The 288,358-nt window shown below is 38.3% G+C and overlaps 2 protein-coding genes and 1 non-coding gene across 4 annotated transcripts; 2 read left to right on the top strand and 1 right to left on the bottom strand.

Annotated features, from left to right (window-relative positions):
* Positions 1–47,055: 47,055 nt before the first annotated feature.
* On the top strand, positions 47,056–50,064 carry TTC30B (tetratricopeptide repeat domain 30B). The gene is made up of 2 exons (XM_025404974.1): positions 47,056–49,696; positions 50,011–50,064. Exon 1 carries the CDS (start codon positions 47,130–47,132, stop codon positions 49,125–49,127), a length of 1,998 nt encoding a protein of 665 aa, XP_025260759.1. The 5' UTR covers positions 47,056–47,129; the 3' UTR covers positions 49,128–49,696; positions 50,011–50,064.
* Positions 50,065–56,431: 6,367 nt separating this feature from the next.
* Positions 56,432–224,501, bottom strand: AGPS (alkylglycerone phosphate synthase). 2 transcript variants are annotated; one of them, XM_025404941.1, is made up of 20 exons: positions 223,222–224,501; positions 190,148–190,237; positions 176,191–176,281; positions 173,774–173,894; positions 173,605–173,679; positions 169,265–169,336; positions 167,816–167,895; positions 164,700–164,780; positions 148,710–148,835; positions 142,234–142,342; positions 126,533–126,660; positions 115,614–115,665; positions 104,871–104,947; positions 102,905–103,017; positions 97,176–97,245; positions 94,283–94,344; positions 88,183–88,272; positions 80,396–80,495; positions 77,961–78,018; positions 56,432–62,183 (listed from the first exon to the last, which is right to left on the bottom strand). In XM_025404941.1, the coding sequence occupies exons 1-20, from the start codon at positions 223,557–223,559 to the stop codon at positions 62,062–62,064; spliced, it is 2,055 nt and encodes a 684-aa protein (XP_025260726.1). In that variant the 5' UTR covers positions 223,560–224,501; the 3' UTR covers positions 56,432–62,061. The 2 variants fall into 2 exon arrangements, with proteins under 2 accessions (XP_025260726.1, XP_025260727.1); XM_025404942.1 differs by having other exon boundaries at positions 223,149–223,230.
* A 37,302-nt stretch (positions 224,502–261,803) lies between these two features.
* LOC112636827 lies at positions 261,804–261,907 on the top strand. Its single transcript, XR_003122299.1, has one exon. It is a non-coding gene; the product is annotated as a small nucleolar RNA U13 (small nucleolar RNA).
* Positions 261,908–288,358: the final 26,451 nt, after the last annotated feature.

Genomic DNA, 288,358 nt, shown 5'->3' with positions numbered 1-288,358 from the left:
CTAATTTTTTTTTTTCTTTTCGTGTAGATACAGGGTTTCACAAGTTAGCCAGGCTGGTCTCGAACTCCTGGGCTCAAGCTATCCATCTGCTTTGGCCTCCCAAAGTGCTGGGATTACAGGCATGAGCCACTGTGCCCAGCCTTATATTGGTTTATAATTCAGTATGAATTCTCCAGCTTCACTCTGCCCCCACCCCCAAACATTTGGTCTAAACTGGTGGTTCTCAAAATGTTTGACTGCCCAGTAGAATTATCTGAGAAGTTTTTAAACTCTCATGCTGTATTAGTCCACTCTTGCACTGCTATAAAGAATTAACTGAGACTGGGTAATTCATAAAGAAACCAGGTTTCATTGGCTCATGATTTCGCAGGCTGTACAGGAAGGGTGGCAGCATCTGCTTCTGGGGAGGCTCAGGGAGCTTTTACTCATGGTGGAAGGCAAAGTGGGAGCAGGCGTCTAACATGGCAGGAGCAGGACCAAAAGAGAGCGTGAGGGCGGAGGTGCTACTCACTTTTAATCAACCAGATCTTGTGAGAACTCACCGTCATGAGAACAGCACCAAAGGGATGGTGCTAACTATCATGAAGGATCCACCCCCATGATCCAGTCACCTTCCACCATGTCCCACCTCCAACTCTGAGGACTGCAATTGAACATGACATTTGGGTGGGGACACAGGTAAAAAAACCATGGGGACACAGATACAAACCATATCACATGCCCCAGGCTGCATCCCAAAACAACTAAAGAATTTCTGAGGGTGGAACCTAGGTATCTGTATTTTCCTGAGCTTTCAAAATGCAGCTAAGGTTGAGAATGGCTGTTCTAATTGATCAGTATAATTTCCCTCTCCATGATTGATTTAGGAATAGGCATGTGACCCAATCCTTACCAAGACACAAGAAGTCTCCTGGAAGGCTACTGGGAAAGCTTTCTTTACCCCTTTAAAAAAACAAAAGGATATAAGAAAAAGTCCCTCTTCTTCATCTAGCATTGTTGATCTGAATCTGGTGCCACCAGTTTGTGACCTTGATGGAGGGTCATGGTGACTTTGGGTGAAGGTGACTTTGAAGATTATCTAAGAAACAGAAAGAATTTGAGTCTTTGATGATCCTGGAACCTGACCCACCTCTGAGTCTTCAGTAGAATGGAAATAATATCTTACTGTTTAAACTTGTTTGAGCCATATTTTTCTGCTTCTTGTCTCTAAAAGCACCCAGAAAACACTCACCATTGACAAAGATTTTCTCTTTCACAGAACTCTACTCAGGTTCCCCTGAACTTTTCAAGTAGGCCTTGACTTTTGGACTTCCGTATTTGTTCCTACACTGTCCAATTTTTTTTTTTTTTTTTTTTTTTTTTTTTTTTTTTTTTTTTTTTTTTTGAGATGGAGTCTCAGTCACCCAGGCTGGAGTGCAGTGGCATGATCTCGGCTCACTGCAAGCTCTGCTTCCCAGACTCATGCCATTCTCCTGCCTCAGCCTCCCAAGTAGCTGGGAATACAGATGCCTGCCACCACACCCAGCTAATTTTTTGTATTTTTAGTAGAGATGGGGTCTCAATCTCCTGACCTCATGATCCACCTGCCTCGGCCTCCCAAAGTGCTGGGATTACAGGCATGAGCCACCGCGCCCGGCCTGCACTGTCCAATTTTAACAAGTATCCTTGGCTTAGTAGACTCCCTCTTCCTTCATATCTCATTACCCTCCAGATGTTATTGGGTCTCTCATTCTCCACCATTCCTCAGGTATGTCTGATCACCCTAGCCTGCTTTCAGCAAGAATCCTGTTATGTCAGTTTGGCCAGAATCCCCACTTAGCCCTAATGTTACCTGTTAGTACTTTTCCATCCATTGACCCCCACCCTGCTCCTTGGCTATAAATTCCCACTTGCCCATGCTATATGTGGAGTTAAGCCCAATCACTCTTCCCTACTGCAAAATCCCACTGGAGTGGTCCTGTATACCTATGGAGATAGTTCCCACATACACACCTTAAATAAAGGATGCCTCATCATCTAAAGTGTCATTGAATTTTTTTTTAGCACCATATATAGGCCATACATTTTGAGTATTGTTCATAGGGTGATGAATCTTTATGCATATTCCCAAACACTCTGGGAGTATGTCTTCCTTGACACCCGGCATCACTCCTCAAGTTCAGGTGAGTAGGACAAAATTGACCTTCGTAAAGATGTTACCCAAAACCTTGACTTCATTAGTATTAACCGCTCATCAAGTCTTTTGAAATTGCAACAGCTACTCATGAAATTGGATATGAATTCATTGGAGGAGGATCCACTTACATAGAAGTAAATAGAGAGTTAAATTCTTCCACTCAAAGAACTAAGTCTAAATCTTGCTTACAGCTTCTTGACAAAAACACAAGGTAAATACCAATGCATACAGCAACTCACAGAAAACCTATTCCCCAATTTTAGAATTTCCTCCACATTCGCAAAGGTGATTTCAGTAAAGTCTCAGTAATGATGAAAGAATGAAAATAATAGCAGCATTTATTCATGTATAGTAAACTTCAGCATTGAAGTGAGACAACCTAATCTATTCTCTGGTGAGAAATGCTAATCTATGTACAGCACTATTTCACCTTGGCCCTTTCCAGCTGTAAATCTGGTTAAAGGAAAGCTTCATAAAAAGTAAATACTTTAGTTCTTCCTGATAATCCCCCTCAGCATTGCATTCTACTTATCAGGCCCAACTTATTCTGAGTTGTTGGCTTATTTTGGTTCTCTAAAAGAAGGACGCTAGAAATTAAAATTCAAACCGGATGGTCCACATCACATCAGGGGATTGGGATAGTTGATTTACTCATATAATCTATTTAAACATCCACCAGGAGAAGTTCTAAGGCAGAATTTATTGCCTCCTCCTGCCATCTTTGGGCCTACAAAAAAACGAAGCAAAATCCTTCTATGAAATCTGAAACTGCAGTCACTGATTTCCTGGCTGATGTCATTTCCAAAGCACGATGTAGCCCTGTGATAGTCACAGCAGGAATCTGCCGCTCTATGGGGTTTCCATCTGTTTGCCATCAGAAAGAACCTCTTTGGGGAGCCATGGTAAATGCGGAGAACCCATTCCTCCCCGTGGGTCCCAGAGTCTTGTATTAGCTTTTCAGTCTTCAGGATCAGCTGCTGTTAGAATTGAATATGCTTAAACTTCTGCAGTAACTTTCATTTTCATCCATGTTTGGTTTATCATAGGCTACTTGGTAAAAATCTTCCATATGATTCTGAAACTCTTATGCAAATGTTACCAAAATGAAAATTTAGCCACTGCAATTCTCTCCTTAGGGAGAAGAGTTTTCTATGTAACCTTATGTAATGCACTTCTTATTATACAATGGCTTGCACTTGAAGCAAATCTTTCTGAGCTCTTTACGTCCAAAGTTGCTTAAAAGTGTAATATTTTGTGTTGAAAAACTGTTTATTCACTTCTTTTTAAAATTTAAATTTAAATTTTACAGATGGGGTCTCACTATGTTGCTTAGGCTGGTCTTGAACTTCTGGCCTCAAGTGAGGCTTCCATCTCGACCTCTCTAAGTGCTGAAATTACAAGCACGTGCCACCATGCCCAACCTATTTATTCACTTCTTATTAAGAGTTAACAGAGATGATATAATAGGTTAGAGAAAAGAAAACAGATTACAATGACACGACGTTTCAAAACTGATCTTTTGTGGGTCAGCTTCAATACAGACAATTCACTGTAAATAATTGGGGTTTCACAGCAGTATCAAGTTATGACTAACTGGGAATTGTATTGATCCAGCCATAAATGCATAATGGTCACTTTTTTTACTGAAGAAACAGGGCATGAATTAATTCCACAGGAATGTTTAATAAAGGAAACGATTTCATGAAGATCAGCCTTTTTCTCATCTCCATTCTTCCCTGCAGCTATTTCAGCCTTCACAGTGCCCGAACAGAAACAGACTCTATTCTGTTCCTCAAGAAATAATTTATTAAACATGTTTTTGTACATTGGCCTTTCTGTGTTTATGTGCCATTTCCTCAGAGAAGGCTGACTATGAGGATGAAATAGAAATAACATCACTTTTCAATATTCTTCAAGCCCCAATTCCTAGAAAATGACAAGGATACAAAGGTCTTTTTATTCATCCTGTCAAATGCCAGTTTGTTTCAATATGGTTTCCCTGAGTTCAGTATCAAATGAGGCACAGTCCCCAGTGGGCAGTAGAGAAAGACGTTTTCCTCACCACACTGGGGAAAGGAAATATGAATACTAAACCAAATGACTGTCAAAGGATGGAAAGGAGATGAAGAAAGGCCTCAAGAAAGAGGATAAGGCGGAAGGGCAAGACCAGATGAAGAAAAGCAGTCAACAACTTGCCTTTAAAGGAATGAGGAAATTATGACTACTGTATTTACATGACTTAAACATGAGGTGCTACCTCAGTGTTTTGTAAAGCACGTTACACACATGCAATAATTAATGGAGAAGAATTTGGCACACAGATGAACATTTTTCAAGAGTCATGTATTTATTTTATCGTGTATGGTTTATGTACCCGTTCACACACATATGCATATACATATATACCTAACGCATCAAACCTGAAATTTCATGGATTCTATTGCTTAGGATGAAGTTAAAATAAAAATGGTTTTATTGAAGGAGAAATATTAAATAATACACATAGTACTAGGCTATGGCAAGAAGCATGACAGTGATATTTGAATGACTGAAGTTTAAGACATCTTGGTAAAGGCAAATGAAAGAGTTTCACGTGAGAGTGTGGGAAGAACCCTACTCTCCACTGATCAAAAGTGTAATTTTTATTTACTATTGATTCAGTATTTTCAAAAAGCTAGCTTTATATTTTTAGTCAGATATTTTCACCACCTATGGTGAAAATTTCCTCAGGAGAATGTTGCCTAACAAATTTGTGGGAAGACGATTGTAAACTTTCTAGGACTGTGTTTTCTTGTCTGAAGAGTTGAAACTTTATAAACTACATATATATTTTTTCACATTTCCTCACCGCTTTAATCTGTTCTGATATTAGGATTTTCCCCCCATTTCTCACAAACCTAACAAGTTCTGACTTTTTGGTGGACGACAAATCCTACCAGCAGAGGGGGCCTTATTCTGCTTGGAAAGTCCTCGAAGCTCAAGGATATTTGCCGGAAACAGGATCACCCCTCCATTTGTTTGCTGAACACCACCTCCTTTTCCTCTGAGTTAATCATTTTACAGTGTCGGCACCAGCCTGTGGATCCGTCTGACAGCGGATGTGTTGTCACAGTGCAGTCTGAGATCCAGCCTTCAGCTTTTGTAAGAATCCAGTTAGCCACTGCAGAAAAACATCTTGTTAAAATTGTGAGTGTTCTGATCATTACCACATTTTTCATTATGTGTGTGGTAATCCTGGGCTGACTAGGCTGGGATCCAATTGTGTTCATTTTGAGTTGGATTCAAAATTTTAGAGTTGGAAGGATTTTTAAAAGCATCTGTTCCAACTCCCTCATGCCACAAAGTATAGACACTCAAAGAACTTATGTCCCACAGAAAGTTACTAGTGTGGAAATAGATTGTTCGGCTTATGTGAAAAAGTCCTTCACAGCCCGCTTTAGTCCTGACTGCACCTAGGGGCTGTGCAACTTTGGGCAGGTCATTTAACCTCTGAGACTCTGTTTTCTCTTCTATTAAATAAGTAACCGCTAAAATCACTTCAGTTCTATTCTATTGGGCTCACTGCCTCTAAATGACTTAGCTTGTAGAGGTAGATGGAGTACTAAGGTTGTAGAATTATGAATGATTTGTCTTTTATTGAAAAAAGTTTATAACTATTGCATAATCTTTATCATCTATTTGCAGGCAATTCTAAGGCCTCTTCTTGGCTTTATTGTTCCTTCCTGTTCTTTAAATTTGGAAATGATTTTTACCTTTATGAGCATAGAAGGCATTAAAATTTGACTAAACTAGAACAAAAATTTATAATTCCAGCATGAATGCAACAGTCAAAACATTAATCCAGGACAGTAAGAGAATGTGGAAAAGTGAAAGCAGTTGGAGTATTAAGGTTGTAGCATTGTGAATGATTTGTCTTTTTAAAAAAAAGTTTATAAATGCAAAATAAACATAGTTCAAAAGGATGAAAAAGTCCATGTAAAAAGCAACGCAGAGGTGAAGGATCGCAGCCAGCCAGATATTTTAGGGGGTGGAGCCAAAGCAATCAGCAGCTCTGTGAGCGCCAGCGCTCCCCGCCAGACCCCACTCCTGGCGTGTGCCTCAGCCTTGCAATAAAGCTTCCCCTTCTTCAGGATATTGAATTGGGGTTCAGGGAAAGCCAGACATCATGTAATCAGTTTGAAATTACAGCGTATATCTAATAAAAGCCCACAAAGCTTGCCAAAAAAAATTTTTTTTTCCTGAATCTCTTAAAGAGCAATGTGTTTGTTAAGAAAGAGGGAGATGGGAAAGAAATCATGTATAAGAGAAACCTTTTCACAGCACCAACGCAACTTCAGACCCGACACACATACTGGCAGATAGCTTAAAATAGGAACCCCATCACCTTAGAAAAAGACAGAGAATCAGAGTCTGCACCTCAGAGTGAGGAGAGCCCTGTTCAGCCTGGATCCCAGGAAGGTCCACCCCATCTCTTTTCCTTCTGTTGACATAGCTGCTCTGCGGAGAGGACAAAGGTCTTTCCCGCTAAGTAAAATTAATGCATTAGAGTGTTTTGATGATATACCCTACACATTTGTATTGATTCTATTAGAGACACAGGCCCCACTTCATTGGATGTGGGACCTGTGCAGTCACACAAGGCTCCACACATAAGAGGATCCTCTTTGTGCTTGGTTCAATCTCTGCTGTCACTGTTTTGAAATTCTTAATAATTTGTGAACAAGGGACCTCACATTTATATTTTGCACTGGGCTTTGAAAACTATGTAGCTGGTCTTGGCTGGGCGTTTTTTGTGAGGCTGTTCACATTGCTACATAGACTTCTTACATTACTGCTCTGTGATTAACCCTTTCAACATCCTTAGCCTGTTGGCCTGCTGTGGGCAACATGTGGCTTGCTGTGAGTTGGGTCTGTGTCTTCCCATGTGTTCTGTAGTGCAGAGTGTGGGCCCCTTCCATGCAGATTAGTCCTTTCACCTCTTGTAAGTGCCAGGTCAGCACCTGTGTCTTACACAGACAATCCAGCAGGTTCTTTGTCTCTTCCCCAAATGTCCAGAGCTTCATGCTCTTTTTACCACGGGTGCTGTAAGAACACACCACCCTTTTAGAATCAACATTAAAGGTAGTTGAGTTCTTCTGAAAACTTTGCCTGGGCAAACATTGGTGTAAATCTGTGCTACTTTGAGCATGCCACATTTACCCTCATAGGCCTTGTATGTGGCAAACGATGAAGAGACCTCTGGTGGTGTACTTCCTCTTGCTCAAACATCTGTTGATTTTTAACGTTTGATTTTCTGCAGATCAGGGTCTGCTTTAAGATTTGAAAGTGGCTCCTTTGAATGAGTAAAATACAATTTAACTACAGTTCTGTAGCATTTCTATAGCCAAAACCCCATGGGCTACACAGCAGGAGCTGGGGCCCTACTCTAGCCCCATACACAAAAGGCCCAAAGGAGAATCAGAATAGCCCTTGGGTAATATAGCTCCTTTAATATTCTAGCAATAATTTTCTTCTCCCCTGCTCCCCTCCCAGAGCAGAACAGAAAAGAAACCAAACATTGTCCTATACAAAAATGGGGCCTAATGCCCCAAGGGGGAAAGAAGAAGAGAGAAGAGGAAAAGCACCTTGTAAATTTGCGAAATACTTCTCAATATCAATTTAAACTCTATCATCCCTGGGCCTGGCACGGTGGCTCACGCCTGTAATCCCAGCACTTTGGGAGGCCAAGGAGGGCAGATCACTTGAGGCCAGGAGTTTAAGACCAGCCTGGCCAACATGGTGAAACCTTGTCTCTACTAAAAATACAAAAATTAGCCAGGAGTGGTGGTGGATGCCTGTGATCCCAGCTACCCAGGAGGCTGAGGCAGGAGAATCACTTGAACCTGGGAAGCAGAGGTTGCAGTGAGCTGAGATCCTGACACTGTACTCCAGCCTGGGCAACAGAGCGACACTGTGTCTCAAAATAAATAAATAAATAAATAAATAAATAAATAAATAAATAATAAACTGTATCATCCCTGAAAATGAATGTGGCCATTGGATGAGACGGGCAGACACAGCATAAGAGGTGAAGGGATGAGCACGCCTATAGCTCACCCTGTTAGAAATATTGAAAAATGAATCTGACCAGTAGACTTCAGACCTACCCTTCTCCATGCAACAAGAAGTACCCTCCACCCCCCGACCACCCCGCACCTTATTGTTTCGTGAGGTTTAAGTAGGAACAGCCATCACTAACCATTTGGTTGAAGTCCCGGATGGTTTCTGCGGACAAAATGACTAGGGGTATTTGGGAGTGGAGTTTTCCTGAAAGAAGTGGGTGTGTGTACCTGAAGGTTGATGGGCTAGTTGTGACCTAGATTGGGAGTAGGAATCCGCAAAGGGTCTTCTTCCTGTGAGCAGGCTTATATCTTTAAAATGCATCCCCTTTGACATTCAGGTCAAAGTCCTAATTAGCAGGGGTCTTGACTTTTCCTCTGCTATATAGGTTTTTCCAAACCACATGACCCTGGATGGACTGAAGGGACAGAGTGTCAATCTTTGGTCCAGGAGAGGGACATCACCTTATCAAGTGGACCTGGACTCAGAGAGGTCAAGACAGAAAGTAGAATGAGGCTATCTCCTTTCTCAGTGAGTGAGAGTTAGCTGCCCTCTGAAAAAGGAAAAGGCTGAGACTGGACATTGAGGTAACTGAAAGAAGCTGGGCTCCTATTGTGGCCTAGCAGGGGCACTGCACTTCTTGTGTTCACCTTCAAAAGGAATTCTGTGGAAGGGGCATTCTGTATCAAATCACCACCCAATTTCTAAAACACCAAGGACCCAGACAGCCTTAATGTTTCCCTCAGTGTAACTAAACTTCAGACAGGCTTCTTCCTGACTTGAGGCTCTGACCTCTCTTTTCTTAGAGCTTTTTTTCTTTTTCTTTTTTTTTTGTTTTGAGACAGGGTCTTGATTTGTCATCCAGGCCGGAGTGCAGTGGTGCTACCATAACTCACTGTAGCCTTGACCTCCTGGGCTCAAGCGATCCTCCTACTTCAGCCTCTGGAGTAGCTGGGACCACAGGAGTGCACCAGCATGACTGGCTATTTATTTTTTATTTTTTAAAATGGAGTCTCACTATGTTGCCCAGGCTGTATTTTCTTTAGGAAACTTTTAATTGTAAATTTATTCTCTGCTCCTTTGAGATATATGTAAATCTTTTAAAACGTCCCTTGCCAGTTTTACTACCCAGAAATGTGTTTCTCAATGATCTAGGATCAATGTCCTTGAAATATAATCATCAAAGAAGATAGCTTTGAGCCTCATAACATATCCTGCGGAATGACAGGAGCCTAACTTCAGTGGGTGCCTTGCTCCAAGTTGTAAAACTACCACCTGTCATAAAGATATGGGCAGTTTGCTTTCCTTTGGGTAAAGCCAATTAGCAAACACAGCCCACACATCTCCCTCTCACTCCAGCATTCAAAAACACCCTGTTTTCCAGTGATGTTGAATTCAGACTAAGTTCTGGCCTCTCTCCCCTATTGCAGTAGCCTTGAATAAAGTCTTTCTTGCCTGTTTAAATTTTGTGGGCACCATTTTTGCTTTAACATCATCAATGTAATTAAACTCAACTAAAATGTATTGTGTCCCTATAAACCCTGGTTGCTTTGCAGCATGAAAAGATTCATGATTAAACTGCAAGAGCCAAAATACCTCTTGGTTTGTGCATCTTCCTGGGGGATCCTGGGACAGTGAGTTACAGTTGACACAGGAAGGAGGGATGTCACCACTATCATAACTGAAACATTGTCAGGGAGCAGCAAGAGGCTGGCTGGAGCTGGACTGAGATGGAGCACCTGCCTCACCCCAGGCACAACTCTAAGCACTTTGCAAATAATTCCTCATTTAATTCTTACAACAACTTTATGAAACAGATTTTATTAGTAGCCCCATGTTTCCAGGTAAGGTACACCTCTGACACCATAGACATTTGGTAAGCATAGAGCACTGGCACTTTGGTTCCAGGATTTGTGTTTTAACCACTAGCTTATATTTCTAAATTCTGCAGCTAGAACCAAAAAGCACAAAATCCCAAGGCATGATGGCGGGCCCACGGAGACCTGATCAGGTAACCAGGTACATGTCAGATAAGTCTCTATGTCTCTACCAGAGAGCAGTTCCCTATTTCAGGACTAAAGCAGCCCACAACAGGGCTACCATAGCATCCACCCGTGATGTCCCCTGTCTCACACAATAGGACAATTCTGCATCTCACCAATTCCTAAGGTCAGAGGGGGTTTCTTCATAAAAGGCTATGTAGGTTCTTTCTATAAATCTGCCTTCACACGACCACAAGCCTGGCAGTTCTAGGAAAAAAGGCTGTTTTTCTGCAAAGGGTGTACAAAGGTGACAGTGTCTGAGAACAATTGAACAGTATCGAAGCTGCTTCCTCCAGGCAGTTCTGAGGTGACCTTGACTAATCTCTGCAGTACATGCTGAAACTGAAATAGCCTTGACTGCCATCAAGGGCAAACTATATTCTGTACTTGGTAAGCTGAGTACCTTTTCCCCCTGCCACTTGCTCCCTTACAACTTACTTTCCTCCCTTGCTGCTTCAAAAAGTGTGGGAGAAGCCCTTTCATAGAGCAAGCTGATGCTTGCACAAAGGAAAGAGAAGTAAAGTTGCTTTTGCACCTCAACTACAAAAAAACGAATCCCTTTACTAGGTCCCCAAGGCCCCCAGTGTAGCCCCTGGACGTCTCTGCCTGGATAGCTGTAGGCTGGGGCACCAGGCTCACCATTTCATTCCCTGAACCTTCCTTTTTCCATCTGTGAAAAGAGAATCTCAATATCTTGCTTAGTACTCTCCAGGGCTGTTATGAGGCTCAAATGAGATAATGTATGTAAAGCACTTTGTAAACTGTAAAATGCTTTACAAATGTAAGGGATTATTATAAACCACAATACAGTGATGTTTTATGCTTTTATAAAACTACTGGCTGGAACTGCTGTAAGGGGAATCCCTCTGGTGATTTTTATTTTGGAAACAGGAGGACTTGGGTTTGTCTCCTTGCCAGGAATTGGATTCCTGGCAGCAGCTGTTTATTCCATTTCACTCCGCAACACACATATGGCCACAGCACGCCTCCTGCAGAGCTGACAATATGTACTACTGTGTTTGAGCACATCCACGGAAAGCGTCCTTTCTCCACCCTTACTATTTCTAACTTGCCAAGTCTAACACCTAGGAAATACAGACTTTCAAATCGCATTTCACCACAGCAGTGTTTGTTTTCTTAGATGAGGTTTTTCCTCCTTAGCAACCAGAATTTTGCAAACTCTCACCACAAAAACAGTCTTCTCTTGAGCAGATTGAAAAAATTGGATGTTGCTCTTTTCAACCTTTGCCATGATTAAAATGAAAATGATATTAATATTTGTCCTGAGACGGAGCTTGGACCAGCTGAAAAGGATTAAGGTGCTAACACTTTCTTTTTTTCCTTGTACCTGCAGTGCACAGACAGACTGGACCAGCGCTGGGTGACGGTGCTCAAGCTTTCTGCTGCAATGGAATGGAGTGCACTGATGCTCTGCACAAATACCTGCACAGGGCAGCGTTATAGATAACCACTCACTGCTCCCTGAGGGATTTGAGATCATTCGATGTCTAAGAACTACTACTGGCTTGTAAATGTCAAGATAAATTATGAACATTTGCAGAAAAGTAACTGTTTGACTAATTTCCTGTTCCACGGAGCAAACACACTGCCCTATGTATTTAGAATCTGGTGCTGACAGCCAGGTCATGGCAAACTTCAAGGTTATAGGATCATAAATGGGATTAGATAAGCCAGACAGTGTGGCTCAGACTCCAGCACTTTAAAAATATTATTAAAACCCCAGAAAAGGCAAACAATTTTGAAGGGAAAGTAAGATGTAACAGACTCCCACTAAGAGAGAAAAGAATCTTGGATACGATACTGGAAACTTGGTAACCCTTTCCCCCACCCACCCCCCGCCCCCGGAGCACTTCTAGAGTGCATGTTAGTTAGAATCAATCAACATTTTAGGACATAAGACATAATGCAACAAGTCATGCTTTATAGCTCAGAAATATTTTTCTATTTGGTTTGATCCACGGCAAAAAAAAAAAAAAAAAAAAAAAGTTTAAGGAAAGAACAAAGAAAACTGATTGAGAAGACCAAAATCAACAGTAAGAAGTTGCAGTTCCAGAGAGCAGAATGCAGTGCCCCACCTGAAAGCCTTTGCGTTTAAAATTGTTTCTTTTTAATTGACCAGATTAATTATTTCCACCTTGCTGCTTGGCAGGAAGGGTCACTATTCCTTTTTACAGCATTAATGAACTCATTCACTTTTTTTTCCATGTAATTAAGACTGTGAGTTGCAGATCACATTCTTAAATCGGCTTAGTGTACAGCTAATTCAGTCTTTATTAAACAAAATATATGACATCAGGTATTTCTCACTGAAAAAGAGTTTTGAGTTTCTACTGAGTTTTCCTCCAGTTGAGAGAGGAGAGTGGTGACTTTGTTCTTTTTATTTTTTTGGAGAAGAAACACAGACCTGTAAAGGTTATAGCATCCAGGGTGGTGTTTCATTCTTAATATACTCAAAGTCTGGAGATTTAAAGGGCAGCTGATGGATTCATGTTCAGGTATTTCTATTGCCACCAAAATTCTGACCAGGTCATTTCATGAGCTATTTGAAAAGAAATAACTTTGGGTATGCTATTAAGTTAGTTATGTGAAATATATTGCCCTCTTCTGTTAGCTTTATTTCTAGGCCATTTAGGAAACCCTAGGAACATTAAGAGTGTCTCAGTGCATTGACTACAGTAGCTGAACACAGTACAGAAGGCAGTTTGCGGTGTCTACAGTCCTCAAGAGAGCAGACTTTAAGGCAACACAAATTATCTCCCAAAGCATTTTATTTCATTCAGGACTTCTGGATCTCAAGTTGATTCCCAGAGGAACTCAATTTAGAAGTAAAGGGTAAGGTGCTTTAATCTTTCCAGGACCTGAATGAGATTTCCTCCATTAAATTGAGTCTGGTGGAGCACCTGGTCAAGAGAGAAACTGATGGGCAGACATCAAGAAATTGATGGACAGACATCTTAATGCTGGTCCTCTTTGCCACTAGCAAAAGACAAGCAACACACATTTAGAATATTAGGAATACTAGTGCATTGTTTGTACATATGAAAAGCTTGTGAGAAATCCATTGCATTGTCTGAATACAATGGGATTGGTATCAAAGGTACAACAACCGGTGTTTTTCCTTTTATTACTCCACTTCTTAGTAGAAATTGAATCTTCTAGTTACAGGTAATAACTCTGTGACAAAAATACTCAAGTATGTAACATAACTTAGTTCCTAATTTTTTTAATGGAACCTATATTTGGCAATCTTCTGTCCCACAGTTGTAAAACTTGATGGTGTTCTTATTTTGTCTACTGAGATTTCAGGTGCTTAACTGCTGTATTTCCTTCCAACCCAAAATTCAAGTGTAGTAATGATATCCATGTGCTTCAAAAAAGGTATGTTGGCCTGTGGTTATGTTTTAAATAGGTGCCTAAACACACATACTCACATAGGGTCACGGAGTCACCTGGAATGGCATTTTGTCTTGGTCTCATGCACAGCAGACTGCACCCTGAAAAAAACATTCAAAGCTAATTGCAGCATGGCTTAATGTAACTCTGTCTTTTGCATTAAAAAAAAGATAGTGTAAATGCTTCTTACCCATTGTTGTGATGGCTTGAAACAGTGTGCAGTCTTTATACAAACAGGCCATTTCAAATCCATGTTATAGGCATGTGTGGGGATGGCAGTACTGAGAAGCAAAACATATCAATTTCAGGGAGTTGGCATCTTTATGCATGCTGTTAGAGTCCTCTTTGTGGCTTGTACCCAAATTGTTTTGTGCTGGATACAGCTGAAGCCTGGGTCTCTGGAAAGCATCGTGATTAAAGGGAAATGTACTCAGAGAAATAAGGCTTTCAACTTCTAGGAAACTAACCAAACTAGGGAACCACCTCAATGTATTACCAGTTCTCGCTGGGCCAATTTCACCACAGGGACACAGTCATTTTCAATGACAGTGAGTCCATCTCTCTGCCCCTCCAGGAATGCAATGCCAAGAAGCAAAAACATCTGTCTTGGGGAAATCTTTGGGCATCATAAAAGTTCCCTGCTCTCCCTTCAACCAGATTTTCCTCCTGCGCTGGCACGGAGGGCTGCCAGACACAGTACTTGGGGAAGCCCGCACACTATTATGGCCAGCTTGGCTACCCTCCGTTCTGGGCTAGGTCCTCTGGAGTCTCGTTTTCAGCAATACCTCCCCTCTGTGCCTTCCTCCCTCCCTTTCCCACAATTAACTTACCTCCTTCCAGGTTGAAGTCTGGATCAGGACTTTTGAGGACACAAAGGGGAGAAAAATAGGAATGATGTCTGGGTTAGGTCTTAAGAGTTTATTCCACTGTATGAAATACTCCATACACCGTTTAAGAATAATAACCAAGAGCGATCTATCTGGTGATTGCAATGCTGGTTTTTGGTTGTCTGATGTTTGGTATAAATGCTATTTTATGGACAGAAATACTGATATTTTTATTGGTGTAATAATGTTATTTTGGTCATCAGTTAACTTGGTTCTCCCTTTCCAATTCTACACCATCTGTCTTCTCCCACCCCAGTCACTGATACCCTCACCACAAGCCCCTTCACCCCCTCGTTACTACTCAGCTTTTGTAACTCCTTGGCTTCCCTACCCCAAAACCCAATGGCTTAGCTGAATTTGGTGGGAGGAGCCAGATCTCCCTGCCTGGGAAGGGGAAGGGTAGATCCCAGCTGGGCACATCCCTCCTGGTCATCTGGAGAGATCACACTGCTGCAGCTGGAAGTTACTGGCCAGATTCGGGAGTGGTGCAGATGTGGTGGGCCAGAGAGCTCCACTCAAGCGAGCCACAGTGGCAGAAAGGGCTGAAGTCCTGCTGGGCCACCAACTTCAAAGGCAGCCGCTCCAAGAGAGGCACAGACCAAGGTGGGGGCAGTGACTGAAGGGACAGCAAATTCCATCATTTATAAATTTCCCAGTCTGTGGTATTCTGTTACAGCAGCACAAATGGACTAGGACAGTGGGGGAAGTATAATTTTCTCCCAGGGAGGAACAGCAAATATTTTGAATAATAATATAATCTATCATGAGCCCCATTATCAAACAAACATATAAAATGAAAAGTCTGGCAGGATGAGAAAAGTTGCAAACATTTGTCATTATCAGGGAGAGAAAGCTTGACATTTCTTTGACAAATATAATTTATCAATATAATTCCCTCTATAACAAAAAACAATCTAGAGCCACATGGTGGAGCTCGGCAGTTTGGTGGTGGATACAGTGTGGACCAGAAAGAAGAGTGCAGCTGAGAAAGAAGAAACATCACAGATCTAATGGGGCCAGTGCCAAGGGGCAGGCAGCTTTGGGAGCCAGGATGTCTTTGACCCTGACCTGTTGGTTACGTAATTTCTATTGACCTCACTTATACTCAGCCTGTAACCTAGCACAGCAATCTCCTTTCAAGATCACATTGAAAGGGCTGAAAGGTCTCTGCCCATTCGCTTGAGCCTCAACCAGAAGACAGAGAGAACTGGCTCATCATTGGACAGATGTTTCCACACTTGCTGGGTAGTATTTAGTGTTGTCTATCCAGGAGCCAGTCTGAATTGTTTGCCTCTTCCTCTAAGGAAGAACCCACTGCTTATGACCACAAAACTTTTGGCTTTGCCTAGACACAAATTTGAGTTCTGGTAAGACCCTGGTAGCTCAACTGTAGGTTCCCACACAGACTCAATGACCCCTGGAATGCAACGTAAGTGGCAGAGGGGCACAGCAGTTCTCAATTATGACCCTCTGGACCCTCACACCCAGAAACACTTAACTCTGAGCTGCATGCCTACTAGCAAGGGGTGAGTCCTAGTGGTCAGCTACTTGCACAACAGGCTGTAATAGAGCTGTGTAAGCGAGCAGGCCTGGGCTGGCAGGCCCTTGGTGGCTCTCTGCTCTATCCCATCTGAAATGTGAGGATGATTAATTGGAAACATCTCTATTAGAAACTCACCTTCTTGCCATGTCTGACTATTCCTTTGAATGCATTAACCCCACCTCCATGTATCCCAGATCCTTTATGGAAGTAACTGGTTTTGAGAAGAAGGTGTAAAGCTGCCCTAAGCAAAGATGAAGCTTGGTGAAATGTATGTGTAATAAGTAACCAGATTATCCGAGAATGGTTTCAAGGTGAAACTGTCTCCAAGGCTGAGAGACTGTGCCCCCTCCAGACTAGGGGACAGTCAGTGACAGATATGCAGCTATATCAGCTAATCTGAAGCAGTGGGACAATCATCAGAATCCACTATTATTTTTAAAATATTTATCTGCTCAGTACCCTCCACTCCAAACACACCTGTCTTCTCAAAGGAGTTCAACTCCACTAGCCGCAGGGATGGGAACATATGACACAGTTTGGGACAATCATAGGACCTCATATGCTTGGCTCTAAAAGGTGGGTGACTATCCATCCAGGACTGAATGGAATTCTCTGTTTAAGTGGCAACTTGCCTCTTGTCCCTGACAAGACAGTTCAGTGGCATGGGCAGTCACTGAATTCAAGTGTGGCTGGTCTACTTGTTTATCATTTGCGTGTTTGTCTTGACAGTGTGCTGGAACCCACTGCTTATGACCACAAACCCCTAAACCTTGCCATTTCCCTCCAGTTATGAAGCACATTCTATAGCCTTGTTGTCCGAATCCATGTACCTTGCAGTCCATCGTTCTTCTCGGAAGCCACTGGATATCTTGGCCCTGACCATTTACCATTTGAAAGGCAAGGGCCACGGGAAGTGCTAGCTCAGCTCATCCATCCAGACAGCCCTCAGCCACTTCTACCTTCCAGCAACAGGGAGGAAGTGGGCTTATGCCTCTCATGAGTCTTCGGAGAGATATTCAGTCTTTCCAGCTATCCCTGAAGAAGCAAGGAGTAATCATGTTCTTAGATGTTCCCTCAAGTCTATCTGGGTATTTTCTCCTGATAGCGCTCTCCAGGTTGAACCCCAAGTGAAAGAAGAGTTAAGAACACTCAGGACTGACCTTTTGCCTTTCTTCCTCCTTCCTGCCCAGAAAGGCTTCCTACTTCCCCTTCCTCTTTAATCAGAACCATGCCTAGGTAATGTCCTCCTTCTCTACATAGCACTTGCCTTTCTCCCCTTCCCCTTCCCTGGGAAAGTGATACTGGAATGGCTGCAGAGAAAGAAAGTGAATTTCCAAGATGAGAAACCAATTGGAAAGTGTCTTCAAAATAGTGTCCTCTATGGCTGGGCGCAGTGGCTCACGCCTGTAATCCCAGCACTTTGGGAGGCTGAGGCAGGTGGATCACGAGGTCAGGAGTTCAAGACCAGCCTGGCTAAGATGGTGAAACCCCGTCTCTAGTAAAAATGCAAAATTTAACTGGGCGTGGTGGCAGGTGCCTGTAATCCCAGCTACTCAGGAGGATGAAGCAGGGTAATTGCTTGAACCTGGGCGGCAGAGGTTGCAGTGAGCCAAGATCGCACCACTGCACTCCAGCCTGTGTGATAGTGTGAAATTGTCTCAAAAAATAAATAAATCAAATAAAAAAACAAAATAGTGTCCCTATTTCTCCAGCAAAACTCATCAATCTTAGGTGAGTCTCCTCATATTTATTCATTCAATAATTATTTACTGAGGAGGTGGAGACAAGGTCCTTGACTGCAATAAAATCATAGTTTCATGGGAAGGCCAATGAGCAGCTAACAATTACAAAGATCTCAGCACCTTTCAAACTGAATAACATTTTCTCAATTCCATATGTTTTCCCCTAAAAGATGGGAAGACCTTTGGTCAAGGGCTGTGTCTTATTCTGTAGCACCTAACACAGATGGTCCTTAAAAAAAAAAGTTTGTTGAATAGGTGAATGAATGAATGAACAAATGTAAAGGATAGTGTTGTAAGGGCATACATATAGGGCACTATATAAACACACAGAAGGACTTCCCACTTTCACTGGGATGGGGAAATGGGGCCTCAGTCAAGCAAAAAGTTCCAGGTGAAGATGCTGTTTGTGCTGAGCTTGCTGTTGAGCAAGCATTGAGAGGTGGAGAAAGCACATCCACACAGTGATACTACGATGGAAACAATCCCACCATGTCTCAGAAATCACATGTTGGAGCTGCAAATTGCAACACACCCAGAGTCCTTGTTGAGGACATGAAGCTGGTGAGTGTGCGAGACCTAAACTACATAGGGCCTTGTATTCATGCAAGCACTGTGTCAAGATTTTTGCTCCAAGTGGAGAGGAGTTTTGTCTATTTGCTCACCATTGTATTCCTTGCACTTTTTTTTTTTTTTTTTTTTTTTTTTTTTTGGAGAGGTAGGGTCTTGTTTTGTTGTCTTGAACTTTTAGCCTCAAGTGATCCTCCCACCTCAACCTCCCAAAGTGCTGGGATTACAGGTGTAAGCCTCCCTTGAACTTTAATCACAGTTTCTTCTTCTCAATCACTTTAGCTTACATGTGGTTTCAGCCAGCTATGGCCCAGACTCAACATCAAGTCAGTCAGCCCTATAGCTTGTGCCTCTGGACTGCCTCCATCACTCTATATTTCCTAATTCAAATTTGCAGGAGCACGGATCTGATTGATGTGGTTCAGATTTTCCCAGAAGACCACATGAGGGGTCAGCCAATTGTATATTTATTCTGGGTGATGTGCCCAGCCCTGGTCCAATCAGCCTGGGCTGCAAGGGCAGGTCACCTGGTACCAGACTTGGCCATGTTGGCAGGACGGCTGTGAGCATGTGGCATTCCCTTGGGGGTGGGGTCAGTGAAGCAGGTACAGGACCGATGCAATCAGTACAAGTCCTCAGAGAGATGGAAGGAAGAGGCCAGAACTGTGTCTTTTTTCTGATTTGCATACTCAGTGCCTAAATAGTGCTTCATATATGTTGACTCAATGGACAAACGAATGAATGAACATATGAGGGAATATGTGAAATTAATGAAGCAGAAGCAAGTGCTGCTCAGAAGACAATTATTGTAACACCAGAACAAGAAGGAGCCTGGACACTGCCCAGCAGCCCTCTTCAACCAGAGCTGTGCCTGGCACACTTTGTTCCTAGACCCCAGCCTGGCCCCTCACAGGGTGCCCCTTGGAGCATGAGCAAGGAAAAAATCCTGTCTGCCAGGGGTTTCACCCAGAACCTCCATCTGGCTGTGAAAACTGCCCCTGGGCCACTGACAGGAGCTTGACCCAAGAGGCCTCTGGAATAGGAGAGGACTCTAGTTGCACTCCCTAATTAATCTCAGGTTTGGCAAGAGTGGCTGGGAATGTCAGATATGTCTAGTCAAACAGATGCTTCCCCTGAGCTCTAACAAACAACAAAGTTGTCAGTTACATTGAGAAACAAGAAGCCATAATATTATTTAAGAGCCCAGTGCCTTTGCTTGAGTGACATGGAAAGGAAAGTACTGGGCTTGGACTCAGAAGGGATGAGCTTCAGTTTCAGTTTGGCCCCAGATAAGTCATTTGGCTTCTAAGGCTTTCACTTTCCTTAAAAATAAGGATAATCACTCTGTTCTTCCTACATCTCATTTGGTTGTAGTGAAGGTCAGTTTAGATGCCTTTTGAGGAAAGAGTGTAAATGAGTGGAACACTGTACAGGTATGAGGAACTATTACTAACATCAACAACAATTAGCAAACAAATGGATGGTGATGGGCACATCTGGAGGTAGAAAGATCAGCTAGGAGGCTGCTGCAGGTCACCAGCCTGCAGGTGATGCCACCTTCAACCAGAGGCAATAGGAACAGGAAAAAGAGACAGAGACTCTCTCTTGACTTTTTGACCCATATGAGGCATCTGAACTGTTTAATAAGTGAACTAATTAAGTATAATCAGCAATTCTTTGGGAAGAAATCATCATACTTATCAAAACAGTACTTGTTATTGTAATTTCTGAATTCTGAATTTCACTCCTATTTTGTAACACTAGTAAACTTGGTACATATTTTTTATGGCATTCATCACCTGATTTAATGTGTTTGTTACATTTTTCACCTCTTGTTCTAGGTCTGAATCCCTGCAGGGCAATGGCATGTTGAACTAATATTTGAAACCTCTCTTGGCACCCAGCATACTGCTTAACACACAGTCAACATGTAATGCTTGATGGATGAATGAAAGTTCACTCATGTCACTATGGATTAATTCATTACTTCAAATCTTTACAATCTTGCAAAGCAGATATTTTAATTCCTATTTTACAGATGAAGAAAGTAAGACTCAAAGATGTTAAGTAACTAAGTTGCCGAAGGCCCCATAACGGGTACAGCCTGGATTCCAATGGGCCTGCTCCAGAGCCCACTCGGCCTGTGTCCTCAGTGCCTGGCTGACAATAACAGCTCCAGGTGGGTATGTCCTTGTAATTTGGCATTTATCTTGAAGTGGCTGAACTTCCATCCACTCCAGCATTTGTCTTGGTTGGACACACATTTCACTTTGGGGAGAAGGGAAAAGGCTTCTGGAAGGAAGGTACTGATATGAAGGCCATGGGAAGGTTAAGTGTTTAAGACCTCTTCTGAAAACAATCAGCTTCTTGGCCAAGGCCCTTGGGGATAAAGTCTGATAGAAACTTTTCAACAGAGCTAAGGGAACTTCATTGCTCTGAACTTTAGGAAACCTAGCACGCCCCTCCTTGTCCCATGGGGTCTTTTTGTTTCAGGAGAAGGATAGCACAGGGAATGTGGAAAGGGACAGGTCTCCACACCTGTACGGCCAGGAAGGTGGCTGGCAGGGATTGTCCAGTAGGAAAGGAGGTTCTTAATAGTAGTTCAGAATGTATAGTTTATTTTTATTTTTATTTTAGAGACAGAGTCTCACTCTGTCACTTAGGCTGGAGTGCAATGGCACCATCTCAGCTCACTGCAACCTCTGCCTCCCAGGTTCAAGCAATTCTTATGCTTCAGCCTGCCTAGTAGCTGGGATTACAGGTGCGCCACCAAACCCAGCTAATTTTTTTTGTATTTTTAGTAGAGACTGGGGTTTTGCCATGTTGGCCAGGCTGGTCTCGAACTCCTGGCCTCAAGTGATCTGCCCGCCTCAACCTCCCAAAGTGGTGGAATTGCAGGCGTGAGCCACTGTGCCTAGCCTCAGAATGTGTAGTTTTTAAAGGCTGCTTGTCATTAAGAAGGAAAACCAAACTCCCACTATGTGCTTGTTATGTCCCTGTTGTGTTTTTTTCAGTTATCAGAAGCACATCCAACCTGCCTGATCCAGCTAATACACTCACAGACAAACATGTTCCTCTACTAGAAGACCCAGAATTCAGTGCTCTTCATAAAACACCATTAAAAATTGCTACATTGAATGTCATCATACAAACCCGGGCCAATTTTATACTCAGAGACAATTGTCACCAGTGAAGATTTAAGGATATTTTACAAATCTCAGAGAGTACAGAAGGATATAAAATGATGAGTAAATGTCTCCTTCCTGAACTGCCACTCATAAGGAGCCCTAAAGTGAATCCTGAAAATCCCTGAATTTGCCTGAGCCAACCAGTCCATCAATCAGTGCTCACTTTCTTCTGAGATACGAGGTCAAAGATGAGTCTCTCCCTGGCTTCCCCTATAAGTGGAGAGACATGCACACACCTACAAGGAGAGCTGACCATCCAAGGAGAAATGTGATAAGTACCAAAGAGTAGACCAGACATTTCACGGATGGCAGCTGGAGCAGGGGTAATTTAAAAACAGACCTTTCCTACCACAACTTCTGTGCTCTGGGCTGAACCTCAGCTGAATGTTAGACCTCAAACTCCAGTTATTTGTGACCCTGTCATTGCCTCCTGTTAAACAGGAAACTAAGCTCCTCAGAGCCTTCCTGGGTAGCACCTAGCACAATGCCTGGAACATCCTAAGTGCCCAATAAATAATAAATTTGTATCTAAGGCCTGATATTTAGACTGAATATCAGTTACCTGATATTTAGATTCATTATGTGTATAGGATAGATAGTGAGTGCCTGCTCAGAGCAATTCTTCTAGTATTATTGTTGCCTTTGATATTTCTTTCTAGAAACATAAAACACAAACATCTCTGTATTAATGCGCTTTGATAGCTTACTTTTGGAAGGAGGATGGGGAAGAAGGTAGTAAGCCTCTTTGTTTAAAGAAAGCTCAAAGGATTATAGAGACAGAAGTGAGTCCTGATCCAACTACTGGCAGATGTTCTGCAGTCACTCCTGGCAGCAGGAGACATGGAGAGAGCTGAATTTCTTTGATGGATACAGACCTGCCCGAATGTGACAAGAAGGACCATTCATTAAAGCCCCCAAACCATTGCCAGAGGCCAGCTCCAGGGTTCCAGGGTGGGTCTGCCTCTCTGGGCCTGCGCCTGGACCAGAGGCCTGGAAGATTACCTTGATGGCCACATCCATTTGGCACAAATGAGAAGGCGCGGGGCTATCCAGCAAGCTGTGCAGAGTGGCTGTGTTTGTAATCTTCTGGCACTTGCAGTCCTGGCTGGCTGGTTTTCCAGCTTACCCTGGCACTCAGACCTGGCATTTCAGAAACTACTGGCAGCAGATCTTGGACATGGTATCTTTAAAAAAAAAACAAAAACAAAAACAAGGAAAGCTAATGTTGCATTGGCAAAGCTCACCTGAGGCCACCTCCATCTGTCATTCCCTCCCTTTATAACTCTCCATTTTCACTTTCTCTTTAGCAGCCAGAGCCTCTGCTGTCCTTTCCATGCCCTCTCTGGGGACAGTCCTGTGTATGGTCTTCCACCATCCCCTTGTTTATGACTCCCTCCTCCATACAGTCTGTCAGCTGGGCAAGGCAGCTGAAGTAATTTCCATAGGGTTGTCAACTGAGCGTCTGGTGGATGGGAAGATGGTTTTGACCTGAAGGGGACAAACCTGACTCCCTGCCACAGATGGGCAGAGGGACTGCACAGAACATGTGATGGCCATAATGAGGCAGCAGAACTCTGGGCTCCACCCGTAGCCCAAGGAGGGCCCAACAGAGACGGTTGTGGAGTACTGGGCTTTTCTTGACACTCTGTGGACATCAGCTAGGGTTCCTTAGTTACAAATAATGGAAACTAAGTATGTTAAATTAAAGAAAAAAACAAAAACAGAATTTACTGAAAGGATACAGCCCAGCTCACAACATCACAAGAAATGCTGAATCCCTTAGTCTTAGAAAGGGCAGGAAGAAGGGAAGGTCTTGGGATCAAGGTAACAGGGAATAGAGTACAGATTACCCCTTCAGGACATTTGGTCCAGTATCAAGCTGTTCACGATTCCTAGTGAAGGCCGGGCCCAGTGGCTCACGCCTGTAATCCCGGCACTTTTGGAGGCCAAGTCGGGCGGATCACCTGAGGTCAGGAGTTTGAGACCAGCCTGCCCAACATGGTGAAACCCTGTCTCTACCCAAAATACAAAAATTAGCTGGGTATGATGGCAGCGCCTGTAATCCCAGTTACTCTGGAAGCTGAGGCAGGAGAATCACTTGAACCCTTCAAGAATCACTTGAATGGAGGCAGAGTTGCAGTGAGCCAAGATTGCACCACTGCACTCCAGCCTCGGTGACAGAGCGTGACTCCGTCTCAAAAATAAAAATAAAAATAAAAATAAAAACAAAAATAAATTCCTGGTGAATCAGACTACGTTGGGATCAAGTGACCCAGTAAAGCCAATTAGATTGGCTTAATTTGATTGACAGTCCACCAAGACTTTATAGAGCACAGAGAAGGGCTTGCTGTACCAGGGTGGAAGAACAACTGGGTGGCCAAAAACAGCAAGTGTCCACCACCGTCAACCCAGAGAAGCCCTTTTTCTTTTTTCTTTTCTTTTTTTTTTTTTTTGTTTTGGATACAGGGTCTCACTCTGTCGCCCAGGCTGGAGTGCAGTGGTGTGATCATGACTCCCTGCAGCCTTGACCTCCCTGTGATCCTCCCACCTCAGTGATCACTGAGTGATCAAGGAGCCAGCTCAGCAATCCTCCCACCTCAGCCTCACAGAGTAGCTGGGACTTTTGTACTTTTTGCAGAGACAGGGTTTTGTCATGTTGGTGAGGCTGGTCTTGAACTCCGGAGTTCAAGCAATCCTCCTGCCTGGGCCTCCTAAAGTACGGGGATTACAGGCATGAGCCACCACACCTGGCCTCCCTTTTTTTTTCACACCTGTGTTTGCTCAAACTTGCCAACAACTGGATTTTAATGTGAGAAAAAATGGCGGAAGAGCTCAGGAAACCAAGAACAGGAGGGGACTCGATTACTGTTACCAGGTAGGTTAGATCGCAAGAGGGGAGTCCTGAAGCAGATTTCTGCTCCCCTGAAATCCAGAACAGAGGAATACCATTCACCCAAGCCAAAAAGCTGTGAGTCACCCACAGGTTTCCATTGCCTTCCCTCTTCCCCTCAAATCAAATAGGGCATCAATTTATTTAATTTTATCCCCCAAACATCTTTCATTTATATATAACCTGTCAAGCCTCACATTTCACCTGCCCAGGGCCAGAGCCTCCTAACCAGTCTCTCTGCCTCCAGGCTTTTCCCTTAAATACTTGCTGACTGCAGCCAGAAGGATCTGGAAACCTAAATCAATCAAGACTGTCCCTCTCAGGGGCTTCCTGCCACCTGTGGGACAGCCTTAGCCTAAATGCAGGGCCCTTGTGATTTGTCCGCAACTCACTTATCCGGCCTTCTTGTAAGATTCTCCTTTATAACTTTCACATCAAGTTTCTTGAAAGCCCTATTAGTGCCAGCTGACTGTTTGCAATGAAGAGGTGGGTAAAAGAAGTATCCTCTTCATTACCTGGTTCCATGCTATGAACCAAACTGTCCCCCTTCAATTTTGTATATTGAAGCCCTAAACCCCCATGTGACTACATTTGAAAACAAGGCCTATAAGGAGGTAACAAAGGTTAAGTGAGGGCGTGAGAGGAAGGCCCTAGTCCCATAGAGCCGGTGTCCTTAGAAGAGAAAAAGACAGCAGTGCTTTCTCTTTCTGCCATGTGAAGACACAGCAAGAAGACTGCCATCTGCAAAGCAGGACGACAGCCCTCACCAGAACTGCCCCTGCCAGACCTGCATTGGAGGCTTCTGCCCCCAGAAGTGTGAGAAAATTAATTTCTTTTTTTTATGCCACCTGGTCTGTGATATCTCTTATAGCAGCCGGAGCAGACTAGGGCAAGGGCATACCCTGAAACAGTCTGTGAAAACCTTGACATCTCTTTGAAGTCTTTTTAAAAATTTACTTATCTATATTTACTTTTTTAGAGATGGGGTCTTGCTCTGTTACCCAGGCTGGAGTGCAGTCAGTGGGGCAATCATGGCTCACCGCAACCTGGAACTCCTGGGCTCAGGTGAATCTCCCACCTCAGCCTCCCAGGTAGCTGGGACTACAGGTGTGCACCACCACGCCTGGCTGCCTTTTTTTTTTTGTAGGCACAGGGTCTCACTATGTTGCCCAGGCTGATGTCAAACTCCTGGCTTCAAGTGATCCTCCTACCTCAGCCTCCCAACATGCTAGGAAGTCTTTTGTTTTAGAATAAGTTTTGATATTCTTGCATCCTGCCTCATAATAGCCTTACTGGCTTTAATATAAATGTATTATTTCCAATCACACATACAGTAAATCAAGCCACAGTGACCCGCTGACTTCTAGTATCCCCAGCCCACCATGCCTCACCATAGGGAATTTAAAATCCAATTTCGGAGTCCACCTCAGTCATTTCCACTTCAAGGCTTTTGGATACTCTGCTCTTTGCTGGAAAATTCTCCCCCTGATCCCTTTTGTCCATTTGGTGAACGCTTTAAAATGAAAACTCCAATGATCACTTCCTCTTTTAAGATGCTCCTAGCCCCACACCTCAATGCAGAGCTGACATCTTCCTTTATGTGCTCATTGTGCCTTTTGCAGATGCACAGCCCTTTATTACTTGCACATACGTCTATATGTTTACATGTATATGATGGCTACTGAATTGTAAGCTCTCGGAGGGCAGGCAGGAGGTCTGATTTATGAATGAATCCCCAGAGCCTAGCAGAGGGCCAAGCACAAAGTATATGCTTGGTAATTGTTGAAGAATAAATGAATGAATGAGTGAGTGAATGAATGAATGAATCACAAAGCAACTTAAATTAAAGCAGAATAATTTTTCTAGGATGTATCTGGGAATAGCAATAAAATGTTGAAATACAGACAGTCCCTGATTTAAGATATTTAGACTTAGGATTTTTCAACTTTACAGTAGTACAAAAATGATACAAAGTCAGTGGAAAGTGGTATGATACTCTCTCATGATCATGAGGGTAGACAACCGATACTCTACAGTGAACTGTGTTGCCAATTTTGTTCAGCTGTAGGCTAACATAAGTGTTCTGAGCACATTTAAAGTAGCGAGGCTAAGCTACAATGTTCAGTTGGTTAGGTGTATTAAATGCATTTTTAGGTTATGATATTTTCAACTTACAATGGGTTTATTGAGGTGTAACCCCATTGGAAATTGTGGAGCATCTGTATCCCCAAAGATTGACAGCAAAATCTCCATGGCTGCAGCCACCCCACTGCCTTAAATAGGACTGAGGATTGGTTAGAGGGTCTCCTGAGATTTCTCCATCTCGTTTTGTGTGAGCCTGTTCTTCAAAAACCTTACTGCGTCTCTTGTTGATCCCCACCCCTCACTCCCTCTGAGCTCTCTCTCACTTAGTTGAGTCCTGAAGTAGCTAATGCTTGGACTATCACATTTATTTCTTAATTAGGCCACCTGCCTAAAAGCCCCTCTCTCTTCTATGAGTCTACATATCACCTACTGATTGCTCACCCCACCCAAAATCCTACCCAAACCCTCCACGTATCTGAAGAACATGGCCTAAGGTATTTAAGCTCTTTCTGTTTCTAACCTTAAGTTACCTTTCAACAATAGTCAAAATATGTGAATTGGCAACAGGGCTGTAGGTATTCACAGGAGGGAATACAATGGACAAAACTCCCTGTCCCCAAGACCTCACACTCATCCTCCAGCTTATCTGCCCTGTCTCCCTTCTCCATCTTCCCAAGCTTCTCCCTCATCAGAACACAGCTCCTCATTCCCATCTCCTTGCCTTTGCTTCCACTACTGTCTGTCCTGGAATGTCACCTGAGCCACACTTACCTGAATCTCAGTCAAAGCTTCTGTCTATGAAGACTTTTATCTATACCTCAGCCCACAGTGATCTTTCTTGCCTTCCTCCTCAGAACTCTTGAGATACTGACTCAGCCTCCATACACTTGCGTGGATGCATGTTAGGTGGTTTTGTGTGGAAATGCATGTGTATATGTGTGTGTGTGTGTGTGTGTGTGTGTGTGTGNAAAGGCAATAAAAAAAAAAAAGTCCACCAAATGATGCTTATTGGGAAATAGGTTGGGAGATTCCTAATTTATCTCTCTGGTTATTTACCAAGTCAGAAACCACGATGCAAATAACGACTTCTCTCTCTGTAGGAGGAATTCATTAGTGTTAGACTCAAAGTCCTGCCGTGGCCCTGAAGCACTTGCTTTTACTGCCAACCTGAAGAGCTACAGTATTCTGTTTGCATGAATTTGAGAGTTGAAGGCGTGCTTACTTAACATTATTGGTAAGTGAACCATACTTTTCAGAGCTGCTTATCTTTTCTCTTTGCTGCTAAGCTGTGTCAAATCCACCTGATCTGCAGCTGATAGCATTTACATCTCTTCTTTATTAGAGAGGCTACAGATCTGACTAGTACCATTTCTAGGACAATGCCTTATTTCTCTCTGCCTGCCTAACCTTTCAACCATGCCCACAGGTCCCAAGGCACATTCCATCATCCTTGGGTGCCACTGCAAGGCTGGTGCAGGATAGAAGCCTGTCTTCCTGGGAACCTTATTCAATTCCTTAGTGAGGCTCTCCCTTCAGATCCAACCTCAGCTTACCTCTCCGTCCTTATCTGTAGCCACCAAGTGTTGTTCTCTCTTATTTCACGGCCTTTGCAAAGGTTGGTTCTTTGGAAAGAAGTACCCATCTGTCTTAGCTCAGGCTGTCATGACAAAATACCATAGACTGCATGGCTTAAACAACAGAATTTATTTCTCACCGTTCTGGAGGCTGGAAATCTGAGATTAGAGTGCCAGGATGGTAAGGTTTTGGTGAGGGCTCTCTTCCTGGCTTGCAGATGAGTACCTTCTTGCTGGGTCCTCACATGGCAGGGGGGGGGAGAGAGAGAGAGAGAATATCTTCTTCTTCTTCTTATAAGGGCCTTAATCCCATCATGAGGGACCTTCCTCATGACTTCATCTAACCCTAATTACTTTCCAAAGGGCCCCGTCTCCAACTACCATCACATTGTGGGGTTGGGCTTCAACATATGAATTTGTGGGGGACACAGACATTCAGTCTTCTCACCATTGTTTGGTACTTGACTTAAAGACAACTTCTGCTGGGAGTCTTCCCTGAAATATCCAAGGTTATAGTTTCTTACAGCATCTCACATTTACCATGGTACTTACCATACTCTATTGCAATTGTCTGCACACCTATATGTCTTCTCTTACCAGATTGAACTTCTTGATGGCAGAAATGGTGTGTTATTCGCTGATGGATGCCTACTACCCAGCATAATGGCATGCACATAGTAAGCATTTACTTAAGTGCCTGTTGCCTGACTGAATTAGTCAAGGTAATGCTAGTAGAATTAACAACAACAATAAAAATTAAGACATAGAATTTAATTTCAGTTGCACATAACAGTCCAGTGCAGTTGTTCAGCAGGCAGCCTTCCAAGGGGTGATTTGGGACTCTGGTTCCTTCCATCCTGTGGCTCCACCATCCTCTAGGGTCTTGGAGTCCTTCTATTCCAGTTAGAGAACGGGAAAGAAAGAATGAAGATGACACACCTACTTCCTAATTGCATCTGCCTGGAAGTGGCATGCTTCTGTGCCAGTCACATCCCATTCTAAGAACTGGCCCCAGCTAGAGGCAAGGGGTGAGAGGGAAGTGGGGGCAGATTGAGAGATATGATCACTGATGAGCAGCTGCTTCCAAGCAACCCTCCTCAGTATGGAATGAATTAATGAGATCAAAGATACAGCACAGTGGAAAGAACTGAGGAATGTTGGGACCAAGAGAAAAGCCATATTAAATCACCCAATACTCTCATTTTATAGAAGACGCAAGTCCAGAGTAGATAAATAGCAAATAACACAACTATTTACGATTTACTTAAAGACCTGGGGTTTGAATTCAGGTGACCTTGGTTCTTGCCCTAGTTTGTTGAATGTCAAAGTCACCCCTGCCTCTCTGAGCTTCAGTACTCTCACCTTTAAAATCTGAGGTTTGTGCCAGATGCTCTCTAAGATTCAGCCCAGCCTTGCTGGGCTGAAAGTGACACCACAACCACGATTGTGGAGGTTTGTTCTGGGAATGGAATAATTCAGGTCCCTGGGACCACACTCAACAACCAAGAAGTGAAATTTCAATCCCTTGGTCAGTTGTTTTATCTGCACATGCTCTGTTGATCAGAAACCATCCTTCAACAAAATGAAACGCACTGTAAAGACGTTTTAGAAGGAGGAGTCAAAACACTGTCCACACACCTTCATCCACCCAGAATTGACCTGGGTTCACAGATGAGGTCACCGAGCATGGCCTGACTACCTGTGTCACTCCTCAGGCAGAATTTAGATTATCACATAGTAAGAATGAGAGTGACACTGTCTCTCAGTTGTTTGAGATCTGAGGGTATTCTAATTGTTAACATCAGCCCTGTTCTTTCTATTTAAACAGTTCTATTCATGCATTTCAGGCTATTCAGAGGTGCTCTACATCTCAAATTTTAAAACATTTGGGTAGGAAAGAGAAAAGAGCATTGAATAGTATACTGACTTCATTAAAAGCCTATTTTAGGAGATAAATACATTTGAATGATAGAAGTTTTCAGAAAGAACTTCGAATAGAGGTAAACAACTTAAACTAGTCAGTCACTTTTTAGAGGTTAATGAGAAACTTCAAATGTTTTTGGCCCAAAGACTTTCTTGAAACTATAATGACTTTCTAGACTCTCATATAGCTAAATGACTTATGCTTAAGTCCTCAAAGTACAAATTAGTAAGAATGTGTTCTAGAAGTCTTATAAGCATTTATTTTCATTTAGACCACTGCATTTTCTCAGGAGAAAATGAAAGGGTTCCCCAATGTTCTGAACGCTGCATGTTCCATGCATCTGTCTCAATATATAGGATCATAACATCTCTTTCAGACCTCCCAAACCCCATGCCCTTTCACAGTGAAATCCTGTTCTGACTGATATCCCTTACCTCCCTGTCCTGGAGAAAAGCATCAAGTAACTATTCTCCTTCCACTTCTCCCTCCCTATATTCCTTAATTTCGGTATCTACTTCCCAACGTGGCAAAGGGTAGCACAGAAATGACACTGCTTTGGAAGTCACTGGCAGAGCACTCCCTAGGCTCAAACTGGCAGACAGGCTTCCCCACCCCCAGCCCTGCTGCTGCCATTTCACACAATTTACCTTCCACACCAAATTCAGAACAGCAGTCTATAAAGAAAAGAGGAAAAGCAAGCTGTCTAAAGAGTCTTCATTCTTCTTCGTGGTATAAAGCAACATGTTGCTGTGGCTTTTGACCTCCAGGGGTTGGATTAGATGATTTTCCACATGGTTTATTGTGAAAGGTTTTATTGCACAGATCCCTCAACAATTTAATTGCCATAAAAATAGCTAACATATGTGGCAGGCTTTAAAAATGTCCACCCGCCAAATGGATTTGCTTCTCATGTGGCCACCAGGAGCTGGCAGCTTTTACCTCCACATACCTCGGTGGGGTTCTAAGCTAAAGGGCTGAAGTCACCCCGACGGGCTGTAATGAATGCAGGTCTTGGTTTCCATTTTGCTTTTTCTGTACTGTTGATGGTTCAATTTGTTTGCTTGCTTGTTTTTCTTCTTTTGGGGGTGTGTTTTTAAAGACATATCTCTGAGGGCAATAAAAAGGTGGTAGTCTTAGATTCCATGAGGGTGTAATGAACTGACACAGCTCAGGACCACTGTCCCAATGGTTTAGTCTGATCCTCATAGTCTCTCAAGTGTTCTCATTTGAGAGCTACCAACATTCATAACCTATCTTTTAAAAGCCAAAGGAGAGAAATCTGTCATCTACTAGAAACACTGCAACCACTTCCTTGACAGGAAGCCATTGTCTTTACTTTGCATTAGCTAGTAAAAACAATACTAATCATACATGGATGCACTTCTCTTCACATAGCAGATGCTAATTCCTCAAAGGAGGCTGCCTACTGAGTAATCCTTCCAGGTCTAGCTAATTAATGTTTCCTCCGTAGGCCAAATAACTATGTGAGAGCTCTCTGTTGACCTCTCTCCTGTCTCTTTTGACTGTTTTGTCAGAGTCTCCCCTTGCTATTCATGGGAGGCCCAAAACACAGCTTCACAGTGTTCCACAAACCAGCCTGTGAACAGCAGTCCCCCGTCCTTCTTCCGTAGTGGTTCCCCCTCCAGTTGCATACAACTTATCTGGAAGAGGATATTGTCTGATAGAAGAATGCCGTAGGCCGGGTGCAGTGGCTCACGCCTGTAATCCCAGCACTTCGGGAGGTCGAGGCAGGCGGATCACTGGAGGTCAGGAGTTCGACACCAGCCTGACCAACATGAGGAAACCCCACCTCTACTAAAAAATACAAAAATCAGCCAGGAGTGGTGGCACTCGCCTGTAATCCCAGCTACTTGGGAGGCTGAGGCAGGAGAATCACTTGAACCTGGGAGGCGGAGGTTGAAGTGAGCCAAGATTGTGCCATTGCACTCCAACCTGTGTGACAAAAGCAAAACTCCGTCTCAAAAAAACAAAAAACAAAAAGCAAAAGAATGCCAGTATCTGTTCCTGGGTGCCAGCCAGGTCCCCCCTGTTCCAGCTACCAGAAGGAAGTCAGGAAAGGTGGGAAAAAGCCTCCTCCTGCCTGCCCCCGCGCCTCCCCTGAGAGCCTTATCTGTTTACCCGGCTGAGGCATCTCCATCCAAGCCCAGCGAAGTTTCTCTTGAGCAGTTCCACCAGCTTCTGATCTTCACCCCTCTTTCCACAGTGGCTCAAAATTAAACCAAGGACCATGGAGGGTTGCTCCAGTCTTCACCCTCCTGGTTAAACTGGCATTTTTGATCCCCATGTTTCTCTCCCCTTAGTAACAGTAGCAGGGAGGTAAACATTGTTTTAGGAGCTAGTAGCAGAATTTACCTGGTGGAGACTTGTATTGTTTACCAAAACATTTCGATAAGCCACTTTGGCTATAGTAACATGATCCTTAGGGCCTGGGCAGGATGAGACAAAGTTTATACAGTGAGAAGAATTTTTGAGTTTCTAAGAGCAGTGCTGGAGGAAGAGGGGACCTGGGGATGGAGATAAACTGGGAGAGATGAGAAGAGGTGATGAGAAGAGATGGACCAGCAAGAGAGGGGGCAGTCTATGACAGAAGGAGAAGACAAAGTGAGTAAGCAATTTCCAGTGCAGGATAAGACATATGGACTTTCTAGGAATAGAAATATCTAATCTTTTCAGCATAAAGTTGCTTATTCTGCCATGGATACCAGTCTTATATTAAAAGAAGTTGAGTTAAATGTATTTAATGAAATCATCAAATCCATTTACAGAAAATGCCAAGGTATAGGTTTAAAAGTAATGGGCTGGGCACGGTGGCTCATGCCTGTAATCCCAGCACTTTGGGAGGCCAAGGTGGGTAGATCACGAGGTCAGGAGATCAAGACCATCCTGGTCAACATGGTGAAACCCCATCTCTACTAAAAATACAAAAATTAGTTGGGTGTGGCAGAAATTAGTTGGGTGTGGTGGCACGGGCCTGTAATCCCAGTTACTCAGGAGGCTAAGGCAGGAGAATCACTTGAACTGGGGAGTCAGAGATTGCAGTGAGCTGAGACCATGCCACTGAACTCCAGCCTGGCAACAGGGCAAGACTCCATCTCAAAAAAAAAAAAAAAAGTAATGAAGATCATTATTAACTGCCTCCATCAAAATGTGTTACATATATAGACACCTAAATATACTGAACTTTTGTTTACATGTAGCTACATATTGTACCTGGGATAAGAGATATGGGTTTTTATGGCTTTTTTTTTTTTAAGGTGACTATACTTAAATACACTCCCTTCCTTAGTGTTATTCCTACTTAGTGTCTGGTGGCAATGGTGTTGGGGAGAAAGTAAGAAAAAGGGGTGGCTTCCATAATTGTATAGTTGTAATGACTAAAGAGGGGATATGCCATGAAAAGTGAGATTCACGAGAAATCAAGAGTTCAGTAGAAGTGAGAAATCTGAGTACGAAATATTGGGGTGGGCTAGGGTTTCCAGATAAAATCCAGCATGCCCAATTAAATTTGAACTTCGGATAAACAACAAATGATTTTTTAATGTATTTATTCTTATATACTTATTCTACTTATACTGATGTCCTGTAGTTTCATTTGCAAAATCTGGCAACACTATGGTGGAGGAATGCTGGAATATGTTAGCAATAAAAAATCTTAATTTAAATATCATAGGAGAGCATGACTTGGGTACAGAAAATATCTGGTTTAAATAACATTGCAGGCCGGACGCAGTGGCTCACGCCTGTAATTCCAGCACTTTGGGAGGCCGAGCCGGGCGGATCACAAAGTCAGGAGATCGAGACCATCCTGGCTAACACGGTGAAACCCCGTCTCTACTAAAAATGCAAAAAATTAGCCGGGCATGGTGGCGGGCGCCTGTAGTCCCAGCTACTCGGGAGGCTGAGCCAGGAGAATGGCGTGAACCCGGGATGCGGAGCTTGCAGTGAGCCGAGATCGCGCCACTGCACTCCAGCCTGGGCGACTAAGCGAGACTCTGTCTCAAAAAAAAAAAAAAAAAAAAAGCAAATTTTCAGAGGTACTGTATTTAGAATCAGGCTCAAAGCCTTTTACAAGCTTACATCAGTGATGTGGTTTTTTACACTATGAAACATGTAATGTGAACATCCTCCTCCAACATCAGAAATAGCTATGAGACCTTCAAGAAGGTCCTAATACCCTCCTTGTCTTACTGATTGTCTAAAAAGCTAGCTATTCTATCTTGCTATTCTACCTAAAGGGAATTGTAGTGAGACATTTAGATTTATAGAGAAACTGATTACTAGATGGACAAATGAATAGCTCCCTTCCTCCCAGCCCCTACCCATGGAATCAACAGAGTGAAGGGCAGCCTGGGGACTACCACCTAAGAAAGAATAAAATTCTCCACTAGGCCGGCCGAGTCATCATATAATGAAGTTGGGGCCCTCTCCCCACTTTCCTACTACTTGGCTTTATCAAGCAATCACAACCATGCTTTTAAAATATCCAAATTTTACTTTTTAAAAGATCTAAGCTGTTCACAGAGGCAAAATGAAACAATAGGAAATACTTGTCAATTGGGAAAAAAAAAGTTATTACAAACGTGCTTAATAAAATACAATGTAAAGGTACTTAATAAAGTTACAACTTAAAGTGAATGTAGGGAACCTGTTTCATTTTTATTAAAGCTGGATTTATAGCTTTGGTTTATTGGTTTATGTTCTCAGAACTTAATTTAGTCTCTAGATGGTTTGCCCAAAAGAAAGCAGGTGGGTGAGCTGTGTGTTGGACTACACTAGTCTAAGGGGTTGTGATATAGGTATTAACACGCCTTGGTTTGCACCAGCTCCCCACAAACAAAAAACTGAAAAATAAAAAGGGCTGGGCACAGTGGCTCAGGCCTGTAATCTCAGCACTTTGGGAGGCTGAGGCGGGCGGATCACCTGAGGTCGGGAGTTCGAGACCAGCCAGCCCAACATGGCAAAACCCCATCTCTACTAAAAATACAAAAAATTAGCCAGGTGCGGTGGCAGGCACCTGTAATCCCAGTTACTCAGGAGGCTGAGGCAGGAAAATCACTTGAACGCAGGAGGTGGAGGTTGCAGTGAGCCGAGATCACGCCACTGCACTCCAGCCTAGGTGACAACAGTGAAACCCCATCTACAAAAAAAAAAAAAAAAAATTTTACAACTTCATCAGGATGAACTTCCTACAAATTCCACCCACCCTTTAAGGCTCAAGTGATAGTGCTATCTTCTCTACAGTGTCCCTCGGTTCTCTATGCTGACAGTTCTCAATGGGAGCTGCAATACTCTTAGGGGGCATTCTGAATATTTGTGGAGATGTTTTTCTGCTGCTGTCATGACCTAGCATTATAAACATTAAGCTACATACTATTTTACTATAAATCATTTTACTTTTATTTATTAATCATATTATAGTAGGGGCATTATGTTGTTTTTTAAAATTAGCCATGTAAGGAAAGTAAGAACCAAGAATAGCCACAAAAATTTACCTCTGAAAAAGGAAAGTACAGAGATGGTATCCACCCCACCAGATATGAGGATTTATGATGGGCCTATGGAGATTAAGATAATGTGGCATTGTTTCAGAACTTGATAAAATTTATCAGTGGAATAGAAGAGTCAGCCTAGAAACAGACCTATGCTTATAGGGAACTTCGTATTTGACAGAGGTGGTATGTTAAATTGAGGTAGACTAAGAGACTGTTCAATAAATGGATCCGAGAAAAAAAGGTTATTTGGAAAAAAAATTAAAATGAATCTCAACTTCACATCATATAGAAAACTCAAGTACAGATGTGTTAAAAATTTAAAGGCAGAAACAAAACTGTTAAAAAAGAATGTAATTTAGACATAAAGTAAAGGTTTTTAAAACAACACATAAAAATTATTTACTATAAAAGACTAATAAAATTAAGTACCCTAAATATAAGTGAAATGTTACAAACCAGATGTTTGCAATTCACACAGCTGATACAGAACTAGTATAATGATTATATAAAGAACGCTTACAAATCAATAAGAAAAGCACTAACAATCCAACAGAAAAGTGAGCAAAAGACAAGAACAAGATCTTTACAAAAGAGAAAGTCTATATAGCCAATAAACATAAATTCTGACAATAGCAGGTGTTAAAGAGGATGTATATTTACAGAATATTTTATGCACTGTGAGTGGGAAGGTAAATAAGGGCAACAATTATAGAAAACATTTTGGCTTTATGTGATAACATTAAACATTTAAATACTCTACTGACACAATTCCACTTCTAGGTATATATACAAGAAAAACTCTTGGATGTGTACACGAAGAGGCATATGTAAAAATGCTCATAGCTGCACTTTTCAAAACAGCAAAAACTCAGAAACAATCAAAATGCCCATCAACAGGAGAGTGGGCAAGTAAACCATGCCAAATTCACACAATGGTATATAATATGGTTGTTGAAACCAGTGAATCTCCAGAATGACATATGCAATAATATGTATGAATAACATTAAAAGGGTATATGCCATGTGAACCCTTTTCATAAAGCTAAAACAACTAAAATAAAAATATGTCCAAGAAATTCATATAGATACAATGAAATGATATAAAAAGGGAAGCAAGACAATGAAAAGACAGATTTAGGGTGATGGTTACCTAGGATAAGAGAGACGCAGGATGGTTTGGGAGGCATCCCCAGAGTCAAATGTAGGTCATAGTAAAGATCTTGCCTTTTATGCTGGGTGATGGCTTCACTGCTGATTATTACATTATTAAAACTAAACAAAGAGAAGACTAGGAGAGAGCTATGCATGGACCACTAATGAAAGTGTGTCAATGACTAAAGATTATGATTAATCAGTTTATGCACTGGAGATTTAAAAAAGAAAAAGAAGAAAGAGAAATTATATGTGTAGAATATTATATCTTACATATGAATTTCATTTCAAAATAGTAAAGAGGGCCTTAGAAAATATTTGTTTTAAAAGAAGGGGCAAGGTATCTGATACGGTCGCAAACTGCTGCTCTAGCCAAATCAGGGTTGTTTTTTTTTCTGTAACTCTGAACCTCTGTGTCATGTTGTATGTGACAATGTTTAAGGCACTGTCCACATTGCCTCAATTGCAATTTGTTTTTAATGTACCTGTAGTAACTCCTCTGGGCTGTAAATTTCTTGAAAGTTCTGGATCCTTTACAATTCCTTGAGTGGAGTAATCACTTACTCATTTGTTTAATGAACAAAATAAATTATTTAACTTGAAACTTTCATTTCTTAGAGAGAAGCAGGTTTAATAAACACACTACTTTCTGCCAGACATTTGCCCTTCCACATTCTAGAGTTTATCAGACCTTTTTTTTTTTTTTTTTTTTTTTGAGACGGAGTCTAGTTCTGTTGCCCTGGCTGGAGTGCAGTGGCGCGATCTCGGCTCACTGCAACCTCCACCTCCCAGGTTCAAGCAATTCTCCTGCCATAGCCTCCCGAGTAGCTGGGACTACAGGCATGTGCCACTACACCCAGCTAATTTTTGTATTTTTAATAGAGACGGGGTTTCACTGTGTTGGTTGGCCAAGATGGTCTCGATCTCTTAACCTCGTGATCTGCCCACCTCGGCCTCCCAAAGTGCTGGGATTATAGGCATGAGCCACTGCACCTGACCTTATCAGACATTCTTAGGAATATAACATCAAGTGGAAGGAGAACATCTACTCCTGGATGGCAGAGGTTTAACTTAGTAATTTTGGCCCATAGTCGTTTAAGCCTAAAATAGTCTAGTAAGAATCCCAAGGAACCACAATAGCTCCATTTATGTAACACTAATAGTTAAAATGTATTCCGTATCTGCTCTAGGCCAGATGCTTTGTATTATCTTGAACTCTTGTAATAAATTTACATAGCCATTTTTTGTTTCTGTTTTACCAATAAGAAAACTGTGTTTCAATGAGGTTAAGAACTTTTTCAGGGCTACACTGTTGTTGATGGCAGAACAGGGATCTCACTTCAGATGATTTTATATTGAATTGGCATCTTTCAAACACATTATGCTACCTGAGTAAATTTTCATGTCTTGATAAATTTTTTGTTTATTTGTTTGTTTGTTTGTTTGTTTTTTTATATAGGTTCTTTAGAAATGGAAGGAAAGGTCTTCATGGTTTCATTTGCTGAGGCCAGAGAAAGACAAAACTGTATTAGTTTGTTCCCATGCTACTATGAAGAAATACCTGAGACTGGGTAATTTATAAAGGAAAGAGGTTTAATTGACTCAAAGCGCTGCATGGCTGGGGAGGCCTCAGGATTCTTATAAGCATGGTGGAAGGCACCTCTCCATAGGGCAGAGGAGGGAGAATGAGTGCAGCAGAGGAAATGTGGACACTTACAAAACCATCAGAGCTAGTGAGAACTCACTATCATGGGAACAGCATGGGGGAAATTGCCCTCATGATTCAATTACCTCCCATCAGGTCCCTCCCATGACACGTGGGGATTATCAGGGTTAGAATTGAAGAGGAGATTTGGGTGGGGACACAGCCAAACCATATCACCATCTCTAAAAAGTCCTCCAATGGCATAGAGATCCAGAGGTAAGAAAAGTACTTGATGTGCTTATAAAGCAAAATAATGTTATTAAATTCTTCACTAGAAGAAAGTCACAGCCAGGTGTGGTGGCTCACATCTGTAATCCCAGCACTCTGGGAGGCCAAGGCGGGCAGATCACTTCAGGTCAGGAGTTTGAGACCAGCCTGGCCAATATGGTGAAACCGCATCTCTACTAAACAGACAAAAATTAGTCGGGCGTGGTGGCGCATGCCTGTAATCCCAGTTACTAGGGAGGCTGAGGCATGAGAATTGCTCAAACCCAGGAGGTGGAGGTTGCAGTGAGTTGAGATCGCACCACTACACTCCAGTCTGGGCGACACAGTGAGACTCCATCTTAAAAAAAAAAAAAGAAAAGAAAAACGTGACTAAATCAATTTAAGTTCTCTATATCACCCTCAACTTCTAATACCACTTATAGAAACCATTTCTTCCAAAACCATTTGAAGTCTCAGTCCTAAAACATTCCTATATATTCAGGCTGCAAGAGTCATTGGGGTGAGAGCAACAGCACTCCACACCTGAGACAGAAACACTAGCATAGAAAGATAAACCACTGGGAGGTCTATTTTGTACAAGGATCCCATGATTTCCTGGGAGAAATGGTAAAGTGCATTTAAAGGCTTAATGAGGTCCCCAAAGTAAAATCCTGAACAAAGAAGGGAGATAAAGTACCTCATAATCTTTGGAAGCATTCCAGGAAGAGATGAGGGGAAACCATTTATTCTGCAAGAAAGCTTACTGCCATATCCAAGAGAGAGATGGTGGTGGCAGAAACCAGAGCAGTGGTGGTAGAGACTGGAGAGAAGTATAGAGTTGAGTTAGTTCACAGGCAGAATTGTTAGGACTTGAGTCATTGAATGTAGGGAGTAAGATGGCAGTGGGCTTAAAGGCCAGGCTTGTTTTCTAGGTTGGTCTCTGAGTTCCTGCAAGATCTGGTTGTTTAAAAGTATGTGGCATTTTTTGCCTCTCTCTCTTGCTCCCACTCTAGCCATGAGAGCAAGAATGGACTAACACAACCCAGGAAATGTGTTCCATAACTCTCCACAGAAAAAGCCTCAAAAAACAAGTGCGGTAGTTAGGTTGCTGCTCAAATACCATGGCAATTGTCATCCAGTTCTTAATTATTCATAAGGCTGGTGTGGTCTAAGGAAAGTTAATTGTATATACTGCATTAATCTTAGCAAGAAAATTTAAAGCATAATCCAATAGGACAATTTTGCACATTGTCAGTGCTCAGGACTTAAAGATAAATCTGACCAGGCCTATAAAATATTAGGCAACAGTCAAATGAAAATTTGTGTCATTTCAGACAACTGGACGGCTGGCCATCAGAGGTTGTCTGATGCCATGGGAAAAATAGTTTGAAGGCTTTGCAAGCCAGAACATGTGTTCCTACAGGCTGATGACATTTTTCTTTTGGAAATCTTATCTTTTGACCACTGGCCTCAAAGACTCTTCCTATCCAATTTATTATTTTCATGACTTTATTGCAGGAATAAAAACAGGCATTAACAGGATATCTCTGACCATGAAAGGTTCCAGTCTGGAGGAAAGACATGATACTTCAATGTTGCTTACTTCTTGGAAGTGAAAGCAGTGAAACATGCTAAAATAATTTGGGTAACATCCCCATTAGTGTATCCCACAGCACACTCCAACTCTGAGGAATAAATTTTTCAGTGGTAGTACCCAAAGCTGTGTCTTCTCTGCTAATTCCTTTGTATAAATCATGTGACTGTGTTCTGCCTAATAAATTAATTGGGATAATAACACCTGTCTTCGTCCATTTTACGTTGCTATAGCAGAATACATCAGACTGGATAATTTGTAAAAAAAAGATTTATTTAGCTCATGGTTCTGCAGGATGGGAAGTACAAGAAGCATGGCACCAGCATCAGTTTGGCTTCTGGTGAGGGCTTTTGTGCTACATCATAACATGGCAGAAGGTCAAAGGGGAAGCAGACATGTGCAAAGGGGCAAAACCCAAGGGTATACTGATTTATAACAACCCACTCTCATGGGAACTAATCCATTTCCACGAGAACTAATCCAGTCTCATGAGCACAAGAGCTCACTACTGCGAGAACAGCACCAAGTCATTCATAACGGATCCACTCCCATGACCCAAACAGCTCCCCTAGGCTCCATCTCCCTATACTGCGGCACTGACAATAACATTTCAACATGAGTTTTGATGGGGATGAACCATATGCAAACATAGCATTCTGCCTCTAGCCTCAAAAAAATCCTGTGCTTCTCATATACAAAATACAATCATTCCATTCCAATAGTCTCAAAAGTCTTAACTTGTTCCAGCAACAACTTAAAAGTCCAAAGTCTCATCTAAGACTCATAGCAAGTTGCTTCCAGCTGTAAGCCTGTAAAATTAAAAATAAGTTATTTATTTTCAAGATGCAATGGTGGGACAGACATTTGGTAAACATCCCCACTTGAAAAGGGAGATAGAGGCCAAAAGAAAGAAATGACAGACCCCATACAAATCTGAAACTCAGCAGGGCAGACATTAAATCTTAAGGCTCCTGCATAATCTTTCACACCATGTGTCATCTCCTGGGCACACTGATGTGAGGGGTGGGCTCCCAAAGCCTTGGGCAGCCCTGCCCCAGTTGCTTCACTGGATGTAGCACACGTGGCTGTTCTCACAGTTGGAGTCAAATGCCCGTAACTTTTCCAGGCAGGCATTGCACATTGTCAATGGCTCTACAGTCTCAGGGTCCCAAAGGTAGCCCCACTCCCTCAACTCCTACTTCCCTGATAGGGACTCTCTATGGCTGCTTTGATTATACATTTCTGCTCAGCACTGCTTTAGTAGAGGCTCTCTGCAGTGGCTCTGCCCCTTTGACAAGTCTGCCTGGGCTTCCAGGCTTTCTGATACATCTTCTGAAATCTAGGTGGGAGCTCCTATATACCTCCACCACTCTTGTATTCTGCATGTCTACAAAATTAGCACCATTTGGATGTAGATGATGCCAAAGCTTACAGTTTGGGATCTCTGGAGTGGCAGCACAAGGAACACCTGGAACTGCTTAAGTCACCAGGATGCAAGAGCAGCAGCCTGAAGTGGCCCTGGGCAGCAGTTTCACAGAAAACACCCAGATTTGTCCCTCAAAACCATTCTGCCCTCTTAGGCCTCTGGGCCTTTTTCCCAATGTCCTGATGCACAGCACTTGACTCCCTTATATGCATACTAATCTTTTTAGCAAGTAGTCTCTTGACAGTACCCTTGAATTGTTCTCCTGAAAACACTCTTTCATTTCACATGGTTGGGCTGCACATTTTTCAAATGTTTACATTCTGCTTCCCTTTTAATTATAAATTCTGCCTTTAGATTATTACTTTGCTGTGCCATAACTAAGCATGAGCTATTAAAAGTAACCACATCACTTCTTGAGTGTTTTGCTGCTTAGAAAGTTCTTCCACCAGATACACAAGTTCATCACTCTTAAGTGCTACCTTCCATAAATCCCTAGGGAATAGACATACTACAGCCAATTTCTTTGCAACTGTGTAACAAGGATGGGCCTTACCTCAATTTTCAAGAAGATATTCTTCATTTCCATCGGAGACCTCATCAGCATGGCTTTTACTGCCCATATTTCTATCAGCATTTTGGTCACAATTACTTAAACAATCTCAAAAAAGTTCCAAACTTTCCCTCATCTTTTTGTCTTTTTCTAAGCCCTCACCAGAACTGCCCTTAATGCTCTGTTCACTGCAATACAGTCTCTTTCTAGCCTGCTCCTCCTCCAAATTCTTTCAACCATTGCCCACTACATAATTCCAAAGCAGATTTCACATTTTCAGGTATTCACAGAGCAAATCCCACTCCTCGGTACCAATTTTCTGTGTTGGTCCATTTTGTGTTACTGTAATTGAATAAATACCCAAGGCTGGGTAATTTACATAAAAAAGAGGTTTATTTAGTTGATTGTTCTGCAGGTTGGGAAGTACAAGAAGCATGGTGCCAGCATCTGCTCAGCTTCTGGTGGGGTTGTTTGTGCTGCATCATAACATGGCAGAAGGTCGAAGAGGAAGTGGACATGTGCAAAGGGGCAAAACCCAAGGGCAACTTGCCTTATAACAACCCACTCTCATGAGAACTAATCCATTTCCACGAGAACTAATCCAGTCTCATGAGAGCAATAACTCTCACTACTATGGGAATGACACCAAGCCATTCATGAGGGATCCACCCCCATGACCCAAACATCTTCCAACACCACCATGCTGGTAATCAAATTGTGAGATTTGGTGGGAACAAACCACATCCAAACCATAGCAATACCATAAACCCAGAAATAAAAACTGTTTCATCAAAAGCAAGGCATATTTAAGAAGAAAATACATTACTATTTAAAATATTAATAGAGCTGGAACTACCAGAGAAAAAAGTTAATCCCATAACTGGACAGCCTAAAGAAAATGCCCTGGAATGAATGGGAGACAGAAATAACAAGTAGAAAGTGGTTTTGCAGAAAGTCTTCCTTTATTAAGGAAGATGTCTGACCACAGTTGTGGTTGAAATACTCATAAATAAACAATGTTTACCAACAAGAAGTAGTTATTTTCATGAAATAATCACTTCCAAGTGGTTTTAAAAGAGACTGCCAAATAGAATATACATGCAATTTGATCATCTCATATTTTGGCAGGCAGAAACACAAAAGCGTTAGGAACCAAACATCATGCTTTTTGCTGCTATACATTTTGCCTAAATAGAATTCTTCCACATAGTGAACATGCCTCTGCTTATTCAGCAAAATCCACTGTGAGTCCTAAACCATTTCCTAAAAGCTAAATTCCTTTCAATAAGGCACTAAATCATTTTTTTGTAAACATGAAATGCTTTCTTACTGCTGGGAGTGGTATTATAGACTTATTTTTTGATATATGTTCCAGCTTTTCAAGATGCTGTTGCAAACAAAAAAGATACTTTATGCTATTCCTGTTTATTGCTTTCCAGAATTTCTATCATTAATTAAAGGGCCTCCTTTCCCTCCTCTAGTACCCAAAAAACTGATCTATTCCCCATATGCCTATCCGAGACCAAATAAAAGTCGGTCTATCACAGCAGCAGTGATGGTCATGCCAATTTCACAGTGTGATCTGTGTATTCATTTCATTTTGAAAATCACCCTGCCCTCCATCTGTCTAAGCCGAATGTCCTGCTTTTTTCAAGCGAGGCCTAAGGAGCAGCATTACATGAAGTAAGGAGGAAGAGACACAGAACAGCCCCCCTCCTGCCCACTCCAGCTGCCATGCTCACAGGTACCAACACAAAGAGGAGAACCCCAACTGATTTCTGCAGGGATCTCAGAAATTTGGAGGAGAAAATATAGTCCTTTTACTTTTCATATATTTTCAAGAAGCCATTTGAAGGTGAATGTGTTCATGATGCAAATACAACTCTGCAAAATAAAGGTGAAAGATAGGAAAGACAATTTCCCATTTTTGTGTTCTGTCTTCTTACCTTAATTTATTGTTACCCAAGGTAACAGCTCAATATATAAGAATTTTTTTGTTGTTGTTTTAGAGTCAGAGTCTCATTCTGTTACACAGGCTGGAGTGCAGTGATATGATCACAGCGCACCACAACCTCAAGCTTTTGGGCTCAAGCAATTCTTCTGCTTCTATCCTGAGTAGCTGGGACTATAGGTACATACCACCATGCCTGGCTTTTTTTTGTTTTTTTTTTTTTGTTTTTTTTTTTTTTGTTGTTGTTGTTAGAGATGAGGTCTTCCTATGTTACTCAGGCTGGTCTTGAACCCCTGGCCTCAAGCAATCCTCCCACCTTGGCCTCCCAAAGCTCTGGGATTACAGGCATGAGCCACAGTGGCCAGCCCCAGAATTTTTAAATATTAAGTCTTTTGGATATTGTTTCCAAGGACAAGTGTCAATCGCGCAGGTAGTAAGCAGAACACCCCCTACTCCTTGAATATTGAGCAGCACTAGCCAGCATCTTTCAATCTACAAACAGTTCTGGGTTGAAAATTGGATAAGGCTGTAGCTGAAATTGGGTAGAAAGAAGCCTTGAAATAGGCTTACAGAAGCCTTTCTCAACTGTTTTCCCTGGTGTTTTTGCATGGTCCAGAGCTACACTCAACCTCTCTAAAATGAGTGCACTTTTGTCCCTTTCTTGGTACTGATGAAATACGAGGTTCCTTGTCTGTTCTCATCTAGGACAGGACGGTGGCAAACTTCTCAGCAAGAGAGAAGAATATATAAGTACACGAAGTCAGTTGCTTTATGGTATAGCATTCAGACATCTACTGAAGTTCCTTTTTACGTATAACAGGTGACCACTCCCAACTAATCACTTTCTAATACTTGCTCACAGTTACAACTTAGGCCAAGAAGTTCAAATTTCCACTGGCCAAACCAAGGTGGCTGGTTGCTTTGATAGGAAAATAACAACATAAAAAAGCAAGACACTAATATTCCCCTATAACTGGGTGCATACATGAGAGATAGAGTTAATTCATCAGTGATTATTACCTATTGAACTTAGCTTTGGAATTTCATGATTCAGCTGCTTCTTATCTGCTATGTCATCTCAGGCAACTTACCTAATCTTTCTGATTCACATGTTCTTCATCAGTAATATGCAGAATACAGGGTGGTTATTATGATTAGAAATAATATATATAGGTGGTCTAATAGAATGTCATGCAATATGGTTGGTGTTGGCTCCAAAATTTGTATGTAGAAAATATTTATGAACAGCAATACTGTTGAAGAGGCAGTAAGGTACCTGCATTGAAGTATTTAACTACATAGCAAAGACATATTCTGACTTGGACTGTTTATCTTGGGTGGTAGTGAGGCCGATGGACATCATGGAAGACTACAAAAGACAATGCCTTGTCCCAGGCCACCATATGATAGATGTTAATTAATTACAACTATTATTGTTACCTTGAAAACTACACTATTTACAAGTACCTCACTGGGATAAGCCAAATTCATATTTTGCTATCTTGTCTACGTCCCTAATTCTTGATTGAAAAATTACATTCTCCCTTAAAGTCTATGGTCTCTAGGTCAGTTTAATCTGGGGGTATTTTTTAAATTAGTGATTATATATAATTTTATGGAATAATTAAGCCCCTAGTTTTTCACAGCCCCATCATGGGCACTAATAAATTGAAAAGACATTATACAAAAATAGCCCCAGGATAATAACATGGAATCTACAGAATCTATTCCAAATACATAATGAAGAATGAAAGAAAACCCAGAATGATATCTTGTACAGTCTAGCAAACCTGCATAGAAATCTTCAAACTAAGAATCTGGAAAAAAATTAAAGTGTAGCCAATGTTTTTTTATTTTAACAGAAGAAAATCCATATTTATTAGCTCAATATCCAAAATCCCTAGAAGGCTGACAAGTACAAACTGAGCATGTGTGTCTCTCACACACCCACACACCACTGGCAGACAAATCTAGTAGTTAAGAGAGAAGAGTAAAAATGCATAGGGAAAGGAGCACATTTTAATGTCTTGGATTTTCCCCTCTTGGAAAAGACTGAAGTCATGCATTTCTCGAACTTTTCTCCTCAGTAGTGAAAGTTGGAACTCCAGCGCAGTGGGGATGGCCAAGGGTAAACGCCAATATATACTCAGTAATATTTGTTATGGGAAAAAAAGAGCGGGAGATACTTTGACCTAAAACCGAACTTCTTCCAGTACCAATCAAGATTCACAGTCCTTTTTCCTCATTAACATCTGGAAACCACCAAATTAAGGATTCCTGCTCGCCGCTCTATTCTATTCTTACAAAGTGTGCCCTCGGGGCAGCGTAAAAAGAACCTGCTCTAATTCCAGGGGAATTCCAAGAGATAACTCGCCTTTTGCCATCCCGGTCCTTTTAGTAAAACTAAACCAAAAGCCAGCATTAGTATCGACGACACCGAGTACAAGGCTCAAAATCGCCAGGAACATGGGGCCGGAAACCTTTCTCCGCCGCGCCAGAGATCAAGGTGCCAAAACAGACACAGTGAGCGCCCCTGATCTTTAGGGGGCAGGGAAGGAGGGTTACCCTGCATCCCACCGGCCGCGGGTCGGGTAGGTACAGCCGGGACTACGCCTCCCAGCATGCAGCGCGGCTACGTCCCGCGCCGCGGCACTGCTGGAACGGTGCAGGCAGGGACCAGGAGATTCAGTCTCTGAACGGCCCGGAGGAGTAGCCTTTCCCCTTCTGAATGCCGCCACTCCGCAGTCCACAGTATTTGAAGATCAAACCAAAATTCAGAGACTGACGAGAATGGTCCCTTTTTATTCTTAACAGATTTCTTGCGACAAGGAAACTGGCAGTCTTCCGCTTCCGGTTGCCCTGTTGCCGTGGTAACCGCACGCATAACAGCCCTGGTGATTATGGCGGTCCTGAGCGGCGCGCAGATCCCCGACGGGGAGTTCACCGTGGTCGTGTACCGGCTCATCCGCGATGCCCGCTACGCTGAGGCGGTGCAGCTGCTGGGCCGAGAGCCGCAGCAGAGCCCTAGGACCCGCGCAGTCCTGTCGCTGCTAGGCTACTGCTACTACCGCCTGCAGGAGTTCGCGCTGGCGGCCGAGTGCTATGAGCAGCTGGGCCAGCTGCACCCGGAACTGGAGCAGTACCGCCTGTACCAGGCCCAGGCCCTGTACAAGGCCTGCCTTTATCCGGAGGCCACCCGGGTCGCCTTCCTTCTCCTGGATAACCCCGCCTACCACAGCCGGGTCCTCCGCCTGCAGGCTGCCATCAAGTACAGTGAGGGCGATCTGCCGGGGTCCAGGAGCCTGGTAGAGCAGCTGCTGAGTGGGGAAGAGGGAGAAGAAAGTGGGGGCGAGAATGAGACCGATGGCCAGGTCAGCCTGGGTTGTTTGCTGTACAGGGAGGGGCAGTATGAAGCTGCATGCTCCAAGTTTTTTGCCGCCCTGCAGGCTTCGGGCTACCAGCCTGACCTTTCCTACAACCTGGCTTTGGCCTATTACAGCAGCCGACAATATGCCTCAGCGCTGAAGCATATCGCTGAGATTATTGAGCGGGGCATCCGACAGCACCCTGAGCTAGGTGTGGGCATGACCACTGAGGGCATTGATGTTCGCAGTGTTGGCAACACCTTAGTCCTCCACCAGACTGCTCTGGTGGAAGCCTTCAACCTTAAGGCAGCTATAGAATACCAACTGAGAAACTATGAGGCAGCTCAAGAAGCCCTCACTGACATGCCACCCAGGGCAGAGGAAGAGTTGGACCCTGTGACCCTACACAACCAGGCACTAATGAACATGGATGCCAGGCCTGCAGAAGGGTTTGAAAAGCTACAGTTTTTGCTCCAACAGAATCCCTTTCCTCCAGAGACTTTTGGCAACCTGTTGCTGCTCTACTGTAAATATGAGTATTTTGACCTAGCAGCAGATGTCCTGGCAGAAAATGCCCATTTGATTTATAAGTTCCTCACACCCTATCTCTATGACTTCTTGGATGCCGTGATCACTTGCCAGACAGCTCCTGAAGAGGCTTTCATTAAGCTTGATGGGCTAGCAGGGATGCTGACTGAGGTCCTCCGGAAACTCACCATACAAGTACGGGAAGCAAGACACAATAGAGATGATGAAGCTATCAAAAAGGCAGTGAATGAATATGATGAAACCATGGAGAAGTATATTCCCGTGTTGATGACTCAGGCAAAAATCTACTGGAACCTTGAAAATTATCCAATGGTGGAAAAGATCTTCCACAAATCTGTGGAATTCTGTAACGACCATGATGTGTGGAAGTTGAATGTGGCTCATGTTCTGTTCATGCAGGAAAACAAATACAAAGAAGCCATTGGTTTCTATGAACCCATAGTCAAGAAGCATTATGATAACATCCTGAATGTCAGTGCTATTGTGCTGGCTAATCTCTGTGTTTCCTACATTATGACAAGTCAAAATGAAGAAGCAGAGGAATTGATGAGGAAGATTGAAAAGGAGGAAGAGCAGCTCTCTTATGATAACCCAAATAGGAAAATGTACCATCTCTGCATTGTGAATTTGGTGATAGGAACTCTTTATTGTGCCAAAGGAAACTATGAGTTTGGTATTTCTCGAGTTATCAAAAGCTTGGAGCCTTATAATAAAAAGCTGGGAACAGATACCTGGTATTATGCCAAAAGATGCTTCCTGTCCTTGTTAGAAAACATGTCAAAACACACAATCATGCTTCGTGATAGTGTTATTCAAGAATGTGTCCAGTTTCTAGAACACTGTGAACTTCATGGCAGAAACATACCTGCTGTTATTGAACAACCCCTGGAAGAAGAGAGAATGCATGTTGGAAAGAATACAGTCACAGATGAGTCTAGGCAGTTAAAAGCTTTGATTTATGAGATCATAGGATGGAATATATAGTAATAGCTGATAATGGCATTTATCAAATGGCTTTGTTCTATAAATTTGCATTGCTTTATTTAACCTTTGGCATCTTTATATTTGTTACATGTTGAACTTTGTACACTATGCAATATAAAAAAAAAAGTAGCCAAAACTTTTGCTGTTACATTTCCCAGAAAGTGAAACATTCTAAGAACTTTTACCCCAGGGGTTATGAAAAATTCCAAACTTATGAAGAATGTTTCTATCAGAAGTTGTAATACCTTTGTTTCCTTTCCTCTGTAACCTTGTGCTCTGATCTCTCTTCAGGGGCCTTTGCACAAGGATTACAGCATTCAGGGACCAAGCACTATCTCAGTAATAGTTAGGAGTAGTCTTTAAATAATCATTTCAGGGATTGTGTGTTCTAGTCTCACAATTTACACTCATTAATTTGTAATGCATACTTTTTATATAGACTTTAGGATACTTTGGCAGTGTTTTTTAATTTGGATATAATGCTTTATCTAACCAAAATGCCTTAGCGCATAAGTGGGGGTTTTTTTTTTTAAACGGGCAAAAGTCAGTAAAAAATTTTGTAGCTTTTGGCCGGGCGCGGTGGCTCAAGCCTGTAATCCCAGCACTTTGGGAGGCCGAGATGGGCGGATCACGAGGTCAGCAGATCGAGACCATCCTGGCGAACACCGTGAAACCCCATCTCTACTAAAAAATACAAAAAACTAGCCGGGCGAGGTGGCGGGCGCCTGTAGTCCCAGCTACTCGGGAGGCTGAGGCAGGAGAATGGCGTGAACCCGGGAGGCGGAGCTTGCAGTGAGCTGAGATCCGGCCACTGCACTCCAGCCCGGGCTACAGGGCGAGACTCCGTCTCAAAAAAAAAAAAAAAAAAAAAAAAATTTTGTAGCTTTAATAAAATTATGGTGCTATAATGTAGACACAATGAACAATTATCAAAGAACAAATTTCCCTGGTTTTCTTTTGTTCCCTTTAATAATTTAAATATATGAACAAGATATGCTGTTACTATTTTCCATGATGACTTTTAAAATATTTATTTCTGTGACAAATAACAGATGTATCCTGAGAACTCAGGGGTTTAAGAGACAGAGGTTTTGTTATGTTTGTTGCCCAGGTTAGTATCCAACTCCTAGGCTTAAGCATACTCCCACTTCAGCTTCCCAAGTAGCTGGGACTACTGGTGCAAATCACTGGGTCCAGCTCTCAGTTCTTAATTCCTACGTTTGTGCTTGCAATTTAGGATATGCTGGGTGTACAGTGTTTCCATGTTGTAGCCTCTTGGATAAGGAAAAATCTTGGCCACCAGGCCTGGCCAAAAAGGTCAACTCTAAGTTGTAGTGTTCATTTCATGTCCACAACTCCCAAGAGTTTTTTGGAGTTCCCACTGGGAACCACATGCATTCTGATCAGGCATTTTATTTTCTGAACCTTAAAACAGCTTTACTATTTGATTTCCCACTCCTCTCTTTCCACAAAAAGACCTAACTTGACCCGGCTTAGAAAAATCAAGTGTATTAGATTGAATCATATGAAGTTGTTGATTTTGAGTTTTTGACTTAGAAAACTAGCAGTTTCTCATAGCTCAACCTAGTAGCTTTCTTCTGAATGATAGGGAACCTCTTCCATAATGAGATGATTTTTTTCCTTCAAGGAAAAGGAACCACTTAGCCACATAGGTACTGATAAAAACATGCTCAGCATAATTCCTCTGTAGCATGACCTCAAATTGTGCTCAAATTGTATTATACCAGGAAATTTGGCTTTTTGTGAAGTTAATGGTTTTGAATTTATGGCATTTTAAATCTTAATTATCTGAGCTGCTATCATTTACCACTGATGCTTTAGTGTCACATGTGGAGGACAAGCAATGTTTACTGACCTCTTCACTGCATCCCATAGCACATTCAATGTTTGGGAAATGTTCTTTGTTTAACAACTTCTGTACTAAAAGTGTTGCTGCAGTAGCTTTGTGCCCCTGTCAATCTTGGTAGCCTCTTAAGATTTGGAAAGTAAATGAACTGAAATCTTGTTTTCAATGGCCATATTAAAATTCTGGTTTTTTCCTGTTTCTTCTAAACCATGCTATTTTCTTTAGGGGAAAAAAAGCATAAAGTGTAACTAATGTTAACCACCCAAAAACAAATGTTTTCCAGATTCCCTTTTGCAAATAGCCTGGTCTTTATTTGGCCACAATTTACCCAGGTGCTATGTGTTTGTGGTTTTCATGTATGTGTAATTTAACTTTTCAGAACATAAAAAGCTTTTCTGAATGGTTTTTAACCCCTTGCTGCTGGGCATTTGGGATTTCCTAGTTAGTAATGTATAAGGAAATCCTGATTGCTCACACCACTAAGAAACAAAGGTGAACCATGCCATTTGTCCCCTTCCTTACCCTGGCTCTCAGACAGGCACCCACGCAGATTCAGATTGCTGCTGGCGGCAACAAAGTCTTATGAACCACACAGAGTCAAGAAGTCTGGTGCTGAGGCCTGGGAAGACAGGGCATTCCTAACTCCCCTGGCACTTGTTGTCCTTAGTTTCAGGATATACATCTTTAAAACTCACATTCAAAGTACCCTGCCTTGCTTGATTCTAAAAAGCAAATGACTTTACAATGACCCCATATTTTGCCATTTGAGTGAAAGCTTCTGTACCTAAAACTCAAATGAAAGCTTTGTTCTGTGCTCCTAGAGTATATAAAGTGCTAAAAGCACTTTTCTTGACAATGAGCTCCTTATAGAAATATAAGGACTCTTTTAAGATTTATTCATAATACCTGCATAGTCTATTTTAAAGGACTCAAATATTAATTATTTCATCTTAGTCAACCCTTTGGTCTCCACATGGGCACACACAAAATAGGAGTGTGTGCGCTTATACACAAGTAGTTATATTTGTTTTCTCAGGAACAAGAACTTGATCTCTTAGTGCAGAACCAGCAAAAACATACTCCTTTGATCAGTGGCATGACATGCCTGTCAAAGGATTTTTATTCCTCATGACAGTCCCCCTTTGAATGTGGCCTTAGCTGCAGAATGGAAAAAAATGTCCACACCCAAAATGTCCAGATGTTTGCCCCAATACCATCTGTGAAGGTCAGGTGTGGTGGCTAAGTCTGACCCATTCATGAGAAGCAGACAATTATGACTGTGTGGGAATGAAGGTGGGTCATCTGGCAATGAGACAGCTATAATCATAAGAGGGACACTCCTAACCTGAGGGGTGTGTGGCCTCACAGGCTTAGAGAAGCACCTCAGATGGAATCCATACAGAATCACAGTGATAGGTTTGGCCCAAGGTTAGACTGATTTGTTTAGAGAGGGCTATGGGATAGATGCCCAAATAAATATACTTATTAGGAAATATGCGATTAGAAAGGGTAAATGGCTTGGAGGGGAAGCTTTAGAAGTAACTTTCTGACCCCTCTGCCCCATAATCCTCATCTGGGCTCATTTTCTCCCTGGTGTCCTGGAGGGTTAACAGTGTTGGAAGTCTGACTACAGTTAAGCAGAGTGAGACTGCGTAAACAACCTAACTTTAAAAGGATAACATCACTAAAGACAGACTTTACAAGTGAGTATCAGGATTTTCAAATATAATTTTTGTTTCAGGTTCCCTCTCTTCTTTTTCTTATTGACTCTGGGTGATCTGGAAAGACCTAGAGGTTGTGTTTCTGAGAGCATTCTCTGCAGAGCTTGGTGTTCCAAAGGCCACAAGGGATTTTTAGACCCTGTACCCTGGACATGTTCCAAGACTCTCACATTATGTCAGACATGCAAGCCCTGCCCCAGCTTCTCCCAACACTCAGCTTTTCCTGGTATTAGTAGTTTCCTGGTATTAGTGTGACTTGCAGCTCATTCTCCACCATTCACTAAATGCCTCTTATCCTTTGTTGACCTACCTCTGGGACTAAAGTGACATTTGGGTTTTCTGTAGTTTTCAGTTTTTGGGCTATGCCCTTAGTATTAAGTCAAACCGTATTTTGTCATGAGCCAGTAACTCTTGGGTTTTGGTTGTCCAACTACATAATCACCATGACTGTAACCATCAGATTCTAAACTGATACTTTCATTCTAGTTATAAGCTATATACTTTTTGAGTACCCTAATGTAGCTCAAACCCTTCAGCAGCAACCTGAATTCTTAAATTAGTATTTTTAAGGAATTGTGACTTTCCTAAGAACCTAGATTGTTGTCTCTAGGTTATAATAAAACATTTCTTTAATCTCAAACAGTTCTTTCAATTTTCAGTCTCCCAATGGAAGATGTATAACTTATAGAAAAAGGTTGTCTTATATTTTTAAGTGCAGCTCAAAGAATACTAAAGTTATAAAAATGCAAATTTATTCACTCCATCAGATACTTCCTTTTATGAGTTTCATATTAAACCCACAAAATCAGTGCAGGATACTGTGGGTTAAACATTTACACAGCAGGACAATATCTGAGAAAAAACCTTTCTGGCATTCTATGGCATGTGGTCACAAAGACAGCAGCTTCTACTCTGTAGTAGGAAGAGACTCCATTTCCTTACTTGTCGTTGGGAAAAGGTGAGTGTTGGGAGAAGCTGGGGCAGGGCTTGCTTGTCTGACATAATGTAAGAGTCTTGGAACATGTCCGGGGTCCAGGGTCTAAAATCCCTCATGGCCTTTGGAACACCAAGCTCTGTGCTAAAGGGTGGAAGGCTACCCTGATATACCATCATCTAAGCCCAGGACATAAAACCCCTCGTGGCTTGGAAAGAATCCAGGGCTTAGGGCATAAAACCCCTCGTGGCCTCTGGAATGTGTCTAGACTTGCTGGTTCCTTGCTTCTAGCCCTTCCAGGCTCCTAGATCAATTGTCTTAGAATTGGTCATATAAATGCTAAACCGTCACAGCTGTAAATCATGTGCTTAATACAATGCTCCCTTTCAACCCCCGCATTCTCACCACCTGTTTCTTTGATCACCAATAAACAGTAGTCTGGGCTTCCAGGGCTCAGGGCCTTGGCAGCCTCCATACTCGCGTTGGCCCCCGGACCCACTTTATTTCTCAAACTGTCTTTTCTCATTCCTTTGACTCCGCTGGACTTCATCGCCCCCATGACCTGGTGTTGGGTCTGATCACCCCAACACTTGAGCCCTTCTCTAGAGGACAACTAATAATCTACTCTAAAAAGAAATTCTGTGTACATCATAGTCATCCAGCACAAGTAGCCTACAGCAGTGAAGCAGCCAGCACACAGGTACTGGAGTTAGTCACCTGGCTCCACAGTCCTGCAATGCCACTTCCCAGCTACTAATGGTGGGTGCTTCTTAACCTAACCAAACTTCAGTTTTTTTCACCAGTAAAAAGGGGATGATACCAGTTACTTCACAGGGTTGTTGTGATAACAATGCTACCTTCTTGCCTGTCTGGCAAAAAAGGGTAAATTTAAAAATTAATTATATAATAATCAATTCTAGGGTAGTGTTCAGCAAAAAAACAGACACATTAGAATCACTGAGACTGAGTTGAAATGGACCTCAGAGTTTTTCACTTTATAAAAGAAGAAATTAGGTCCGAATAGGGAATGTGACTTGTAGTTTGTAGAGAAAAATGAATCACACCCAAAATGTCCAGAATAGAACCTTATCCACTGCTTCTTGTATTTAGAACCCTATCTTCTAAGTTACTTTACAGTGGTAAAATTCTGCCATTTTCTAAAAAGAGCAGCTTCACCTATCTAATGTTAGCACAATGAGGTACAAAGGACATGGCAAAACTACGCAAGGGTGGATTTCAGAGCTTGTCCATCAGGCAATACCAGGCCCAATCAACAGACCGCATCAGAAAATGCAGCAGAAAATGGGTTTGAGTCTTTCAAAAAGAGAAACATGCCCCTGAGGCCAAACATAGGCAAAAGGAAATGTGATGGCAGGAAGGTTTCATTTCTTTTTCTTATAGGGTAGCACATGAAACTGTAGTAGTAGCTTTATCAGGATTTCACTGTGGCAGCAGAAAATGTTAACGTAAACATGATTACTTATCTGACATAAATGCTGATTAACTGAATAAAAAGTGTATTTGTGGCCAAAATGTAAAAGTATAAGGTGGACAATTGTATGTCAAGCGAAAGTGTAGATGTCTGAATCCTGAATGTTCTTTCATGGATGAAATGTCAGGATCATGGGTCAGATAGGCCCTTGTACCAATTATCTGTCATTACTTGGATGAAAATCCAGACACTATTTGTCTCTATTTTACTGATGACCTGAAGCTTGATGGCACAGAAAATATTCTGGGTAAGAGTCAAGATCCTAACATTTTGAAAATATGGAACTAACTCCAGTAAGATACAAATTTTAGTAAAGCTAAATATAAGTAATGGGGCTTTAAAAAAATTAGCCTCCAAGGAGATGCGGCCAAAATGTCACATGAAAAAGACAATCTTTGGTAAATGGCATATAGTCAGTATGAGTTGACAGAGCAATGCCCACCAAAAATGCTTTTTTATTAGTGACTACACTAGAGGAAGCATTGGTACTACTCTGGAAGATTTGTTTTCAGGCCTAGACACCTCACTTTAAAAACAGCAAATGGGCACATGTGAAGAGGATTATTAAGGTGAAAGTCTATAAATGACAGGAGCAAAGGTTGACAGGAGAAGGTGTTGAGGAACATGGGACCTGATTTAAAATACCTGAAGAGCAGCCCTTCAACAGAGCAATTGGACAATTCTTTATGACCAAAGGTGGCAGAAGTTGTATAATGGGTAGAAGACAAACACAGATTTCAGTCTAATAATAATAATTTAAAAATTTCCTAATACTTGAAGATGACAGAAGTTGGAAAAGGCTTCCTGGAAAGGCAATGAATTTGCATTTGTTCACAGCAATAAATGGTCAGGAAGACTGGTTATCTGTTTGTGGTCTGGGGAATGTTAGGTAGCAATTATGTTCAGATGGGATGAAGCAAATAAGATGGGATGATTTCTATAGTTCATTCAATCTGAACTTATATAAGTCAGAAAATTGCTTTTCTTAACTACATAATACAAGAGCTAAAATCTTAGTATGGCTAGTGATTACTGAAATGTATCATGTAAGACGGAGTTCAACAGGTCTGACCTTCAGTCATTTCAGAGCCCAGATATCTACAACCTTCCTTTCAGTGTGGGAGCCACAGGCAGGGATGTAATCAGTATCTATGCACACGCCCTTTACTACCAGAGAGGGTACTCATGGGCACAAAGTGTATCCTGTTTGTTTTTGCCAAGAATAGCATGCTGTCAACAAAGGTTAAATAGAACCAACGTGAAATAAACAACAATTTCTTTAACAATGGGTGGTTGTGGTATTGATTTATTTTTCCCCAGCACATCTTAAAAATCACACATGGGCATTTGCTTATAGAACAGTACAGTCTAAGAAAACCAATAAAAGGAGAATCTGAACACACACTGAAAGCATGGAATACTGATATGTGTTGAGCCCTTGTGGAAAACAGTATGGCTCAGTTGGAATTGACAAAGCTATGCTGGAAACTCTCAGGAATTTTCCTTCCCACTGCATATCCCCTTTTAGACTATAAATGTAAAGAGAAGAATTGTTTGTATGCATTAGTTACAGCAGTATAATGGCTTACATACAGGTGCTTACTCACATGTAGTTCCCAAAGGATTACTACAGTCCTAGCAGGAATATGTACTGCCTTGGAGGAAGACTCAGGATAAGATATTATTCAAGTCAAGTTGTATCAGAGCCAAAGTATTTCACAGGCTTAGCAAAAATGGACAAGAATTAATATAACCTACATATATTTCTCATAAGATTTAATCATTGTCCAGAACAGAAATATTTGTTATTGTGAAGGCACCATCACACGAAAAAGGACTGGCACATAATATTAGGAATAAAAACCACTCGCCCCCCCGCCAGCTCCACAGGTTCTGTTCCTCAGGGAGCCTGTAAGCAAACATCCAGAAAGAATGTAGTGAGTGTCTTGAGGCTCAATGCCACATCCACCAAGCCACAACTTAGGGCTACTAGGTTGGGGCAGTAGGAATGAAAATCACATACAAATCCCATTGACTGATTAGATGTGTATCAGAGTACAGGTCCACCATACAATTAGTTAAATATACTAGAACAGATTATCCAAAACAATACTGTGGAAAGAATTACCAGTGTTTCCACATACAACTACTTAATTCCTGACATGTTCTTGAAGAGGAATAGTCTTGAACTGATGAATGACCTCTGTCTAAAGACTCATCATCTCCCACTCATTTAAAATAATGGCTATTTCATGGAAAAAAAAAAATCTCAACAAGGCACTGTGAACTTTTGGGGATACAGTATATAAGTAGCCCAAAAATAACTACTTATAGAAACTTATATGCCAGTATGAGCATTTCATGTCCTTTTCCGATATGTGAACAAGATTACTTTAAAGGAAAAACAGGTTTCCTAGGGTGCATGTGGTGTTCAGGAAAAACACTGCCAACAAAAGGTTGTCTTAAAAACACGTATATATGTTGCTTAGAAATCCACGATGAAACAGATTTTTTTCCTTTTCTTTCTCACTCAGATTTGGAATTCAGAGTCTCTGCAAGATGTTTTTCCTTGTGGAAAAATAAATAATCTCCTTTGGAAACCAAAAAAGAAATGTTTTCATGTTCACAGAACTAAAGTTACTAAATTCTGTGATGGTTCTTTGGCTTGAGTGTTCTATATGTCAGTGGTCCTTACTCCGATTTGTTAAGGAATTGTGATTAGAAGAGCACAAGAGTGCTCTTTGAGGATCTTCCAAGGTTCAAAAGGGAGTGCTTCGGGTTCACAGGAGTCTCAATGCCTCCTGGGAATATAGCATTGATTTTAAAAAATGATGAGGGATTGACAAAACCTAGCTACCAATATCGTCAACTATAAATCCAAAGAGATTTAGTCACAAGTAGGTTGCACTTGATTATGCTACAAGCAACAAAATTATAAAAATAAATTTTGTGTTTTCAAATCAGTGGAAATATGAACATGAAAAACTAAAGTTAAAAGAAAAACCCATATGCAAACAGAAGAATAAACAGCTTCACACTCCCTTTGAAGAAAAAAAACTTAGACCCAGGTCCATTTTATTAATAATATGATCCATAATCTCTTGACATTACAAGTAGTTTTTACAGTTAAATTTCACACTGAAGACAAACACTGTTTGGCTTAGGGAGCAGAAAGCTGAGTAACTTACATCCTTTATATCAGACACTATATTTTAACAGTTTAAGAAAACCTTTTATACTTTCTGGATTTAAGCATCAATGTATAAGTTGTTTCCTTTACAGGAAACTGAAATAAGTAAAAATTAAGTGAATATACTGACATATGTATGGCTCATTTGGGAACATGAAGCCTAGAGCAAAGCCAAGCTTCTGTAACTCATAAAGTCAAAGGTAAAACATTCTGGATTCTTCAAACCTAAATGGGCACTTGTTATTTTCCACTTTTCTTCAACCATGAGCTAAGTCCTAACTAAAATCAGAGTTGATAAAGATTAAGTGGTAAACAAAAAAATTATTAAAGCTGTCCTTAACTCCTGTCTGAGTGTTTTTTAAGATGTAGATATATGCTTTCCACAGCATTCCATTTTGGCTGCCTGAAGCACCAGCACATGCAGTTTGTAAATCAATCTGTAGTAACTGTGTTCTAACATTTATACAGAATAGAAGTTCAACCAAACCCAGCCCCATATAACAGCCAAGGGAACACACTTCAGTGTAGGACTACAGAGCTTCTCTGATAAGCTACAGTTAAGTTGTAGCTATAAAGGAATATGACAAAGGAAAGTCTGGGTGCTAACATGCAGAAAAGCATTTTCAAAAATGCAAGCCAGGACTTAGCAGTTACTAACAGACTATTCTGGGTAGGGGGAAAGGTTTCCTTGCAACCATCTGTATCTGGTATAACATATACACCGATGGAAGCTCATCCTTTATTGCAATTTTGTTTTCAAAATACATCAACACAGTTAGGCAAACTAGAAGGCTTCCAACTTCATAAATAACTTTTAAGTAATAGTACTGCAATATGGAAGCACTTTTAGGAAGAAAACTCCTACTTCCTCAGAAGAAACAATATAATCCTCTTTTCTTTGTGTAAAATGATGGGCACAATAAACATGTGGTTTCCACAATTCTTACTAAGCTAAAAACAGCTCAAGTTACTTATCATAAGACTAAATTCACTTATGCACTACTAGAAATTGCACCAAACATTAAGGCAACAGTTTCTCTAAGGGTCTATAAAGACTGTTCACACTGAGTCTTTAGTATTCAATGCCATTTCTCACTAGCGGCAAGTTACTATTCCCACTGAAACCCCAACCCAAATGTGACATTACCAAATTTAAGTAAATTATTGCAAATATGACTAATTTAAGAAAGTCAGTGTTATGCAGTACTGAAAACCAAATAGGCAATAGGTTTTTTAAATTAAAAATAAACATTAAAAATGAGTTAAGAAGTGTCACATAAACAGTGTTCTCCTAACTTTTATGAAGCCATTTTCAAATATGATAGAAATAAGAGGCATGGTTTAAGTGCTTCTGTGCATATTCATGAACTCAGTCCTCCACAGATACTAAGTCTATACTGAGGCACCTCCCAGAAGTAGGTGTGTGAAAGTGGGGGCTGGGGGTGGGGCGAGGCTTTCTGATTTACTAAATCAGAGCGAAACAGTACTGATGAATGTTCTTGTGTTTCAAAATGATTTCGGTAGAAATGATTCCACCTACAAAATGCAGTCGCCATTATAAAATCAAGGTTGGGGAGTCCTGCATATACTTGGAAAAAGAAAAACAAAGACATAAATCACGAATTTCCATAAGGTTCATGTAGAATAGTGAACATAATAATTTCAGGTGTTACATTTATAGTTTCCTAATATCAAGTACGGATTTCTGAGGTTGTTGAAATTGAACTCCCTGGGAAAGAATGTTATAACAATCACATGCAAAGGAATGGATCTTCTAATGAACCTGTTTTATTTTTTAAAAATTACTCAGAAACATATATATATACACACACACACACATATACATGTGTGTGTATATATATATATACTTCCAGTGAGACATTAGTACCTTCTTTAATTTTATATTTTGATCACCAATTAGAGAAATTACCTTCATGAACAGATGCATTTTATAAAGCTGAGATTTTTATAATTCTAGAGGCAACTTCCTCATCAAGTGTCCAATTAGGTCTAATATCAAGGGCTTAAAGCAAAGATCTGCTGGAAATTTTATAATTAAAAATAAATCACCAATGAAGAGAGGCAGTTTCTAAAAAAGAAATATTTCATTTTGTTGTTAAACTGATATTTAATTCTAATTTAATTACAGATTTATTAGTTTGAGGCCAATTTTAATAGTTAAAAATTATTTATCATTTTGAAGTCTTAAAAATATCATTTTGTCAATTTTAAATTATCATTTTTCTGGTTAAGGCTACTTCAGATATAAAAGGTATCAAACTGCCCAAAAATACTTTGGAGCTGTTGCTACATACACAGACAATGCATCCTTTTAAAGGATTGTCTGCATTTTGACTTACATTATCTGATCAAATATTAGTTTTAAAAAATTATCAAAAGTTAGGTATTACATTAAGAAAAGAATCCATCTCAAAATGTGAATCATGAACCTTGGCAGACAGTGATTCAAAGTAATCATTTCACTTTAATATCCAGGTTTGAATGTACAAATGTTTGCTAAATGTGATTAATGTCCTCATTATTTAAGAAACGGATATTTCAAACTTTTGATTATGGTATATGCATTAATACATTACATTACATTTAAAAAAAATTTAGGTTACACCAGTTATTCAAAAAAAGGCATTAAACCATTATTAAAAACTAAATTGAAACTTTACCTTTTATATGAAAATTTATCATGCAGTTGGGATTAATTTTAAAAAAGCAAAATGATTTTTGTTGTTGAAACTGCTGAGGCTTTCAAATTCAGTAGTTGAATGATGACTGTTTCTTTAGTGAAACAATTCTTGCAATTGGAGACATTAAGTCTAAGGAATTTTCCTTCTGCTCCTGCTGTAGCTGTTTCTTCTGCATTTCGGCAACAAGAATGTGAAATCAGAAACATTAGGACTCTAATTTGAATAAAGGCATTCATTTCATGGTAAACCTGTTCTTCACCTGCAATGAGGGATGTCAGCTTTTCTTACAAAACATGTTATCAATGAATTAGAATATAACAATAGGTTATCTCAGTGATACAAATACAACTCATACCTCAATAGAAACAGAAACATGGAGAACAAAAACATGTCCCCTAACAGAATAATTTGTATATTGATGATACAAGGTTTTATGCATGTATACTAATTTCAAAACAAAAACAAAAACAAAAAAAACCCCATAGGCCAAGCACCTTACAGAAGTGAAGGTTTTCTAAATAACAGGTTGCCTATATTCTTTCATGAATATCCTTCCCTTTAATGGCCTAGTCACACTAGAATATGCTCTTAAACAATGTACATGTGTATCACTCCTCAGTGGAATCCTTTCCTAGACATCTGATTCCCAGAAACATTCTTTTAAAAAGAGGCTAGCTGAGCAATCAATGATACCGAAATCTGTCTTTGTTCCCCAAGAGGAAGCATCAATACAAAACAGCTGGCAGCAGCTTCCTCTGGAATAGTTGGCAGCCTTGTGCTGCCTAAAATTTGAAATGACAACCGTTGGCTGTAAAATGACGTACCTACAATGAGAGAGATTTAGGAATACCATCTGTCAATGCATAGATGTAGAAACAAAACAAACTACAGAATGAAAACAAACTTATTTTAAACCAACAAACAAAGTATCCAAAATATAGTCCATGATATATTTGATTACGATTATAACCACAGTTGAAAACTTAAAAAAAAAAAATTGACATTTTTTTGTAATGATACTCATGGATTTATAAAAGGTTTCTGTTTCCAAAGATGTTATTGGGGTCCACATATTCCTTGACAGACTTCAGCATCCCAAAGCCGACATCAGAGATACTTTCCTTTAGCCACTGCTTCCGTAACTTGCCCACTGGAAAAACAAAATCAAAAATGCTTCAATATACGCTATGATGCTGGGAACCAATCAATCTTGTGACCACGAGTGAACAAACACTGTGTGATAAATGCTTTTATTCAAAAATGAGAAATGTTTTGCTTTATTTGATTTATTGAGCCCACCAGACTATCAAGCTCATTAAGCCCAGTGTATTCCCAGGGGAAGTCTGTGCTCCACAGTGTCTCCTTTCTCTGTAAACTATGAAATGGAGATTGAAGGAAGCTTGGATGGAGATTATAGCCCATTTTATAAATAACAAAATGAGAAAAACGTGCGTTTCGAAAGAACCCACCTCTGCCTTAACTACCACAACACACCCAAGTTTTAGAGAAAATGAAGTTAACTAAAGAAAAACATCATATTGGGATGAATTTGTCGGGTAAATTTAGCAAAAATGACAGGATATATATTCTTAAAATATGTTAACGAACATAAAGGCTTAAAATAAGAAAATTTGAAACTTTAATAGGCTTAAGATAAAAAATCTAGTTATTAAGCTTCTATTTACATTTTATTTTCACAGTACTTTTAAATAAATTTGCATGTTCCCAAATAATGGTTACTTTCTTCCTACTGTTTTTCCAGATTTAGATTTTTTTCCCCTAAGGCATTAAATAAATCAAATACCTAATCCATCGTAAACTTAATCTTTTGCTTTTACATACTGTACAAAGTTCCCTTTTTTTGTTTCTAGGTCTTGCTAATTTGCTCTGAGAATAATGAAGTAACATAACGGTTAGCAGCATAAATTATATTTCAAAAGGTGCTCAATGAAAAACATAACCTTTTGTAAGTAGAACTTTTGTAAGAAAGAATATGTACTTAATCTGTAAAAGAATTCTGAAATGTCAACTTGCTCTGGTATTAAAAAGCAAAGCAATACGCTAACTTATCTGTGGCAAAATGGATAAATCTTTTAATTTACAGTTAGGATTATTTGTACTTGTACTTCTCCAAAAAACCTATTATTGTAATAATTGAATTCAAATGGTCATTTTCCACAAATGTTCATTAATGATCCAAAGTCATCAACAGTGATTTAATTGACCAACTGAAATGGAAAACCTTCTTTCATTAAAGTATTCAGCCTGTCATTCTAGAATGCATTCTCATTTATTAGGCTGTAGTGATACATCATAGCATCTGCGTTTTGGAAACCTTAAATACCATTTCAAGCTCAACTAAAACCATCTTTTCTGTCCAGTTCTCTAAGAAACCATCAAATTGTCATCAAAATAATAAATACTGTGATAATCTCAGAAAGCAAATTATATGCTTGGCTTTCAGAAATAAAAAGGTATTGCTGGTATTAAGATGGGGGGAAACGAAGTTTAGCAGGAAAAAAACCTTAAATTCAAAATGAAAAATTTTGTTTGAGATAGTTCTAAAACCAGAAGCTAAGAGTAAATAAATCCCCCTACTCATGCAGTCTCTACCACCTAAAAGATATTCTACCAGGACCTTCTATTATCTCCTAAGGGACCATCCATTACTCTGATTCAGCCTGTGTTTTCACTTGCAAATGGATTAGACTTTATGAAGTCTCTTCAACTCTAATATTCTATGATTTTAAGCACTTATTTAAAAAGTTAAAAATCAGTTTTTTCCAGATTTGCTCCACAGGATTAAAAAAAAAAAAAAAAACTACTCTGTGAATGGTAAAAGTGGCATTACTATATTATTATAAGCTGCCCACACTGAGGCTGAAGACAGAGGGGTGACAAGCAGTGAATGCCAGTCTCCACTGTTATCTGTAATATAGTTTCACTGAATGTATCCTGTGGTTATGGATGTAATTGTCCTGAAAAGACTGCAAACAACTGCTCCAACAAGATGGAGCACATTAGAACCTCAGCAGGATGCCCAACAGCTAGCTTGTCTGCCTGGTTTTATACGTAATAATGCAATTCCACAAGGAACTGAACCATCGTCTGAGAAGCCACCCAACAGCCATTGCATATTTAATGAAGTCACTCACCAAGCGCTGGAAAGCAGAAGGTGCTTGGAGTGCATCATTAGTTCTGTCAGAAGGATAATTTACACATCTATCTTGTCAAATTTTCTATGGTTTACACTTTTACAATAATCAATCTAATATACATTTGATTAGTGAAGTAGAAAGTAAAAAAAAAAAAAAAAAAAAGTGGCCAGTACAGCCAACAAAGCTGTGGCCCCTCATAAACACATTTGATAAGAGCATTTAACCCCTTCATGGCAGAGGTCTGGCGCTTCTTCTGCCACTGATAACAGAATTTGAAATGCGGTCAGACACCTTGGTTTACGCAATTAAAGGTACTAGAAATCTTTGGCTTTGTTTAACAGTTTAAGTCAACTACTTCACAGGATACGTACACAGACAGAAAACACAAACAAAAACGTTCAATATGCCTTAACAACAAGACAATTATTGGAGTCTTCTTGAGATTCTGGAGCACCTTATGTAGCTACCTCACATGGATCAATAAAACAACAAACACCACAGGCCCTAATCTTGAAGAAACACACTTCAAAGTACAAGATTTTTATTCCAGAGCTAAACACCACCACTAATAATGCCCTTTGTACAATTCTTAGTTATACTGCTAGGCATTCGGAAATTAGCTGACTATACTGATCTATATCCATGTAACATACACGGGTATACAACTATACAGCAGTTCCTTATTAAGCACCTGTAAAACTCATTTTCAGAAAGGGAAGAAATTATACTCTGTCCCTTATGTGGCATGCCATATTAAAGGAAGGGAAAATGAATGCCTAAAGACAGCAAATAACAGGTGGCCTAAAACTATTTCAGTGTACCTTTATGGGATAGTTATCTACTGAAAGGCATGTGTACACATACCACATAAAGCCTATTCTTCTTTTTTAGACCTGAATCATCTGATGTGGGGTATTCATAGCTACTGACCCAACATATTCCTTTGACTTCTGATGCTCTAGAAGTATAAATCTAGCCTAAGAGTCAACACCAGAGCTACAAAAAGCCAAGATCACCATCTCTGAAAACAAGGTAAGTACCTTGCATTCCATAATTCTCTATTATTCTAAATATATGATTCCTTAAGTACTTAAGTATTTAGATGTATTTTATAAGACATAAAAAAGATGGGTCAAATACTGAATATTACAGAAAACTAGGCCAGGCACAGTGACTCATGCTTGTAGTCCCAATGTTTTGGGAGGCTGAGGTGGGAAGACCATTTGAGCCCAGGAGTTCAAGACCAGCCTGGGTAACATAGTGAGATCCCATCTCTAAAAAAATAAAAATAAAAAAAATAAAAAATAAGCTGGATGTGGTGGCATGCATCTGCAGTCTCAGCTACTCAGGAGATTGAGGCAAGAGAACTTGAGCCCAGAAGTTTGAGGCTGCAGTGAGTCAAGATCATGCTACTGCATTCTAGCCCAGGTGACAGAGTGAGGCCCCATAGTTCACACACACAAAAAAAGAAACAAAAAAGAAAAGAAAGAAAACTAAGTGGGGACGGGGGGGGGGGGGGTCGGCCTAAATTAAAAATGGAGTTCACTTTTTTACAATTCAATTTCTAATAATATATATAGAGCCTGGATAAAACAAGTTGTGTGTGTTCTTCCACAACACATAGTACATTTTTAAAACTTTGCTTTTGGAACAGAGAATATGGAAGCTTTCAAGTATAGTTTTTCAAATTATAGGCTCACTATTCCCCTGGATGCTAAGAGATTCAAGAAAGAATGCAAGAAGTTGTGGTATGATCAACAGCATAAGTGAATGAACAGGCATGTACTCAAGGTATGAGAGGTAAAATGATGTAAATGGAAAATGTGGACATGGAGGCCAATCTGGCCACCAAAAATTATCTGGAACTACTTTTGAGGCTTAAGGGATTGAAGATTTAGCAGAAACTACCAAACAGTCCTAACCTATAAGGGATAAATCCAGCGTCTGCTGGTCACAGAAGTCTCTAGTTAAATTTTAATTTTTTGAAACATACATTTGATTATAAGTCAAAAAGATTTATTATAGACTTATTAAAAAGAACAAATTATGAAATGGGCCATACATTTAGAAGATTATTGAAGGTGAAGCTCAGAAGTAGACTTCAGCCAAAGCAAAAAGCATCTGACCATTATAACAACTATATTTTGAAAGTTCTAGTTTGAGTATCCTGGATATCTCTTTAGCACTATTCTATAGGTCAGATTTTAAGAAGAAAATCTAGACTTAGTTGCTTATATGAGTGATGTGAGCATTGACTTTGTATTTCAATATTTAATTTAATCTGACCAAACTACTGCTGGATTACGTAGTAGTGCTAGAGGGACACCCAACCTCTTCCCACGATTAACTGTTTGCTAATCACATGAAACCAACTATAAAAAGTATTCTGTAACAATGTAATAATGTAATACAGGCATTCTCCGACTAACAAACATATTACTTATAAGTTATAGACATAAAATTGTCAAAGAGAAAAAGTCCTCTTTAGAGATCCGAAGCTAAGTGATATTATTCAAGCCACCTATATTCACTCTCCTGGTGATACACCTGAGGCTAGAAGCTACTAAAGGTATAGCATGTGGTAAGAGACAGCAAACACAATGTTGTCCCTGGCCCTTTTGTCTTGGGCTTGGCCCCTGTAGTCACATAGGGGTGGGCGGTTGGTGAGGTGGCGAGCAGGGATCAGTACCTTCTTGCTACAGATTTCCTCTGTCAGCTGTCAAATCTGTTTAACCTGTGCTATAGCCGGAATATTAATAGTTTAATGTTGAGTTAAATTATGGATTAAGTTGGTTTCCACAGTATGTTCTTACACTCTAACTACATTGCTTCAATGGAAAAATAGTAAAATCAACATATAAGTTTTGTTAGAAAAGGCCAAAGAAACTGAAAAAATTAAAAGGCAAAACAAATTTTCTATCTTATGGTAATATGATAAAGATTTAATGTTGGAAAGGCTAAACTCATCTGGTAGCTATCAAAGGAATAAGACATTGACATTGATATAGTCAAGAACAGTTCTATCATAACAAGGATCCCTGTGCTGTCTGTTTACAGTCACACCCTCTCCAGCCTCGAATTTTGGAAATCACTTTTTTTTTTTTTTACTTTTAAGATTTTGTCATTTCAAAAATGTCACAGAAGTAGAACCATGCAGTATGTAACCTTTGGGGATGGCTTTTATTCACTTAACATAATTCCCTGGAGAGTTATTCCAAGTTGTTGCATGTATTGATAGTTCATTCTTTTTTATTTATTGCAGAGTAGTATTCAATGGTATGGATGTACCACAGTATGTTTAGCCATTCATCAGCTGAAGGACATCTGGGCTGTTTCCGGTTTGGGTCCATTATGCTATTATTAATAAAGCAGCTATGAATATTTATGTTCATGTTTTTATGTGAACGTAAGTTTTCACTTCTCTGGTACAAATGCTCAAATGTGCATTTGCTGGGTTGAGTGGTGATTACATGTTTGGTTTTAAAAGAAACTGCCAAACTGTTTTCCAGAATGGCTGTACCACTTTACATTCCCCCGAGCAATGTATGAGTGACTCAGTTTCTCTGCATCATTGGCAGAATTTGATATTGTCACTATTTTTTTTTTTTTTTTATTTTAGCCATTCTGATAGGTGTGTAGTGATATCCCCTGTGGCTTCAACTTTCATTTCCCTAATAGCTAACAATGTTGAACATCTTTTCATGTGATTATGTGCCATCTGTATATCTTCTTCAGTGAAATTTTTCTTCATGTCTCTTGCCTATTTTCTAATTAAAGTATTTGCTTTTTACTAATGAGCTCTGAAAATTATTTATACATAATAGATATGTCTTTTCTTGGATATAGGGTTTGCACATATTTTCTCCTCCTCTATAACCTATCTTTTCATCCTAACACAGTCCTTCACAGAGCAAATGTTTCTAATTCTGATAAAATCCAGTTTATCAATTTTTTATAAATTATACTTTTAGTGTCCAGTCTAAGAATTCTTTGCCCGGCTCTAGATCCTGAAGATATTCCATGCATTTTTCTAAAAGTTTTATAGTGTTGTTTTACTTTTAAGTTCATTATCCATTTTGAGTTAAATTTTTGTATAGGTATGAGATTTAGGTCAGAGTTCTTTTCTTCCCTCCAGTACTATTTGTTGAAAAAGCTATGCTTCCTCCACTAGATTGCTTTTGTACTTTTGTCAAACTCAGCTTGGCATGTTTGTGTGCTCTATTTCTGGGTTCTCTTTTCTGTTCCCCTGATCTATGTGTCCTCCTCCAATAACGCACAGTCTTGACTACTGTAACTATATAATAAGTCTTGAAATAAGGTAGATTGACTGTTCTCACTTTATTCATTTTCTCAGATTTGTTTTAGCTGTCTAGCTCCTTCTCCTTACTATATAATTTTTAGAATAACATTTTCTATATCTATTAAACATCTTGCTGAAATTTTGATAGAAAATGCACTAACCAGATAGATCAATTTATAAAGAACTGACAGCTTTACTATGTACAGTTTTCTACCAAACTATGAATACTGTATGTCTCTTCATTTATTTAGGCCTTCTTTGATTTCTTTCATCAAGATTCTGTAATTTTCAGAATACAAATTCTGTATATATTTTGCTAGATTTATGCCTATTTCATTTTCTTTGGAACAACTATAAGTGGTATTATATTTTAGATTTGGTTTCTATATGTTTATTGTTAGTATTTAGAAATGTAACTGATTTTTGTGTGTGATCTTGTATCTTGAAATCTTGCTGACTCTGTTTTTGTACATTCTTTGGGATTTTCTATATAGTCAATAATGGCACCTACAAATAGGGATAGTTATACTTCCTTCTTTCCAATCTATATGCCTTTTATTTCACACTACAAATTAACAAATGGCCCCAAACCTGATTTTTTTTGCTCAGCTTCTTTGAGTAGTTTCCTTTTACTTTTAAAGTTTCTAATACTATTAGATTCTGGTAAGACTACGAAAAAAAGGTAACAGCAGCTGCCCTATAATTATAATATGGAATAATTTTGGTTAGGTAAAAAAAAAAATCAATATTTAAACTAGGACTGGTTATACTTAATCAAGGTTTTTAACTTCCTGACAAGGACTTAGATATAATTTTAGCAAATGAACAACTTAAAAACTTAAGTCATAAATTGAAATTAAATACATGGCTGACATAAACTTTGCTATTTAAACTGACCAGCTCGTCAGTTACAAAAACAAGCACTATGAAGATTAAGTTAAGTAGGCTTTATATTTCCTATAGCCTCCAGTTCCAGACTACATCTGTTTTCTCTGATACACAAAACCAGAGTTAAAATAGCTCCATTTATCACAGCATGATTGTACGCAGACAAACCAGCCTGTCTGTTTCCAGATAATGAAAGCAACTGTTATTAATCACAATTACAGGCCAAACCCTCCAAGAGAAATTGCATCAATATTCTCCCAACCCCTGGCCCTTTTACTCTGGAACTCAAAAATGGTACCGAAAGTGTCATGACACTGCCTGAAGGTCAGTAAATAAAGACGCTACTATGAGTTCAACTTGAGTTTTAAGTTCAGGGTGCAAATCAAGAAAAATCTTTTCTATACATAAAAATAAGTGATCTCTCAAAAGCTCTAGTATTGAATAAGTTTAGCAAGGCAACTAAAAACATTATTTAAAATTTATGTTGAAAAGATTTCTGCTTTATGAAATTATACTGAATAGCAGCAAGCATTTGAAATATACAAATTACATGATTACCTATAAACAGAAAAGCTATTATGAAAATAACGTTCTTCGATAGCAAATTTCATAGCCAATACTGTGAAGGAAATTTATTTTTCTTTCATGCTGATTGTAAGAAACTTTCCTATAGAGTGAGATCAACTGTAGTTTATAAATGAAGTTTTAAAACTATTGTTGAATCATATCCCTTGAATGTATGGCTCTTTCTCAAATACACTGTAATCCTTTTTTTAATGGTTAAGGCAAGAGTGCCAACAGAGTGCCACCTGGTGCTGTTTATTGCTATTATTAAAAACAAACAAACGCACAAAACTATTGTTTTTTAAGCACCTACTAAATGTAAGGCATTTAGATGTTTTACATACATTATCATGTTAAGTCTTACAATAAACATATGAGACAGGTACCATTATTCCCATTTTGCAGGTGAGGAAAGTGTAAGTCAGAGAAATTATTTTCCTAAGGTCACACAGTTAAATGCAAAACCAGGAATCCAATATAGATTTGATTCCAGAGCCTACATTCTTTCCCCTCTGTTGTTCAGCTACTCAAATTTTTATTGGTTTTAAGACAAAAGGTTTGAATGAAACCTTACATACTTAATGCATCTATGGAAGAACACTAAATGGTTGGTGGTATGGAGTTGCAGAAAAACGCACATTATTTTACCCTACTTCACCAATGAATAACTCACTCTGCTAATATACTTTCCCAGAAATATTAGAGAATAAGCTGAGCCTTTCTATGACTAAATATGACCCTCTATTCAATATTTAGGCCAGTTACCAAATGTTAAGCTACATTAACTATGAGACTATTGCCTTTTTTCTTTTTCTTTTTTTAAGAGACAGGATCTTACTCTCTATCACCCATGCTGAGAGGAGTGGTGCGATGCCAGCTCACCGCAACCTTAACCTCCAAGGCTCAAGCCATCTTCCTTCCCCAGCTTCCCAAGTAGTTAGGACTATAGGCATGTGCCACCAGAGTGAGCTAGTTTTTTTTTTTTAGTTTTTGTAGTCTTGCTATGTTGCGCAGACTGTCTCAAACTCCTGGGCTCAAGCAATCCTCCTGCCTGGGCCTCCCCAAGTGTTTGGAATGCAGGTGTGAGCCACAGCCAACTACTGCTGTTCTAATATAAAAGAATAATATGCGGCTGGGCGTGGTGGCACACGCCTGTAATTCCAGCACTTTGGGAGGCCAAGGCAGGGGGATCACCTGAGGTCAGGAGTTCAAGACCAGCCTGGCCAACATGGTGAAACCCCGACTCTACTAAAAATACAAAAAATTAGCTGGGTGTGGTGGCGGGAGCCTGTAATCCCAGCTGCTCAGGAGGCTGAGGCAGGAGAATAGCTTGAACCCGGGAGGCAGAGGTTGCAGTGAGCCGAGATCCAGCCATTGCACTCCAGCCTGGGCAACAAGAACGAAACTCTGTCTCAAAAAAAAAAAAAAAGAAAAAAAAAAGGATTAATATGCAAGATTCAGAGCTATTTGAGAATTTGCAAAACTGTTCAAATTCTGCGAGCATTTATTTGGGCATGCACTTATTCACTCATTTAACATATTCATTGAGCATCTATGATGGTGAACTATGTAGAGCAGCCATAGGGAGTGAGAAATACAGTGACAAACAAGATAAAGTCATTAACCTCAATGAATTTAATTCAAATGGGGAATACAGAAGCTACACAAGAGGACAGGGAAGATCCTTCTAAGACGGTGACATTTTTATTAGAGACCTAAACAATGGTAGAAGGTGAGCCGTGCAAACATCTGAAGGAGAGGACAAAAAAAAAAGAACATTAGAAAAAGAGGGAACAAACAGCAAAGGCCTTGAATGGGAAAAGGGACTAGTAGGTCTGAGGAATAGCAAGGCGGCCAATGCTGCTAGAGGTACAAAGTAATCAAAGATGAGGACAGAGAGAAGGATATACAATGTATATCCTTGAAGGGCATGATAAGGAGTTTTCTTTTTTTTTTTTTAATTAATTAATTTATTATTATTATTATACTTTAAGTTCTAGGGTACATGTGCATAACGTGCAGGTTTGTTACATATGTATACTTGTGCCATGTTGGTGTGCTGCACCCATGAACTCGTCAGCACCCCTCAACTCGTCATTTACATCAGGTATAACTCCCAATGCAATCCCTCCCCCCTCCCCCCTCCCCATGATAGGCCCCGGTGTGTGATGTTCCCCTTCCCGAGTCCAAGTGATCGCATTGTTCAGTTCCCACCTATGAGTGAGAACATGCGGTGTTTGGTTTTCTGTTCTTGCGATAGTTTGCTAAGAATGATGGTTTCTAGCTGCATCCATGTCCCTACAAAAGACACAAACTCATCCTTTTTTATGGCTGCATAGTATTCCATGGTGTATATGTGCCACATTTTCTTAATCCAGTCTGTCACTGATGGACATTTGGGTTGATTCCAAGTCTTTGCTATTGTGAATAGTGCCGCAATAAACATACATGTGCAGGTGTCTTTATAGCAGCATGATTTATAATCCTTTGGGTATATACCCAGTAATGGGATGGCTGGGTCATATGGTACATCTAGTTCTAGATGCATCACGCTACCTGACTTCAAACTATACTACAAGGCTACAGTAACCAAAACAGCATGGTACTGGTACCAAAACAGAGATACAGACCAAAGGAACTGAACAGAGTCCTCAGAAATAATACCACACATCTACAGCCATCTGATCTTTGACAAACCAGACAAAAACAAGAAATGGGGAAAGGATTCCCTATTAAATAAATGCTGCTGGGAAAATTGGCTAGCCATAAGTAGAAAGCTGAAACTGGATCCTTTCCTTACTCCTTATACGAAAATTAATTCAAGATGGATTAGAGACTTAAATGTTAGACCTAATACCGTAAAAACCCTAGAAGAAAACCTAGGTAGTACCATTAAGGACATAGGCATGGGCAAAGACTTCATGTCTAAAACACCAAAAGCAACGGCAGCAAAAGCCAAAATTGACAAATGGGATCTCATTAAACTAAAGCTTCTGCACAGCAAAAGAAACTACCATCAGAGTGAACAGGCAACCTACAGAATGGGAGAAAATTTTTGCAATCTACTCATCTGACAAAGGGCTAATATCCAGAACCTACAAAGAACTCAAACAAATTTACAAGAAAAAAACAAACAACCCCATCAAAAAGGGGGCAAAGGATATGAACAGACATTTCTCAAAAGAAGACATTCATACAGCCAACAGACACATGAAAAAATGCTCATCATCACTGGCCGTCAGAGAAATGCAAATCAAAACCACAATGAGATACCATCTCACACCAGTTAGAATGGCAATCATTAAAAAGTCAGGAAACAACAGGTGCTGGAGAGGATGTGGAGAAACAGGAACACTTTTACACTGTTGGTGGGATTGTAAACCAGTTCAACCATTATGGAAAACATGATAAGGAGTTTTCATTTTGTTCTGAATGTGAGAAGAAACCACTGATGTTTTTAACAGATTAATCAAGCAGCAAGAGAAATGAGAATACAGGAGCAGAGTGGAAGAAAGACCAGTTAGGAGGCTACTGTAGAAAATAGTGATGGAACTAGCGTAGTGGTGTAGAGGTGATATCTTTTGGTATCTGGGAGTTATCAGCATATAGATGGTCTTCTAAATTATGAAACTGAGATAATCACCAAATAAATGAGTGAGCATAGAGAAATGAAGGTTTGAGGGCTGAGCCCTGGAAGACTCCAATATTTAGCAATTTAGAAGAGAAAAAACTAGAAAAGGGAAAGCATCTTCATTCTATCAGCATACCTAAAGTATGTTTTGTATTCAGACTTATCAAGTTTCTTTTTCTAAGCACTAGAGAAAACCAGGTAGTTCAGAGTCTGTTTCCATGCAGTCATATTTTGACCACATAGAAAATAAAAATACAAGAAATAGGATAGCCCTAAAAGATTTCTATTTAAATGAGGCAAAACCTCTAAATAAATTAATATGCCATCAAACCTTGCTAGATTCAACTTCAAGCCAATAATTTCTAAAAATAAATCATTTCACCAAATTGGGAGTCTTCAATTAAAGAAGGCCTATAAACCTAGAACCTGAAAAATGCACATAACTTATACACATAACTTTAATGCAACATGATATGACTACCATTTGTTTTATTACCTGATACTGTTGACATGTTAGGAACCTACAATCAGGAAGTATAAAAGCAACCAGAAAGTAAATTTGACTTATGGAAAAGAACTGAGAAAACAATAGAAATATCTATGATGAGGAAATTAAAATTTTAATTCACTTCTGTTCATCTGTTTCATCTAAAGCAGGGCAAGTAATTAACTCAATGTCAACATTAAAGAAACAGATTTTATATTTTAAAAGAAAAATAGTAATATATAATATTTATTTTCCTTTTATTGATTTATTGAGACAGGGACTTGCTCTGTCACCCAGGCTGGAGTGCAATGATGCAATCACGGCTCACTGCAACCTCAACCTCTCAGGGTCAAGCAATCCTCCTACCTCAGCCTCCTGAGTAGCTGGGATTACAGGTACACGCTACCATGCCCAGCTAAGTTTTGTACTTTTTGTGGAGATGGGGTCTTGCTATGTTGCCCAAACTGGTCTCGAACTCCTGAGCTTAAGCAATCCACCTGCCTCAGCCTCCCAAAGTGCTGGGATTACAGGTGTAAGCCCCTGCACCCAATCCATATACATTTTAAAAAATTAATTACGTCTCTTCTCAAAGCCTGTCATTTTCAGTCTTTTTAGATTTTACTAATTCCAGACATTTTAGGCTTTTATTTAAGAGGACAAGGATACTGAGGCAGGAAGACTTGCATTCAAATTCAAATTCTGGCACTAACAATTATTACTGATTTTTGGGTCAGTTACTTTATATTCAGCACCTTAGCATCTTCATGTGAAAGAGAGGAATAATATCTATTCCACTGCATTAAGCAGAATTAAAGGAGGTTAAGTATGCAGAACACCTAGGCAAATATTTACAGCTTTATAAATGTTAGTTATTTTCCTTTATTCTATCCCCTTTCTCTTCACTGTTTCAGCATCTATAGCATTTACATGTTTATTAAAGTCATCTTTTGAATGCTTTTCAAAGAAAAGGGCATACTCTTACCTTAAAGTAGCAATAATATAATCCCATCAGTTTTCATCAGTAGCTTTTGAAATGGTATAATATCTTATTCTACTGGACTATAAGGCACTTCACGGGAAAGACTGCCATTCTTTGAAACCGTATTGCCTAGTAGATGGGCAATACTTATAATATGGAAAACGGATTATACAACATTAAAAGGTATTAAGCATACTTTGTATCAAAAAATATGACAAGCACTTTGGGAGGCCGAGACGGGCGGATCATCTGAGGTCAGGAGTACGAGATCAGCCTGGCCAACATGGTAAAATCCCGTCTCTACTAAAAATACAAGAATTCTTGTATTTTTACATGGTGGTACATGCCTGTAATCCCAGCTACTAGGGAGCCTGAGGCATGAGAATCACTTGAACCCGGGAGGTAGTAGTTGCAGTGAGCCGAGATGGCACCACTGCACTCCAGCCTGGGCAATAAAGTGAGACTCGGTATCAAAAAAAAAAAAAAAAGAGAAGAAGCTATTTACATTATTTGCTTTGTGATCAATAATTGAATAAACATGATCTTATAAATTAACATTTTCTAACTATTTGTTAATTAACTTTTATTTCTGTGAATTGATTACTATAATGGAGTATTACCATAGCTCTCACAAATGAAATCCAGGTTTCAAATAGATTTGCACTACAGTTGTTTAATTCTATTATTTTAAATTTGTGCATATTTCCTTTTTTCTGTAATGACAGCTTTATGAATACATTATTTCAAGTATGTTTGCACAGACTCTGTTAGAGCCTACCAAGAAGCTCTCAGTGTCTGGGGTATATCTGAATAAGTAAAATCAGCAGTTCTGCGAAATTACACTTTCTGCATCTTAAAAACAGACACTATTATTGGAGGCACCTGAATTTCCTCATAGACTCTAAAGAAGCAGAGTCACTGGCCGAGGAAAAAACTGTTGGTTTGGTTTTCCTCTATAATGCATGCAGTCATTTGGTCATTTCCAACTTCTAGAGAATTTCTGACACTGTATAAAGATTGGGTAAACTGAGAACATCATCTCACAATTAAGGAAACAGCTCATCTAACAAACAACTACCTAAAGACAATTAAGCCTCTAGTTCCTTGTTATATATATGATTCAGCTGCTCTCACGCTCTTGCAGAATCACTTCTCCCCCATCATTTACCATTATAAACACAGAAACCACATTTCTTCATTTTAAAAGAGAAAAGTACACTGTTGGCTGCTGACACATACCAAAGGGCAAATTTGTTGGCTACGGTGGGAAAATTTTAATTTTTCTTCAAACAAGTAATTATGGCTAAATCATTTTGCTTCCTCTCTCCCATGTAATCAATTTAGACAAAGAACAAATGAATAATTCATGATATATTTATATATATTTTAAAGTTCCTTGCATATTAATACAGTGTCATTTTGAAACAGAATAAAAACTATTTAAAATAATGTATATAGCTTTCTGAAAATTTTAAAGGAAGACGCTAAAACCTAAGTATCTTTAAGTAACTCCTCATTCAAATTTCCAAAATTAGGTTTGGACTTTTAGAGTAATTGGAAGCTTTTAATTCCACTTGAGAGGTTTCTCATATTCATTTCCCTCCCTTTTCCATTTTTGTTATGCTAGCATTCATGAGAACCATCATCAAATGAAAGGATAATAAATAGAAAAAGGAGAGAAGAGCATATTATCTTCAATGCTATTGGCTAAGTTAAAAATTTATTTGTGGGGGTTAAGAGAAAAGTATAGCAAAAGATTAAACTGACACAATGATGTTGGGAGCTATTTTATTCATCAACATGAGCAATCTTTTCCAGACCTGGCTGTAAGAATATTATATGGACACACACCTTCCACAGTCCACTCCTTTTCCAACAGAATTCTTTCATTCATTCTGCATCAATCTATGGAGGGCTGACTGGGGCTAAGCACTCTTCTAGGTGCTACCACATAGCAACAAACAAATCAAAAATTCCTGTCCTCATGGATTCTCACTTTTCAGTAGGAAGAGAAAATTTTAAAAAGTACAAATATATAGCATATTAGATAATAATAAGTGCTATGAATGAAAATTAAACAGGGGAAAAAAAGGATATAAGGAGTCAAGAGCAGTTGAATTTTTAAATTAGGTGGTTATTCTCATTGTGTTTCCTAAAAGCTATTTAAAAATCTACACATTTCTATTTTCCTAGGCATCAAATTATATTGAGGGATATATTAAGAACAAATTTCTATTCTATAGAACAAGTGGATAACCTCAAAAATTACCATTTTAATAACTGAATAGCCATTGTTTAAGTTTTAAAGGGTCGCCTCATTATTTTCATAAGCATGCTAGTAACAAAGATAGACATATTGGTAATAATTTTTGTTGGTGACGTGATAAATTCTGACAACACTTGATACTTACCAAAATGACCACCAAGTAATAACAAGACAGCATTAAAACCTTGAAAAAAGATTTTTCTCATATCCTGTCTTGATTAATTTGCTGAGCTTTGGGCGGGCAGAACAAACAGCTCTTCAATATATTGTAAAACTGATGACCAGCTACATTCCAATAGTGGCTGAAAAACATTTATGTAGGTTTTCTTCCCCATCATCCTTTAAAAACATTTGCTCTAATGGTCAAGTACCTCCCAGGCAAGCTGTGCCATTCTCTGATTACATGAGGTCCCTGAGACCTCAGAAGGTTGGCTGGGCTCCATTTCTATGCAGGCTTGTTAAAGTAAGCTTCTCGTGGCTACTACCGCAACCTAACTATCTACCTCAGTAAACAGCTATTTCAAAGACATAGAAACTTTAAAGAAATCTCAAGTACTCTCATATTATTCATATCATGTCTCTCCCTAGCATTTTACTGAACTGAATATTTTTTAAAGTAAGAATATTAGAAATTCTACTCCCAAAAAAGAATACCTCCATGGTGATGTGACAGGCTCCCTCCATTAGCAAGGATTTCTTCTCTAGCAGCTGCCTGTATTTGGAAACAACACAACAAATTGTTGCTACTTAGATTTCACTTCGCAGTGAAAGAAAAAGACCCCAATCCCAAAGGAGGCACGTTTCCTGGGTTAAATAATAAACTAGAAGCCTAACTTTCCTCTCTTTTGGTCAAATGTGTTTAAAAAGCAATTAAATAAGTAGCCTAGCTTTGTAAGATTTTTTCTAGTGAATAGTCACAATCTCTATAAAGATCATTTTGAGATTCTAGGAAAAAAAGACAAAATGACCATTCAGCACACTAAGTTGTTAATAATACTAATAAATGCAAAGTTGTAAATGTACAGTCAGGTTCTACTTAGTAATGAACATCTCATTATACCAACAAAGTGACTAACATTTACTGACCGCCTCCTATAAGTGTACCAGAAAAGTTCCAAGTAATTTGCCTGCAGTATCTCATTTATTTTCAGTATAGCTTTATGAAATAACTACAATTACTCCCATTTCGCAGATAAAATAAGGCTTAGATAGGTTAAATTATTTGCTTAATATCATATAGTGTGCATCAGAATTATAATAAAGCTATTAGAGTCTTTATTAAACCTATTAGAAATCAACCACAAATGCCTTTATGGAGAACACTTCTTAGGTCAATGACTTGGGATAAATTACTTGTCAGTCTTATGGATACCTAAGAGTGAAAAGAAAAACCTCGTTTTATCCTAATATGTAACATCCTAACCAAGCTCTTTATAGAGCACACAGGTAAGAAAAGATAAACACTTGTAACAAGATATAGAATGACTAAAGAGCAGTGTAAAAAAGGATGACAGAAACCAGAATTGCCTTCAGTTCCTAATGATTCGTGAATATATAAATGGCTACGAGGTAAAATATCTGTAGTACCTTGGGCCTCTCAGAATTACTCAGGTGTGTATGTATAAACCATCAGGAATTAGGTAGGGTAGGAGAGGGCCCAGGTGGGACAGACGGACCACATCCCACTGCAAAGTAATCGATAAGAACCCTCGGCTGGGTGTGGTGGCTCATGCCTGTAATCCCAGCACTTTGGGAGGCCAAGGTGGGTGGATCACTTGAGGTCGGGAGTTTGAGACCAGCCTGGCCAACAGGGTGAAACCCCATCTTTACTAAAAATACAAAAAACTAGCCCGGCATGGTGGTGCATGCACGCCTGTAAGTAATCCCAGCTACTCAGGAGGCTGAGACAGGAGAATCGCTTAAATCCGGGAGGCAGAGGTTGCAGTGAGCCGAGATCATGCCACTGCACTCCAGCCTGGGCAACAGAGTGAGACTTCATCTCCAAAACACCCTCATTACTGAGGGTTTTCCGAATGAATCCTACATATGCCATCTCCTGCTCTAAGAATTTATATCCTCTAACAAATTACTTTAAATAAAGCAATAGCTACTTCAGATCAGTAGCACTTAGAGACCAGCAGTTTGGACTGAGAAAGTAGGAACAATTTCACTCTGTGGTACTGTACAGAAGGGACATTTGGGTAGCCAGAGGGCAAACACTGAAGCAGTGAAAGGCTAAAGTGACGAAAAAGTACTCAGACTTTTGGGAATGATTAATATTATTCTGATTGGGGTGATGGTTTCACAGGTGTATACATATGTCAAAACTGTACACACTGTATACAGCTTACTGTATTTGAATTGTACTTCAAAAAAGCTGCTAAAAAAAAAAAAAAAGGAGGCATAGGAGGAAGCCAACCAAACCTTTTCTATACTTTCAGTCTAAAAGTGTGCTACTGAAATTTGCTTTAGCAGGTGTGTAATGCAGTTAAAACAGTAGGACACCTGAGTTTTTAAGAAAACTCAGCTTCCTACAGGATCCTCCACACTCCAGTCTGTTTAACTCTAGGCATATTCATAATGAGAAATATTGGCTGTAAAGAGAAAGCTTTATAAAAATAAACAGTTTGACACTCTTTAAGAAAGTAATAGAAACTGCTAGCTAATGAACCCAAAGCACCCACTTACAGCTGTAGCATATAAAAAAATTACAAATCTAGAATGACATTACAATAACACAGACCAAAGGCATTGCTGACTTCAACAACCACCATCATGTGGAAATGAGTGCACTGTGAAAGTGATCTAGGATTCCTATATAGTCATATGAATTCCTAATTGTTATTTAATTTAATCAGCTATCATGTATTGTAACAACCAAAGAATCACAGACTAGGTGTACAGTACATTAATTTTAGACTCACAATTCAGTACACAAGTCAGGGAAACAAATATGCTTTTCATTTCTAAGGGCTAACAGCTAAGCAAACCATGTGTGATTAAAGAGACTCAAAACTCATAAATTGACAGTAAAATTTATTGAAATTAATCAATAGCTGTAAAAGCTATACGCAGGTATGCAAAATTACCTCAGTTTGTTCAAACACGGTCAGTGGGTCACTAATTCCCCTGTAGTTAAAGGCAAAATAGAAGTAGATACATGCACCTGCATCGTAAGTCTGCGTCACCCTAAAAAACAAACAAAATCCCCAAAGGGGCTTTAAGTTAAGTCAAATCAGATTTAACATCTAGAAACTTAAAGGCAAGACGACCCAAATGATTAGTTTAAGACATAATCTCAGTTTCTTCCCAGCCTCCTACTCCATGGAAGGAATACACATTGGCTTGCTTTAGAGTTGTCTGCCAAAACAAGTGAACTGAGGATGCAGTGCAAAACAAGAATTTTACCCTCATTGAAGTACCAATTTAGTCAATATTATAGGTACACATTCAATCTTTCTCATGTCTGTCCCATGTTACTAAAGCTTCTATTGGGAAAAAACCCAAAAACTTTTACACATTGTATCAGCATTTTATGATGAAGTGCCATTTTCACTGATTTTATTATGTTACCTAGAAGTAATGAGAACTATCAGCAGCATGTGTGAAAACCATATATATAGTCAGGTAAGTATGAGTATTCATTGTTTTAAATTGCATAATCAAAATAACATTTAACAAAATTACTTAAAAACATACATATCCTGACAATAAAAGTAACACTAACTTTTTCTCTTTCTGCTATTTAACAAATTTTATGCACAATTAAGTTCTTTATGTGACTGGTATAAGACAAAATTTGAGGCACTTCCATACTACAAATAGCACAACTCCATTACTTTTCAGAGTGTGTTTTCCTGCCAAAGGACCACACAATGAGGTCCATATGTGCAAGTGAAAACTATATTTTGTACTGCCACAGTAAACAGATATGATGTAAAACATCTGCCCCTTGAAAAAGGCAAAATTAGACTCAAAACAAGAAACTTGGTTCCTTTCACTGGCTCCATCACTGCTGAGGATAGAACATGAAATGCATAGAATACATAAGGACATGCAAACACTGACTAAAATCAATTTTCATTCTTTTAAAAATCTATATTGATAAAGTATGGGCAAATTATAATCTCTTCAAAGTACATTAAGTCCTCTTGTCAGAGGCGTGTGAACCAGAGCAACTGCATCTTAAACAGGAGCTGGGTAAAATGAGGCTGAAACCTACCTACTGGGCTGCATTCCGAGACGGTTAAGCCATTCTAAGTCACAGGATGAGATAGGAAGTCAGCACAAGATACAGGTCATAAAGACTTTGCTGATAAAACAGGTTGCAGTAAAGAAGCCAGTTAAATCCCACCAAAACCAAGATAGCCAGGAAAGTGACCTCTGGTCATCCTCACTGCTATACCTACACTCCCACCAGTGCCATGTCAGTTTACAAATGCCATGGCAACATCAGGAAGTTACCCTGTATGGTCTAAAAAGGGGAGGCATCACCCCTTGTTTAGCATATCATCAAGAAACAACCATAAAAATGGGCAATCAGCAGCCCTCAGTGCTGCTCTGTCTATGGAGTAGCCATTCTTTTATTCCTTTACTTTCTTAATAAACTTGTTTTCACTTTGCACTGTGGACTTGCCCTAAATTCTTTCTTGTATGAGATCCAAGAACCTTCTCTTGAGGTGTGGATCATCCTGGGACCCCTTTCCTGTCACACTCTGGCAACAATACTATGAACTCATCATTTGTTTGGATTCTTCTGGCTCAACAGACTTAAAGATTCTGGGTAGAAAAAAAGCACATCACTGCAGTTGAGACCAAAACAAGGACACTGTTCAGTTCTGGCTATAACTTTAAAAATAAATGACAACAGAATAAATATCATTAATATTTTTTTCTACACAGATAATTTAAATGCACTAGAAGAAACTCTTCTAAGCTCTATATAGCCAAAATATGACATAGTCCAATTCATAGAGAATGACAAACAAGATTGAAGAACGCTGAGAGAACATAAAGACAGACACCATCAATTAGCTTATGCAGCTTAAAAATCAGTCTATACAAAGAATAAGAAAATTGGGATAGGTCAGATTGGGAAAAGTGTTCTACAAAGGCATACCTAAATGCAGACTGACAAAAAACCATAAGATTGTTCTAGGTAAAACAAAAAGCAATAATTACTAAGGTATAGGAGAAATCAACCAGGAGATAACAAATGAGAGTAAAAAAAGCTAGACATCCATGAGTAGAAGAACCAGATGGATAAAAAGATTAAGGGAACAAAGCAGGAAAAATGAGCTGAAAATAATCACAACTCTGACATCATTGGGAATAAGAAAAACCAAAGAACTTGAGGAAGAAACCAAGCTCAAAGGAGCAATGGCTGCCACTGCTGTGAAAGCTTGAGGAGATGTACCTTCACTCAGCACCAACTCTACAGAACACAGATCCTCTGTGGCACACAGACCTGCTTTTCTCTCTCCCTAGGCCTCATATCTTCTCACATGCTACTCACCTTGCCTCAATCACTGATTCTTCCTAAGTATGTGTGCCCATTTTCTTCCTCTTCAAAAACCTACTTTCCCAGGTCAAAAGGACACAGAAGCCAACTTAAAAAAACTCCCAATAGCCACACTGGGAAAATCTGAGCAACAAAGTGAATAATGATAATAATGGCTGCATTCCAGAGAATAAAATGTCTATGAGTCCCTACTGATAGACTGATATATAGACAGATAGATAGTGGCAAGGGGTGGGGGGCGGGCAGAAAAGGAGAGGAGAGGAAAGCTCTTCTTTACAGTGAATTGCAGTTGATAAATGTAAAATGAATGATTAAAATAGAAAATCACCATTTGCAAGTATCACAGTAATAACTGTTGTAATCAAGAATCAACAGTGGGATATTGATGTGATTAGGAGATGCTATAAGAAACAGGCTATTTGCATAGTCTCAAAGTTTCTCCCCATAAGGTTTATTTTTTTTTAATTTTTTTATTTTTTTGACACATAATTTCACTTTTGTTGCCCAGGCTGGAGTGTAGTGGCACAATCTCGGCTCATTGTAACCTCCACCTCCTGGGTTCAAGTGATTCTCCTGCCTCAGACTCCCAAATTGCTGGGATTACAGGCACCTGCCACCATGCCCACCTAATTTTTTTGTATTTTTAGTAGAGACAGGGTTTCATCATGTTAGCCAGGCTGGTCTCTAACTCCTGACCTCAAGTGATCCACCCACCTCAGCTTCCCAAAGTGCTGGTATTACAGGCGTGAGCTGTGCCCAGCCATAAGATGTTTTTTAAATACAATGGGAAAAAATAGTAATTGTAGAGTGGAGAAACCTGGCAGGTACCACCCTAACCAAGTAGTCTAAGTTAATGTCACCAATAATGAGACTTAACAATATCATGTTTCTTCTGATATGATCTACCATGAAGAGCACTTCACTGTCACTTCTGTAGTAATCTTGCCAAAATGTGTAACTTAAATTTGATCACAAGAAAACACCAGACAAACCCAAACTGAGAGATAACTGGCCAGTATTCTTCAAATGTATGAAGGTTACGAAAGATAAAGATATCAGTGGGACAAATGATAAAGAAAGGTTTGTGAGTTAGGTAATCATATTGAAACAACACTAATTTTTTGGTTTTGATAATCATAGTAAAATTACATGAGATATTAGCACTTGAGGAAGATGAGTAAAAGGTTCACAGGAACTATTTGTACAATACTATTTTTTTTTAAGTCTAGTTACACCTCCCCCAAAATTAGAAATTTAGAAGCAATGTAAATGTTTCTCCAATTGGCCCATCTCCATCAAGAGGGATTTTTTTTTTTTTTAAATAAGTATACTGCACTTAAAGTCAGTCTCTAAACAGACCAGATGAAACGTGGTGATCAGTTAAGTTTTCCAAACTCCCTCAAAGTTAAAAGAAATAAGTAGGAGATATAATTAAAAACTAAGAAATGGGAGAAATGTCCAAATACCAAATATGATCAGACTGAGTCCAATATAGCCTCTTCACTAAGTTTACATTAATAATTAGTAAGCATTTGGAAAACAAATAGGATGATTGCACCAAATGCAGTGACACAGCCTTAAAATATTGTCTGTGACTCAATATTTATACATGTTGAATGTGTATATACAAAAGATATCAAGAATGTTAGATTATTAAATCATATATAAAATACATATCTGAGCTTTCAAAATGCAATTAGGAAAGCATTTAAAAGGGAGGTAAGGTAATCATAGTCAAATCTCCATATGCAATTTACAGAGGTTCCCACAAAGAATTTAATTTAACAGAAGGAGCAAATGTAGAGGAAATACTCTTTTTACTACACGATACAAATAGAATCTAATCTACAATTTTAATCGCCTTTTAGGCCAAATGTTAGGTGCCTCAGAACAGAAGAAATGAACTGTTTAACAATGCTACTGTCAATTTGCCAGCTGTGTTTCTCTTCTAGTGTTAATTCATCCTCATAAAAAAAGATCCTTTGAATATTTACATTTTAACTACCAGATACACAAAGTTTAAGAAACAACGGAGAACCATTTTAACTACAAGGGCACTATCATTAGGAATAACCTAATTCAAATAAAGTGTGAAGGATAAATGAATGAAACCAATTTGTAGAAATTAGTAAAATATATATCACTCATAAGGGAATCACTAACATTCATAAATAGATGTAACTAAACATTAATAGCGCATTATCATCTTTCAACATATCCAGGATCTATATATTACACAGTTCAGTTTTCAGTAGATGAACAGATTACTTGAAGTCATAACAAAGCTTGATGGACCTGATTGATTAGTATCTCAAACAAGTCCAAATAATGAAAAATACCTTTTGGAACACCTTAATTTGGGTCCATTTCAGAAAGTGACTTAGATCTAACACCTTTTACAACAGACCAACTCTATCATTTAAGACACTTAAACACTAACCTCTTCCAAAATCATCTGGACAAGTAATAGTGTGGTTGTCAAAGTCACTACAATATTCTTTAATTAAAAAAAATTTTGGGCTCTATACTTTTTGGAGTACTTTATTTGTATTAGACTCAATGACTAGCAATTACTTCCCATATAACTTCTTCAGAAAAGTTTGGACTGGAATTTCTATTCCAATGTACAAAGTACATTTTAATGGACAAAAATGAAATAAATGAACTCAATAAATGTACCCTACACCTAAGTTATTTTTCTTAGGATCCTTGATTTTAAATAGATCCATAATTATTTTTAAATAACTTTGGAACAGCTTTGTCAAATGTTATTTCAACTTTGATTTTAGATATAGGGGGTCTATGTGCATGTTTGTTACCTAGGAATATTGCGTGATGCTGAGGTTTGGAGTATGGATCCTATCACCCAGGTAGCAAGCATAGCACCTGATAAAAAACTGGTTTAAAAAATATATCTCACATATTCAACATAGAATAATCTCCTTAGCCACTACTACGCAGGTCAAATCAAACTAAACTGAAATCAAATTCCAATTAAATGTTAGTTTAATCAAGTATGAGCCATAAGAACTACAAAAGTCTTATTTACCAAAGCCATTCAAGTAACTAGGCTTTGCATATTCTAACTGGTTTTATAAGATGGTCACAGAAACCAAACATATCAGCTTTTATAGGAAAACCATTCTTTTTTTTTTTAATTTTTTTTTTATTATTGTACTTTAAGTTCTAGGGTACATGTGGATAACATGCAGGTTTGTTACATATGTATACTTGTGCCATGTTGGCGTGCTGCACCCATCAACTCGTCAGCACCCATCAACTCGTCATTTACATCAGGTATAACTCCCAATGCAATCCCTCCCCCCTCCCTCCTCCCCGTGATAGGCCCCGGTGTGTGATGTTCCCCTTCCCGAGTCCAAGTGATCTCATTGTTCAGTTCCCACCTATGAGTGAGAACATGCGGTGTTTGGTTTTCTGTTCTTGCGATAGTTTGCTAAACCATCATTCTCAGGAAAACCATTCTTAAAACACAGCTACTTAATAAAAATGACATATGGCCAATTCAGTCTAAATAAACTAATTCTACCGATCAACAATACAGAATGAATATTCTTAAGCCTTATGAATACATTCTGAAGAACCTAGATTTAAGTGTAATTACAGAATGTGCCCTAAGGCAGAATATTTTACTTCCTAATCATTTTCCATAGGTAGCGGTTTATCACGATAGTTTCATAATGTTACAGCAGGGGTGGGGTTCTTAAGAGATGTTGAACAGGAACTGGGGACAGAAGGAAGAAGGGGGAAGGGTAAAATCTATTAAGTTACCATTTGACAAAACAAAGGAAAAAAAATTTCTCAACTACACAAGAATAGATTTGATTACCTAAAATGTTTCAAAATCTAATGGTAACAAATAGCTTTTGGATTATTATGTCTGATTTGTTTTCAGGATAACAATAAAAGAGAGCTGACTGTCTGCTAAAAGACTGGACTATGAAGAGAAAAATGAAGCATCAGTTTGAGTTGATAATACAAACATAAAAATTTTTTTCTTACATTTTAAGGACTTTAAGATAAAAGGTGCATTGTTAAAGATACCCCCAAATTTAAAATAAACTAAAAGTAACATGACATTCTTACACCCACTATGTCAACATTAGCTTAATCCCATTGTAAGCTTTTTACTACAGAGAACAAGACCTCTCTTTGCCCGCCCTTCAGATATCTCGAATGCCCAGCAAATAATCTCTAAAATCTACTTTTTCAGCTTTTATAATCTCTGATCCTATCCTCAGTGTACCTGTTTAAAACATGTTAATACACAGATGACTAGGTACTTTCTGCAAGGCTTGTTAAACCTGGACAGTCTCTCCCACACAGAAGCAGAAACGACTACTTTAAGGAGATCCGTTTGATTGAAATGAACATTTAAGGTGTAAGGAAGATGCTTTCCTCAGATCTCATGTTAGAATTTTACTTTCTTACCGTGCAGAAGCACAATTTAGCAAATTCTAAAGGGTATCTCTTCCCAATGGGAACAATAAGGAAAACTAAGAAACACAACACTAGTACTAGGAAAGTACAAGATAAGACAATGGAAAAGACAAAGAAAAGACAAAAACAAAAACACACACACACACAAAATTAGCAGTTTAAAGAATACAGAAATATTTCTAGTCTTGGAAAACAAATATATGCAAATTATCATGCTACAAGGAGCAAGTAAGCTTAATAATTGAATGCCTTAATGAGGACTTGTCATTGGAAAGGAAAGGCAAATATACAAATTTTCCTTACTAATACTAGCATGGATTATCTACCTCAAGCTTAATGTAATTATGTCACAACAATACTACAGCATTTATATAGCTCTTCAGAACCTAACAGTTTTTTCATATGCTTTCTCATTTCATTTTCACAACAGTCCCATCGAGAAATGGCATTACCACTATTTTACTGATAATATTAGAGTTTGAAGAGATTAAATTACCAGTAAACAACAAAACACTGCCTTCACTCTTCAGCGTCATGTTGAGTATGTATATAATTTATAATTTCTTGACTATATAATTTACAGTTTCAGTGAGTAGAGTAGTCCTCTTCTTTTTCCAGGAGTCCAGACACCTGGCTCTTCACTGCCATGCCATCCAGATGGCAGGGAATGCTTACTCACAGAAGGGTATCCTACTCCTAAAAGGCTCAGGACTGCTGTAAAATTCCAGTGGCACAATCCTAACAAGGTGGTAAGTGAATGTTAGGAAAGCTGGCCAAATGTAACAGACTGAAGCTTTTTCTCAGCTGGAAAATTATATTTCCCCCACTGATTAAAAAACAAAACAAAACATTTTTTTTTTCAGAATACGAAATATAAGAACAATTTTTAAAACTTACCTGCATGTAGAAAAAGGAGCAAACTGTACACCCTTCTCTTTGCATTCCCTTGTTATTCTTTCTTTTACATTTCTACAGAGATCTACCACTCTGAAAAAAGATAAATGAATACAATATTAAGTTTTCAAGTGAAAACTACACAAATGCTAATAAATATTGGTTAATCTGGCACCATTCAAGTCTGACAGTTTCTTAGCTAAAGCTTTCTTAGTTGTTCTTTCAAGAATGGAAAAGAGCCCTAATCCCTCAACTTGAGCCCTCCATTCCTAACTTTAAAAAGAGGAAAGTTTTTTCTTTTTTTGACTTAAGGAAAACAGAAAGTCACAAGAACATACTCAAGTCTCCTGAATGCAGTTTCCTACACTTAGGAAAGCCTGACATCAAAATCAATTTAATTATAAGATTTTAAGAGCTTTAAAAAAAGCTATAAAGAAGATGTTAATGAAAATTCAATTCTAGGTTATATGAATACCAATCTTTACCCATGTCTAAGAAGTTTTCCTTAATTTAGAAATAACTCAGGCTGGGTACAGTGGCTCAGAACTGTTATCCCAGCACTTTGGGAAGCTGAGGCCGGAGGACTGCTTGAGCCCAGGAGTTTGAGACTGGCCTGGGCAATAGTGAGATCCTATCTCTACAAAATATTTAAAAATTACCCAGGCATGGTGGCACACACCTGTAGTCCCAGCTAGTCAGGAGGCTGAGGTGGGAGAATCACTGGAGCCCAGGAGGGCAGGACTACAGTGAGCCATGGTTGTGCCACTGCACTCCAGTCTGGGTAACAGAATAAGACTCTGTCTCAAATAAAATAATAATAATAATAATAATAATTCAATTAATAATCATGATGTTACTAGCCTAGGCAATATAGTGAGACCTCGTCTCTACTAAAAATCAAAAAACTTAGTTGGGCAAGGTGGCACATGCCTGTAGTACCAGCTACTTGGGAAGCTGAGGCAGGAGGACTGCTTGAGCCTGGGAGGTTGAGGTTGCAGTGAGCCAACATCACACTACTGCACGCCAGCCTGGGCAACAGAGCAAGGCAGTCTTTCAAAGGAAATTATAATCATGATGTTATATCAAATGTTCGATAGTTTATTCTCAAACTGAAATCCAATTTGACACAGATCTATTGAAGACAAACTGCGAAAGATCTATTGAATACAAACTGTGTAAAGTATTAATGTGCTATGCTGGACTATTTGTTACTAAAAGTCACATTTTATTCCCCAATAAATATCCTGGCCACATAATGACACTGATTCTGTGTCTTGAACCTTGATTTGTTTAGCATCATGAGACCTGAAATACCAGAAAAACTCAAAAGGTTGGCTTATCTCTAGTCTCACGACACAGACTTGACTGTATGAGAACCAGTTTGATAAAAAAGTAGCATTTAAACAGATCATACTTTTTAAAATAAAGTTATCCATATTGCCAATAAGAACAAACAGTATATGATTAAAATATAAACACAAAAAGGGCTTTAGTGTCTTCTTAGCATGTCAAATTTTTTATTTTTATGAATATAGAATCTGCAAATTTTATAAATTCTAATTTTATAAAACAATGTTCTTAAGTTAAATTATTTAATTTATGAGAGTTGCAGGTATACATGATTTATCAATGTTATCTATGCATCACTTATGCATAGAGGTATAGAATGGCAAGGATGCACGTTTGAAAAAATATCTCATAAAACATTTAGATGACCAATATTTAATATGTCTTTATTTTGAATATATACCTTATAAAACAAATCTTTAAATATAAATAAAATCTATTAAGCTTTAACATTTATAAGAGTTAATGAATATTACAAAATTTATAAAAGTAGTAAGTTCTTTTTTTTTTGGAATAAGTTCTTTATGTTGGCTCTAGAAAATGAAATTTAAGTGCTACAGCTAAGTAGTCTAAAAAAAACTAAGAATACAATCATCTGCTGTAACAGTCCTTTGCAAGTTATGCCACTGTGTGAACTGCATTTCAGTTTAAATGCACTTAAATGTATCCAATCATCTCAAATACAACAGTAAACAGGAAAATATTAAGAGCTCCTTATATCTAAACCCTCATTGATAGATGAATAAAGAAAAGAAGATGGAGAAAGGACTGGACTGAACAGTTATAACCCGCAATGGGACACTTCCAGTAAATAATTTTTAGGGAAAGGTTTCTGAAAGTGTTCGCTCACAGAACTTGATCAAAGGCAAACACAGTCCACTTGGATCAATCCTTTTATAGGACAGAAACATAACTGCATACTTTCAAATTCTAACTTATTAGCAAATTTAACACTTGACCATTTCATCCCTGAAAAAAACTTCCCTGGGGCTTTTTTTATATCATTGGAATAATATCTACATCCTCTAGATGTAGATATTATTATTATTATACCTATTATTATTATATCTACATCCTCTAGATATTATTATTCAATACACTTTGCTACCTTTTGTGGTTCAAGACCAGCCTAGGCAACAAATGAGACCTCATCTCTACAAACAAAACAAGTTAGCCAGGCACGGTGATGTGTACCTGGGATCCTAGCTAGCTAGGAGGCCAAGATGGGAGAATTGCTTGAGCCCAGGTAGTTAAGGCTGCAGTGAGCCGTGATAGTGTCACTGCACTCTGGCCTGGGTGACAGAGGGAGACCCCATCTCAAAAAAAAAACCAAACATTTTTTTAGAAATCTCCAACCCTTAAGATACCTATTTTCATAGACTGTAATCTCAAATTATTCCCAAGCTCATTCATAAGAATCTATGAAGAATATTCATTGAGAACCTAATAGGTGCGGCCATTGTGGTAGGGATGGGATGGAACACAACAGGATGGGACACTTAGGAATACACAAAAACTAGTATGACCAATAATCCCTTAAGTGGACTATATATGAAAAAGCCAATAATCTAATAATGTGTGAAAGTTAAAGACCCTGATCCCATGGGCTACTGCAAACATGGCCTCTAGCTAAAGGTTTGAAAGAAAAAGAAAATTGCTAAATGGTTGTCAACAAGTAAATTTTACATAAAAATGTAGTTGCCTTCTATTAATATTATTTATTAAAACTTCAGCTGAAGAAATTGTTTTAAAGGTAAACAAATGTGTAACTGCATAAAACAGAAATTATCAGTGTGTCAATTAAATAAATATGCAAGTATATATAAAGAATAGATAAAGAGAAATAAAAAAAATTGCACACTATTAGCTTCCACAGTTGGAAGAATAAAAAAACAAGATGTCAATCATCAGTACTAACTGATGACAAGGAAATTCATTAACTCTTAAGAGGTAGCATTGCGGCCGGGCGCGGTGGCTCAAGTCTGTAATCCCAGCACTTTGGGAGGCCGAGACGGGCGGATCACGAGGTCAGGAGATCGAGACCATCCTGGCTGACCCGGTGAAACCCCGTCTCTACTAAAAAATACAAAAAACTAGCCGGGCGAGGTGGCGGGCGCCTGTAGTCCCAGCTACTCGGGAGGCTGAGCCAGGAGAATGGCGTAAACCCGGGAGGCGGAGCTTGCAGTGAGCTGAGATCCGGCCACTGCACGCCAGCCTGGGCGACAGAGCGAGACTCCGTCTCAAAAAAAAAAAAAAAAAAAGAGGTAGCATTGCACTCCCTCACTGTCCCAGTGCTATGGACTGAATGTTTGCATCCCTCTCAAAATTCATATATTGAAATCCGAAGCCCCAGTTAGATGGTATTAGAAGGTGAGGGCTTTGGGTGGTCATTAGGTTATGAGGGTGGAGCTGCATGAATGGGATTAGTGCTTTATAAAAAGATATGAGAGGGCTTGTTTTCTCTCTCTCTCTGCTTTTCTCCAGGTGAAGATATTAAGAAGATGGCCATCTATAAAACCAGGAAGAAGGCCTTCAACAAAACCCCAACCATGTTAACATCCTGATCTCAGACTCCAAACCTCCAGAACTGTAAGAAATAATTGTTTCTTGTCTAAGAACATTTAAGCTACCCAGTCTAAGGTGCTCTGTTTAGCAAGCCAAACTGGCTTAAGATACCCAAGGAGAGGAATTAAACACTAAAATGGTCTTAGATGCATTAAAAGGCTTTCCCTCAACTTTTCAAGTCCCTTGTACAGTGTTGTATTTGCAGGGACGGGTTGTTTCGAGGTTTCTTTTGGTTTTTCCTGCCAGGTAGATAGAACTGACATAGAGAAAGGGCTGGAGAGAAATTCTGTTTGCGTAAACTAGTCCTGTGGAAAAAACCAAGCTCCATTAGAACGTCTGCCTTACTGGTTTCCCCAGGGAAGGAAAAATATGTTTCCACCCTTTTTTCTAAGTGTTTGTCTTTAGTTTTGATTTTGGAAAAATGTTAAGCATTTATTTTTAGTTAAAAATAAAAATGGGCCGGGCGCGGTGGCTCAAGCCTGTAATCCCAGCACTTTGGGAGGCCGAGACGGGCGGATCACGAGGTCAGGAGATCGAGACCATCCTGGCTAATACGGTGAAACCCCGTCTCTACTAAAAATACAAAAAACTAGCCGGGCGAGGTGGCGGGCGCCTGTAGTCCCAGCTACTCGGGAGGCTGAGGCAGGAGAATGGCGTAAACCCGGGAAGCGGAGCTTGCAGTGAGCTCAGATCCGGCCACTGCATTCCAGCCTGGGTGACAGAGCGAGACTCCGTCTCAAAAAAAAAAAAAAAAAATAAAAAATAAAAATAAAAATAAAAATGAATTTCATACTAAAAAAATTAATAAATTAATTTTTTAAAAAAGGTCTTTGAGACCACTATGAATAGCTGCCAAACTATTTCTACTACTCAAAGGCTAATGACTTGATACTTTTTTTTATTCAAAGGATTTATTCCCCTTGTTAAAATTTAGCATCAACATTTGTGAATAACATTTCAACTTGAGAAAGCTGATTTAAAAAAAAAATTGTGAATGACAGAGTGATAGTATAATATAAACGGGGTTACTAGCTAACAACGCATGGAATATGAACACCAATGTACTAACTCAGTAGATAGTGACTGCATGTAGAAAAGTAAAAAGTTTTCTGGCGGAAAAGAGAGAGATTGGAAGAAACCAAAATATTAAGATATGGAACCTAAGAAGTAGATTCACAGGGATTTGTTATGTCCTATATACTTCATTGCAGATTTAAAGTGTTTTATCAGTTTTATAAAGAAAAGTAAAATATCAGTATGCTAGAAACAAATAAAAATATACAGGTTGAATATCCTGCAAAATCCAAAATGTGAAATGCTCCCAAATCCTAAAGTTTTTGAGTACCAACATGATGATCAAAAGAAATGCTCCAGTGATTTCTAGTGAAATTTCCAGGGATGGAATGCTCAACTGGTAAATATATAATACAAATATCCTGAAATCTCAAACACTTCTGGTCCCAAGCATTCTGAATAAGGGATTGTATAGACAATCTCTTTGAGAATTTTTTTTTATTACTGAATGAGTTATAATAAAACTCGCAGGTCTATTAATAAACCATTTCACATTCCCTAATCAGTTTTTATTAATTCACTAACCAATACTGTATGTATGTATTTCCAGTAAAGAAACCCTTCTAAAATCTATTTCCATTTATCTTATTTGGGTCATTTCCTAAAATATGCTCCAGTATCAACATTTTGCTTAAATTTAAAAATAGAAATTGTACGTAATTTCCTGAACTAAATTTCCTTTATAAATCACTTAAATTCCCATTTTTACACATACAAATATCAAAAACTAAATAATATTATGAAGGACAGTTAACTAGTTTTGTACTTTGGGAGGAGTTTTTTGAGAATACTTAAGCAATATTAATCACTTAAGAATTTAAGTCAAAGCTAGGTAAAACCTAGTAACACAGAGCATTCAATAACATTCTTCAAAATGTAAACTTCAACAATACCTTCGTTCTTTGGATCACAAATTTTCTTCAACTCCCTCCACCCAGTAAAACACTTGAAAATATGGCATTCTGATGAATACATTAATTTAAATAAAAGTAGCTGCCTTGTCTCAATGTTTCTTCATAAAATGTTTTACACTTACATATTCACACACAAAGAAACATTACTTCAAGCAATTCATATCGCATATTTGAATAATATCAGGCATTTTATTGTATTTTACCTGTCCCAAGGAGCAGAGGTCTCAAAAGATTCTCCTAATACATAGTATTCCAAAGCCAAGTCCTATTAAGACACAAACAGAAAAATCAAGAAACTACAACAGATGCAGAAGAATCAATAACACTGTTAGTCTTTCATATTCATTGTTAGTATCACATGCTTCTAATTTAACATCATCTGCTCTTTACTCTCCACCTCATAAGAGTACTGAAAAGTTGTCCCTGGAGTGAGATGCAGCCTCGATAACTAAAGGAACCTTGGCTGTCCTATTCTCCTCTGTATCCTTGGCACCAGGCAGAGTGCCTGACTCAGGGTAAGAACTCAAATTTATTTCTTTAGTGAATGGAGTTTCTATCCAGGAACAGTCTATGTACATGCAGAGAATACTGACAGAATAGAATTTTAGTGGCATAAATAGTAAATTAACCAATAACGAAAATTAGTCAAGATCAAAGGAGCAGGAAATCAAGAAGTGGGGGACGGCGGGGAAGGTATTTAGAAGGAGGAGATTTTTTTTCTTAAAATCAACTTCTCTTTCAAAACAAATTTAGAAAATATAGTAATATAGTGCATCTATCTGAAGTGACAGAATACATCAAACATCTGGAGGCACTTCTACTAGGAAAATATTCTATATTAAAAACAAATTTAGAAAATACAGTAATATAGTGCATCTATCTGAAGTGACAAAATAGATCAAACATCTGGAGGCACTTCTACTAGGAAAATATAGTATAGAGGATGTAATATTCATATTACAAGTAACTTATAATACTTAAATTTCTTTACCCAGAGCAAAATTGTTTTATCATCAAAGTTGGAAAGAAAGCTTCATAAGCCACCAGAGAAGTCCAGAGATTTGAAAGAAAGTTTTATAAGGCAGAAAACTCAACATATGTTAAGTTTTCACTTCAAGTAAAATGAGTCATTTCAACCCACCTGTGGTTGGGGGAAAAAAAAATCCCCAAATTACTGATCTGATCTAAAACATGTTTTCCTCTAATGCACTCATTTATTCAGTAAAAATATATTTGGAGACAATGGTATTAACCATTGTAAAACTTACAAAAATATAAAACATGTAACCCCGGGGTGGGGGGGGGGGTACAATCTCTAACTTGCTTTTGACTCAGTTTTAACATTAACTAGAACCTTAAAAATTAAGATAGATACTCCAAATTGTGCCTATGCTGTACTTGTTAGTTATATTTCATTTTCTAGAATTCTGAATTCAGTATTATGGGGAAAAGGCCAATATCCTCAGAGAAAATGCCTAACAAACAACATTTTATGTATATTCAAAATGCTTATTTTGGGAAGAAACTATGATACTGACAGCCTATAAAGGTAGATATTATTTACAATATCTACAATCATCTATTACCTTTCATGATCAGTACATCTTTTTTTTTTTTCCTTTGTTTGTTTGTTTTCTTTTTTTTTGAGATGGAGTTTCACTCACTGCCCAGGCTGGAGTGCAGTGGGGCGATCTTGGCTCACTGCAACCTCCGCCTCCTGGGTTCAAGTGATTCTCCTGCCTCAGCCTCCCGAGTAGCTGGGATTACAGGCATGCATCACCACACCTGGCTAATTTTGTATCTTCATTAGAGATGGGGTTTCTCCATGTTGGTCAGGCTGATCTCGAACTCCTGACCTCAGGTGATCCGCCCTCCTCAGCCTCCAAAGTGCTGGGATTACAGGCGTGAGCCACCATGCCCGGCCCAATCAGTACATCTCTTAATCAAAATTTCTAAAATGCTGAACAGACAATAAATATACTTTTACTTATCATCATCACTGTGGGGGCAGGGGACAAAAGAGGAGGACTATATGCTTCAAATTCACTGCAATTTAAAATTCAGATTTTAGCTAGGATTAAATTTTTGCTAAAATGAGAACATAATAATTCAGCTTTTTTTAGAGAAGTAAATACATGTTGTATATAAGCTTACAACAATTGTTGTGTATATGGCTCAAAATTTCCAAGAGAAAAATTAGTAAATTTAGTATTTGGAGGTGATGGATATCCCAATCCTGATTCAATCTTTACATATCATATGAAGCTATCAAAATATCATATGTACCCTGAAAGTATGTACATCTATTATGTATAAATTTCCAAAAAACTTTATGATTAAAAAAAGAAAGTTGAGTATTTGTGGAAACCAAATTCTCAATAGGATATCTGAAAAAATGACTTTTTAGAATAAGATCATTCAAATTAAGTAAACAGGAAAAATTAAAAAAAAAAAAGTAACCCCAGCAACAGCAGAAAGCAATTAAGAAATCTGAATTTGTTACCACCAAAGTAGAAAAAAAAAACTAAACTGAAAAAATAAAATTTCAAAAGAACAATTTCATATCAGTAAATACAGCAGATTGAGATAAGACAATTTCAGTATATCATAAGTAGGACATCTAGAATTAGAAACATTTGAGTGCTCAAGCACACATAATTATTTCTTTAATTCTATAATCATCATCAGTGAACAAATAACTACATCAAGTTAAATATCAAAATTTTAAAACAGTTAAAAGATTTACACATCATTAAAACAGATTATTAAGTGAAGAATGTTCCTAAGTAAAACAGCTTGATTTTAACCAAATAATGTTATGAATGGTATGCTCAACTTTTAAACAGAGAAAGGCTCCATTCTTTTAAAGAGCAGAAAGACATTAAATCATCTTTAACTTCTTCAAGAGCATATGGAGAAGGTTTAAATGGGCTTCTGAAGATTTGTAGCTAAAACAAGGTTCATGTAAAATGATATGCTAAATTACAGTAGCTTAAAATTTTTAAAAATAGGGAAGACAATTGCATTCACTCAAAGTAAGAAAAAGTATTGTTTGCAACATAAATTAAGTGGCAAGGGAAATATGATATAACTTACTCGAATGTATGCAATGACATAGGTCAGCAAATAACCTCTCTGTCCATTATCTTCTCCAGCTGCCAACCCACTGTAATTAAAGAATAAACTGTTAATTTCAAATCAACTATTAAAAATATATAAAACTAACCAAACGGATATGATACCTCAAGACAACTGCTTAACAGATTAACATATATTACACTGCATTTCATTTTTATCTTAATCTCATTTATCATAAATGTATCAAAAAGCTGCCAAGAGAATAAGTTTGAATAACAAAAATCTGAAAACACTTTTAATATTTGTTTCATCTTAATTTCAAACTTTTATTCACCAAATAAAATTGACTCATAAACTCAACTACGTCTACCCATATTCACAAAAGAGCACAAAAAGAATTAACTATGAGAAACAAACAAGCTGAAATAATCTTCACACAAGTAATCTTATGTTATTTATCATATTCTTACTCATATATTCATATGTTATTATTGTCTTACTCGTATTTGAAGAAATGTGACGACTGACTAGGAACTCCTCAATACGGAGAAGCTTCCAGAATACATGAACACATAGTATTTGGAATGTTAGATGTGGTGTTTATTTTATGAAATTTATGATTTAAATGAGAGACAAAACATATTTACATAGAAATATTTTATAAAGTAATGTATAAACAAATACAAGACCAACACAGGTAAGTTATTACTATGAACATATAAACTATCTCTTTCAATTTGAACATTTCATCCATAGAAATTGTATGTGATGATCTAGTTAGAATTAATCCCATATGACATATAATTTAGTCCAAGTACTCTTGTTTGTAAAAGTTATTCTTATTTTAAAAGACAATGAATGAATACTGTTTTTCTACTACCGTTAGTAAATAGTTTTTAATTATGCTTTTTCCATTATCATACAGAAATTAAAATTTTAACTTTGGTCAACTAAAGGAAAAATTGTTTATCTTATGGCCTCAATTAACACCTCATAATTAAATATTTTCTTCTTCTGAAGTTGTGTTGAATTTGGTTAGTAAGTAAATACTACAATGTAGATGTACTCTTGTTCTGTACAAATACTGTAAGATAATTTCAGGCTAAGTGGGCTAAATCAAAATTTCCTGACTTGCCATTATAGGTAGATGGTGTTATCCAAAAGAAGTGGCAAAGATTTGATATAAGCAGCTCTAGTCTAGAACTACTTGAGAATGGGGTATAACAAAAAAAATGAAGGGGACTGTTTGTATTAGAATGTTAATGAGCAAAGAAGATAAAACTTCGGTCAAGCAGCTGAAAGTGAGAAGAAGAGAAAGAACACAATTCTGAGTTGGATGTGAGGTTGGAGGTAGAAAGCCAAATAAAGTTTCAAAACAAAAGGAAAATAAGTCAGAAAACTGCTGTGGCAAGTGCTTAAAGGAAAATAGCTTAGGCCATAGCTCAAGTAGATGATATAAAATAGAGTCAGACTCTGAGTCCAAGACAGAAAAACCACCACAGGTCTAGGAACAGAAACAGTTCATCCATCCTGAACCTACTGGTGGAAGGAAAGGAAAAGAGAAAGAGGAGTAGGAAAGGGTGTAAGACACCTGTGTTGGGAATATTTGAGAAAAGAGAATGCCAAGTATGTACCTGATGAGAAGTAACAGGTATAAACATTTAGTAGGCTTGCCTCTGTTATGTCAAGATGAGACAAAAAGTCCTACTTTTCAGTCCCAAGTCATCTTTCTTTAGACCCTCTTTTAATATTTCTAATTTCTGGCAGCAGGCAGGAAACAGATCTGTTCACATTAGGATCCAGGGAGATAAACCACAGAGAAACATGCATTTTCTCACTTAAAGCAGGAAGAAAGTGGATGTCCTTTCTAAATTCATAAGCTCAAAGAAGCACAGTCAGTCTGGGCTTTACAAGGAAATCACAGACTTATGATTGAACTTTTTGAAACTTTTCTCTTTTTAGCTTTCAGAATTGTCAATATTCTAGCCAGAATTACCTTAAAATACAATATATAAGAATAGTAGGGCTTAAAAATTAAATGCTTCTAAATTGTGACTTTTGTAATCACTCCAAAATGACTGCATGTAGATTCAAACTGCTTTATATTAAAAGTAGCAACATCCATCCCCTACTTCCTGCTGTCTCCACAAATTTCAAACATCAATTCAAGGTTTTTAAACAAATTTAAAGCTGTCTCATGAGGAAGGACTGGAAAGACTAATGAAAGAGGAATGAGAGACAATCTTTTTATATAAAAGGGCCATCTGGTGAACCTAATCACTCTCATGTTGAATTACATTAAACAACTTAAGCATGCTTTAAAAGTAACGATAACATATTACCTTAAGTTCTTTGGAAAATGTCAAAACACCTGTCATGAGTGCTGACAGGTAATGTTTATTCTGCTCCGCTCTTGGAGAAGTTAAAATACATTACTAGCAAACATGGATAAACAATCAAAGTATGATTATTCATTACGTGGCTACTATGTTCTGTTGGGTCATATGTGTTCAAAGGTATTACTGTGTTGGAGTGGGAGTGAAAGGCAAGCAAAGAGAAAAAATGGCTAAGACAACACATAAAAATGCTCTAAATTGTTGGGAGTACTTCATAAAAATCAATGTAAAGCTAATGAGGCAGTAGAGAGTTTCATAAACAAAAAAATAAGGTATAGATGAATAATGCCCCAATTCAAAATAAAATATATGAGCTAAACAAGCACATGAAAACTGTAGCAGAAAGAAACTTGGTGGTGCTTTCCCTTGTCTTGTTACGCAGGAGAGATGATTGAGGATTGAGGGTGGGAAGAGTAGTATTTTACCTAAGTAAAATATCCTTGAATATTCAGTGATTACAACAAAAAATTAGTCCCTACAGAAAACCGGTGGGATACTAGAACTTCTGAGAGAAGACCAAAAGAGGGTATTTCCAAGTATTAAAAACTTAAAATAGGCCCATCGCAGTGGCTCATGGCTGTAATCCCAGCACTTTCGGAGGCCAGGGTGGGAAGATTACTTGAGCCCAGGAGTCTGAGGCCAACCTGGGCAACATGGCAAAACCCCATCTGTGAGCCATGATCAGGTCACTGCACTCCAACCTGAGCGACAGAGCAAGACACTGTCTCAAAAAAAAAAAAAAAAAAAAATTGAAATAGCTCTAAGGGAGCCAGGATGAAAGCACATTAAGAAATTAATTATAACTAAGAAGGAACAAATAACAGCAAAAAAAAAAAAAAAAAAAAAAAAAAAGACCTCAAACGGAGCCAGTCTTTAACTCTTTACCCTTGCTTTAAATTGAATCTCATTTACTATAACCTATTTTTAATGGACAAATTTGATACAAGTTTTGTTTGAGTAAGCAAAACTGCTGGAAGTACAGCAATAGTGCTTGGGCTTAAGTATCAGTATCTGAAGGCAGCTGGATGCCATATCTTAAAGAAGATTCACTTATATTTTTAATTGGTAAATGGATAGTGACATACGAGAAAACAAAACTGGCATTACTGACATTCATGTCAGTTGGTGGCTCAAATTAAAACTGACAAAATGAATGCCTGTAATCCCAATACTTTGGGAGGCCAAGACGGGTGGACCACAAGGTCAGGAGTTCAAGACCAGCCTGACCAATATGGTGAAACCCCATCTCTACTGAAAATACAAAAGTTAGCCAGGCATGGTGGCATGAGCCTGTAATCCCAGCTACTCAAGAGGCTGAGGCAGGAGAATCACTTGAACCCGGGAGGTGGAGAGGTTGCAGTAAGCTGAGATCACACCACTGCACTCCAGTCAGGGTGACAGAGCAAGACTCTGTCTCAAAAAACACAAAAACAAACAAACAAAAAACCTGACAAAATGTTTTGACAAATACCTAAAGATGAAAATACAGTTTTACAGGTGGCACAGTAATTAGGCACAAACAAAGTAGAATAAAAGATATCAGGAAAATATAGCATTCACTTACATTCATTCATTCAACAATTACTACATCAAGTATTTAGTAATAACTAGACATCAACAGTGATGCACAAGAAAAGACAGGTCATGCCCTATAAAAATTATGAGGCACAACAAACAAGCATTATGTCATCATCCTACCCCATTCTAAAAGGAAATGTGACACATTACTAACTAGTGATGACTTACTAGTCATACTTAATTGACATTATAAAGATAGATCCTAAAAACTGAAATTCCTCTGTGTGTGGGTTCGTGTACAGATGTGGAGGTGTGTGTGAGCGGGGAGAGGACTGAGGTGAAACTAAGCAAATTTAATCCTATATACAGTTATTCAAATGATAAAGCAAAATGCACCCTTCCATTTTCCTACAAGTCCTTCTGAGAAATTATGAAATCCAAGTAAATATTTAAATATACAATGAACAATTTTTTAAAGTTTCAGTCTCTAATATTTAAGGCTAGAGTAGGTTTTAAATCTCCTTGTTTCTTACTAATATCATATGTTTTAAGAAAACAATCTTTTAACCAAATTACATACATACTCCCTATAACTTAGAAACTAAAAAACGGGTACATACATAGGGATAAATTCCTTCTGGGAAGGAAAACATGTACATTTCAAAAATTCCAACAAAAATAAGATGACCTGAAATTCAAGTCTTCTGGTCATTACTTGGATTTTTGTAACATAATTATTTTTAAGTGATTTAGTTAAAATATCAGCAATTCCCAAAACAGTTATTGAGAAAAGATGAAAGACGAATAAACTTTCTCTTTTACTGAAAAAATTAAAATTCCATTTGCCAATTTCAGAAAAGGGTAAAAATAAAAGTGAGACATTTTCAATACTTAAAAATAGTACAAAAGTAAACTAAAATTTAAGTCTAAGATTAGACTCTTTTCCCCTTTAAGAATACTGCACGTTAACACTAAATTCAGACAACCCTAGAAATAAAGGGCTTATATATGAAAAAAATACATAAAAGTGGGGCATTCTAAAACACATGGCTCCAAATTAAGTGTTCATTTGTTTTCTTAAAAAACAACAAAAAAGAAATGAAAATAAATATTTACGAAGAACTCATATTAAGCATAATGGATATGATATATTTTAATCCCTGAAATAAAAAAAGGAAAGAATAGTGTCTAGAAACTGTTAGTTTATGCACTTTAAAAGGAAAGGAAAAAATGTAGTCCTGATAAATGGCATTTTCACTATAGTTCTCATCGATCAGTCTTACAATCCATCAAGAAGACAGAAACCACGCTACCATTATTCAGTTGGTTATAGATGTGAAATGTTTTCTGTTTCTTTATACCAACATAAAACAGTAAGTGACAGGGGGTGGAGTATAGATAATTTATCAAATACCTTCAATTAAACACAATTTTCTTTTAAAAACACACTAGTAGCATGCTTTATACATACACTATTATCACCACAGAGTAAGAGGACAATGAATTTTCTATTTTACTCTAGAAGAACAAATATCATGAAACTGACATTAATGTAAAAATCTAGGAAAAATACAATGTTTAAATAATAATATATATATAATTAGACAAGAGCAACATATCTAACTTCCTAAAAATTTTGGAAGTAAACCAAAACAATATTTTAAATTTACTATCATAAATTACCACAAATTTAATACCAAACTGAAATTAATAACTGCTTTGAGACATGCAGTCTCCTTGGAGACATTAATGCCTAGTACTTTAATAATTGCTGGGTGATATTAGAATCTTAGCTTTTAACTTTCTCTTGGCATTATGAACTTGAAGCCATACCCAAATTTTGCAGCAATATCATACACTTGTTTTTCATGTTGAAGAACCTTCTCACGGTCCCCCTCAAAGAGCAATGTGGCTACACTTAGCTGATTTGGGTCAAATCCTTTAAACTACAAGAAAAAAAAATTATTATTATTACAGATAAGTCTTATCCTACAAAATAATAAATCAAAATACACTTTGCTCGTTTCCTTCTGATATGGGCTCAAATACATGGATTTCTTAAAAACTGAGCTTTGGAACTTTACATGTCAATCACTAAGAATGTTTAATAAATCTATTCAGGTCATTACAATGTAGTAAAACTATTCAGCACAGAAAAAACACTTTATTTCAAAGTATGCCACAGTGTTAATCATAGTGACATATTGCTTATGTAAATACAACAAATAACTTGTTGAAATAATAACTATGATAAAGAATCAAATAAAAAACTGCAGAATGATAGAATAAAGTAGCTGGATATATTGGGCGGGAAGCAAAAATCAACAACATCCCTACATACTAACAATAACTTCTTATTAAATAAAGTTTTCAAAGGCAATCTTACGCATAAAACTAAAATAGTATCTAACAATCTTAAAAAGAAATATATTAGGAAACATATCTAAAACATATCCAAAAAAAAGGTGAGTAAGACATATGCTCCTAAATGCATAAACTAAGTATTATAAATCACTCAATATTTCTCCAAATTAATGTACTAGTTTCTTCCAATTCTAATAAAAAAACCACAATGAACTTCCTAAAATGATGAAAAGTTTCTAAAATTTTTCTAGAATAATAAAAAGGTGATGGTGATAACAAGGAAAATTCTGAATAGCAAGAGGGAAAAATAGACCTACAACAATGAAATCTATTTAATTTTTTAAGAACAAAAAGCTCATTAAAAGAGACTGAGATGCACTAAAATGGTGTCTATTTCTTAGATAAGCATATAAGATATGAGGCATAGCAAATCAATGTATGAGAAGCACAGATTAATTAAAGGTGCTGCCACAACTGGTTAACAATTGGAGGAGCAGAAGGGGAAGATTAATTTAGATCTTTTTCACATAATAAAATGGAAATAAATACAAATAGTAATAAAGACAATTTTTTAAAAAAATTCTCATTTATTATAAGAGAGAGTGAAGAAAATGGCCCTGATCATATTTCTGGAGGAAGGAAGGCTTTTCTAAGCTTAGACTATATTAAATAATCACAGGAAAAGAGATAAAAATTTGAACACCAAAAAATAAAAATTTTACACCAAAAAATAAAAATCCTGATTAAAAAAGGAGATGCCTGCCTGGAAAAAAAGAAATTATTTACAACATTTATGACAAAGGGCATCTAATAATTCCAATCTCAAAAGGATACATCAAAACACCAAGAAAAAAACATGAAGCTGTTCCCCCACCACCACCTGGCAAAAATAAACATATCCAACGAATTCACACAAAAATTAGATCTAGAAAATAAAAGAAAGCGTTAAAGTTCAGTCCCATTGGAGCTTCAAAAAACATGAACTAGAAGAAAGAACTGTTTCCCCCCGGTAAATTTAAAATGTAACAAAAAGAATCCCACATGGAATAACAAGGATGCAAGGAAAAGAAGGTGCTAACTAACACTCTAGGAAAAAAATGCAACAATCATAGGTTTAAAAAAATCCACACTCTTATTTCACTTTATAGATATCTTCCATAAAGGAAAAAACTCAAACTATAGAAAATGTTATGAAAACAGAACTGTTCAAATGCAGTGTTATTTTTAGAAGCTTCAAAACTGGAAAAGAATTAAAATTTTCTGAAACTGACTGCCTGATTGATTTACTTAATATTTACTCCAACATGAAAAATTATACTTCTGAAATGTACATAGCAACACGGAAAAACACCCTTATAATAGGTGCATGTGGGAAGAAAGCAGAAAACAGATATCTTAAGCATTTAAAATTTTAGCATTTTATAAAAATTCTTACCTTTGTAATATAAAACTTTTTTAATCCATCCAAAAATGATGTAAAAATAGAGGAAACCTGAGGTTTAAGAGCATGACCTAAGAAAAGAAAAAAGTTTATATAAATAGGTTATTCTGTGTTTTTCAGAAGATCAAGAAGCTACTCCAAGTTAGTATCCTAAAAGAAAGTAAAAGTTTTCATGACTTTAATTTTTAAAATCTTCCCATTTACATAAACATTTATATTAAGATATATAGTTATATTGTTTGATACTTTTATCTTCTTTCAAATGTCACAACTTTTTATTTACAAATCACATTATAAATTTGATTTTTCAAGTCAAATTACTATATGTAATTAATACTACACATAGTTTAGGTATCTTTCAATGGTATGGTTTACACATAATAAAATTACTTCATTAATTTTTATTTCATTAAGAACACCCATGGTGGCTGGTTTTACTTCTGTTTTTTTTAATTATATAGAAACTATTCAGAACTATAACCAAATATGGAGTTAATGACAAGTTTAAGGTTGTTTCTTAATTAATTCTTAATTCAGTCAGAATTCTTGGCATAAAACTAGCAATTGCTTCCTTAATCACACCCGGAGAGTTAAAATTGCCAAAATAACATAAATGGAGTCTCAAAATCTGTTAAATTAACATCTTTGCCTGCAGATTAAGCTTAATTGAGTGAAAACCTTTGACTGTTTTCTCACTGTTTTCAGAAAGAAATGACGACTCGACTCCTATGACTGTTACATTTAAGAGTCATGCATCTGGCTTCAGTGTTAGCAGCCCAATTCAGAAAAAGGTGTCATACCATTTATATAGAATTTTTATAAAGAATTTCAGTCTTAAGTAAATCAAAATTATCTCCAAATAAAAAGTTTATTTTTTTAAAAAAAGCCTTTAAGGTTTGGGGATTTTGTTTTTAACATGTAGGCCCTTCCTTTTGTTTAGTTTAGAAACAGCAAACTAGCTATTTATAAAACTATCACTGGTAGTTTCTTTCTATCCATTTTTTATAAGAATCTCAATCTGTAATACTACTTATTACTACATTTTTGCTGATTATAATAGGAAACTGTGTTACAAAAAAGACCAAGTAATAGAAGTCTTAACCAGAGGCTAAGAGTTAGATATCTATGCTATACCTGGGGCATTAAAACAAAGCAACAAACAAACAAACAAACTGAACTGCAGGTTAGATAGAGATCACCCTAGCAATCTTTTTGAGCTCCTTGATCACAAGTAAGAGATATGTTTGGGGATTTTCTTCTTTTATTTTAAACTATCAGAGATGCTTCTTAGTGTAACTAGCATTTTAAGAGACAATTTCTAATATCTATAAAGATAGAAATAATGTATCATCAAAACATTCATTTCTGGTCCCAAATGGAACTCATCCTATATTAACAATTAAAAATAAATATATAAACATTTTTATATTGAATGTGCGTGTTGTGTTCTTGGCAGAAGTTGAAATTATCTATTCTTTATACAAAAGCCTTTATACAAAAGATTCACTTATCTTTATACAATGCATGAGGACTCCATATGATATTACTCTGATATGAAATAATCCTTAAGGGTAAATGTTCACCTTAACTCATTGAGATTTATATGCACAATTTCCATTAACGCTAGTAGAATTACTCACATACATCTCTGATACTAAGGTGACATGATAGCTTTGAAGAACAAATTATTGTAAAAGTGATACTGACTTTTAAGTGGGTATTAAGTGGATATTAAGCATTAGTATCAACTAGAAAATAATATCTTTTACTTTTTCTTAAATATGTTGCCTATCAATATAATTACATTTTAAATATATTCTAGCTATTGTGGGCTTTTTCTTCTTCTTTTTTTTTTTTTTTTTTTTTTTTAATTTATTTATTATTATTATACTGTAAGTTGTAGGGTACATGTGCATAACGTGCAGGTTTGTTACATATGTATACTTGTGCCTTGTTGGTGTGCTGCACCCATCAACTCGTCATTTACATCAGGTATAACTCCCAATGCAATCCCTCCCCCCGTCCCCCTCCCCATGATAGGCCCCGGTGTGTGATGTTCCCCTTCCCGAGTCCAAGTGATCTCATTGTTCAGTTCCCACCTATGAGTGAGAACATGCGGTGTTTGGTTTTCTGTTCTTGTGATAGTTTGCTAAGAATGATGGATTCCAGCTGCATCCATGTCCCTACAAAGGACACAAACTCATCCTTTTTTATGGCTGCATAGTATTCCATGGTGTATATATGCCACATTTTCTTAATCCAATCTGTCACTGATGGACATTTGGGTTGATTCCAAGTCTTTGCTATTGTGAATAGTGCTGCAATAAACATACGTGTGCATGTGTCTTTATAGCAGCATAATTTATAATCCTTTGGGTATATACCCAGTAATGGGATGGCTGGGTCATATGGTACATCTAGTTCTAGATCCTTGAGGAATCGCCATACTGTTTTCCATAATGGTTGAACTAGTTTACAATCCCACCAACAGTGTAAAAGTGTTCCTATTTCTCCACATCCTCTCCAGCACCTGTAGTTTCCTGACTTTTGAATGATCGCCATTCTAACTGGTGTGAGATGGTATCTCATTGTGGTTTTGATTTGCATTTCTCTGATGGCCAGTGATGATGAGCATTTTTTCATGTGTTTGTTGGCTGTATGAATGTCTTCTTTTGAGAAATGTCTATTCATATCCTTTGCCCACTTTTTGATGGGGTTGTTTGTTTTTTTCTTGTAAATTTGTTGGAGTTCTTTGTAGGTTCTGGATATTAGCCCTTTGTCAGATGAGTAGATTGCAAAAATTTTCTCCCATTCTGTAGGTTGCCTGTTCACTCTGATGGTAGTTTCTTTTGCTGTGCAGAAGCTCTTTAGTTTAATGAGATCCCATTTGTCAATTTTGGCTTTTGCTGCCGTTGCTTTTGGTGTTTTAGACATGAAGTCTTTGCCCATGCCTATGTCCTGAATGGTACTACCTAGATTTTCCTCTAGGATTTTTATGGTATTAGGTCTAACATTTAAGTCTCTAATCCATCTTGAATTAATTTTCGTATAAGGAGTAAGGAAAGGATCCAGTTTCAGCTTTCTACTTATGGCTAGCCAATTTTCCCAGCACCATTTATTAAATAGGGAATCCTTTCCCCATTTCTTGTTTCTCTCAGGTTTGTCAAAGATCAGATGGCTACAGCCTTATTTCTGAGGACTCTGTTCTGTTCCATTGGTCTATATCTCTGTTTTGGTACCAGTACCATGCTGTTTTGGTTACTGTAGCCTTGTAGTATAGTTTGAAGTCAGGTAGCGTGATGCCTCCAGCTTTGTTCTTTTGACTTAGGATTGTCTTGGAGATGCGGGCTCTTTTTTGGTTCCATATGAACTTTAAAGCAGTTTTTTCCAATTCTGTGAAGAAACTCATTGGTAGCTTGATGGGGATGGCATTGAATCTATAAATTACCTTGGGCAGTATGGCCATTTTCACGATATTGATTCTTCCTATCCATGAGCATGGTATGTTCTTCCATTTGTTTGTGTCCTCTTTGATTTCACTGAGCAGTGGTTTGTAGTTCTCCTTGAAGAGGTCCTTTACATCCCTTGTAAGTTGGATTCCTAGGTATTTGATTCTCTTTGAAGCAATTGTGAATGGAAGTTCATTCCTGATTTGGCTCTCTGATTGTCTGTTACTGGTGTATAAGAATGCTTGTGATTTTTGCACATTAATTTTGTATCCTGAGACTTTGCTGAAGTTGCTTATCAGCTTAAGGAGATTTTGGGCTGAGACAATGGGGTTTTCTAAATATACAATCATGTCATCTGCAAAGAGGGACAATTTGACTTCTTCTTTTCCTAACTGAATACCCTTGATTTCTTTCTCTTGCCTGATTGCCCTAGCCAGAACTTCCAACACTATGTTGAATAGGAGTGGTGAGAGAGGGCATCCCTGTCTTGTGCCAGTTTTCAAAGGGAATTTTTCCAGTTTTTGCCCATTCAGTATGATATTGGCTGTGGGTTTGTCATAAATAGCTCTTATTATTTTGAGGTACGTTCCATCAATACCGAATTTATTGAGCGTTTTTAGCATGAAGGGCTGTTGAATTTTGTCAAAAGCCTTTTCTGCATCTATTGAAATAATCATGTGGTTCTTGTCTTTGGTTCTGTTTATATGCTGGATTATGTTTATTGATTTGCGAATGTTGAACCAGCCTTGCATCCCAGGGATGAAGCCCACTTGATCATGGTGGATAAGCTTTTTGATGTGTTGCTGAATCCGGTTTGCCAGTATTTTATTGAGGATTTTTGCATCGATGTTCATCAGGGATATTGGTCTAAAATTCTCTTTTTTTGTTGTATCTCTGCCAGGCTTTGGTATCAGGATGATGTTGGCCTCATAAAATGAGTTAGGGAGGATTCCCTCTTTTTCTATTGATTGGAATAGTTTCAGAAGGAATGGTACCAACTCCTCCTTGTACCTCTGGTAGAATTCAGCTGTGAATCCATCTGGTCCTGGACTTTTTTGGTTGGTAGGCTATTAATTGTTGCCTCAATTTCAGAGCCTGCTATTGGTCTATTCAGGGATTCAACTTCTTCCTGGTTTAGTCTTGGAAGAGTGTAAGTGTCCAGGAAATTATCCATTTCTTCTAGATTTTCCATTTTATTTGCGTAGAGGTGTTTATAGTATTCTCTGATGGTAGTTTGTATTTCTGTGGGGTCGGTGGTGATATCCCCTTTATCATTTTTAATTGCGTCGATTTGATTCTTCTCTCTTTTCTTCTTTATTAGTCTTGCTAGTGGTCTGTCAATTTTGTTGATCTTTTCAAAAAACCAACTCCTGGATTCATTGATTTTTTGGAGGGTTTTTTGTGTCTCTATCTCCTTCAGTTCTGCTCTGATCTTAGTTATTTCTAGCCTTCTGCTAGCTTTCGAATGTGTTTGCTCTTGCTTCTCTAGTTCTTTTAATTGCGATGTTAGAGTGTCAATTTTAGATCTTTCCTGCTTTCTCTTGTGGGCATTTAGTGCTATAAATTTCCCTCTACACACTGCTTTAAATGTGTCCCAGAGATTCTGGTATGTTGTATCTTTGTTCTCATTGGTTTCAAAGAACATCTTTATTTCTGCCTTCATTTCGTTATGTACCCAGTAGTCATTCAGGAGCAGGTTGTTCAGTTTCCATGTAGTTGAGCGGTTTTGATTGAGTTTCTTAGTCCTGAGTTCTAGTTTGATTGCACTGTGGTCTGAGAGACAGTTTGTTATAATTTCTGTTCTTGTACATTTGCTGAGGAGTGCTTTACTTCCAATTACGTGGTCAATTTTGGAATAAGTACGATGTGGTGCTGAGAAGAATGTATATTCTGTTGATTTGGGGTGGAGAGTTCTATAGATGTCTATTAGGTCTGCTTGCTGCAGAGATGAGTTCAATTCCTGGATATCCTTGTTAACTTTCTGTCTCGTTGATCTGTCTAATGTTGACAATGGAGTGTTGAAGTCTCCCATTATTATTGTATGGGAGTCTAAGTCTCTTTGTAAGTCTCTAAGGACTTGCTTTATGAATCTGGGTGCTCCTGTATTGGGTGCATATATATTTAGGATAGTTAGCTCTTCCTGTTGAATTGATCCCTTTACCATTATGTAATGGCCTTCTTTGTCTCTTTTGATCTTTGATGGTTTAAAGTCTGTTTTATCAGAGACTAGTATTGCAACCCCCGCTTTTTTTTGTTCTCCATTTGCTTGGTAAATCTTCCTCCATCCCTTTATTTTGAGCCTATGTATGTCTCTGCGTGTGAGATGGGTCTCCTGAATACAGCAGACTGATGGGTCTTGACTCTTTATCCAGTTTGCCAGTCTGTGTCTCTTAATTGAAGCATTTAGTCCATTTACATTTAAGGTTAAGATTGTTATGTGTGAACTTGATCCTGCCATTATGATATTAACTGGTTATTTTGCTCATTAGTTGATGCAGTTTCTTCCTAGCCTCGATGGTCTTTACATTTTGGCATGTTTTTGAGATGGCTGGTACCGGTTGTTCCTTTCCATGTTGAGTGCTTCCTTCAGGGTCTCTTGTAAGGCAGGCCTAGTGGTGACAAAATCTCTAAGCATTTGCTTATCTGTAAAGGATTTTATTTCTCCTTCACTTATGAAACTTAGTTTGGCTGGATATGAAATTCTGGGTTTAAAATTCTTTTCTTTAAGAATGTTGAATATTGGCCCCCACTCTCTTCTGGCTTGGAGAGTTTCTGCCGAGAGATCTGCTGTGAGTCTGATGGGCTTCCCTTTGTGGGTAACCCGACCTTTCTCTCTGGCTGCCCTTAAGATTTTTTCCTTCATTTCAACTTTGGTGAATCTGGCAATTATGTGTCTTGGAGTTGCTCTTCTCGAGGAGTATCTTTGTGGCGTTCTCTGTATTTCCTGGATTTGAATGTTGGCCTGCCCTACTAGGTTGGGGAAGTTCTCCTGGATGATATCCTGAAGAGTGTTTTCCAACTTGGTTCCATTTTCCCCCTCACTTTCAGGCACCCCAATCAGACGTAGATTTGGTCTTTTTACATAATCCCATACTTCTTGCAGGCTTTGTTCATTTCTTTTTCTTCTTTTTTCTTTTGGTTTCTCTTCTCGCTTCATTTCATTCATTTGATCCTCAATTGCTGATACTCTTTCTTCCAGTTGATCGAGTCGGTTACTGAAGCTTGTGCATTTGTCACGTATTTCTCGTGTCATGGTTTTCATCTCTTTCATTTCGTTTATGACCTTCTCTGCATTAATTAGTCTAGCCGTCAATTCTTCCACTTTTTTTTCAAGATTTTTAGTTTCTTTGCGCTGGGTACGTAATTCCTCCTTTAGCTCTGAGAAATTTGATGGACTGAAGCCTTCTTCTCTCATCTCGTCAAAGTCATTCTCCGTCCAGCTTTGATCCGTTGCTGGCGATGAGCTGCGCTCCTTTGCCGGGGGAGATGCGCTCTTGTTTTTTGAATTTCCAGCTTTTCTGCCCTGCTTTTTCCCCATCTTTGTGGTTTTATCTGCCTCTGGTCTTTGATGATGGTGATGTACTGATGGGGTTTTGGTGTAGGTGTCCTTCCTGTTTGATAGTTTTCCTTCTAACAGTCAGGACCCTCAGCTGTAGGTCTGTTGGAGATTGCTTGAGGTCCACTCCAGACCCTGTTTGCCTGGGTAACAGCAGCAGAGGCTGCAGAAGATAGAATATTTCTGAACAGCAAGTGTACCTGTCTGATTCTTGCTTTGGAAGCTTCCTCTCAGGGGTGTACTCCACCCTGTGAGGTGTGGGGTGTCAGACTGCCCCTAGTGGGGGATGTCTCCCAGTTAGGCTACTCAGGGGTCAGGGACCCGCTTGAGCAGGGAGTCTGTCCCTTCTCAGATCTCAACCTCCGTGTTGGGAGATCCACTGCTCTCTTCAAAGCTGTCAGACAGAGTCGTTTGCGTCTGCAGAGCTTTCTGCTGCTTTGTTATTGTTTTCTGTGCCCTGCCCCCAGAGGTGGAGTCTACAGAGACAGGCAGGTTTCCTTGAGCTGCTGTGAGCTCCACCCAGTTCGAGCTTCCCAGCAGCTTTGTTTACCTACTTAAGCCTCAGCAATGGCGGGCGCCCCTCCCCCAGCCTCGCTGCTGCCTTGCCGGTAGATCACAGACTGCTGTAATAGCAATGAGGGAGGCTCCGTGGGTGTGGGACCCTCCCGGCCAGGTGTGGGATATGATCTCCTGGTGTGCCTGTTTGCTCAAAGCGCAGTATTGGGGTGGGAGTTACCCGATTCTCCAGGTGTTGTGTGTCTCAGTTCCCCTGGCTAGGAAAAGGGATTCCCTTCCCCCTTGCGCTTCTCAGGTGAGGCAATGCCTCGCCCTGCTTCAGCTCTCGCTGGTCGGGCTGCAGCAGCTGACCAGTACCGATCGTCCGGCACTCCCCAGTGAGATGAACCCAGTACCTCAGTTGAAAATGCCGAAATCACCGGTCTTCTGTGTCGCTGGCGCTGGGAGTTGAAGACTGGAGCTGCTCCTATTCGGCCATCTTGCTCCGCCCCCTCTTCTTCTTTTTTTTTTTTTTTTTTGGGACGGAGTCTCACTCTGTCGCCCAGGCTGGAGAGTAGTGGTGTGATGTCGGCTCACAGCAACCTCTGCCTCCCCAGTTGAAGCAATTCTCCTGCCTCAGCCTCCCGAGTAGCTGGGACTACAGGCGCCTGCCACCATGTCCAGCTAATTTTTGTATTTTTTTTTTTTAGTAGAGACAGGGTTTCACCATGTTGGCCAGGTTAGTCTCAAACTCCTGACCTTGGGTGATCCGCCTGCCTTGGCTTCCCAAAGTGCTGGGATTACAGGTGTGAGCCACTATGCCCAGTCGCTATTGTGGTTTTTTAAAATATTAAACTAATTTCCAAATTTACTAGCTGGACAGTTTGTTAGTGAACTTTCTGTTATTTCAATGTTAATCAAGTCATTTAAACGGATTTATTAATTATCTATATTTTAAAGCAGTGGTTACAGACAGTGCAAAAACTCTTGGGCTTTGTAATCAGACAAATCTGGGTTCATCCCCAGCTCCACCACATATGACTTGTGGACTGTGGTCAGAGTAATGAGCCTTTGAGTCATTTGTAAAGTGGAGATACCACTCTGACGAACAGTCATGAAGAGAATTTTATAAAGTGTGCTATTGACAATGTGATCAGCACTATGCTATCTAGGATTTGTTCACCCCCTTGCCAGTTTGATGACTAATTGAATCACATAAAAATGCCTATTATGTGATAAGTGCAGGTGATAGAAAAATGACTAAGAAACATACCCTAAATTTGAGAAACTTTAGTTTACAGAGGACATCTTTGGATTATTTCATTATACTCAATGATATATATCATTTCAATATACTAAAATTAGATGTCAATATAATGTATTAAGAGTTGTACCTGAGGTAGATACCATATTAAAAATATTCACAACTAATAATATGGCGTGTGCTTTGTTAACAACCAATGTGGTATAAACACCAACCAATCAGCCATATGGTTAGTGCAAGGTCTGGACACCCTTTGCTGTGCTAAGCATTATTTCCTCTGTTGCTTGATCAAGAAGCCATGGGAGGATATATTAATGTAAAGGCTTCAATTAAGTAAAAGTAAAAAAGGTTATACAGACAGCCAAAAAGCATGATCAGATCTGTATTTCAAAAGGATCGCTTTGGTGGCTAAGTAAAGGGCAGAGGGAGGGGAGACACAGTGAAGACTAGAGAAGGTAGAACCTATAATACCACAGACGAGAGCAAGCTAGAGGGGAGCAAGTAAGTATGTTTTCAGGTATAGTAATGAGAACATGGAAGAGGGATGACAGGGAGACTTTCTTTAAACCTTCACTTTAAATTGTTATGGATTTCAATTATAAATAAGTATGGCCAAATCATAACTAATTTTACAAAGGTGCCTATGTCTAATATTGTTTACAACAACAATAACATATAAATGAATAACACAGTCTTATTAATTAGATGCACAGCTCTCTTTAAGATCTCTAAATGCAGGCCAAAACACACAAGTGGTTTTTCACTTGATTTAAGTATTTCATTACTTATAGAACATATTTATCTTAAACTTTTGTCAGTAGTATAGTATTTTGAAAGTAATTTACTTAAAGGAATAAACAATTATGACTAACTTAGAAGAATGTAATTTTAAACTCTTGGTATGTTATGAACCTGACTTTAGTTAAGTTTCTATATAACTATAACCATGCTTCCCCAAATTAAAATCTCAGCTTACTTTTAGACATGACAAAAGCCTGCCTATCTTTGCCTTTAGTATTTATTACTGAGTGATCACTCCCATGATTTTAGGAATTGTTTTGAGGATATTTAAATTCTATAAACTTAAATCCCAAAGTAAACTTCACGATATAACTACAACCCATTACAATATCTTTTTCCCAAGACCACCACCCATTCTTCTATGTTATTTAATCTACCCAATCAGTCCAATCAGTCTAGGTGTTGTCTTCAACTCCTCCTCTTATTTAGCCTTCCACATCCAGTTAGCAAACTGATTTTCTGAAAATCTGTCATCTGTTCTCTATCTCCATTGCTGCTGCCACGCTCAAAGTCCTCAAACTTTGCTTCTTGAACTGTTTCATCTCCTAGTGTCTCTCCTCCATGCATGTACCCTTCTAATCTATCCTGCACAGTGCTACCAGAATGAGCTAAGCCGTAAAGTTGATTGATTTTATTCTTCAAAGAAATCCCACTGCTGACAAGACAAAATCCAAGTCTATCCTGCAAAGCCCTAGTCTACCTATCCAACTTTATCTCATACAACAACCCTAACCCTACCCTCTATTTGAACCACATAGAACGATTTGAAGTCGTTATCACACATTGAATTTCACACCTTCACATTTTTGCTGCCAAGTGAAGAAGTCTGGTAGAGAAGAAGAGACATCTAGGCAAACTTGTATTCACCTTTGAAGATTTAGCTCAAGCATCTCTCTTATACAAGCCTTTTCTGACTCTTTAACCTCAAGCAAAATCAAGAAGAATCAATTCCTTCATTTGCAGCCCATGGTATCCAGTGCAGTCTTCTTTCACAGGACCTCCAACACTGCTGCCCTCACTCATTTATGTAATTGTCTATCTTCATTAGACTGACACCTTCCTGAAAGGCAAGACTGACCTTCTTTCTACCTCTGCACTCCATACTCTTTCTACTGATATTTCATAAATTTTTGTGGCTAAATGACATTTTAAAATTATCACTCCTTACTTACCAAACTGAAACTGCTTGTTGTCCATGAGGCGAATAGATGCCGGAGCACATCTCTGTTTTAAAAAGAAAAAAAAAGGTGATACAAATTTAATACAGTAAAAAGCTAGACAGGTAGAATATGAATATTATCTTTCTATATTTAAGAGATCAAGAATTTAGTTCCTAAGGATTTACAGAGGAAAAAAAGTTAACTTTTCATATATTTTTATGAAGACAAATATCAATGACTTCTATAAAATATTTGGAGAGAAGAAATCTGCAGATACAGATAAATACAAACATAAGTTACCAGATTTTAAATTTATCAGCAGAAAAAGCTGCCTAATGTCTGGCAAAGACATATGACAATATCCTAAAAGAAATAACAGACCCCAAAGCGGATTATTTTAGAAGAAAGATGTTTCTAAAACTAAAATCCAGTGCCTCAAGTATTACGCCATCTTATAAACTATACTGTGTCTTATCCACTGTAAAGGCAGAAGATGAAGACATTGTGACTTTTAGATGAGCACTATTTCAGTAAACCACACAGCCTCCAAAAATCACTTAAAACACACACACATGCACACGTGTGTGCATGCACACACACACACAGCTTTAAAGTCATATTCCAAACAAAAATTACATTAAAACTAGCTTATTTTCTATTTTGTAGTCTTATTAAATGTATAATAGTTTAAAAATGTTAAATGTAAAACCTGAGTAATTTCAAATCTTGGCATAAGGGTATCTTTGTAGTTGGGTTGATACTTCTAAAAATGTTACCAGTTTCCAAAAATACTAAAGGAAAAATCAGTTTTTTTCACATTTACAAATCTGAAATGTTTTTAATAAAATGGGCACATTGACTTCTAATAAAATACACAAAGCCTGATTAGACCAGATTTCTTTTCTTCATAAGTAGGATATACATATAACATACATATTTATATATTTTGGCTTAAGCACATAAGTAAAATATGAGAGAGTAATAGCCACTCTGTCATTCATAACAAAAACATTTTAAGTTCTTACCAACTTGTAAATTCCATCTCCTGCTATCAACCACATTCTACTCCACCTTTATCAATGGCAAATATTATTAATGAAAACAATTCATGCACGTACACATGTATCAGAAAATGGGAGGGGATGGGCGCAGTGGCTCACACTTGCAATCCCAGCACTTTGTGAGGCTAAGGTGGGCAAATCACTTTAGGACAGAAGTTCAAGACCAGCCTGGCCAACATGGCGAAATCTTGTCTCTACTAAAAATACAAAAGTTAACTGGGCATGACGGTATACACCTATAATCCCAGCTAGTTGGGAGGTTGAAGCACAAGAATCACTTGAACCTGGGAAGCAGAGTTTGCAGGGAGCCAAGATTGCGAGACCTTGTCTCAAAAACAAAAACAAAAACACACACAAAAAAGGAGGGAAAGCAAAGTATACTACATTTAGTATAGTAAATTTCTATGGGTATTTAATCTTTAAAACAATTAAAATATGCAGGTCTTGATTAAATCTTCGTTTGCAAACACTATCCATAAAACATATCTTGGAGATAACTGGAATAATCTTATAGAATGAATATTAGATGACATTAACAAATTACTGCTGATTGGCCAGGCATGGTGGCTCACACCTGTAATCCCAACACTTTGGGAGGCCAAGGGAGGCAGACTGCCCGAGGTCAGGAGTTCAAGACCAGCCTGGCCAACATGGTGAAACTCCATCTCTACCAAAAAAAAAAAAAAAAAGAAAAAAAAAATTAGTCAGACGTGGTGGCACAAATCTGTAGTCCCAGCTACTCAGGAGGCTGAGGCAGGGGAATTGCTTGAACCCAGGAGGCAGAGGTTGCAGTGAACCACTGCACTCCAGCCTGCTGGGTGACAGAGCGAGACTCTGTCTCAAAAAAAAAAAAAACTACTGATTTTCTTAGACATGATAATGGTATTGTAGTTATAAAGAAGAACACTATTCTTCTGTCTTTAGGAGATGGTGCTGAAGCATTTACATTAAGTGTCGTAAAGTCTGCAACCCAGGCTGGGTGTGGTGGCTCACACCTATAATCCCGGCATTTTGGGAGGCTGAGGCGGTAGATCACCAGAGGTCAGGAGTTCGAGACCAGCCTGACCAACATGGTGAAACCCCATCTCTACTAAAAATATAGTATTAGCCGTGCGTGGTGGTGCATGACTGTAATCCCAGCTACTTGGGAGGCTGAGGCAGGAGAATCACTTGAACCTGGGAGGCAGAGGTTGCAGTGAGCCGAAATAGCGCCATTGCATTCCAGCCTGAGCAACAAGAGCGAAACTCTGTTTCCAAAAAAAAAAAGTCTGTAACTTAATTTCAAATGGTCCAAAAAACATATACACATACACGTTAAACAGAGCAGAAAGTTAATTACTGTTGAATATATGAAGTGGATAGACAGGTAATCATTGTACCAGTCTTTCAAATTTTCTACATGCTTAAAATTTTCAAATTAAAAAGCTGGAAAAATGGCAAGAAAGCTCCAGAGCAACTGCTTTATCATATAGCAACTAATATTCAATTACATTACGTGTGATTTTAACTTCATAGTCGAGTCACATAAGCCAGCTATCTAGTATTCCTATTTGTATCAAGGAGACATAGTAGATGGTAACAGACAAACACTATCAAAAAAGAACTAATAAGCTAAAGAAAGTTTTTTAAAATTTTTAGATATTAGTTTTTCAACATGAACTTTTTTGAAATTATCCAATTCAAACCAACAGTTTTAAAGTCTCTTACTTTAATAGTACCAGACTTTTAAAAAGTCAGTTTTTCAGTTATTGTCATAACTAAATGCTTATATAGGTAAAGCACTCAAAAATAGCATCTAGGTTGGCTTATGATCTCCTGGCAATTGATATTTGTAAATCATTGTACATCATTCTAAATATACAAAGCTGAATATGTTTCTTATAATTCGAAATAGTTAAAAGTTACCACTACAGTTAATTAAATGGAAGGTTCTATAATCAAAAGATGAAAATAATGTTACTATTCTCAAAAAAACAACATTCAATCTGAGTTACTATTCATACAGTTAAGATTAGGTTATGTTTCCACTGCTTTAAAACTAATTTGGTAGGTTTAAAAAAACCTCAAAAGATTGCCTTTAAAAGTTAGAGACAGCACAAGTTCTGAGAATTTGAGCTCTAAATTCACTCCCATGTTATTCACTAATGCCGGGCTGAGAGTGTTCCAGATTTAAAGGAGGAAAAGAGGTCCGTGAGTTAAAGTGACCCCTGCTGGTAAGTGATCAAAACTAACCTGAGAGGGAATATTTTTACAAATTTTAATGATGGGTTAATGGTAAGCTCAGGGAATTCAAGAACACTCAAACAGAAATTGCTTACTAAAACTGAGTTAATGAAATAATTGATTTCTTTCCTGCTATGATAAATGTACCCTTACTAGAATCTCTCAAATCATCAAACTTGTAACTAAGTATATTTTATACTTAATAGTCTGAAACTACATGAAACCTGATATGGACTAATACAGAAATATCAATATAATTTTTTACTTGAATAATGAAATAAATAACCACAAAGACCTCACAACATGGATACAAGACTGACTTCGTCAAATTGCTGGCAATTTCTTCCCTTTAGGGATGCTACAACCAGGAATTTACTTGATTGCATAATCTGAAAAGTAAAAACTAACTACTCTAATTAGTCTTACTTAGTACTCTCTGCACTAACTTAAAAAGCAACATATTTCTCAATCCTATCATTTTATTTAAAAATATTTCCTCTGCCAGGTGCGGTGGCTCACGCCTGTAAATCCCAGCACTTTGGGAGGCCAAGGCAGGCGGATCACGAGGTCAGGATATCGAGACCATCCTGGCTAACATGGTGAAACCCCGTCTCTACTAAAAAATACAAAACATTAGCCAGGCGTGGTGGCAGGCACCTGTAGTCCCAGCTACTCAGGAGGTTGAGGCAGGTGAATGGCATGAACCCGGGAGGCGGAGCTTGCAGTGAGCCAAGATCATGCCACTGCACTCCAGCCTGGGCAACAGAGCGAGACTCCATCTAAAAAAAAAAAATTCCTCTAAGAAACACATCAAAATATTTCTGCAAAACTGGTTTTTCTAAAACTAAGTCATAGCTCTTACTTGTCACAGGAAAAATCGGAACTTGCAATTCAGATGAGACATATTTGAGAAGGTACCTCTTAAAAGACTAGTTACCAGCAAAATAAATTCAATATTAGCATATATTTCACATGTCTGAGGGGTTTCTGCTAATGTAATGTCATAAGGATAAACTATAAAAGTATAAGCACTGAATGGCAGCTGTGTAACTCTGCTCCATGGCTAAGGAATGAATTATACTTGATTGAAAACATTTGTTTCCTCAAAGGGTCAATCCAACATCCTATGTAGACTCTGGAACAGCCCAAATTCTTGAGCCTAGAGACTACATTGGAAATAGTCTATCAATCTCATGTTGCATCAGAAGCAAATGCTTCAATACTAAACTCCACGTGCTATACAAAAATTTGGTCACGAAAAATTATCATAATATGCAATATCCTCAGTAATTACTAGAAGTCAGGAACCACATCTAACTACATACTATCCATTGCATTATGTTGGTTATCAAGCTAAGAGCATACTACCTCAAATAAAAGGCACACAACAAAATTGATTAATTTAAAAGTTCAAATCCCAGCACTTTGGGAGCCTGAGGAAGGTGGATCACAAGGTCAGGAGTTCGAGACCATCCTGGCTAACACGGTGAAACCCTGTCTCTACTAAAAATACAAAAACAAAATTAGCCAGGCATGGTGGCGGGCACCTGTAGTCCCAGCTACTTGGGAGGCTGGGGCAGGAGAATGGTGTGAACACAGGAGGCAAAGCTTGCAGTGAGCCAAGATCGTGCCACTGCACTCCAGCCTGGGCAATAGAGCGAGACTTCGTCTCAAAAAAAAAAAAAGTTCAAAAAAGGATATGTAAAAAAAAGGTAATCTGTTAAATGTGAATTTCTGGATATAAAAACTTAAAATGTAGACAAATTCTTCTTCAAACTAATAAGTCAGAGTTGGTATCACAGATGAAATGATAGACTATTTAAGGCTACAGTTATTACTCGTTGGTCATCTTAGAGATGACATACTGACTTACAGCTAGGAGTCCGTATGATAAACAATAAGAAGTTTTTATTTTGACAAGTCAATTGTTGCTTGGTTTTAAAGAAGAAAATAATACATAATAGGGAGTGAATATTGTCCTCCACTTATATTAAGGAAAAGACCAAAAAGCCAGTCTCCTAATTATAACTTCATAGTTTTTCAGTTTAGTAAAGGTATAATAACTTGTTCTGAGTAGCTTCTGGTAGAGAACATGTCTCATAACTGTCTTAATTTTGCTTGATCAAACAGTAAATGATCCAATTAACCAAACATTTGACTAGGGTTATTCTCTCTGCTTCAAAGAAAGAAAAGCATGACACAAAAACATGATTTAAAATAATTTCAGTTTCTCTATGTAATAAATACTCCCAAGAATTACTGTTGAATAAAAAGAAGTTTTAAGTGTTTTATAAGGTAACTGCTAACCCTGACTCCTTCCAATTTATTTGAACTCCTCCAAGATAAATTAATTTTAAAACAGAACAATTCATAAAATTTGTCTTCCCAAATTATAATCTAAAATCACTAAAACAAACAAACAAAAAACCCCAAACCTTTATCAGTTTAAAATTGTTTAAAATAAAAGTGATAGAAGGAAGGAAAAGTTACCCTCTGTCAAAAGGTAGTGGGAAGAAAAGCTGCCTTTTCATCTGTAATTCTGAAAACCTAGTTCGAAGAAACTAGGTTTTACTGAGAAGAGTTTTGAGAGGAACGAGTACTAATCAATACCAAATACAGTTTTTCCTCTCGTTAGAACAAATGTTTCTCTCAAAATACCATAGGGCACAACTACTAAGTTTTTATTGAAAACAAACAAAAAACCCCAAATTTCAGAAATTGCTTCTGAGCTTGTTTTAACACTCAGTTTTCCTTTTAATCTTGTAAAGACATTGTTATTTCCAAACTAACAATTTTATTTATCTCTTTTAGAGAATAATAAAACGTTATATCTAACACTGATATGCTGATTAAAAAACATCATTTCCCTCCTCTTTGAGAGGTTACAGTAGGAAATGTATTTTCTGAGAAAGTCTTAAAAATCACTTACCCATCTACTGAATAAAGTAGGAGATTATACTGGACTGCCACTTATGAGAAAGAATCACATTAATCTTCCACTAAATCCTCCTTTCTAGCTTTTCATGAGGCAGTGAAGTATTAAAAGAGGATACCTCCTCACATGGATAAAGATTGGATAAGAGACCTTAGTAGAATCCTTCTGCTGCCAGTATAAGGTTGCTTAATTTATTTCCTTCAGTAAGAATAGTAATAAAAATATACATATAGCCCACTTTGCTATTTGTGAACAGTCATGTATGTTCTTTCTCAAAAGATATTCATCCAAAATACAGTTTCCCATTTCAAAAGCAACTTGAATCTGAAAATATTGCAAAGATGGAAGTGCTATAAAATGACAGTGAAGAATTACAAGCAACCAACTCATTATTCAATCAAGAATTTGGCACAATCATAAACCATGTACCATCTACTTTAATGGATCTTAATTCCCCTGCTATCAACTGAAATTCCAAATCCCAAATTGAACAATGACTAGTGCCAAAACCTGATTTTTTTCAATTTTTCTGCCTGAAAACACTATTACAAAGGAAAGCAGCAAATACTGTACCACTCTTGACATATGAGACTTGTATGTTCTATAAACTAATATATAACTTTCCCTAAACCATTATAAAACCTTTTATCCATTTCCAGGTAAGATAAACATTAATGCCTCTCTATATGTGCATTATAATAGAAGGAAAATATGTAAGTTCTCAAAATTGTTAGATGTCCAAATCCCAGTAATTACTCTTAGTAATTGCTCCATTCTTAAGAGCAATGCTTGAGAATAAAATGTTATCTATCTAGACTTTTAAAATCAGTTTCAAGTAAGACAAACTTCCTAATCCATAATATTTATATCTCTAAAAATTGTCAATTACTAAGTACATAGAACCAAATTGTCATAACTATAGACTAGAAAGGAACTTTATGACCTGTTTTTTTAACCACATAGTAGCACTATCAATCATTATCTTTATTTTGTTACAAGATATATAGCTAATACAGTTTTTTTTGTTGTTGTTTTTTGAGACAGGGTCTTGTTCTGTTGCCCAGGTTGAAGTACAGTGGCACGATCATGACTCACAGCAGCCTAGACCTCCTGGGCTCAATGGATCCTCTCACTTCAGCCTCCCAAGTAGCTAGGACTACAGGCACATGCCACCATGCCCAGCTAAGTTTTGTATTTTTTGTAGAGACAGGGTTTCGCCATGTTGCCCAGACTGGTCTCAAACTCCTGGGCTCAAGTGATCTGCCTGCCTCAGCCTCTCAAAGTGCTGGGATTACAGATGTGAGCCACCGTGCCTGGCTCACTATAGTGTCTTGTAGTGAATTCAGATTATAGTCATTGCGTGAACCTCCTAAGAATTGTTTAAAATGAGTAAAAGGACAAGTTTCACTGATTTGTGCAAGGATGAAGGAAAATTCCATACTTGCTTTTCAATAATAGCACAAGTAGGTCTTCTGTGTCACTTTCTATCAGGGGCATATCGAATTGTTATAAAAACTGTATCAGATTAAACCAACTATTTATGTTGGAAATCAACATTTCCATTGTAATGAAATTATAAAGTTAGTATTTTGATACATTGTTACATCACTTCTTACTAATGAAATTTAAGATAGATTTACATGTAAGTATTTGCAGTGTGGAAAAGTAGATGGAGCATCAAGAAAACATAAAATATGCATACTTCTAATCAAAAGATTTATAAGTCTGCTAAATCTGTGCTCTATAGAGGGGAGATATTATTGAAGAGGCAGAGTTGGTCAATACAGACTGAACATGACCTCTCTGAGATCTTTTGTTGAAAATAAATACAAATCCCAACTACTTTTATAACTTCTGTAATTTTTAAAAAATCTAATTTGGGGTTGGACATGGTGGCTCATGCCTGCAATCTCTACACTTTGGGAAGCCTAAACTGGAGGATCGCTTGAGTCCAGGAGTTTGAGACCAGCTTGGGAAACACAGGGAGATCCCATCTCTATGAAAGTTTAAAAAAAAAACATTAGACAGGTATAATGGCGTGTGCCTATGGTCCCAGCTATTCAGGAAGCTGAGGTGGTAGGATCACCTGAGTCCAGGAGATCGAGAGGTTGCGTTGAGCTATGATCATGCCACTGACTCCAGCCTGAACGACAAAGTGAGACCCTGTCTCAAAAAGGAAAAACCTAATTTGGCATTCATATTTTTTTCATAAAATTAGAGGTAATAATGGTGAATTAGAATTATGTCATTCAAGACTTGAACAAGAAATGATATGAACTACAATTCTTTAATAATGCTTTTTGTGGCTGGGTGCGGTGGCTCATGACTGTAATCCCAGCAATTTGGGAGGCTGGGGCAGGCGGATCACCTGAGGTCAGGAGTTCGAGACCAGCCTGGTCAACATGGCGAAATCCTATCTCTACTAAAAATACAAAAAAATTTGCCGGGCATGGTGGTGGTCACCTGTAATCCCAGCTACTCAAGAGGCTGAGGCAAGAGAATTGCTTGAATCCGGGAGTCAGAGGTTTCAGTGTGCCGAGATCGCACCATTGCACTCCAACCTGGGCGACAGAGTGGGACTCCATCTTAAAAAATAAACAAAAAAACACACTTTTGTGGGGGGGAATAGTGAAGCTCAACAAAGATAGAAGGAAAATAAAAGTATTTAAGACAAGCAGGGGATGGAATTTTCCTTCATCCTTACACAAATCAGTAAAACTTGTCCTTTTATTCATTTTGAAAAATTCTTAGGATGTTCACCCAATGACTGTAATCCAAAATCATTACACAACGATAAATTATAACACAAAGGGAAAACACTTGAAATTTTAAAACCTGCTCATTAAGAACAATCTGAAATTAATGAAAACATATATGGAAACATCTTTGTTTTATTTTTCAATTAGTGAACTTCTGGTCGTTAAAAAAAAAAAAAAAACACCCTAGCTTCCTGTTCTTCTGTGTATTAATTCATAGGCAAAACCATAAGGCTCTGTAAGTTCTTTTACTTCTTAATATCTGGGGTATCTTAATTTGAAACTTCTTTCCTCTGCCTTTGAATGATGGAGGATTTTAAAAACAAGTACCAGAACACACTGGAATGTCACCACTCAGTGCTTTGATGTTACTTTAGTATAACAAATATTATTCACTCCAAAAACTTATCTCCAATCCTCCTCTACTTAATAATCCTTTAATGTTTTAAATATTATTGCCACCTTGTCATTTTAGCAAACATGGTGTTAATACTGTCTACTCTAGCTCCCTAACCATAATATCATATCCCCAAAGTTCTAGTGAATTAGGGCCTCTAATGTAAGGATTTCAACTGTCACGAATCACTTCTGCCTTACCACTACCAAAGTAACTTGCCACAAGTCCAAGAATGCTTATTCCAGGACCATACATCCTTTTGAATCCTCTCCTTACCCAGGAGTAGTCTAGCAATCAAGATCAAAGGACCTATACTAAGTCTAGCAATCTAACTGACAAGTAAGTGAAGGTACTTGAAAATTACAAAAATTATCCCATCAACTGGTGAATTAGGTAGCCATATAGCTGGACTCATGAAAGTGGGAAACTGCCAGACAAAATGAGTGTCTCAGAAAGTAAAACTTTATGAGTGTATGGAATAAACAGCACTGGGAATGATATATATGTGGGTAAATAATGTATATATTTTTTCTCATTTTAAAGTTCTTTAAAGTATTAGTAGTGGTTGTCTTGAGATGACAGAAAAATGAGAGACTCTTCATCATTTTCCCTTTCTGTACCTTAGAAATTCCAAGATAAACATAGACTACTTGCTCGATATTATTCCTTTGCCTCAACAGATTCTTCCTCCACACTGCTCTGGATATCAGGAAGCTGACCTATATGGGTCACATCAAAAACTCTCTTGTCCTCAAGATTCTACTTTGGTATAACTGATAGGAAGTAGTAAAATTCCAGGAGTTTGAAGAAAGAAAAAAAAAAGAGAGAGGCTAGAGTACATCACTTCTTCTCCGATGGGAAAAGTTGAATTAAGAATTATTCATAAATAGTTGTGAACAATAAACCAAATGCCTACAGAGATGTAGAAATTTCCATACTGACATAACTAAATACATAAATAAAATTACTTAGCATTATCTAGTCTTAAATAATATATTTTTTGAGAGGAGAAAATAAAAATTATTTTTAGCATATTATACATACTATATTCCTTAATTTAAGCTATAGCCTAGATAATATTATAAAACAAAGTATAGCCTAATAGCAGCACATTCTATGAATTGATGAAGTTAAATTATCTATATTTAAATTTTGGGGTCTTTGATATTTAGCCATTACTTTTAATTTCAATAAATGTCTCAATTTAAATTAAATATCACTTCAATTAATCATAAAATATCTTACCCAAAAATAACTTAAGGTACATAATAGTCAATAAAAGGCAAAGTTATCTGAAGCTATCAAAGTACGTATCTTACCTTGGCTTACAATCATATAGCCATCTAGACCAAGACATAGGTTTGATAGAAATAGTAACTGCACTTAAAGGGATGACTATACAACACTACCTTTTCATATAGAACTGGGTAAAAACCACAAACATAATACAACTAAATATGAAGATTAGTTGTAACATATCACAATCAACTATGTAGTAGAATTTGAAAAATATAAATACATAAACATATATATGTATATACATATATTTTTTATTTTACCTGTTTTGCAATTTCTCTTAAACAGGCTACTCCTTGTTCAAAATTAGGGAAAGCTACCGAGCCATACTTTTGGTATTCAGGGACTGGTCTGATTTTTATTGTAGCTTCTGTTATTACACCAAGAGTTCCTGAAAAAAAGAAGGGGGAATAATCCAGTACATCACATGATAATTTCCTAAATCATATTTAAATCTATTTAATCTATTAATTCAATTTATTATGCATATTTAAATTTATGACATCTACCTGGGGAATAACGGCTACTCTAGTCATTCTAGAAAAAATTATAAAATTAAGCAAATTTTATAATTTCCCAAAAAAGCTTTAGGAATATGCTTTACTTAGTTATGTACAAATATTTTTCAACATTTTAAAGTAAACTTTCTTCAAGAAGGTTACTTTTAAATGGTTGTTAAAGTATTACAACTTACTAAAATAAAAAAAATCAAAAAACAATGGATTCTTATGTCTTATATGTATTCAGACTAAAGTGTATTTTGATATTTGTGCTTATTTTTAGTCTTAAAAACAATTTATTGGGGGAAAAAACCCTAACCTTCAATGAGAATCTAAGATAATACAAGAAATCTGAGGAAATATTATCTCGCTTTTTTCCCTAAGAATTAATACAAAGAAAAGATAAAGGCATTACTGAGATGCCCTTTTAAGAAACAAAAAACACCAGATGGAGACAAAGTAGTTATTATAAACGTCTAACATAAGATGACCACCAATAAAAGAAATGCTCTTTAAAAAGAAAAATACATAAACATACACACAAATTAAAAAATGAAAAAACAAAAGTAAAAAAAGATTTTTAAAAAATGCTCTTTTCTTTTTCATAAGGGTAAGGACTAATTAGAGAGGAAAAAATAAGTTAAACTATTATATTCACAACGCCAAGCTTTTCAAATGAATGGTTTCTGATGTACAAATGTTAGAAATTAATAACGTTATTAGTACATTTTCTGAGCATCATTTTAAAAAAAGAATAAATAAGGGGAGAACTCTTTGAAACTGCAGATCTTCATAACACAAGAAATTTTAAAGTTTTGCAAAAACCAAAGCTTCCAATAAGTTTACAATATAATTGAAACAACTTGTCAATATATAACACAGGATTAAAAACTAAGACAAGTCTATGAAAAGCAAACTACATTAGATCACAACATATTCACCACTATATAAACATGATTTCCTACTGAGGTTATAAAATAACTTATGACTTGTATGATCATAAAAGCTTTGCAAGTTTGGCTTCATAAATATTTTAATACAAAATAGATATGCCTTACAAAATTTAAAAGAGAACAAAAGTGACTAAACGTTCTCTTTTGTTTTAGCATCTTTACTGAGACATAATTTACAGACAAAATTCACCCATTTAAAGTGCAAAATACATTTATTTTTTATTTTTTTTGAATTTTTGAGATGGAGTTTCGCTCTTGTTGCCCAGGCTAGAGTGCAATGGCATGATCTCGGCTCACCACAACCTCCGCCTCCCTGGTTCAAGTAAATTCTCCTGCCTCAGCCTCCTGAGTAGCTGGGATTACAGACATGCACCACCATACCTGGCTAATTTTGTATTTTTAGTAGAGACAGGGCTTCTCCATGTTGGTCAGGCTGGTCTTGAACTCCTGACCTCACCTCAGGTGATCTACCCACCTCGGCCTCCCAAAGTGCTGGGATTACAGGCGTGAGCCACTGCGCCCAGCCCCAAAATACAATGTTTTGTGTATATTCACAGACATGTGCAACTGTCATTACAATCTAAGTTTAGAACATTTTCATCATCCCCAAAAAGAAACCATATCCACTAAACCAACCCTCTCCATTTCCACTCCCACACTCTAGCCATAGGCAACCACAAATCTATTTTCTATCTATACAACAGACTTGCCTATTCTGGACATTTCACGTAAAAGGAATCTCATAATATCTGGCCTTGTGAGTGGCTTATTTTACTTACCAAAATGTTTTCAAGGTTCATCCATGCTATAGCACATATTAATATTTCATTACTTTTTAATTCCCAAATATTATTCCACTGTATAGTATAACTCATTTTGTTTATCTCTTTATCAGTTGATGAACATATGGAGTTCTACTTTTTGGCTACTATTAATAATGCTGCAATGAACATACATGTACTAGTTTTTATGTGGACACACGTTTTCCTTTCTCTTGAATATCTATGTAAAGACTTTCTTAATTTCAGAAAAAAAATTGATCCTATTCCATGTAATACCCTGACCCCAGCTACCTTTTCCCAAGGCTAAGTTCCAGGTGAGTGCAGCTGGGAGGTAATGCTCCCCTGTAGCTCCAGGCCCCAACTGGTGGGACAACAGCTCTACCTTGAGGGTAGCACACTAAAACTGGGGTCCCAATGCCCTTGCCCTGGCTCATAAAGGGCTGGTTTCTTGCCAGGAGAAGTAAACCTAGATAACCTAATTTCCTACCCCACTTTCTCCCAGCATTCAGCTCCTAAAGCAGAGGTGTTACTCAGATAGAAACATGCCATTGTCCCCACCCCTAACTCCTGAGCCATGGTTCAGAGATTCTCTCTGGGGAGAGAAACAGGTCATAAGACAGATAGCTGCTAATCTCTTTCCAACGTAAATGACTTTATTTGCAACAGAGCATGGTGAAGTCCAAGTACAAGGACATTCTCAAAAACAGTGAATGATGTGGTAAAAAGGTAACTGGGAAGACACAGGTAGATTCACTAGAGATGCAGCCTAAAATGTAGCCCAACTAGTTTGCCTATGAGACAATGCTCAGGAGGACCCCTCTTGTGCTCCTCCAAAAAATCCCAAACACTAACCTCCAGAACTATCCCTTCTAAAGTGTCTGATTTTGATTGGATTATTCTGGATTATTCTGATGACAATGTCACATCATTAAAGATTATAAATGAAGATAAACTATTAAGATGAATCAAATGGAAATTCTGGAGTTGAAAAGCAAAATAATTGAAATGAACAATTCACTAGAAGGGCTTAACAACAGATGGTCTCTGGCAAAAGAATGAATATCAAACTTGAAGATAGATGTATACAGATTATGCAATATGAAGAACAGAGAGAACAATGGATGCTGCCTCAGAGAAATGCAGGAAACCATTAAGCACAGCAATTTATGTGTAACGGGAGTAGTGGAAGAAAAGCAGAGAAAGGAGCAGAAAAAATTATTCAAAGAAAGAATGGCTGAAAACTTCCTAAATTTATTAAAAACCAATAACCTATACATCAAGGGAGCTCAACAAATTGCTCAAAGGAGCAATACAAAGATATCCATAGACAGATACATCATAGCAGGAATGCTAAAAGTCAAAGGCAAGAGAAAAATCTTGAAAACAGCAAGAGAAAAATGACTCATCAATTACAAGAGAAAATTCATAAAGTTAACAGCTGACTTATCAGCAGAAACAATGAAAGTCAGACAGTGGTGGGATAATATATTCAAAATGCTGAAAGGGGGGAAAATGTGTCAACATCCAGCAGTTACCTTTCAAAAATGAAAACAAAATAAAGACATTCCCAGATAAACAAAAGCTGAGAGGACTTCATTGCTGGAAAACAGGCTTACGATAAATACTAAAGGAAGTTCTTCAAATTAAAAGCAGGTGACCCCAAACAGTAATTCAAATTAACATATACAAAAAAAGAGCACTTTTGAGTCTTCTTCTATTTTACATAATTACAAAAGATAGTATTAATGCATATTTCTTCTCACATCTGTTTTAAAAAACACTGGTATGAAACAATACATATATGATGTATTTTTGGATCTATAACATATACAAATGTGATATATGTGCCAATACTAGCACAAAAGAAGCAAGTGAAAGTAAAGCTCTACTGGGCTAAGGATACGATTACAGATGGTAATGTAAACCCCCAGGAACAAATGAAGAGAAGCACAAAGGATAAACAAAATGGGTAATATAAAAAAAAGTTCTATGTCTAGAAATGGTGAGTATCCCTTATCTGAAATGTTTAGGACCAGATGTGTTTTCAATTTGGGATTTTTTGAATTTTGGAATATATGCATTCTACTTACCAGCTGAGCATTCCAAATCCAAAAATCCAAAATCCAACATGCTCCGTGGAGCATTTCCTTTGAGTATCAAGTCAGTGCTCAAAAAGTCTCAAATTTTGGAGCATTTTGGATTTTGGATTTTCATGTTTGCATGCTCAACCTGTACTTGCTCTCCTTTCTTCTTTCAGCTTCTTTGAAAGCCAATTATATATAGTAGTAACGTTAGCAATGTATTGTTGGTTTGTAACATTTATAGAGGTTACTAAGGAGGTAACTCAAAAAAGTATACAGAAAAACATCACTAAGGAAATTAAAATGCTACATTAGAAAATACTCACTTAAGGCAAAAGAAAGCAATAATCACAAACTACAGAAACAAAAAGACATGAGACCCACAGAGGGGGGAAAAAAAAGCAGACATAAAGCAGACATAAATTCAACCATACCAATAACAACATTAAACGTGAATGGACTAAACAGAAGAACAGACAGAGAGAGTGAGATTGTTTTTTAAAAAGATCCAACTATTTGCTATCTACAGAATCTACACTTTAAATTCAGATATATGACTAGATCGAAAGAAAGAATATATATAATACAAACAGCAACCACAAGAAAGCTGGAGTGACTATATATTAATATCAGACAAAACAGACTGAAACAAAATATTACTAGCTATTAAGAGGGGCATTTTATAATGATAAGCCATAAGGAAGACAAAACAACAAATATAAACAGAATCCACCTAATAACAAGGCACAAAAATATATGAAGTAATAACTGACAGAAACGAAGGGAGAAATAGGTAATTCAACAATAACAGTTTGAGACGTCAATGCCCCATTTTCAATAATGGACATAACAACTAGGCACAAGACCAACAAGGCAATAGAGGACTTTTACACTATAAACCAATTAGACCTAACAGTATAGAACACTCCACCCAACAACAGAAGAATGTACATTTATTTCAAGTGCTCACAGAACATTCTCCAGGATAAACTACATGCTAGCGAGGTCATAAAATAAACTTGAACAAATTTCACAAGACTGAAATAATACAAAGTACATTCTCCAGCCACATGGAATGAAATAAGAAACTAATATGAAAGAAATTGGAAAGCTAGCTAATACGTGAAAATTAAACAATACACTACTAAATAATCAACGAGTCAAAGAAGAAATCAATACGGAAACTGGAAAACAGTTTGAGAAGAATGGAAAGGAAGATACAATATACCAAAACTTATCAGATAAGATAAAGCAATACCTAGAGAGAACTGTGATGGTAAATGTCTGTATACATTTTTTTTAAATCTCAAATAGCCTAACCTTCTACCTTAAGCTACTGGAAAAAGAAGAGCAAACTACATCTAACGCAAGCAGATAGAAGAAATTATTAGAGATTACAGGTGAAATTAATGAGATCAAGGATAGCAAATCAATGAAACCAAAAGGTAGTTCTCCAAAAAGATCAATAAAATTAACAAATCTTTAGCTAACGTGACTGAGAAAAAAAGAGAAAGGACACAAATCACTAGAACTGGAAATAAAATAGGGGATATTACTAGTAATCTCACAAAAATAAAAAGGATTATAAAGGAACACTATGAACAACTGTATAGCAATAAATTACATAACTTAAGACAAAATAGGAAAATTTCTAGAAAGACACAAACTACTGAAACTGACTCAAGAAGACAATCTGAATTATTAATTCCAACTAGAAATCCAAAAAATACTCACAAAGAAAAGTCCAAGCCCAGAAGATTCACTACTGAATATCACCAAGCACTTTACAATTGGTTGTAAAGAATTAATAGCAATTCTTTACAAACTCTTTGACAAAGTAGAAGAGGAAACACTTTCCAACTCCTTCTATGAAGCCAGTGTCTCAAAACCACCAAAGACATCACAAGAAAAGAAAATGACAGATCAATCTGTTATAAAGATGGGTGCAAAAAAACAAAATACTAAACAAAATATTATTAACCAAATCCAACAATATATAAAAATAATTAGGCCAGGTGCAGTGGCTCATGCCTGTAATCCCAGCACTTTGGGAGGCCAAGGCAGGCGGATCACCTCAGGTCAGGAGTTTGAGACCAACCTGGAGAAACCCCATCTCCACTAAAAATACAAAATTAGCCAGGCATGGTGGCTCACACCTGTAATCCCAGCTACTCAGGAGGCTGAGGCAGGACAATTGCTTGAACCCAGCAGGCGGAGGTTGCGGTGAGCCAAGACTGTGCCATTGCACTCCAGCCTGAGCAACAAGAGTGAAACTCCCATCTTAAAAAAAAAAACAAACAAAAAAATTATATACCATAACCAAGTTTAGCCCAGGAATGAAAGGATGGTTTAACATCCAAAAGTCAATTAATGTAATAAAACATATCAGCAGAATAAAAAACAAAAATGATATTAGCAACTCAATAAAGAAAATGCATTTGATAAATCCAACATCTGTTATGATCAAAACACTCAATAGACTAGAAAAAGAAGAGAACTTCTTCAAACTGATTAAGGTCATCTATGAAAAATCCACATCTAACATCATACTTACTGGGGATAGCCTGGATGCTTTGCCCCTAAGATCAGGAATAAGACAAAGATTTCTGCTCTTGCCACTTCTATTTAATGTTATATGGGATGTTCTAGCCCAGGCAAAAGAAAGAAGCAGTATCCAGATTGGAAAAGAAGTAAATCTATCTCTACAGATGATGTGATCTTGCATATAGAAAATGCTAATGAATCCACTAACAGAACTTAAAAAAAGGAATTCAGCAAGGTTGCAGGGTACAAGAATCAACTGTATTTCTACACACTTGCAATGAACAATCAAAAAGAAAATTTAAAAAAATTCCATTTACAATAGCATCAAAAAGAATAAAACAAAGACGTGCCCAACTTACACCTTGAAAACTGTGAAACATTGTTAAAGATCTAAATAATTGAAAATATATCTCATACTCATGGATTGGAAGACTCAACATCGTTAAGATGGCACTACTCCCCAAATTGATCTAACTGACCTACAGATTCAATGCAAACTCTATTAGAATCCAAGCTGACTTCATTGTAGAAATTGACAAGCTAATTCTCTAATTCATATGGAATTGCAAGAGACCCAGAACAGCCAAGACAATATCAAAAAAGAACAAAGAAGGACTCAGACTTCCTGACTTTTAAAATGTGCTAAAACTCAAAAGTAATCAAGTCAATATGGTACTGGCATAAGGACAGACTTAGCAATCAATGGGAAAAAAATGAAGAATCCAGAAATAACCATGCTGACTTTGCCAAAAGTGCCATGGCCATTCAGAAGGGGAAAGAACAGACTTTTCTAAAATGATGATGGAAATGTACATCTACACACAAAAGAATGAAGTTGGATCCTTACACCTCACACCAAATACAAAAATTAACTCGAATCAAAAACCTAATACAAGAACTAAAACTATAAAACTCTGAGAAGGAGCCATAGGGATAAATCTTCATGACCTTGAATTGGGCATTGGATACTCAGATATGACAACAAATACACAAGCAACTAAAGGAAAAAATAGATAATTTGACTTTGCCAAAATTTCAAGTTTTTGCACTTCAAAAGACACCATCAAGAAACTGATGAGAGGAAATATTTGCAAACCATTTATCTGACAAAGACTTATATCTAGAACACAGACTTCTTATAATTATGTAATAAAGACAAATAATTTTAAAATGGTCAAAGAATCTGAGTAGCATTCTGCTGACAAAATATACAAATGGCCAATAAACACATGAAAAGATGCTCACCATAACTAGTCATCTAGAAACAAAAATCAAAATACAAGGAGACCCCACTTCATCCCTACTGTAATGGCTACTATTTAAAAAAGGTTAAAAGTCTGTGTTGCCAAGGATGTGGAGAAAATGGGACGGTCATTTACTGCTTGTGGGATTGTAAAATGGTGCAACCATGCTAAAAAACAGTCTGGCTATTCTTCAAATGGTGAAACATAGGGTTATGACTTATATGGCCAGCAACTCCACTCCTAGGCTATAAACCCCCCAAAATAAAAATATGTCACACAAAAGTTTGTACACAAACATTTAATGCAGCACAATTCATAACAGCCAAAATGTAGAAACAATCTCAGTAATGAATGGAGTAACAGAATGTGGAATATGCATGCGGTGGAATATTATTCAGTTATAAAAAAAGGAATGAAGTACTAATACACGCTAGAACTGTCGAATCTTTAAAATGTGGTAAGTGAAAGAAGCCAGTCATAAGATTACATATTATATAATTCCATTTCTGTGTAACTTCCAGAACAGGCAAATCTATAGAAACCAAAAGAAGATCAGTAGTTGCTTACGGCTTGGGGTAGGATTGCTGGGGAGCTGGAGGGAGGAATGGTGATAGCTAAAAGATACAGTTTCTTTTTGAGGTGAACTTCTAAAACTGTCAGAAGAGGCAAAGGGTTGACAGGTTACCTATTAATACTATGCTGTCTTATCCAGCAACACAGAATTATCTACCATATCTACTCTTTCTCACCAAGACAAGTAGTATCACTTTAATTTGCTAATTTCCTTCCACTATACTGACAATGTCACTAAGATTATCGGTCATTCTTTCCACTCTTCTCAACACTTTTAGAAATTCCTGATATCTTAGAATTAACATATCATGTTCACAATTAGTTCTTGTTACAAATAAATTGGAAATCTGTCAGGCAGAAATTTCTTTTTTTTTTTTTTTTGAGACAGAGTCTGGCACTGTCGCCCAGGCTGGAGTGCAGTGGCCGGATCTCAGCTCACTGCAAGCTCCGCCTCCCGGGTTCACGCCATTCTCCTGCCTCAGCCTCCCGAGTAGCTGGGACTACAGGTGCCCACCACCTCGCCTGGCTAGTTTTCTGTATTTTTTAGTAGAGACGGGGTTTCACCGGGTTAGCCAGGATGGTCTCGATCTCCTGACCTCATGATCCGCCCGTCTCGGCCTCCCAAAGTGCTGGGATTACAGGCTTGAGCCACCGCGCCCGGCCCTTGTCAGGCAGAAATTTCTAAAGGCATGAATCATCTCTTCTATTTGCTCTAATCTGTCCACAGACTATGGAAAACTTTAATAACCACTTGATCAAACTCAAAACTCAGATTTGAATGAAAGACTGAAATTCATTAAAGAAGGTGAATATAAACTCTGACTTTAACCAGGAAAACATTTCTATTCAAAACCAAACTCCAAGTTCTAAGCTTTTGGTGAAGTATTTCCTAAATTCTAAGAAATGAAGACATTTGAGAATATTTCTTTGAATCACAGCATTATAATCTAAATATAACCCAAAGACAAAATTGACCACCACTTAAATGCCAACCAACAGGAGTTTGGTTAAATACATCAGGGCATGTTCAATGAATGGAATATCATGCAGCTGTCAAAAAGAATGAACTGGCTCTAAATGTAATGAGCAAAGAGTAGTAAACTCCCATTTTTAAAAATTATATACATACATGGCTATGATAGATACAGGAGGCAGATAAGAGAGGGTCCCAGAGAATCTCTAATCTGCTCCACAAGTGTTTACATCAGATGCTTTTGTGCAGATGAGGGAACCTACCCAAGGCCTTGTCTGGGCATGCCCACAGTGGACTGGGGGACTACCTGTGCACTGGGAGAGTGGGGTGCAGCCACCAGGAATGTGTGTCTTGTGCAGGGGGAAGAAGCCTGGGCTCTTCAGCTTGTGCATGTGGTGGCCTGGTTTTGATCTGTGAGGTAGGAGCCCGTTGGCGGAACCCCTTTTTTTGCTGAGAGCTTTTTTTAAGTAACTTCCGCTCTCCTCACCTTTCAACGTGTCTGCATGGCTAATTTTTTCCTAGTCATACAACAAGATTTTAGCTGAGCTAAGGAGCAAAAATCCTGCATCAGTTATATGTAGCAATAGTGTTGACTCTGGACAGGGAAGATGCCTGAAAGACAGGGATAGGAGGCAAATTTTTCCCTATAACATTCTTGAGTAACTTCTGAATTTCCTATGTTTCTACATAGCCAAATTTTATAAATGTACAAGTTATTACTTATTCAAAAAGTTTATTCTTAAATGTATATACTGTTATATTAACAAACTTTCTTTAAAATTCTCTCTATATCAAAATTCTAAGGTACTAGTAAGAAGGCATCATGACTTAAATTTCTGTATATTGCTTCATATATATGCTGTAGGCAATCTAAAAGTGAAACTCACCATAAATCTATAAATGAGACTTTTAAAACTTAGTAGTATAAAATGAGACATTGCATTATTGCAAGGTTAATGAAATGATTGAGGTGAGTCTGTGCAACAAGCCAGCTAGGAATTCTGCATGGTCCCAGTGTAAGATAAAAATCCATCCAGGTCCCAAATGCAGTTTGACAGGGGCAGCTTCCATTCTGACTTATGTTCAAACTCAGCCAATCACAAATGGATATTCCAAATTCACTGCATCAAAAGGCCAATTTCTGTGGAGTTTTAATGTATTTATTGATTCTTTTGTTCTGGGAATATTATCTCAATAGAGCGATATAAAACTAAATTATTTATTACTTAATTATATGTATGTTACGCCAGTATTTTATATTCACTTTATATAATTGTTTCCAAATAACTCCATGGCAATGTGACATCAGAGAGGCTTGTATGTCATTCACTTTCCATTCTGCTTTAAAAAAAAATAGTGCCAATAAATTTAAGAATTTTCTGTTTTATAATTTTCAAATATGTTTGTTCTCAAAGAAAACTGAAGGCTTCAAATGCCATTTGATATAAAATGCAAGTATTTGCTTGAAGTAACTCTCATAATTTGAAAATATATTCTCAGGACTTAAGGATTAAGAACAGCAGGCATTTGATTATGAATCTTTTCTCTCCCTCTATTTTCTTCAACTCCCCAAAACATAAAAATCAACAAGGAAAACAAAGCTACACAGGACCTAGACCTTCAGCATACAAGGAAACAAAAAACACTGCAACTTTCAAATTACCTCTAAGTAGAGATAAAAAGAAAAAATTTCAACAGATTACCTGTAGTCTTCCAGCTGCTATAAGCTTATAAGGATGAAAAGTAAATAAAAGGAGTCTTATTAAAAGACTACACACAAAAAGTAGAGAGTAACAGAGGAACTGGAGGAAGTACAGCCAAAATTACTCCCAGAAAACAAAAGTGCAACAATAATGCCAAAATATTATACAGGACTTAGTAGTCCACAGCCCTGGCTACGGGAAGAAGTTTGAAAATGGGAGGAACCAGAAATGGCTGCCTTGGAGAAAAGCAAGATATGCAGACGTGTGCACATGCAAAAGCATGCGGACTCCTTGCAGACAAGCCAGTAAAGAGAAAGAATAAAGTAATAAAGAGAAACTAAAGACCCTATAGAAATGAAAGAGAAACAAGATATGCCAACTCTTCCTTCATTAAAAACGCCACCATTTATAAACAAACAGTATAGCAGAGGGTAGAAGTGTCAGGAAAGAACACTCTCAAAATAGGAGCCCTTTCCAAGTAACCAATAGGACTAGAAAAAGGCAGACCAGATCTGTAAACAAAACAACCACAAAAGTCAGAAAATGCCAATAAAAACATTACTATTGGTGAAAAGTCTCGACCCTAAAACCAACCATGATCCTGAAGAAAGCTGTAACACAACACGAATTAAATATAGTCAATCAAGCAATCAGGGGTATGAAAAAATACCTTGAATCAGAAATACAAACAAACAAAAACCAACAACAAGAAATGAAACAAGAGCTGACTAAACTGAGGAAAGAAACAGAACCAAAAAAAGGTACATAAAAAGTAAAGGCTATGCTATAAACTACCCAAAGGAGAATACAAAATAGATTCAAATTAAAACTTAATAAAGGGCATTGAAAAAAAAAAAACAAAAATAATCAAGAGAATGAAAATTAAGAAGTCAGAGAAAAAGGGTCAGAGAAAAAGTGACTGAAATGGAAAACTAGCAAAGAAAGTCAAACATATGTATAATGAATATCCCTGAGGATGAAAACGGAAACAATGAAAAGAAAAAACAACACAATCCTAATATTTAACACTACAATCCAAAAAAACTTTACAGAAATAAAAGGAGACCTGAATCTACAAATAGAAAGGGTCCAGTGGGTACTGAAGCAAAATAACCCAGGCCTATCAACTCTAAGTTGCAAAAGTATTAGACTTCAGCAATCAAGAAAAAAAATCCTCAAGGCCTCCAGGCAAAAAGAGAAAATTAGTCTACTAAGAAAATTAAACAGGTATCATATTTCTTTAAAATAGTGTATAAAATCGAAGTAACAGTGGAAACAGCATTTTCAAGAAACTTAAAGAAATTAATGACCAAAAGGTATATCCACTCAAGCTGTCCTTCAAGTATCACAGCCACAGAAAACCAGGGAATATATATTCCTGATGTGCCTTTCCTGAGGAACATACCAAAGGATGATCCTCATTTAAGCAAAGAATAACTAGTGAAACTTTAAAAAAGAACTGACATTGAGTATTTAATCTCTTTAATTGTAGACAAAGACTAAAAAAATTGTGAGTCATGGGTTAAAAAACAAAAATGTACTTTTTTAAATAGAAGGACAAATCCATATATAGTAAATACCATATATAGAAACCGAATGGAAAGCATTTCAAATGCTTGAATATTTATTATATTTTTCATTATACTGCTCATGTTATAGCATATAAAATAGGAGAAAGCTACTTGTTGAAAAAATCATTATGAAATATTCATAAAACAAAACAAGACAAACACATTAAACTTAATATGGTTAATCACATATAGAACTTAGTGGGGTGGAGAAAATAGGTTTTTGGAGAGTAATACTTTCAAGGTTGTCATCAAATGATTTAACTGAAGTAAAAGAAAATTTTTTAAAGCTCAAGAAAAAGTTTATGATTCACATTTAAGGCAGGAGGTTATTATACAGGTAGGTCAAAATAGCAGATAAAATACATTTTATTTAAGAATATGATTTCATACAAATTTACTATTTCAATCATGCTGTCTCCTGGCCTATATTAAAATAACTCTATATTCACAAACTGAAATGGGGATTAGGGATCAGAAGATCACTGATATCAAAATAATAGGCAGCCACAATAGTATTTACTACACTAAATTGTTCAGCATAATCTCACTTAATCCTTATAACACATTTATGAAGATGAACAATTTTATTACTACCACTTTATGGCTGAGGACATTGGGCACTGAAAATTATCTTACTTATACAAAGACATGGAAATATTAGTAGTAGAATCAGGATGGAAATCCAGATCTGATAGACTTCATGGTTCATGCTCTTATATCAGTATGCTATGTTGCATGTACTTTGTAATAAAATCTCATTTAACTACAGTAATTTAGTCTCATAAATTTTAAATAAACTATATCTCTTCTTATATTTCTATTTCTTTCTTTCTTTTTTTTTTTTGAGACAAAGTCTCACTCCATCACCCAGGCTGGAGTGCAGTGGCACAATCTCGGCTCACTGCAATCTGTAATCTCTGCCTCCCTGCTTCAAGCGATTCTCGGGCTTTCGCCTCCTGAGTAGCTGGGATTACAGGCATGCACCACCACACCCGGCTAATTTTTGTATTTTTAGTAGAGACGGGATTTCAACATGTTGGTCGGGCTGGTCTTGAATTCCTGGCCTCAAGTGATCCACCCGCCTCAGCCTCATAAAGTGCTGGGATTACAGGTGTGAGCCACCACGCCCAGCCCAATCTTACGGTTCTTTGCTTACTTTATTATAATAAGTTTGTCCCTTCCTTAAATTCATACAGTTAGTGACTATCTACGGAGGTAGCCCAGTCTTTTAGATAAAAGTTCAAACCATTTTAAAAGGCATGAAAAGACCAAATTATCTCTCCAGCTACCCTGTAGTCCTTACCATTCTGCCCCTAGACCTACAGACTGTTCTACTCCACAATTAAACCTTAAATTCCAGTCATACTGAAAAACCGGCAGCCTCGTAATGAGGCAGACACGGCCCTTTCTCATTTCTAAGCCCACCAATATGATGGTCATTCTGAAGGGCAACTCCCCTCTTCTGTCTTCCCTCAACTTGACCTGGAATTATTTTCTTCTTATCAACCTCAAAGACCACTTTAGGTATGGCCTCTCTGGGGAAGCCTTTGTAAGCACCTATCAACTTCATCTTGTCTATATTTCTTCTGCATTTTACTTGATCATTTAATTTGTCATGCTGTTGTATAATTGTCTGTTATTATCTGTCTCAAATGTCCCAGCATAATATCTAGCAACTAGAATTTTTAAAAGGCTGACTGATGGGAGAAAAAAAAAAAAGTATAATGTGGCTATTTGAAAAAAAAATTATTTATATTTATAGAGTTGACTCCAACTATGTAAATATCAAAAAATGTAATGAACAATTATGAGTTTTAATGCCTATTTTTGTTATTCAACTTGACTTCTGATGGCAAAAAGTTATTTCTTCTAATTTGTAGATGATGCATTAGTATAAGAAGTCCCAGAATAATATAAAGTAACTACGTTATTTTAAATGAATTTAATATTATTTTTCTTATTACAAATATAGTTTTGTTTTTTCATAGAAGAGTATGCTGATCAGAAAAGGAATAAACTGAGTAAACTGGTGAGATATCTTGACAAAGGTCTGTCATTGGTTACCATGAAGAACATCTAAGCTATACTACTGGTCATCAGCCAAACAACTGATCTGTATTACATCACTAAGAAACATAGTTTATTATATTTTTCCCTCTTCGATGTTACTGTCAGATTAGAATTTAAGCCTAACATCTTAGTTTATTGTACCTGCTTTTTAATTTATGAATATGGCTAAATGTTACCAAAATATATCTTCTGCAGTTTGGACCACCTTCTGAAGTGAGTAATGAGCTCCTCTGTTAATCTAGAAATACTTGCTTATTTTTAACTTATTTCTCTGAATATAAGGAATGTCCCTCTCTCACTCTAAAAATTGAAAAATAAGCCCATGTTTACTTTATCCATACAATTCACCATGCCTACATAATAATTATTTTAAGGTTACTTCTTTCCAGATCTGCACAGGACTTAAATGTTTTAGATGAGATGAACTACATTCAAATCTACCCAGCATTAAGTAATCAAGCAAATGATACTATTTGTGTAGTGAAAACTTAAAAGACCAACAGAAGTTTAAAATGTATGTGAACCAGCAGAATTTTAAATTCTACTTCTAAAAATCAAATAGTAATTAACTTTATAAAAGACATAATTATAGAAAGACAAGACAATAAGATAATGCTTTATCAATCCTTTCCCCCGATAATTCTGACAAAATTTAAGAATACTATAATACAAAATGTCAAAATAAACCATTTTAAATCCTGATGATCACTTTTCCTGAAACTCATGAAAAATTCTGAAATAAAAATTAAAAGATCAAGCTGTCTCTAGAAACATAAAAAAGCATAATGTAAGAGGAAATTTAATCAGATGTTCTCATAATAAAACTTTATAGTCTTAAAATAAAAATTTTAAAAACTCCTTAAACATATAAAACATGTCTTTCAAAGATCTGATGTCACAATATAAAGATTTTCACAAAACTGCATGACTAACCCATATTTTTTCTTAATAAATTTACAGTTATATTTACCTTCAGATCCCATGATGAAGTGATGGATATCAGGGCCTGTTGACATACGAGGTCCTTGACAGCTTTTTTCTATTATACCTCTAGGTGTTACCATTTTTATATGAACCACCTGTTTAATACAATACACGATGTAAATTCTAGACATCTGTTAGTGAATGTGTGTCTACGTATAGACATTCATATATATTTGTGTAAAACCTACTTTTAAAGTATTGGGTTAATAAATTGTGATGTTTTTAAGAATTCTAGTATCTTTTAGTAATTTTTAGACTAAAGTTAAATTTGTATATAACCTTAAAAGAGGGAAAAACCATTCTAAGATTGTACATCGCTTGATTTAAATTGGTTTAGGGATATTCATTATCTTAAGAACAACAGAATAACACATTTATTTAAACCAAATTTAGGGTTATCCATATGGCACAGAACTAAAGGACTCAAAAACTAAGCAATAATCATAATCTTGATGAAGCATATTATTCATGTCAGGCATGAATACTAGACAATTAGAATTCTAAGAAAAAAAAATTATTCTTGCTTTATCCCCACCTTCAATCCCACTTAGTAGAAAACAATGAAAATAATTAAATATTAACTAAGATCAGGTCAAAACTGGGATGAAGCAGCAGAAGCAATGACTGAGTTTTAAGAGAAGGAAAGAGATGTGTGACTCATCATACAAATGAGAAAGGAAGTACACTGGGGAAGGAGGATCACTCTAAAAATAGTTCCTGAGATCGGAATCAGAAGTGGTTAGGTAAAAATCCAACATATTTTTAGAATGAATTTTGGACAGATAAATAACAACAGTCTATTTATTATTGAAGGAAATGAGCAGAGAACATCAATAAGCAATTCACAAAATACAAAATAAAAATTGCCAATGAGGACCCTTTAAAAGTTTACATTCACTAGCAATTAACAAAATACAAAAACATAAATAAAACGTCCAGTAAAATACAAAGATTCTCATAGTGTTAGTGAGAATGTCAATTGGTACAAAATTTTTATAGGGCAATTTGGCTGTAAGGATCCAAAGTCTAAAATGGATAAACTTCTTCATCCAACAAATCAACTAAAGGAGCTTACCCAAAGAAAATGATTACAGATGTATATCAAAGAAATTACTAAAAAGATTATTTTCCCTTTATTTTCTGTAATTTTGAAATCAAGAATAATTTAAATGTTCATTAAGAGGGAATTAAATAAACCATGCATTCGCAATAAAAGAATTATATAACTCTTTAAAAATGATGGTGCAAACCTGTTCATTTACATGTTAATATATTGATAACATAAAGAGCAGATTAAACACATATGGTCCTCTTTTTTATATTAAAAACTAGATATATTTATGTGCTTATTGTATGCCTAGAAACAGTTCTAGAAGTGATGGCACCAGCAGCTCATCTGGAGTGGCTGCTGCAAAGACTTCAGCTGCAGTGGGGGTGGCATGATCAGGGCCTGTGCACTTCATAGAGTCAACAGGAGCCGGAAACAGGTCGAAGCCCACCCGCTTCCTAGTTGGCAGAGCAAAAGCCTCGCACTCCTGAGTGCAGCTGCGGCAGCCCAGCTGTGGCTCTGGACCCAGGCATCCCTGTGCTCTTGGGGGCCAGGAGCACACAGGAATCCCACCCTCCTGGACATAGCTGCAGCCACCCAGCTGTGGCTGCAGACCCAGGCATCGCTAGACTCTTGGGGGCCTGATTCCCAGGCCCCTGCAGGCTCAGAAGTGCCTGCTTCCACTGCCTGGCTTCTCTCCATTCTTGGAGAAAAACTGAGGCCGAGCCTGGACGCTGCTGCAATCCAGCCGGGTGTGTGCATGCTCAGGGCAGTGCTGACATGCCAGCCCCCTGCTGCCTCACCCACCTCCGGACTTTGGGCACCAATGAGCACAGAAGGGAGGATAAGTGGGGGTTGCGGGCAGCTTGGCACTGGCCTGCAGGAGGCCCTCAGCATGAACAGCCTGAGCATCTGGGAACCATAAACAGCTGTAGGAGGCAGACAGGCTCCTGGGCGGAAATGTGCGGTCCCTGGTGAAACCCCATCTTCAAGCCAGGGAGGGCCTGATGCCTGGGGGGCTGTGCTGCCAGTTCCATGGACCAGAGTGGGAACTTATGATGCTTATTCCAGGACTGCCCATAACCATCCATGGGCCAATCAGCACACACTTCCTCCTCTCTGAACCCCATAAAAACCCAGGACTCAGCCAGAATTGGGCAGATATCAGACGACCTGTCTGCAGAAAGGAGCTACCCACTGTGCATCTCCTCTCTGCTGAGAGCTGACACTCATCAGGACGCCCTGCTGACAGAGAGGAGCTGCCCACTGTGTGTCTCCTCTCTCCTGAGGGCTAAGCACTCATCAGGATGCCCTGCCTGTGGAAAGGAACTACCCACTGTGGGCTCTCTGCTGAGAGCTGGATGCTTGTCAAGATGGCCTACCTGTGAAAGGAGCTACCCAATACGGGTCTCCTCTGAGCTGTTTTGTCACTCGATAAAGCACCCCTTCACCTTGCTCACCCCCACTTGTCTACATACCTCATTCTTCCTGGATGTGGGACAAAAATGCATGACTCGCCAAATGGCAGAGCTGAAAGAGCTGTAACAGAAACAGGGCTGAAACACACCCCTTGTTTGCCCCATGGAGGGCAATGAGAGGGAAAGACAGGAGAGAGAAGGAGAGAAGAGCTGTGGCCCAGACCTAGGAGCTCCCTGAGCCAGGGCTATGACACTCTTTGGGGCTCTGCAGTCCCTGGCGTCTCCAAGCTTCCAGGCACCACCACATTCCCTGGTGCCAGCAACGGAAGCTGCCTGCAGTATGCCTGGTCCAGCCGCAGCCTTGCAGGGAGCCAATGCCTGGAGCCGCCCGTCCTGCCACAACTGGTGTCCCTGGCTATGTGCTGTGGCCAGACTCCACATTCACTCATTCACACACTCCTCACTGCTCTGTGCCTGGCTCGTCATTGGCAAGCATGGGATCCAGACCAGTAGCATGAGCCAAGCACAGCCTGCCAGGCCGAGTGGGCTGAACAAGCCTAGTGGGCCCAAGCAAAACTTGGGCAAAGGTGTTGCCAGCCAGAGGTTTCTGGCTAAAAAACTGACATCCCAAGAATCCCATGACAGAAGGATGAATACGAAGATGTTAAAAGTGTTCAAAATGATATGTATTTCATATACACATGACACTTTAAAAAAAAAACAATAGGGTCTTGCTTTGTCACCCAGGCTGGAGTGCAGTGGTGGGATGATAGCTCACTGTAACTTCAAACTCCTGGGCTCAAGCAATTTCCCACTCCGGCCTCCTGAGTAGCTAGAGCTACAGCATGTGCTACCATGCCCAGCTAATTTTTTAATTTTTTGTAGAGATGACGTCTTGCTATGTTGCCCAGCCTGGTCTCCAACTCCTGGCCTCAAGCCTTGTCCTCTCAAAGTGCTGGGATTACAGGTGTGAACTACCATGCCCAGCTATAGCATACATTTTTTATACTTCTGTAATTAATATTTTTAAATAAAAAACAAGTTTCTAATTGCTTGAATTGTCTATTCACAATTATAATTTTAAAAGAAGCATTTTCTTCAAAAATTCTTCAAAATGAAATGCTCACTGCGTCATACTTTACTTTCTTTTGTGAAGATCCAGAATTTTTAGTTTGGTTTTGTCACTACAGAGGTCAATGTTTTTCCTTCTAATAGTGTTTCATAACTGAAGAATGTAGCAAGGCTCCTTTCACAGAAGCAATGGATTACCACTAACAGCGATGAGCTTCAGCTCTGTAACACTAGCATAAGAAAGTGTAATCAGATATGCTCAGGAAATTGGTTAGTGAAGAGACATTCACTAAATTAAGTATTTGAGATGGACTATTGTTGGAATTCCTTAAAATGACCTTGAAAACAAGTGGGAACCAGAATTTAAGATGAAAAGTTTATCCCACTGTACACAGACTTCTGACTCTTCAGATGTTAAAACTTTTAAATTTTTAAAAAATTTGGACTAAACAACTATCTTCAACTTTTTTCAAACAGTTAACTAAGCTATGAGCATCATTACTTACTGTGCTTTAATTAAATATTCACTGTTAAGAAGTATATTAACATGTTCCTTAATTTTTTTCATGGGTTCCATTGTAACCACACGTATTAAAAGACTATCAACTTTAGTAAAATTTTCACAAAAGCAAATAATATAAATTAAGACAGCTTCAGAGGATACTATATATTGCAGAGTTTAAAAATTTAAGTTAAAAATAAAATGTGCTGGCCAGGTGCGGTGGCTCATGCCTGTAATTCCTGTACTTTGGGAGGCTGAGGTGGGAGGATTACCTCAGGTCAGGAGTTCGAGACCAGCCTGGCCAACATGGAGAAACCCTGTCTCTACTAAAAATACAAAATGAGCTGGGCATGGTGGCGCATGCCTGTAATCCCAGCTACTCTGGAGGCTGAGGCAGGAGAATCACTTGAACTCGGGAGGCAAAGGTTGTGGTGAGCTGAGATTGCGCCATTGCACTCCAACCTGGGCAACAAGAGCGAAATTCCGTCTCAAAAACAAACAAACAAACAAAAATAAAATAAAATAAAATGTGCTAAGTAATTATTAATGCAAACAATTACACTAGGATGTACACTTTTACTTTGTATCCCTTAAATATCTCCAAAAAATGATTAAATTACATGTTTTCGCAGTGCTAAAGGTAGCTGTTTACCAAATATTTGCTTAACATTGATAAAGTCCTTAATAATCCAATAGCAAAAGGATCAAATTTTCTCCCCAAAACTGAATTTAGATTATTTTAACTGCAAAAAGAAAAATGTGCTTTTCTAAATGTCCTGAATAAAGAAAAATAAATAGGATAATGGAAATATTTAAAAAGTATTATTCACAATATAGACAAAAGTTTTAAATTCCTTGGTGTTAACTATAAAGAACCAACATATTTTATTAAAGATGTAATATTCCTATCAACAAAGATATTGATGAAAATGTGGAAACTCTAGATTTTAAAAGCAAAGCTAAACAGCTGCAGGAATAATGTTGGGAACATCATTTAATAGTCTCAAATTAAAGTTCTTTTAAACTACTATGAAAATATTGACGATAAGGAAACAACATTTATGAAGCGCCTACTACACACCAGAGATTTTGAGTTTTCATTTTATGTCCTTTACTCCTCACAATAATTCTATGCAGCAAATATCATTATTCTATTTTACAGAAGAGGAAACTGAAGTTTAGAAAGGTAAACCAATTTGTACAAATTCACACAACTAATCACTGAAAAAGCTACAAATGGAACAAATGATACCTAATCCCTAACTAGGGTGCCCAGAATTTTATACTATTATTATACTAACTCCCAGCAAAGTGGCACCATATCAGCTACAAAAAGTAGTGTGAACATAAAACATGACAGGTCATACCACTACTTGGTAGGACAATTTCAATCAGCCTTTTTAATTCTATACAGGAAAAATTATTTTCAGAAAAATGCAAAATCTCCTAAGGAAACAGAGTAGCAACAATGAAATCATCTAAGTAAATGGACTAAAATCATGGTAGAGTTGAAGACTTCATTTCCACAAGGCTTGTAAAATAATATTTGTATACAGACATCCCTCAGTATCGCCAAAGAACTGGTTCTAGGACCTTCAAGGATACCGAAATCCATAGTACTCAAGTCCCTTACATAAAACAGCACAGTATTTGCATAACACCTATGCACATCACATGCTTTAAATCATTTTAGAATATTTATGAATATCTAATACAATGTAAATACTATGTAAATTGTTGTTCTACTGTACTTTTTGTATTATTTTCCTTGTGGTATTGTTATTTTTTTTTCCAAATATTTTTGAGCTGCATTTGGTTGAATCTGTGGATACGAAACCAGTGGATATAGAGAGCTGACTATTTCATGAGCTGGATACTGTGAAACTTCTACAAAGCTTAAAACTTAGTCGCCTGAAAAGGGGCATCCTTAAATAATGACCACAGTTGTGTTTTGGTTAACTTTCTACTATACATGTTCAATGTTATTATAGTCAAAAGGAGTATACTTATGGGAGGGGGGATCTACTGTCCAACTCTTTTTTTTTTTTTTTTGAGATGCAGTCTCACTCTGTCGCCCAGGCTGGAGTGCAGGGGCACAATTTCAGTTCACTGCAAGCTCCGCCTCCCAGGTTCACACCATTCTCCTGCCTCAGCCTCGCAAGCAGCTGGGACTACAGGCGCCCGCCACCACATCCGGCTAATTTTTTTTTGTATTTTTAGTAGAGACAGGGTTTCACCGTGTTAGCCAGCACAGTCTCAATCTCCTGACCTCATGATCCGCCTGCCTCGGCCTCCCAAAGTGCTGGGATTACAGGCGTGAGCCACCGTGCCTGGCCCCAACTGTTAATTTTTAAAGGCTTCTAATCATTTTGTAATATCTATATACTAATCAATTATTACATAATAACTAGAAAAATATTTACCAGGTCCTCGATATTGCCATAGATATTCTTCTTCATGCCTGATGCCCGAGTAGATACCCATCCTCCTACAGTACTGAACTCCAGGGAATCTGGTTCATGACCTGTACAATAACCACTTTCTTTAAGCTGAAAAACAAAAATGTAACATTTTACAGTGAAAATGGTCCCATTACACACAGCATTCAACACATTAACTCCTCTCACTTTAAAATTTCCATGTCATTGATATTTGAATTTATTAATTCCTACATAGCAAAAAAAAAAGATACTTTCATCACACTAGTCCTAAAAAAATTTTTTAAGCTTTTGCCTACTGGAAAATGTTACAAAATTGAAAAATGTAGTCTAAAAGAAGTTCTAGTTTTCACAGGTTCACCAGATAATCATACTCCTTACATCCTTTTAAGGCCAGCTGTTCTTCCCCACTTTTCTACAAAGAGGTAATTTAAATATATGGAGATTGGATTATGTTTAATTAACTGCCAACTTTACCTAAACACTTTCAATAAATAAAGCACTTAATCTCTTGTTCTCTCTACCCTAATGTAATATGCAGCAGGCCTGCAGAAAATCTGAGCAAATTGCCTGTATTTAATTCTCTCAAGGAGTCATGTGTTTTAATGTACAGGCATCTGGCTAGGTTTCCTGCATGTAATACTGTTATTTACTTGTGATGCAGATCATGCATTACTGTACATTAAATAGTCACTTGTTTCTCATTTTTCTACGTTATCTTGGCTTTGCCATCTGCACAGCACCTGAGATTGAATAGATGCCCTTTACTGCAACACCACCAAAGCCATTCCAGTGAAATCATTTTAAAGACTCAGCCATCTCTTCTCAAACGGTACAGACACCACCATCTGCATACCCGCTGTCTGCTGCACTCAAGTGCATCAATCTGTGTTGACCATTTTGATAGTCATCCAGTTAAGCAACTGTTCTATTTTTCAAGTAAGCCACGCAGAGATGTAGAATATATCAGCCACATCTGTATATTTGTATTTAAGTATGGTGTGAAAGTTGTAATCCGAAATATGAAAGTCTATCAGGTTAAATATAATTTGTTAGGTTTTGCATATCAGCAATACAAATTCTCTATCTATTCTAATTTTGCTGCTAGGAAAACAAGATTTTAAAAGACATCAACTGTTATATAATAAAAGTTTCTCCACTAAATATTCAGTATGTTATTTAAAGAGGTTAATATCCATCTATAAAAAAGAAGCTTAAATGGCTGAAGAGCCATTTATTTATGATAAATGAAGATTATCAGACTGTTACATAATATTTATTCCCTAACTCCATCTCCAAACAAAATACTACAAATTATTTTCTCTTAAAACACTACTGTTCCTCAATTTTCTTTTAAAACATAACCTTTTACTCAATTTTATGAAATTGGGAAAAGAAGAAAAGATATTCATGGAGCCCTAAGATGTACCAGGTACAGCAAAGACAGGTTTCACATACTCTCATGACAAAACAAACTTCGACATTATACAGAAGCAAATCATTTAGTACACACTTTAACTATTTCTTTTTTTTTTTTTTGTAGGTGTGTTAATTCATTTAATCTGCTCAACAACCCTATGAAGCTGACACTATTATTATTCCTATTTTCACAGATGGGAAACAGTTAAATCACTTGTTTTAACTGATGGTTCCCCAAGTGGTACCTCTTACTTGCATTGTTTTTATTATTATACTTTAAGTTCTGGGTTACACGTGCAGAACATGCAGTTTTGTTACATAGGTATACATGTGACATGGTGGTTTGCTGCACCCATCAACCCATCATCTACATTAAGTATTTCTCCTAATGTTATCCCTCCCCTAGCCTCCCACCCCACTGCAGGCCCTAGTGTGTGATGTTCCCCTCCCTGTATCCATGTGTTCTCATTGTTCAACTCACACTTATGAGTGAGAACATGTGGTGTTTGGTTTTCTGATCTTGTGACAGTTTGCTGAGAATGATGGTTTCCAGCTTTATCCCTGTCCCTGCAAACGACATGAACTCATCCATTTTTATGGCTGCATAGTATTCCATGGTGTATATGTGCCACATTTTCTTAATCCATTCTATCATTGATGGACATTTGAGTTGGTTCCAAGTCTTCGCTATTGTGAATAGTGATGCAATAAACATACATGTGCATGTGTCTTTATCGTAGGCTGATTTATAATCCTTCGGGTATATGCCCAATAATGGGATTGCTGGGTCAAATGGTATTTCTAGTTCTAGATCCTTGAGGAATTGCCACACCGTCTTCCACAATGGTTGAACTAATTTACACTCCCACCAACAGCATAAAAGCGTTCCTATTTTTCCACAACCTCTCCAGCATCTGTTGTTTCCTGACTTTTTATTGATCGCCATTCTAATTGGCGTGAGATGGTATCTCATTGTGGTTTTGATTTGCATTTTGCTAATGACCAGTGATGATGAGCTTTTTTTTTTTATGTCTGTTGGCTGCATAAATGTCTTCTTTTGAAAAGTATCTGTTCATATCCGTTGCCCATTTTTTGACAGGGTTGTTTTTTTCTTGTAAATTTGTTTATGTTCTTTGTAGATTCTGGATATTAGCCCTTTGTCAGATGGATAGATTGCAAAAATTTTCCCCCATTCTGTAGGTTGTCTGTTCACTTTGATGATAGTTTCTTTTGCTGTGCAGCAGCTCTTTAGTTTAATTAGACCCCATTTATCACTTTTGGCTTTTGTTGCCATTGCTTTTGGTGTTTTAGACATGAAGCCTTTGCCCATGCCTATGTCCTGAATGGTATTGCCCAGGTTTTCTTCTAGGATTTTTATGGTCCTAGGTCTTACGTTTAAGTCTCTGATCCATCTTGAGTTGATTTTTGTATAAGGTGTAAGGAAGAGGTCCAGTTTCAGTTTTCTGCATATGGCTAGCCAGTTTTCCCAACATCATTGCTTAAATAGGGAATCTTTCCCCCATTGCTTGTGTGTATCCGGTTTGTCAAAGATCAGATGGTTGTAGATGCATAGTGTAATTTCTGAGGCCTGCGTTCTTTCCCATTGGTCTATATATCTGTTTTGGTACCAGTACCATGCTGTTTTGGTTACTGTAGCCTTGTAGTATAGTTTGAAGTCAGGTAGCGTGATGCCTCCAGCTTTATTCTTCTTGCCCAGGATTGTCTTGGCTACGTGGGCTCTTTTTTGGTTCCATATGAAGTTTAAAGTAGTTTTTTCCAATTCTGTGAAGAAAGTCAGTGGTAGCTTGATAGGAATAGCATTGCATCTATAAATTACTTTGGGCAGTATGGCCATTTTCATGATATTGATTCTTCCCATCCATGAGCATGGAATGTTTTTGCATTTGTTTGTGTCCTCTTTTATTTCCTTGAGCAGTGGTTTGTAGTTCTCCTTGAAGAGGTCCTTCACATCCCTTGTAAGTTGTATTTGTACGTATTTTATTCTCTTAGTAGCAACTGTGAATGGGAGTTCACTCATGATTTGGCTCTCTGTTTGTCTGTTATTGGTGTATAGGAATGCTTGTGACTTTTGCACATTGATTTTGTATCCTGAGACTCTGCTGAAGTTGTTTATCAGCTTAAGGAGATACTGGGCTGAGACGATGGAGTTTTCTAAATATACAATCATGTCATCTGCAAACAGAGACAATTTGACTTCCTCTCTTCCTATCTGAATACCCTTTATTTCTTTCTCTTGCCTGATTGCCCTGGCCAGAACTTCCAATACTATGTTGAATAGGAGTGGTGAGAGAGGGCATCCTTGTCTTGTGCCAGTTTTCAAAGGGAATGCTTCCAGTTTTTGCCCATTCACTATGATATTGGCTGTGGGTTTGTCATAAATAGCTCTTAATATTTTGAGATACGTTCCATCGATGCCTAGTTTATTGAGAGTTTTTAGAATGAAGGGGTGCTGAATTTTATCGAAGGCCTTTTCTGCATCTATTGAGATTATCATGTGGTTTTTGTCATTGGTTCTGTTTCTGTGATGGATTATGTTGGTTGATTTGCATATGTTGAACCAGCCTTGCATCCCAGGTATGAAGCCAACTTGCTTGTGGTGGATAAGGTTTTTGATGTGCTGCTGGATTTGTTTGGTTTGCCAGTATTTTATTGAGGATTTTCGTATCAATGTTCATCAGGGATGTTGGTCTGAAATTTTCTTTTTTTGTTGTGTCTCTGCCCGGAATAGTTTCAGAAGGAATGGTACCAGCTCCTCTTTGCATCTCTGGTATAATTCGGCTGTGAATCCATCTAGTCCTGTACTTTTTTTGGTTGGTAGGCTATTAATTACTGCCTCAATTTCAGGACTTCCTATTGGTTTATTCAGGGATTTGACTTCTTCCTGGCTTAGACTTGGGAGGGTGTATGTGTCCAGGAATTTATCCATTTCTTCTAGATTTTCTAGTTGACTTGTGTAGAGGCGTTTATAGTATTCTCTGATGGTAGTTTGTATTTCTGTGGGATCAGTGGAGATATCCCCTACAGATTTTTTTATTGCATGTATTTGGTTCTTCTCTCTTTTCTTCTTTATTAGTCTGGCTAGCAGTCTATTTTGTTGATATTTTCAAAAAACAGTTCCTGGATTCATTGATTTTTTGAAGGTTTTTTTGTGTCTCTATCTCCTTCAGTTCTGCTCTGATCTTAGTTATTTCATGTCTTCTGCTAGCGTTTGAATTTGTTTGCTGTTGCTTCTCTAGTTCTTTTAATTTTGATGTTAGGGTGTCAATTTTAGATCTTTCCTGCTTTTTCTTGTGGGCATTTAGTGCCCTAAATTTCCCTCTACACACTGCTTTAGATGTGTCCCAGAAATTCTGGTACATTGTGTCTTCGTTCTCACTGGTTTCAAAGAACATCTTTATTTCTGCCTTCATTTAGTTATTTATCCAGTAGTCATTCAAGAGCAGGTTGTTCAGTTTCCATGTAGTTGTGCAGTTTTGAGTGAGTTTCTTAATCCTGAGTTCTAATTTGATTGCACTGTGGTCTGAGAGACTGTTATGATTTCTGTTCTTTTGCATTTGCTGAGGAGTGTTTTACTTCCAATTATGTGGTCAATTTTAGAATAAGTGCAATGAGGTACTGAGAAGAATATATATTCTGTTGATTTGGGGTGGAGAGCTCTGTAGATGTCTATTAGCTGTGCTTGGTCCAGAGCTGAGTTCAAGTCCTGAATATCCTTGTTAATTTTCTGTCTCATTGACCTGTCTAGTATTGACAGTGGGGTGTTACACTTTATTTCTATCAGTATATCCAATATTATATATACTATTAATTTGTTTATTTTGTCTGGGAGGTTACTTCATTACCTTCTCCAATTACAAGAAGGTACTATATACCAGGAATTGTGTAAAGCAAAAGATAAAGATACCAAAAAAAACAGATGTTCCCCATGCTGAAGGAGCTCTACTACACCACTTTAAATTTACTTCTTTAAAATCTTACTAACTTCCTACTAAATAAGTGAAGAAAGTGTAATGGTTGAAAACCTGGGTTTTTCTTGCCAAAAAGTTTAAGAAAACAAACAAAAATCCCTGGGTTTGAAACTTGTCATTTATTGTTGCTAGAAAATTTGCATACCACAGTATACCACAATATGCAAATTTAGTGAGAAATAATTGCTGGTGCATAGTAAGTGCTTAATAAATGGTATCTAAGATCATATACATTTGGCCACTTTCTCCTTTAAAGGTCTGTGTCTCTGTTAATGCCATTAGCTGGTAAGAAAAATTTGCTGAAGAAAGGTCCACAGATTTACTCATACAATTAATCAAACATTCATCCCCCATGTTCCCTGAGGAAGTGTCTCACTCTGTCTCCCAAACTGGAGTATAATGGCACAATCATGGCTCATTGCAGCCTCAAATCCTGGGCTCAAGCATTCCTCCTGCTTTGGCCTCCCAAAGTGCTGGAATTATAGTCATAAGCCACCATGCCTGACTCAAGATTTCTTTTTTAATAAAATAACATCTCTGCCCCATACTATGCTAGATAAAAATAACTGTGTTCATTAACCATTTACCATGTGCCATGAAGCTCTACGGGAATAAAAACTTTATCTCATTGTGTTCCAATTCAATACTGAAACAACAAATATTTATTGACTATGAGTTGAGCTTCAGATATATCACTTTAAAAATCCCTAAATTATGGTGTTTATATTATAGAGAAATATTGAGAAAAATGTATATGCTGCTTAAAAAAAAAAGGAGAAATAGTAAAGGAAACTGAAATTAGTAAGAATCGTCATTAAATTATACAGAAAAATTAGAAGTGTGATAAAAAAAATAAAAAGCAAAGCAGGAACTTCCCCCTCTACCCAAACTGAAGTAAAAGGAGCTAGGATTTACCCTCCTACCTAAAAAGACTAAAACACAGAAAAATAGAAGAAACAGGCAGGCATGGTGGCTCACGCCTGTAATCCTAACACTTTAGGAGGCTGAGGTGGGAGGATCACTTGATGCCAGGAGCTCAAGACCAACCTGGACAACATAGCGAGACCCCATTCCTGTATTTTAAAAAAGAAAAAAAAAGTTTTCAAACACTGAACATGCAGTCAGGAAGGATGGTGATCCCTATGAGAAAGTAAACAAAGGTGGTGAGCACTGTGACTTGACCCTAGTTTAGCACTCCACGGAAACAGAATCCAGGCTGAACTTGGCAAACACTGAGTTGAGATTGAGCATAGAGCTGTGGGCAATCAAGGCATTTAGAGTTCATAGGAAAAAGTACAGAAAAAAGCAGCACAAAGAAAGATGCCTGGAGAGCTGCAGAGCATACCCCTCAGGTCTTCAGCAGAGTACTGAAACGTAAATGCAAGTGAGTGAAATACCAAAGATCAGAGGAAGAAATAATCTAGATGGATTAGAGCACGGGTGTCCAATCTTTTGGCTTCCCTGGGCCACACTGAAAGAAGAAGAATTGTCTTGGGCCACCCATAAAATACACTAACACTAACAATAGCTGACGAGCTTAAAAAAAAAAAAGTCTATGCATAATTTTCATGATATCTGCCACCAAAGTCCTCACATTCAAAGGGTTGGACACCAGTAGATTAGAGAACAGTGCCAGCACTCACAGAGGGCCAGAAACAGTACCTGTTTCCACTAGCCCAAGTGAGAAAACTCTTAATTCATAGAATATTAGGTAGGATACCCAAGAATGTCATACCACAATAGTGGAAAATAATTAGCCTCAGACTGAAAAAAGCAAAAGATCATAAAAGCAACAACTAAAGGATTAACTGTTTCCAAATAAGTGCATCCCAGGAAAAAAACTGAAGAATATTTGTAGAATTGAAAAACATCAAAATTCACAATGGCTACCATCTAATCAAAAATTACCATTCAAAATTAAAAATATAAAATTAAAAATAAAAATAAAAAATATATACATATAATAAAAATAAAATTAAAAAATAAAAATTATCAAGCTACAAAGAAGTGGGAAAACACCCCATAATCATTACGGGGTGAAAATCAAAACCAATCCAGAACTAACACACATGTTAGACACAGCTGACAAGAACATTAAAACAGTTATTATAATTGTATTCCATATGTTCAAAAAGTTAAGTAGAGACATGCAACATATAAAAAGACCCAAATTAAACATCTGGAGATGAAAAATATAATGTCCGAAATCAAAAATATATTTAATGGGATTAAGAGCAGAAAAGACATAGCAAAATAAAACAGTAGCGAACTTCAAGACATGGCAACAGGAACTAAAAGAAAAAAATGAAAAGAGTAGCAGTGAGCTGTGGAACTTCAAAGAGCCTAATAAGTGAGTAAACAGAGTCCCTAAAGGTCGGCGGGGAGGGGGGTTTGTTGGATAGTTGAAGAAATAATGGACAAAGTTTGTCAAAATTAGATGAAAACTATAAAGCCACAAATCAAAAAAGCTTAACAATCCTCAACAAAAGAAACACAGAGAAAAACTACACCAAGGTCCATGACAATCAAATTGCTCAAACCAGTAATAACACGAAAATCTTAAAAGTAGCCAGAGGGGGCCAGGCACAGTGACTCATGCCTGTAATCCCAGCACTTTGGGAGGCTGAGGCGGGCGAAATCACCTGAGGTCAGGAGTTCAAGACCAGCCTGACCAACATGGAGAAACGCCGTCTCTACTAAAACTACAAAATTAGCCGGGCATGGTGACTCATGCCTGTAATCCCAGCTACTCAGGAGGCTGAGGCGGGAGAATCACTTGAACCCAGGAGGCAGAGGTTGGGACGCACTCCAGCCTGCTGGGCGACAGAGCAAGGCTCTGTCTCAAAAAAAAAAAAAAAAAAGAAATTACTACTGATTTTCTTAGACATGATAATGGTATTGTAGTTATAAAGAAGAACACTATTCTTCTGTTTTTAGGAGATGGTGCTGAAGTATTTAGGTTAAGCATCATAAAGTCTGCAACCTAGGCTGGGTGTGGTGGCTCATGCCTATAATCCCAGCATTTTGGGAGGCTAAGGTGGTGGATCACCAGAGGTCAGGAGTTTTAGACCAGCCTGACCAACAGGGTGAAACCCCATCTCTACTAAAAATATAGTATTAGCCAGGCATGTGGTGCATGCCTGTAATCCTAGTTACTCTGGAGGCTGAGGCCGGAGAATCACTTGAACCTGGGAGGCGGAGGTTGCGGTGAGCCGAGATCGTGCCATTGCACTCCAGCCTGGGCAACAAGAGGGAAACTCTGTCTCAAAGGAAAAAAAAAAAGTAGCCAGCGGGGAAAAAAACATATTACATACACAGAAACAAAGACAAAGATAATATCAGATATCTCATGAAAAGCAATAAAGTGAGGTAACAGTGGAGCAACATCTTTGTACTGCTGAAAGACTATCAATCTACAATTATATACTCACTTCAAATATCTTCTTTAAAAACAAAGGTGAAAGAAAGACATTTTCAGACAAAATTAGAATTTGCCAACAGGAGACCCACACTAAAGTCATGTTAAAAGAAGTCCTTCAAGCAGAAGGCAAATAACATCAGACAAAATTAACGGTATTGGAAAGGTTAACTAGATGGGTAAATACACAAGATACTTTCATATTATTTAAATTTTTTAAATGATACTGCAAAGTGTTACAGTATCACTCAAAGGTAGCTGATACAAGTTAAAGATGTATACTACAAATCCTAAAAACAAAACAAAAATTTAAAGCTACTAAAGAAACTAAAGAGATAAAACATATCATTTTTTTAAAATCCCAAAAGGCAGTAAAAGAGGAAAAGAAAAACAAAAACAGATGGGAAATACAGAAAATGAATAGTAAGATGACAGATTTAAACTAAACCACAATAAATCACACTGAAGATAAATGATCTAAACACCTCAATGAAAAGGTAGTGATTGTCAAATTAGATAAAAAGAAAAGAACCAATTATATGCTGCCTATAAGAAAAACATTCTAAATATAAAGATACAAACTAATTAAAAGTAAAATAATGGAAAAAGCAAAAAGATATGCTAAGAAAACTCCAATAGCTATTTTAATATCAGAAAAAGCAGATTTCAGAGCAAAGCATGTTATCACAAATAAAGGAGGTCATTTCATAATGACAAAAGGGTCAATTAATCAAGAAGCCATAACAATCCTGAACATTTATCCCCCTAATAATCGAGCTTTAAAATATACCAAGCAAAAATAGAACTGCAAGAAGAAATATACAAATCTACAATTATTGTTGGAGGTTTTAATATCCCCCTTCAATAACTGACAGAACAAGTAGACAGAAAATAAAAAATATAAGAGATCTGAATTACATTATAAGTCAATCTCACCTAACAGACATTTAAAGACTACTCCACCAAACAGCAGCAGGAAAGCACATTCTTTGCAAGTGCACATGGAACATTTTAAAAATAGGCTGTACTGGGGGCCATAAAACAAGTAGCAATAAATTTGGAAGGATTCAAGTCATATCAAGTATGTTTTCTGAACACAACAGAATATAGAAATCAATGACAGAAAGATATCTGGAAAAATCCCAAAATAATTGGGAACTAAATAACATATATACATGGTGAGTAAACCATGGATCAAAGAAAAAAATCAAAAAAGTAGAAAATATTTTCAAATTAATGAAAATAAATATATCAAAATTGGGAAAAAAAATTAGCACTGATTTTCTACTTTAGAAAATAAGACTGAACTCAAATAAATTACTTCAACTTAACCTCTACTATAAGACACAAAATAACATTTTCTTTCACAAATCCATCATCCATTCCTAATTAAAACTCTATAAACTAACACAAGAAAGGGACTTCTTCAACTTGATAAAGGGTATCTACAAAAAACACCTATAGTTAACAAATACTTAATAGTAAAGGACTGAACACATCTCTCCTAAATCAGGAACAAGTCTCACTTATTTTCAACATTATCTGGCTGGTACAATCAGGTGAGAAAAAGAAAAAAAGGCAAACAGATTGGAAAGAAAGAAAGAAAACTGTTCTTATTCACACACAACATAGCCATCTATGTAAAAAATCCAACGAGATATACAAAAAAATGCTTGTTAAAATTTAGCGAATTTAGTAAAGTTGCAGGATATAAGATCAGTATTTTAAAAAACTGTATTTTTATACACTATTAAAGAACAACCAGAAACTGACAATTTTTAAAAATACCAATTACAACAGCACCAAAAAATATGTACTCCTTAGGGACAAATCCTATTTTTAAAAATATACGAGGCCAGGTATGGTGGCTCATACTGATAATCCCAACACTTTGGGAGGCCAAGGTGGAATGATAGGTTGAAGTAAGAAGTTTGAGACCAGTCTGGGCAATATGGCAAGGTCCTGTTTCCAGAAAAATTAAAAAATTAGCCAAGCATGGTGGCACATGCCTAGCTACTGGGGAGGCTGCAGCAGGAGGGTCATTTAAGCCCAGGAGTTTGAGGTTACAGTGAGCTATGATGGTGCCACTAGACTCCAGCCTGGACAACAGAATGAGATCTTGAAAGAAAGAATGAAAGACACGTACTTAGAAAACCGTAAGACACTCTTGAGAGAAATTACAGACCTACAAAAAATTAAAGATATACCATGTTCATGGGTCAGGTCAGAAGAATCTAAACTGTTATGCTGTCAGTCTCCTCAAACTGATATATAGAGTCAATGCAACCCCAATCAAAATCCCAATGGGACTTTTTCTTTTTTTAACAGAAACTAGCATACAAAGAACCTAGAACAGCCTAAACAACTTTGAAAAAAATACTTATGATAAAGCTATAGTAATCCAAACAGTATGGTATTAGCACAGAGACAGACATATATAGAGTCCAGAACTAGAAGCAGACATATATAGACAACAGATTTTTTTTTTAACGATGGTGCAAAGTCAACTCAGTGAAGAAAGGATAATCTTTTCTAATAAATGGTGCTGAACAATTGGATATCCATATGAAAAATCATTAACGTCAATCCAGTTTTACACCATATACAAATAATAACTCAGAAATCTTCAAAACTGATCAGAGACCTAAATGTAAGACTAAAAATTATAAAACTCAAATGGGAGAAAATCTCTACAACCTTGCATTATGATACAATAGCAGAAGCATGATACAAAGACAAATTAATACACTGGGCTTCATTAAAATTAAAAACAGCTGGTCTTCTATAGATACTGTAAGAAAATGAAGAGAGAAACCACAGACTGAGAGAAAATATTTGCAAAGCATATACCTGAAAAAAGACTTATTCCCAGAATAAATAAAGAATTCCAAAACTCAATAGTAAGAAAACAACCCAATCTTAAAATTGGGCAAATAATTTAAGGAGAACTTCACCAATAAATATATATGGATGGCAAATAAGCACATGAAAAGATGTTCAACATCACTAGTGATTAGAGAAATACAAATTAAAACTACAATGAGGCCAGGGGCCCGTGCCTATAATCCCAACACTTTGGGAGGCCAAGGTGGGCAGAACACTTGAGCCCAGGAGTTCGGGACCAGCCTGGGCAACATGGCAAAAAAATTCCATCTCTACAAAAAATATAAAAATTAGCCAGGCATGGTGGCACTTGCCTGTGGTCTCAGTTACTCAGGAAGCTGAAGCGGGAGGATTGCCTAAGCCCAGGGAGGTCAAGGCTGCAGTGAGCCATGATCGTGCCACTGCACTCCGGCTCGGGCAGCAGGGTGAGACTCTGTCTCAAAATAAAAAAAACAAAACAAACCTACAATGAGATACTACTATGCACCTACTAAAGTTTAGACTAAAATTAAAAAGACTAACAATACAAAGTATTGGCAAGGATATGGAGAAACTGGAACTCTTATACAGTGCTGGTGGAAATATAAATGATATAAGCACTCTGGGAAAAAACTTCATAGTTTCCCAAGAAGGTAAATATATATCTACCATTTTGATCTATTCATTCAATTTCCAGTTACTTACCAAAAGGAAATGGAAGTATATGTCTACACAAAAACCTGCACACGAGTGTTCATAGCAGCTTTATTTGTGATAGCCCAAAACTAGAAATAATCCAAGTGTTCATCAACAGGTGAATGTATAAACAAAACAGTGGCATATCTATAGAATGGAATACTGCTGAGCAATAAAAAGAAATGAACTACTGATAAATGCAACAATATGGCTGAATTTCAAAATAATTATGCCTAGTGAAAGAAGCCAGACCCCCCTCCCACACATGCTGTAGGATTCCACTTTATTAAAATTGTAGGGAATTTAAACAAATCTACAGTGACAGAAAGCAAATCAGTGATTGCTGGGGGGTTGCTTAAGGGTTGTGGGTGGGAGTGGGGAAGGGAAGGAATATAAATGAGCAAGAGGAAAACTTGGGGTGGGTGGATATCCTCATTATATTGATTGTGATGATGGTTTCATGGTTATATTCATGTGTCAAAATGCACCAAATTGTACACATTAAATTATACATATTAGATGATAATTATATCTCAAGCTATTATAAAGCAACATAAAACAAAAATCTATGACTTCAAAGATTGTGGCCCAAGCTGCCTAAGGAATTGAATTCCATCTCCTGAAGAGAAGAAGGCTACAGAACAGACACATTTTGGAGGCAAGATTGCAAAATTTTCCTTTAAAAATTCAGTTTTTAAAATGCGGAGTTTGAAATGTCTGTAAACACGCAAGTGGAGATATCAATTAGGCGAGTGGCTATATCAGTTCAGGAAAGAAGTCTAGGATGATAATATAAATTTTGGAGTCTATAGCATATAAAAAGAATATTTAAAGTCAGCCTAAATGAAACAAATAGTGCTCAATAAAAATTAGCGGAATGAATCAAAGTTCTAAGGAGTTCACATTATTAACTTATTTCATCTTGACAAAAAACCCCAAAGTAGGAATTATGATCCCCACTTTATAGGTAAAGAAACTGAGGCTTAAAGGTGAGTAACTTGCCCAAGGTCACACAGCTAAGAGCTATATTTGAGGTTTGCAGTGAGAGCTAATAGCTGTTAGAAACAAAAAAAGATAATGTGAGGTTATTAGTGATGCTGTCCCTAAGCAGAAAAAACATGCGAGTCAGACATCCTCAGACATTAACTAATAAAATAAAGTAGCCAAATATTTAATAAACCTAGAAAAAATTCTCCAAATCCATAATTGACATGTTAGAAGCTTCTATTAAATTTTATCATGTTAACATCAATGTGATTTACAAGTTAAAGCAATTAAAATCTGTGCTACCCAGCTACTGTACTTGTGTCATTTTAAGCTTGCAGAAAGAAAAGGCAGGATGTTTTAAACTGGTTACCTCAACTGAAGTAGAATCTGAAGGGCATAGAAGTCTAACGAGGAAGAACTTTAACTGGGATCAAAATAGCTGTAGGAACTACGTTATAGCCTACTGGAGGCAAAAAAGTAAGTTCTATATTGGCATTTAGGGAAATGAACTACTAGGTAAAATATCAGAAGTTCCTAGTCTGGGAAAATGTCATTTAAATTTCAAGGAAATATGTTCCTTGAATTTTAATTCTAATCTTAAAAAAAAAAAAAGAAAACTTGGAAAGGTTAAAATACTACATCAAATGCTATAATAAAGATACAAAATTGGTGACATAAAAGGCCATTCTTTGTTATAAAAAAAAATGCTGTGCTGATAATGCCTCATTCAAGTGTAATGGAATATTGATACAGGACATTTTAGAGGTTTTTTCATTAAATACTATTATTCTGCCCACTGAAGTTCATTATAAACTATAATAATTGACAAATCTATTTATCTGATATAAAATCTTAATTTATTGAGGATCTTTAACAGTCTCAACAAATAAGTTCAATTTTATTCCAGTTATCTGCATCTTACTGCATTAAATAAAAAATAAATAGCTTAATAATTTTTTTCAAAGCCTATCATCCAGAAATGGTCAGGAGAAGACCAACGTCAATCAACTTTTCAAGAAAGAAAAGAAAACAACAACAAAATAAGATCAACAATCACATCACATCTCTTCCTATTAAAGGTTTGGGGGAGACGGGTCTCTATAGCCCAAGTTGAACAAAATGGTCAGTACATCACTAACAAATGGAACCTTCTAATTTTTGTTTACAAAAGCTGAGTTATTGTTATCTTGATTATGTTTGAGAAAGTTGAAGGAACCAATTTATTTTCACTATTACCTGCTTAGAATCTATGAAGGAAACCTAAAGTTTTCCAAAAATTCATTAGGATCCCAAAAAAGTACTGTAAGAACTTCAAGAATTTCATGAATTTATGAAATGAGTAGTTGTCAATGAAGTTGTGCACTGAAAAGTTCAATGAATACCAATATCTACCCAGCTGATGAAATATATCACCAACATCCTAGAATTCCATGTTCAAACTGTTCCATTTTATTCCATTTCTACTACTTCAGGTCACTATCAGCTCTTGCCTAAATTATTGTTGCAGTCTCTTAGTCCACCCTTACATAGACCACCCATTTCACCACACAGCAGCCAGAACAACACAAGTAAAAAAGTAAAGTTCAAACTTCTAACAGGTGCTTTATAAGGCCCTTTATGATCTGAACTCCTCATGTCTTCCTGGCTTGATCCTTTACCACTACTGTACCCACTCCCACCCAATATACAAATACCAAGAAGACATGTTCTCCCATACACACACTAGCCTTCAGCCATATTCAGCTATCTGCAGTCCCTCAAAAGCAACAGTCCGCCGGGTGCGGTGGCTCACGCCTGTAATCCCAACACTTTGGGAGGCAGAGGTGGGATGATCACAAGGTCAGGAGATCGAGACCACGGTGAAACCCCGTCTCTACTAAAAATACAAAAAATTAGCCAGGCATGGTGGTGGGCGCCTGTAGTCCCAGTTACTTGGGGGGCTGAGGCAGGAGAATGGCGTGAACCCGGGAGGCGGAGCTTGCAGTGAACGGAGATCGCATCACTGCACTCCAGCCTGGGCGACAGAGCGAGACTCCATCTCAAAAAAAAAAGCAAAAAGAAAAAAAAAAAAAAAAGCTGCAGTCACCCTGAGATGCTCTGCATATATGCTCCTTCCTCTGGATTGTACTCTCCTTTTTTGCCAACTCAGACTCATCCTGAAGTCTCATTTTAAATGCTGTGTCCTTTGCCACTGACTCAGTATTAAAAAAAAATAATAATAAATGCCAGGTTCTATGTGATACCTTCTTTGCACAACTCATTGCCACCTAGCCCCATCTGATGATCCATAATACCCTGCACTTGGCATCCACATAGCAATATTCACTCTGAATAATTAATTATTTTTCAAACTTTCTGTCCTAATCTAAGTTACCTGAGGGTAGGAGACAATGCCTTATTCACTATCATGTCCTTGGAATCTAGCTCAATGCTTGACCCATAATGGAAACTAAACAAATTCATTGAATGAATGAATGTATCATAAAAGGTATTTCATTCATAGAGGGGATACAGTTTTGAAAACTTTCATTAAAGAAATAGCATCAGAATTGATATTAGAATACGTTGATTTTTAAAAAAAAATAAGAAAAAGAAATAACATACCTGTCTTTCCAACTCTTGTCCTGTTATGCCAGCCTCTACATGAGCTGTCAAATTGTTCTCATCAACCCAGAGAATTCGATTCTGTTGCAAAGGAAGAAAGAAATCTGATCTCCGTGAACTACTAATATTTTCTCAGGAAATATAACTTCTTAATTCAAAGCAACAAGTGATAAGACAGTGATTAAGCAAGAAGGGTTCCCCTCAACCACCCACACTGGAAACCAAGTCCACTTATCCCAGACTATACAACATGATGACACAGTAACAAAGGCAGTATATTATACAGGGGTTGGCTTAAAACATAGACTCTGTCTTTATTCAGATGTTAATTTAAATTAAACTCCTTCTCTTACCTTAGGCAAATTATTTAACTGTTTAGGCTTATTGTTTCCTCATTTGTAAAATGTAAATAGCAATAATACAGAAAGTGTTGCCTACAATAATTAAATGAGATACTCCATGTAAAAAAACAGCATATACAGGTCCTGGCATTGTGCAAATACTATCTGCACTATGTTAACATAGCAATCATTATCTAATTGAAGAATATCAGAATATGACCATAAGATTAGAAAAAAAAATCTGCAAAGACATTTAAATATAGCAGATGGCATCCCTGCTTTATTTTTAATTCAAAACAGGGCCAGAGATCTCATGTACAAAACAAAGCATATCCCTGCTTTGGGCTCAAAAGAAGGAACTAAATTTCATCTGGCTCAACTTACCAAATGTATGACTGCCAATAAAAAATGTTATCTGGCATTCTTATTTGACCTAACTTTTACATATATATGAATTTTCATGAATTACTTTCTACTATTAAGAGCAGACTTCTTTCCCCTTTCTATCTGGCTGAGCAACTGGGTAACATATAGAACCTTCTTCTGGACCCCAGGGAAGCTTTCTTTCGACTTTCATATGCTCAATTTCACGGCAATAACTAACATAGATAAATCGACTTAATAACAAAAAGAAAAGAGCACAACAGACAATACAAAAACAGCAGTTGCTACCTACATTCCAAATCTGAACACATATGAATAACCGCACTGCTTAATTTATGGGGTTGTGAAAAACATTAAATAAGATGATGTATGTGAATGCACTTTTAGTTTTATGTTACATAAAACTCATAATTATACTCTCACTATAAGACAATAGTAATTTCTTTCTTTCTTTCTTTCTTTCTTTCTTTCTTTTTTTGAGACAGAGTCTTGCTCTGTCACTCAGGCTGGAGTGCAGTGACATGATCTTGGCTCACTGCAATCTCTGCCTCCTGGGTTCAAGCAATTCTCCTGCCTCAGCCTCCCAAGTAGCTGGGATTACAGGCACATGCCACCACGCCCGGCTAATTTTTGTATTTTTAGAAGGGAAAGGATTTCACCACATTGGCCAGGCTGGTCTAGAACTCCTGGCCTCAGATGATCTGCCCACCTCACCCTCCCAAAGTGCTGGGATTACAGGCATGAGCCACCGCACCCGGCTGACAACAGTAACTTCGATACAACTATGGTATAATCAGGTTTTTGGTCCTTTGGCAGCTAAACAAAAGACAGTATTATTAAATTGCAGAATGAAAAGACAAAGAATTTTTAATCTGATGGTACCTTATGTATACATCTTCTCCCCCAACAGACTGGCTCTTGAGGCAATTACATACTCATTCTAAATATATACCTTGTAGCTACCAAGAGTTCAAACATATCTTTTGGTAGAAAAAGGAAATTAAAAGCAGCAGAAAAAAACTTCATAGGCACTCACAGAAAAACCTAAAGAAAACATATAGGCTACCCTATTACACCCCATATACACTACCAAATCCATGTTAACATTCCAGAATAAGCTATTCTTCAGCTATCTTCTGAGGAAATAAATTGCCTTTTCTTAAAATCTGGGATAAGGAGATAGGTTAATGGGGAACTTTACAATAAAAGAAGTGCTCACCATCTGAACTTGATCAATTTTAGCATCACTAAAAGTGGGACAATCAGCTATTACACACCTCTATTGATGTTACGTGACACTTTTTTAAAAGCACATTACCATCTATGAGGGATTCTTGCTGTAAAAACAAAACAAAACAAAAGGCAATGCCTGAATCTAACTAGACTTTATATGGAAGTTCTATTTAGTGGACATACAGGGCTTAGACAAAGAGTTAAATGACAAGCAGCAGCAACAGATAAATTCAAAATATGACATTCTATACCACAAATAAACTTGTTTATTCAAAAGTCTATAACATTCAAAAGGAAAAAAACAGGGAGTAAGAGGAGGCTTTTACATAAAGTGAGACTTAAGAGCTACAATGGAAAGCTAATGTGAGCCTTGTCTGGATCCCCATTTGAACAAATGAACTATAAAATAGACATTTTTTATATTGAAAATTGAATGTAGATAACTACTAAATAACATAAAGAATTACTTTTGATTTTGCCAGGAGTGATAATAATAGTTATGTGAGAAAATGTCCTTTTTAAATGAGATGATACAGAAATAATTATGTGTAAAGTAGCATTGTGTCAGAATTTGCTCTAAACTACTAGAAAAAAAAGAAAGATAAAGTATGGCAAAATGTTAATAACTATTTATCTAGAAAATGGGTAAACTATTCTCTCTACTTAGGCGTTCGAAAAAAGTTCAAATTTGGTAAAATAGCATGAAGACACATACCTGAGGGTAAAAGTAAACCTATCTTTTGGAGAACTGAATACAAGGGTAAAATGTAATGATGAAATACATTTAAAACAAAATGGATATTAGATTCTTTTTTCTTTATTGCCCAGGCTTGAATGCAGTGGTGTGATCTTGGCTCACTGCAACCGCCTCCCAGTTTCAAGCAAGTCTCATGTCTCAGCCTCCCAAGTAGCTGGGATTACAGGCACACGTCACCACACTCGGTTAATTTTTGTATTTTTATTAGAGATGACATTTTCCTATGTTGGCCCGGCTGGTCTCAAACTCCCAACCTCAAGTGATCCACCCACCGCAGCCTCCCCAAGTGCTGGGATTACAAGTGTGAGCCACAGTGCCCAGTGGCTAGATTCTTTTTTAGTGACAATTAAGGTGGAGCCAATAAAGACAATGTTTTAAATATATTTCAAATTATTAAATACCATTTGTGAAGTGTCCAAAGAAATAATTGTTCTTGTCTCATCTGCAGGACACATCAGGCCATATGAAACACTTGTTCCTCCTGCCAAAATAGGAAACAACAACTTTTATGTTTAAATATTCTGTTTTTAGCTATATTTCTAGGGCAAATCCCTCATATCAAGTACACAGATAGGGCCACTAGAAAAGTGATACCTATTAATACTTTGCAAAATACAATTTGCCAATGCTAACACACTAAAAGCAAACTCACCTTTATTTTATGCTGAGTGCCAAAATGAAGCAATATTATGGAACTGAAAGCAATGGGCTATGGCTCCATCCCCTGGATATGCCACACCCAAGTGAGGCCCCTAGCAATTTGTGGAACTCCAAAAACATGATTAGAAAAGTTCTAAGCTGATAATTACTGAGGAGAGGGAGCTTAAAAGAAAAAAAAGACTCATCCTATACAACTAGAGACATCATTACTTCCTACCACAATTATGAGATTCATTTATCATTTAAAATAATCTTATATTCTTATACAAAAAAGCTTTAATAAATTAGAAAAGAAACAAGTTTAAAATGTCTAGATTACAAGGTATTTAAAAACAAATTTAGATGTTTTTGGTGAAAAAGTGATTTTAATATAGAATAATACATAGAAGTATTTAAATATATTGTTGTCTTAACATTTATTGTCAAAGGAAAAATGCTTTCTTGATACCATTAAAGAACAATACAATGTTCTCTGTTCTTAACCAGATCTAAATCATCATATATCAGAATAAATTCTTGACTGATACTTCCATAAGCTCTGCATGAAAGAAAACATGTGAAAGTCACCTTCCACAAGAAGTACAAGGGGTGTTAATCCGTAAGGTTCAGCGTAACTTTACAAAGTGAGATCATGCAGTGTCGGTTAAAAACGTGATGCCTGTGATCAGTAACTACTATTTGCTTGTTACAGTCCTTTGGAATTAGAAAAATATTTCATAATGAATGGCATTTTAATGCCTTTTTTGCATGAATTCAACAGAAAGCATCAGCTGAAGAGGGAATATGGAGCTTCTGGAATTGTTGGGAGTCTCATCACCATTCCTATGCTAATCTCAAAGGTTTATATAGGACATATTTACATTTAGCTTTTGAAAAAGAAAATTATCTCCACAAATATACAGGTTAAAAAGTAACTACTAAAGCAGAAACATTTTCTTATTCAGGCATTAAATCACAGCTTCAACTAGGACCCATAGAGGAAAAAGCCGTGAACTAAGGTATACCATGTCTCAAACAGTTTAAGGAATTCTACTTAGAACACAAATGAGCATCATCGACCAATTTGTTAGAATAACCACATCACAATTACAATAAGGTTTGTTTTCAGTAGGGTGATGCAAATATTTAAAATACAAATATTTTAAATAGAACAAATTTACATATCAAAATTCAAAAGGCACAATACCTACCACCAATTGGTATGATACAAAGGTTGTATTTGCAAGCTAGATTCACAATCTTAACTACATCATCATGGCATGCTGTTGAAGAAAGGGAAAATAAATTAATTACAGAGGCATGAATAAAATCTGATAACCTTGGCAAATAAGAACCTATGAAATTCTTTATCAAAACTTTTCCTTCATTTATTCACTCATTAACACAATGAGTTGAGTATTAAAACACTTTACCTTTTTAACTTTTCATTTTGAAATAATTTGACTTACAAAAAAGTTACAAAGACAGTACAAGAATTTTCCTTCATCTTACATCCCCAGATATCAACATCTTATGTAGCTACAGTCCAACTATCAAAACCAAGCAACCAACACTGATACAATACAATAAACTAATCTACAGACCTTATTCAAATACTTCCAATTGTCCTACTAACGTCCTCTTTTCTAGACCAGAATCAACTCGAGGATCACACCCTGCATTTAGCTGCCTTGTGTCTTCTTTAAAAATAGGCATTTCCTTAGTGTATCTTTAACTTTCATGACCATGACAGTTTTGAAGAACAGTGGTCAGTTATTTCATAGAATGCCCCTCAGTTTGGGTTTGTAGATGTTTCCTCATGATTAAGTTCAGGTTATATATTTTGGGAGTAATTCCACAGAAGTGATGTTGCATCTTTCTCAGTGCATTACATCTAGAAGCACATGATACTAACATGTCTCATTTCCAGTAATGTTAACTTAATACATCATTTGGTTAGGCCGTGTCACTAGGTTTCCCCACTATAAGGATACTGTGTTTCTTGCTGAAATTAATAGGTATTAATTGTTCAAATAATTTATTCAATATTCAATATTAATAGGTTCAAATATTAACAGGTATTAATTGTTCAAATACTTATTAACTTCAACAAGAAACACAGTATCCTTATAGTGGGAAAACCTAGTGACACAGTATTTACATATTTTAGACTACATAAAATTCCATGTTTCTCATCATACTTTCACCTAATTTTAGCACCATTGATGATTTATTGTTTAAACAAATGTTTGCAATATTGCACAAAATACACTGCACACAAATTCCTTTCCTTTGTACAGAACTAAAGAGTTCTCTTTATGCTTTCAAAAGTTATATAAGTAACAAAAAACTGACTGGAAGATTTTAAATGCCAAGCAAGAGGTACTAAGACTCAACTTGACTGGCAATAGGACATTAGTGGAGGTTCCTAAGGAGGGGAACAAGATGGCAAAGAGATTGTTTTGGAAAAGTCAATCTCCTGATATAATAAGAGATGGCATGCAGGAGTGAGACTTGAGGCAAGAAAACTATGCAAAACTCCAGTATTAGTTGCTAAGAGCCTAGGGACTCAGCAGGAAATAAGAATGCTGAGGAAAGCAAATGAATATGCATTTATGAATGCAAAAATAGTTCTATAAAAGTTGCAATTATCTTTTCTAAGGTTTGTGTAAAGCTAAGAAAACATATCACTTGTATCATTCCAATTTTTAATAAATATCTATTTTCAAGCTTTTGGATTAAGCTTATAAAGCTTGCTATCTGTGGTAAATTTACTAAATAGAATACTCATTAATTAACAATTCACAAAATACCCAAAGATGTCTATTAAAAAATCTTCAACAAGGCAAAATTATCTTCTAGGAATGTCACCTAATCAAAAGGCTTCCTTAACTATGTTATCTGAAACTGCATCCATCCCACTACGCATCCTTGTTCACGCTACCCTCTTACATGCTTTTATTCACAGCACTTAACACTAACCAATATGTTACATATTTATTTGTGAATTATCTGTTTCCCCTCAGTAAATTCTATGGCACTTGAGAGCAGGGATTTTTTTTTTATTCACTGCTTATCCTCAAGTACCTAGCTTGTATTTTCACAGTCCTAAAGTTCTGGTGTTTAAGCCAATGAAAATAATGCATAAACACTAAATTTAATAAGTGAAGTAACTGTCCTTACTCTTAAACAAGCCCCAAGCATCCTATTAAGCAACACATAGAATTCCCATTCAGATCAAAGCCAGACTTAAAGACAACTACAATAGATTTCCTAGTTGTGTGTGTGTGTGTGTGTGTGTGTGTGTGTGTGTGTGTGTGTGTTTTGCAAGAATGAGACAGCCACATCCACTCTATGGAATACCACATTGCCTCAAATTTCTTCATTGTCTCAAAACGAGGCCTCCTACAAAGGAAAACTTGGACTTCATCGCCAGTAGGAAATTTACATTAAAATTAAATAAAGACCTCAGTGACTTAATAACTTGTTGGGAAACTATTTCCAAAGAAGTCATTATACTAGGATATTGAACAGAATAAAACTATAAACTTGATTCATCCAGGAATACACCATTCATAGAGATTCTTGAAGTATGGAAGAAGCTGGCAAAAGGATTATTGAATTAATCTCCCAAGTGTGTATGGGAGACTTAAAGGGGCAAGAAACATGAGGCATGAAAACCCTTACGGTTTCACAAAAACCTAGATATACACTGAGAAGGAACTGATTTGGAAATTGAGATGGAAAAAAAGTGGAAGAGCAATGGTGCAAGGGAACCAATAAAATGGGAGGGATTTTACAAAGCAAAGAAACTTTTGTGAAATATTGTTTACTACATCTGAGTTTTTGAGAATATTTGGATTTCTTAAAGCAAAATGTACTTCCACTATATTATCTGTTTTTGTTTTTGTTTTTTAAGAGATGAGGGACTTACTAGTCCACGTTAGACTCGAACTTTGGGCAAGTGATCCTCCTGCGTCATCATTCTGAGTAACAGGGACTACAGGAACACACTGCCAAGCCCAACTCTCTCAGTATTTTAATGTTGAAAGACAGGAAGGAAATGCCTAGAAGGTACACTTGAAAGTTCTTATTAAGATACATCAAAGGATGGCCTATTAGGTTTCTTGTGGGAAGTGAAAATTGATAAATTTTGCTTTCACGTTTTCCAGTAATAAACAGAATAAACCTTCTCCAAATCTTGGTAGAGAAGTAACCTAAAGCTACTAAAAAACAGGCAGGCAAAACAAAAATATTTCTTCTATTGGAGAATACCTTTTCCTCAGGAACAGTTAAAATTTCTATACTAAACTAACAGAGATGAAAGACTTATTTAATAAATATTCCAAATGCATAGAATAATATACTAGTATCAGGAAAGTAATTTCATCTCTGCTACATATGCTCTTGGATTTTCCTCCCATGTATCTCACCTGCCTCTTGCCCCCACATTAAAGTATAATTTTTCCCTCAGACAGTCCCTCCAAAGTAGAAGGATCTCATTTAAGAACTGAGAGTCCATGAATGATCCAATTTATTAAAAAATAAAATACGTACTCTGAAAAGGAAGATCTGAAGATAAAATGAATCAGAAAATCAATAGAACTCTTTAAAAAATGCAATAATGGACAGCAAGGAACACTATACCTGTTCTGCTTTAAATTACCTGCTAAAAGAGATGGGTAAAAAACCTCAGATTTATACTCACTAAGAGTAAAATTACAACACAAAGCTCATCCATCCCCCGTCCCAGCCAAACGCTAATAATTACTCAAAATTTAATTATTCATTTCAAACATAGTATGCATATATATAATACATAAACTTGTTTGACCAGGCTTTTTAAAGCTCACAGCTGATATCAACAAATTATTACTAATATTAGTTTGCAGTACTCAATTATATTAATAATTCTATATATCTGAATGTAACACTGACACTAATTTCATGAAGCTTCCAAATTATCCAAAAATACATTTTTCTACTGACATCTCAATAAGATCATTTACATTTGAAATGATTATTTAATTATCAGCAACAAAATGAATTGTTAAAACCATTAGTTCAGAACAACCAGGTCAAGAAAGAGCTTCAAGACTGTTACGTAAACTCTCTTAAAAATACAGCAATTTGGCCGGGCGCGGTGGCTCAACCCTGTAATCCCAGCACTTTGGGAGGCCGAGGCGGGTGGATCACGAGGTCAGGAGATCGAGACCATCCTGGCTAACATGGTGAAACCCCGTCTCTACTAAAAAAATACAAAAAAAAACTAGCCGGGCGTGGTGGCGGGCGCCTGTAGTCCGAGCTACTCGGAGGCTGAGGCAGGAGAATGGCGTAAACCCGGGAGGCGGAGCTTGCAGTGAGCCGAGATCGCGCCACTGCACTCCAGCCTGGGTGACACAGCGAGACTCCGTCTCAAAAAAAAAAAAAAAAAATACAGCAATTTATATTTTTTACAACTCATATGCCAAAAAGTACATATTTCCAATATTAAATTAACTTAAAATTTAGCAATACATTAAATTAATGATACAAGGAGGGGAAAACTTACTTGGCCATAAAACTATATCAGGAATTCGCTCAAACATTCCTTCCCTGAGCAAAAATATCTCATGAAGACAATGACCTGTTTTGTGGTTAAAAAAACAAAAACACAAAAACAGCTTAAAATATAGAAAATTTTTGTTAAAAATAAATAGGGCTAATATAAAGTAACTTACCATGAGCTCTAAATACTCGATCATCTGCCTCTTGTGAATATGAAATATTAGTTTCTTTAAGGTCATGAAGAAAATCTTCGTTTACAACAGAAGGAGGTGTATCACTAGGATTTAAGGATGCCTAGAAAATAAAATTGATTTCTTTGACTTATTTTTAGACAACGAATTTTGGGTATTTAAGTTAGAGAGAATGATTACAAAATGTAGACTTTTTTAAAAAACATTCAAAGTAAGGCTGAAGCATAAGAAAATACAAAACAACATATACAGAAATCAGCTTTATGAGAGTAACAAATTACAAATGCTCTGGTTAATCGCAATCATTTCTAAAGATTGTAATCAACAGGGAAGATAGCAAAGTATCAAATCTTTCATTTCAGATTAAGGAGACTGGGAGAAAGTTACTTGACTTGTACACTATCTACACTTAATCTGTCGATAAAATTTAGCATTTCTGGCCGGGCGCGGTGGCTCACACCTGTAATCCCAGCACTTTGGGAGGCCAAGGCAGGCGGATCATGAAGTCAGGAGATCGAGATCATCCTGGCTAACACAGTGAATCCCTGCCTCTCCTAAAAATACAAAAATTAGCCGGGCATGGTGGCGAGCGCCTGTAGTCCCAGCTACTTGGGAGGCTGAGGCAGGAGAATGGTGTGAACCCAGGAGGCAGAGCTTGCAGTGAGCCAAGATCACGCCACCACACTCCAGCCTGGGCAACGGAGTGAGACTCCGTCTCAAAAAAAAAAACAAAAAATTAGCATTTCCTATTATTCAATTGCCATTTTAAAATGATCAACAGAAAGCCTCAAAATAGGTAATAAATCCGTTTTTATACAGCTGCTTTAAAACTCACAACATAATTATAAACTTGATATTCAGTTTCACCTAACAGGTAACTTGAAATCTAATCTTCAACTTCAAAGTTAAAACTATGAGTCATTGGGCATGTCACCCAACTTCTATGAGCCTTGGCTTCTTCATCTGTTAAATGAGATTATCACCATAGGGCTACTATAAGGAAGGCAGGTTAAATGTGATAATTTTTGTGAAAAGCACCTAATAGCATGCCTAGAACATAGGAAGAGGTCTATAAATGGCTGGCCAAGTAAAATCTGCTATGGGGGATGGGGGGAAGCTATCATACGGTATTTGGAAAAAAGAAAATATAAGAATATGCAAAGAACAAATATGATACTTCCATATTATCTTAATCTCTTATTAAGGTACTGCATAAAAAATACTTATTGAGTGGTTGCTATAAGCTAGGCACTCTTCAAGGTCTTGATACAACAGTGAGTTAAACAGAAAAAAGTATTTTGACCTTGTGAAATTTATCCCATAGGAGAAGGAAATACTAAAAGAACTCCAACAAAATATATTAATATTTTAAGTAATCAAGAACTGAAAAGGGCTCAAAAACTGGTGAAATCTAACTATGGTATGTGGATTGTATCAATGTCAAAAACAAGTAATTGCAAATAGTCAAGAGATCGAGAGAGAGAGAATTTAAGAGATAAAAAGAGAGACCTCTAGGAAAAGTTAAAAGATGGCTTGGGAGGGGTAGAATTAGTTGTTCAGCCTAACTTAATAACTAGAATAAAATAACTGTGGATTTTTAAATAAACCCAACAAGTACTCACCAAATACCTATACCACTTAATAACAAGTTGGATACAGTGGAGAATATTGTATAAGACATAGCCCCTGTACTTATGGAACTTATATCCAGTTAGAGAGACTGGAATACAGAATACTATGCTACAGCAAAATAATAATAAAAACACAAGAAAAATAATAATAAAAAGAAATGCTAAATATTTCATTAGCTTCATATATATACATACAGTTTAAAGTTTCCTAATTCTACTTTCAGAAAAGTGAAACTACATGAACAAACTAAAATCCTCAATCGCTCATATCTTAATCAAATTTTTACTTTTTATAATTCTTCAAATATTCTAAATGTCCTAATATTAAATGTGATTTTACATTTTTATTTTAAATTATTCTCCATTAATCCTAGATTATGGTCAGTCTACTAAATAATCTAAACATCACGGCAACTTATATTTCTGTAACAAGCACTCTTTAAGGAAGTAAATAATTTGCACTTCACTATTACCCTGTGAGAGGCAGAACAAATAGTTATTACTCCCAATTCTAAAAATAATCAAGGCTCAGAGAAGATAAAAAGTTTGCCAGATAAATCTCAGATAAATTGTGAGACTAGGGTCTAGATCTGTGACACTGAATAACTGTCCGTAACAGTCGAACAAGGCCAATATAATTAATAGGCTTTATAACAAAAAACATGACAGTTGCAGGGAATCCAATATAACAAATTACAAAGAGAAATCATATTAATTTGGGTTTAAAAACACAGTTAAATGTATTAGTAATAATTTTTGTTTGCTTACTTTAGAGGTAGTTTTATGCTCCACATTTACTCCAAGGGTATTTTGGATCCATTCTTTAAATGTTGGCAAACCCATGCCACTAAGAGGGTACCTAAAGTACAAAGAAAGTAAAAATATTAGAGCAAAGTATCTTCATTTAAATTTAAAGCTTAAATTCTGCTTCCAGTGATGGTCAAGCAGTTACTATCAAACCAACACTTTCACATGTAACTATAAACTCTGAACAAAAACAAAACAAACAAAACCCAGCTATCTAAAGGCAGTATAGACAGACCAAAAGCAGTCAAAAATAGGGCAGAAGGGTGTGTTACATTTGAAAAAAAGCAAAAAACACTACATAAGTTCATAAGTTTCCAGTTTGGTTTTGTTTTTTACATAAGTTTTAGCTTTATGGCAGGCCCCAGCTGGTGCCTCAAAAGGTAATAAAAATGCTGAAAATTTACAGTCTTCCTGGCTTAAAGAACCACACCACAGTGTTTGGGGTGAATGCTGCATCTGGAAAGCATACTGGGAAATCACAGAAAGAAGCAAGTAAGACAGGAACCTATCTATCAGTTCTCTCCAAATGTCTGGCTGACTCTTAATGGCATGTACAGAAAACACACTGGAATATTCTAGGCAGCCCAGTTAAGCTTAAAAAAAAAAACTGGACAGACAATTCAGCTGCTCACCACAGGGGGACAGAATTTAGAGTTTCAGATCAGTCAAGTTAATTGCTTGATTTAAAACAAATTTTTTAAAGGTCTCCTCAGAGGAATATAACAGAATCCAGAGTTCCTACATCATGTACAATGTCCAAAACACACTCCAGTATTACTAGACAAGAACAAACTGTAAAGTATGAGTCATAATCAAGAAAAAGGACAATTAATGATGACTGACCCCAAAATGACCCAAAATACTGGAAGTAGCACACAAGGGTTTTAAAGCAGCTATTGTAGCTATGCCAATGGACAAAATGGAAAATGTACTCCCAGTGAATATTAGAAAAAAAAAATCTTAGCAGAGAAATAAAAAAACTATAAAAAAGAACACAATAGAAATTCTATAACTGAATCTCTGACACATTCCACTGGCATCTCATTACAATTTTAATTTCAATTTTACTGAGTACTTATGAAATTGAGCATCTATTCCTATATCTACTGTCCATTTGGATATCCTCCATTTTGAAAACCAGTTCAAGTCTTTTGCTCATTTTCCTCCTGGGTTATTGTTCTCTCAATTACGTGTAAGAAATCTTTATATATTTATAAAATGAAAGATATATATATTAGACATTTTCTCTTACTCTGTGATTTATCCTTTCACTCTCTTAAAGGAGTCCTGTAGTTTGGATATCAAACCCTCCAGAACTCATGTTGAAATCTGATCCCCTAGTGGGAGGTGTTTGGGTCATGGAGGTATATCTTTATGAACAGATTAATGCCCTGGGGGGGAGGGAGAGAAGTGTGAGTGAGTTCTGTTAGTTCCCACAAGAGCTGGTTGTTTAAAAAGAGACTGGCACCTCCCTACCATCTCTCTCTTGCTTCCAGTTTCACCATGTGATCTCAGCACATACCAGCTCCCCTTCCCCTTCTGCAGGAGTGGAAGCAGCTTGAGGTCCTCACCAGAAGCAGACCCTGATGCCATGTGTCTTGCACAGCCTGCAGAACCATGAGCCAAACAAACCTCTATTCTTTATTAATTACCCAGTCTCAGGTATTGCCAATAAAATAAAAAGGTGACCACCTTCAAGATACTTGAACTTACAGATACAGAGTAAGCGTTACTATCATGTATAAAATTTAAAACTACCTTCTATCACTAAAATAAAGTATTTATATCTCTATATCTGAATGCACAATATTTATTTAACACTCAGAAGACTGTACTTAGCATTGCAGAATACATGGAATTGGTATTATGACTCCTGTTCTTAAGAAACTTACAACCTAGCTTAGTCAAAGCTGCAGCAACATTTAATTTGTGAGATGAACACACGGGCAGAGAACACGAAACTTTAACCAGAGATGTGATAAACAGAAAACCAAGCACCTATACCAATTGTTGAATCACAGTGACTACTGAATGGATCTTCTTCTTTTCCATGACTGAAGATTAGTTTGAGAACATTAAATGGCTTTTTTTGTAAAATATAAGATGAGATCAATTTATCACTTTCTCATAGCACTGAAATAGACTATACTATAGAAGATACAGAACCAGAACGAGTTTTCAAGGCCAATGAAATTTCTGTGGACAAAAATTATCCAAGAGGGAAGTGCACATCAGGACGGACAATGACTAAAGACAAAGTGACTCTTACTCTGGGGCAGCACATAAGAAGCAACAAAAATATTAGTGTATGTTGCAGGAAGTCAGGGACCCCAAACAGAGGGACCAGCTGGAGCCGCGGCAGAGGAACATAAATTGCGAAGATTTCATGGACATTTATCAGTTCCCAAAATTAATACTCTTATAATTTCTTATGCCTGTCTTGTCTTTAATCTCTTAATCCTGTTATCTTCGTAAGCTGAGAATGTACGTCACCTCAGGACCACTATGGTACAAATTGATTGTAAAACGTGTGTTTGAACAATATTAAATCAGTGCACCTTGAAAACGAATGGAATAACAGCAATTTTAAGGAACAAGGGAAGACAACCAAAGGTCTGACTGCCTGCGGGGTTGGGTAGAACAGAGCCATATTTTTCTTCTTGCAGAGAGCCTATAAACGGACCTGCAAGTAGGAGAGATTTTGCTGAATTTTTTTCCCAGCAAGAAATATTAATAATTAATACCCTGGGGAAGGAATGCACTCCTGGGGGGAGGCATATAAATGGCCGCTCTGGGAGTGTGTTTTATGCAGTTGAGATAAGGACTGAAGTATGCCCTGGTTTCTTGCAGTACCCTCAGGCTTATTAGGGTGGGGAAAAGATCCCACCCTGGTAAATTTGAGGTCAGACTGGTTCTCTGCTATCGAACCCTGTTTTCTGTTGTTTAAGATGTTTATCAAGACAATATGTGCACAGCCAAACATAGACCCTCATCAGTAATTCTAATTTTGCCCTTTGCCTTGTGATCTTTGCTTTGTCCTTTGCCTTGTGATCTTTATTGCCCTTGAGCATGTGATCTTTGTGACCTACTTCCTGTTCGTACACTCCCTCCCCTTTTGAAATCCCTAATAAAAATCTGATGGTTTTGCAGCTCAGGGGGCATTACGGACCTACTGACAATGTGGTATCACCCCTGGCAGCCCAGTTGTAAAATTCCTCTCTTTGTACTCTTTCTCTTTATTTCTCAGACTGGCCGACACTTAGGGAAAATATAAAGAACCTACGTTGAAATACTGGGGGTGGGTTCCCCTCATAAGTATATACAATCATCTAGCCTCAGGGTGAGTTCCACAATTGCTAAGCAATTTAACAGCCTTTTTATAATCAGATAAAGCTTCAATTAAAAATTATGCCATCAAAAACACAAAGTCTAACAAACTCAAATTCTCCATTTATATACTAACTTGTGATTTGTAAGTACCTAACTAATATATAACACCCATAAAGTCAAAAATAATGACATTTTTCAAAAATTTTACTTTATAGAAATCTTCAGGGACTGAGATGGCTGATTAGAAGCAGCTGTGGTCCACAGCTCTCATGGAGAAGAATGAAAATGGCAACTGAATTCAGCACCTTCAACTGAAATATCCAGATTCTCACACTGCGACTGACTAGGCAGACAGCTCAACCCATGGAGAACAAAGAAAAGCAGGGTGGGACGATGGTCCAACTGGGAGAAGCATGGAGCCAAAGGAACTCCCACCCCCATCCAAGCAGAGCAGTGAGAGATTGTGCAACCCCATGAGGGAAACCACACTTCTCCCACGAGTCTGTAACCTGTGGATCAGGAGATCCCCTGGTGACCCCATGCCACCAGGCCTTGAGTTCAATACACAGAGCTGTGCAGAGTCTCAAAAGAACAGTCACTCCGGCTCACACAGTAACCCAGGAGTTTTACAGACTCCGCCCCAGGAATCCCAGCAAGGTGGGAGATCCATCTGCTCACTCTTCTAGGAGGGGGACTGAATCCACGGATCTAAGCAGCATTGTTCTGCAGGCCACACTTTCACCTCACAAGTTAAGACCCACTAGCTTGGAATTCCAGTCAGACAGTGCAACAAGCTGGAGACTGCCTGAGATGGATGAGTTCTCTGGAGGAGGAGCAACTACCATTTCTGTGGTTAGGTTGACTCAGCTGTTCTAGCCTGCCAGTTCCAGGCAGTCCAGGTGGTCAGAACAAGAAGGAATCCCATACAATGCAACACAGCTGCTATGCCAGATTGTGGCCAGACTGCTTTTTTTAAGTGGGACCCCAATCCATTGCTCCTCATTGGGTGGGGACTCCCTGTGGGAATTTCAGCAACTCGAGCCAGGGTTACACAGACAGAACTCTGATCTCTCCCTGGGACAGAGCCCCCTGGGGGAGAGGCAGCCGATGTCTCTGCAGTTCAGTTGACTCAGCCTTTCCAGCCTGATGGCTCTGAAGAGTCCAGGCAGTCTTGACATGGAAGGGTTATCCCCAACATGGCACACCTGCTCCACCAAAAACCAGCCATCTTATTCCTCCTGACTGGGTCAGAGCTCCCAACAGGGGTCTCCTGACACCTCCTACGGGAGCATCCAGGCCAGCAACAGGTCACTACCCACCCTGGGATGGAGCTCCCAGAGGAAAAAGCAGGCTGCCATCTTTGCTGTTTCACAGCCTCCACTGGTGATACCTCCAGGTCTGGGAAAAATGAGGCAAATAGGGTCACGAGCAATCCCCCAACAAACCACAGCAGCCCTACGAAAAAGTGGCTTGACTGTTAAAAGAAAAACAAACAAACAGAAAGCAACAATAACAGCATCAACAAAAAAGACCACACAAAAATCTCACTCAAAGGTCAGCAACCTCAAAAAATTGAAGCTAGATAATCCCACAAAGATGAGAAAGAATCAATGCAAAAATACTGAAAACTCAAAAAGCCAGAGTGCCTCTTCTCCAAATGACCACAATACCTCTCCAGCCAGAACTGGGCTGAGGCTGAGATCATTGAATTCACAGAAGTAGGCTTCAGAAGGTGGGTAATAACAAACTTTGCTGAGGGAAAGGAGCATGTTGTAACCCAATGCAAAAAAGCTAAGAATCATGATAAAACAATACAGGAGCTGAAAACCAGAAGAGCCAGTTTAGAGAGGAGCATAACTAATCTGATGGAGCTGAAAAACTCAACACAAGAAATTCACAATGCAATCACAAGTATCAACAGCAGAATAGACCAAGTGGAGGAAAGAATCTCAAAGCTTGAAGACTACAGTCTTCAAGGCAGACGAGAATAGAGAAAAAGGAATGAATAGGAATGAACAAAACCTCTGAGAAATATAGGACTATACAAAAAAGACTGGACCTATGACTGATTGGGGTACCCAAAAGAGATGGAGAGAATGGAACCAAGTTGAAAAACATACTTCAGAATATCATCCAGGAGAACTTCCCCAACTTAGCAAGACAGGCCAACATTCAAATGCAGGAGGTCCAGAGAACCCCAGTAAGATACTCCATGAGAAGATCAACCCCAAGACACATAATCATCAGATTCTCAAAGGTTGAAAAGAAGAGAAAAAAATATAATGGGCAGCCAGAGAGAAAGGCCAGGTCATCTACAAAGGGAAACCCATCAGACTAACAGCAGACATTTCAGCAAAAACCCTACAATCCAGAAGAGATTGGGGGCCAATATTCAACATTCTTAAAGAAAAGAATTTCCAACCCAGAATTTCACATCCAGCCAAAACTAAGCTTCATAAGAAAAGAAGAAGATACTTTCCAGACAAGCAAATACTGAGGGAATTCATCACCACCAGGCCTGCCTTGCAAAAGCTCCTGAAGAAAGCACTAAATATGAAAAAGAAAAACTGTTACCAGCCACTATAAAAACACATTTGAAGTACACAGACCACTGACACTATGAAGCAACCACATAAACAAGTCTGCAAAATAACCAGCTAGCATCATGATGACAGGATCAAATTCACACATAATAAAAACCTTAAATGTAAATGGGCTAAATGCCCCAATTAAAAGACACAGAATTGCAAGCTGGGGGAAGAGTCAAGACCCATTATGCTGTCCTCAAGAGACCCATGTAAAGACACACATGGACTCAAAATAAAGGGATGGAGGAAAATTTACCAAGCAAATGGAAAACAGAAAAAAGCAGGGGCCGCAATCCTAGTTTCTGACAAAACAGATTTTAAACCAACAAAGACCAAAAAAGACAAAGAAGGGCATTACATAATGGTAAAGGGTTCAATTCAACAAGAAGAGCTAACTATGCTAAATATATATGTACCCAATAGAGGAGCACCCAGATCCAAAAGCAAGTTCTTAGAGACCTACAAAGAGACTTATACTCTCACACAAAATAATGAGAGGCTTTAACATCCCACTGACAATATTAGACAGATCACTGAGACAGAAAATTAAAAGATATTCAGGACCTGAACTTAGCTTTGGATCAAGCAGACTTGACAGACATCGAGAGAACCCTCCACCCAAAAACAACAGAATATATATTCTTCTCATAGCCACAACACTTACTCTAAAATCGATCACATAATTGGAATTAAAACACCCCTCAGCAAATGCAAAATAACTGAAATCATAACAATCTCTCAGACTACAGCACAATCAAATTAGAATCAAGACTTTAAAAAATCACTCAAAACCACACAACTACATAGAAACTGAACAACCTGAATGACTCCTGGGTGAAACTAAGCCAGAAATCTAGAAGTTATTTGAAACTAATGAGAACAAAGAGACAAAGTACCAGAATCTCTGCAACACAGCTAAAGCAGTGTTAAGAGGAAAATTTATAGCACTAAATGCCCACATCAAAAAACTTCTAGTAGAAAGACCTCAAATTAACAACTTAACATGACAACTAAGAGAACTAGAAAACCAACAACAAACAAGCCCCAAAGGTAGCAGAACACAAGAAATAACCAAGATCAGAGCAGAACCGAAGAAGATAGAGATGCCAAAAACCCTTCAGAAAGCCAATGAATCCGGCAGATGGGGGTTTCTTTGTTTTGTTTTTTGGTTTTTTTTTGAAAAAATAAATAGGTAGACTGCTAGCTAGACTAATAAAGAAGAAAAGAGAGAAGAATCAGACACCATCAAAAATGGTAAGGGGGATATTACCACTGACACTACAGAAATACAAATAATTATCAAAGAATACTATGAACACCTCTATGCATATGAACTAGAAAATCTAGAAAAAAGTGGGTAAGTTCCTGGACATAAACACCCTCCCAAGATTGAACCAGGAAGAACCTGAATCCCTGAATAGACCAAGAATGAGTTCTGAAAATGAGATAGTAATAAATTGCTTGCCAACCAAAAAAAGCCCAGGGTCAGATAGATTTACAGTTGAATTCTACTAGAGGTACAAAGAAGAGCTGGTACCATTTCTACTGGAACTAAATTGAAAAGGAGGGACTGCTACCTAACTCCTTTTATGAGACCAGCATCATCCTGATACCAAAACCTGGCAGAGACGCAACAACAAAAAAGAAAAATTTAGGCCAGTATCCCTGATGAACATCAATGCAAAAATCCTCAATAAAATACTGGCAAACTGAATCCAGCAATACATCAAAAAGCTTATCCACCACAATCAAAGTTGGTTCAACATATGCAAATCAATACATGTAATTTATCATATAAACAGAACTAAAGACAAAACCACATGATTATCTCAATGGACACAGAAAAGGCCTTAGATAAAAGCAACATCTTTCATGTTAAAAACTCAATAAACTAAGTATTTAAGGACCATACCTCAAAATAATAAGAACCATATATAACAAACTCATAGTCAATATCATACCTGAATGAGCAAAAGCTGGAAGCATTCTCCTCAAAAACCGGCACAAGACAAGGATGCTTTCTCTCACTACTACTATTCAATACAGTATTGGAAGTTCTGGCCAGGGCAATCAGGCAAGAGAAAGAAATAAAGAAAATTCAAATAGGAAGAGAGGAAGTCAAACTGTTTCTGTTTGCAGATGACATGATCCTATATCTAGAAACCCCCATCGTCTCAGCCCAAAAGCTTCTGAAGCTGATAAGCAACTTCAGCAAAGTCTCAGGATACAAAATCAATGTGCAAAAATCACTAGCATTCCTATACACCAACAACAGGCAAGACGAGAGCCAAATCATGAATGAACTCGCATTCACAATTGCTACAAAGAGAATAAAACACCCATGAATACATCTAACAAGGGAAGTGAAGGACCTCTTCAAGGACAACTACAAATCACTGCTCAGGGAAATCAGAGAAGACACAAACAAATGGAAAAACATTTCATGCTCATGGATAGGAAGAATCAATATTGTGAAAATGGCCATACTACCCAAAGTAATTTATAGATTCAATGCTATTCCCATTAAACTACAATTGACATTCCTCACAGAATTAGAAAAAACTATTTTAAAATTCATATGGAATCAAAAAAGAGCCTGTATAGCCAAGACAATCCTACACAAAAAGAACAAAGCTGGAAGCATCACACTGCCCAAGTTCCAACTATACTACAAGGCTACCGTAACCAAAACATCATGGTACTGGCACAAAAACAGACACATAGACCAATGGAACAGAATAGACATCCCAGAAATAAGACTGCATACCTACAGCCATCTGATCTTCAACAAACCTGACAAAAACAAGCAATGGTGAAAGGATTCCTTTTTTTTTTTTTTTTTTAAAAGACGAGAGTTTCATTCTTATTGCCCAGGCTGGAGTGCAATGGCGCGATCTTGGCTCACCGCAACCTCCACCGCCCAGGTTCAAGTGATTCTCCTGCCTCAGCCTCCCAAGTAGCTGGGATTACAGGCATGCACCACCATGCCCAGCTAATTTTTGTATTTTTAGTAGAGACAGGGTTTCTCCATGTTGTTCAGGCTGGTCTCGAACTCCCAACCTCAGGTGATCCACCCACCTCGGCCACCCAAAGTGCTGGGATTACAGGCGTGAGCCACTGCGCCCGGACAGGATTCCCTATTTAATAAATGGTGCTGGGAGAACTGGCTAGCCATATGCAGAAAATTGAAACTATACCCCTTCTTTACATCTTACACAAAAATTAACTCAAGATGGATTAAAGACTTAAATGTAAAATCCAAAACTATAAAAACCCCAGAAAAAAATCTAGGCAATAACATTCAGAACACAGGCATGGACAAAGATTTCATGACGAAAACGCCAAAAGCAATTGCAACAAAAGCCAAAATTGACAAATGGGATCTAATTAAACTAAAGAACTTCTGCACAGCAAAAGAAACTATCATCAGAGTGAATAGACAACCCATAGAGTGGGAGAAAATTTTTGCAATCTGAGCCTCTGACAAAGGTCTAATATCCAGAGTCTACAAGGAACTTAAACAAATTTACAAGAAAAAACCAACCCTATTAAAAAGTGGGCAAAGGACATGAACAGACACTTCTCAAAAGAAGACATTCATGCAGCCAACAAACATGAAAAAAAGCTCAGCATCACTCATCATTAGAGAAATGCAAATCAAAAGCCAGTTAGAATGGCGATTATTAAAAAGTATAGAAACAACAGATGCTGGCAAGATTGCAGAGATAAAGGAACGCTTTTACACTGTGGTGGGAGTATAAATTAGTTCAACCATTGTAGAAGACAGTGTGGTGATTCCTCAAAGATCTAGAGGCAGAAATACCATTTGACCCAGCAATTCCCTTACTGGGTATATACACAAAGGAATATAAATCATTCTATTATAAAGATACATGCATGCATATGTTCATTGCAGCACCATTCACAATAGCACAGACATGGAATCAACCCAAATGCCCATCAATGATTGACTGGAAAAGAAAATATGGTACATATACACCATGGAATACTATGCAGCCATAGAAAGGAACACAATTATGTCCTTTGCAGGGATAGGGATAGAGCTAGAAGCCATTATCCTCAGCAAATGCATACAGGAACAGAAAACCAAATACTGCATGTTCTCACCTATAAGTGGGAGCTGAACAATGAGAACACATGAACACAGGGAGGGGAACAACATACACCGGGGCACATCAGGGGGAGCGGTGGAAGGAGGGACAGCATCAGGAAAAATAGCTAATGGATAGTGGGCTTAATAACCTAATAACCAAGGTGATGGGTTGATCTGTGTAGCAAACCACCATGGCACACGTTTAGCTAAGTAACAAACCTGCACATCCTGCACATGTACCCCAGAACTTAAAAGTTGAAGAAAAAAATATATATATAGAATTGGCTCCAGAGTATTGCCTTATGCTGCTTAAACCCAGGAGGACTAAATTCATCCATACTTAGAAGGAATAAAAGTGGTAAGTTATAAATCTAGAGATTTATAAACTGATAAATTATAAATCTGTTCAGAAGATAGACTGCTCAGAAAAAAAATTTCAGACCCTTCTCCTAACATAGGGGAAAAGCTGTTACTCTATAATAGCTTCTAATAATTGCTTACAACTTAATGCCTAGGTTTGAAATGTCAAAGTTACCCTCCCACAAAATACATACAATCAACTACATTCCACATAAAAATCTCTTTTCAATGTTCTTTGGATCAGAAATAGGAGAACCCCACACCTCATCAATTTTCACTGATAATCACTGTTAGTTTCTGGCACGTAGGATTTCCCTTTCTTTCTTTCCAGCTCTGTTATATTTCTTTCTTCTGATATTTTATCCAACTTTTCTATGTGGTTATAAAAGGCGAGGGGCCTGAATTATTTCAGTCCACCTCACTGCCAGAATAGAAAGTCTCTACAAAAAAATGTCAAAAATTGTCCTTAACTCTAATATTATTAATAAATAAGAGTGAATCAATACTGTTCAGCCAAACAGCGTTTTCTTGTACTCAGCCTTTGTAGTCATGAATTCCATTTTCTCTTTCAGGAATATCACAATCTTCTTACGCTTCTGCCCTTTGCCTTTCACAGTAACAATAGGAATTTTTGATGCAAGATAAATGTTTATAATATGACTAACTCTACTGTGCTGGTATACACAGCGTAGTGCTCCCAGGGTTTGGAGACAGAACAAGATCAGTACAGTGAATGAGTTTAGTTATCTGCAGAAGTAACTCAAAAGCACAGTATAATAGAAACTGCAGAAGAATGAAGCTTAAAAACACCTGGTTTTTAATCCCAATTTACCACTGAGCAGGCGACTTCAGGTAAGCTACTTAACTTTCCTCATCCTCATTATTTTTAAGAAGATAACTCTATCCATTTGATAGGGTTATTGTAAGACAACTCAGTAGGCACTCAATAAATAGTAGATATTATTATCTTAAGAGTGTTTGTAAATGTTTTCTGATAAAAATCAGAGAAACCTACTCATTCACCAGTTATTCTCAGGAAAACAGACTAGACATAGAGAAAGTTATGATTCAATTCAACTCAGTTTATGACCCTGTGACAAGGTACTGGTGCTTCCTACCAAAATGGGAATTGAATTTTGTTTTGCTTTTTCATTTTAGTTACTGTTTGTTTAGTATATATTTAATCCCAGAGCACCTAAATCCCATTTATATGTCTGGGGAATTATCCTTTGTGTAAGTCTTGGAGGAAGGCAAAAGCTACCCTCCACTAATGCAAATTTGCCAGATATTCACTTTCCTGGTCTCTCTTGCAGGCTCTTCCAGTCAGACGCACCCTTATTCTCCCTCTCCCCCACTGGACTCTGACTTAGGAGTCAACAATGCAAAGAAATGAGGCCTTTAAGGAATGCGTTCCAGTAGGAGTGGTAGTAACCCATTAAAACTAACAGAAAAATTCTCTGGTTCTATTACAGCCTATATAAATATCTCTATCAAGACCATCAAATCTCCTTTGTTCTGAATGTATGCTCTCCAAATAATATCTAAGTTGCAAATGTTGTTCTCTAGATACCCTAACATCAGAAAGGGCACTAACATGTATTCCACACCCTGAAAAAGGAATAATCTAACCATAATTGAATACACTGAGGTTCTAATTTTTTAAATCAGTCTCTTAGAAGTGTGGCATGTGTCAGACCCCTACAGCCTCATCTCTTCCAGGAAACTGACAAATCAGGTGCCAGAACACCCAAAATAAGAACGAGATCCTGAACCCATGGGACCCACTAAGGCATAGTTACCTGTGATGTTTTATGACTAATCATTCATTTCACACACACACACACACACACACACACACACACACACACACACCCTTTCTGATATAAACCACTACATGGCCTACAGTACTGTACAGAAGACTTTGCTGAAATACAAGTGACCATCTACCCTGCTCCATAAAAGAGAAATGCTGTGTACCTTCAAGATCCAAACACAAAGAGAGAAAAAGAGAAAGAGAAATGAGAGCAGTGTCCGAGAAGAGAGAAATTTGGTTTTCTAAATTCAGAAGATTCGTTTTTTTTCCTCCAGAAGATTTTGAAAAGCCAATCTCTACATTGATGTTTCTACTATATCAGACATTATTCTATTTAAATAAAACATAAAAGATTCAACATTTAGAACACTGGTAAATTTAATTTTAACCAGAAATCCCTTCTACCTGAATTACACAATTTCTCAACTAAGCCTCCATTGCATGCTACCCAATCACACTTAAGGATGGGAATGAGAACATAGATAATATTTATTTTCCTAATAAAAAAACTAATGTCAAATGTACCTCTTCATACCTTGATTAAAATTACTTTCAAATTACTATTCCTGAGATTTTATTTTAGGTACAAAATATTAATAAGTTAGAAAAATAGAAAAATAGAAAAATTATTAATACAATGCACTGAAAAGGAAATAAATAACTTCTCCTAAGGAATGAAACTTACTTTGTTGACATTTTAATATATTGATATAGCATATGTTTTAAAAACATTAACTTAAGTATAGTAATGTCCAATAGATATTAAATCAGGGTACAATACTGGAATAGACTCGTAATATATCTGATCCAATTTTTTACTTAGTCTCAATTTCTTTTTATTTTTGGTTCCAGCATTCAAGTATTACATATTTGTACTCACTGCCCTTTCAAATGTTGTATCAAAATTCAACAGACAAACCAAAAACAGAGCTTTGGCAAGGGCAGTATTGCTTAAAACCAACAAAGAACTTATTTTACAATTCTGACCACATCTAGAACAAGCAGGAATAACAGAAATATCCTTTAGAATTCTTTTTAATATTTTTTCCAGTTTTACTGAGGTATGATTGAACAAATATACTTGTAATTCTTATCAGCAAATAACCACATTTCAGATATAGGAAAGCTATCACAAAAATGACTGATCTTTCTCTATCACTTCTTTCCTAATTTATCTCAGAAACTAATTTTTTACAATACTATTTATAGTCACACAGACCTAAAATCGTTCACCTTTCATAATAACCCACACTCCAATGTAAATTACCAGATTTAAATATGAAGCTGCTTTCAAAAAACTGAATGGCATGGGGATTGGGTGGTGGGTGGCTTATAGACATTATTTGGATCCTGACACAAATAAACTACCTATAAAAGATGTTTGTGAGACAACTGGAGAATATGAATATGAACTGGATAACTAGATAAAAAATGTTTGCTATTTTTGGATATATAATATTATTATATAATTGTTTATATTAGGTCCTTATTTTTTAAGACATAAAATATATATATACACATACACACATATGCATATATTTAGAGGTGACATGACAACATCAGAATTTGAAATATTACCAGGGGAAAAAAAGCAGTTATAGCAAAATGTTGATAATGTTTAAACTCAGGGAGAAATCATATTTTCAAGTGTGTTTAAAATTTTTCATAGAAAGAATTAAAGAAGTAACAAAAGAAGAAATAAACCAGGGTTACCTTTTCCCAGTCAACTCAATTTGGCCCTTCTTATTGAAGATGAATTTAGAATCATTATAGCCCCATCCATTCCATTTCATAACTTCTTGCCTAGTGAGAAGAAAAAATATATAAATGAGACCAATGCTAAACATCTTAAAACTGTATAGTATATCATTGATTATTAACTCACAATCATCTAAAACACCTTATGCCCACTAATTGTATAAGGTTAAATAAAATTAGCACATGTTAAAATGTCCATATACTAATATTTCTGAATATAGAATCACTCTGATGAGCAGCACCTGCTTCACAGAGGGCTACAACCAATAAATTTAATGCATTCAAAGGAAGAAATAAAAAGTTGCAAAAAGGAAGAAGATAAGTTTAAAATATAAATGTCTCATTTTGTACATGTTATTGGGTTTACATTGTAGAATGACCTAAAAAGTTTTGCAATTAAAACTAAGGAAACACAGTTTTACACATATGAGAAAAAAATCATAATTACTAATCTTCTGCTATGATTTTTTAAAAAGACCAACTTACCAAGTAGATTGGCTGGCAATAGACACAATAAAGTAAGTTAAAAATCTCAGTGCTGGGTTTACATTCTAAATCCTTCAAATTCCATATAACTACCAATCTCTACCTTGACCTACATATTGTAACAGTTAATGGTTATACCCATTTTCAAAATTCCAAAATAACATGCTATTTTTAATTTCCAAAACACCAATATTTCATAGCTGTAAAAATCCTTATTTATCAAAATCAATGGCTGAATCATTCAATTTTTCACATCATGTAAGAATAGATAGGTCTGGACCTGTAGAGAACATAATAAGCAATCACGCTGAAGTACTGCATCACTTTTTATTACATGTTTTGGCAGACTACCCTAGTTTGATCTTGGCTACTGAAATAAATGGGTGGTGAGTCTTCTTACCACAAATTTAACTATGCAGTTTATGATGCAAATAATTTAACAAAAACATTTTTCTATCTTGAAAGTTATTTGCTGCATTAAAATTTCAAAATAAAGATGTACTCATTACAAAGCGTTCTTCTTATTCTCTGTAATTCTCAAGAAAGAAGAAACAAGCAAGTTTTTTTATTACAATCATAATTCTTGTTCTAGTTCAAAGGCTTTTCAAACAAATGAACATGAACATAATACAACTGAACCAGATACAGGTAATTAATTATGAACTGAAATCTCCGTCTACACATAAAATTAAGACAAAGAAACTAGGAATGCTCTGTTTACAACTATGATTTGCTATTAATAAAAGCTACAGTCCCTCTACAAAAACTTCAAAATATCTGAAGAGTATCAATCCAGAGACTGGATTTCTAGATTAGTCAGTTATAAACTAACACCAAATATTTTTTCTAATCCCATAACACTCCTACCTCATTGCAGAGGGAGGTTTTGGAAGGGAGCTTTTGGAAAAATCTCTATGGAAAAACATCATGACTAATGTTACCAGTGACATACTCATTTTCTTAAGATTTTACTTTTTTTTGTTTTGGTGCCAACACTTGGGATTGAACCTAAGATTTTCACATTCTAAAAACAGATTAGGATATTTTTCACTTTGTTTTTTTTCATGATTAAATTATCTCCACTTTTATGAAGTATAATTTACTTAGTATTTTCTTATATTTCAATAATCAGAAGGGTAAATATATATTTTAACACATTAACATCTTTAATGGCTTATAATGTGCATAGATTTTATGTGATTGCATTTTATTAGTGAATTTCAACATTTATTATAATTCAGTTCTTTACAAAATAGTAATTTGGTATTACACAAAATAAATGAAAAAATCTCAAGGCAAGGCACAGGGAAATAATTTCAGTACAGAGGGTGAATTTGGCATGTTTATGTAGCTTAACAATGAAAATCATTTTCCTTAAAATTATCCCTAGAATTTAAAAAATTGTTCCCAGATGACCCCAAAGTAAAAAGCTAAACTTGGTCACATGGGTTCATTCTTAGCACTTCATGAGGAAATGAATCAAGATGAGCAGGAAAGATCTGCTGTTATACACTATAAAATGAAGGGTTTTACATCCTGAAGAGTCTTTGGCCTTACATTTTCAAGTTGGGTAATATCCTAAAGAACTTCCAAATTTTCAACTGTAGGTACCTTTTTCTCTCTTTTCATCCCAGTCATAAAATTGGGCTTATAAAATGGACTTTACTATATTTGTAACAACTTTTGGAGTCCTCTCAGAAGTCGAATGTAGGCATTTGGAATGCATTTGTGCCCCAAACAGGATTACAAAGCATAAATAGTATACAATTAAAATCTAGATTACCCCCAAACCAATCTTTTGATATCTTCAAGTACCCCAGGTGTTAAATAAAAGACAGGTAAATTTCCCAGGCTTCTGGTTTTATACTTTTTTGTACACATATTCCAACCCCCCCCCTCCGAAATTACTAGTATATACTCTGATAGTTAAGTACAACTATATGATTAAATTTTTAAATAACTTCCTATAAATAAGAGTATAATAAGTATTTTGAAGGGCATTACAGCATAACATTTTAAAATTAGAATAAAACTTTACATAGTCACAGAATTCAAAAACTAAAAAGATCCTCAGAACCCACCTAGTTCAATTGCTCGTTTTTCAGATAAAGAAACTACCCAGGGAAGCATCCCTGGCCACACAGCTAAGTTAGTTGTGAGTATCCAAAGGCTGACTTCCAGTCTCACAATTCTTCCTCTTCAGACAGGCAATAATATCTGAAACCCATCTAAGTCAGGCTCTCAGAAAACCAGAATATTTGAAAGAACTCATTTTTTTCTTCACATCAATAGTGTTTCAAGAAACTATTGGGCCGGGCGCGGTGGCTCACGCCTGTAATCCCAGCACTTTGGGAGGCCGAGGCGGGCGGATCACGAGGTCAGGAGATCAAGACCATCCTGGCGAACACGGTGAAACCCCGTCTCTACTAAAAATACAAAAAAAAAATTAACCGGGCGTGGTGGCGGGCGCCTGTAGTCCCAGCTTCTAGGAAGGCTGAGACAGGAGAATGGCGTAAACCCAGGAGGCGGAGCTTGCAGTGAGCCGAGATCGCGCCACCGCACTCCAGCCTGGGCGACAGAGCGAGACTCCGTCTCAAAAAAAAAAAAAAGAAACTATTATATGTTATTATAAGCTGAGTATCCTTTATCCAAAATGCTTGGGACCGGAAGTGTTTCAGATTTCAGACTTTTTTCAGATTCTGGAATACACAATGAGACTTCTTGGGGATTGGACCCAAGCCTAAACACAAAATTTATGTTTCATACACATCTTACCACTTAGCCCGAAGGTAACTGTATACAATATTTTTAATGGTTCTGTGCATGAAACAAAGTTTGTATACACTGAACTATCAGGAAGCAAAGGAATCACTATCTCATGGCAGTGTTCAAAAAGTTTCCAACGTTGGAACATTCTGGATTTTAGATTTTCAAATTAGGGATGCTCACCCTGTGTTGTAGTCATTCGTCTGCACTTGACCTGAAGGAAAACGTTTAAAAATCAAGGGATATGTTTGTGTCAGAAGCCAAATTCCCTACACCTCCAATAGGGTAATGAATTCTGCCATTCAGAATAACCCCAAAGTACTGCAAGCACTAAAATGAAGAATGATTAAAGAATCAACAACTTTCCATAAGATTCAAATAAAAGAATCCAATTCTCAACTAACCCCAGAGGTCAATTAGCCAGTACGATCTCTCAGACATTCCAATTCTTAGAGCTAACTATACCAAATTTAACATCTTTAAAAAAAACAAGACCAGGCCAGGCACAGGGGCTCACGCCTGTAATCCCAGCACTTTGGGAGGGCGAGGTGGGCAGATCACAAGGTCAGGAGATAGAGACCATCCTGGCTAACATAGTAAAACCCCGTCTCTATTAAAAATTAAAAAGAAAAAAATCAGCTGGGTGTGGTGGCGCATGCCTGTAGTCCCAGATACTCAGGAGGCTGAGGCAGGAGAATCGCTAGAACCCGGGAGGCGGAGGTTGCAGTGAGCCGAGATCACACCATTGCACTCCAGCCTAGGTGACAGAACAAGACTCCGTCTCAGAAAAAAAACACACACACACACACAAGACACCTCTTCCTGCCGAAAGACTAGGTGACTTGATTTTACTGCATAAAAAAATAAATGTTTTACACATTTACACATCTAACCACAGTACCAAACAGTGAAAAAGCACACAGTATTAGCTGGTGTAACAAAAGAAAATGGAGGCATAAAATAGCATCCCATATGCACAAGGTGGCAGTATTCTCCCATGATATATACATGATGTACATAATTCAGTATTTAGAATTTTCCAGGGCTGTTATTATACAATCTTTAGGTGAAATATTTAGATTTAGCCTTACTATTATAAAAACCATAAAGAGTTTCTTTATTCCTAAAATGGGAAATTTTCACTTTGAAGTCTCCGTTTACAGACTGGTTGTCAGATTACTATTCCTCTATTAGTAACAAACTGCAAGCATCCTGACATATATGCACGATTTCTACATTGCTATTTCTAATCATAATAATCACAATATTTTTCACTAGAAAATAAGGAAAAGGAAAAAATGATTTAGTCTACTTTCATTCTGGGTTGACAACTGTAAAAGTTCAGCTATCTAATAACTTCTTTTAGAAGTTTTTCTGAAAAAATTCCAATAATCAAAATTCTAATAAAAGATGCTTCACTCTTCAAATCAATATTTCCTCTTGCCCTGAAATAAAACTCACAAAGCTACCTTCATCTGATAATACTGTGATTTCCTAGAGAGAAAAAGGCCAAATGAAATGGCCAAAAGGATCTATAATTTTACTTTTCATCATGAATTAGTTTAATGGCTTGTTAATTAACTTTGGTAACTGGCGAGGGCAGTAAGACTACCTAAATGTAATCAACTTGAGGACTCTGATAAGATCTTGTTTCTATGTTGAATAGGAGTGGTGAGAGAGGGCATCCCTGTCTTGTGCCAGTTTTCAAAGGGAACGCTTCCAGTTTTTGCCCATTCACTATGCTATTGGTTGTGGGTTTGTCATAAATAGTTCTTATTATTTTGAGATACGTTCCATCAATACCGAATTTGTTGAGAGTTTTTAGCATAAAGGGCTATTGATTTTGTCAAAGGCCTTTTCTGTATCTATTGAGATAATCATGTGGTTTTTGTCCTTGGTTCTGCTTATATGCTGGATTACGTTTACTGATTTGCATATGTTGAACCAGCCCTGCATCCCAGGGATGAAGCCCACTTGATCACGGTGGATGAGCTTTTTGATGTGCTGCTGGATTCAGTTTTCTAGTATTTTATTGAGGATTTTTACATTGATGCTCATCAGGGATATTGGTCTAAAATTCTCTTTTTTTGTTGTGTCTGCCAGGCTTTGGTATCAGGATGATATTGGCCTCGTAAAATGAGTTAGGGAGGATTCCCTCTTTTTCTATTGATTGGAATAGTTTCAGAAGGAATGGTACCAGCTCCTCCTTGTACCTCTGGTAGAATTTGGCTGTGAATCCGTCTGGTTCTGGACTTTTTTTGGTTGGTAGGCTATTAATTATTGCCTCAATTTCAGAGCCTGCTATTGGTCTATTCAGGGATTCAACTTCTTCCTGGTTTAGTCTTGGGAGAGTGTAAGTGTCCAGGAAATTATCCATTTCTTCTAGGTTTTCTAGTTTATTTGTGTAGAGGTGTTTATAGTATTCTCTGATGGTAGTTTGTATTTCTGTGGGGTCGGTGGTGATATCCCTTTTATCATTTTTTATTGCATCTATTTGATTCTTCTCTCTTTTCTTCTTTATTAGTCTTGCTAGTGGTCTATCCATTTTGTTGATCTTTTCAAAAAACCAGCTCCTGGATTCATTGATTTTTTGGAGGGTTTTTTGTGTCTCTATCTCCTTCAGTTCTGCTCTGATCTTAGTTATTTCTTGCCTTCTGCTAGCTTTTGAATGTGTTTGCTCTTGCTTCTCAGGTTCTTTTAATTGTGATGTTACGGTGTCCATTTTAGATCTTTCCTGCTTTCTCTTGTGGGCATTTAGTGCTATAAATTTCCCTCTACACACTGCTTTAAATGTATCCCAGAGATTCTGGTATGTTGTATCTTTGTTCTCATTGGTTTCAAAGAACATCTTTATTTCTGCCTTCATTTTGTTATGTACCCAGTAGTCATTCAGGAGCAGGTTGTTCAGTTTCCATGTAGTTGAGCGGTTTTGATTGAGTTTCTTCATCCTGAGTTCTAGTTTGATTGCACTGTGGTCTGAGAGACAGTTTGTTATAATTTCTGTTCCTTTACATTTGCTGAGGAGTGCTTTACTTCCAACTATGTGGTCAATTTTGGAATAAGTGCAATGTGGTGCTGAGAACAATGTATATTCTGTTGATTTGGGGTGGAGAGTTCTGTAGATGACTATTAGGTTCGCTTGGTGCGGAGTAGAGTTCAATTCCTGGATATCCTTGTTAACTTTCCATCTCATTGATCTGTCTAATATTGACAGTGGGGTGTTAAAGTCTCCCATTATTATTGTATGGGAGTCTAAGTCTCTCTGTAAGTCTCTAAGGACTTGCTTTATGAATCTGGGTGCTCCTGTATTGGGTGCATATATATTTAGGATAGTTAGCTCTTCCTGATGAATTGATCTCTTTACCATTATGTAATGGCCTTCTTTGTCTCTTTTGATCTTTGATGGTTTAAAGTCTGTTTTATCAGAGACTAGGATTGCCACCCCTGCTTTTTTTGGTTCTCCATTTGCTTGGTAGATCTTTCTCCATCCCTTTATTTTGAGTCTATGTGTGTCTCTGCATATGAGATGGGTCTCCTGAATACAGCAAACTGATGGGTCTTGACTCTTTATCCCATTTGCCAGTCTGTGTCTTTTAATTGGACCATTTAGTCCATTTACATTTAAGGTTAATATTGTTATGTGTGAACTTGATCCTGTGATTATGATATTAGCTGGTTATTTTGCTCGCTAGTTGATGCAGTTTCTTCCTAGCGTCAATGGTCTTTACATTTTGGCATGGTTTTGCAATGGCTGGTACTGGTTGTTCCTTTCCATGTTTAGTGCTTCCTTCAGGATCTCTTGTAGGGCAGGCCTGGCGGTGACAAAATCTCTAAGCATTTGCTTGTCTCTAACGGATTTTATTTCTCCTTCACTTATGAAACTTAAGTTTGGCTGGATATGAAATTCTGGGTTGAAAATTCTTTTCTTTAAGAATGTTGAATATTGGCCCCCACTCTCTTCTGGCTTGTAGAGTTTCTGCAGAGATCTGCTGATAGTCTGATGGGCTTCCCTTTGTGGGTAACCTAACCTTTCTCTCTGGCTGCCCTTAATATTTTTTTCCTTCATTTCAACTTTGGTGATTCTGACAATTATGTGTTTTGGAGTTGCTCTTCTCGAGGAGTATCTTTGTAGCGCTCTCTGTATTTCCTGAATTTGAATGTTGGCCTGCCTTACTAGGTTGGGGAAGTTCTCCTGGATGATATCCTGCAGAGTGTTTTCCAACTTGGTTCCATTTTCCCCATCACTTTCAGGCGCACCAATCAGACGTAGATTTGGTCTTTTCACATAATCCCATATTTCTTGGAGGCTTTGTTCTCTCTCACCACTCCTATTCAACATAGTGTTGGAAGTTCTGGCTAGGGCAATCAGGCAAGAGAAAGAAATAAAGGGTATTCAGTTAGGAAAAGAAGTAGTCAAATTGTCCCTGTTTGCAGATGACATGATTGTATATTTAGAAAACCCCATCGTCTCAGCCCAATATCTCCTTAAGCTGATAAGCAACTTCAGCAAAGTCTCAGGATACAAAATCAATGTGCAAAAATCATAAGCATTCTTATACATCAGTAACAGAGAGCCAAATCATGAATGAACTCCCATTCACAATAGCTTCAAAGAGAATAAAATACCTAAAAATCCAACTTACAAGGGACGCAAAGGACCTCTTCAAGGAGAACTACAAGCCACTGCTCAGTGAAATAAAAGAGGACACAAACAAATGGAAGAACATACCATGCTCATGGATAGGAAGAATCAATATCATGAAAATGGCCATACTGCCCAAGGTAATTTATAGATTCAATGCCATTAAGCTACCAATGACTTTCTTCACAGAATTGGAAAAAACTGCTTTAAAGTTCATATGAAACCAAAAAAGAGCCTGCATTGCCAACACAATCCTAAGCCAAAAGAACAAAGCTGGAGGCATCACGCGACCTGACTTCAAACTATACTACAAGGCTACAGTAACCAAAACAGCATGGTACCGGTACCAAAACAGAGATATAGACCAATGGAACAGAACAGAGCCCTCAGAAATAATACCACACATCTACAGCCATCTGATCTTTGACAAACCTGAGAGAAACAAGAAATGGGGAAAGGATTCCCTATTTAATAAATGCTGCTGGGAAAATTGGCTAGCCATAAGTAGAAAGCTGAAACTGGATCCTTTCCTTACACCTTATACAAAAATTAATTCAAGATGGATTAGAGACTTAAATGTTAGACCTAAAACTATAAAAACCCTAGAAGAAAACCTAGGTAGTACCATTCAGGACATAGGCATGGGCAAGGACTTCATGTCTAAAACACCAAAAGCAATGGCAACAAAAGCCAAAATTGACAAATGAGATCTAATTAAACTAAAGAGCTTCTGCACAGCAAAAGAAACTACCATCAGCATGAACAGGCAACCTACAGCATGGGAGAAAATTTTTGCAATCTACTCATCTGACAAAAGGCTAATATCCAGAACCTACAAAGAACTCAAATAAATTTACAAGAAAAAAAAAACAACCCGATCAAAAAGTAGGCAAAGGATCTCAACAGACACTTCTCAAAAGAAGACATTCATACAGCCAACAGACACATAAAAAAATGCTCATCATCACTCGCCATCAGAGAAATGCAAATCAAAACCACAATGGGATACCATCTCACACCAGTTAGAATGGCAATCATTAAAAAGTCAGGAAACAACAAGTGCTGCAGAGGATGTGGAGAAATAGGAACACTTTTACACTGTTGGTGGGACTGTAAACTAGTTCAATCATTGTGGAAGACAGTGTGGTGATTCCTCAAGGATCTAGAACTAGAAATACCATTTGACCCAGCCATCCCATTACTAGGGATATACCCAAAGGATGACAAATCATGCTGCTATAAAGACACATGCACACATATGTTTATTGCGGCACTATTCACAATAGCAAAGACTTGGAATCAACCCAAATGTCCACCAGTGACAGACTGGATTAAGAAAATGTGGCACATATACACCATGGAATACTATGCAGCCATAAAAAAGGATGAGTTCGTGTCCTTTGTAGGGACATGGATGCAGTTGGAAACCATCATTCTCAGCAAACTATCGCAAGAACAGAAAACCAAACACCGCATGTTCTCACTCATAGGTGGGAACTGAACAATGAGATCACTTGGACACAGGAAGGGGAACATCACACACCAGGGCCTATTGTGGGGAGGGGGGAGTGGGGAAGGATAGCATTAGGGGATATACCTAATGTAAATGACGAGTTAATGGGTGCAGCACACCAACATGACACATGTATACATATGTAACAAAACTGCACGTTGTGCACATGTACCCTAGAACTTAAAGTATAATTTAAAAAAAAGGGGGGGGCTTGTTTCTAGATGGGTCAACAAGGTAATAATCTGTGTCCCCTAGACAGTGAGCCTTCTTGCACATTATCATGCAACACTTTAAACTTCAACAAGAATTTCAATCTTCCCTCAATATCCCCATTGTAAGTTTTTCAGCTCTAGTTGCCAGAATAAAAATGTGACCCTGTGATATAATAAGTTATTAATCAGTGTGCTAATTCTTGGCAGTGTGATAATGTAAAGTGGCTTAAATATGAGATTTGAGAACACAGAAACCTGTTAATAAGAACATGAAGAAAAGGGACCCACATGCATACTGGTAAGCCACTCCACAGAGTAATCACGTACTAAACTTTCATAGGTAATGCCAATTCTATGACCCAACTATACAACTCCTGGGTATATATTGCCAATGAAATTCATATACAATTCCATAAGGGAACACATTTGATATATCCCCTGGAGCATTGTTTGTAAGAGTAGCTGGAGGCATCACTAGAGAAGCAGATAAGTAAAGTAGAAAATGCATTCTATGAAATATTAATGCAGTAATCAAAAGCAGTAAGTTGAATAGATATGCATACAGAAACATGAAGAAATGTTTAAGACAGTGGTAAACACAAAGGAGAAACAATAAAATCCATAGTAAAACAGCATTTAAGGGAATCAAAAATATACACACTAAATAACACTGCATATTTCATAAAACACAAAATATTATATATAATATATCCAGATATATATAATACATTCATCATATATGTATATTATATACATTATATACACACACACAACACACAAGAACCTTCATAGGCACCCATGGGATAGGCAGATGAAATTAGGAATCAGAGATGGAGGAAAATTAGAGGCCTCCCACAAATACCATACATTAAAATGTATGTTACCACAGCTCTCTGAACCTGAGGCAAATATGCTGCTCAGCCTTTGAATCTCAGTGCAGTTTCTCTCTGTTCTGAGAAAATAATTCTTTCTTCCATATATACGCAGAACTTTCATGATGGTTTATTATAAAATCTACTGGGCTTCTTACCAATAGCTACAAATATTTTTGAATGATAGAATTCCATTATGAATTAAACAGCTTCAACTATATGGTAAACCAAACATACATTTAACTACCTACAGTCAACTTTTTATAGTCCACAAGAAACTTGCACTCTAAAAAAACTTCTTAAGGCCAAGCACAATGATTCACACCTGTAATCCCACCACTTTGAGAGGCCAAGGTGGGAGGATAACTTGAGTCTTGAAGTTCAAAATAAGCCTGGGCAACACAGCGGGGCCCCCAATTCTCAAAAATAAAATAAAATAAAATAAAATAAAATAAAAGCCAGGTATGGTGGTGCAAGCCTGTAATCCCAACTACTACAAGGCCAAGGCAGAAGGATCCCTTGAGCTCGAGAGTTCAGGGTTGTAGTGAGCCACGACTGCCACTGCACTCCAGCCTGGGTGACAGAGTGAGGCCCTGTCTCAAAAAAAGAAAAGAAAAGAAACCTTTAAAACTTGAATTCAAGACTCAAAAACTGCATCTCAAAGGTCCAATTCCTACATTTATTGTGAATAAATGAATGAAAGAAAAAGTAATATACAGGTATAAAGGGGAAAAATTGTAAACAGAGGCACAGGAAAGTGGTGGGGGACAAGAAGGGCAAATAAGGCAAAGGCAGCTTTACTACACATTGATAGAATACTCTGGGCAGTCACTAATCACTCCCACACTTCTGTCACACACTATACTATAATCTACCAATTAGAAACTCATTACTGTTTGAATGATGCGTTTGAAAATGGAAATACACACTATTAGTGATTCATACATTTAGTAGTGTATGTTACAAATATTTTGTGGTAGGGCAGGTGTGTACCCACATATCCACTCACACAAGCTTGGTACCTGCCATTCTGAAAGCCTGGAAAGAACCACCACCCTATCCTTTACCCTCAGGTATTGGTCTACGTAATGAGGAAAACAATCCAAATCTGCATCAGGAGGTTGTCATAGCAAAGGACAAAGAGGAAAGGACGTATCCTTCTCTTGGACTCTTGTGTTCCCTGGACTGTGCTTTAAATTTCATGATTTGTTCCCTTCACTGTCCACTTGTAATCTAATCAATGTGGCATTCTGGCAACCAACCCCAGACTTTCTCTACCACCAACTGGGAAAAATGCCAATTCACTTTCACTGCTCACTCCATGCTTGCTAGTAATTAAAAAAGGAATTGTATCACAAGCTTATTATACTGACCAACCCATAAGTGACCAAAGCCATTTCCAGTAGAGCCTTGAATTTCTGTAGAAACTATAAAACTGAACACAAAGAAAACACGAATGTCTTCAAAAATCTATATGCTATTTTAGCATTGAAACCAAGCCCAAGTTCCCTTCCCCAGCTGTCCTTTGGGGACAGACCAACAATACCCTTGGCATGACTCTAAAAATGCCAAGACTGAAATCCATACCAGCTTGATGTACACAGTATTCTTGCTGTAAACTGTAGTTGTTGGGCAACCTCCTTTGGGTCCCCTCTCATTGTAGGGGAGCTCTGTTTTCACTCTATTAAATCTTGTAACTGCACACTCTTCTGGTCCATGTTTGTTATGGCTCAAGCCAAGCTTTCGCTCACCATCCACCATTGCTATTTGCCGCCATCGCAGACCTGCCACTGACTTCCACCCCTCCAGATCCAGCAGGGTGTTTGCTGTGCTTCCAATCCAGCGAGGTGTCCATTGCCGCTCTTGATCGGGCTAAAGGCTTGCCATTGTTTCTGCACGGCTCAGTGCCCAGATTCATCCTAATCGAGCTGAACACTACTCGCTGGGTTCCACGATTCTCTTCGATGACCCGCAGCTTCTAATAGAGCTATAACACTTATCGCATGGCCCAAGATTCCATTCCTTGGAAATCCATGAGGCCAAGAACCCCAGATCAGAGAACAAGAGGCTTGCTGCCATTTTGGAAGTGGCCCGCCACTATTTTGGGAGCTCTAGAAGCAATGACCCCCAGGTAACATTTTGGCAACCACGAAGGGACTCTCCAAAGCAGTGAGTAATACTGAACCACTTTCACTTGCTATTCTATCCTATCCTTCCTTAGAATCAGAGGAAAATACCGGGCACCTGTTGGCCAGTTAAAAAAAACAATTAGCGTGGCCACCGGACTTAAGACTTAGGTGTGAGGCTGTCTGGGAAAAGGCTTTCTAACAACTCCCAACCCTTCTGGGTTGGGAGTATTGATCTGCCTGGAACCAGCTTCTGCTTTCAATTTTCCTGGGGAAGCCAAGGGCCGACTAGAGGCAGAAAGTGGTCATCCCAAACTCCTGGCGTTAGCCTGTTGAGATCTTGGTGCAGCCAGGAGTCTCTACTCAACGGTCGCCCATGTGTGCACCCCACCTTTCCTTCTGACTCATTCCTCCTAGGTCCTGACCATGACTTTCTTGAAAGTGTAGCCCCAAAATTCTCCTTACCTCTGAATCTACTTCCTCCAATCCCTGCCTCCTAGATACTAATGGTTCAGACTTTCATTTCCTCTCCCATGTATTAGAGCAAGCTGTATCTCCAAAGGGATCCAAGGAAGCTCTATGCTGTGTCCTTAGGCATCTAGGCTATGAACCCAGGGAGTCTTGTCCCTGGTGTCCCTCCCAATTTAGGCATATAGCTCTCAACATAAGCAGTTATATGGGACCCATTCCCCAACACCCTTGCCAGGGCCCCAAGCTTGTAAGTGGCTAGGAGGACTGCTCTCCCATTGTGTAAGATGCTCTCCTCCCCCGATTTCTACCCAGCTTACCCCTCTGCAATACAATCTCCAAGCCTTGGCTCCTTGGCCAGGGCCTTAGAACTGATGACCTAGCACTTTAACAACTGGAACTGGGTCTACAACAACATAATTGATCAGGATAAAAGCAAATTAAGTCAAGGAGAGAAGAGACAGAGAGAGAGACAAATTAAAATAGACCTAGGTAAATTATCAGATAACCCTGATGGCTATATTGATGTTTTACAAGGGTTAGGACAATTCTTTGATCTGATATGGAGAGATACAATGTTACTGTTAGATCAGACACTAACCCCAAATGAGACAAGTGCTGCCATAACTGCAGCCTGAGAGTTTGGTGATCTCTGGTATCTTAGTCAGGTCAATGATGGGATGACAACAGAGGAAAGAACAATTCCCCATAGGCCAGCAGGCAGTTCCCAGTGTAGACCCTCACAGGGATGCAGAATCAGAACATAGAGATTGGTGTCGCAGACATTCACTAACTTGCATGCTAGAAGGACTAAGAAAAACTAGGAAGAAGCCTATAAATTATTCAATGATGTCCACTATAACACAAGGAAAGGAAGAAAATCCTACCGCCTTTCTGGAGAGACTAAGGGAGGCACTGAGGAAGCATACCTCTCTGTCACCTGACTCTGTTGAAGGCCAACTAATCTTAAAGGATAAGTTTATCATTCAGTCAGTTGCAGACATTAGAAAAAACTTCAAAACCCCACCTTAGGCCTGGAGCAAAACTTAGAAACCCTATTGAACTTGGCAACCTCGGTTTTTTATAATAGAGATCAGGAAGAGCATGCGGAATGGGACAAACAAGTTAAGAAAAAGGCCACCACTTTAGTCATGGCCCTCAGGCAAGTGGACTTTGGAGGCTCTGGAGCATGGAAAGGCTGGGCAAATTGAAGGCCTAATAGGGCTTGCTTCCAGTGTGGTCTACAAGGACACTTCAAAAAAGACTGTCCGAATAGAAATAAGCTGCCCCCTCGTTCATGCCCCTTATGTCAAGGGAATCACTGGAAGGCCTACTGCCCCAGGGGATGAAGGTCCTCTGAGTCAGAAGCCACTAACAGATGATCCAGCAGCAGGACTGAAGGTGCCCAGGGTAAGCGCCAGCCCATGCCATCACCTTCACAGAGCCCTAGGTATGCTTGACCACTGAGGGCCAGGAGGTTAATTGTCTCCTGGACACTGGTGTGGCCTTCTCAGTCTTACTCTCCCTGTCCCAGACAACTGTCCTCCAGATCTGTCATTATCTGAGGGGTCCTAAGACAGGCAGTCACTAGATACTTCTCCCAGCCACTAAGTTGTGACTGGGGAACTTTACTCTTTCCACATGCCTTTCTAATTATGCCTGAAAGCCCCACTCCTTTGTTAGGGAGAGACATCCTAGCAAAAGCAGGGGCCATTATACACTATAATTAGGAGAAGGAAAAGGGGTAAATATAATACAGACTCTAAGTATGCTTACCTAGTCCTCCATGCCCACGCAGCAATATGGAGAGAAAGGGAATTCCCAACTTCCGAGGGAACACCCATCAAACATCAGGAAGCCATTAGGAGATTATTATTGGCTGTACAGAAACCTAAAGAGGTGGCAGTCTTACGCTGCCAGGGTCATCAAAAAGGAAAGGAAAGGGAAATAGAAGTGAACCGCCAAGCGGATATTGAAGCCAAAAGGGCCACAAGGCAGGACCCTCCATTAGAAACGCTTATAGAAGGACACATAGTATGGGGTAATCCCCTCCGGGAAACCAAGCCCCAATACTCAGCAGGAGAAATAGAATGGGGAACCTCACAAGGACAAGTTTCCTCCCCTCGGGATGGCTAGCCACTGAAGAAGGAAAAATACTTTTGCCTGCAGCTAACCAATGGAAATTACTTAAAACCCCTCACCACACCTTCCATTTAGGCATTGATAGCATCCATCAGATGGCCAAATCATTATTTACTGGACCAGGCCTTTTAAAAACTATCAAGCAGATAGTCAAGGCCTGTGAAGTGTGCCAAAGAAATAATCCCCTGCACTTCAGGCCATACATTTGAATCCCTGTATCTTTAACCTCCTTGTTAAGTTTGTCTCTTCCAGAATCAAAGGTGTAAAACTATAAATGGTTCTTCAAATGGAGCCTCAGATGCAGTCCACGACTAAGATCTACTGTGGACCCCTGGACCGGCCTACTGGCCCATGCTCTGATGTTGATGACATCGAAGGCACCCCTCCCGAGGAAATCTCAACTGCAAAACCCCTACTACACCCAAATGCAACAGGAAGCAGTTAAGAGTGGTTGTCAACCAACCTCCCCAACAACACTTGGGTTTTCCTGCTGAGAGGCGGACTGCGAGACAGAACTAGCTGGATTTCCTGGGCCGACTAAGAATCCCTAAGCCTAGCTGGGAAGATGACCACACCCATCTTTAAACACGGGGCTTGTAACTCAGCTCACACCCAACCAATCAGGTAGTAAAGAGGGCTCACTAAAATACAAATTAGGCTAAAGCAGGAGGTAAAAAAATAGTAAAATCATATTTCACCTGAGATCACAGGGAGAGGGACAATGATTGAGATATAAACCCCAGGCATTCGAGCCGGGAGAGGCAGCCCCCTTTGGGTCTCATCTCATTTTATGAGCTCTGTTTGCACTCTATTAAATCTTGCAACTGAAAAAAAAAGAAAACAAAACAGTAGTTGTTGGTTTTTTTAGGTTTGTTTTACTTAAAATAATGATACAATAATAATCAGCAGTAGTCCCTTCTACTTTAAGTGACAGGTAGTTGGGATTGCTATCTTTGCTTCTGGTAAACCCACGGAAAAAATGAACCCCATAAAGTTTGGGGGAAGAGAAGAAAGCATTAAAAGCAGGACCCAATCACAACAGAGGTTCTCAAACTTCCTGGGAGTATAAAAATCACCTTGGGTACTTATTTTAAAAGCAGAGTCCTGGATACCACCCTAGACCCAGCCCATGATTAAAATTTCTGGCAGTGGGGCCTCAGAATCTATACTTTGGACAAGCAGCCTCAGGAAATTCTGATGAGGGTCATCCACAGATCACACTTGGGTAAGCATTACCTTAAGACACGAGAAAAAGTTAAGAATAGAAGACTCATCTGTTGAATAACCACAAAGGAATACAAAGCTTTAATGTAAATGGTTTACAATTAAGTTGATCTCACCCAAACCTTACCAAAATCAGGAGACTGGAATCGAGAGAGAGAAACAGAAAGGAAAAACTTCAGACTCACTTCACTGTAGGAGAGGATGGCCCTGAGTAGAATTCCACAAGAAAACAATGGGCAGCAAGAGGGCAAAGCGGCAGCACTCACCATATGGAAGACAGGGGAAAGAGATAACAGGAAATGGAAATGTGATTACATGACAGAGGAGGTGGCATAAATCTATACCCAAATCTTACAAAGGACTATCTGGAAGGGGAAATGAGGGCTATATAGAGATCACGTTTTCTGATGCATATTTTAGGAAGTTTGATCCACTATGGAACTTTGCCTAGTTCATACAGGTTAAAAGTCTTTAAAAGTATAAGAATTAAAACAATTATTTATCAAATAACTTTCCTTTAGCACAATAATATATGTATTCTAATTCCAATATGTGGCCACCAAGGCCACATATCACACAGAAGCAAGCAATGGTGAACCATGACTACTAAGACTCACGGAGAAGAGTTTCAAACCAGAAATAGCACAACAGTGACCAAACATTATGTGTGATACTGACAATCAGCCTAAAATACAGTACGAGAAACTGCTGATGCTCTACACTTTTTGGGTTCTTCCCTTCCTTCCTAATGCACAAGGTGACATTTAGTAGAAATCTGTTTTCTCGCCAGGCACAGTGGCTTATGCCTATAATCCCAGCGACTCAGGAGACTGAGGTGGGAGAACCACCTGAGGCCAGGAATTCAAGACCAGCCTGGGCAACACTTCGAGACTCTGCTCCAAATTTTTTTTTTTTTTTTTTAAATAACCAGGCATGGTAGCACATGCCTATAGTCCCAGCTACTCAGGACAATGGTTTTTGAGCCCAGGAGTTCAAGGTTACAGTGAGCTATGATCACACCACTGCACTCCAACCTGGATGACAAAGCAAAACACCATTTCTTTTTTTTTTTTTTTTTTTTTTTTTTTTTTTTTTTTTTTTTTTTTTTGAGACGGAGTCTCACTGTGTCTCCCAGGCTGGAGTGCAGTGGCGCGATCTTGGCTCACTGCAAGCTCCGCCCCCCGGGTTCACGCCATTCTCCCGCCTCAGCCTCCCAAGTAGCTGGGACTACAGGCGCCCGCTACCGCGCCCGGCTAGTTTTTTGTATTTTTAGTAGAGACGGGGTTTCACCATGTTAGCCAGGATAGTCTCGATCTCCTGACCTTGTGATCCACCCGCCTCGGCCTCCCAAAGTGCTGGGATTACAGGCTTGAGCCACCGCGCCCGGCCACCATTTCTTAAAAAAAAAAAAAAAAAAAAGGAAATTTGTTTTCTCTATTAAAATATCATTATTGCCACTGAGTACCTCCTACTTCTTGCTGTGCTTCCACCTTCAGAAACCGATATAGTTTGAATATTTGTCCCTGCCCAAATATCATGCTAAATTGTAGTCCTCAGGACTTGAGGTGGGGCCTGGTGGGAAGTGTTTGGGTCACGGGGGCAGATCCCTCAAGGTTTGGTGCTGTCTTTACAACAGTGAGTTCTCATGAGATCTGGTTGTTTAGAAATGTGTGGCACTTCCCCCTCCCACACCCAGCTTCAACTCTTGCTCCTACTTTTGCTGTGTGAAGTGCCTGCTCCCACTTCATCTTCTGCCATGATTGTAAGCTTCCTGATGTCTTCCCAGAAGCTGATGCCAGAGTTATGTTTTCTCAACAGCCTGCAGAACTGTAAATTAATTAAACCTCTTTATAAATTATCCAGTCTCAGATATTTCTTTACAGCAATGCAAAAGTGGTCTAATATAGAAACTATTTTAGCACTCTATTCTTATTACTCCTTTCTATGTAGTTTACTGCAATAATGACAGTATTGCATAATACTGTAAAGCTAAGGGCTTTACAATCATTATCTTATTTCCTTCTCACTTTAATCCTGTGATGTAGGTGTCATTATCCCTATTTAAAACATGAAAAAACTGGTACAGAAAGATTCAGTAACTAGTCCCCAGTCACATGAACAGTGTATGATACAGCTAGGATTTAAACCATGGCTGTCTGGCTCCAACACTCCTAACTACCAAGCAAAGATTTCAGTATACTCAATGATGGCCACAGAAGGAGTACAAATTATTACAAGAGCTCAGTGGTGTTCATCTCTAGCTGAAACAACCCTTCATTGTGGAGGCATTTAAACTTTCCCTTCTTTGGAAGATGGTAAAATTTCAAGTCAAACAGAGGAAGAAATCACAAGGATTTTCCCGTCTAATAAACAGCATAAAATTGGCTGAAGCATAAAGCACATTCAAGAAGTCACAGAGAACAGCTGAAAGCCTTGAATACCAAATATGAGATTCAGTGTTATTACTTCAATAATCAATAGAGAACAATAGAATCAAAACAGTATTTTCCATGTTCATTGCTTCTACCAAAAGTCAAAATCTAGCAGTGTGTACTTTAAAACTTCGCTGACTCTCCAATGTGGATGAAATCCCAATTCTTTAACATAGCATCACTCTACATTTTCACCTTCTTTAACAGCTGTTCCCAGACACATTAAGTTACCACAATTCCTTATACACACCATGCCCTCTTATGTCTTCCCGTATATATCTTCTGTCTAAAATGCCCTTCTCTCCCTGGAGGCAACCAGTCTAAAAGTCACTTCTATAAACCCTTTTCCTATCTTTTTCAAGAATTTATGGCTCTTTCTTCTGTATACAATGACTAGCTACATCATATCTTTTATATATCTATCTATATTTCTCCACTGACTGTCAATCATTTTTGCAATGTTAGAATGTAGCACAGCACAAGTACGCAGCAAGTACTGACACTTTCCCTGAACAAAGATTGGTCTGGGCCAGGCGAGGTGGCTCATGCCTGTAATCCCAGCACTTTGGGAGGCCAAGGCAAGTGAATCACGAGGTCAGGAGATTGAGACCATGATGAAATCCCATCTCTACCAAAAATACAAAAATTAGCTGGGCGTGGTGGCGGGCACCTGCAGTCCCAGCTACTTGGGAGGCTGAGGCAGGAGAATGGCGTGAACCCGGGAAACGGCGCTTCAGTGAGCCGAGATTGTGCCACTGCACTCCAGCATGGTGACAGAGCGAGACTCCGTCTCAAAAAAAAAAAAAAAAGATTGGTCTGGTAATAGAATGAAGAATCGTTCAAAGGCGGGAAACAAAAGAACGGGAGACCAGGCTAGATGTGAGACAATTAAGATTTCATCTAGGCTGGTGGCAATGAGAGAAAAGCAAAGTGTCTTGAGAGTCAATAATAGAGTCCATCTGGTTTGCAGTCCATCTGATTTGTCAATGAACCAATAAGGGATAGGGGATGGAGCTCAGCAAGGACTCACAATTGAGGTGTTGTTGGACTTGGGTGTCTAAATAATGGTGGAAGTGAAGAGAAACTGGAGCACTGAGACTGAAGACTAAAACAACGACCTTATCCATGAATGCTGAGTTGGAGAAACCAGCAAGATACTCAGATAGAAATACCCAATAATTAAAAATGTAAAAATGAGAGTTGAGAGTTAGGGATATTAACTTAAAAGTTTCTCCAACAGTGGTAAAAGCTATTACAGTGCAAGTAGATGAAATTATTACAGAAGAAAATGCAGAAGAAATGACTAAAAATTAATCTTAGGGATTTTTAAGCCTAGGAAGAGAAGTCAGTAAAACTACGGTCAGAAAGCTAGGAAGGCAGGGAAAAAAAAAACCAGAACAGTGCAATAATATGGGAGCTAAGAAGAGATAAGAACATCTACCAGGTACCGGAACTGGTTAAGAGCCTAAAAGCTTTATAATTAGGTTATTCATGGCTGCTAAAGCCTTTCCAAAAGAGTAATATGTACGGAAAATTTCAAAATGTTATCTGAGCATGCTTTTAAGCAGCAGGAAAAATCAACAAAGAGAAAAAGACTGATGACGAGGAAAATAAATAGAATAACTCATGGAGCAAGATTATGGAGAAGGAATCATCAAAAACAATGAACAGACAATCTGGTTGTATCATCTTTAAACGCATGATAGCCAGAGTTGGTTCAGTTCATTTAGCTGCCTGGGCAGCTACCTACGTCCTATGACTACCACCACTTCCTTCCAGGCAATAACTGATTGCAGCAATGTAAACATGTAACCCAGGATTGGAAACAAGGGGTTCAATTATTCTCTGCTATTGGCTGAATTCCTGGAGGAGTGGGGCAGACGTATTTTACCATTTGGACAGAAGAGCAGAAAAAGCCGATCCACTTAGAGAAGTCTGCAGCAAATAGTAGCAAGAAGTGATACTAGCAAGAAACCTGATGGCTTTCTGGTTCTTGGCTCTAATTCCATCTGGAGGCCAAGCTCCATTCTTACCCTTGGGTTCTTTGGTACCCCTGTACTCTTAGAATAAATTTCCCTTTTCTGCTTTAACCTAGCTCAGATTAACACTTATAACAAATATCCCTAATTAGTATACACACTAAAATATGAGAATTTTTTTTAAAGTTACCAATTATATAAAATCTGAGTGCAGGCATGGCAAACTAGAATGTACTTTCTGAAAATAATGGCAGACGGCAGGTATGAACTTGGAAATAAAATCAAAATTAGAATAGCAGTCTAATAGTTGTGAAGCCAGAAATAATTTGTGAAGGCAAAACAAATACTATCTGGAAATCAAAACCAACTGATATAAAAGAAAAAAGCAGAACCTTTCTGAAGGAGATTTAACTTCAAAAATGAAACTACCAATTTACTTTAAAATGCATCAAAATAAAATAGATTAATATTAGATGGAGAAAATAATGGATTAATGAATGGATATATGACAAATGCATCCAAAATAAAATAGATTAATATTAGATGGAGAAAATAATGGATTAATGAATGGATATATGACAAATGCATCCAAAATAAAATAGATTAATATTAGGTGGAAAAAAGAATGGATTAATGGATATACGACAAGCACAGTAACATGTTAACAACAGAATCTAGGTGGATGGTACACAAATGAATATTGTGAAGTTAATTCTGCAACACGTTTAAATATATGCAAAATGTTGGGGATGGGGGGGCAGGGAATGAAAACTGCTGACACCATAATCCTTAAATTACATCACTTCATATAACAAGATTTGCCTGAACAGTAAATAGAAGCCATCTGAATAAGCATGGAATGTACATTATTTACTGATAGCAATAAATGGTTTAAACTGATACATCTAAGCCAGTTGTCTTAGCTCTTCCTCTTCTCATCACCCCCATAGACCCAGGCAGGGTTAAGCACACTATTCCTTAGGTTCCCTGTGGTCATGTTTTGGTTTCTCCCTTTGAGACTCAGGCTAGAACATCTAATTTCCTTTTATCTAAATTTCTAGAAAGCTGCTTCTCTAAATTATAAGATAAAAACCTGCTCAAATATGATGTAGTCTTTCTCCAAAGATTCTGATTATTTTCAATTTTTTATTACTGGTCAGAATTAAGTCCAAACAAGCAACTGTTCCTTATTTCTGTCCATGCCCAGTGAGATCAGTGAATGACGTATTCCAATGCTCTTTGACTTATTAAGGCCCTTTTTAAAAAAATGTGCCTTAAGGAAATTATTAAGGATTTAATTGTAAAAAGCTTACCACAGCATTCTCTATAATAGGGAAACACTGGAAACAAATATAACACTGTCCTCATCATATAAATGGTACCTACATATAATATAATACTTCCTGAGTCACTGAAAATGATTTTACACATTATTATTTCTTGATAAGGAAAGGTATACACAAGACAGTGAGTGAAAAAATCGTAATTTCAAGACATTATTATGGCGTGACTTTGCACACATATGCTTATGTCTCAAAGGATCTATGCCAATGTGCTACAGCGGTTATCTCTTAATGTTAATCTTCATTTTAATTATTATTTTCTATTTTTTCTGCAACAAAATGCATAACATTTCAGAATAACAAAATTATTTTACATTTTCTCTATAATTGTAAAGTAACTGCCAGACATCCAGCTCCTAGCAGAATGACACTTCTAAACACTATCCAGATGGCTGAAAGACCATCATTACCAGTGCAAACTGCCACACCAGTTTTATAAACTTTATTACATTGCCCAGATTTTCCTACCCTAATTCTTCTGATTCTGTTCTCATCCAAATGCTCTCTCACCAATATTTTCACCCTCAGATTTAAGAATTTTTGCGTAACATCTTGACATAGAACAATCTCTCCCAATCCTTCTAGACGTTTATTTTATATAAAATTGCCCTTCCATTGTTGTATTAGTCACCATTCCTTTCCTATACCTTACATCTTGCAGTGATAGAAGACACATCAGTCTTCCTTAGTAGACCTAAATGTCCCAGTAGGCAAAAACCATGTGTCAATAATCCTCCCTAGTGTTTAGCATATAGAAGACACAAAATAATTGCAAACCTGGGTAGATGAAGTTTCTTTTTTTCTTTTTTCTCCTTTTTTGAGACAGAGTATTGCTCTGTCACCTAGGCTGGAATGCAGTGGCATGATCTCGGCTCACTGCAACCTCCACCTCCCAGGTCCAAGCGACTCTCCTGCCTCAGCCTCCAGAGTAGCTGGGACTACAGGCGTGCACTACCACGCCCGGCTAATTTTTGTATTTTTAGTAGATATGGGGTTTCATCATGTTAGTCAGGCTGGTCTTGAACTCCTAACCTCAGGTGATCCGCCACCTCAGCCTCCCAAAGTGCTGGGATTACAGGCACGAGCCAACGCAGCCAGTAGGTAGACGAAGTTTCAAATGGGTGAGGTCCCTGGAGAGTACCTAGGTGATTTAAATGAATTCAAGGCTCTAGACCTACATATTATATCCTACGACACTTAGCACTTAACTGTATGATTTAAAGTTACTCTTCATAATTTGAGAAATCATGGGGAAAAGGTAACAGGAGATAGATCAATGTTCCCCCAGTTCTCAAAAGTAAAAAGAAAAGATCCCCAAAACAAGAGACTCTGAAACATGGTATCAATCAACAAGCAAAGGTCTTCCAGACAATGGCACAAGAAAAGGTGTAAAAGCTGAAAAATGTGGCATGAATAAGAGACTCTGCCTAGAACAGTAGAAGAGTTAGGTAAATCAGAAGCTGAAGTTTAAAAAGTACATATTTTAAACAGCGGTTAGAGGTGAGGGGATATGAATTGAGTCCAGCTACACCAGTCTCCTTGTGGCTTTCCTGATATGCCACATGTGCATTTCCTCTTGGGATATTTGCACATACTATTCCTCTGCCTAGAACACTCATTTGCCTGGATATCCATATGACTAGATTCATCTCCTTTAAATATCTGCTCAAATGTCATGTTTTCACTGACATCCTACTTAAAATTTGAACCCTACCTTCTTACCCTCTCTACTTTTTCTTTTTTCTACAGTACTTATCACCTTCTAACATACTTAACAATTTATTTATTTACTATGTTTAATTATCTGTTTCACCCACTGGAATGTAAGTTTCAAGAAAATAAAAATCTTTCTCCATTTTGTTTACTGACATAGCCCAAGTGCTTAGAATGTAAGTGACCAATAAATATTTGTTTAATGCACAAAATGAATGTGAAAGATTGTGAAGGAAAAAATGAACAGGACTGGGTGATAACAATATAATATCAAGGAAAAAGCTCTAAACTTGAGATTTTTTTAAAATCTGGAATCAGCTGGGCATGGTGGCTCACGCCTGTAATCCCAGCACTTTGGGAGGCCAAGGCGGACAGATCACCTGAGGTCAGGAGTTCGAGACTAGCATGGTCCAACAGGGTGAAACCCCATCTCTACTAAAAATACTAAAATTAGCTGGGCATGGTGCTGTGCGCCTGTAATCCCAGCTACATGGGAGGCTGAGGCAGGAGAATCGCTTGAACCTGTGAGATGGAGGTTGCAGAGAGCCGAGATCGTGCCACTGCACTCCAGCCTGGGCAACAGAGCGAGACTCCATCTCAAAAAAAAAAAAAAAAAAAATTAAAATTAAAAAATCTAGATTCAAACTTAAGCTTTACCACTCAGTAGCTAGAAGCTGACTAATATATTTTTCTGGCAAGTATCTAGGAATTTCCTAATCTGTGAAATGGGCAATTGTGAGAATCAGATTATACAAACATGTATGAGAGCAGCAGAGTGACTGCAGAATTAATTATTAATTTGAACACATTCACAAGAAAGTTCGATCTTAAAAGAACGAAAAGAAGTTAAAGTTAAGGATTGAAGCATGTGACTGTGGGACTAGTGTTAACACTATGAGATATGAGAAAGCCCAGATAAATAAATTCTAGAGAATGAGAAAGAAGATAATGAGTTAGGTTTCCACCTATACCTGTACTGGACAGCATGGTATATCACTAGCCACATGTGCCTATTTAAATTAAAATTAAACAAAATTTAAAAGTCAGCTCCATAGTGGCTATGATACTGGATAACGCAGATTACAGAACATTTCTATCACAGAAAGCTCTACTGGATAGTGTTGACCTACAAAATTCGAGTTAACAGCAAAATATCCACTCCATAGTATATGTGACTAAAGTGATAAGAGAATTCAAGTAGGTGTCATTTTAATATTCCTTAGGCTGGATTCCTATACAGTTAGTTCAAGCACTTTTAGAAAAAATGTAAAACCCAACTAGTAATCAATCTGAGTTGGAAATGCGAACTTCTGTGAACATAGCAAATTAAATAGTTCACATTACTTGATTCTAAGGTCCTGGGATACCTGAGCATTTCCCTGCTTATAGGATGAGGTCTCTGACACAGCAATTATAAATAGAATTTGGAGAGTCCCACTGAAGTCAACAACAGGGATCTGGTCAGCATCCTGGCCAAATCTCTGATTAGTAATTTCAAACATGCTGGCAAGAACAAATGTTATATGCAATCATATAACAGTTTTCTTAGTGAATGACAAGATGATATCTACCCCTCCGAATCTCACCCAGGAGGCAAAACTCTCTCATCAAAAGTAACTGCAGTTACGGAATGGTAGCAGTTTTCTTTAATGAGTAAGCATACTTCAACTACTGAAAAATCCAGAATTAAATATATAAATGCTTAAGAGAACCAAAGACAGATGTTAATGTTTTTAAAAACTACACAAAAATTGATATTTTATATATTTACAAAACTTAAGAGAATCTAGTCTTTAAGAATGACTGACTTGTAACTCAAATTTAAAATGTGTAATTAACAGATTTGGACTTATGATTTTAAGCTGAAATCTTAAAAGCTCATAAATAATATGTCAACACTGCAAGGTCACTTTGTTTAAAAATCCAATTATATTTATTTATAAAAATGATTTAGTACCTGGGAGCATTCTGTTTATTACCTCAGACAATTGATGTACTTAAGAAAAGTAAATATATTAACTTCTAAACACTATTTTAATTACTTTAACCTCTTCCTATGCAGTAATATCTATAAAAACACTAGTTTGATATGCACTTCATATTAAAACAAGTAATTATTTTAACCAAAAGTAATCACCACCTAAATGTTCATCAATAACAGAATGGATAAATTGTGGTATATATCTACCCAATGGAATACTATTCACCAATGAGGATAAACAAAATGTGACTAGATGCAACATGGATGAGTATCACAAACATAACACTGAGGGAAAGAAGCCAAACACAAAAAAGTACACACTGTATGATTCCATTTACATAAAGTTCAAACAGGCAAATCTGTATGTTGGAAGTCAAGGTAGTGGTTATCCTGGTGGAAGGAGCCACTGGGATGAGCACGAAGAGGGCTTCCTGGAGTACTGGTAATGCTGTTTCTTAATCTAAATACAGATAAAACAGACGTGCTCATTCTACAAAAATTAATTATGCCATAAGTTCTCTTTCTACTGTTTGGGTAGCATGTGTTAGGCTCTACACTTGCAGAGGGGGCCTTCTGTGGTACACTGCCTGTGATGGGGTCTAATTCAGGGTAAATATTAGGTAGCACAGATCTAAGCCACGATCTCCAACCAGCATTATCAGTAACAAAGCTAACGTTTTTACCTCTCTGTCTGCATCCTGTGTCTTATCTCTCAGTTGATTCTGAGCTGAGATGTTGGGACAGGGATATGACAAAATATTACCCCTAAGACCCAACAAGTAAAGAGAGCACTAATAGGCAGAGGGCTATTAATACTTTACGCTACAAGGGTAGACTCTAGTCATGATCCTTTGATTTGATTTAGGGTTGAAATTAACATACTAATCAGATTAACAGCAGAAGTTATCTTCTCAATAATAAGGAAATAAAATCAAAAGGAGTAATATTTGCTTAGCACTTGCTTTTAAAGTGTTCCATAAAGTATCTCATCTGACTACAACAGTAATCCATTTCTCTGCAGCCTAAAAACGGATCACTTCATTTATTCTCAGGCATTTTTATTAAGTGACCACAAGGGTAGATAGCTCTATAGTAACTTCCCAACATAAAAAAGTCTATATGGAGAAGGTCTGGTCCATCTTAAAAGGCAATCTATAGAAACATGCTAACAAATAACCACAGCGATTAAATCTTCAGTTTCTTGTTCATTCACAGTCCAAAGACAGTTTGCACGTAGGCAGTAAACCCTCCATGACCTATTCTCTTTCCTCCTTTCTTCTCTGATCTTGGGTCTTCCACATTCTTCCTAATTCCCTTTTATTCCAAACACTGTCTTCTTCCACAAGTTAAATGGCAAAATTCACTCACAAAAGTAAACTGGCTGGTCTATCTTTTTAAACCACTCATTACATTTTCTTAAATTATGAACTTCATTTTGACAGAATGATGTTTTATAATTTATTCAGTAAGCACAACATAAACTAATGCCTTCTTAACTATATGATGAAGTATTTTATCATGATCTACTTAATCACAAAAGCTTTGAAACTTGGCATGACAAAGAGAGCAACATGATGAATAGTAAGTAGATAATATCTCCCCGGTAACATTAGGTGAGGTAATCCAGCATAGAGGAAAGAACATCGACTCTGGAGCAAGAACAGAGTTGAAATGCCATCTCTTTCATTTCATAAATGCAAGGCCTTAGATAAATTAACTTCTCTAAGCCTCTAGTTCCTCAACTGTAACATACATATAGTATCACTCACTTTTCAGAGCTGTTGGGTGAGATTTAAATGACATAATGTACATAAGCTTTAGCATGGTTCCTGCCATATTAGGACTTATTCAATTAAAACTCCTACTACTACTATCACTAGAATTCCTAGCTAGGAATTCAAAATAGGGTAAATATTTCATTCAACATGAACTACCAAAATAAGCTTGAATTTTGCCAAACGATGTCAAATTTTAAGCCAGGTCACTTGTGCAAATAACCTTTGCTGCGGAACTGTATCAGCTCTTACACGCTTCAGGATACTCTCTTGGAAAATATTTACAACAGGTTAACTCAGCTGTATTCCTTCTGGAAAATAGCTACCAAAGCTTCCGGCAGATGTTAAATAATACTTTTTGGTTTTGTTTTTTGAGACACAGTCTCGCTCTGTCATCCAGGCTGGAGTATGATGACACAATCTCAGCTCACTGCAACCTCTGCCTCCCAGGCTCAAAGCAATCCTCCCACCTCAGCCTCCCGAGAAGCTGAAACCACAGGCCCATACCACTACATCTAGCTAATTTTTTTTTGTATTTTTGTAGAGATGGGGTCTCACCATCTTACCCAGGCTGGTCTTGAACTCCTGGGCTCAAGTGATTTGCCTGCCTGGGCCTCCCAAAGTGCTAGGATTACAGGTGTGAGTCACCATGCCCGACCTTAATATACTGCTTTTTATTAAAATGGCATTTGTAAGTGACATTATAAACAAGTAAACTAAACAATTAGTGGCATTCTTAATCAGACATTCTTTTGACCTGAACATTTATAATCTCTGTAAAAACTACCATTGAGCAGTTCTGACTAATGCAAACTACAATGAGGTTGGAGCCAAAGTTATAACTGGGAAAGAGGTTAGCAGTGTGGAGGAATGAAAGTTAACATGGGATTTTTTCTTCTCTTTTTCGTAAGATCACAAGAGCCAAAAAAAAAAAAACAAACTGAAAAAAAATCCAAAACCAAGATATAAAAGTGTTACATATGTAATTGACATTTACTATGATTTTTATGGATCTAAATTGCACTTAGAAGCAAAGTCAAAAGAAAACCTGTACATGGGTAACATGCACTTAAGGAAAAAAGTAGGATCCAAAAGTAAACTGTTACTTCAATACTCTGCTCAGCAACTTCAAATGAGAACATATGTTCTGGGATAGAAGTAATTGGAGCCAGCCAGTCCTGGTGGCTCATGCCTGTAATTCCAGCACTTTGAGAGTCTGAGGTGGGTGGAGCACTAGGTCAGGGGTTCGAGACCAGCCTGGCCAAGATGGTGAAACCCCATCTCTACTAAAAATACAAAACTTAGCTGGGCATAGTGGCAAGCGCCTGAATCCCAGCTACTGGGGAGGCTAAGATAGGAGAATCGCTTGAACCCAGGAAGCAGGAGATTGCAGTGAGCTGAGATCGCGCCACTGCACTCTAGCCTGGGAGACAGAGCAAGACTCCACATCAAAAAACAAAACAAAAAAAAAAAGAAAAGAAAAGAAAATTGGAGTCGACTTCATAGGAGACCATGTGATAAGTAAACAGCAGGTTTTGTTAGGTCAGCCCTCTGAAATGTCCACATTCCTCTGGACTGTGTCATCCCTTTTCTATTGTCATTCAGTCTCCAAACTCCTGTGGCATTAATTTAGTCACATAGTTTTAAAATGTGATTAAACTTTAACGGTGTCACCTAATGAACTAACTTCTAAAACTCTCACACACATCATTTCCTCCCTATTTTCATTGCCATCATCTTAGTTTAATTCTTCATTATTTCTCACCTATTGTGTTACACCAGCCTCCTCTAACTGATCTATGTCCATCCTTACCGTCCTCCAATCCATTCTTAACACTGCAGCTGGAGTGACTTCTCTCCAACCCAAACCCAATCTGATCATGTCTCTTCCCAGCTTAATTCCTTCAAGGGTTCTCTATCACCAAGCCCCTTCAGCTGCTTCATTTTTCTTTATATTTATCACTACCTGACATACTATATTACTTGTTTGTTCACTGTCTCCACTCCAGCTAGAATATAAGTTCCATAGAGCAGAGTTCTTGTTCACTGCTATATTTTACAAGCATGAATGAATGCATGAATGAATGGACTAATAACCTACAAGCCAAAGACCTCCATGACCTGCCACTGCCCTTCTTTCATTTTATTCTCACCTCTACCAATACTAAATCATCTAGTTATGTAAATACAATATGCACTTTCATGCCCCCTTGCTTTGCCATATGCTGTTTCCTTTGCCTGGAATATAAACTCTCAAACTACCATCAACATTTTAAAACCTTCTCCAGAAAGCTTCCTCTGACCACCCCCACCCACCCACCCCCATATAGAATCTTTCCTTTGTGCTACATTTGTACCTGTATCTACAGTGGCTCTAATCAAACTGCACTGTGTCTCTCACTTCCTAGACTGTGAACTCTTTGAGGCTGAAGACTACTTATTCCTCTCTTTACCTCCAGTGCCTAGGACAGGACCTTCACAAAGCAACTACTCTATAAATGTTGAAACATATGCATGACTATTCTGTAACAGGAGTGAAAATATGGCATTTCAAGAAGTCACTACTCCAGGCCATGATGAATTTAAGTATAACCAACCATGCGATAAAACAATTACAACCAATGCCATCATCCAAGGTAACAAAAGGGAAAGACTAATAACAAATCACAAAATTATTCCAAAATAATTGACATATAGGCATACTCACACCTTATTAGATATATACTGTGGTTCCTTCTTCCTCCACCATTTGTCTTCCCTTTAGGCTGGATTCTGTAGCTGGCAACTGGAGGCCCAGCTAAGCAGGCAGTAGAAGGGAGACTTGGGTTCCTCATGAATAATCTTTCAAGTATATCACCTTCTGTGGAAGCTTTTGATGTGTCATCTAAGTTTCTGTGTTCCCTCATATTTTAATAAAAATCTCAAAGTACCAGTACAGGACTAGATTTTACCATGAGCCGTCTAACCCTGAACCAAAGACCAGAGCTTCCAACCAGCTATAATCTATGCAATAAATGGGTTACAATTGTGCCTCAACTATTGATGCCTTCAGTCCTTGGAGCAGCCACACAGGGCATCCCTGACCAGTCACTTTCAACTATAGGAAGACTCATCCATCATCTTGGTGTGCCTTACAAGCATTACTATTTTTTCTTTGAACACTGTAAACCAAGCCATTAAATCTAACCATAAGGAAAACCTGCCCTCCTTACTTGGTTCTAAGAGTGTGAATCTGCATAAAATGTACAATCACACACATGCATACAAATGAGTAGACATAAATGTACATGAAACCATTTAGAAAAGTTTTAAATCTAATGACAGCTATTAATAATATAACCTCAAGTGAAGCCAGGAGACGAGATGAAATCCTTTATTCCTCCCCTCCCCACCACTCGGTAACCAAGTTATGGAAAATTTACCTCCTAACATTTTCTCAATTAAGTTGCCTACTCCCAAAAATTTGCCTTAGTTCAGAATCCCAGCATTTCCCCCTGGGATAATAGTCTCCTAGTCTCTCTGCCTTTGGACACAGTGAAAATTGTAGCTACCATTCTTTGAAAGGTTATGTGACAGGCATTGCACTAAACACTTGATCATTTAACTCTATTTTTTTCAATTCTCACAGCAACAGTGCAAAACAGGATTACTGTTCCCGTTTTCACAAATGAGGGGGACTGAAACTCTGAGAGGTTAAGTGATTTGCCGAAGATCATACATACAGTTGAAACTGTGTAGTGGAAATTCAAATCCAGGTCTATATTCCCAGCCACTATATTGCCAAAATGCTCAACTGTCTTCAATTTGCTCCCAGTGTGACCTTTATCAAAGGTAAATCTAATCATGTATTGCCCCACGTAAAATCCGGTAAATAAGATTCACCTTTTCAGTCTTCATCCCACGTCATTCTCACACTCTACTGCTACACTTAAGTCTCAGCAGTTCCCTAATTTGTCTTTAACTTCTTTGACTGTGAACATACTGTTTGCATGCCACGAAAAATGTTCCCCTTTGGCAAACTATTACTAATGCAAACATCCAAAATTTACTCAATCTTTACTTTGGAACATCTTTGCACTAACAAACACCAACCTAAATCTGGATTAAATGACCAGGTGCTATAGTTCTCAGTTAAGTTTCTCATAACGCTGTATTATAATTTTACCTACTAAGCTATTCCTTCCTTAAGAGTAAATACTATATTTTTAAATTTCTGTATTGCTGGCACAGTGTATTTTGTAAAGACTCATGTATGTTGAATTAATTCATCAGAAGCAAGTATAGCTTAGGAACTTGGCCATTAAGTCAATTTGATGTGCTTTCGAATTCTAATCTGTCACACAGCTATCTGCTAAGCCTCCAGCAGACTTAACTTTAATGTATTCATCTGTAAAATGGTAGAAAACCGCGCATACCTCATAGCATGGGAAGAAACAAAGATTTAGCACAACCTTTGGCACACTTAAAAGTACACTTTAAACATTAGCTACATATTTTTTTCACTCTCGGTTTATCCACGGTGACAAAGCCACACGTCAGAAAATAGCTTCTCCTAATAGTTTTCATCAGAGATTAAGGAGATCGAGACCATCCTGGCTAACACGGTGAAACCCTGTCTCTACTAAAAATACAAAAAAAAAAAAAAAAAAAAAAAAAAAAGATTTCTCCAAAAACATCTAAAGTCAAGATCTCTTACAAACATCCCTCATCGGTAGACCCTTGTCATTTAGCTTCTGGTTACACACAGCTCAGTAACTATACCACCACACCTTAAACCACTAGCTAGTGTTTGCAGTTTATGGTTTCTTACCATTCATCGGTTTCCTCCCTCAAAGTCAACACAACTTGCTGCTAAGCAAGCGGAACTTACCCCACAGATACCAGTCAGCACCTTTTTCCAGGGCACCATCAGTTTCCCCCACAGCAGCCTTTCGCGAATTAGAAAGATCCCTATGATCCATCATCTAGTACAAACTTAAATCTCCTCGGAGCAAAATAGAACCTCTGCTACCCATTCCAAGACCTCAGCACCCAAACTATTACTTCAAGATAAAGAATGAATTCCCGGCACTAAAAGCTCAGGAAAAAGGAACCCTTTAAATCCTCCTCCAATTAGAGTTCTTCAAGTCTGTTTCCCTCACATAGTGACCAAAATCCACCATTCCATCCCGCCCCCTTCCTGACAGAATCCAGGGTCTAGTCTACTCTCTCGAAAGAGAGGTGGGTCCCTACTTTCAGGGACCGGGATGCCTTCCGCCCACCCGTTTCACTTCCTTTCCCACCTCGCCTGCACTCCTTCAGCGCAGGCCCGGCCTGGTCCCTCGCCGCTAACTCCTTCCACACCCCGCTACTCACCGTTTCTTTGGGATGGTGCCCGACTCCTGCGCAGCGGGAGTGGCCGTGGGCGCCGCCGTGGCCGCCGACGCGGCTCTCCGCGCTTTGCACTCATTGGTACTCAGAGCCTCCCGGGGCCGGCCCAGCAGATGGCCGGAGAGAACCCGTAGCCTCCGCCCGGGGCGGTCCGGGTCCCGGTCGCGGTCCACTGCAGACCCGTAGCTCGCGCCCGCGCCCGCGCCCGCGCCCGTCCCACCCGCTGCAGCCACCGCCTCCGCCATGGCTACCGCCTTGTGCCGCCGCCCGGAACCGCTGGGCGCGGGTGAAAGGTCACTCATAGCGGCGCCCGGCGCGACCATTCGCTGCGGCGCATCCCGGCAGCCACCGCGGCGACTTGGCGGCGGGTGCCATGCGTCTGGAGCTTCACGTTCTCTGCCCCCACCCACCGCGCCGGCGCTCCCTGGTCACGCCTTGGGAAGCGCGCACCTGCCAAGCAGGTGAGTTCGAGCTGACTCCAGGTTAGCTCAGCCCGGGCCAGCTGGACCAAGAGCCAAACTACGTCTGCCCTCGAGATGTCCTAGAACCCTGGGTGGTGTCCTTGGGTGTGGCCTGGGGGCTTTCGAGGGCAGATCCCTTGCAGCACGAGAAGTGAGCAGTGCTACTGGACCTGATGGATCCAGCGGCATCCTTTTCCTGAAAGAGAGTCTAATGTTCCACCTGTGCTCTTCCTCCCTGCGGGGTCACCAAAGTAACTCAAAGCTGACCATCATTGCCTCTAACCATTAGGGCAAATAACTTTATCATTTTCTTATTTCTCACCACCTATTTCGTGCCTGGCACTGTTTTTAATGCTAGATCACAAGTAAGTACAGAAAGTGAGTTGCAACTTAAGTTCTGTTTTCATTCATTACTGGATCCTAATCCCTTCTTAACTCTCTAACAGAGACAAAGTTTCTTATTGGTACAGATAAAAATTACCCAAGAGCTGTTAAGACATCTCAGTTATTTACAGATTGAATTCATTTCTGGAAGATAGCACATGAAAAGTGCTCCTCACCTATATTTCAGCCAGTGTCTTGCATAAGAATTCGACAAAAACTCACATACACTGGCCATTGTCATTCTCCATCCTGTCGCCACTTTCACGTCATGCTTTCCTAACAAGAAAAATATTGGCAATGAAATCTGAAGAACACCACATCCGTGAGACTAGAGACTAACAAGTGCTCTCTAGGGTGTTGCCAGCTTCTAAAATTGAGATTATGCCTTTACAGTGAACTTCCAAAGAGGCTCAGACTGGTTAAAAACTATCAATTAAGGGCTAAGCAAATTGTTGTTGGAGGGCCAGCTCTAGCCTGTGACCTGTTTTTACACAGCCTTCATGCTAATGGTTTTTGTATTTGAGAAGGGTTGTTAAAAGAAAACAAGAAATTTTTTAAAAGAATATGCAACAGAGACCTTATGTGGTCCCACAAGCCCCAAAATATATGTTACCTGGCCTTTACAGGAGGTCCTAATGTCCTCTAAAATTCATATACAAAGAAATGCCAAACCGTTGAAAACAGTCTAAATGTTTAGCAACAGAGAAATGGTTAAATAGTCAATATGGTAAAATACTTTTGCAGCTATTAAAATAATTTAGTACAGTTGTAGAAACAAGAAAGAATTATGAATTTGGTAAATATAAAAAATGGCCATAACCTAGGCATCATATACCTATCTCTTTAATCAATCTTTGCAGCAACACAATGACATGTTTTATTATCCTTGTTTTATAGATGAAGTCTCAAGGAGAGTAAGAAGCTTTTCTTAAATAGCTATATTTTATCTCAAATACCATATACTTCATGTTATTGTCCTTATTCCACCATTAGAGTTTGGGGACATTAACTTTGTATGTTAAAATTACTTATATAGGCTTGGGGTTTTTGTTTTTTATTTTATAGATTCTGAAATTGAACTTTCTAAAATAAATTTTCACTTTAGTTATAAACTGTACTCCTGGTTCTTAAGGATTGAGTTCTGGGAAGAATTTCAGAGATTGCCACCACAGCTATCAGGACCTCATTCATGAGGTGCAAGAACATGAAACACATATAGCACTTTCCTAGGTATTTATAACTGAAAAAAGAGAATCTTTAGTTGATCTTGTGTAATTAAATATCAAAGCATGCAAGCCACTAGTTTCTGGCTTTTGCATACTTTGTTGCCTACCCTCACAACAAAGAAGTTGTACCTGATTGACATTTCCAGTATTCAGCTGATGCTCAGAAAAGTGGCTATATGCTCCTACATATTTGATAACAGAAGAAAAATACTAGCTTCCTTTCCTTTACTTGATTTCATTGTCAATTAGAGGAGTTGTCTCTTATTTAAAAATTTTAAAACCCACTTTGCCTTCCAATGTCATGTACATAATTCTAATGATGTTCTTTTTGTCTTGTACAATCTGAAGAAAGCCACACTCATCTCCTCTGACCTGATAAAGCAGTCTCCAGAACAGATAGATGAAGGTGGCACAATCCAATAATTAATGAGCCAAGAATTATTCCCGCATACTAGCTCCTCAGTTCATCTAGGCATTACCTCCATTTCCTCATGTTTTACCTCCTCCTTTATCTTTAGAATCCAATCTCAGATGTCACTGATGAAGTTGTTACAGAGAAATACAATAACAGCTGTCTAGACCTACCAGTTATTGAATTGAGATATCCTGTAGCCTTTGATACAGTAGGTCATTTTTTGGTTTTGCAAGAATGTAATCCCCTGATTCTCCATGTGTTCCTTGAATGGGGTAGAAACTGAGCTCATTTTCCCCTCCCTTTTATGCTTCCCTGTACTCCACCAAGGTGCCACTGTCATCCTGTTCCATCAACCTCAGGGTTATTTTCAGCCTTTTCTTCTTTTGCCTTTTATATTAAGTACATCAACAGTACATTATCCTCTGTGTCTCTTAAATCTATTCTTTCCCTGAGAATTTATCCTCTTGCTTATTATTTATCATATACTGCCTTTATATGTTAATTAACTTTTCATTTACTCATGTCTGTTTCTTCTAGTAAGCCATAAACTCCATGAAGGCAGAGTTCATATCCCACGTAAGAATCTGAGACTTATACTTAATTTATAAATGACTCATCACTTTGAATTTGGGGAGAGACACTGAGCCAGAGTCCCCATAGGAACTATTTTCCTCTTTTCCCCCATTTGAAAATGCCTAGCTAACGGAGGTTTCAGTGAGCTGAGACTGTGCCACCGCACTCCATCCTGAGCAACAGAGTGAGACCCTGTCAAAAAAAAGAAAAAGGAAGGAAGAAAGGAAGGAACGAAGGAAGGGAGGGAGGGAGGGAGGGAGGGAAAGAAAATGCCTAGCTAATACTTAATGTACAAAGTTACCTCATAGAAGAGCACTTTCCAAGATGATGGGAATGTTCTGTATCTGTACTGTCACTGCTAGTCATATATGACTATGAGCACTTGAAATGTGGCTAGGAAAACTGAGAAACTGAATTTTTAATTTTAATTAATTAATTTAAACTTAAATGGCTTTATATGACTCATGGTGACTATATTTGATAGCACAGTTGCAGAGTTTAAGTTATTGGTGCCTGGAGATATCAACCTTACCTTTCCCCTACTACTGTTATAACTCACACTGGGGTATGGAGAAGAAAAATATGCAAGAAGTATTTGTCCCTTGCATACTGACCTAGGGCTGTAAATGTATTTTTTTCAGAAAAAAAAAAATGCTATAAATGATTAGGTGTGGTCAAAATAATACCATTTCCGGTACATTATGGATTAGATAGGCTTTTATAAGCCAGCTTGCTGATCTAACCATCAGAAATAAGTTTCTTTCTATGTAATGTGCAAATCAAAGATAAGTCTTGGGAATGGTAAGAAAAAGGGTTTCCATAAGGTTTCCAAGCCTATGCAGTTACCTCCTTTCTGATTCACCACCTCCTTTGTAACACAGGCTCTGTAAAAAAGTTAAGACATTCTAAGAGTTATTTGACTAACGTAAAAGAACTATTTAATGGTTCTGAGAAAAATCAGACAATGAGGAGGACTTGATTTTTGTGCTAGATCTCCAGATATTAAGAAATTGTTCAAGCACTATCAAGTCAAGCTCGGAAGGATCTGTTAATTTTTACCTGACTCCCTGGAGTGCTCAATCTGACACTACTAAAATACTTTAAATGTAAATGTAGTTAACTGCTTCCTTGTCTAAACTGAGATATAGATATGCTTCTTGCCAACTCTCAGAAGGCAAAATGTATAAATTTTGCAGATATTAACAGAGTAACAAAAAGCTTTCTTCTGGGTGATAAAAAGCTTAATGTAAACCAAAATCGCACTAGTAGAAAAACTACTGATTATATATATTATATGTATTTTCAATATGTGTACAATAATGAAAACATAGACAGTGAAAGCATTCATCACTAGGTGCTATGAGATGCAAAACTATTTAAGCCAATTTCTCATTTACATGGTGTAATCAGGCTAGTTAGGAGTCAGTCTGTAAGTGGGAAAAAAATTATGTAATACTATTGGTGGGAATAAGTATGAAGGTGACCTTGACAAAGAGTTTCCTACCACCTCTCCGTACAAAAGTAGAACCCAAGCAGGATATCCTGAATTCATGCTACCAGAGGAACAGATATTTCACATGAAGCCAAGTCCATCGAGATTCTTGTGATTCCCACAAAAATTAAAACCTCAGTGAATATCACTTTTAGGTAGGCCATCTCAACAAACCTGTTCTTTCTGAGTCCTGGGACACTTGGCTCTTGATAACTTGGCTCTTAATTGGGAGCAGACCATATGCACAGAAACAAGCAGTAAATGTATGACTTGTAATTTTAAGTGGAGTGGATTTATTTGCATTCATGACATCTAACTTGAGGCACAAAAAAAGTCTAAATAGGATAGATTAACTCCTGGAATCATGCACCAAATTTCTTTATTGCTCTGATTTTTATTACTTGTCTTCAGAACTTCTGAGTGATCCCTAAATATAGGAATTCTTGGATTTTTGTACCCTTTTTTTGTGAAACATAACACAGAGAAAAGTGAACCAAAGCATAAATTATCACAAATCAAGTACCCTTAATTTACCATCTAGGTCAGGAAGTAGAACATTACAGAATCCAGAAGTCCCCCTTATGCTCTCTCCCAATCGCTTTATGCACTCTCCCTGCCCACCAAAAGTAACCATTGTCCTAGTTGTATGATAAGCACTTCCTTGTTTGTTTTTTATGGTTTTACCAACTAAGCATGCATCCTTTACCTGCTCCTGTTTTTTGCATTTATATAAATAGAAGCTTATGATATGTTCTTTTGTGTCTGGTTTCTTTCATTCAACATTCTCTTTATAAGTTTCAATAATATTGTTGTAGTTGTGCATTTATTTTCTTTGCTGTATAGTATTCTGTTGAATCCATATATCAGAGTTTATCTTTTCAACAATTAATGGATGTTCGAAGTGTTTCCAGTTTCATACTACTATGGATAGGGGTTGCTATGCACATTGTTGTAGATGTCTTTAGGTGGATAGGCATATGAATTTCTGTTGAGTATCCATCTAAGAGTGGAATTCCTAGGTCAGAAAGTGTACATATGTTTAACTGTGCTTAACTGTAACAGATAATGAAGCACCAATCCGTTTTCCAAAGATATTCCAAAGATATTACAAAGATATTACAAAATCCAGAGATATTACAAAATTTACTACCCCAGTAGTATATGAAAGTTCCCATTGCTCTAATATGTTATTGCCAATCTAGTTATTTTCAGTCACTCTGATAGATGTGTACTCTTATCTTATTGTGGTTTTAATTTGCAGTTCCGTGATTACTAGTGAGATCAAGCATTTTTTTATGCATTTGTTGACTATTTGGATGTCATTATTTTTGAAACTACTGTTCTAGACTCTTATTCATCTTTCAGTTGGTTACCTTTAATCATCGTATTGATTTGTAAGAATTATTCATATATTTCAGATATGAGCCTTTTTCAGATAGATGTATTGCAAATTTCTAACTTCATTATGTGATTTGCCTTTTTATTTGCCTAATAGTGATGTTTGAAGAGCAAAAGATGTAACTTTCATTGTGATCAAATTTACCAACCTTTTCCTTTATTTAATATTTTTTGTGTTCTGTTTAAGATATATTTTCCTGCTTTGAGGTAGTGAAGGTAATTCTCCTGTATTATCTTCTAGAAGCCTTATTTTTATAGGGCTTTTTTTACTTTCATATCTATATCGATTTGCCTTTCATATTTATATCTATAGTTCACCTGGAATTGATTTTGGTGTTCATGGAATAGAAGTCAAGATTTTTTTACCCCACATTGGTATGGGGGGTTGTCTCAGCACCACTTGTTGAAAAGATCTTGTTTGACATTGCCACCTTTGTCATCGATCAAGTGTCCATATAAGCACTGATCTATTGCTGGGCTCTCCATTCTGTTCCATTGGTTTATGTGTCAACTTTATATGAATATCACGCTATCTTAACTATTATATATTCTTCTAGATCTTTTACATAGAATTGCATCATTTGTGAATAATGACAGTTGATTCCTTCCATTTCAATTGTTATATCGTGTGCTTTTTCTTGCCTTACCCAGCTGGCTGGGACCTCCAGTGCATTGTTGAATAGAAGTTTAGATAATGGCAACCTTATGATGTTCCTGATTTCCAAGGGAAATCTCTCCACGTTCACCATTGTTTGTAGTAGGGTTCTGATGTTTTGCTTTTTTAATAAACCTTTTAGCAGATTAAGGAACTCCATTTTTGATCGTGGTTTGCCAACAGTTTTTATCATGAATGGATATTGAATTTTAGCAAATGTTTTTTCTTGCCGGGCTGGGTGGCTCACGCTTGTAATCTCAGCAGTTTGGGAGGCGGAGGCAGACAGATAACTTGAGGCCAGGAGTTCAAGACCAGCCTTGCCAATATGGCGAAACCCCATCTCTACTAAAAATACAAAAGTTAGCCAGGCGTGGTGGCACACACCTGTAATCCCAGCTACTCAGGAGGCTGAGGCAGGAGAATCACTTGAACCCGGGAGGCAGAGGTTGCAGTGAGCTGAGACTGTGCTATTGTACTCCAGCCTGGGTGACAGAGCAAGACTGTGTCTCAAAAAAAAAAAAAAAAAAAAGCATGGGCTGGTGACAGGGGTGGCTTCTGTATCTGTTGAGATAATCATATGATTTTTCTCTTTTATTCTGTTGGTAAGGTAAATTATAAGGATTGGCCTTCTGCTATTAAGGCAACCTTGTAATCCTGGCATAAACCCAACCTGGTCATGAGGTATTGGCCTTTTTATATATTACTAAATACAGTATACTAAAATGTTGTTTAGGGATTTTTGTATTTATATTTAAAAGTATATTTATATTTAAAAGTATATAATTTAAAGTATATTAAAAGTATATTTAAAAGTAATTTAAAAGAAATTTTTCTTTCTCTAATATTCATGTCAGGTTTTGCTGACCTCATGAAACAAGCTAATGAGTACTCCTTTGTTTTCTAGTGTCAAGAAGAGTTTGTATAAGATTGATCATTATTTCTTCCTTAAATGTTTGGTAGAATTCACCAAAGAAACCATCTGAACCTAGAGTTTTCTTTATGGGAAGGTTTTTATTCATAGATTAAATAACATAATGCTATTAGGATTTTCTATATATACTGTTTGTTTTTTCTTTACTTTTTTTTTTTTTTTTTTTTTTTTTTTGAAACAAGGTCCCTCTGTCACTGGAGGGCAGTGGCATGATCATAGGTCACTGTAACCTGGAACTCCTGGGTTCAGATAATCTTCCCACCCCAGCTTCCTGAGTAGCTGGAATTACAGGTGCGTGCCACCATTCTGGCAGGTTTTTTTTACAGACTATATCTCTAGGGGGTATAAATTTCTCTCTAAGCAATTCACTTTATTCCTTCAAGTTTTGATAACTGTATTTTCACTATTATTCACTTATAAATAGTTCACTTTTGTATTTAAAAAGAATAAAGGGCCAGGCGCGGTGGCTCAAGCCTGTAATCCCAGCACTTTGGGAGGCCGAGACGGGCGGATCGCGAGGTCGGGAGATCGAGACCATCCTGGCTAACACGGTGAAACCCCTTTTCTACTAAAAAAATACAAAAAACTAGCCGGGCAAGGTGGCGGGCGCCTGTAGTCCCAGCTACTCGGGTGGCTGAGGCAGGAGAATGGCTAAACCCGGGAGGCGGAGCTTGCAGTGAGCTGAGATCCGGCCACTGCACTCCAGCCTGGGCGACAGAGCGAGACTCCGTCTCAAAAAAAAAAAAAAAAAAAAAAAGAATAAATATTCTTTCTTGTTTGGGAGTATAGGGTTCCGTATAATGCTTGTTCAAATTTGCTGATTGTATTGTTTAAATATTTTAAATCGTAGGTATTTTATCTACTTATTCTATCAGTTATTGATGAAATATTCCACTATTATGGATTTATTCATTTTTCCTTGTAGGTCTGCTAATTTTTATTTTCTCTATTTTGAAGCTATGTTGTAGATATATCAAAATTATTATATTTTTCTGGCAAACTGAACCTCTTATAATTATCAAGTGTCCCTCTTTGTTTCTGATAATGGTTTTTGTTTTAAAGTTTAACTACACCAGCTTTGTGAGTGTGTGTATGATTCCATCCTTTAACTTTTAATCTTTTTGTATGCATATATTTTAGATGTGTCTCTTGTAAACAGCATTTAGATGTTTTCACCAATCTGAGCATACAATCGTGGGTCATTGAGCCCATTTTAATGTAACCAAATTAGTAATATAGTTGGTATAATGGCTAAGAGCAGTGGCTTCAGTGCTACACAGACCTAGGTTTGAATATTGGCTGTACCATGGCCAAGTGCGTTGTCTTGATCTCTGGGCTTGTTTCTCAGAAGCATTAAGGATTAATGAGCAAAAATATAAATTCTAAGTGCAATTATGGAAGGGGAAGTGAAGCTGGTATAAGGAAGACAGTCTTCCTGGAAAAAATTAATTATTGGTAGAGGGAAGAGAAATAAAGATAAATGGGTAAGGTGAGACCAACTGTGGGAGCATTGAAAACTTAGCAAAAGAGTAAAAACTTTTGCTGGTGGGAGCTTTTATAAGCTCTTGAGCAGGGAATTAGCATGACAAGCCTGAAGAGATCACTACTTTGGAATTTTCTCCCAAGTGGAAGTCAGTCTGTTGGGTATACCTGAGAACCTGTTGGCCATTGTAAAAAGTTGTACTGAGAAAAGATGAAGACCTAAACAACTACAAAAAGAAGATTACAGTGTTTGAATGACAGGAAAGCATTGAACTATGGTTAGCTGTCTTTTGCAGTAAAGAGCAGTGAGTTAGCTCAGGAGGTGAAGATGTTTAATGTGAAAGTGGCTGCAGGTAGTTCCATGTTGTGTCACAATGCCGTTCACTGTGCTCCTGGATGTCACAATTGAACTAAAGTATACAGGGAAAAAGAAAGCGACTTTTAAAATTAGCCAAATAGTTGGGAGAGAGTTGAAAGTACCTTATGTATAATTTCCCTTCTGCTAACTTAGTATGCAATCTAAAATTCTTGATTTCTTGATTTTTTTCATATTTTAAGTAGGAATAATTTGTGACTTGCCTACATCTCAGATTTATTGCAAAATGATAGATGCACAAGTATTTTGGAAACCCAAGTCAAAAATCACTTTAAAATAATTATTTTTATTGGAAAATATATATATAATCAAGATTTTATATTTAGCAATATCAATAGTCTAAAGCACGCGGGGTGCAGTGGCTCACACCTGTAATCCAAGCACTTTGGGAGGCTGAACTGCACTGATGGCTCGAGCCCAGGAGTTCAAGACCAGCCTGAGCAACATGATGAAACCACACCTCTACAGAAAATATAGAAAGTTAGCCAGGGGTAATGGCGCGTGCCTGTAGTCCCAGCTACTAGGGGTGGGTGAGGGGTTTGAGGCAGGACGATTGCTTAGTCCTGGGAGGTCCAGGCTGCAGTGAGCCATTATCACACAACTGCACTCCAGCCTGGGCAACAGAGTGAGACCTTATCTCAAAAACAAAACAACAACGACAACAATAAAACACCTCTAAAGCAGCATTTCTTAAACTTTTTAGTCTCTAGGATCCCTTTATAATATTAAAAATTGAGACCTAGCCAGGTGTGGTGACTCACACCTATAACCCCAACACTTTGAGAGGCTGAGGTGGGAGGATCACTTGAATCTGCGAGTTTGAGATCAGCCTGGGCAACATAGGGAGACCCCCATCTCTACAAAAAATTAAGAAATTAGCCAGTCGTGGTAGAGCCTGCCTGTGGTTCCAGCTACTTGAGAGGCTGAGGTAGTGAGGTAGGAGGTAGGGGCTGCAGTAAGCCATGATCACACCACTGCACTCCAGCCACGGCAACAGAGCAAGACCCTGTTGCAAAAAAACAAAAAAAATTGAGACCACCACGCCCCACAAAGAGCTTCTGTTTATATCTATCCAACTATATTAGAAATTAAAATTGAAAAATATTTAAAGTCTTGATTTATCAGTTTACTTAGAAATAATGATAAACCAATGCATATTATAATAGCATATTTTATTAAAAATAACCATATTTTTCAGAAAAAAAATGAGAAGAATGATATTCCTTTACATTTTCGTAAATATCTTTGATACCTGGCTTCTGACTTAGTAGAAGACAGCTGGGTTCTCATATCTGCTTCTGAATTCCATCTTTTGAGATATCACATGCTGTGTAACCTCTGGAAAACTCCACTCTATGCTCATGAAAGCATGAGAGTGAAAAAGACAAATAACATTTTAGTCTTATTATGAAAATAGTTTTGACCTTGCTGACCCACTGAAAGGGTCTCAAGGACCCACAGGGTTTCCAGATGACATCTTGAGAACTGCAGCTCTAAAATATTTCTAAAAACATCTGCTAAAACATGCACTGAGGAAGCTCTAGACAGCCAATTGCCAGAAGTAATATGTAATGCCACTATTAATTTTAAAAAGTTGCAAAAAATATTTAAGGAATAATTTCATATATTGATATGTATGAAATATATATATTTCAATTTCATATAATCACATTTTGAAAGTCATAAGCAATCACATAGTGAAAGTCATTCCTACACTTCAAAATCAAATTTCCAAATCCAACCCAGATATGAACACAAACATAATTCCTATAAATGGGATAGCTGAATTTAGTGTGACTTTCGTGATATAACATGATTAAAGTTACTTTGTAAGATCTGATTCACTTCCATTTTAGGGTCACAAAGTTATTTTTATCATTGCAGTTAGATCAGTAGTAAATAGTTAAAAGATGTTCTGGGTGGGTTGTTCCCAGGATGATTTTTTTAATGCTATGGACAGCATAGCTTGGATATTGTTTATTCATAAATCCTAGCACTTAGCCTTTTCATATCTCCAAGTTTCTTAGTTATCTTCATCTGACCACCTTTATCCTTTGTAGACAATAACTACCAAGCACCCAAAAGCAAGTGGTATTCTCAAAGGCAAGTCTTTTCTATCTTAATTCAGATATGATAGTAATTTTTTTTTTTTCCATTGACTAGAAGTATTCTTCTGGGGCAAAGAGATGAACCAAGTCTCTGCATGCGCTAAGATTCCCCAGAGCCCCAGAGAAAGTTGGGACTGAGAATGTGGCAAAAGTCAGTGGTCTTCAGGGGCTTATAATCATCTCTGACTAATTCTGCCTTTGACTACTTCAGGACTATAGACTCCCTTAGGACTCCCTATTCTCTATTCAGGGGAATTTACAGAGAGAGTATCCTGCCTGCTTAATCCTCCCAAGTGGCCCTTAGCTCTCCCTCTATTCACCATTTCCCATTATTTTCTTTTCTGAAAGGGGAAGCTGACTTTGCTCCCCACTGCTTAACTTATGCTGTAAGAAAGCTACTGTGAGTGTATTAGGAGTACACATACCTCTAATGGTCATCCCATCCTTATTTTTTTAACAGTCAAATAAGTTTTCTCTTTAGTCTAACTGAACCATGGCACCACCTCCTACCACAAGCAATAATAATCCTGAAGCCTGAAAAAGCATGAAAGCTACTTTGAATCAAATGTTTAAAATGACCTGTTAATCATCCATGCAGTGTTCCCACTGCATCCGTCAATCTGCTACTGAAAGAAGCAATATCTGTTTTTGAAATCTATTTTTTTAATGTTGACATATTTGCTGACTAGATTTTTAAGTGAAGATATATGGTAGCTTCTTCATGCTCTTAATTTCCTTCATTTTTTTTTTTAACATCTTCACTTTCTTGTTTTTCCTTTCTTTTAGACTTATCTTTTTTCCTGTTTTTTTCAACCTGGGTCAATGTGATGCAGGACTAGAGAGAGATGAGAAGAGAAACATGAGGGTCAGTCTGTGAGCCAAGAGACAAAGTCATGGGAAGACAGCTGAGGTTAATTCCAACAAGTCCTCCTAGGAGAAGCCAAAGCAGGGGACACACCTGAAAATAGAGCCCTGCATAGAACCACTCATAGCCAGACTGCAAGGCAGGAACATGAGGATGGTCACTAGGAGGCCGACAAATTCTGCTAAAGGGGATTCTTTTTATAAAATAAACTCTTTCAGGACATTGTCAGACCCTGTGCATATAGTCCTCAAAATATGCCCTTGATCCAGCTTGTTTTAAGTGTTTATGCCAAATAATGGTATGTTTGAAAGTGTTAGATATTAATTTTTTTATTTCTATTTCGAAGGCATTCAAGTATCAGGGACTGTCAGCACTTTCATTTCTTTTTTTTTTTTTTTTATGCCAAAGCTACTGGATCAAAAGTAATATACTACTTTGTTTGTATGTGATGTTTGGGGAGAAGAAAAGTCAAAATTCACATAACTGAAATTTTAATTAATCAATTCTAATACTCTTTTTTTATGATGAGCCATATATAGGATCCATAAACAGCTTCTAAACCTATCCATGTAATCACAGCTCAGGTTAGAAAGGTTGCCTGTGTAGAGCAGGGTCATAGGATGAGCTCTCTCAGAGGGGCAGGAGGCTGCTGGAGGAGTGAACATCAAGAAGCCTACAGGGAAGCAGTACACCAGCTGGAAAAACATGACACCAGATGCAATAATAATCATGAAGAGATGTAGGCCCCACAGCAGCCAAGGATTTTGTAAAAAGGAAAGGAAGATACTTGGGTGAATGAGCCACTTTATATGCCAGTTCTAGGTGACACTTATAAAACACCAGCTCCAGGAAAATCAGTCCTCAGTAGTTAGCTACCCACTGACCTACCCTTTTGCACCTAAGCTACAAGTACATTTGTAGTCATGGGAAGCACAATCCCAAGTTCTAACTATGGTCTTCAAAACACCACTCATCATTTAGGGAGTTTGTTTATTATAACCAGTCTGTGGAACTTCCAGCTCCCTGGTGGATCTTAAAATTTCTGGAAAAAAAGTTGTATTTACCTTCAAACCCAGAATTCAGAATGTGAATTTATAATACTGCCATAAAACTGTGAAAATTCGGTTTTACCTTAGAAGAAATAATATAGGTTGATGATCAGTCATGTAACATGCCTGAAATACAAACATATTTATGGGAACTCACATTTTCCTTAGAACCCATCAGTGAGAACAACAGGTGAGCTCTTGCTTCCCAGCTTTGTACTAAGAATAGTAATTACCTTGTCTTATGGAAAAAGATGATATCTTGGATTTGCATCCAAATAATCCAGTGCAGATAGTTAGCAAGGAACACAGCAAGTGGATCAGAGGATAAATAAGACAAGAATGGCCGTGTTAAAGCCAGGTGATGGATACATAAGGGTTGATGTATGCTCTACTTGGGCGTGTTTTCAAGTTTTCCCTAACAAAAAGTGTAAAACTATATTTAAATGTTTAACTTAGGATGGGCATGGTGACTCACTCTGTAATCTCAGCACTTTGGGAGGCCAAGCAGGCAGATCACTTGAGGTCAGGAGTTTGAGAGCAGCCTGGCCAACATGGTAAAACCGTGTCTCTACTAAAACTATGAAAAATTAACCGGGCACAGTGGCATGCACCTGTAATCCCAGCTGCTTGGGAGACTGAGGCAGGAGAATTGTTTGAACCTGGGAGGTGGATGTTGCAGTGAGCCGAGATAGTGCCACTATACTCCAGCCTGGGTGACAGAGCAAGACCTTGTCTCAAAAAATAAAAATTAAATTAAAATAATTTTTTAACTTAGCCTGTCCTTTTATTACTGTTTCAAAAACCATCAATGAATATTGTAAAAAAAAAAATTTACAGAGGATAGTAGAGTATAAAGAATGAGCAAAAATTTTAGCATGCATGACCTGTTCCATCACTCAGATATCAGATATGCTAACCATGCCACTCCATAAATGTAAATTCATCAGTCATCCTAGTGGCCTCAGCTAGTCATTAACTTTAATGTCATGATTTCTCCAGTGTTCACTAATACTAATACTACCCCACACTTGTGAAAGTGAGAGATGAGGAAAACAGCTATAAAACGCATTATGCTATTTAACCACCTAGCAGTTCTGATTGCAAGGACAAGCCAATGGTAAACCAATGTAAGTAAATAGATATCTTAGAGTAATGTGTTCATCCTCTGTGAATTGAATGAACTCTTTCAGAGAATCAAGATATAATCAGGTCAATTACTGTCTTCAGTAGTTTTGCAAAAAGCAAACTGGCAAAATATTTTGACAAAGCACTGGAGAGCAATTAACTGCCACCTGCAGAAAAGAGCAAGAGATGTCATTTCTTCAACCTAACCATAAAGCCAGTATGTTACATTTCAATACAGTTATGTTATATTGGTTAACTATTGCTGGGTAATAAATCACGCCAAAACTTAGCAGCTTAAAACAACAAACATTTATTATCTTACATCATTTCTAAGAATCAAGAACCCGGGAACAACTTTGGTGGGTAGTTCTGGCTCACAATATCTCAAAAAGTTGCAATCAGGCTGTTATCCAGGGCTACAGTCATCTCAAGGATTAACTGGGGTTGGATAATCCACTTCCAAGTTCACTCACAGGGTTGTTAGCCAGCCTCGGTTACTTACCACATGGGTCTTTCATAGGCTGTTCGAGCGTCCTTATGAAATGGTAGCTGGTTTCCCACAGAGCAAGTGATCAGACAGAGAGAAGTGAGAGAGAAAAGATAATTAAGAGAGCAAGCAAATGAGAGAGGGTCCATAGTAGAAGCTTCAGACATTTGTAATCTAGTCTTAAAAGTAACATACCATCATTTCTGTCTTATCCTGTTGGTCATTACACATCAATCTTGGTTGTGGCAGGGGACAATAGAAGGATGTGAATTTCAAGAGGCAGAAATCATTGGGGACCTTTTGAAAACTGGCTACTCCCGCATCTCCAAGACAATCCTAAGTCAAAAGAACAAAGCTGGAGGCATCACGCTACCTGACTTCAAACTATACTACAAGGCTACAGTAACCAAAACAGCATGGTACCGGTACCAAAACAGAGATATAGACCAATGGAACAGAACAGAGTCCTCAGAAATAATACCACACATCTACAGCCATCTGATCTTTGACAAACCTGAGAGAAACAAGAAATGGGGAAAGGATTCCCTATTTAATAAATGCTGCTGGGAAAATTGGCTAGCCATAAGTAGAAAGCTGAAACTGGATCCTTTCCTTACTCCTTATACGAAAATTAATTCAAGATGGATTAGAGACTTAAATGTTAGACCTAATACCATAAAAATCCTAGAGGAAAACCTAGGTAGTACCATTCAGGACATAGGCATGGGCAAAGACTTCATGTCTAAAACACCAAAAGCAATGGCAGCAAAAGCCAAAATTGACAAATGGGATCTCATTAAACTAAAGAGCTTCTGCACAGCAAAAGAAACTACCATCAGAGTGAACAGGCAACCTACAGAATGGGAGAAAATTTTTGCAATCTACTCATCTGACAAAGGGCTAATATCCAGAACCTACAAAGAACTCAAACAAATTTACAAGAAAAAAACAACCCCATCAAAAAGTGGGCAAAGGATATGAACAGACATTTCTCAAAAGAAGACATTCATACAGCCAACAGACACATGAAAAAATGCTCATCATCACTGGCCGTCAGAGAAATGCAAATCAAAACCACAATGAGATACCATCTCACACCAGTTGAATGGCAATCATTAAAAAGTCAGGAAACAACAGGTGCTGGAGAGGATGTGGAGAAACAGGAACACTTTTACACTGTTGGTGGGATTGTAAACTAGTTCAGCCATTATGGAAAACAGTATGGCGATTCCTCAAGGATCTAGAACTAGATGTACCATATGACCCAGCCATCCCAATACTGGGGATATACCCAAAGGATTATAAATCATGCTGCTATAAAGACACATGCACACGTATGTTTATTGCGGCATTATTCACAATAGCAAAGACTTGGAATCAACCCAAATGTCCATCAGTGACAGACTGGATTAAGAAAATGTGGCACATATACACCATGGAATACTATGCAGCCATAAAAAAGGATGAGTTCGTGTCCTTTGTAGGGACATGGATGCAGCTGGAATCCATCATTCTTAGCAAACTATCACAAGAACAGAAAACCAAACACCGCATGTTCTCACTCATAGGTGGGAACTGAACAATGCGATCACTTGGACTCGGGAAGGGGAACATCACACACCGGGGCCTATCATGGGGAGGGGGGAGGGGGGAGGGATTGCATTGGGAGTTATACCTGATGTAAATGACGAGTTGATGGGTGCTGACGAGTTGATGGGTGCAGCACAGCAACATGGCACAAGTATACATATGTAACAAACCTGCACGTTATGCACATGTACCCTAGAACTTAAAGTATAATAATAAAAAATAATAAATAAATAAATAAATAAATAAATACGTCATGACACTCAAAAAAAAAAAAAAGAAAACTGGCTACTACAGGTGGAATAAGAGAAAAGAAATAACTTCTAAATACTAGAGATAAGATATATGAAAATGGATTTGCAAAGATTTTCTTTAAAAGAATTATAGTTGGACCCCAATCTATCTGAGATGGTTTTGTTACTAAAATCAAAAGAAAGGGAGCTAAACAATGACTTCCAATTATGTAAAACTTTCAAAATGCTTTGATGGTATAAATATCTGAATATAAGAGCGTAGTACTGCCATCAGGCACTCAAACCGGGGCTTCCTGAGTTTATCTGTATTCATAGATGTAGAGAAGAACAATAGCAATGGCTGCTAAATTTTTTATTATCCCCACCATTCCCAGAGGGGGTTATGGGTGCAAAGCTCAGCTCCTAGCTTCTAGTCCCACTCCTGGTAGACTTCAATCTGACATGGCACAAATACTCTAGCCTGCCTTTTTTTGTTTATTCTTAACCTTGACCACCTCAACCAAGGAATTGTGGTAGAAGAGAAAATAAATACAACATATGGTTTCTGCCTTCAACAACCTTAAAATCTCGAGAAGAAAATGATCTTCCATACCTACAACTGGAGGCCTTGGGGAAAAAAACATAAGAAACTTTATACACTGACAGACCCTAGCTATCCCTAGGCCTCAGTTGATACAGAACATATTAAAAGTTATGTTTCAGTCTCTTTCTCTGTATTCATTTCTAAAACTACACTTAGGTAATGATTTCTAGCACAAGTGGTTTTAAAAATATTTTGGGTTTCCTAGCATACTTTCGAATGCAAGTCATCAGTACAGAACAAAATGTGACTTTGCTCACAACCTCAATGCAATAACTCATTGTAACTGATACGGGTTAACCACTGAAGTAGTAGATAAATTTCAGTCCACCAGGAGAATTATATTTGTTCAACTATGATGTTGATCAGATTATAATAGTAAATCATGCACTGTATTGGCAAGTAGATATCATCTCATTAGAAATAGAGACTAGCTTGATGTAGTCTGCAATACTGCTTTGGTATAATTAAATAGCTTCTTACTGCCTAAATTGGCAAAGCACTTCATCAATCAGTGATTTGGTCCCTTGGAGATTGCTTTTATTGTTTGTTTGACACAAACCTTTTGTAAGATTTCTTGGATGCCACTCTCCCTCAGGTTATAATAATAGTAACTGCTGTTTCTGGGTTACCTTACTGTAATTTTCATGTCCCGTGATGTCTCACTATAGATGTTCTAGAAGGGGAATGAATGATAGGGAGTCTCCACTTATAAATAAAACACATTAAATAAAAAGAGATTAATAGCATACTCAAAAGGAGCCCTAGAAATGGTTAACTATGCAAACTAAAGGATGATTATTTAGGTAGAAGAAGGGAAAGGGAAAGATAAGTGACATCTTTTCACTTTCATAACTGTTGTGAAAGAAATCATCTTTCTAATAATTTTACTTATTGGTAAAAGAGAAATATAATTACTCATTTTTACAGTCAGTAAGATGATAAATTAACTCTCCTTAATGGAAAGAGTTTGATGCATATGACCGTTCATTCTGAGTCCAGTAGTCATCACTATCAATCTTTATCTCCTCCCGACCCAGTAGTACTCTCAATATCCTACAATTCTGAGGTGCAGATTCCTTTTTCAGCTCTCTCGATGTTACCAGAACATACAGAATTATAGTGTTGCCCGGTGTTTTCTTGTTAAGATAATCCATTTGTGTATCTTCAAATAAGTTTTTTTTTTTTTTTTGGTACTTTTTCAGGATAAAGCCCCTATACAACATTGCCCAAAAAATTAAAATATTTATTATCGCTTAATAGAGAATTAAATAGTTTAGGATCAAGATATTGAGCCCCTCGGGCTCATGCTTTGAATTATTATATTTACCTGATGAATTATGTGGGTCTTCTTTTTAGTTTCACTTTAGCAGACACTTTTCCCCCAGGGAAAGACGTTGTTAATCATAGCAGTAGGTCTAATTCCTTTCTCATATATTTATTTTTGAGGAACTCCCACAGACTAGCTTGGCCTTAACCATAGAAAGAAGTTTCTTCTGTATGATTTGTGTATGTGTGTGTGAGGTAGGGGGCAGTGATGGGAGGGTAGGAAATAAATCTTGTTTTATACAAACATGTAAGAGAAACCTCAAATACTCTAGGCCAAAGAATAAATCACTGATGTCACATTCTTTCCTAAGAGCAAGTTTTGACAGGTCAGAATGGAGATACCATCAGAACACTAGGCACCTAAAAGGGGGTTGTGAGAGGTCAGACAGAGCAAACCTATATCCAGGATCAGTCATGTGTTCTTCTATCCAAGTTCTACCTAAGGGTACACCTCCCCCAATAACTTACAGAGAAATTTAAAATGAATATTTGCAAACACTTTGTCGTCTTATTACTTCAAAACTATTATCAACTAAGTAAAACTCTTTTTCATATTTTTAATTTAAAAACTCTAATTTGAAAACTACCCACATAATCAGGGCACTGTCTCTAATACCTAGACAAGGCTTCTATTTGTTTTTCACTTTCCACTTCATCCTGTAAATTCCTGCCACACTGACAGCTCTGATGAAAACCTTCGATACTACCATTATTGTCTTCTGGCATATAAGGCTGTTCAAGATTTGCCCCAAAATTACCTTCCAAGATTTTTCATGCAGTATTCCCCTAACAAAAAGGGTTTCTTGCCAACAATTTTATTATGCAGAAAACACCTCCCCCACCACCGCCATTCATAATGCCTCCTCGTTTATCTAGAAGTTATCCCCCCTACCCCTGCACTCTTCTGTAATACTTTGTTTGGTTCATATGTTTGGTTCAAATCCCTATGGCCTATATGGATTTTATATTTTCTTATATTGTAGATGTTTATGTATACATCTATATCTACCATATACTATAGTAACTACTAGAAGACAACAACCATATCATAGGCAACTCTTTTATGTGCATAATCTCTGCAGGATACCTTTACCATTACTAATACTTAGCAAATGTTTGTGGAAGGAAAGTGTTGCAAGAGGTAGGGAGGCAGGCGTGCTGGCTTTTTAAAATCTAATTTTCATCAACCTCTAGGTCAGTGTTCCCAATCCTGGTTGTTTGTTTGAATCACTAGGGAATTATTTGTAAAGAGCAGTGCCACACCTAACACCTATTAGATTCAAATCTCTGGGAGGTAGGACCCTAGCATCAATATGTATGTTTTAAAAGTTCTTCAGATAATCCTAATGAGCATTGGTTCAAAGTCTAGTCCCCAGAACAGCAACATCAGCATCCCTGGGAATTTGTAAGAAATGTAAATTCTCAGACCCTTCACTGCATCTACTAAGTCAGAAATCTGGGAATGGAGCCTAGCAATATGTGTTGGAACAAACCCTCCAGATGATTTTGATGAACATTAAAGTTTGAGAACTACTGCTCTAGAGTGTTCATGAAAGTAGGACAGGAGCATTGTGTCCACAAGAAAATAGTTTGATGTTCTTGTGACATCAAATGGTCAGGTAATAAAATCATTGCAAGAACAAAATGGTTTTTAAAAACTGTACAAAGAGGCCAGGCGTGGTGGCTCACACCTCTAATCCCAGCACTTTGGGAGGCCAAGGCAGGTGGATCACTTGGGGTCAGTTTGAGCCCAGCCTGGCCAACATGGTGAAACCCTGTCTCTACTAAAAGTACAAAAATTAGCCAGGCATAATGGTGTGCACCTGTAATCCCGGCTACTTGGGAGGCTGAGGCATGAGAACCATTTGAACCTGGGAGGCAGAGGCTGCAGTGAGCAGAAATAGCAGCACTGCACTCCAGCCTGGGCAACAGAGCAAGACTCTGTCTCAAAACAACAACAACAACAGCAAAACTGTACATAGAGCCTTTTAAAAAATAAGAAAGATCTTCAAAAAAAATTGGTAATCAGGCTAACATGAAGGATGGTCTTCATTGTATAGAGGCAAGATGAGAGAAACATAAATGAGAAAAGACAGGCAGGATCCTGCCAAGATGGCTGAATAGAAACAGCTCGGGTCTGCAGCTCCCAGCAAGATCAGCGCAGAAGGCGGGTAATTTCTGCATTTCCAGCTGAGTATAAACAAAGCCACCAGGAAGTTCAGACTGGGCGGAATCTACCGCTGTAGCTGCTGTAGCCAGACTGCCTCTCTAGATTCCTCCTCTCTGGGCAGGGCATCTCTGAAAGCAAGGCAACAGCCCCAGTCAGGGGCTTCTGGATAAAATTCCCATCTCCCAGGGACAGAGCACCTTGGGGAAGGGACAACTGTGGGTGCAGCTTCAGCAGACTTAAACATTCCTGCTTGCTGGCTCTGAAGAGAGCACTGGATCTCCCAGCACAGTGCTTGAGCTCTGCTAAGGGACAGACTGCCTCCTGAAGTGGGTCCTTGACCCCTGTGCCTCCTGACTAGGAGATACCTCCCAGCAGGGGACGACAGACACTTCATACACAAGAGCTCTGGCCAGCATCTGGCAGGTGCCCTTCTGGGACAAAGCTTCCAGAGGAAGGAGCAGGCAGCAATCTTTGCCATTCTACAGCATCTGCTGGTGATACCCAGGCAAAAAGGGTCTGGAGTGAACCTCCAGCAAACTCCAGCAGACCTGCAGAAGAGAGGCCTGACTTTTAGAAGGAAAACTAACCAACAGAAAACAGTAACATCAACAAAAAGGACACCAACACAAAAACCCCATCCAAAGGTCATCAGCATCAAAGATCAAAGGTACCTAAATCCATTAAGATGAGGAAAAACCAGCACAAAAATGCTGAAAATTCCAAAAACCAGAATGCCTCTTCTCTTCCAAAGGATCACAACTCCTTGCCAGCAAGAGAACAAAACTGGATGGAGAAGGAGTTTGATGAATTGACAGAAGTAGGCTCCAGAAGGTGCATAATAACAAACTCCTCTGAGCTAAAGGAGCATGTTCTAACCCAATGCAAGGAAGCTACAAACCTTGATAAAAGGTTACAGGAACTGCTAACTAGAGTAACCAGTTTAGAGAACATAAAAGACCTGATGGAGCTGAAAACCACAGCACAAGAACTTCATGAAGCATACACAAATATCAATACCCAAATTGATCAAGCAGAAGATAGGATATCAGAGATTGAAGATCAACTTAATGAAATAAAGCATGAAGACAAGTTTAGAGAAAAAAGAATGAAAAGGAATGAACAAAGCCTCCAAGAAATATGGGACTATGTGGAAAGACCAAACATATGATTGATTGGTATGCCTGAAAGTGATGGGGAGATTGGAACCAAGTTGGAAAACACACTTGAGGATATTATCCAGGAGAACTTCCCCAACCTAGCAAGACAGGCCAACATTCAAATTCAGGAACTACAAAGAACACTACTAAGATACTCCTCAAGAACAGCCCCAAGACACATAATCGTCAGATTTGTCAAGGTTGAAATGAAGGAAAAAATGTTAAGGGCAGCCAGGGAGAAAGGTCAGGTTACCTATAAAGGGAAGCAATCAGGCTAACAGCGGATCTCTCTGCAGAAACCCTACAAGCTGGAAGAGAGTGGGGGTCAATATTCAACATTCTTAAAGAAAATAATTTTCAACCCAGACTTTCATATCCAACCAAATTAAGCTTCATAAGAGAAGGAAAAATAAAATCCTTTACAGACAAGCAAATGCTGAGGGATTTTGTCACCACCAGGCCTGCCTTACAAGAGCTCCTGAAGGAAGCACTCAATATGGAAAGGAAAAACCAGTACCAGTCACTGCAGAAACATACCAAAATATAAAGACCAATGACACTGTGAAGAAACTGCATCAACTAATGTCCAAAGTAACCAGCTAGCATCATGATGGCTGGATCAGATTCACACATAACGGTATTAACCTTAAATGTAAATGGGCTAAATGTCCCAGTTAAAAGAAACAGACTGGCAAATTGGATAAAGAGTCAAGACCCATCAGTGTGCTGTATTCAGGAGACCCATCTCACGTGCAAAGACACACTTAGGCTCAAAATAAAGGGATGGAGGAATATTTATCAAACAAATGGAAAGTGAAAAAAATCAGGGGTTGCAATCCTAGTCTCTGATAAAACAGACTTTAAAACAACAAAGTTCAAAAAAGACAAAGAAGGGCATTACGTAATGGTAAAGGGATGGTGGCAAGGGAAGGATGTCTGAGGAACGGAACAGTCACGACTGGAATAGTTGCAGAGAAGAATGAGAGAGTGTGCTAAGTAAAGACATACTTGAGAACCTAGCCAACATTGAAGCATATACTTCAGTAGAGGCCTCAATTTCTATAGTTTGTGACACCCAACCCCTGCCACCCCCATCTGCTATGCCAGGATCTAGTTAGGAAGGCTGGGAAAAGATAGATTGAGACTTTCAGGGTTTTGCAAAGAAGCATATGCATCCTTAGAAATGACTACAAGTATATACAAGATGATTGATCCCAGATGCTCTACTATAGATGTAAGTAAAGTACTGCCAGGGTACAGTACATGGAGAGGGATTCATTCTGATAGGAAATTAGAGAAATCTGAGGATATGGATGACATTTAAACTTTTACTAGTGTAAAATTTGAGCAGTTTTCAAGCCTGATCTACTGAGAAATTAACAGAGCAGAAAAGGAAGAGCATATTTGCAGGGAAAACAGTAAGTTCAGTTTTCAGACATTGATTTTGAGATGCCTACAGTTGTAACACATAGAAATGTTTAGATTTGGAAGTTATCACCTACAGGTAGTAGTTCAAGCTTCACACACGAAGTTGCTGGCATGCAGAGGGAGTAAAGATATCATAAAGCTATCTCGCAATCTCATCACAGATAAGGACAGATGCAAGGGTACCGCTAGGCACCAGGGCAGAGTTCTCTGCCAATGAAATCAAGATAGAAGAGCAAGAAAAGCCTGGGATGCTTTCGGGTATGGAATGGGTAGAGGTTTGCTGATGTAGGTAGCCCTTAGGAGTGATTAGGAGATTGCAAAAGAAACTTACGAAGGATTTAAGATAAAACAAGGGAGGTGCCACTTGGAGGAATTGCAAAAACAGAGTTTAACTTTATTTTTGTTTTTACAAGCCTGCCTGGATCCAGCCTTGCAGAAGATTATAGCAAAAGTATTCTGGACTCAATGGCAAAGTCAAGATGACTGGGCAAGGCACTGGGAAATGAATGCTAACTTCTCACTTTTTTTTTTTTTAACCTTTCTGCTGCCTTCATTGTACTTTATTGTACAGTGCTCTCCCACTCCCAGAGACATTATCTCATATGTCCCTCTTTGCCCTCAAAATCTTTTTTTCTTTCTTTGAGACAGGGTCTTGCTGTGTCACCCAAGATGGAGTGTAGTGACGCAATCACAGCTCACTGCAGACTCAACCTCCCAGGGTCAAGCGATCCTCCCACCTCAGCCTCCCAAGTAGCTGGGACCACAGGTGCACACCACCATGCCCAGCTAATTTTTGTATTTTTTTGTAAAGACAGGTTTCACTATGTTACCCAGGCTGATCTCGAACTCCTGCACTCAAGCAACTCCCCACCTCAGCCTCCCAAAGTGCTCGGATTACAGATGTGAGCCACAGCGCCAGGCCCCAAAATCTATTTTAAATGTAAAGAAACCCAAAAGTAACCGTTTTGTAAAAGAAAATTAGTGTACTGTTTTGTAGTAAATTCTAAACCCTGTGTATCTTTGTGTCTAGTTAAATCCTAGGCTTACAGCTAAAATTCAATGAGAAGGCAACCAAAGAATACTTTAGGAATTAACCCCTGGAAGTGAGACTAGTCAAAAGGCACCTCAACCACATCTGCCAAGTGTATAAAGAATTGATGGTTAGGTGCCACATCCTTTATCTACATTTGTACCGACACATGAACCTAGACCCTTTTTATTAATACCACTTGTCATAACAAAATAAGGATAGAGTGATCTCCAATTTCAACACTGTCTAAAAGAACTCGGGCTTGGTGCAATGGCTTACACCTGTAATCCCAGCACTTTGGGAGGCCGAGGCAAGTGGATTGCTTGAGCTGAGGAGTTGAAGAGCAGCTTGAGCAACATAGTAAGACCTCATCTGTACAAAAAGTAAAATTAGCCAGGTATAGTGGTGCACACCTGTGATCCTAGCTACCTGGGAGGCTGAGGTAAGAGGATCACCTGAGCCTGGGAGATCAAAGCTTCAGTGAGCCATGATCATGCCACTGCACTCCAGCCTGGGTGACAGAGTGAGACCCTGTTTCAAAAAAACAAAAAAATTGCAGATGGAGAGTGAGAGCAAGGGACAAAGGGGAGCAAGAAAAAGCGAAAACAAGAAAGGAAGGTCCTCCTTAACTGGCTGCCTTTGTCCTGAAACCTCCTTTATTTGAGTTACTAAGATGGGGTTCCAGAAGGTATTTTTCCATAAAAACCATTGAAATCATTAATTGAACTGGATAATCTATTCCATTATGTCTTGGATAGGTTCTGACCTTCACACATGGTCCCGTAGAATAAGAAACTAAAGAAAGCAGTTTTTATGGCAAAAAAAAATTTAATGAGGAAGGCCATATCTGGCTTGGTGAGCCAATGTTTTGCATGAGAGACAGCTTTGGCAGAAAATATGTATGGCTGCATTTTTTAAGATCTAAATGAAATAGCTTTATTTTACTAAGTCCCTTGGGTAAAATGTGTACGTTTTTACAATATATTAACCTACACTATTAAGTAGAAAAATGTCAGTAGCAAATTGGCACAGCTTCTTAGGCTCTTAATATGTATGCCTAGTGTTCCATTATTGGAATGCTAAACTTGTGGGAGTTATTTATATCCTACTGCTCAAGATCATCGCCAAGTTCTGATTTTTCACGCACAAAAAAAATTTTTGCAGCCTCCAGCATAAATGGGTTAATGGTTAATATCTGGGCATAGCTGAAAAGTAGCAAAACAGATGCTGTTTTCAGATTTTTTATTTTGATTAGTAGCATCAGGGAACTGGCATGGTGAGGGTGGTTGGGGTTCAGAAAAGGAGAAGGAAGCTGAAAGGGGAAAGAAACATAAATACGTGAGATGATCATTGAGAGATTCAAATTTTCTATATTTTCTGTCTTTTGAAAGAGACACCATTTAAATTTTATGGGATTTCATTAGAATTTTTTTAATGAATGCAGAAAAACACCTTAAAACATATGTAGGCTGATGCACAGAAGAGTAAAACCAATTCCTGTCTTTTCTCTGTATCTCCCTGACACACACACACACACATACACACATGATTAAAAGTTTCTGAGGTTCATTTTTAATTTATTTTTATTTCTAGTATACGAAAGCCTAGGATTATACTCCTTTTTATGTGTTTTAAGGGTGAGGTGCAATGTTAAGGAAATTAGCTCAATAACCTTTTACCTGCTAAGTGAAATACAAAATCTACCCCTACGATTAATAGCGTATACTTTTTTGTTGTCTTGAATTACATGGATAAGTAAGAAGGATTTTTTTCAAAAAAAAAAAGATATATGTGTAGTCTGAGACCAGCATGAGCAAATGGCAAAATCCCATCTCTACAAAAAAATACAAAAATTAGCCAGGCATGGTGGTGCACGCCTATAGTGCTAGCTACTCAGGAGGCTGAGATGGGAGGGTGACTTGAGCCCAGGAGGCAGAGTTTGCAGTGAGCCAAGATTGTGCCACTGCACTCCAGGCTGGGCAATAGAGCCAGACCTTATCTCAAATCAATTAATTAATTAATTAAAATTTAAATATATATGTGTGTGTGTGTGTGTGTGTGTGTATGATATGTGTGGAAATTAGTAGGTTGGTGAGAATGATAAAAGGCTGCACATTTACAGAGAGCCAAAAGACAGAGAGCCTAGGAATAAAAGGGGACTGAGCTGGTTTCACCTTCAAGACCAGCAATCATTTCAGACAACAGTCTGCTCTTTCAGCTGACAATATGGGAAATGGAGTGGCACAAATAAATGCGCTCCTTAACTGTCCAAATATCTGTAAGATAATTAAAGTGTCCTTCACCCTTTTTAATGGGAGCCCACTGCTTCACTCTATGTAAATGAAGTTAGGATCCTTTCAAACAATACAAATAAGAGAAGGAGATCATATATATATTATAATATTATATCATACATATATTACATAGAATGTTCTTTTCTGATTATAAAGTAATTCATGAGAAAAATATTAATAAAATATTTTAAATTAATGATCATTTTAGAAAAAATGGAGCATACAAAAAAGATTAAAAAGAAAATAAAATATTTATATTAATTATTAATACAATTAACCATTTTTTTTAATTTTTTAGATTTAAAATTTTTTAATTTTAAAATTTTTAATTTTTAATTTAAAAAATTTAAAATTTTAAAAAGTTTTTATTTTTGAAATTATTTAAATGTATGATTTGAATTTATGTTGTAATTCTACTACCCAAGAAATATGCTGATAATATTTTGATGTATTTCTTCCTAGTAATTTTTCTTTAATGCTATGCTCTCTTTGCCTGGTACAAGAAAATACTCCCATTTCATGCTTTCAGCACTGCTAGACAGTAAATGAATTAAAAACACTAAAATAAAAGAGAAACAAACAATAATTACACCCAACTGAACTGTGGGAAGCTGTACCAGCCTCTACAACTAAGTACTCGAAGAAAGAAAACAGTTGTGAGAAAACAGCACAGGGCTGTGGAAAGAACACACAGAAGACTCGGTCCTAGTACTGTCTTACTGTTACCTCACTCCATGACCTTGGGAAAAACATTTTCGTTTTCTAGGATTCATTTTCTTTATCTCTAAAATAGAAGACAGCAGCTCAGCAGATGCACAGACATTATAAGGTATTTTACCCTTTGCTGAAGACTAAGGATGATGGGCAAGAAGCTTCTCATCTAATAGAATAGTTTTGCAATTTAGAAATGAAAATGTAGGTAAAATTTTATGATATCCCTGAAATAGACACTGAAGTTTAGAAGAAGATAATTTTCAAATTCTTGGCCTAGTGAAGTGGACAAAATGCTACCAAAGTTCCTCAGACTCTGAAATTATGTACTTTATTGTCACCAAAAGTCAAATGCCCGGACCAGTGTTGATCATTCTCATGCTGAGAGTAATTTGTGAATTTGTTCAGGGTCTGGGAGGACCCCACTTCCAAAGCAAATGGAAACCAGAGATGGTTGTTCTGTCAATCCAATTGTCACTTTATAGTCCCTAAGTACCAAAGGCTAAGCTTTGGCAAAGTTGGGCAGTAAAAATCTACCCTTACTCCAAATTTTTCTCCTTCTGATCCTTCTCTCCCCAGTCAGTTCCACTTGAATCCAGAAGGTCAGCAACTTTGAACTTTCTCTTCCATCTGTGAAAACCTATTGGAAAATGGTAGATATTTACAGCTTAGTAAATATCTAAGTGTTTCTCCCAAGGATATTTATGTTAAAGTTTTATATCTAATTATCTAATAAAAGTTTTTTCTCCCCATTGATGGAATTGTTTTCCATTTATATAAAATTATTTTTTAATTATTTGTATAAATTTAAGGGGTACAAGTGAAGTTTTGCTAACATGGATATACTACCTCCTGGTAAGGTCTGGACTTCTAGTGGAACCCTCACTGCAATAATGTTACAATGTACCCATTAAGTAATTTCTCATCCTTCTTCCCCTCCCCTCCCACCCTTCTGAGTCTCCATTGTCTATTCCACACTCTTAAGTTCACGTGTACACACACTACTTAGCTCCCACTTATATATGAGAATTTTATGTGTCACGATGAGTAGGTGAGGAAGATATATTTAGGGGGTAAGACAGAGGACTTTCTTCAGTTCCCTAAATTCATACAAGATATTGGGAGCCTTTGTTCAAGAATATTTTCAAATTCTGGAACAATGAGGATTATGTCTTTAATATGGGCCTTTCCCCAAACACCACTAATAAGGACCTCTTCCTCCCTCTACTTGGAGCTACATTTGAACATAGTTTTCAACAAGTTACAAAAACACTACCCCCAATTACTACAAGCCCTGAATGAAATCTAACACCAAAGAATCCTTTTAAGGATTGGATGCTGGGATTGTTTGCTCTCTCTTCTCTCTTCTTTTCTTTTCTTTTGTTTTTTCCTTCGACAGGGTCTTGCTCTGATGCCCAGGCTAGAGTGCAGAGCACAGTGGCATGTTATCAGCTCTCTGCAACCTCTCCCTCGTGAGCTCAAGCAATCATGCCTGAGTAGTTAGAACCACAGACATATGCCACCATGCCGAGCTAATTTTTATATTTTTTGTAGTGATGGAGTTTCACCATGTTGCCCAGGCTGGTCTCAAACTCCTGGGCTCAAGTGATCCGCCTGCCCTGGCCTCCCAAAGTGCTGGGATTACAGGTATTACCATGTCCGGCCTTGCTTTGTTTCTGGTTTATAGTGAGGCTGAAAAAATTTAAGGAAGGTATCTCGATTTAAATGAACTACTAATTGAATGAGTAATTCAATCATTTACAGATAAATGATTCTTCTACATCAATGCTGTCCAACAGAACTTCTGTGATGATAGAAATGTCCTATAACCGCGCAGTCCAGTGGGTAACCACTAGCCCCATGTGGCACTAGAAATATGGCACTTGAAAGTCGGAAACTGAATTTTTAATTTTTATTAGCTTTAATTAATTTAAATCTAAACAGCTATATGTGAGTAATGGACATCATATTAGATAACACAGTTCTAGATGATTCTGTGTAGAGGCTGGTTGGGTGCCAAATATACTATTCTGACCCTGACAAGGGAACCTCATCCAAGTAGAGTGACTCATCTTTTTAATCTCAGGTCTATTATATTATATTAGTTATCAAGACCAAGGCTATTGCTGTTAACAGATGAGAAAATCTATGGAATTGCTGTGGAAACTCTATTGGAGAAACACAGGTTTCCATGTCAACCCCTGTCCAGGATACCTCTACAAAATACCCTATAAGCAAAAACTCCTGAAACCACAATTTTTTCTGACTAATGGAATTAGGAGACTGTGACTATTGTCCATTGTTCTTAAGCAAGGCATTTGGGGCCCTTCCAAGAAGTAGTCTGAATGTCTGTTATAAGGAAAGAAAATGATACAGTGTCTAAAGGTCCTTGATTGAAAAATTTGTTTTTTGATAAATATATTTTTATCTAAAGGCTCTGTGTCAAAACTCGTTCCTTGGGATTATACTTGCTGGCTTTTCTGATATGTTTCTATTTAAAAAAAAAAAAGAAAGAAAGAAAGAAAGAGAAGAAAAGATGAGGGAAAGCTTCCCATCAGTGATCAGTGTTTCAAATAAAGAAGTTTATGATGAGATGTTACCATTGACCCTCAATTTCTGCCCCGATTGAAACACTAAGGGAGTTCAACCATTGTCCATGCCCCTTTTGGAACGGTTGTGATTTCCAGGGCCTTGGTTAACTATTACTCCTAGCCCAAATCCTGGTGAACTCTACTAGCTGCAGAGGCCACCGTTTGTAAGAGCAGATATGCAGAAGATCCCTGGCCAGCCTCCTCATACTTACCTTCATTGCTATGTGGAGACAATAGAATCATCAAAAGTTATGGGCTGGACATGGTGGTTAACACCTGTAATCCCAGCACTTTGGGAGACCGAGATGGATGGATCACTTGAGTCCAGGAGTTTGAGACCAGCCTGGGCAACATGATGAAACCCCGTCTCTACAAAAAAAAAAAAAAAAAAATTAGCCAGACTTCATGGCACGTGCCTGTGGTCCCAGCTACTCAGGAGGCTGAGGTGGGAGGATCACCTGAGCCTGAGAGGTCAAGGCTGCAGTGAGCCAAGATTGCACCCCTGCACTCCAGCCTGGGTGACAGAGTAAGACAATATAGCAAAAAATTTTTTTTTCCATAGATCAGTGGAACACAATAGAGAACCCAGAAATAAGCTCAAATACTTACAGGCAACTGATCTTTGACAAAGCAAACAAAAACATAAAGTGGGGAAAGGACACACACCCTTTTCAACAAATGGTGCTGTGATAATTGGCTACCCACATGTAGGAGAATAAAACTGGATCAACTCAAGATGGATTAAGGACTTAAATCTAGGACCTGAAACTATAAAAATTGTAGAAGATAACACTGGAAAAACCCTCTAGACATTGGCTCAGGCAAGGATTTCATGACCAAGAACCCATAAGCAAATGCAATAAAAACGAAGACAAATAGTTGGGACTTAATTAAACTAAAGAGCTTTTGCACAGCAAAAGGAACAGTCAACAGAGTAAACAGACAACCCACAGAGTGAGAGAAAATCTTCACAATCTATACATCTGACAAAGGACTAATATCCAGAATCTACAATGAACTCACACAGATCAGTAAGAAAAAACAAACAATCCCATCAAAAATTGTGCTAAGGATATGAATAGACAATTCTCAAAAGAAGATATATAAATGGTGAACAAACATATGGAAAAATGCTCAACATCACTAATGATCAGGGAAATGCAAATCAAAACCACAATACAATACCACCTCACTCCTGCAAGAATGGCCATAACCAAAAAATCAAAACACAGTAAATGTCGGTGTGGATGCAGTGATCAGGGAACACTTCTACACTGCTGGTGGGAATGTAAACTAGCACATCCCATATGGAAAACAGTGTGGAGATTCCTTACAGAACTAAAAGTAGAACTAACATTTGATCTAGCAATCCCACTACTGGGTATCTACCCAGAGCAAAAGAAGTCATTATTCGAAAAATACACTTGGACACACATGTTTATAGCAACACAATTTGCAGTTGCAAAATCGTGGAGCCAACCCAAATGCCCATGAATCAACAAGTGCATAAAGAAACTGTGATGTAGGCTGGGCACGCTGGCTTGTGCCTGATTACACCATGCTTGTAATCCTAGCACTTTGGGAGGCCGAGGTGGGTGGATCACTTGAGGTCAGGAGTTTGAGACCAGCCTGGCCAACATGACAAAACCCCGTCTCTACTAAAAGTAGAAAAATGAGCCAGGCATGGTGGCGGGTGCCTGTAATCACAGCTACTCAGGAGGTTGCGGCAGGAGAATCGCTTGAACCCAGGAGGCGGAGTTTGCAGTGAGCTGAGAATCCAGCCTGGGCGACAAGAGCAAGACTCCATCTCAAAAAAAAAAAAAAGAAACTTTTATATATATATATATGTGTCATATATATGATGGAATACTGCTCAGCCATAAAAAGGAATGAATTAATGGCATTTGCAATGACCTGGATGAGATTGAAGACTATTAGTCTAAGTGAAGTAACTCAAGAATGGAAAACTAAACATTGTATGTTCTCAATGATATGTGAGAGCTAAGCTATGAGAACACAAAGGCATAAGAATGATACGACGGGCTTTGGGGACTTGAAGGGAAGGGTGGGAGGGGGCAAGGGATAAAAGACTACAAATAGGGTGCAGTGTATACTGCTCGGGTGATGGGTGCACCAAAATCTCACAAATCACCACTAAAGAACTTACTCATGTAACCAAATACCACACGTACCCCAGTAACCTATAGGAAAAAAATTTAAGTTATAAAGGTGTATTTATTTCTATGGTTAAATAAAAATTTCCCCTTGTTATGGAAGGCTGAGGTGCCTGGAAAAGAAGCCTGAGACTTGGCTGCCCTGGGGAAGGATCCTAGGAGGCTGGGGTTGAAGAAACTTACATGAACCCACGTCCTTGGCAAGAGTGCTTGGTTTCCTGAATTGTTAGGAAAGTTGTTGAGAAACTGAGGACTGTAGTGAAGGGAGAATATTTGTTTTAGACAATAACAGATGCTGGTATGAACGAAAACAGGTGGTGGCAATCAGTTCTTAGTCGGGAGCCCGGAGAAAGGAATCCACATGTGGATCCTGTCTCAGTTTAATAAGATTCTTTGAAATGTAGCAGAGAAGGCTCCCTGTTGCCTTCAGTAAATGGCTTGCTTGCTTTTTTTCCCACTCAGATCTATACAGTATAAGCTTTTGGACCTTGCTTTCCATACTGTATTAGACCAAAAGTTGCACTTAGAAAATCTCCATCTTATATAATCTCCTTACTTTAAGTGAGAAAACAGAGGTGCAGACTTGCCAAGGGTCAACCTGTTATTGCTAAAATTCCTGTCCCAGAGCTTACTTCATATGACACGAAGTTCCTGTTTCCACAACAGCAGCCAAACCCTATCTGCTCCCTGTTTCCTTCTCCTTTTTGTAATGAAATGATAGAAGTTGGGGACTCTAAATAATTTTCACGGAGTGTATGTAACCCTCAGAACCTTTATTATGCTTCACTTCAACAAATATTTACTAAGTGACTACAATGTCCAAGCCTTAGCGCTACTAAGTTGTTGTTCCTCCAGCAGATAAGGGCCTCAAACATAGTTGAATCTAAGATTCTCTCTAAAAGATTATTTCATCTCCACCCAAAACAGGAAGGCCTGGGAACTTGTACCAATATATTTCTTTCTTTCTTTCTTTTTGTTTGTTTGTTTATTTTGAGATGGAGTCTTGTTCTGTCATGTCACCCAGGCTGGCGTGCAGTGGTGCAGTCTCGGCGCACTGCAACCTCCGCCTCCTGGGCTCAAGAAATTCTCCTGCCTCAGACTCCCAGATAGCTGGAACTATAGGTGCATGCAACCACACGCAGCTAATTTTTGTATTTTTAGTAGAGACAGAGTTTCACCATGTTGGCCAGGCTGGTCTCAAACTCCTGACCTCAGGGGATCTGCCTGCCTCGACCTCCCATAGTTCTAGGATTACAGGCATGAGCCACCGTGCCCAGCCAATGTATTTCTTTAACTCAGTACAGCTAGCCCATATTTACTTATCATCCTTTTCTTTCTAGCTGATTACGGGTTTTCTCTTTTCTTTTTTGTCTTCCTAATATCCTTGTCTGTTCTCTCTGTTTAAAGCTTTGCACAAGGTTCTGGGAAAGGATTCAGGAATGCTTAGGGTGTGACCCCACAAGCCAAATCTTGCACAGTTTCAGTATATGGGGATTAAGAAAAGATGAGTGATTCTTGACGTTCTGGTCTGACTTTGGGCTTGGTTCGAGAGTGTCAGGATTCTAGTATAATGCAAAAGAGAATATAACTAAAAATGGTGCAGATTTGTTAGTCTAAAATCTGGTCCCTGCTTAGAGATACTCTGACTCCTCTCACTGCTATGGAACAGACACACACACCCACACACCACCCCAGCTGATCTTGTCACACACACACACCACCTCAGCTGATCTTGTCTCACACAGACACACCACCCCAGCTCATCTTGTCTCTCTCTCACACACACACCCCACCCTAGCTCATCTTCTCTCTCTCTCTCTCACACACACACACACACACCACCCCAGCTCATCTTGTCATACACACCACCCCAGCTGATCTTGTCTCTCTCTCAATCACACACACCACCCCAGCTGATCTTATCTCTCTCTCTCAATCACACACACACACACCACAGCTGATCTTCTCTCACGTGCATACACACACACACAAACCACCCCAGCTGATCTTGTCTCTCTCTCTCTCACACACACACCCCACCACAGCTGATCTTGTCTCGCTCTCTCTCACACACACACACACCACCCCAGCTGATCTTGTCTTACACACACACACAACCACCACAGCTGATCTTGTCTCACACACACACACACACCACCACAGCTGATCTTGTCTCTCTCTCTCTCACACACACACACACCACCCCAGCTGATCTTGTCTCACACACACACACAACCACCACAGCTGATCTTGTCTCTCTCTCTCTCTCTCTCACACACACATACCACCCCAGCTGATCTTGTCTCACACACACACACACAACCACCAAAGCTGATCTTGTCTCTCTCTCTCTCTCACACACACACACCACCCCAGCTGATCTTGTCTCACACACACACACCCCCCACCACAGCTGATCTGTGTCACACACATCCACACACACCCACCACCTCAACAGATCTTATCTCACACACACACCACCCCAACTGATCTTGTCCTACACACACACACACACACACACACGCACACCACCCTAGCTGACCTTGTCTGACACACGCACACACACACACTCCATCCCAGCTGATCTTTTAAACACACAAACACACCATCTCAGCTGATCTTGTCTCACACACACACCCACAAACACACATACCCACCACCTCAACAGCTCTTGTCTCACACACACACCACCCCAACTGATCTTGTCTTACACGCACATGCACACCACCCTAGCTGATCTTGTCTCTCACACATGCATACACACACTCCATCCCAGCTGATCTTTTAAACACACAAACACACCATCCCAGCTGATCTTGTCTCACACACACACACACGCACACACTCACACACACACACACACACACCACCCAGCTTATCTTGTCAAGCCAGACTTTCTCTTCAGATCTTGCCCTCCTCCTCCCAAACTTTCTTCCTGAATCTCTCCATCCCCAGTGTCTCCACCCTAATACAAGTCACCCTCATTCCTTTGCCTGGATTCTAGGCAGGTCCCAGTAGCCTTCTGACTGGCCTTTGCCATCGATTCTTTTCTCTGTTTGATCCTTTCTCCATTTTGCACTCAAACTGACCTTTCAAAACTATGTTGCTTCCTGGCGTGTAAGGGTAATGACCCAAATCATGAATGGGGCCTACAAGGCCATGCACAAAGAGGTTTTCACCCACCCGCTTAGCTTTCTCACTCTTCATTGGCCACCCACACTGGTGGTGCTACCCTGAACACTCTTCCCCTGCCCTCAACCCCTAACTCCAGCTTCTGCCCTCACTCTTCCTTTAGCACTCAGTTCAAATGTGACTTCTTCAAAGAAGAATTCCTAATACCCCAGACTGTTAACTGTTCCCCTAGCATCTTCACTTCTTTACACTGACTATTAACAGTTGTAGTTATGTAATTAGTTGCTGTTTAAAGACTGTGTCCCTAGTCAGAATATAAACTTTGTGAACTCAGAAGCTACGGCTGTCTTGTTCACTGCTTTGTCCACAGCATTTATCCCAATGCCCAGCACACAATGGGGTTCATTAAATATTTGATGAACGGATAGCCACATTCATGTTATAGAGATACTATGGCTTCTTCCTTGACACGTGGGTTCTGGAACAGAAAGAACCTGGCCTGTTCCGTATCGTATTGTTATTCTTTTAACTTTGGTTTGGTTTGATTATATTTATCCTCTGTGTTTACATTTTGTTTTGAAAAGGCAAGAAAGAACCCTCAAGTGGAATTGCTGCTGGCAGTTGGTGCCACACCAGTGTTCTCAGAATACACCCTGTCCTTTCCGATTTCCTTCATATGATGTAACCACCAACAGTCTCGGAGTAACAAGTCTTAAATTCTGATTCTCAGTCTGCTGAAGTAAGATGCCTCGTGGCCCCAACCACACTTCACTTTCTCTCTGAAAGCCTGTCTGTTCTTGTCAGAACTTCTCTCTTCTTGCTAAAGCATTTCATTTTCACCTCAACGGTTATATTTTCTAGCTTTTTATTATAGTTGTTTTGATACCCACCTACCCAACCTACTAGACACTGTGCTCTCTGAGGGCAGGTACACCAAACTGATAAAATGTCTGAATCACCTGTGTATTCTCAGTATCTAGCACAATGTTAGGTGTTTATTAAACACAATTAAATTTTTCATTAGTATAGTAGCAGAGTGACTGGGGTAAAGTCCTTTAGTTTTATCATTTCCATTCATCAGTTCCATCATATATTCTCCCTCGCTTCCACCAAGAAGTACAGAGAATAAAGACATCCTATTCTCTCTTCCCTTCCTATGAAAGGTTTCCAAAATTACTGAGAAAGAAGAAAGAACTGGGGAGGCTTATGTAAGTAGAGAACAAAGAGAATAATGCCAATAAATACATACATTGTTTAAAGCCCTGCAGTTCTTCCTCAGATCAGATGATAAGAAGTTCAGAGTGCCAGGGGCACCTGGCAAAGGGCGTCTGCTGAAACTGATGCCTCAAAAGAAAAAAAAAGAAAGAAGAAAAACAATAGTCCATGTGATGATAAATGGAACATTCCTTATTGTTGATTCTTAGAAAGACAGTACCATACATTGTATGCTTTATAGTGGAAATTATTTTTCCTAATGTGTAAACATCTAAAAACAATATATTCAGCCCAGGTGCTGTGGTTCACAGCTGTAATCCTAGCACTTTGGGAAGCCAGTGCAGGAGGATTGCTTGAGACCAACTGTTCAATACCAGCCTGGGCAACATAGTGAGACCATGTCTCTACAAAAAAAAATTTAAAAATTAGCCAGGCACAGTGGCCCATACCTGTAGTCCTAGCTATTCAGGAGTCTGAGGCAAGGAGAATCGCTTGAGCCCAGGAGGTTGAGAATACAGTGAGCTATGACCATGCGACTGCACTCTACCCTGTCTCAAAAATAAATAAATAAAAATAGCATATTTACTGAAAGCAAATATATATACCTGGAAATATAGGTTCTAAACCCATTTCTGCCTCTCTCTAGCAGGGTGACCTTGGTCAAGTCAGATTATCATCTATAGGTAGTTGTGCTGCATATGGGGCCTCTTGTTACAGATTTAAAAATAGAAACCCTTCTAAAGCAAATTCCTTTTATTTAAACCAGCCCTCATGGAACCGAATGTTTTCATGGGAAGGATACAGTCAGGCCATGACTGTCAATGAGAAACAAGATTGATGCCATTATTGAAGATATGATATGATATCATATCTAGGGAAACAAATCTTCTTGTCAGTTGTTCATTAATTTCCATTCAGGTGTTTCTCTGTTTTCTTCAGTTCAGCTGGTACTTATTAAAAGCTTGTTACTCAAAAGAAATAACCTAATACGGCAGAATTGTGCATCAGGAAACCCGTGCTTTAAATCTTGACTGTACTACTACAAGCTGTATGATATTAGACACTTTATAATAGTGACAATTGCCAACTACTGAGCGTCTACTCTCTGCTCACTGTGCTAGGCCCTTTACAGGTGCTATTTCCTTTAGTTCTCACAAAGCCCATCATGATAAATGCTATTAGCTTCATTATACAGATAACTCAAATGCGACTTGAAAAGGTTAAGTAATTTGCCACAGGTCACATAGCTGGTATAGTAAGTGAGATTCCAAAGTCCTTGCTTTTTTTCCAAAGAGCAAGAGCTTTCCAAAGTGCTTTTTTGCAAAGAGTCCTGGGGGAATTCTTTGCTCAAATTTTTCCAACCATAAATTTAGGGAATTTAGTTACGTGACCTGCAGGAGTGATAGTAAATAAATAACTTTTTTGTTGATTTTTTTGTAATGGTTTTTTTTTTTTTTTTTTTTTTTTTTTTTTGAGACATGATCTCACTCTGTCACTCAGGCTGGAGTACAGTGGCATGATCATGGCTATTTTTTGTAGCAACAGAGTTTTGCTATGTTGTCCAGGCTGGTCTCAAACTCCTGGGCCCAAGCCATCTGCCCACCTCGGTTTCCCAAAGTGCTGAGATTACAGGCATGAGTCACCACAGTAGGCCTATAATGGAAAATTTTTATCATACACAAGAATAGAAAGACTAATTCAGTAACCAATCCCACAGCAACAAAGATCATCACTTCATAACCACTCTTATTTCATCTACACCCATTCACTTTTCTCTTTACCTCAACACCCAATGGATTCTTGTGAAGCTGCCCAGCTATATTATTTGATCTGTAAATATTTTAGTATTTATCATGAAAGGGAAAGACTTTTTAAAAACATAATCCTGATCCTTTTGTAGTTCATAAGCGTGATGATTGGGTGTTCACATGCATCCATGAGATGTGCCACCCTTGAACCTTGTTATGTCATCAGCACATTACCCGTCTGACATGAAAAATAATAATAATACCAATACCATTAGCATACCTTAAACATTAACAAGAATTCCTTAATATCATAAAATGACCAATGTTTGTGTTTCTTTCATTTTCTCCTTTTAAAAAAATAGTTTAATATATTTTAATAGCAAACTTACAGGAATAGCCCAGAAGACAGACATTAAAAACCTGTACTTGCATGTAGGACAACTCAGAAAAGTACAGTGAATGCACAGAATCGACTGTATTATCAAATGCTACTAACATTATTTAGTTGCCATGAATAAGAAATTTGCTTGTTTTTAAAAAGTCCAAATGCTGGCATTGTCCAGAAAATTTTAACAGGTTTATTTATATTGTTATAAAGTTGAACTGCTGGCCAGGTGCAGTGGCTCATACCTGTAATCCCAGCATTTTGGGAGAGTGAGGCAGGCAGATTGCCTGAGGTCAGTAGTTCGTGACCAGCCTGGCCAACATGGTGAAACTCTGTTTCTACTAAAAAATATGAAAATTAGTCGGGCATGGTGGCGGGTGCCTGTAATCCCAGCTACTTGGGAGGCTGAGGCAGGAGAATCGCTTGAACCCAGGAGGTGGAGGTTGCAGTGAGCCGAGATCGCGCCGTTGCACTCCAGCCTGGGTAACGAGAAACTCCGTCTCAAAAAAAAAAAAAAGTTGAACTGCTGAAACTTGTTCACTGAAACATTTTGACTTGCATTAATGCTTTGTGTCCTTGCATTTTTTAAATTTGTTATTGATACACAATAGTGCATATTTTTATTGTACATGTGAAAATTTGACACATTCATATAATCAAACCTGTGTCCCTGCATTTATATTAAAAATTCATACACAAATGAATATGGAGAAATTGCCAGTACCTGATTTCTGTCTTCTGTTTTTCCACTTGTTGTCATTGTATGTAGGTACCATTTGACCTCATGGGGAAAAAAATCTAACATTCACAACTACCAGTGTCAGGAGGAAGAGAGAGAGAGAAGAATGAAATGTTTTCCATCACAGTGAATTCTTTTTTTTTTTTTTTTTTTTTGAGATGGAGTCTCACTCTGTCGCCCAGGCTGGAGTGCAGTGGCCGGATCTCAGCTCACTGCAAGCTCCGCCTCCTGGGTTTACGCCATTCTCCTAAGCATGTTCTTCACGTACGTTATGTGCTAGCTGGATGTCTTTTGCCATAATTGTTACACATGTGGCATGGAGGACACATAGGTTGTTGTCTTCAAAAAGGCCAGCCAAATAGTCCTCCCTTGCCTCCACAAAGCACCAATGGCTGTGCTCTGGAAGCACAGATCTGTTTTGAAATCCTGAGAAATTTCTTGCACCAGATGCTGGAAGGGAAGTTAGCAAATCAGGAGTTGATAGACTTCTGATAATATTTAATTTTATAGAGTACCACAGTAGCAGTGCAGCAGTATCTCAGTGACGAAGTTTCTCCAGCACTCTAGTAGAGGTTGAACTCTTGCAGGTGACTTTTGTATCCAGTAACTTCCTGAATGCTTTACCACTGATAGCTTTGTGGGCCATAGTATGGAAATCTTTCTTACCTCCTTCTCTTTCCACTGGAGCTCAGTGAGCTAGAGGCAGCTTGTAATCTCTCTCTCTGTCTGACAATTTGGTCATTAAAGATTTATTTGCAGTTGTTTTTTGTGTGTGTGTATCCCAAGGTAGTATGTTCCGCTAGGAGTATACAGTCAAATTACTGGGTTCTAATATCACTGATAATCAAAATATTAAAACAGTTGAAACCAATCAGAATGGACAGCCCCCTGCTATGATCTAACCCTTTAGTTACTGGCCCATAAGGATGAGGCACGGTGGGAAAGGGTGATATCTCAGGGCAGCAGTAGTTCACCAACCTATATGTTGTTTCACAACCCAACATTGTTTCAGTGTTTTGTTTTGTTTTGTTTTGTAACCGTGTCTCTGCTCTGTCACCCAGGCTGGAGTGCAGTGTGAACATAGTTCACTGCAGCCTCAACTTCCTGGGCTCCACCTCAGCCTCCCAGTAGCTGGGACTACAGACATGCACCACCACGCCTGGCTAATTTTTCGTAGTTCACCCCGTTGCCCAGACTGATCCTAAACTCCTGGCCTCAAGTGATCTTCCTGCCTTGGCCCCCGAAAGTGCTGGGATTATAGGCATGAGTGACCACACCCGGCCTGTTTCAAACACTGGGAATACTATCCTCTGCATACTGACTTGTTACAAACCCTGGTGTCTTTTAAGTTCCTTTCTAGCTCCAACAGGAATGTAAATAGTCACTTAATGGAGATACCCTTTTCCTGCTTCCTTACACTAGTAGTCTTTATATACATAAACACACACACATATAAACTTTACAATAACACAAATGATTATTTCCTATAATTCTGGAAGTTCTGGCAAGTAAAATAAACAACAAAATAGAAATATGAGTTACGACTATTAGGAGATGAAATTATTAATATTTAGAACAAATATAATTAGATACCTAAAACAAAACTAACAAAAAATAAGAATAAGCAAATTATGAGTACAAACTTGTAGGCCAAACAAGTCTAAAAATCTATTGTGGTGGGGCCAGCTACAGTGCTAGCAGACCTGGATCAATTAGTAATTATAAATGAAGTTAAATATAATTAAATATATAATTTAAATGTAATTAATTATATAACTTTCAGCTCTTCTGATTTAATTCCACTAAAATTCTTAAGAATTACTTGCTCTGGCAGATATCTGTGCGATTGCCTTCACTAATAGCACTCTTTCCTAAGGAGTATATCCTCATCTCCCACCACCATCCACATGGCTACAGCCAGAACTTTTCTGTGTTTACATGATCCTACTTTCCTGGCCACACTTGATAAATCAGGGATAGGTGCACCTGATCTAAGCCAGTACAATAACAGGCCTTCCTCTGGATTTTTCAAACTGGAATGAAGAAAGAGAGACAGCCACATGGTTCTTAAAGGACACTGACCCAAGTAGCTGTTGGTAACCATGTTTTCTGCTTTGGGCAGATTCTGTCAGCAGTGAGAGCAGATGAAGCTGATATGCAGAGAAGTGCCAAGCCAGTTGTCAAAGGGAAATTTGATGGCAGTGGGGTTTCTGAGGTAGAACTATAGTTCTGCTCATCAATTTGTTTGGCTTTATAACCCTTCTTTGGAACCCATAAGCCAATAATTTCTCATTTTTATCAAAGAAATTCAAATTAGGTTTCTATCACTTGCTATCAAAAGAATTACCACTTCATTGACAAAAGGAAATGCATAGAATAAATTTTCTACAAGTAATAGATTTATATTTGAGGCATGTTCATTTTACTGCATACAAATCTTTTCAAGTCCCTCACTATTACCAACTTTTAAAAATTTGGAATGTTCATGGATTTTTGATTATGTGATTAAAAAAAAAACTTGGATGTTCAGGGTCCAGGGTGTGGTAAGAGAGGTGGGAGGTAAGTTCGGAAAGGTAAATTGAGATTACAATATATAGGGCCTTAAATGTCATGTGAAGTTTAGACTTTATCCTGCAGGTAATGGGGATCCATTTGGCAAATTTTCAAGCAGGGGAAGGATAGGTTTAGATAAATAATTCTGCTGGCAATTTGGAGCCTCAATAAAATGGGGGGAAAATGAAAACAGCTTAATAGGTGCTTGTGCTGGAAACCTAATTACATAAAGAGTATTCCAGGTGTCCAAGGCAGGGTTGATGAGAGAATCACCTAGGAAAGTTACGCTGAAAATTGTTGGGAAATGGAAGGATTCAAGAGACATTTGAAAGGTAGAATTGGTACTACTGAATGACCACTTGGACACAGGGGATGAAAATGAGGAAATATAGGACTATGATTAGATGGGGATGCCATCAACACAGGAAAAGGAGGAACAGATTTGAGAAGACACTATTCTGAGTATCACCACTCACTTTTATGATACTTCTAGCAGGTATGGAGCTAAAATGTATGATGTCCCATTGTAGCACTCACATTATATCTTGGCAGGTTGTTTGTACTTTATTGGATTTGCTGCATAATATAGGATGCCAAAGTAATCATTACATTCTGGAAGTTAGGAGTCCTACTTGGTCTCTGATGAGGAAGGCATTAACTGTGATTTCTGTCACATGCTGGTATATACTGGTCTGGGAGAAATCTTTGATTTAATGAATAGAATTAAACATAATTATAGCCACCTTAAAATTCTGTATATCACATATAGAGAATACCATTAACTCATTGTCTACTCTGCCTTCCTCTACTTTCATGATTAAGGGCAGAGGAATTAAAATTTTATAGTGAAATAAAATTGGATAGATATGATAAAGTAATGCGAGGCTCACGATTTCAAAGTAAATATTTCTGTGTTCAAAGCAATTCACCAGAGGGCCACTTTCCCTGTACCTTCCCTGAAGAACTAAAAGCTCTAGTCCACCTGATTTTTAAAGCAAAATTATCAAATGCCAGCAATGTAACTTGTTCTGTGTTAAAAACAAAACTAGACATAGTCCTTATCCTTGAGGACTAGCTCACTATCATTCCAATATTTTTTGGAAAGTGTGAAATTGCGATTTGCAGATGGTGACTTTGCCAAAATTGAAAGCTTAGTAGCTCACATACACTTGTGTGAGTACCTAACATCTTTATAATTCTGACAACACTAATGAGCTACAGGAAACACTGGCCAAATTCTGCTTGGTTTGGTTTCCATTCTTTTGCTAAATCCCTTATATCAGCACTGACCAATAAAAATATAAAGCAAGCCACATTTGTGATTTTAAATTTTCTAATAGCCATATTTTTTTAAAGTAAAAAGAAACATGTAAAATACATTTTAATAGACTTTTTTAAAAACTTTATTTTTAGAGCAGTTTTAGGTTCACAGCAAAATTAAGAGGAATGTAGAGAGACTTCTCATATACCCCTTGCCCCCACACATGCATAGCCTACCCCATTATCAATATCCCCCACCAGAGTGGTACATGTTTTATAACTGATGAGCCTACATTGGAACACTCAAAGTCCACAGTTTACTTTAGGGTTCACTCTTGGCATTGTGCATTCTATGAGTCTGGAGAACTTTATGACCTATAGTATCACACAGAGTAGTTTCACTGCCGTAAAAATCCTCTGTGCTCCACCGGTTCATCCCTCCCTCCACCCTAATCCCAGGCAACCACTGATCTTTTTACTGTCTCCAGAGTTTTGCCTTCTCCAGAATTTCATATGGGTGGAATCACACAGTGTGTACACCCTTCTCAGATTGGCTTCTTTATGAAATTAATTTTAATACTGTATTTTCTTTAACCAAAATTGTTTAATGTGATTAACATGTAATCAATATTTAAATATTACTAATTAAATAGTTTACATTCTCTCTTCATACTGTCTTCTAAATATACACCAGATATATATCCGTATATCTATATCTATATACCAGATATATATCTGGTATCTAAATATATACCAGCTATATATCTATGTCTGGTGTATATTTACACCAAAATCTGGTAAATTTACACCAGATTTTGAAGACTTACAGCATATCTTAATTCAGACTAGCCAGATTTCAACTTGATCACCACATGTGACTAGTAACTACTGTATTAGACAGTGCAACCTTAGATACGAGTCACAACTGGAGACATCTTTCAAAGATTTAAGCTGCCTGTCCCTTAATTTAACAACGAATACAATGTCCTTTACACTGTTTGCCACTTATAGATGGAAGGCCACTCCAAGTCTAAGGGAGAAAGGTAATATGATGGAAATTACAAATATGCATTATAATATTTAATCTTTTTTCCTTCAGGCATCTATCCTGCCATTCAGTTTTCCATGCTTTGAGGAATGGAAAATGGTGATACTTTTCTGTCATGATGAGTAATGGATTAGATAATAGGGAAGAGTGGAGTTGCCATTATATTGAATTTATTCTCAATTACAGAAGTCACGTACTATTTTGGAGAGAGCGCCAGTGTAAGAGGAGAATTTGAGCCTTTATTCTGGTAGACACTATATGGCCTGAGACAGATCAAGTCAATTTTTTGGATATTTTCTTATTCTCTAAAGTGAGATTGAACTAGTTCAGTAGCTTGTAAACCATACTCAGGGGAACGTAAGGGTTTATACGGGAAGAGTGAGAGTGAGGAAGGATTTAGGAGGAATTTTTCATGCACACACACACATACGCACATACACACACACACTGGCAGATTCAACCACTGCTGGATCAAGTTTATTGGATATACATATTAATCTTCAGTGTAATTTCCAGAGCTAATTAAAATTTTAAACATGATAGCTAGATAATTTGATCATATCTACTTTCCTTTTCAATGATAATATGAGGTATAATGTTCACATCTTCTGGCCCATTTCTAGAGGTCCTTTCATGTACTTTTTACTCAGACTTCCTTGTGACCAATCTTAACCCTTCCAAGTCACTGGTCAAGTTACCAAACTATTAGCCACTGCTAATTCCAGGCAAACTGAACAATGAGATACATATTATTTCAATTTCTGCCCATTTTGAGGATTACCCCTTTTTTTTCTTTTTCTTTTTTGTTTTATAGATTGAGATGGGGTCTCGCTGTTTTGACCAGGCTGGTCTCAAACTCCTGGCCTCAAGCAGTCTTCTTATCTTAGCCTCTCAAAGTGCTGGGATTACAGGCATGAGCCACCGTGCCCGGCCAAGGCTCGTCCTTTCCCCTGGTCTTTCTGGGTCTTGGAGTGAGCTGTAAATGCTAAAGCAACCCACTTCAAACCAAGAAAAAAGGATCTGTAAACCAAGATTTTAATTTTTTCCTCTCAAACCAATTGGACATAGTGAATACCCCATGAGACACACGTAAGCTAGGGAGGGACAGCAGTGTGACAGACGTAAGCAGCAGGAGAATACAAGCAACGTGCTCACTAAACTCACTCATCCTCAGGACTATCCAGGCCTAGTGAGTTATGAGCCTGAATTAACACCTGGATCCTGATAGGCAATTATGACTGCAAAGTCACTTGGTGTCTCAGGCTTAGGTGTTCCACTGGGACCTAGTAGCAAGCCTCTAAAATCCAAAGAGGTCCACCAAAATAGTGCCTCTTCACATTGGTAAGGAGCTCAGGTACAACAGTTTATCTCTCACTTTAGAATTACAGCCAAACATATTCTGTAGACCACTGGACCCTTGAAAAATTCCCACTCAAGCTCTCACGTGTCTTTTTCAAGGTGTCCAAGGAATTTATTGCTTTCTACTCTTTTGTCCCCACCTGTATAGGATGAATAGTCTGATATCATGTGAGATGAGGAAATAAGAAGCTTTCTGCTGACTTCATTGTGACCCAGGGTCCAAAAGGTGATGTAATCCTGTGGCAAGAAGGTAAAGCTATATTCTTGTCTGTACCAGATGAAAGTGAACTGTTTCTGCTTCATCATTCACAACTGTCCTAATAAATGGCCACAAGTCCCTTTGTATTCCAGGAGGTAGATTCAAGTAGGCACTTCCTCAAGGGTACTCAGATTTCCTTTAACTGTGTCTGAGAACTGATTCATATCTGGAAATTGGATACTGTCTCTCTTTTCTAGACATGAAGGTTTTTTGTTTGTTTGCTTGTTTGCTATACAAATCAAGTAGGACCTTAGTGACTTCTTATTTATTTCAGTCCTGGGGACTCCATGATCAGTTAGTCACCTGCCATGAATCCATAAGTCAGAGCATTCTGATTTTCACACTGACCCTACTACCTTTCAACTTAGCCCCATGCAAATGTGCTATCTAGACTATGTCGCTCTGGGATCCTGCCATCCCTCTGAAACTCAGTAAGCCAAATTCAACTGTAACCTCTTTTCAGCATCATCACTGGTCTACATGAAACGTTCTCTAAATCACGTTTCAAATATGCTGACCCTTCCCTCATAGATTTGTTTCTCAAGGCCTTTGTAAAGAGTGTTTTCTGGACCTTTTTATCATTTTTATTTTAATTAGAGACAGGGTCTTGATAGGTTGCCCAGGCTGGCCTGAAACTCCTGGGTGAAGTGATCCTCCCACTTCAGCCTCCCAAGTAGCTGGGACAGGTGTGAACCACTGCACTTGGCTAGATCTTTTTTTGGAAGACACAATTGAGGTGGGTGGTTGGGTCAGATATGACAAATCTAATCCAGCATTCCTGTCTCCTAAAATTTAAAAATTTGTTCCTTTACATTTTACCTAAGAGATTTGCATCTCAACTTTATTTTGTATGACTCACCCCTCAGTCTAAATTTCGATGAACATTTAGCAGAGCAAACAGAATTATTCCTAGCTTCTCAAACTAGAATAATCCAGAATCTCTTGTAAGCCCTATTAGTAAATTCAACCCAATCTCAAATTGTGTCCTCTTCTTCATTCAACATTCTTAAAATCTATTCTAACTCACATCCCACAGATTAATTAGCAAAGTTCTTCCATTCCTTTGTTGCTTGAGACATAGCTTACTAAGCTTCACTTTGTAAACTGGCCTCTTGAAGCACACTAGAATTTTCTGGGGGGTTGGGGTGGGGGACACAGTCTTGCTCTATCGCCCAGGCTGGAGTACAGTGGTGTGATCTTGGCTCACCACAACCTCCACCTCCTGGGTTCAAGCAATTATCCCTGCCTCAGCCTTGCGAGTAGCTGGGATTACAGGCACCCGCCATCATCCCTGGCTAATTTTTGTATTTTTTAGTAGAGACAGGGTTTCGCCATATTGGCCAGGCTGGTCTCAAACTCCTGACCTCAGGTGATCCGCCCACCTCAGCCTCCCAAAGTGCTGGGATTACAGGTGTGAGCCACCGCACCCAGCAAATTTGACTCATTGCAGATCTGGAGATAGTGCAGAGTAACAGTAGGATATAAGAGAACCTCTTATAAGGTAACTCCCTCAAACTAGGGAATTTCAGCCTCTTCAAACAAAGGAGAAATAGCTTTATACGTAAAAGCTTCAGCTGCAAAGAAGGCTTGAGTTTGGGGGCAAGGAGTCTCTGCATTCTTCAAATTCTCCCCTATATAGCATTTTAAGTTTAAAGATCTTACTCTTTCGGAATCAGCACTTTAACACATGCTCTTCTAAGACCCCAGGTAAGGAGGTGAATTTGACTGATTTGCAAATCAGCAATCGACAAGAACAAATATTGGTTTATAGCTATCTCCATCCTGGGGCTATAAGTTTCTTTTAACAAATTCACACTTGGGTTTCAGTTCATGTTTTAAGATGAGAATTTAGAGATTTTCATTTGTTAATGTCTTCAAATGAAACAGCTAGCCTTAGCACCCAGCTCTTGAATTCCTCATTTCCTTCATACTGTTCTGTGAAAACAGCAATTCTGTCCCCCACGGTCTTGTCTTTAATACCCAACTCAATCCTAATCCTCACAGGCATTAATTTCATTAGCTATTTTACTACTACAGGCTGTGGGTTTCCAGAGTCTCATCTTTGAATATTAATTGGTTTTTATTATCTTCAAACACAATGAGTCTGCATACCCAGATTCTCCTGATTTCCCTGAAAGTCTGCTGTTTGTAACTGAATCCCCATTACCAGTTTCTGTACAAGTCAGAATTCCTATTTGCAAGCATTAGTAACCAATTTTAGGTAGATTAAGTATAATGGAATTTATTGAAAGAGTAACAGTATTTATATACAAAATTCTATCGGAAAGTTAAAAATCAGTCTCAGGAATCAGACAGGAGCCAAAGGAGGCTGGCAGCAGATGAACCAGCCAAGGACCACTGTAGGAACAGTCTGATTAGAATGCTGCCAGAACTTGGTGCAGAACTGTTATAGGAAGAGCCTAAATAGAAACTAAGGACAGTGCCACCACCAGACATTCTCTTCTCCTGAATTACTGACATCATCACTGTCTTGGTGGATAGCTTGATGGTCTCTGCATCTTTGCATCACTCCTTCTGGATTCAGTGTGGGAATCCCACTGGACAAACCCGTTATGTGCTGATGTCCTTGCTGTCTAGAAGAGGAAGATATGCCTTTTTTCAGTTTCTATAACAGGAAAAGTGTTGAGATGCCAAATACCAAAGCACACAAACACCAGACAAACAAACACATCCAGGACACCATCCTTGGGTTTGTTTCTGGACTCGCTGTTTTATTAGTTTGTTTGTTTATTTTGCTGTCATTATGCTACTGTTTTAATTTCAGTTGTTTTATCTTTTTAAAAAATCTGGCAGTTCAAATCCTCCTTCCTCTCAAATGGTTGTCTTTCTTTCTTAACTCTTTTCAGTTTAATTTTTCTCAATGAATTTCAGAACTCTTCTGTAAAGTTTCAAAAAAATATTCCATTGGCATTTCCATTGGAATTGTATTATATTTATGAATATATTTGGGGAATAATTTTAAATTTTTTAAATGCCAAGTTTTCTTATCCAAGAACATGGTATATCTCTATTTAAGCCTTGGCAATTTTATAGTTGTCTTCACATAGATTTGACATACTTATTAAGTTTATGTTTTTGTTATTCTGGGAATTACAATTTTTTCCACTTTGTTTTCTTTAAAAGAGTTTCAAAGCCCCCCTTTTGGACCACAGAAAATCTTAACATCTTATAACGTAACTATGCAAATAGCTCTATGATTCTAATTTCTCTTTTATTTTATTTATTTATTTATTTATTTTTGACGGAGTCTCACTCTGTCGCCCAGGCTCCAGTGCAGTGGCGCGATCTCGGCTCACTGCAAGCTCTGCCTCCCAGGTTCACCCCATTCTCCTGCCTCAGCCTCCCCAGTAGCTGGGACTACAGGCGCCCGCCATCATGCCCGGCTAATTTTTTTGTATTTTTTAGTAGAGACGGGGTTTCACCATGTTAGCCAGGATGGTCTCGATCGCCTAGCCTCGTGATCCGCCCACCTCGGCCTCCCAAAGTGCCGGGATTACAAGTGTGAGCCACCACGCCTGGCCCTAATTTCTCTTTTAATCATTGAACTACATTCTTCCTATGTTTATCCAGCTTTCTGTACCAAATTAAATCTCATACTTTATAGTGTAAATTGGCTCGAGGCCGGGCGCGGTGGCTCACGCCTGTAATCCCTGCACTTTGGGAGGCCGAGGCGGGCGGATCACGAGGTCAGGAGATCGAGACCATCCTGGCTAACAAGGTGAAACCCCGTCTCTACTAAAATACAAAAAAAATTAGCCGGGCGCGGTGGCGGGCGCCTGTAGTTCCAGCTACTCGGGAGGCTGAGGCAGGAGAATGGCGCGAACCCGGGAGGCGGAGCTTGCAGTGAGCCGAGATGGTGCCACTGCACTCCAGCCTGGGGGACAGAGTGAAGACTCCGCCTCAAAAAAAAAAAAAAAAAAAAAAAAAAAGAAAGTTAAAGAATGTTTTCCAGGGGACTAAAACAGGAAAAAAACTGTCAACAGAATTGAATAAATTGGAAGATGGGAGGCCGCTGCACTAGTACTACAGTGCCCCCTAGTGGACACAAGGAAGCATGGGCATGTTTATACCAAGAATGACCCCAGTCTCTTTCTTCCACAGGCAATTAGAATCTGGAGGTGCCTCAGTGGTCAACTAGGTCAACACCTCTGGCTTCCAAAAAGGGAAACTTAGAAACAAAATGAAGAAATGACTGGCCCAAGTTCACAATGTCAACCCAAGGCTAAAATCCAAGATTCCTAACTCTCATTTTTCTTCCTTTTTGCTACCCTTGATTTCTTTTTTCTTCCTTCTTTTTCAAAATATATTGTGCTCTTATTATAAAGCAAGATTCTAGGAATACAGATATAAATAAGATTTAGTCGTTGCCTTCAAATCTAGTTTTACTTTAAGCCTAATTTTTTTAGCCATTTTCAGGGAATGAATTTGTTGGGAAATGACCAAACAACTATGCAGGGGAAGGTTCTCAATCATCCACAAATTGACTCACAATATGATTAATTAATTATGAGTTTTAACTGGAAAGTACAATCATAAATGTGAAAATTGCCCTTGATCAGATTCAGACCATTTCATAAGGAGGTAAGGCATACTTTCAAATGGCCTGTATTAACCTTTATCTTATTTCTCTTTTGCAGATTCAAAACTGTGAGCTATCTTGCAAAAAATACAAGAAGATATGGAAAGTTTTCATGAGTGCCTACCACCTAATCCCAAACACTGTCATTCATATGCGCGTCATTGAGCAAATCTTTATTGAGGATCTATATGCCAGGTATGTGCTAAGCGCTGGGCTTAGTGTGGCAAAGAGAACAGATATGACCTTGAGGTTTCTGCTCTTACAAAGCTTGCAGTCTCCTATTTGTGTATGTGTAATTCTCTAAAGCTCAGGAAAGCTGTTTACCTCATTTTGCTTTGGCATCATATTTTTAGGCTATAGAAATCAGAGAGTATGCAAACATTTTCTAAAATTACTCTGCCCCACAAAAAGGGAAACACAAATGACAATTTGGGGCCAGATAGAACTGGATTTGAATTGCAAGCCTGCCCTTTACAAGCTATTAAACAAACGAATTCTCTGAGCCCCTGTTGCTTTCATGAAGTGGAAATAATACGTATCCCTTGTAAGGGATCATATCCTTATTAATACCTAAATAGAGACATTACTTTTTGAGTCAAAAATATGAATTCTATGTTCCATCTCCTAAAATGCAGAAAAATTATCAAAAGAGAAGCATTATTAATATTGTTCACTTAGTTTCATCAAGAATGTCACTTTCCAGCATTAATACAGACAGATATTCTTTGCCATTGACTTTTTCCTTTTTTAAAATAAGGTGAGATGCTCTAACAATGGATGCCACTACAACAGAGTTTCTGTAAGGCTGTTAGTTTCTTTTTCCATGGATAGTTTCCATGGCCTTGCTCCACATAAACTAAGCCCTATTATTTCAATTATGATGACTAAATCTAGTATGACCATTATTTGTCTGTATGAGGGAACTTGTAGTAATCTGTGTATAAACTTATCACTCCATCTATTTAATGATTTGACTAAGTCAAGGATCATATTTTATTTCCCTCTGTTCTCCCCTTCCAGTGGTACCTCACACAGAATTAGAGCACACTAAATGTGTGCTGAGTAAAAAGACTATCTTTCTATGTGCTTTTTGACATGTAAGCTGAGAGAGAAAATTTGGCATATGTTGTAGGTAAACTTACTTTGTTTTACCTGGGAGTAGCAAGTATCAAACAGATCCTACTCCTGTTACAATCCTGCTAGAGGAAAAAAAGTAGTTAAATTCCCCAATCTCTACTCAAACCAAAACAAAACTTCAAAAATATTGAGACACAGAGAGAAGGAATAGGATGGGGTCAGGGAGGACTGGTGTTTGTGCATGGTGTATATGCAGCAGGCTAACGTCCTTTCCCTGTTGTAATAGCTCCGAATGTAAGTGCCACACAACACCAGATCTATGAAAAGCCCAGGGTTTAAAGGTCAAACAAGTTTGGGAAAGCTTGCCCAGCATTTTCCTCTCTTGCAAGTTGGCGGTGCATACTGGTAAATTAAAGCCTATAAAAACTGCTTAACGTTGTTTTACCTTGCAGTCCCCAAATTCATTTGACCAACATTTCACCTATAAACATCCCGCAGATCTAGTAGATTCTGTGGAAGGCACAGACTTCAGGGAACTGCTCCACTGTGTTGAAAGGACTTCTTTCTCTTGTTCATTCACACACAAAAAGCTGCCATTTTATTTCCAAATCCTACAGGTCTGGGAACGTGCGCATTTCCAGCAATGTTTTAACTATAGAAAAGTGAGACCACTTCCTGACAATTTAGTGGTCCCAGAAAGTTTATACAATTGAATTTTAGGTATGTAAGAAGTCAGTTCGAATCCAGGAAATGGCTTCCCAGCAATGCCTGGAATGTCCTCATAAAAACTGAGACACGGATATCCAAGTCCTGTTTTGGATCTTGGAGGGACAGAGAGAAAGAAGAGAAAAATATAAAATTATAGTCCCAAATCTCAAGATGTTTCTTCCAGTTTTCTACAAATAAATATCCACTTTCTCTGAACTCCATCTTGGGGCTTTATTTTTGCATGTTTCTAATTCTCCTCTCTAGATGGCAGCACAGATGAAAAAATGCCAGAAACAGCAGGCCGGATTTAGCAGCAGCAAACTGCCATCAACAGCCCTCCCCCAACTTACCCTTCGTTTTGTTTTGTTTTGTTTTTAAGAAACAGAATCTAAGACACGATGGCTGACACTTTTTCCCAAATAGATTTAATCAGTTACATGAGAATACAAAGAATGACTAATGACACACTGATATTAGTGAACAAGGGAACTGACTCTTAACAGCGTCTCTTACATGTTATTTGTGTTTTCTGTATCTTAAAGATAATGTAGGCATTGTTCCTAAGTCATGCAGAAGGGTCGTGTAAGCATGGTCATTTGCATCATTACCCTGCACATCTGATACAGCCAAACTCCACACCACCTGGTTTGCTATAAGTGTTGGATTCATTTAAGATCCGTAACAATGCTATTTACTGACCTTCTTGTCAACTGATGCTGTGACGCTGCTGTAAAATGATCCCTATGTCACCAGATGCTGCCCTGAAACTTAGGAAGTCAGCATGAAGGTAACACTTCATTAGAAGTATGCAATTTATGGGAGAATTAATAATGCAAGAGAAAAGGAGTAGAACAGACATAAAGAGAAGACCTTTGAGGTTTACATCAAACCCCATCAAAAGATCTTTTTAAAAAAAAAAAACCTTACCCTTCAGGAGTTCATTGAATCTCATCATTAATAAGATGGGGTCTACCAGCAAGATGTTCTTAACAAAATCTGCTGACAGGGAAAACATAAGAAAGCTGGCCCCTTATGTATGACATTTCAAGGGCTCAAGAGTGTTCTAAAGAAAACTAAATTGTTCATGTGTAGTGAACTGGACAGAAGCTAAAAGGTGACCTGTGTCTTTTAAGCAGCAACAGCAAAAGATCGCCATGGGACTGGGTGCGGTGGCTCACCCCTTTAATCCCAGCACTTTGGAAGGCCGAGGTGGGCAGATCATTTGAGGTGAGGAGTTCAAGACCAGCTTAGCCAACATGGTGAAACCCTGTCTCTACTAAAAATACAAAAAATTAGCGAGACGTGGTGGTGTGCTCCTGTAATCCTAGCTACTCGGGGAGGCTGAGGCACAAGAATCACTTGAACCCTGGAGGCCGAGGTTACAGTGAGCCAAGATGGCACCACTGCACTTCAGGGAAAAAAAAAAAAAAAAGAAAGAAAGAAATCACCATGGGAATAAAAACAAATATAGTACATAAATAAACCAACCCGAGGCCAAAACAAAAAACTAGGTGAATCTTTCATATTTAAGAAAAAAATCAATATTTGATGTGTCAGAGAACTTTTAAATTCTGTCTCTATCCTTTTTTTTTTTTTTTCTTTTTTGAGATGGAATCTTGCTCTGTCACCCAGGCTGGAGTGCAATGGTGTGATCTTGGCTCACTGCAACCTCCACCTCCTGGGTTCAAGCAATTCTCCTGCCTCAGCCTCCTGAGAAGCTGGGATTACAGGCACGTACTACCACACCCGGCTAATTTTTGTATTTTTAGTAGAGACGGGGTTTCACCGTGTTGGTCAGACTGGTCTCAAACTCCTGACCTCATGATCTGCCCGCCTTGGCTTCCCAAAGTGCTGAGATTACAGGCGTGAGCCACTGCACCTGGCTCCATTTTTGTTTGTTTGTTTGTTTGTTTTTAATGAAAGCAGTTTTTCCACAAGATTACTCTAAACACCACATCTTTCCTTAAATGAATACCTTTGATAATTAGTGTGGGTTGAAATTAGTTAATACTATAATGGGTCAGGCTATCTGCCTTTGCCAACACAACTCCTAGTGCTCTAAGGTTACTGAATACTTTTTCCTGGACTCTAAGTTTAGAGACAAAATCAAGCCCTAAAATGAACAGGCAGAGAGGTACTGAGACAGTATGGCATATGAGAGAGTGAAGGAGCTGGGACAGGCCTGCATTCATCTCAAAGACTACGCCAGTCCAGTGCTGCAGACCAGCAACCCTCAGCTCTGAACCTATCCCTGGAATCAATACTCAGCCCACTCCTTCCAGAGACTCAGGAGCCTTGGAAGTATGACACACCCAGGACAAAGCTGAAGGCTAAGAGACCTAAATGTTCTTCCATTCCCACTAATTCTGCATCTGTGCAGCCTACTAAACCCACCATCCCTCAGACCCTCAGTATCCTTAATGTGTATCCAAGAGGGGAGGTTCTTTCAATGAGTTATCCTCTTAATGAACTCTCATCCTCATACTAGACTCAGTTTCCCATTCCGCCCTGTGATATTGTGACAAGAAATAAATATTTAGGGCCGAGCACAGTGGCTCATGCCTGTAATTCCAGCACTTTGGAAGGCCAAGGCAGGTGGATCACAAGGTCAGGAGTTCAAGACCAGCCTGGCCAACGTGGCGAAACCCTGTCTCTACTAAAAATACAAAAATTAGCTGGGCGCGGTGCCAGGAGCCTGTAATCCCGGCTACTCCAGAGGCTGAGGTAGGAGAATCACTTGAACCCAGGGGCGGAGGTTGCAGTGAGCTGAGATTGCGCCACTGCATTCCAGCCTGGGTAACAGAGTGACTCAAAAAAAAAAAGGAAAAGAAATATATATTTGGTCCCTTCCCCTGGTTCCTGGCACACAGCTCTTAAAACCCTTGGACTCCCCAGAGTGATAAGAGTGTCTTTGGTATGCTAATAAGACATTGGTGGCTGGGGAGCCCTAGATAGCTTCAAGAGGGGGGCTGGTCACCAGAAAGACCAAGGCATGATTAGAGGGATGGGACTTTCAGCCTTACCCTCCAACTTCTAGGGAGGGTAGAGGGGCTCAAAGTAGAGTTGATTACCAATGGCCAATGATGTAATTAATCATGCCTACCTAATAAAGCTTCTGTAAAAACCCAAAGGACAGAGTTCTGAGAGCTTCCAGGTTGCTGAACATGTAGAGGTACCTGGAGGGTGGAATGTCTATGAAGGGCAGGGAAGCTTCATGCCTCTCCCCCCATCCCTCGCCCTATGCATCTCTTCCATCTGGCTATTCATCTCTATCCTTTGTAACATTCTGTATTAGTCCCTTCTCGCTGCTGGGTGATTTATAATTTAAAAAAAAGAAAAAAAAAAAAAGGTTTAATCAGCTCACAGTTCAGCAGGCTGTTCAGGAAGCATAGCAGCTTCTGCTTTTGAAGAGGCCTCAGGAAACTTACAATTATGGTGGAAGGACAAGAAACACACACATCTTACATAGCCAGAGCAGAAGAGAGAGTGGGGAGATGCTTTTAAACAACCAGATCTTGAAAGCACTCACTGTCACAAGAGCAGCACCAGGGAGGAAATCCACCCCATGGTCCAGTCACCTCCCACCAGGCCCCATCTCCAACACTGAGGATTACAATTCAATGCGAGATTTGGGTGGGGACACAGATCCAAACCACATCACATGCTTTGTGATGAATGTAAGTAGTGATTGCCTGAATTCTGTGAGCTGCTCTAACAAACTAATTGAACCCGAGAAGTGGAATCCTCATAGGAACCCCTAATTTATAACCAGTCAGTCAGAAGTATAGGTAACAATACTGAAACATTGGAATTGGCATCTGAAGTGGAAGCAACCTTGGGAGACTGAGCCTTCTGCCTGTGGGATCTAATGCTATCTCCAGGTAGATAGTGATTATAGGATAATTGTGTTAAATTATAGGATAATTGTGTCCACTGAAGAACTGGTTGTAGGTGGAGGAAAACCTCCACACATTTTGGTGACCAGAAGTATTGTATTCGTTGAGTATGTGAGATTAGGAAAAAATTTTTTCTTATATCTCTTACATTCCCTTTCCTCTGAAACTTTTCCTCTATGACCTTGGGAATCTCATTCCATCATCAGCTAACTCCCTGATACACCCAGCCTCTTCAATGACCTTTTTAAATTATTATTATTATACTTTAAGTTCTAGGGTACGTGTGCACAACACGCAGGTTTGTTACATATGTATACATGTGCCACTTTGGTGTGCTGCACCCATTAACTCGTCATTTACAGTAGGTATTTCTCCTAATGTTATCCCTCCCCCTCTTTAGCTATCTAGGTATTTCCATGAAATATACCTGACTTCTCAGTTTCTTGATTCCATTTCCAATTACCTTCTCCACTGTGCTTCAATCACTCAATCCCATGGCCACCCCTAGGTCATGTCATCAAGAAACCACAGCACCTCTGAACCCATGACTTTTGAGTACTCCAGTTCTTTTCATTTGGTTATTTTCACCATGTTTATTTTCCAAACTTATTAAGATCTGCAGTCTTTCTGCTTTCTCCTTTCCCCTTATCTATAATCTGCTTACTGTCCCCTATTCCTTCTCTACTGAGGAAGGACTCCATGGCTGATAACATTGGCCTCTGACCAGTGTTCTCAACTCCATTACTTCATTATTCTTCTGTTTTATCTGCCTGACAAATTTTAGAGTGTGTACCCTGAATCCAGCTGTCTGTCTTGGCCATTCCTTTACCTAAGCTGTTGGGCACTGGAGGAAAAAATCACCCTGTCACACAGATTGGGGCTACCTTAAATTTATGCTCAGCAACCTCAGGTGGGACCTCACTGCTGCCTGCAGTCCTACTCTATTCTCCGGCCTGCTCATTTTCTCAGTCTCCAGAGGGGCTATTTCAAGGATTCGCCTCTTTCTGCGCCTCCACGTGTTGGCCTCTCTACCTTCTCATTCTCACTTGGTGATTTTTTTCCCCCACATATCAGAGTTGGTTGGGGGTAGATGTTATGAGATGTGAGCAGTCTCAGTTTTCCATAACAACCTATACACTTTTTTTTGTGTGTGTGAGACAGGGTCTCACTCTGTCGCCCAGGCTGGAGTGCAGTGGCGTGATCATGGCTAACTGCAGCCTCAACCTCCCGGGTTCAGGTGATCCTCCCACCTCAGCCTCCTGAGTAGCTGGGACTACAGGCTCATGCCACCACGCCTGGCAAACTTTTTGTAGAGATGGGGTTTCCCATGTTGTCCAGGCTGGTCTCAAACTCCTGGGCTCAAGCAATCCACCCGCCTCGGCCTCCTGAAGTGCTGGCATTACAGGCATGAGCCTACAACCTTTAAACTTACTTGCATCTTTACACATTTTTTTGACCTTGCCTCTTATTATAACAGAAAAACTCCCCCTGCCTCCATCCAAGGCCAATCTCTTGGCCTGATGCTCTGGGTTCCATCTCTCTCTGACTTCTCATTGACCTCACTCTCTCAGTTATTCCTTCATACTCCTACCTTTGTATTCAACCTCTTCCTCTCCACTGGCTCTTCCCTTCTCAGACTAAAAAAGCCACATCCTCTTCCATCTACTGTCCTCTCTTCTCTTGCCAGCTAAACTTCTTGGAAAAATTGTCCACTCACTGTTTTAACTTCCTCACCTCCCACTCACTCTCCAAAATTCCTCTCTCCAAAATAACCCATGATCTCCATGTAGCTAAATTCAAGGGGCACTTTTCAGTTCTCTCCTTATTTGACCTGATGACAGCATTTAACATATCCTCCTTTTTGATACTTTCTCTTTCCTGAGTATCTATGGCACCATCTACCTGCTCCCAGATAGCTCTCTCCATCTCCAACCCTTCTCTTGAGCTTCAGACCCTATAAGTTCCACAGGCATCTTAAACTCAAACTGAACTCATTTTCTCTTCAAATCTGTGTATCTCCTCCTGAGTTCCCCCTGGAGGTAGCAAGCACTGCCGTGGACTCATTGCTGCAGCTAGTCATTTGTGTATCATTCCTTACTGCTCTCTTCATGATACCTCATGTCCAATTGCATCACCAAGGGCTCTTGATCCTGCCACCTGAATACCTTTCCTACCTTTTTTCTTGTCTCCTTCCCCTCTACTCTCATCAGTCTCACCTAAACCCCAGTTTCCAGTCTTCCTCTCAAACCATTCACCATGCAGTAGCCATGTGAGTGTAATGAGCAAGGAGTCTCACAGATGCAAGAGTCCACAAACCCTCATGTGTGCAGTCATGGAATGTTTTTCTTGGAGTTCGATTTTAGAATCTGAACCTCCAACCTTCCTTCTGGTGGACAACTTCATCTAGATTATCTTAAATGAATTCAGTGATTTGTCAACTGAGATTCCATAACTACTTCAGTTCAGAATTCAGTTTCAAACCTTCCTTCCCCTGTTCTTGCCTCTTACTCTTGGGGCTCCTGGGGCTGACCAGCCAAGGGAAGTGAGGAAGAAGATGGAGGTCCATGTGTGAGTAGCAGGTGGGTCTGGGGGAGCTGTCCATCTAGTCATTTCTGGAGCGACTCTAAAGCTAGCCTGAGCCGCTAATGCCATTGTTGCCTATTGTCTCAGCATAGGCAGGCCCCAGTGTGCTGTCTAGGGTACCGGATCCTGCTGGCTTTGAAGGGTGGGGATGGGCTGTCTGGGTGGTCCTGCAGGTCCAATGTAGCTTCATCTCACAAAGGAGCAGTCACGTCCCCCATAATGCCGGAAGCAATCCAGGAACATTCCTTCCTTTTGCCCTCCACATATCATTTCTTCTCCCCTCACAGCATAGAGGTGAAAAACCAATTCACATTTACACATTTGTATGAGTTGGTTTCATTTTAATTGTTTCATCTCTGAGTTAAAGTGTGGAGCCCTTTGTATTTAAATTGTGCAATGTAGAGTCTGGATTTCTCTCAGCAGCAGACGATCTCCACAATCATTAATTTGCTTTCCACTTTCCTGGCAGAAGAGTCAGGTGGGATGTGTGCGTGTTTGTCTATGTATGTGTATGTTGGGGGAGGGGGGCAAGGAGCAGATGAGCAGCCCAGAGCCCAAGTAGAGAAATGAGTGGAGAGAATACATTCCATTAATACTTCTCATATTATCCTGTCATGTGTTCTTTCCAAATCATAAATCTGAACAGGTTTTTCACCTGCTTAAAGCCATCTGTAGCTTCCCCATTGCCTTTAGGATGAAGTTTAAACTTGTCAACTTGATTTACAAGTTAAGATCTGTTTACAGATGACCTTTCCCACCTCATTTGCCACAATTTCCTTTCTTTCAGTTCCGTGGGTTCACCATACTCTGTTGCCTCTGGACTTTCTCACATTCCTAGAAGATTCTCTTCAACTTTTCCCTACACCTGGCTAATTCCTGCACATCCTCTGATCTCCGGTGAAACATCACCTCTTCCTAAGTCCTCCTTGACCTCTCTCCTACCTCTGACTTTGATTTGTCCCCACTATGTGCACCCATAACGTTCTCATATCATAGCACTTATCATATTCTAACTTTTTTGTTTGTTTTTCCACTTGACTATTAATGCTCTTAAGACAAGAATATCTGTCTCGATCAGTGTTCATTCTCCAGCACTAGCATGTGTCTGACACCTGATAGGTACTCAATAAATATTGTTAAATAACAAGTGAATGAATGACTGAAGAAAAATTGAATGTGCAAGCCAGGTGCTGGCTTCATGTGCACTGTCTTATAGCAGGACTTAGTACTTTATTGTGTTTCCCCAAAAGCAAATCAACTCCACAGAGCAGAGGTGAGCAATGTGGATTTGACCAACAATTTTATGAGGAGACATAAAAGAAGCTTTAAGTGGCAGACATTTCTATTCACCCCTCAGTGTTCCTCTTTGGTTTCCAGATATTAGGTCTTCCTCTCTTTTGACCCTCCCTTCCTCCCACTCTCTCACCCCCAACTAGCCTCTACTTCCCTTTTCTAGGCAATATCTCTCTGAGAGGACTATAGAGGATGAATTGGAGAAAGATGAAGCTAGTATCAGGGAGTTCCATTTAATAGACAATTGAACAAGGCCAGGCAGAGATGATGAAGGCCTGAGTTAAGAAAATGACAAAATGACCTGAATCCCAGGACTTTGGAGGCCCAGGTGGGAGGATTGTTTGAAGCCAGGAGTTCAAGACCAGTTTGGGCAACATAGTGAGACCCTGTCTCTACAAAATAGAAATTTTTAAAAAAGGAAAAGAAAATGACAAAATGAAGAGGAGGGGGTGGGTTTAGGAGATGTTTGGGAGGGAAGATCGATAGGATGTGAGAATTGATTGGATTAGAGTAGAAGAGAAAGAGGAATATAGGGCATGGTCAAGATTTGGTGAATGCAAAAGGAGAAATAAAAAAAAGAAGAGGAGAGAAAAAAGGGTAGGGGTTGAGAGTTTCATAGGATTAGAGTTATTACCAAGGGAAGTATGAAAGAGAATTAAGCAGAGAAAGACCAGTATAAGGATTATAATCACCTGAGAGTCTAACAGGTTAGACACCAAAATTGGTATGGGCATTAGTATTTAAATTGTGTAATGTGGAGCCTGGGTCCCTCTCAGTGTCAGTCAATCTCCACAATCATTAATTTGCTTTCCACTCTACTGACAAAAGAGCCAGGTGGGGTGTGTGCGTGTTTGTCTAGGTATGTGCGTGTTGATGGGAGTAAAGGGGCAGGTTGACAGCCCAGAGCTCAAGTAGAAGAGAAATAATTGTGTGTGATTTTCTTTAAAAACTTGGGCTGCCAATGGTAAGAGCTGAGAAAATGGGTGGTAGGTTGACCCAAGACTTAGGATTTCTGAGACGATGGGGCAGAAGGATCAAGGGGCGAAATGATGAATGATTTTGTGAAAAGAATGTTCAAAGTGATGGACAATGGCATCTAGGCTCATCAGGGACAGAAATGAGCCAGGATGGGGCTGACAGACTGGGGGTGGGTGGGGGTAAAAGAGCAGGGGCCATGCATGGTGCAATGTTTACAGGAAATAGGAGTCCATAGGATGCAGGACCCAAGAGGAAAACAAACTGTGGAAAGGAGAAGTTACTCTTCCTTCTCTGAAATGAAACAGAAAAAGAGATATAATCTTTAAGTATTTCTCAGTTGAGAAAAAGCAATGAGAGGACACCCACATTGGAGAATCTTGATTTCTTCTATTAAGCAAAAGGAGAAAGTTGCATGCAGAGGTGGGACTGGGGCTTGAGGGAAACAGGAAGGATTTAGAAAAGGAAAAGTGAGGACTATGGAAGGAAGGAAATTTTGAAAAATCAGAGAATTACCTGGGAGTAGTAAAGGCTCAGCTGGGACCAGTCAGCTGATATTGGCTTGGGTCAGATTTTTACATTTTTAATTTAATTTTCAGCAATATCTTTTGCTTGGGAGCAGAAACAGAAAGTACATGGTGGATTTCACTGAGGGATAGAGATTTGGAAGACAGGAATGGATGAAGAACCAAGTGCATGAGGGCACCTATCAGGATTATTGCTGAAATCCTTATGGAGGTTACTGGCTGAGAGGAAGGCAAGCGAGTGAGGACTGATGGGCCCTTGGCACTGTGAGAACAGTGGAGGAGGAGGGAGCAGGGGTCATAAGGAGGAGCACAAACAGAAAGTTCAGAATAACACCAGCATCTTCCAAATACTTTCCCCATAGGGTGAAAAGGTAAATGCCCCTTTAAATCATTAACTAAACTGGCACTCAGATCTGGGCAGGCTCTCCCAGATTGGGCTGTTCTGTTTTGCCAGGAATTGATAAACTTCTGTGACCCCTCCAGGGTAAGTAAGCATGATCCATCTTCCCTGACTGGACAAGTTTGATCTGGCCTCCTTCCTCCTGCTGAAGCAGGCCTGAGGTGTGTGCCAGGATTCCATGTCTTATGCTAATACTCACATTCCACATACCAGCTCCTGCTGGTACTGCCTTTAGGCTTTTAGAAGGCCCTGCTTTGACCCTCCGTGGCTGCACCCCTCACTACAGGGTGAGGAGACTGTGTCACCTAGGGGATGTGTCCCCTCAGAACCACATTACCACATTGCTCCCTTCTGGACCACACTCTGGATAACTTGGACCACCTCAGAATTCCTTGCTCAAATGCCCCAAGCCCACTTCCAGGGCCTGCCTAGACTTCTTTTCCAGACCCATCCTCCCAAGAGCAAACCATGCCACTAGTGTATATGGTCAGCCTGAGAGGTAGCCAAGGGTAGCCTATTTGAAGAGGCATGCACAGGGTATGGATGTGTCAACTGGGGCATCTACATGCATGCATGAGAGGGCCTTCTCATTCAGAGTCAAGGATGGGAAGAGAGGGGGAATGTTTCAGGTTGGAGTCCAGCTCTCTCCGTGCCTCTCCATCCTGGTGCAGAACTCCAAGGAGTCCAGGCGTTGCACGTTCAAACCTGACCTTCAGGTCTTTTGGAAGATAGAGTTATCAAGGTAGGAAAATAGAACATATTTTATTTAACAGTTTGACTTATAACTTTTATATCATTAGACACATGGAATATGGGCCTCCGTTTGTACTCTTGCCCTTGGCCCCACAAATGTTAGGGAGAGGCCTGGCTCCTACAAGGTACTATTTACCTGTTGTGAAGAATAGCCCTTCAAAAGTGTTATTCTAAGTCTGTTTGACATAATAGGTCCAAACCGTATTAGAAGATGGTAAAAAACAACAATCCATTAAAAATCCTCTTTGGATTTCCAATTTTTGATATCACTTCATGTCATTTGAGACAGTAAGTTTTCCTGTTTTATTAATGTTTATATTTAAGCTGAATTTTCTAAAAGAATTGTGAATGTTTTTATTCTATTGTGACATTTAAGGTACGCAGCTGAGCCTTGAGTACAAGCCCCATCGGCTAAGTACACATCAAACATGTCTTCAGTACATCCCTTTAGAGCTTAACAGTTATTCATCACTTTTTCAGAAGTTCCAACGTTCCAGATGGTTACTGATGCATTCAGTCTGACCACTGCTAGATTTGAGACTTGTCCCACAGATCTGCACACTGTATCTTCATTTCTTCATTAACAGATCTTTTTTTTTTTTTTTTTTTTTTTGGAGACATGGTGGTTCTCACTAAGTTGCCCAGGCTGGTCTTGAACTTCTGGCCTCAAGTGATCCTCCCAACTCAGCCTCCCAAAGTACTGGAATTACAGGTGTGACCCACCACACCCAGCCTAGATCTCAATTAAGGGAGTAGAATCAGGTGACACTGAAAATGTTTGGTCATAAACCACAGTGAAGGGAAGGGGAGGCAGCTGTTAGATCATCTGACTTGTCCCACAGTCCTCATCCATTTGCATCTTGGCAAGCCTTCTGCTACATCTGAATCTCAAAATGGGGGATAACCTCTTGGGAGAGTCTATGCTAGTGCCCTTCTAGTAGTAGTTTACAATCTGCCAACAAATCTTGAAGCCTTATTTGGTTGATATCGATTTGAGAGGTGGGAGGTTCAGTTTCCAAAGAGTCAGGAACGAGCATTCATCTAGGCTTGAGAAGCCTCTATTTCCTGACTCAAGAGTTCTGATTAGGTTATTGGTTGAGTGACACAAGGCAATCATCTCACTTTTGTGTTCCTGAGCTTCTCCTTTTATAGAATGTGGGCAGGAGTGTGGAGAGGGAGAATTTATTTCATTTCCTGTTTCCAAACTTACTAAACTGTGGAACCTTTTTCTTTTGCAGCATTAGGCAAAACTAATGTTCTAAGGAACACTCTTTAAGAAAGGTCAGCCAGCTCAGTGGTTCTCAACAGGCATGTGGTACACATTTAGTAATGTCTGGAGATGTTTTTGGTTGTTACAACTGGGGATCCAGGGATGCTGCTAAATATCCTGCAATGCCTAGGACAGCCCTCCAAAACAGAGAATTATCCAACTTAAAATGCCAGTCATTCTAAGGGGTTGAAAAACTCTGGACTAGATGAACTATCTCAATTCTCTTTCAAACTAACATTTAAATGTGGTGTTTCTTGTTTGTTAAACACACAAAGTTTTATTTCTCTTTTACACAAAGTCAGCTCTGGGTCTGGATGAATCCGTGGACAGTTTTCTTCCATGCGTTGGCTCCATATTTCAGCTGCTTTGATTTTTTTGACATCTTCTTATCAATATGTGCTTCTGTGATTTCCTTGGCAGAGAAAGAGAAATCAGAGAGAATCATGCGCTGGATCTTAAATGCTTCTACATGGATGTAATAAATGTCTCTTCTAATTTTTAATAAGAAGTTTATTAAAATATATCCATATATCATAAAATTTACTCATTTAAAGCATAAAATTCGGCTGGGTGTGATGACTCACACCTGTAATCCCAGCACTTTGGGAGGTTGAGGAGGGGTGGATCTCTTGAGCCCAGGAGTTCGAGACCAGACTGGGCAACATGACAAAACCCCATCTCTACAAAAAATATAAAAATTAGCCGGGTGTGGTGGCATGCAGCTGTAATCCCAGTTACTTGGGAGGCTGAGGTGGGAGTATTGCTTGAGTTTTGAAGGCAGAGGTTGCAGTGAGCCAAGATTGTGCCACTGCACTCCAGCCTGGGTGACAGAGTGAGACACTGTCTCAAAAAATTTTTTTCAGCTAAAATAAAGTGTAAAACTCTGTAGTTTTTAGTGTATCCACAAAATGTGTGCAATCATCTCTACACTCAATTTTAGAACATTTGAATCACCCCCAGAAGAAACCCTGTACCTATTAGTAGCCATTCCCCATTTTCCCTCAACACTT

Source organism: Theropithecus gelada, chromosome 12, assembly GCF_003255815.1.
Source record: "Theropithecus gelada isolate Dixy chromosome 12, Tgel_1.0, whole genome shotgun sequence".
NCBI lineage: Eukaryota > Metazoa > Chordata > Mammalia > Primates > Cercopithecidae > Theropithecus > Theropithecus gelada.
The sequence above is the reverse complement of the archived record's forward strand: the minus strand, read 5'-3'. Positions and strand labels throughout refer to the sequence as shown.

Bases quoted from the DNA above. Each gene is read 5' to 3' on its own strand.
- AGPS (XM_025404941.1), bottom strand. From the start codon at position 223,559: ATGGTCGCGCCGGGCGCCGCTATGAGTGACCTTTCACCCGCGCCCAGC. The intron at 190,238-223,221 runs GTGAGTAGCGGG...TCTTCTCACTAG, and splicing joins GGCACCATCCCAAAGAAACG to GCAAGAAGTTATGAAATGGA. The intron at 169,337-173,604 runs GTAAGTTTTCCC...TTTCTTCAACAG, and splicing joins TGATATAGTTTTATGGCCAA to CATGCCATGATGATGTAGTT.
- TTC30B (XM_025404974.1), top strand. From the start codon at position 47,130: ATGGCGGTCCTGAGCGGCGCGCAGATCCCCGACGGGGAGTTCACCGTG.